The sequence below is a fragment of the Hesperophylax consimilis genome, chromosome 23 (assembly GCF_061612785.1).
Source record: "Hesperophylax consimilis isolate HC1 chromosome 23, BYU_Hcon_1.0, whole genome shotgun sequence".
Lineage (NCBI taxonomy): Eukaryota > Metazoa > Arthropoda > Insecta > Trichoptera > Limnephilidae > Hesperophylax > Hesperophylax consimilis.
In genome coordinates this window covers 640,791-929,148 of record NC_142858.1, presented here as the reverse complement: position 1 = coordinate 929,148, position 288,358 = coordinate 640,791, and the positions used below count along the sequence as shown (strand labels likewise).

Below are 288,358 nucleotides of genomic sequence, written 5' to 3'. Positions count from 1 at the left end.
GCCAGTTGTCGGGATGAGCTAAGAAGCATTTATATGTTACTTCAAAACTTTGACTAGATCAAATGAACTTTAATCGGTGGTGGGGGTACCCGCATTTTCGTTTCGGTCATGAGTCGGTTTTACTCCGGTCCTCGAAATTGCATGACGCGCGTAAAGAAGTTTCACTTCAAAAAGTCATGCATTTAAGATTTGTTAGCACGCAGCACTTATCGCTACTTGTTCGCTTATCGTGCAAAAATTTATCCAAGTATCTACACAGCTGCCTACGTATATAAAATTATTGATCAGAATACAGAATATAACTAAAGATTTCCACTGCAATTTTGCACTGTTATTTCAAAAACAGACGAAGAAAATTGGATACGTGGATTTATTTGATATATTATTATTAATTATTATACTCTTTTCAATTTAAAAAAATATATTTTCCTTGCCAACACCCCATCTCATCGGTGGGTGACCTATTTTCTCCCCATAAACCTAGGACGCCTACAATTTAGTATGATTTCTATCGGTCATCCATTTGCCCAGCATTTAATAATATATTTGGGTGTTATAAATACATCAGCGGAAGAAAGGAACCTATATTCAGTATCGTCCAGGCATCCGACAACCGTTTACACATTTGAATGAGATATAACATATAATATATTTATTTGAACAAATAGATTACGAAATGCACGACTGCTCCGGGAAGACATCGCTTACTAATAAACTTTTGATATTCACGTCTCATAATTATCTATTTTAGGTTGGACAGTAATAATATCACTAATTACTCATTTTTAAATGAATTTATTGTGACGTGCTTTCAAAATAAGATCACGTTTTAATGAATATTCTTTAATGGCAAACCAAACTTTGGTTCGAAAAATTACTCGATCATTATTGAAAAGAAATGGATTAATTCCCTCTTTTGTTCATATAAGTTGAAACAAAGTAGCTACACTAGAAGCTTTATGAGGCCGGCAGCGATAACAAAAGGAGACGCATAAAGGAACATGAATGATCCATACCTATACCCTAGGAATAAGAAATTCACGCCAAGTCATCAATATAAAGGATTCTATTGACCGTATTCGGGGAAAAAATACAAAAGTATAAAAGGAAATCGTTTTCTCATTTTGGTCGGAGTTTTGGTGAGGCACTGAATTTGGTATTGCTAAAAAAATCCAGATTGAAATATTCAAACGACGACTGTGGAGCCGACATCAAATTCATACGATTCTCAGAATAATAATATTTTTTATGCTATCGTCGAAGAGGTGCGGAAGAATCACACTCATTTCCATCTTTATATTCATATTTGGTGAGTGGTAGGTAGGTTAGTCTGGGTGGAGAAGGCAAAGTGAAAGAGAGCGGAACATATACGTGAAGCGCAGGTGCGGTATTTACGTCTCGTAGAAATTCTTGATAGGTAAACAAGTATTACTTAATTTATTGTTTTTGTGTTTAATTCGTAGAACTCCATTTAATTTTTTTATAAATTTAATTTAGATTAAATTTGATAATATTATTATTAAGTTCTGCAAGTGTTTTAGTTTTTTATTATTGTGACAGCTGTTTCGGCTTACAAGGCCATTTTCAAACTGTGGTTAGTCCACATTGAGACGACGTTTTTATACTATTTCAAATGTAAATTTTGAAGGTGCATACATTGATTTATTACTGGTTACACCGATGACATGATCTATTGTTGGTTAAACCAATCTATGTTTTCTACTTTCTTCTAGGTATTATTATTAACCAACCGACAGTTAGATATCTTTACTAACTGGGCCAACACCGTTAATAATAAAATCTGCTTCACAGTTGAACATGAGATTGAAGGTAAAATAAACTTTTTAGATCTGACAATTGGTAAAAGTAATAATAAACATACCTTTGAAATATTTAGAAAACCAACTTTTACAGATACAACAATAAATTCAAATTCAAATCATCCTTGGTCTCATAAATTATCAGCGTACCATTCAATGGTACATAGACTCATTAACATTCCCTTAGACAATAAAGCTTATGTAAAAGAAAAGGAAACGATAAAAACGATCGCGATTAATAACGGCTATGAGGCAAATAACATTGAAAAAATAATAAAAAATAAGAAATATAAAAAAAAAATCAATTTAATATATCCGGTAAATAACAAAAATATAGAAAAATTTGCATTTCTCGAATTCCTCGGCCCAATATCTGAAAAAATTGCAAAAGAAATTAAAAAATGTGGTTTAAATATAGCTTTTCGAACAAACAATAATTTAGGAACAAGCCTTAAAAACTCTAAAAGTAAAATCCCTATACTCAATAACAGTGGCATATATGAATTAAAATGTGACCACGCCGATTGTAACGCCACTTACATCGGACAAACGGGGAGGGCATTCTCAACTAGATTCAAAGAACATATACGATGTTATAATAATAAAAACACATCCTCAAAATTCGCAGAACATCTCTTGGTGAATAATCATACCCCACTTAACAACAAGGGTCCTAAACCATTGCATATAGAAAAAAAGGGCATTAGATTAAATTTACTTGAACAATTAGAAATCAATAAACGAACGAATGACCCAAATTTAACACTAATTAATAAAGTACGGAAAATAATTTACTCACCACTTCTCAGTATTTTCACAAAACCCAAGCAGTATAATGCACCCAAATAATTCATAGCAATAAAGTCATTAGTAAATAATGAAGAACCCATTACCATTTACTGAGGGGAAAACATAGATTGGTTTAACCAACAATAGATCATGTCATCGGTGTAACCAGTAATAAATCAATGTATGCACCTTCAAAATTTACATTTGAAATAGTATAAAAACGTCGTCTCAATGTGGACTAACCACAGTTTGAAAATGGCCTTGTAAGCCGAAACAGCTGTCACAATAATAAAAAACTAAAACACTTGCAGAACTTAATAATAATATTATCAAATTTAATCTAAATTAAATTTATAAAAAAAAATAAATAAAAAGTATTACTTAAGTATAAAATTAGAGTAATATAAGTAAAATAATTGTGTATTTACAGGCTGATAAGAATGGGTTAGTAGAAAACACGCATAATCACTATAAGTATACCGGCTGTAAAATTAAATAAGTTGTCAGATTTTTAAACCGCTCAGGTGTAGGAACGTATTGCGAACTTGGTAAGACGTTATGGTCGAACAGTGAAAATGTAAAAAATTAGTATCACTTATTTGCAGCGTTATCAGGGGAATATTTTAAGAAAAAATTGCATAATTGAATTTACTGGATTTTGATACAGTAAAAAACAGCCCGGACAATGGCATTACAAAATGGCATCTGAAGAAACAAAGGAAAAATTAAGTGAGCGAATAAAATGGAAAATGCGAAATTGATCGTGTTTTTGAGGTTTAGAACGAATAATTATAAGATAATTCCCTAATTCAAAGATAGTGCTACGAAATTTCTATTCAAGATCTGTTAATATTTCAGATACATGAAACAGATGGCCAGTAATTATATAAAGCAGAACTTTAATATAAACTTTACCAAACTATGAAAATTTACTATGAAATTTGATTAATTGTTCAAATCCTGTGAAACAACACGTCCTAAGTCACAAGCTCAGACACGGGGGCTCCATCGAAGCCAGAGTCAAGTTGACCTCTCAGAAGCTGGGCGTACTGTAGATACCGCACAATAGTACACAATTGCTGACCCTATGCAAAGCTGCGCCTCACTGTTTGATTTGGCAGCCACTTATAATCTGGAGCCCCAAAACACCTGAGAAAAACACCTGAAACCATTTTATAGATACCCCTATCTACATCCCCCTATACATGGTTGAAATTTGTCACATGAGAACGGGTTGTTTCCCCGACTCGTTCTTGAGTTGAACAGGTCGGCTCTGTACCCTTCCTCCTATAACAAAGGTATCTTCGAGTGAACACGGGTGTCTTCGAGACCCATGTTCACCCCTTCCTCTTCTCAAAAAACCTTCCCCACAGCATCTCCAAAGATGTTTATTTCCCTCAGGGAAATTCTGTACAAAAAAACAAATAACCCCAAAAAAAAGTAAACAAAGAAACGAAATTACTGAATATCGGAAAATTGTACGAATACTGCATACGCGTATTAATCTACAAAATCCAAAATGAATTTATACACACGAACATTTATAAAAACATCACAATTACATTATGATTACACAAAACAACATACTAAACAATCCATACATTCAGCAAAGACTGAAAGTGGTAAAAGAAACAATGGTGTACACTGTACACGCATAAAATCTCCTTCCCAATAGCCTGACATCAGTAAATAGAATAAATATAAAAGTGTTTGCTTTTAAGACCAGCTGTACTAACGTAAGTTGTTAGTAAACATTCGTATTTAGATTTTTATTTTTAATGTTTACTTTTAAGTTGAAAGTGAAATGTGTATATTTAATTTAACTTAATATAAATCAAGTTTTAGATTTCATTGAACAAGAGTTACAAACAGATAAAATTAAATTAGTATTTTTGATGATGTTGTGTTAGAAATTTGGTATATCTAAATATATATAAATTGAAAAAATAATGCACATGGTTTCAACAGAAAATGATACAAGAACCTGAAACAGAACAATAATAAAGCACAAATATGAAGTGTTAATTGGTACGAAACTAAACAGAAAGTGTTGGTTCCACGTCGATTCCACTTTTATTGACTGAGAAAACTTTGCGCGCGAGAGAATACTCGATCAAGTTGCTCCGCCAATTCACGTGGAAAAATGTTACCATGCTTTGTATGCATGAAACTGTCGCTAGAGAAATAAATACCCACTCGAACGATCGCGCGTCAAAAAACTTTTTTCTCCGATTGCTCGCGGTTTTTTGGCGACGATTTTGAATATTTTCCGCCAACATTAAAAAAATCAAACCTCCGAATTTTAATACGGAGACATAAAACTGATTGTAGTGCTATACAGCCAATGAATTCACCTATATTTTAATAATTATTCTATATTTTTAGAATTGATAGATAAATTATTAAAAAATCTTAAACTTTATAAATGCGCGAAATTTGCGTTTTTGTGATTTGAAATTGCCGCCAGTGGCAGTTTTAAAAATCTTTATAGAATATTTTCTACGTTTTTATGTTCTCTATGGCCTGTTTGATAATCACAGATGCAAGAATGTAATAGAAAAATATTTTTTTGCATGTTAAGATCTCTTCAAAAGTTTGGTCAGAAAATAATTTTGTAAAATTTGAGTGCGTGACGCGTCAAAATTGAAATCACTGTATTATGCTATGTAATAAATTTACCACAAAAACTGGTATAACGTTAGGAAGATACATTAACTGTCTACAAGTATTAATAAGCATAGTCGCCGTGTTGGCTTTATTTTATTCATTTGATGAATTATACAGAGAGCCTATTTCACGATGTCAAAATCATGGTGCTACTTTTTAAATAATTGTAAATTAGAACTGGAGATTTGTAACCATGTTTTTATATTACGTGCAAAACGAGGAAATAAGGCTTAAAGTGAGATATATATCATAGATATAAACATTGCCAATATTTCAGGGGGATACTTTGAAAGTTGATGAAATTCACCAATATTTGACGAAAAATCACTTCTGACAGCTACCTTAAGGTCAATCTACATAGGTTAAATCGGAATATGTAAAATGATGATAAATTTGTATATATATATATATCAAACCTTTGTATGACCGTAGAATGGCAAATAAAATCATAGTGATAATTTTATATCTAAACGCAAAGGTATCGAAAAAAATGGGGGATGGAAAATAATTGATGGAACCAATAATTGATTTATTTATTAAGCCCTTATATCCTTTTAAATCAATATTACAGTTGTATGGTTACAATGAAAGAGCAGTATATTGATTTAAACATTGTTTACACACTTTGTCATAATAAAAATGTATTCAGTTTATTGGTTTATTCATAATTTAAGAAAATCAATACATAATAATATCATTGTGCCTCGCTATAGAGTGAGATTCTGAGTATCGCTCTGGTGAGGGACCACCATTCAGAATTGAACATTGCTTGAATTGGCTAAGTTATGTTTAGTGACTAGATCTGGAAAAGCCTCTTTACAGAAAAATTGACAAAATATAATTAAGACATAAAAATAAAACGAGTTATTTAATGTGTACAATAAACAGGGAAAAATTAGAATACCTGTGCATTTGTTCATGCATATTTCAATGATCAGAATTGAAATATACATATTAAATGTCCACCGAACCTTATCATATAGAACCTTTGAGGACAACATAACATGAGACGTGAGTATGCGGAAAGAAATGATTAAGTCCAACCATCCAGGCCATCATAATTGATGTTCAAACAAATTTAATTAAATTTATAAATTTTAATTTCATAACTAAAAAACCAAAAAAGAAAAAAATTAAATAAAAAAAAACCCTCAGCAAATCTATATTGTAGTGTGATATGGCTTCATGCAATCATAGCATAATGCCACATCACACTTTGTAAGGGTCCTTTTGAAAATGTTATTTATGCTGCACCACGCACATTTCACCTTTTTCCCGCTACGGACCACGAAGTGGTTGCCTTTCAGGATAGGTCGCAGAGTCTTTCCTTCAGCTATTAGGCCAATGGTCCGCACAGTCGTGTCAATTTGACTACGACAGAACAGCAGAAGGAGTTCATCCGCAACCTCACTCCTGAAGTTTCGGTACAAAATGCGTTTATTTTCCTTGCGGAGCTTTGAGCGGTACAATATATACGCATTCTGCACCGAAACGCTTAGTAGTCTCCTGAAAAGCTTCTTGTACCAGACCAGGTTTCGCTGTCGTTCAATGGGGAAGCCTGACAAAAGCTGATCTTTTCGGTCAACCCCCCCCATTACCTTGTTATAGTCTAGTACGAGTTGAGGTTTGTAAGTCTGATTGATCTGCATACCTGTTGGTCTCTCTCGCGATCAGTTCAACGAAATCTGCATCAAAGATTTTAAGAAAGGTTTGCCCATTTCGTCGCTATTAAAAGTTGGTCTTGGCGTGCCTGTGAAAGTCTCCCTTATCCCGTAAGATATCATTAGACCAATCGAAAGAGTAACCTTCAGGCGGCAGAATCGAACGCATTGCCTCACTATCTACCTGGTCTTGTCTACTAAAGTCTATGGGAGTTAGGTGAAACGTTGATAATATTATGATAAGGTATTGGTGGCATGCAGAAGGTATCCTCATCGCTCTCTTCGTGGTCGACGTCGCTCGCTTCGTCATATCGTCGCTCGATCTGTCCATATCCATTTCTGAAACAACAGAAAACCCAAATTAATTTAATGTGTCTATATTACGATAACCCACTGCCTCTGGTACGGCTTTTGACTCGCAATACGATGGTCGCGGGATCAAATCAAATAAATTATATTTGAATAATTAGTGTTATTTTCACACAAAATTCATTAAAAATAATATATGTTATATTTGCGGCACGTTCCAGAGTGGAAGATACCCATAGTATCGCCCTGGTGTAAGACCCCATTCAGAATTGAAACGTTGCTTGAAATGGCTTTAGCCGTGTTTGGTGACCAGTTCTGAATAGCCAGGAACTTTTCCACCTCCCTCTTCCACACCTCCTTCCCCTACCCGCTACCTTCAGCCTCACAACATACCCCGATTGGGGATGCCATAGTCTCACTGGCTCCATACGGTTGGGAGCAATTGATAGTCATGTGCGGTAAGCACATAAAAAAATATATATCTAATGATTTTTCACGGGTCTGCGTTAGTATTTAAATTGTGGTTGATGAAAAAGGCTCTTGTGAGGTATTCATATAAAAAAATAAATAAAAAGTTAATCAAATACTTGAGGCGGGCAATGTCAGGAGTCAGAATAGCACAGTCAGGTAGGTATGGAATGAAGAAAAGAGTGTGTGTGCCAAGATCGAGTTGCATGGTGGTTCATCCTCTCTGCCTACCGAAATGGCGTGAAGGTAAGTTAGTTAGTTTTATAACTCACGGTTTCCAAGTACAGACTCTTCTAGTACAGCTGCCTCGTCCACGTTACTGTTTCTGCCCATGTCTGACTCTGAAATAAAAGAAAACACAAATTTACAGTAGAATTTGGATATAATGACTTTGCATTTAACGGTCTACTGTTTTAAGTGACGATAATGTAAACTCTAGTAAGGTTTCATAGCTTTTAGTAGGAAAACGTATCCGTTTAAAGTGACCAACTACCAATACAGCCTCGCTTTTGACTAGGAAGCTCGACACAATGAGTCCCGTGAAGCGAAAGTGTTTTTTCAATTTAAGAAAAAAATGCTGTATTACACCGTTTAGAAGCCGGTGAATCAAATGTAATCCTCGCAAAGAAGTTCGGCATGTCTTATTTCTCACTCTGCAATACCCGTTACAGAAAAAAAAGATGTGTAATGATGCATCCACGTCATAACAACAATACATTTTGTATGTTTGTTATGTGGAATTTTTAAGTACTATGCCTATTTCCTGCCAATATACCAACAGTGAAACTGTGCTAGGGATATCAATATAAAATATAGATAATTGATTTTATATTGAGCCCCTGGTTTGACATTTAAAAAAATAAACTCACCGTTCCCAAACGCCGACAATTTTTCGTAGAATGGCACGTCCACCCACAGCTCGCTGTGATAGCCGGCACGATAGATGCTGCACGGATAGGCATAATTGGTGCATTGGGAGCCGTTGATTGGGTGTGGACATCCACGGTGGTGGTACGGGTCGTGGCAACGGTGAAGGCGTCCCTTGTGAAAAGGGACACGTTGTTCTCTCCGGAGATGGAATTCTGAAAACATTTACATAAATCATATAAATTGTTCTCATTCACGTGTGAAACAGTAAGTACAGTATGTAAATAAACAGTAAAATTAGAACTCTGTAAAATATGCACTGAATGTGCCAAATGCACAGAGCGCTGATCTTACCAACTCTCACTGTAAGAGTGGAACGCTGTCAGGAAAAAACAATAATATTGTATCAAGCATCTAAATACGATTGCTTACTTTTGTTTAGTTTTTCTTGGAGGTGCGGTAGGGAGCAAAATGCGCGCCGCCTGCTTCTTGAATTTTCGGCTTTCCAGCTCTAGCCGGAAGGAAGCAGGCAGGGCCCTAACAGCCTTTAGGGCCTTGACGCGATCCTCTCGCACCAGTAGCAAAGCAGGGTCGCTGTTTAAATAAATACAAATATATGATGAGTTCAACGGCCACAGCAAAGTACTTTCATAAAAAAACATTAAAAAATACTAACACTCCAGACGAGGCTGCAATTGCAGCTCTGCGTTGACGTCCACGTGCAGGTAGTCCGGCACCAGCTCGTACTCCACCTCTCCTTCTTCCTCTGCCACCTCTTGCAGTCAGCACCACTCTATATATTTTAAATTGAAAACACTTAATGTAAGTAATGTAAAATGTAAAATGTTTAAATTTTGTTAAATATTGCACTAATATAAAATTTGAAAATGATTATTGGGTCGTGGAGTGATCCCTTTCCCTGGACGACAGCTGTTTCTGCACAAATTTGGTAAAAGTAAACAAATTAATTAATTATACAACTAAATTACTAAATTTTTATTGTGTGACGAAGGCTTTACACCATTTTACATGTGAAAAAGAGTCAACTTTTTGACATATGACTTAAAATAATTGGTTAGCAAATATCTGTATTAATAATGAACCAATTCAAATAAAACTTATATATATCTCTTTGTTTTGAATCACTGTGATGGAATATCTATATTTCAAATGCGCGAGTGCAGTATTTAAGACATTATTGTAAATCAAAAACAGATGACGTCTTCAGTTGACGTAATCTTACACAAAAACTTCAACCAAAACAATATAATACAAACAAACGAATTAAAAACGCATTTCAAAGATAGATAAGTCAATCATGATTACACAGATATATAATTATGCGTTAAAAACCCAATAAATTAATTACTTACGGCATTTTAGGAAGAGTCCAAAATTTCGTGAATGTTGAAAATTTATAATTATGTTTTTGACAGGACGCCATAAAAAAACCGCGAAAACTCGTTAAATAACACTTCAAAGACAACGGATAAGTTCATAGACAAAGAGAATATATTATCTGCTATTCGATAAAACAAGTAGCTGGCCATATAAACGTTTTAAATAATTACAATAAATATTTTACGAATGGTAGAAAAATCGGTCCATTTTTGGACCGATATCAATCGCAGAAAAATAAAAGTGGTCGATTTTTCGACCGAAATCGTTCCAGTGGTTATTGAATGCAGTGCTGAATTAGAACTTATATGGATTTCTAGCATAAAGCGGGGGGAACTCGTATTATGCTTCAAATGAGCAAGGGTAACTGCGACATGTGGGTAGCGCTGGAATTTAATATCAACTACATTATTTTCGGATGGAGCGGCAAAACTGTTTATTGCAATATACAAGGCGTTAAGAGACATTATCGATTGATTTCACCAGTTATTACTGAAATTATTTAGGACGGGTTGTTTTACAAAATTTTAACAATTCATTAAATTTCAAAGCTGAATTTAAAGTTCTGTGAAGGCTCTATTCAAGTTTTGTTATAATTTCAGTTTTTTTAAACAACTAGCTAATCATTAATGTTTTTTTGTTATTTTTTTCAAAAACAAACTACTAATAAAATTAACATATCGTCAATGGTCACGCTAAGCCCCCCATTAGACCGTTACTGTACAATACATACAAATTTTTGATGTTTTTAGTTATAAAAAATAAGTTGCCGTAGGCACATAATTTTGTTTCTCACCGCAAAATGTTTATTGACTGCTATCTTTATGTATTGTCGCAAGATTCATCGCAAGAAGTGCGCATCGCAGCCATACACGATTCTACTTGCAGAACCAGGTACTACATAAACTAACCCCCCGCAAAATCAGTTCGGTTTCTTTTGAGTACCCCATCATGCTTTCGATGTTTGATATTTTCGCATGCTTTGCACTCCTGAGAGTTTTTTTTTTTCAGCTATATAAATTACATTACATGCATGATGTAATGTACTTGAGATTTTAATATATCGATGGTCTAGCGCACACGTATGTTACATGCAATATTTTTTTGTTTTTGTATTTTGATTTAATTTTATGAAAAGTAAGAAATCACTCTCCTTTCTCCCTATTAGATGAAGTCAAGTAGTGGTTAATTTACTAATAACACCTGTGTTTTCCATTTTGCAAGCATCAGGAATAAAGTTGTATAGTTTTATCTATCCGTTGCATCTAAGGTATTTGTCAATTATAATACCCAGATATTCTAATTTATATCAGTTAGTTGAGTTAGAGAATTTATGTATTAAAATATTATAAAGTCCCTCGGGTTGGCCGTCGCATTAAAACGTATGTACTTCGAGTTGAAAGTTAACAGATTATAGTCTACGTGGATGATGTTTTTGTTATGAATCATTTTGTAATTCGTTTTCTATTAAAAATAAACATTTTCCTCCTTACTTTATTATTTCGTATTTTTGTACGTAAAAAGATCTGGGGTGTTTTATAAAGGTGTCCGTAGGTACTGTCAGTGGTATAAGCATACTATTATAAAATTAATGCTGAATTGAACACCTTTAGACCCATACGTTTTCCTTTTATATCCTTATATTAAAAACACATTTCTCCAACATCTAGGATATCATAAAAACGGCCCCCAAAAGTGAGACTCACTAATGGTGTACCTGTTCACGTAAAAATACAATGGCCTTGTTCAGTAAGAAAATTCTGCAAGAACTGGCTTTTATCTCTCGAGCAGCGAACACAGAGAGTTGATTGTGAGTTGCTCGCCTGACTCTCGCTTAAATACTTTTTATCGTGCAGGCTAGATTACCTGTGGGATATGTTGTGTTTGAAATAAGCTCCACCTTTGTACAAGCCAGGAACACGAAGGACAAACATTCAACTAGCATTAGACAGTACTTTGTCCAAATGAAGAAAACATGTTGACTTAACAACTCTACCAACATTCTATTTATGTAAGTCCGCGAGATTTAAAAGATTCTGTTTGTTGCTTGCTCAGAACGAATTGCATACAACAGTAAGGTATCTTAGTTTGTAAGTAAAATGTCCTTTGGATCAAGCGCCTAGGACTTTGTTGTCCGCAATCAGATTAAAAGTATAAACATTTGCCTCGAAATGTGCCTACTTACCAAAAATTCTTTGTTGATTCGCATACAAACATTAACTACTCTTACACGGAGAAAAATGAATATTTCTAATTTATTGTGAATCTTTTCTAGTTATCGGTAACTCTGGTTAGAAACAGAATTGTAGGCCTTGCAAATAAACTATTAGTTTTTCTGAAAAACTTTAAGAAAATTAAGAATCAATTATTCGTAAGGCCTGCAATACCGGAATGAACAGTAATTTGAAGAGATTCAAAATAAATAAGCAATAATCATTTTTCTCGGTACATATAATAAGTAGCGACAAATAAAAAATGAAACTCAGTGGATCGATATCAGCACTAACTTCAGAATTGAAACGCTGCTTCGAATGGCTTTGGCGACCAGGTACTTCACCTTCGCTTTTGTGTCCTCTCCCTTCAGTCTAGGGTTAACATAAGTGGCTAAGGTTTCATCAAGACTCGGGCGGGTGGGTGAGGGAAACATTTTTGTTTTTGTCAGGACGTCGAGATAGAGAGCTCGATAAGAGTGACAATCTCGATATATCGGGACAGATGGCAATACTTCAGCCCCGCAACATAACCCAAATATGAATACCATAATCCCACTGGCTCCGAACAATTGTGAGCAGTTGTTATTTTAATGCGGAATCCAAAAAAAATTAACGTAATTTTTTTATATATTTTATGTAATTCATAGATAAAAATCGACATATATCACTAATCACTATTTATTTTCAAAGGTTATATTCATCCGGTTTATGGTTTTTAAATATATGTATTGTTACCTATGTCTGAACTATAATTAATAAACTAAAAAAAAAAAATTCGTTATTATTTTATCAGTTTGTACAGGTGCAGTACATCCAAAATAAAACCAATTTTGCATTTCCTCCTTGTGACTGTACCTCTCATAAACAATATAATAAAAATTAAATAAATTTATAAGAAAATTATAAAAAAAACAAAAATCAAAATTGCTTGTGAAAAGTAAGAAAACCATTTATTTTATGGTGCTTATTCCGGTGTAATTTATGGTGTCATATTTTTTTATTTTATTATTATTTAAGACAAGATATCATGATGATAAATATATATTACACTAGTGGGCCCGGGCAGACGTTTACCTGCCACAGACCGCCTTCTATGTAGACCGCATTATATAGACATAATTTTATGAAGACCGTCTTTTATCTGTTGTCGCTGTTATCGGATATTATATAAAATTGATAAATAGAAAACATGCGCAAGTCACATCCATCGTAGATATTGTAGACGTTTCATTTGATATCGATCATTTGAGCAGATCGTGATTATTGTCCAGTACGATATAAAATAAATAAAAATGCGACCGGTAGCGTTCAGTACTCTTAAAAGTGCCTTGAAGTATATGTCTTTTAAAATGTGACAGATTTTTTTTAGATCTTTACAGAGCCACCTAAGTTGTCATGAGTCCACAACTATCCTATGAAATATCAGAGAAATTCTCTTTTGCGGACTTTTTATGTTTGTTAAGCTCGCAATTGAAAAGGTCCACTTTTCTTATTATGTTATTGTAATTATTACACAGTCTGTTCCAGCAAGGATATTGTTTATAGTTTGTTTTTCAATGATCAACTTTGAACAAGACAAAAGAGCGTGTGGAGCGTGCAGGTACATTAAATTTAACCTTTTTTAGCAAATCTGAGCATTGCCTATTATTGTTAACTATCTTTTACAGGAATACTGTACCTCTATAACCAATGCCTGTGTACTATGTGAATCGATTTGAAAGTATGAAGCCGCCTCTGCATAGTTATTAAATCTTCACGGGCATAAATGGCAATAGTTCCGTTAAATTTTGGGTGCCCCTCACTTAGTCCAATGAGCACCTGATTGCCGTGTACCGGGAAATAATTACATTGGTTATAGCGAGTACTTACAGGATACTCCTCTCGTGCGCTATCCACTGCCTAGTTCAGTGTTCAGTGCTGATCACAGGTGTCTCTCGTCTCTGGCAAAGGCATTCATCAGATGAAAACTAGTCGTGGAATCTGTAAATCGTCTGTGTGGAACTATTTAATTGGGAAATTCTACGTCCTTATCTGTGGAACGGTACGTCAATGGTATGCATCACGCGAAAACTAGTCGTAGAACTTTCAAATCGTCAGGGTGGAAGTTTTTTTGAACTAGTAATTCTGTGGACAGTAGACCTCGGACATATTTTTTTATTTAAAACTAGCTGACTCGTACCCGGCGTTTCTGGGGGATATCCCTAGGAGATAGACATATACCATCACAGACTTTTCCGTAGGCTTTTTTAAGATGTACAATTCCGTACTACAATATTTTGATATATGTCATAAGGTTTAGCCAGCGTTAGCAATCGAAATAGTGCTCGAAAAAATATTCTAACGACTTGATAATAAAATATCGACTTTTTTACTTTCTACAAATACAATATGCATATATCATATATGTAAACCTTCCGGAAGAAATTCTCTAAGTGATAGTGAAAACCCTATTACTACCCGTTGCGTAGTTTAGAAGAACTTAACGCACAAACAGACAGACGCGGATAGCGACTTTATTTTATGCAAATGTCCAACGAAACGCCCCTGTCCCAATGGCAATTCTTTTTTCAAGCTTTCTTCGTGCAGGTCTGTACCATATCAATGAAAACTTCAGTAAGATTAGCCATCAAGTGATTGCAGCAGATTTTCGAAAACCAATATCAGTCAACTATGTAGTCAAAGCTAGCCACATATTAAAAGATATCGATCTAGTCAAATAGTGATAACAATAATAGTTGGATAACTTGCTTAGCGCCGTTTTTGTAGAAAAATCACCCCAAGGGCGCTGTAAGGCTTAATCGAATTATAACATGTTCGACAAATCGGTTTGGTGGTTTCGGAGATTAGCTTGTACGAACTCACTGACACGTGGATTTTTATACATTAAGATATATATTACGTAAGGCATATTGGTGAATTATTCACTAAGCATGCAAAAATCCTGTTTTAACGCAACCGCTTGAAATTTTGTGAGCGTGTTCCATATCCGAACAATGCTGTGTTAGATAGAACGTTTTTATTCAAGTTCGAATATGTGTTACGAGCTGTCAAATATGATTGATCAACGTTGCACGAGGTCTAATATTCACAGAACTACAAGTCTAAGGATGGGTTGTTTCATAAAATTTGAAAAATTCATCATATTTCAACTTTCATTTTCGTGTTCTTTCAAAGTCCTATTCAAGTTCTGTTATTATATATACTTGACAGAAATTAAATAATAAGGGAACTTGAAAAGAACTTTCACACACGTTGAAAAATAACTTTTAAATTTGAATAATTGTTTAAATTCTCTGAAACAGCCCGTTCTTAATTTGAATACCTACCACACAAGAAATAATTGAGTGTACAGGTAGACATTTTGAATGTAATTTTATTTTTTAAATAGGATAAAATGTACATTTAGTTCAGCGACACAATAATACAATATTTTTAGAAAGAATTACTGTTTTTTACTGTTCAACTAGGAAGATTTTCCCATTTAAGAACTGTCAAGCTTACAAGATTTACAAGATCTTTCCACCTTAAGGCTCAAAGGCTTGCAATACCTGGCTCTATTTAACCGGAAGTTGTATGTTTTGCCAAGGATTTTACTAATTTCGAAAATTCTCTCAATCAATTTCTATAAAATGGTTCCATAAATTATTTTACATTACTGATATTTTATTAACAGCTTTTCAGTAATTCGAGCCCCATTTGGGCTTTACAATTTATTACATTTATAAAAATTACAAAATAAAATATATTGAAAAATACTTTATAATATAAAATGAAGAATGTAGTTATTTGTTATAAAGAAATAAGATAAGTACAGAATGTACCTTAAAATATATATGATATTTTACTGTCAAGAATGGCATAAAGTTAATAAAAATTATTTGTATATATTTTGATATAATTTCAATTCCTGAATATCATTCGCTGGGGAATGTTCGCTTTTATAAATAATGTAAACAATAAATTTTTATCGTTATCAGTAAATATAAATGAAAATAGATTGAGACGTTTTCATTGTTCATTTTCTGGTGAAATTGATAAAAAATTCCAAATATCGATATTTTTTATGAAGATTAAATCAATTTCAATGGCCCGTCTGCGGCCTAGTAGTTCAAAGGTCTTAAATTGGTGACATCAGTTTTTTTTAATTACGATACCAGATATTTTCACAGGTCATAGGATTTTCTGTTCAGTGATCTTTATCAATTTAAAAATGAAACAAAGACGCTGTAACGTATTAAAATGAACTGTAAATCAAATTAATATTAAAAAATGATAGTAAAGAGCTCATTCTATTGGTTCTGAATAAATCACGGGAAAAGTGGAATGAAGGAAACAGCCTACCTGGAATTCTCATGCATCCGGGCAATAGAGCTCTCGATGCACTTGCACTGTTCGGGTGAAATTTCCTCCACAACAAGATAAACGAGAAAACGGGAGAATTTTAATATTTAGCACAAAGCATGTGAATAATACAACGACGATACTAAGATTGCACCTTCTTGTTATACGACACGAATTCGACTGACCTGTGACAATTTACAGTGCAATATAAATCTTCAGAATTTCTCCAATGTGGTTAAGGCTGTTTTTAGGGAAGGAGATGAATAGTATATGATGGGAAAAATGGTGGGTATTATCCAAAAACTGTTTCAATACTAAACAGACGCCTTCCGATGGTTTTATGTTTGCTAAAAATAAGAATATAATATATACATACTATAAAAAAATCATCAATACATCAGTCCACAGACATAGGAATTAATCATATGTCTATGCATCAGTCATTATATAATATGGTAAGACATTATTACTTTTTGAGAGTTTTACCAAAATCTCCTAGATCACAAGGCAGGGACACTCATTCAAGGCAACCTCCTAACTTGTATGGGATTTTATTAAAATTTTCCAGATAATATAAATAAATAAAGATACATTTTTGGAGGTCACATACAAGTTAGGAGGCTGATTTGATTCAGTGTCCCGGCCTTAAGATCTAGGAGGTTTTGGTTTTACTTGAGCTCCACAACAAGAGAACTTTTGTTCTGACAGTAAATATTATTATATAGTTGGTACTAAGGTTCTCTAATAAAATAAACAGCATTCATTAAATACGAATTCAGAAAAAACATAATGTTTCTTGAGTTTTTTTGATATAGGTGGCGTGTAGAGCAATAATGGGTAATAAAAAAACTTTTTCAAATTATAAAAAACTAAAAATAATAAGACGTTTTCGACTATACAGGGTGTATTGGCACTAACCCGACAAACTTTAACCAGCTATTCCTTAGCACATTTGGAGTAAAAAATGTTATGGGCACTTTGTTGTCCGCTAGCATTTTTTTTTCAATTAAAAACAAAAAAAAATAAAATTTCCACACTACATCACTGTCATTGGCATTGCGTTTCGTGTTCAACAGCTGTTATAAGCAAGTATGTCAAAAAGCATCTTCGCTCTTTCGCACACACTAAATAATAATAGTTAAAAATGAGACGAATGGTGCCGTGCCATTTCGTTGTGATTGTAAGTGTGCGCCAATATAGGTACACACGTGCATTATTCAACGGAATTCGAATAAAATATTTGCCAGATGGGTTTTCAAACTTTGACAAAGGATAAAACAGTGGTGACATGTGGTGAAAATATGGATACTAAATTTTTTATTAAAAAAAAACGCTACCGGATAGCAAAGTGCACATAAGATTTTTTAATCCAAATATGCTAAGGAATAGCTGGTTAAAGTTTGTCGGGTACGTGCCGATACACCCTGTATAGAAAGATATTTTATGTCCAGATGCCGGCTTCGAACACCAATAATTTTAAAACTTTTTTGAATTTAAATTTGACGACCCCCCAACTATAAAGTCCAATTTAAATTCCGGGCGTATTTAGTCCGAAGTTTAAATTAGTTCGACCTCTAAATAATGCGACGTCAAACAATATTATTGTTTGCGGGTAGTTTCTGGCTGATGGTTGCCGTCGCAATTCGGAGTCACGGGACGAAGTGGAGCCAGTAATTAATTCCAGTTAAGGCGGGCGGAACACTACTTCAAACATTGCCCTGATTGAGGACGAAGTGGGTTATTCTTCTAGATTCGTATAATATATTCCACTAAGTATTACCAACATCCTCCAATTGGCCGATGTATTTATTAGCGACAATAACAAATATCTAAAGTCTGTAGATGGGCTATGCACCATTACAATTATGAATCCAGGTACATTTGAAAGAGCGGCTGGCCTTTTCTATTTTGTACTATGTTGTTTAATTTAAGTCCGCGCGTGAATCGTTTATTTCGTTTAAAACGACCTGCAAAATTAAATCACAAACTTATATACGATGGGTATCTAATAGTTGCTTTTAAATATTTATTATTCATACGAAATCAATTTTGCTAGACAAAAGAGCACAAAAATCTAACAGATAAAGTATTGTCAACCTTAATGCAGAAGGTATTAGTCATACAAAAACACCAATCAATCCAAATAAATTGAATTAAGGCTTTTATTAATCATACGAAAATTGTAAATAGTAGCGAATCTATTGATTAAAAATAAAACGACAATAAATTAAGGTTGATGTAAGAATTTTTATATTGCTAAATTTCTTATTTGTAATTTTACGGATTTTCTATAATGGGTGTCACCCTAAATCATGTAATAAAACAAGCTGTTTTTCCCCAAAAAACTTTGTTTATACATTATACACATTTTTAACGTCTCTCTCTATATATATATATATTTGATATTTCTAAAAACTAAATTTTTGTATTAGATGCACTTTCCCTCTTATTTCTGTGTAAGATAATTTGTTGATTTTTTTTCTCTCTTAAATTTATGCAAAAAAATTATTGGCAATGGTTTATCGGCTGATGTATTAAATCTGTTAGAAGTATTAGCTGCTGTATTATATTTGTGAGAAATAGTTAAGATGAAGGTGAGTTCTCAAGTTTAGTTTTTATTTTCTTTTTAATAATTTATGTTTCCGTGTTTTATCTAATAATAAAATCAAAAATATATGAATTTAGAAAACAGGTTTTCATCAACGTTGTTTTCATGTACGATATCTTCTACCTTTACATGAAAACTTATGTAAATAATAATACAGAATTTAAAAAAATATATTATTTTACGATGTTTATGTAGGCATTTTGCGAACAATGTGTAAGCGGATATTTTGATTATAAGTTTATCAGATTGCCGTCATGAATGCGGTTTACGCAAATATCTACTTTAATCCATTGCGAAACATATGAAAAAGTTGATCAAATCCGAATTATTTCAAAAAAAGTTCTTCACATCTGTTCACACCTATTTAGGAATATACGTCAAGCTCAAAGACGGGTAAAGAAAACAATGCCCGAAAAAAAATGTCTATGTCCAAAGTCAGTGGCGACTCGTGACTGTTGGGGGCGCTAGAAATAGTTTTTATATAAAAATTACATTTTTGATGTTGTTGACGCTGAAAACGATTTTATAATTTTTCTTTGTAAATTCGATTTTATTTATTTATTACAAAATGATAAGTTACAATGTTTTATTCCCAGTGAGTTTACAAAACTCATTTCGGGAAAGACAACATTATATAAAGACAAGACAACATAGATACATTAAAATAAATAAACGCAGAAGTTATTTTTGAGTTCCAAAATAAGAATTTGTTAGTCATTAATAAAACTGCCGAGGAAATAGTTTTTAAGAGCTTTTGCCAATGTTTTTTATGTAATGCGTTGTATTGCTTATGTGCAATATATTGTAAGGAGTTAATTTCAAATTTTGTCGTGTAAGTAGATGACGATAAGTGTATTTGATTTTGTGATTGTGTTTTGTGCTGGTGTATGTCAGAATTAAAGACTAGTTTAGTGTTGGTGTGTGAGGAGTGTTGAATTATTTGTAGAATGGCAGTTGTGATGGCAGTTATACTTTGGCAGAATCGTAAACGGAAATATTTGTGTGAGTGTGTATATATCTTTGACATGTGTATTGTGTATCCCATGGCAGATTTTCCGTACGGCTCTATTTTGAATAATTTGTATTTTGGAACTTTTTTTTGGTAATGGTGCCCTAGATACTAACTAGATAACTCAGGTGACAGATCATAGCATAATATGTGGCACGCAGTAGAGATGTAGGGAGCATACCTTGGAGTCGATAAAAGTACACCGGTAATCGGGTAATTTTTTTGATTTTAGATTCTCAACATGGGAGTTCCACGAGAGGTTAAAATCTATGAGTAACCTTATAAGCTTTACATTACCAAGAATGATATTCATACCCATGTTATCTTTTTTCCCAAAAGTAAGGTAATGGGATTTTTAACATTGAGGCAAAATTTGTTTAATCGCAGCTATTAATCCAGCTTTGCGAGATCTTTATTCATTAGAGCTTCAAGTTCCTTCAGATTTTTACAATAATAGTAAATCATCAGCGTAAAGTTGAAGTTTTCCTGAGATGCCAAATTTAGTTATATCATTGATGTATAGTAAGAAAAGTAGAGGTCCAAGAATCGAGCCCTGTGGCACTCCACATGTGATTTTTCTAAAGCCGCTTAGGTTCCCTCCGTTATCGACAAGGCAAAATCTAACAGTTATGTAACTTTGGAGCAGATTTAAAGATTTCCCGACTAGGCCCAAATGTTCCATTTTCTGTGGAAGTATTTCATGATCTACCGTATCAAAGGTTTTTTTCAGATGCATAAATAAGGCTGCCACATATTCGCGCTGGTTTGTGTACTGTTGAATGTTATAAATGAAATCGAAGGTGGCACATTGGGTACTGGAGTTTTTCCGAAAGCCATATTGCTGTGGTGTTAGAATATCGTTACTGGAGATGTATTTTATCAGTTTTTTCTTTGATAATTGTCTCGAACACCTTTGAAAATACCGATAAAATCGATATTGGATGATAGTTAGAAATACACTTATTACAGTATTCTTTATAAATCGGTATAGTTTTCGAAAGCTTTAACTGGTTTGAAAATACTCATTCGCCTATGGAAAAATTGATTAGTTGGGTTAGGTGCCCGGCTGATTTTTTTTTACAGGTTTTATGGATGCACGGTGTTGCTCCATCGATTCCTGCCGCTGCATTCGACCTAAGTTTTGGGATGATCTTTATTACCTCATCCTTATTCGTCCTAGTCACATATAAGGATTTTCGTGCCTTTGGTTCTACATATATTGTATTAGAGTCATCCGGGAATGATGGAATGGCAGCTGCCAATTTTTCTCCAACTGACAGGAAAAACTCATTAAATGCAAACGCCATTCGACGGGGTTCCCTAATTTCACAATTATTTACGATGAAAGATTCAATTGTGTTGGTGGGTTATGGACACGGTTAGACAGAATTGAGTTAATGGTTTTTCAAGTTTTTCTTGGGTTAGTTTGACTTTGTTGAAAGCTATTGAGGTAATATTTGTTTTTCAAACTTCCCCTTTAATTAATAATGATGTTTCTTAGTTTATTTTTACGCATTGCAAGAGTAATATTACCTGAGTCTTGTTTCCACTGCTTATGAAGCTGGTTTCGTTCCTTGATTAGAGAATTTAGCTTAGAATCAAACCATGGTGTATTTAGATGTTGCCGTTTTCCTATTTATACTTTTGGTGTAGTTTTACCTGCTTCTAATGTATTTTTGACATAATCATTAAAATCTTTGTAACCGTCTTCGGGTTCGGTTGAGTTGATAGCAAATTTGTTAGTCGCAAGATAAGATTTTACCGCCATACCGTTGATAATAGATTAAGTAAAGCGTGGTTGGGTTCTTTTATTAAAGCATTTTTTTTAATTATTCTTAAAGTCAACAAATTATGGTCAAGAAGCGGGTCATCTATATTCGATATGGTGGTTAAAATGTTTTGTCTGTTTGATAAAACGTGATCTATAATAGTGCAGCATGTATCATACCCACTAGAGTGGGATATGATTTGTTTTGTATTGAGAAATTGTATGATAATAAGGTGTTGATAAAATTTAAAGAAGAAGGTGTGTTTATGGAAGTGTCAATGTTGAAATCTCCGAGTATTAATGTATCTTGTCTGCTTTTGTCAAGTATTTTTGTACTTGTTACTTATTAATTGTACTTGTTTGGGATAGAATTTTCGTTAAATGGCATAAGTGTTGATTGGTTTCCTATCACTGCTGCAAACACTTATACCTTAAAAATAATTTTCGTGGAAAATTTGTATCTCAATGATAGAGCACTTCATAGAATCCAGAACATATATGGCCATACTTCCTCCTCCTTCATTTGAGCGAGAAAAAAAAAGTACTGTGAAAACCATTTAAGCAAAAGAATTTTTCTTTTCCAACATCAAGCCACATTTCAGTGATGACAAGGACATGAACAATATCTCATAATCTTATGACCTTTACCTCAATTTTTTCGAATTTGTTTTGTATACTTCTAGGGTTCATATAAATTATAATAGGCACTTTTGTTCTTGTATATTACACTCCATAGTCCATTGTAGCTAGGTCCTTCTTGAAGGCAGCTATGTAAGCTGGTCAGTTGTCCCTATCTCCGGTTGAATGGTCAGCAGGCTTACCAAATCTGGTGCATTTCGCGCAAACTGGTTTGATGGTTGCAATTGGGCAAGACTCACGGGTGTGTTTTTCTTGAGCACAGTGTCCACATGTAGAATTAGTATCTCTGCAGTATGTGTATGAGTGTCTAATCATATGACATTTAGTGCAGACAGTAAGGCCAATAAAATTTCTGACGCAGCAAACAGTCCATTTCACAAATACTTTCTCCTGTTCAATAAGTAATTTAAGCACGATAGCGGGCATTTCATAAATACAATAACAAGTGTTTTCTGTGTGAGCATCCGCCAAGTGACTTTATTTACAGCATGCAGTAGTTCCATAAATGTCTTGAATGTTGGGAACACCAGTTAAGGCGATCCTTAAAAATTCTTCGTCAGTCATGTACCGTAGTACACTAAAAAATATTAGTCTCGGAGATTGCTTGGTCGGTAGTCGGGTGTTAATTGTGCTCGATTTGTCGAAACAGGGTGCAATTAATAGTTTTTGCTGCTTGCCTGCGGTTTCCGTGTTTATTATGATACCTTTATTTATTATCTTTTTTATTCCCGTGACTCGAACGCCTAGCTCAGATGGCCGAAAAATATCTTGGATAATTTTTTCAGTACCATCACTATCTTTGGTGGCTTCTGCATCTGTTGGGAATATGGTGCTCGGTTGTTGGTGCTCCAACACGATGTCCATATTGGGTAAGTGTTGGGGGTTGGTGAGCATCGTTAGGCTGTTTGCGGGCCATGTCAACAAATGAGAGGCTAGCCTCCGTTGCTTCTGCCACTGTCTTCATTACAGGTCCGAGATCAGACTCTAGTTAAATGATTTTTTGCTCAATCTGTCTATTTTTGCTCTTCACGTGGCGTACTTCAATTTCTGTCATTCTCAGTTGTGCGGTCACTGTAGCCAGATCAGCACACATGGTCTCGCGCTCCAACAACAGCTGAGATACGGATCTAAAAACTATACGTTTATGGCGATCCTCAACTGCTGGACTTTTGAGACCTTCGACTGCTTCTCTGCCAAGACATCTCGTAGAGCTCAGTTTATCAGTTTGCCGCACGGATTTCCGGAAAAATTTCATACAAATAAAACAATTTTTCTCAACAACATTAAAAATTGTTGTAATATTAGTATTCTAGTAACCCCAAGTCACAAGCCGCCACTGGTCCAAAGCTGAACGCCTTAAGTCTTATAATAAAGCAGAAAAAGTTTCGCTTGGTTGGTACTCTCTTTGCCGAGCGTTTAATTTGTTTCCAAATAATGTTAAAATTATTATTTTAATGCGCTTAATTTATAATTTGAAATAAATTGTATACATATAATAATTAATTTCTCCTCAGTTATCTTGCTCCGACGGGGTAGATTGCCGAAGGGAAGTAGGCGAAGGGAGCTCCAACAAGGGGCTTAAATTTCCGAGAGAGAATTCAGTCGCCTTCGGCGTTTTCTCTCAATGCCTCCGCTTTCGGCCTAGAAGTGAGCGGAAATTTTCTACTAGATACACATGCGCATTGTTTTTATTAAATTACCCGTTTTTGATCTAGTAAAACATTCGTGCACTTTTATTGTATGGGTTGGTACTTATATTACGCGAATGCACAGCCACACAACCCCACATCATATCTCCCCAGAAGTTGTTCGGTGAACGGACTGAGTCATATGCAAAAAAGAGCTCCATACATTATATTCGCTACGTACAAATAGCTCTCCCCGGCTTGCTGAAAATGGAATTCAATGACCAAGGATTGAGTTGGTTGATTTTTCCGGTTTTCATTATGTACTCGAACCATACAGACGTTGTTTTGAGCCTGCAAAAAGGAATTTGAATTTACATATTATTAGAGTCACAATTAAATGTTCTCTAACCACACTTCTAACATTTAGTCTACCCTGTTATAGTCAGTATCAGACCTATGAAGAATATAATATTTTGTTACGTCCTTAGTAGATAGATATCTGTGCGTTCAGCAATTTTAGAACACAAGAATTCACAAATTGAGTGGAAACATTATATGATAATTGGATTAATATATCTCTTATCATGCCATTGTATCTCATTCCAATAGATTTTTCATTTGAATTCCTTTGAAATCATGTCAATTTTAAAAAGATTTTAATTATTGTAATAAATAGGATTCCAGAAACATTCACAATTTACCGCGGAAAGTTCACCGCCCTCAATAAATAAAATAAAATGTCTTATCTATGCCAAATAACATTTTTAATACTTACTTTAAAGATAAAACGTTACCTTACTTAAATTTAAACCTTATTTAACCTAACGCTATATCGAATATGATTTATTACGTTACCAATATCGTTCTGCTTTTCAATATCGTGCTCTTAAAATCGGTATAAAATCATCAATAGTTACGCCTATCGATTCGATGTTGTAAAGTTATCGATTTCGCTATGCTATATCCCTAAATGACAGATAAGTTACATAAAATTGCTTATAACATATGTTGGAAATGTGTTTATTTCCCTCTTTACTAATTTCGAAATGCATTACGTGATTGTGAACATTTTCAATATGGACCACTTAACGATGTCTTTTGAAATATGTTGTTAGGGTAAAACATGCCGTTTAGTTTGGACTAAAATATTCACTTATACAAAAAACGCATTTGGTGACTTATGTTATTATTCCCCCAGACATATTTGTTCTCAATTATTTCAGTAAAAAAAAACGCACAATTCCAAATGATGGTAAATAATTTACTGGTGAATATTCCACGGTGAATTTTCCGAATCCCTATAAAAATATTGTTCAGTGTGTGCGAATTTTACTTTTTGTTTATATTTGCTAGTGAAATCCATCTATTATTTGAAATGATTTATCGCATTGCGTTATTTTATTACTCGCGCTTTATCCTAATTGGCAATAAGTCCACACAAAAACAATGATTCCACAAAAGTTTAAAGACAGGTTGGTACCTCTTGCCTGCTTTTAAAGTACAATATCCGAGCCTTGTTTACGCACCGGACATTTGAATCGTCGGATGCCATTTAATTCTGATAAAGTACCAGTAAGTTTTGTGAACTAGATATCTCCCGGTATAAACTAGCGGCTGGGGAAATGGAAAACTTTCTGCCTCGTCTTTGCGGAAGACAAGAAAGAATCAAAAATATTCACATAACGTAGAATAAAACTTATCTACAGTTCCTAACCGAAAAAAAGTTGTTAGAAAAAGCAAAGCGTGCAATATTTCAGCATTAATGATTATTATGTAAGAGATACTGTCGAAACTTTCTGTGATTCCGCAAAAAATAAAAGAAAACGAGATGTCCTCAAAATAACTTCAATTACTGCCAAGTTGAGGAAACTTAAGCTCTAACGAAATAACAAAATCGTGGAATTGACAATATATCTGATTAAGTTGTCTATAAACATTGTTCACAAAATATTTCTATAGATAATGTCTTTGTATTTCAGACATTTTTTTATGTTCATATTCCGACTAACAAGTTGATGTTTTTTTTATTATTCCGTATTCAATTATTTTCCAAGAAATACCATCAGATAAACCCTTTTCTTTATTCTTAACCAACTTTTACAACTAAGCACCGATTGACATTGGAACATTTTACATGCATATTATGTTATTCATACTGTACAACTGGCATACAATGAATAATTATTTCTATAAAACAACGTAGAAACTCCGACATACTATTCCGACACCATTATAAATAACCAATAAATAGGCAAGACAAATTAACTCTTTTCATAATCAAAATAAAGTGGACATGATAATTTCCCACTAGATGGAGAGGAAAATTCAACACTAACAAAGCCTTTCCTACAAAAATAAATTTAGTTGTTTAGAGGTGAAAACAATATAATAAGCAGTAATTGTCGATTGAAGTACTTCTACATATTTAATTATTTGGCGGGTTGGGAATAAGCCGATGTAGCTCAGTGGTCCAGAGCACTGACCGGACATTTATTACATTAGTCGGCGGCATTTATTTTTACTCGGGAGATATTTTCAATATGTATGGATACAATGGTGAATAATATCCATAATTTGTCGAATGATGGTTGAGGAAGAGCAGTTCATTATTTCTGAGTCTGGGCGAGGGGATATTGAAGGGAATGAGTTGCAGTAGAGTAGGTGCATCAATAATACCATTTATAATTTTGAAGAAGCAAATGAGGTCATTTCTTTCCCGACAGACTTCCAAAGGAGAGAGGTTTAGAGTTAGTTCAGTTAGTTTGTTTTCTAATCCTAGCCTCCTAGCAATCCCTTTTAATAACCGATGTTGAACAGATTCAATGCGTCGAATGTGGACAGCATAAAAAGAAGACCAAATAACACAAGCATATTCAAGATAAGGGCGAACCAAGGAGCAGTAAAGAGTTCTAAGGGTATTTACGTTTTTGAAGTCCGAAGTGATTCTAATGATGAAACCAAGTAGTTTGAGGGATTTATTAACGATTGCAGTTATGTGATCCCGAAAAGAAAGCTTGCTATCAAGAGAGACACCAAGGTCTTTAATAGATGTAACAGTTGCTAAGCCAATATTATTTTGTTTGTTTTCGAAGACAATCGGCTTTTTTGATCTATAGAAGGACATAATTTTGCATTTATCGACATTTAGTTTTAAACAATTAATTTCACACCATTCATAGAAAGAGTCGATATCCGATTGGAAAAGAAGGCAGTCATCGTGATTTTTTATTATTTTTAGAATTTTATTGTCTTCCGCAAAAAGCCAAAAGCGTGTATGAGATAAAATACTAATAATGTCGTTTATAAATAAGTTAAAAACAAGCGGCGCTAGATGTGCTCCTTTAGGTACGCCGGACGTTACTTCAATAATAGTAGACACAAAGTTGTTTAATTTAACTCTTTGTTTTCAATTGCTTGAGTAAGAATTAAAGAAGGATAGCAAGGGGGTTCTAATACTGATAGTATATAGTTTGGCCATAAGGATTGAGTGGTTTACTTTGTCGAATGCATTAGAGAAGTCGGTATATAGAACATATATTTGTGGTTTATCTTCTAAGTCATTGACCATGGAATTGGTAAAGGATAGTAAGTTAGCAGTAGTAGATTTAACAGATCTAAATCCATGCCGTTCCTCGATCAGTACGTTTTTAAAGATAGATGTGATTTTTTTCGTGATTATTGACTCAAATATTTTAGGAATGTGGGATAATATCGATATGGGTCTATAGGTTTCTACTTTTGACTTATTGCCTGATTTGAAAATAGCTCTGATATAAGAAACTTTCTAGGAGTCCGGAAAAGTGGCAAATGATATTGACAAGTTATATAACAAACAAATTGGCTTAGATATAGTAAATTTACATTCCTTAAGTAATATTTCTGGAATATCATCAGGATCAGTGCTTGTTTTGCTGGGGAGATTTTTTAAGGAGTTAAAGACATCTATAAGTGTGATTTGGCAATTATTTAAATCAATAGTATTAATATAGTTGAGTGCAGGGATAGTGAACGAGGTATCAGAGTAGACCGAGGAGAAGTGTTCAGCGAAAAGGTTAGCAATGTCGAAACCGTTGGTAGCATGATTTTCATTAAAGAACATACTTGGAGGGAGATCATTAACATCAGTACGTTTTTGTTTAACAAATTTCCAGAATTGTTTAGGGTTAAGATTTAAATGTGTCTCAGTGAGTTCGATGTAGGATTTGTAGCACCCAACAGATTCGATTTTGGATAGTTCTCTTAGATGAGAAATTTTTTGATTATACGCTGAGTTGTTCGTACATTTGAATAATTTGTGTATTTTTTTTTCTCGACTATCAACTTCTTTAGTTTCATGCTGAACCAAATGGGAAACTTAGATTGGGAATAAGTTCTCTTAGGTACAAATAAGTCTATGGCATGAGTTATACATTCGTTGAATTTAAATGTAGCATCGTTAATATTGATTTTTGATTCAAGAAATGTTCAGTCAGTTCAGTTCAGTGGGCGAGATATTTGTTCATGAGTATAGTCACCTTTGTTAAATTTGTAGTGGTATGTAACCGTTGATTTTTAGGTAACATTTTTAAAAGGATTAGTGAAATTGATATCGAGTGGTGGGTGATATTTATCTATTGGTAGTAATGAGTCTTCTAGAAAAATTTCAGTTGAATTTATTCGTGAAGTCAGATTTCCTCTAAATTAATTTTTTATTGAGTTAAGTCTATTGGATGTTTGAAGAGTTATCGGAACAAGTCTGTTTACAGTCAGAAATTTTAACTATGAAAACCATAATTAAAATTTTTTGAAGTGGAATAACTTATTGAGTAGAACTTCGAATTGTAATATGAACTCAATGAAGATTGAATTTTATTTAAATAAATATCTACCCACGATTCTTTCTGCATTTACTTATTACAGTAAATCATTAAAGGTTTTTCAAACAAAAAAAAATGAACCAAAAGATCAGAAAATGATTCGGTCGCATTTAGGTATTGGCACCTCATCCAAGACCTCAACCTTGCCAGGGATATGCTCGTGATCATTTTTCGGATTGTCATGTTTCACATTTTTCGTTTTGGAGTTGTTAATATGTTCTGCAGCGGTTTAAATTGTAATGAGCAACTGCAGCAAGCTGTGTGGGTAGGTATTTATTTAAAGACTACTATGTATTTAAATTAATTAAAAATAGATTTTAGTGGTTCCATCATATTATTTTGCTATCCTGTCAGAGGTTGGTTTTATTTATGATAGCTATCATCCGCACCGGCCAACCCCGCCAAGAACAAGGAGATCATGTGATTCTAAGGACCTTTAATGAGAAATACAGAAGAAATATAATTAATTTCATGTCCCTACATCACCTTGTTACGAAAAAGGATGAGTGTGAGTGGTTTATTTATGACGGGGATATCAGAGAGCATAGCGGGCAAAGACCCACCGAATTTGTATCTACACCAATAAAAAACATTGAACAACTTTTAAAAGACGTGATTCACGTTGTCTTCCCTAATCACATCTTCATTAGTTTATCAGTCTTTGAAATAGAATCAGATAACAATAAAATCATGGTCAGACTCGATTTATTTTCGATTATATAATTACATACCAATTACGTGAACAAAAAAATTAAGAAATGAATTTGGTAATAAACCTTGTGTTGATCTTAGGTTAATAATTGTTTTTTATATAAAATAAAATTATTTTGAAAAACAATCTTTTTTATCTTATGATTTTTATGTTTTTCAACCACTACATACATACATACCTTGTTACCGAGTTGAGAACCAACGTTGGTAACAAATTGATTGGGTTGAGAAGTAAATATGTAATCTAAATTGCCACCAACAAGAGCGGTGTAGCTCAAAGGATGGTGTATAGGGCTAAAGGCTTAAATAAAGTGAATGAAAATGTCACCATCGTGTTCATAGGATGGAAACCGGATCTTTTGGTCAGTAGAGCAGAGAGTTCCATTTTCGAGGTCATGAGCAGCGCTTTTCGTTTTGATTCATGGATAGTTGAATTAAAGTGTTTGACTTTGAGAGATTATAATTATATTGATCAGAAAAATAGTAAAAGTAAAAATAAGAAAGAATATACCTCTTAAGCCACTGAGCTACGCCATCTAAACTAAAAACCATGACGGATTCGCTATGTTGGGGATCCTTCGGTATCTTTGAAATTTCTTCAGTCGGCCAGACCCTGAGAATTCTATGCAACATGTCGTGGAGTCCCAGTCTCAGTCTCAGAGTTAGATTTGGAGTTTAAAGCAAATATTTTCAAACAAGGTCTTGTCGTTCGCAGCGTCGCTGTCATTTGGTGCATCCAACATAACATGTAAATCCAACATAATTAAATATATCGATTCACTTTTGGGTGTATGTATTTTAACAGGATAAATAATAAATACAGCTACCAAGACATGCGCCAACTGCATACACCACGCTCAAATGTAACAAGCACTCTTCCAATGAGTAAATAAATTCAAGATGAAGAGATTGAGGTCTTAAAAATATAAATGTAAGCTGCCTGAGAGTCGCAGAGTTCTCCGCTGCGCTACTACAAGTATCTTGACTGAGGCGAGATTTGGTATTAATGTAGTTAGAATGGCACCCTAGAGTGCCGCTGCCGGTCTATTGGATGAACATTCAAATATAAACCCGTCCCCTGCGCTAACGCTTCGACAAACTTTAGGAATACATTCAGATTGCCTAAACCATTTCATTTGGGGTTGGTGAATATTGACCCGCTTTGGAAATAGGTTCCGATCTTTAACGAATGTAAATGCGCCAAGATTTGTGAATCAAAGACTAATCAAAAATAAAAATAAAACTATTATGCTTAATTTATATCAAAGAAAGGTAATTATTATTCTCATTATAGTGATTTACTTTCGAGGATTCCTACATTTAACTATATTTAAAATAATTTTTAAAAGTTTCCGTTTTTAATAGCCCGCCAAAACTATCGGAAACAAACGAGGTACGCGTGACGTCATTCTTATATCGGTTTTGTCGGTTACCAGTTAGGTTAATCCCACTCTGGTCAATATATAATCAACAAATCCCAATTTAAATATTTAACAAGATTTCCAAAACAACATAAATTCTTTTGAAATATTTTTTTATACCATATCGGTAACCCATTGTTTTGGACAGCCTTACAGTGTCCAACAAGGGTATAAAACCCCAAAAAATCTCCAATTATATCTATTCTTCTAATAATTAAAAAAATTTAAGTATGTAATCTGTACTTTTTCACTTCTGAGAAATATCAATACAGTAGAGGTCACATCACCTTGTATATCGCCATAAAAACAAGAGTGACAATGGAGTCAGTGGAAAAGACATTGTGATAATTAATGAAATTTTACTTACAATTAATGATGATAACTAGTCCTTCTCATCATAGTTCTCGAAAAATTCTTTATGAAATATGTCGTCCCAACGGAGTTCCTTTTCGCAATGATTTTATATTATGTTTTACTCGATTATTGAGGTAAAAGCTATCACGAATAAGGAAATAAATTATTAAATACGAAATAACAGCAAATATTTTATAATGTTACACTCTTTTTAGGGTATCTTTGTCAAATCAAAAATACTTCATTAAAATGTTTTGGATGTCTCTGCAACAACAATTTTTTTGAAATAATTTAAATGTTTCTCACAAAAAAAATATTCACAATTTTTTTTTTTGCTGAACATCAAACAAGAAACTAAAATTAATTTATCCGTCAATGTTCTGTATGATTTAGGTAGTGATCCGCATGGTTGATAAATGGTTTTTGGTGCGTACTGCTTTTGAATTACATTGGAACAATGAATTTGATTGTGACTTGAGCCTCACATGTTTCAACACAATTGATTCAAACTACTGAAGTTGATACACAGCCATTGTGGTTGATTCAAGTCACTGAAGTTGATTCAGACCACTGAAGCCGACTCAATTCGTTTGCATTTTTCATTGAACCATGTAATGTACACCACACTGCAAGATGCTTTTATCGCAACTATAGGATTTATTCTATTATTTTTACAGTTTTAGATGTAAAAAAAATAGAGGAATTGGTAACTATTGGTTAGAATTTCATTTTGGTTGGGATACTTTTTCTAGAAGAGGCGAGCTGTGATTTTGTTATTTTAACAGCAAGCACGGAGAAAAATAAGTATAGCTGATTTATTAAAATCCTCTTAAAAATTTGATGGCATGCCATTTCCTAACAAACAATCAGTACATTCAGAATATATGAGAACACGTTTTCCTGCAGCTACGCGTTAGAAAGCCTATCAATTAATGCGTTAAAGGCCTGCAGCACTGTTTTTTACAGGAATACGAATAATTTTACCAGATTTTTAATAAATTACCAATATTTTATATTAGTAAGTTTTCTCCAAGTGATTAACTACCGGTGAAATAGTCATACATTTAAGTAAATTATGGCAATAAAATAAGTTTAAAGTGGTTAGAATTTGTCAAGTATGTACTTATTAAACATTTTGTAGCTATGCGAAATATTTTTTATAATTTATTTATTTATTTATTTTGTAAGAAACAAACAGCTTTTATATAATATGCAGTGATAGATATAAATATACAAGTTAATTGTAGTCAAGCCACAGAAGTTTCTTATGTTAAAGTGCATTAGAAATGAAGTTTTAGTTTCTTAAAATTAATTTGGTGTTAAAAGAAGGGGAGAGGAAGAGGAGAATAGGAAGAGGATAGGAGATGCTGCCGATACATTCCATACTCTCATATTAATAATCGATCGTACGCATTACTTCATATCGATATTTGTTTAGGTTATTACCAAAAATGTCAATGCTGTAAAATTTTTAATTTTTTATACACTAATGTAATAAATAATCGCGGAGAGGAAAGGAACCGTTATTCATTAACACCACTAACATAAATACTATTTATTCATAAATCTAAATAGATCTATTTATTCATCGTTTTTAAAATAATAAAATATTTTACTTAATTATTTTGATGGAGTACCAATATAACTTCCATACCATGCACCGTTCTAAAGTATACTCGCATATGTATTATCATTAAACGAACAATGTTAGTCTGCTTGGAACATCCAAGGAAAAATAATTTAAGGCGTGCACAGGGTCAAGTCCACAAAGCTTCCCTCAGTTACATATTTCATATTTTGATGGGACGAACTCTTGTAGAAGCTCTATATTATATTTTGAAGATTGAGTTATCCGAAGAAGCCAAATTGTCCGCATTTTTCTGATAAATTGCCAGATCTTAAGAGAATATTAAACATCAATATTTTTTTTACCCAATTCGACTGTAAAAGTTTATAGATGTTAAGCTACTTGGATTTCCATTTCAATGAGAGTTTCTGTATTTCGAGCAAATTGACCGAATTGACTTTGCAATCGTATGATATTTCACTCAATACCAACTTCATGGACATTGGCGTGTAAGTAACAATGCTCTATAATTACAAATGAAAAAAATAAAATCGCAATTATTTATATTTCAGTATGGCTAGATGGAAGAAAAATGGATGTCAATCGTAGCGTCAAATACCTGAGATATATTATTACAGACGACCTGAAAGACAACGAGGATAAGGAAATGCAAAGAAGAGCGATATCCGTTAGAGCAGGTATGCTGTCAAGGCGTTTTCACTTTTGCAGTACAAACGTGAAAAAGATACTTTTCAACGCATTTCGCACTTTGCTGTACACGTCAGAACTGTGGGTGGATTACACTGCATCTCAATGGCATAAGCTAAAAGTCGCTTGCAATAATGCTTCTTTCAACGCCAACTCTTCCGCCTACCGAGATACTGCAGCGCCACGGAAATGTTCCTGGAGGGACGAGTACACTCTTTCAGAGCGCTTCTCCGCCATCACATGTGAAGCTTATGGCGCAGACTGCGCCAATCAAGTAACAAAATCATCACTGCCATGGTTGCCTGGATGGAGTCCCCTCTGATGGCCCTCTGGAGACGGGAGATGTGCAAATATCCCCCATAAACGGCTGTTCACACTCATTTTTGTGTTTATATTTTATCTTTTTTCACTTAAATTCCGCTTTTTTGTGCCTGTCGGAATCACCTACGTTATTACCTACCTTATTATTATTTTTATTACTTATTATGTATATTATTTCAAATATGGAATGTATTGCATTGTACTACCCCTGCATACATTCTGGAATAAATTCTTATTATTATTATACTTACTCAAGGGAATACAAATTTGTTTGTCTATTAAAATACCCAGACATTATTTATAATATCGTTTTTTTTTTGTTTTGAAACAATGATATTGTGCATTATTGTTGTTAACAATACTAAATAATTCACAGTTAAAGCAGTTAAAATGAAATTATCGTAAATCAGATGTTACAATTTTGAGATAATTAATGTTTTTCTTTCAGGTCAGGGTGTGGAAATGTAGGTTGAAGTTTGATAAATCTATTAGTAAAAATGTATTTAAAAATTAAATACATATCTGCGTTTCATAAAAAAAGTTAAGTACGCACAAATAAATAATTCAGAAGAATGAAAGCAGGGTTAATAAATGTCAAAAAAGCTCAACAGATTTATGTACATATTTGTGTTACTTTAATATTTTCCGTTTTTGTAAAACATCCCAAAAGGGAACTTTGAATAAAAAATGTGGATGGTGGGTTTTTTTTGTTTAAACGCTTTTATGTTGAACGAAATTCAATAAAATTATTATTCCCTCTGGTTTTTCTTGTTTTGCACGAAAAATATGCTTGGTGAAATCAATTTAAAAATGAAAGTAATTTTATTATCTGTGCCATAAACTTGGGTTTCCCAATTTCTAGGTAAACATGTCGTACCAAAGTGCGGAGGTACATTAATCGGTGACATAAAAAACTAAAGGAAAAGCTTATATTGGTAATAAAATATTTATTCTCTTAGTGATGAAAGTTACCCTTGTCACCAGTATTAGTCGAGTTTTCCTGGTCGCTTTTTGTAGGCGCCCTTCACAAAAAGTTGGACTAATACCAAAATGTGACTTTAATACATGTCTAAGACAAATTTAATATGTGAACCGGAACGACAAATAAAAGTTTCGCCAAGTCTCGGCAGTACGTACAAAGAATATTTACAACTTCCATTTCACTTTGTCGGCTTAAAAGCTCATTTGGAAGATTTAAACTAGATTATCTTGTAATGTGTGGTGGGTGGGTACTCCACGTGTTTGTACCCAACTTAATTAGGTATCTCGCAGTGGGTTTTAGGCGGGCGGCCTTGAGTGCTCTCGGTTCCTTTCGGGCACAACTGAATGATGACAGTTTTGTAGCTCGATTATACGTGTTCCGAAACAACATATTCCACTACGTAAGTATACATATTAAACATAGTCAGGGAACATATTTACATATGAATAGTGGGTTCATCTAATATACTCATTCTATTGCTGTTAAAATTAATTGTATAGCAAAATATAACCTCAAATCGATCAAGAACAGTTAGATTCTAGTGAAAGCAGTACGCTCGCAAACAAGGGGATCTGCGATATATATATATATATATATATATATATATGGTTCCATGATAACTCAACACAATGACAATTCAACACAAAGTGATATAAAGTCACTATAAACGATGAAAAACATAACCTAACCTAACCTAACCTACTTATCCTCGTTAATAAAGTTTTTGTTTCATCACTTTCCATGACTTAAAATAACTTTCTATAACTTTTTAAAGATGTGATGAATTATCACCGTTTTAGTTTCATCACTTTTAAATATTTTGTGTAATGGTTTTGTAAGTTGTCCCATATAATTCGGAAAAAGTAATTGAGAAATTACATCTTTTTTTTAACATTACACACAGAAGGCCCTGGGGGAAAATCCCTCAGGTCATTTGCTATCGTTGTGGATGCTGTGAGGTGGGTCTTTTTAGGGAAAGGAAGGAGAATTTCTGGGAAGTAAGAATGTAGTAAAAGGTAAAAGGTATTTATCAAGGAGAACGTACGAACCTATCCTTCCAACTGCGGTGCTAGGAGATGAGGTCACGAGAGTCTGGCTGAAGACGTCAAAGGCTCTACCTCATACCTCAACGTATTTCACTCAAACGCATTCGACGCCAACACCTAGACAAACCTCAACCCAGGAACCCGGGTACCCCTGCTAAGTCACCAAACGTAGCTAACCACTAGAGGTTACCTGTAGCAGGGGTGTTAGTTACAATTTCACATTCCAATTATTTAAGAGTTAGAAGGTAGCCTAATTACAGAAGAGAAGTAGTTGACTAGATAAAATTTCGAATGTTTTGTCACCATATTGCGTATTTGTAAGGGAGATGTATGACTTTAGGGGAAACAATGAGAAAGGGTTCATTATGCACACGTTCAAATAATTAGATGAAAACGAATTTACCCATTTAAAAATTACCATTTGATGAAAATGAAAAAAAGAATCTTTGCTAAATAAACGTTCTTTCCAAGGTTCCTCAGTTTTTATGAAATATTAAAAAATTATTATAAAATATAAATATAATTTATAAAAAAAAATTGTCGCCCTCACTTTCAGTTTCAATTCCAATTCAATTCCCGCCGGCGCCATTTATTTTTTATTTTGTTTAAAAACCTTGTCTTATAAATATTAGTTTAACATTAAAAAAAATTATTTATGAAATGTAAATATTTTTGTCAAAACCGAACAGCTAACGATAAACTGTGTAGATAAGAACTGCTTCATAGATTTTTTTATTGGAGAAAACACAAATATATACATGACAGTAAAAAAAATTATTGGAGAATTCGTCTGCATCTTAGCTATTTCTCACAAATTCAAACTAGAATTATCTTTACAAACTAACTGTAGCTTAAGTCATGCAGATGCCGACAGCTGCACGAAAGTAAAGATTTCCCAAAAACCTCATTAAAAATTAGACTAGGCCGGTACTAGAAAGTTTGCAGCGACCATGAACGTTGAACCGGACGATTGGCTCTGGAGTTACAAAACCATCTGAGATCTTACTAGATATCGGTGTCCAAGAAGCATTGATTTACACTGATCTCCCTCTGTAGAATGGATGATATCCCTTACAGACGGTGACTTTTAATCGAGTACGAACTTTGCCGAAAAATGACTATGATCGGTTGAGCAATCATGCACAAAAAAGTGGAGCTAAGTGTGGGCGCCTAGAGAAGTCTAATTATCTATACGTACTATGAAAGTGGTTCTTCATCAGGAATTCTCGCTAAGAGATCAATTTGTTGATCTTCTATATATTATGTAATACATGCTTACTCGGGATCGGAGGTAGGTATGCAGAAATTGATTGCCGTCACTGTACAGGTAATTACTAATTCAGAGTGAAATCCAATAATTAAAAATCTGGGCAAATATTTCGTCAAAGAGCAGACTGATTCATCGTTTCGGACAATTGGGCAGTTGGTGTCATTTGTTTCACAATATACCTACTTTATTTATTATTTTTTATAGGTATACTACTAACTATTCATTGATTACTAAAATCCATCTTTTTATTTGTTGATATTCGAGGAAAACCTGTTTCAAAATGACCATATCATTTTTTTCCTCCCTTGTTCAAATCGACTGAAATTTTCATTGTGATTATATTATGCAAGCCAGCAATATATTTGCGAGTCGCAGTCCAACCATTTAAAGCCCTAAAAAAGAACTACAACTTTTTTTTGTCTTTGCACTGCTCCCAACCTTTCTGGAGCCAGTGAGATGATGTCATTCTAAATTGGGTAGGTTTGTGACGCTGAGGGTAGTGGAAAGGCAAAGGAGATTGGAAAGAGGAAGGTGGGGAAGTACCTGGCTATTCAGATCTGGCCACAAAACATAGCCAAAGCCATTTCAAGCAACGTTTCAATTCTGAAAGAGAGTCTTACACCAGGGCGATACTATATATTCATTCTTAAATATTTTATAATATTTAATTATTGAAGACAATATTAGCGATTCAGAAACGAAAATCTGAACCAGAAAAATCATAAAAAGATACGGGCACATCTAGGACTCGAACCTTTAATCGAACCGATGAACCGATAATTAAATATTGCAATTTGAGATTTTACTCATTAAGCTATTCATATTCATGTGGTTAATGCCGAAGAAATACAAAAAAAACATATATAACCAATATTATCTAGTACGAATGAAACCCATTTTATTTATGTGTATTTAAAAAAATTAATAAACTACAGGTCATTTAGGAATTCGTGTTTTATGGGAAACTTTGGGGAAATTATTTGTACCTTAAATAAAAGCGAAGAAATATTAAAAAATATATTATTTTTCATGTTTTACGTTTTAATTTACTATGTGAAGAACTAAGCTGAGGAAAGATTATTTTAAAATAATTACCATTTACTCGCAAAAAAAATTCAATGTTTTTCCCCAAGGGCCTACGTCATCTTTAGTTGTGCGTGTGGTGGGTCTTTTTAGGAGAAGGAAGTAGAGGAGGAAGTTCTGGGAAAGAAAAATGATACATGGTTCCCGGGGCGGCGTACCTATTATCCGCGTACCACATTGAAAGGTTGCCTCGAAAATCATAGAAAATAAAATCCTATAATGGCCCGTATTTCATAATTTAAAACACAATCAAATAAAATTTCTCATATCTGTACTAAATATTTTTTCTGAATTTTGATTTGTTTCAAATTAGTCAGTTTGTTTTGGTATTTTGGACATAAATTGAAAATTAAGTTTTACGTTATAAGCCCTACAGTTACAACGTTTTACATTACCTACAGTTGTACCTACAGTTGTACCTACAGTGTTGTACCTACAGTTAAAGTTTTACGTTAAAACCCTACAGCCGTTCCTCTTATGAATTTTCGTTAATGTTACGATGGACCAACATGAAACGCATATTTTTGATATTTACCGAAATATCATGGAAACATTTTTTCATCACTAAGCTTTGCTTTACCTTTTTGGATTATGTTAAGAATCGTCTAAACTGACAACAGTTTTTCTTTTATCTGTTACAAGGAGCTCTCTTGCTCATTTATGATGTTGTTATGCTCTAGAAAGATATTTTATTTTATGTCTGGTTAAATTATTGTTCTCAATATCGAGCGGTCTAAATCTGAAAGTTTACGCACTGAGCAATTATATACATATAATTTCTAGCTTATATGTGAACTTCCATCCAGCTGAATTTATTTTGTATTTTTTATTATTGCCAAGTTTGTGTATAATATAATAATTCAGATTTTACAATGAGTTATGATTTATACCGGTCTTTATTTATATAGACAATGCGTGCGATATTTGAGTATTTTATTAGTGTATTATTTGTTAGCGTAGCCAACATCTAATTAAAATAGAAATTAGTACTAACATTATTTTAAGCAGGATGACGTGAATTTCTCTTAAAATTTCTCCGAAAAGTGTCCGTATGAGCTAACCTTTTTAAATATATTTTTTACTAATCTTGGCCATCACCAGACTAAAGATGGGCATAATGAGCTGAAACCGATAACGGTAAAAAAATAAAATACAAAAGTAGTGAATTTTTTTTTCAATTATTCATTAAAATTTACTTACTCTTCTTAGTGAGACAATTGAGGCTTAGGCACAATATGTATTGAATAGTTAATACTCCTATCTCATCGTTTCTTTTCTAACCTCCCGCTCCAATTTTTACCATAATTTCACTGGCTTCTGGAACTTGGGTGTCTGGAACTCTTGTTGTACACTGAAAAAAATATGTGCGAGATACATATTTTTTTATTTATACATACTTTCTTACAATTAACTCCATTTATCTTCTTATGTTCAATTATTGTAATCAATGTAAATGTATATTTTCATGTAAAAGCCCATTAGGGCGTAAATAAAAATAATAAATAAATAAATAAATACCGACAACCTTATGACGGTCTCAGTAAAAAAGAAAAATGAACATTACAATTGTACTTTAGCGATAAAATTATATGAATGGGAGCGATCGTGATTGAGTGTTCCATCATTTTTTCTTCCCTCAGCTGGTGGTTTTCACCCAAAACACTGCTAATGGAAGGATCCACTATGAAAACCGGTAGGTACCTTTCAATATTGAAAGAAAATCAGCAAAGAATTTATCCCATTCAAGTAAAATAACTCCGAATAGATTGATCAGAAAAGTTGATTAATCTCCTTTCTTATTCTTTGAGCGATATTTCATCATCTACGATTGGGAACACGTGTAGTCTGTTGTAGACGTCTCGTCAGGAAATTGTATTCAACTCGATAAGCCAACTATATGTCCTATGCTCACAACGAATATTTTTGACGCAACGATATTTTTTGCTAACCAAGTTTGGCACCCGAAATATATATTTTCATTTATTTGAGATAGAATGGTTTCTTCGGAAAAAAACTTAGGTAGCCCAGCTTCAAACTCCGATTTATGTGGAAAACTTGCATACTGGGCCCTTAAACTGATGCAAAAATGATGTTATTTAGTCTCGAGCGACATTTGTTGTTGATCCATTCTCTTTTTTTTACCAATTTTGTTTGGTAAAATAATAATATTTCTTCTCTGGTCACTTAGCCAAGTAACAGCCCAACCCCTCTTCCTGACTTTAACCTAACCTAACCTAACATTCCTGGGTAGGTACCTACTGATTTTTAATATATGTTTTTAGTTTTGTTTCGGAGCACCTTCTTTTATAATACCGGTAGAATAAGGACAGCATACCTACCTGACGCTTGTTAACACAGTTTTCATCGTTGTTATCCTAGTACTGTGAAATTTTTATTTAAGTTCTGCCAAACAACTGGACAAAGAAAACAACCAAGCGAATAGCAAAATATTAGTAACGCTAATAATCCTTAGACGAATTTGTGAAATTCTGCCGTATAATTTTGAATACTTTCAATAAAAATATTAATACATAAACGTTTGTGCCTACGAAAATGCATTCATATGTTTGATTTAAGACATTTCCTACTTCAAAACTACATTTTTAATTTCCTACTACTAACAAAATATTAAATGCTGAACATATTTTTAAAGCGCAAGCATGTTAACAAAATACTTTCCCCAACATAATATTACAACCTACGACTTGTAAAAACATTAGTTTACATGTTTTTTTCCCGCCGTCAAGGAAATCATTTATTGGACAACCAACACCCCTACCATAGGTCAAGTGCTTCGGTACGTTTGGTGATTTAGCAGGGGTGCCCGGGATCATGCGGTGAGGTTTCTCAAGGTCTAGGAGGCGGAAGCGTTTGCTCACTTACTGCGTAGCGGGTAGGGTCAGGAGAGACTGGTTGAGGAAAACCTTTTTATCTCTATAGCCGGACTCTCTTTCAACCCATCGCCTTGTGTCGCAGTGGGAGGGATGGATTCATACACTCCTGGACACACAGACCACCTGATCTCTACCCACCCCTTATTTCTTTTTCCTTCCCAGAACTTTCACTCCTTCCTTTGACCAAAAGTTCCACTACACAGCATCCCCAAAGATGACAAAGACCCTGAGGATTTTTTATCCTTAATTCCTTCTATGTGGATCTGATGTAATTTTTATTAAAAAAACAGTTTTCCAACCAATGGCCTCTACTACCTGAATGTAAAATGTTTCTCCATTCCATGTTCCTACCTAAGCTAAATCTTAGTTTATTTGTGTTAACCCATCTCGTTGGTTCTACCTCCCATTGTCCCGCAGCTACCCTCCGTACAATGGTTTATTCACAATTATGAAAAACGGGAACAAGGTATAAACTACATAAGTACCTACCTGCCTGTAAGGTAAAAACTATTCACAGGACAATGGTTTACGAGAGCAGTTTTTCAAAAGCTTCCTTTTTAACTTCCTAGTTTCGTATCATTCAGCCAAATACCTATCAATTCTTAAATATCAATAATTTAAAATGAATGGATGAGATTCTTCTCAATAAAAATCCTACCAACTTTACTAAATTGTGCTCACCTGTATCTGAGGTTGGCCATCATCGATGCAATTTTCACTCGTGCAGAATGCAGTCAAAGACTTACCCCTAGGTCTGGTCTTCGTAGCCACTGGTTTCTTTTAGACAGATCAGTTCAAATATAATTAAGGCGATTCCTTTTGACACTTTGTTCACATAATATAAAATAGTGATGTTCACTGAGGCGGGTTAAATGTTTCACTTGACGATGTGATATTCCAAAAAATTACAACCGAGTTTGACATTTTGCGGGTATTCAGAATGACATGAAAATTTTTCGCGGTGAACAAAAATGCAACGATAATGTTGTTCTTTGTCATTTGACAAGGAGCAAAGGGGAGATGAAGGGTACACATTTAAGGCTTTTCAATTAAAACCTCACACGCAACTAACCTACCTAACAGAATTCGGCATCAGATTAATTCATAAATCCTCTAATCGGCAGGTGTGTTGTTTCCCATATCGGTTTTTAGAATACAGCAAATTAATATATTGATCCATATATTATTTTACACTTTAGATACTTCATCAGGTAAAAGCTAGTTTTAAATAATTAAAAATAGTAGTTTTGATTGCAGCATTGAAATGTTTCAGTTAAAAATATAATGGCTTTGAAGTGTGTTCATGGCAAGGTATACAGAGCTCAGAAAACATTTCATTTTAAAACGGTTCATTTTAATGAAAGTTAATGTAGGTTATGTGTAAATGTTGCCATCTTGATCGTCAAATGTTATGACGGATTACTAATATTAATATTTAAATAACTAGCTAATGATTTTAGTATTGCCAAATTTAAAAATCCATGAGCAGATACCCGAATGCAACTGCATCTGTAAAGGGATTCTTTTTTTGTAATCTGAACGATAAAAATGTTGAACATTCAATATTTATGTACAAAAAAATCGTGGCGATGTCAATGTCTAACTCCGTGGCGTGCCAGGATGTCCTAAAAATCCTTCGTCGAGAGCGCGGGGAGTCTTATCATCAGCTTTTTTCATGTGAAATGCCAGTTCAGACGCAAAATGAGTAGATATCTTCCAATTTCCAATATCCAAGGATGAAGTCTGCAGTTTTAAAATAATTACGAGATTAGTAAGTAGTTACAAGAGGATACCCACTGCTCAGAGCTGTCGTGCGAAAAATGATCTATTGCCCCGATTTGAACTCTGAGGTTCGGCGGTTCAGTCGCTGGCATAGCAACCCCAGCGGCCCGAAAATCCAGGGTTAGCAATATCGCCAATTTATACACAATAAAATGAATAAAAAAAATTTACATATAGACATATATTTTATTTTTAAAGTTAGCCAATCGTAATCTCATTCACCATCCCAAATGTAATCAGGTTCGAATCCTTTTTATCAGAAACCGATTTTTTTTCAAGGTCAAAACAATAATGAATAATTTACAAATTCAGAATATTAGTTCCCAATGAAAATTAACATTATTTTAATGCGGGATAGTTTAAAACAAGGATTTTGCAGAACCCAGGCGACAATTTTTCCTCCATTTTAGGTTACACTACAAAAATTTGACATGAAATAATAATAAAGAACATTTGATTTTTGGCATCGGTGGCACGGTCATCGTCTTAGTGACCAAAAATTAAATCAATGAATCGATAAAATTCAATGAATTATAAATATCCAATAGAAAATTTTGTTTATTTTATAAAGAGAATAATAACGTGAGTTTTGTTAAAATTAAAAGTAAATTGGAAATATCCGAATTCTCATTATTACACACCGAGAGTAATCACGCAACCTTGGATTCTGCGGATTGGAGACCCACAGAATCATTTAGCCAACATTTCATTTAAATTGGCGATAATCACAATCCTTCCAAGCGGCTTTAATTTCTGTTGGAAATTTTGAAACACAATGAAAAAATATCAATGAATAAAATGTTGGGTTGGGTTATTATACAAGAATTGATTAATAAATATGAATCGTGTTTTTTTGCAAAGATCAATGAATGTATGGACATATCCATTATTTATTGAAATAGATCGAACAATCTAGAAACTAAAATTATAAAATCCCTAATAGTTAATAAAACTAAATAAACAATTAGGCTTGTCAAATAGCTCCATTTTAAATATATTCCCCTCTCCTCCATCTACTTTCACCCTTACCTCCCCTCCCCCCCAGCCATTTTGATATTTTATCTCCTTTTTCTATTTAACCTATCAAAATTAATATTAAAAATCATACCGATGTGAACAAATGTGCATTATAAAAAAAACCATAAATTTGTACCGATGTGAACAAATGTGTATAATATAAAAAAAACATACCGATGTGAACAATGTGTATAAGATAAAAAAAATACCGATGACAACAAATTTATATAATAAATTTTTTTTTATCTATGTGAACAAATGTGGATAATATAAACAATGTTGTGATATTTTACTACCAGCAGGTAATAATAAAAATAATGTTGTTTAATTCAGTTTAGAGCGGTGAGAGCAATTCTCTGCCTGCCATATAATAATATAACTCACCATAAAGTGCATCTACACTGATGTAGTTATATATAGTATGTGAGTAATTCGATTTGACAACCGACATGACTATTGGTAACGCAGTTCTGCAGGCCGTCAGATAAAGCAGTCTATGCAGTTGATGACTAAGATAACCATCCGAATCATCGGTGTGCCTACCACAAACCGCATTTCAATAGCAGACAAGGATGACCTAGATGATTGATATCTACCATACAAATTCTACTATCAAAATATACGAAACTATATAAATATGATTGAGAAACCTATTTTTACAGGATGGTTCTTTACAATTATATTGAAAGAGAAAAATCAATCCGTAAAGATCAAAGTTTTTTTACTACAATATATCGATTTTTAAATTTATCTTTAAATTATTATTTTTTTTTGGTTTTGACTGAGAACTGAACTTTCCTACGCAGAAACTGGAGTAGACAACTATACCAACCTCACCGAATGCCAATCGGGTAGTATCGATATTTTTTTCGTATATTAACAGATGTATTTAATAATTAAGACTACATCTGTTTAATCATTTGACACATGATTTGCGTATAAACAGACAAGTCAGTCCTTAATCCCAAATTATTAAACATATCAACTTATATAACACACAAGCACAATAAATTTAAATTATTAAATATACCAACACATACTATATATACTCTGCCAACTTCGCCAAATACCGATCATGTAGGACCGACATTTAATTCGTATATTAACAGATGTATTGATTTCGATTTCATATATTAATAGGAGAAAAACGCGCAAGCCGGGCCACCAGTTATGGGAAAGAAACGAAGCAATAGCATGCGATGTTTTGCGCCATTTACGGTTGCTTCGTTAATTTTCCATACGTTGTTCAGCTTGGTAGTTCGACTCGCGTGTTTATACGCACCCTCAAAATATTTTTTAGTTACACGTTTTCTGGTATGGATTCGACCAAGATTTTTTTCAAAGAACCTTAGAAAATTGTTATCGTTGTGATCTTACCCAAGGGCTTGAAATATGTTGGCCGACAAAAATATTCTCAAAATTTGTAAGAGAAAGCAAAACAAAAGTTTTATAAAATCCAGCCTCTGATTACCAGAGAAAACAAATTCTGCGATTTCAAAAAGCATATTTAGTGGGGACTGCCAGCAACTAAACTAGAAAAAAACGAACTTAAAACTTTAAATCAGATAGATAACACTGCACCCTTATATATTTATTTTGATTGTTAAACTTAATCATTAAATTGGTTATTATAAAATACATAGATTTAATCATTAAATTGGTTTAAATCGTTTTTATGCAACAGTCCTTCAATGATCCCTTCCAATACATACAAGTTGTTAAACTGTTATACATATCTCTAGTTAGAATCATAATTGAATACAACTCAGTAGTTTGGTCTCCCTCTTACAAAATTCACATAAATAACATTGAGCAAATACAAAAAAAAATTCTACGTTTTATAAATTTTAAATTAAATATCCCACTAGAAGACTTACAATATCATTTTTTATTAAATACTACACACATTGGAAGACAGGCGTAAAATAAACGACTTAACTTTTTTATTCAAAATTCTAAACTCTAAATTCGACTGTTGCGAACTTATGCAACTCATGCACTTTCGAATACCTACGATAACAACACGACAAAATACACTATTCCTCTGCAACACACGTAAGCGCAATTACATTGCGAATTCCCCAATACAACGGTTTCATTCTATGGGAAACCAATACTTAGGTGATGTCGATATATTTAATATTAACTTTGCGAATTTTGTGGATTACGTGAAAGACTTATTTCAACACTATTCCTAAATGGAAGTTATATTTTTGTAAACCAGTCAAATCGCTGTATTTTTTAATTTATGTTCTTGTTATTTTTAATTTTGTTTTGTTAAATTTAGTTTAATTTTTATTATTAATTTCTCTAACTGTCTGTAATTAAAATTGTACCACCTACATGTAAAAGCCCTCTGGGCGTTAAATAAATTATTAAAAAATACTTAGTGGCTCTGTCGGCTCACTAGATGTTAATAATCTTCATATTAGACAACCGCTTTACAATTGAATAGAATTAAAATTATTTACACCATTAACTAACTAATAAAAACTCTTTAAGGCATATTTTATCCAACGGCTTATTTTAATACAATATTTAACCCCGGTACCTGCAATTTTTTGGCAGAAACCGAAACCGTGTACAATACTAATTTATAAGCGGAAACTGGCCGTAACTGAAACCAAAACTTCGGTCGGCCACTAAAATCTAGTTCCTCACAATATTGTTACTCCAAGTTGGCAACATTTGAGATAAGTACGTTATTGAAACAAATGAGTTGTTTCAAACACTCGAACGAAAGTTTTGACTCTTCTTGTGTGTGGAGGGCACTCAACATAATATTAGCAAACGCCCTCGAGCGCGCGCCCGTCCCGCATTCTGCTGTTTACTCGGATTCCGCAAACACGAGGACATCTGAATCTTGGAATTATTAATACGGCGCTGGGAAGTTCAGAGGATTACCATCTTAATTATTACCCCCCTTGACTAATCCGATTCACGCCCGGATATTTGATCGCTTAAACTAGATCTAATTAATTTACAATAATGAGGCAAGTAGAATTTATTCACGTTGTTACGATTGAATGAGGACTCTTTGTGCTATCTAATTTCTCACAATTTTGGGAATCGTTAAGTAGATTCCCGCAAAATGAAATTATTTCTCAATCTTTTAACTGTATAATGGTGAGGTAGTTAAGATTTTTAATAAAGATTATAATCGCCGATATAACACAAATTTCATTCCATAAAATAATCAACAACACATAAACATCTCTGTATATAACATTGTAGTTATATTTTATGGAATGTGTGGGATTGCACTCGCCTCCCCACATTCTGGAATAAACAATTATTATTATTATTATTGTTATTATTATGCACATATTTACAATCGTTCCTCTTTATTGCCTAATTTTATTTACCGGCATTATATTTTGTTTATTAAATTGAGACTTTTACAAATGATAATTATTAAAATATAAAAATATACATATTAATATCCTATTGGAAATTGTTTCTTTAGAGGGGGGTGTAGGCGAAAAGCGACCGCACTGCCCCTCAATTCATATCGACTCGAGGTTCATTTTCGCGCACGGCGCCCGCCTCCGCAAGCATTTGTTTAAGAATCCCCCTATTCGCCCCTCTATTCGTATCGACTCGAGAGTTCATTTTAGTTTGAAAAAAGGGTCGAAAAAAGTAAGCTCCGAAACGTATGGAAAAAATGACCTTTTTATTTAGCAACTGGGCCAGATTTCGTTCGGAAGAAATGACGACAAATTTACCGAAAACTCTGGCGGCGGAAACTGGAAGGCAATGGAACTCGGCGGTAGTCGTATTTCCGGCCACCAGGATCGCCAAGGTATTTCAATTAAAAAAAAAAAACCAAAAGTTGTCAAAACACAGATGAGTTTATCTACATTCGGTTACAGATTTAAAAAAACTGTACTGGAAATGTCTGGAAATATGGTAGGCATTGTCAAAGTGTCCCTTGAGAAATGAAGAAATCAAAAATTTCACCGCTTTGACTTGACGGTGAATTTAAAAGCCTCGACGTTCTGAACAGAGGATAATGGTAACCATAATTAATGAAATGCTAGAGGGAACACGATTGGGCAATTCCATAGCACAAAGTTATGTAGTTTTCTTAGAGTAAATGTCAAGAATTAAGTATTGTCGAAGTTGAAAGATAGATGATAATAATTGTCATCCAATCATGGTTTATTTTTTTTATTCCTACATTCGCGCTTCAACTGGCTTCTTCCCAGGTTTTTTTCTATTATGAAGACTGTTTCATCCGCGAAATATATTATTTTACTAATTGGAATTGTAAGTATTTCATTTCTGTAAATGAAAAATAATAATGGACCTAGAACTGTTCCTTGAGGGAATCCAAATTCAACATAGCTTAGCTAAACAAAAAGTTGTAACTGAAGATAAATGTAAGAATTAAAGATAATACATATTTGATCAATAGCTGAAATAGGACGAGTATCGGCGTTTAACGGGAGCCATTCAAATGTAAAAAATTCGCAATGGCGCTTATCGTCTATTTGACGGTCACCAAATGGAAGGATAGTAGGAAACAACCCAACATAAGACCAAAGTCTCCTCGAACAGCTGGCAATTCCCAAGCCAAGAGGTAATTTCTCTAGCATAATAATTTTTTTTTTTTTTTTTTTTTTTTTTTTTTTTTTTTTTTTTTTTTTTATTATAAATTTTTAAAGATACAGGTATATGCAGTCCCACAAAGCTGTCACACATGACGGCTTGTCTGTAGGTTCTACAAATAATATATATAAAACATTTTTAATTTTTAATACATGTATGACACAAAATTATACAATAAACAATATCACAAAATAATATATATCAAAGTACCTACCTATATACAAATTATTTAGGCAGGTACGTTGAGATGTTCAGGAATACATCAATAATAATGTTCAGAGATACATTGATTCGTCGCTTATTAGCCAACGCTTAGTGTTTTTGGGGCAGGGTCTCTCATTATTCTGAGGTTTAAAATAATTATTAAATTTATTGAAAATCTCTGGTATTAAATATTTAAGCGTTCGGCTTCCATACTTATTTGTTACTCTTGGAATAATGAGGCCCTTATTTTCAGTGAATCTTGTTGTGTGATTATGCACCGGTTGCTTTTTATATTTGCTATCTCCCTCATTATCCATTATAATAATGTACCAAAGAAGACCCTTTATTGGAAGTAGGCCCTCAGAACCATACAGTAGTTTTAGATTACTTCTTTGTCTGTAGATATTCGGTGGTACAATTTTTTTTATTATAGCAATTTGTAAGTTTTGTATATATTTAATATAAATATTGCTTGAGTGCCCCCAAATTCGTATGCCATATCTGAGTATGGATTCGACCATAGAAAAATAAATTATTTTAAGAGTACAATGAGGCAAAACAAATTTCAGTTTATAAAAATTACTTGCAAAAGATCGGAGCTGGTTACAGATTTTAGCCACTTGTTTATCCCATTTAAATTTATTGTCTACTATTAGTCCCAGATAAGTATATTCGTTAGTAAAGTCAATTGTTTCACAGTGGCAAATATTTTCAATTTTTCTATGAATACATTCAGAATTATGAGCAATTATTTTGGGTATATTCCATATTCCCAGGCTTGGTGATTTTACATACATACATTTTGTTTTTTTAACATTAATAATTAAACCAACATCATGAGCCCATTTAAGTAGCTCGTTAAAGTCACTTTGCAATTGTTGAATAGCTATGATAGGATTTTCATTGGATACTACAAGTGCAGTATCGTCAGCAAAAATGAATCTAAAGGCCTTTTTAAAGAGTTTTGACATAACAATAACATATATAATGTACAATTTTGGACCTAAAATTGATCCTTGCGGTACTCCTGATTTAATATGTCTTCCTTTACTCATATCATTTAAAATCTTTACGTTCATTTTTCTATTAGTTAAGTAGTTTTTAAAGAATGAGAGGAGTTTACCCCGGATTCCAATGTTTTCAAGAACCTTAATTAATTGTATATGGCTGAGAGTGTCAAAAGCTTTTGAGTAGTCAATAAAAATTCATTGTCAAATATGCCACTATTACTGGCTCCACAAGAGAGGCTCATCTGCTTAACCTTGCACAGACACCCGTCCTAGCCCAAACCTATTAGTCAATAATAAGATCACTTGAAAAGCTTTCATAGCAGCTTTCATCATTCAACTCGTAAACTCACAACTCATAAAAAATGTTAATTAACTTATTAACTGCTAATTAAAAGATGAAATATCGTTTTGCGCGAAACAACCGTCACGTATTTTGATAAACTTTATTTACTCAACTTGATGAATTTGAATAAATAATTTTTTTATGTAAATCGTAAAACGTTAGATCGACGGCTATCCTCGTTTTAATGAAAGGGTTATACCGGGTACTGATTCAGCTTAAAAGATTAAGGGATTACATCCAGGTGTGCTTACGAAAATGTGCAGATTAGTGCTTAAATATTTAGTTAAACATTATGGAACCGGAAATTAATTATGTAAGCATTTTAAAGTAAATGGACAAATTATAATTACGATTTATTTTTAATTTTCCCGGTCCCAGTGAGACTATGGGGACATTCCCAACGAAGTTATGTTGTGACGCTGCGTTTAGTACGTAGGAGAAGGAGATCGGAAAAATGCTTGGAAAGACCTGGCTATTCAGATACCCCAGACACAGTATGTGCATCAACAAGCAAGCAAAACTGCACGAAATATTTCACGTTTTGGCGAAACCACTTGGCGTTTTATTATTATAAAATACGTGAATTAAACTATCCAAGTTATTTTATTATATTTTAAAAAATAATAGCTTTATGTGCAAAAACTTGTGTTTAATTTTCATATGTATTCTTGCGAACTTTTCATCATACACAGTACTTGTAATTGACTTTACAAAAATCCCTCAAAGCTTCACCCCGATGTGATTCTGTACCGTTATTCACTACGCCAAATACTACCTCGTGGGTCGTGGTAGGTATAATGTAACATCAAAGAGGGGTAGAATTTCTTAGTTTCTAACTACTTCTACCTGAATTCCCAACGTCTCTAAATAAGATTTTTGGTTTTGTAAACAAAATGTGGCTTGCTAGGCATCTAACCGCCATATTTATATCTCTGGCAAACAAAAATGCTTTTCTTCTTAAAGCAAGAAAGGAAAGTGTACATTTCGAGTAAGTAAGCAGTTTCAAAGGTTTTGACATCTAGATAATGAGAAAAACTACTACTACTAATAATAACTTTCGAGTACGTAAGCAGTTTCAAAGGTTTTTTCATATAGATAATGAGAATAACTACTACTACTACTAATGTTGTAAGGCTTCAATTTGGGAGGCGGATGTGGGTACCGCCGCCCCGTGAACCATTTTTCGGATAAACAACACTTCAATTGTTCACTCCAAGTGGTTCGTTTGTTGCTTTTGTGTTTAGATAATTTTAGTCTTAATTGGTGAAAATTATTTAAGGTAACAGCATTTATTACTAACATAAACATAGTCAAATAGAGAACCTTGTTCTCTTAAAAAGATATTATGTTATTATTATGTATGCATTGATTTTAAATAAACTAGATCGGTTTTAAGGGGGGATAAGAAGACCGCGTACAAGATAATTAGTTTATCATATATAGCCGCATATTACAGAGACATTGCATATTTTCAGCAATATCCTAAAATAAAGCCAGTATCTTAATACGTAAGTAAATCAGTCGTGCACAAAAATATGTAACGCGGGGCACTGGTGTATTGGACGGATTTGAGGTTGAATTTGCCCTATCAAATCTCTAAAATAAATAGCGAATCTCAACGATATAACTGATGAAGTCATGTAAACACAATATTTGGTGCGCGGCCCAGAGTAATGGACGTACTTAAGGTCAACTTTGCCCTAGCAGGCCAAGAAAATCGATATTTCCGTGGGTTTTTTTTTAAAATTATTTCAGATGATTTACTAAAATCTCAAATGTTTCTAGAGGCATCCATCAAGAAGGTAATTATTCATCGTCTAGAAAAATAAAAACTATTATGCTAACCGGTAATTTGTAGTTGAAAAACGATTTATAAAATTTTCAAACCGTTTTACATAAAAATTGTTTCATTCTGTTTATGTTAGTAATAAATTTATTTATTTATTTAATCTTCTTATCTCCCCCTAAAACCGATCTAGTTTATTTAAAATTAATGCATACATAATAATAATATAATATCTTTTTAAGAGAACAAGGTTCTCTATTTGACTATGTTTATGTTAGTAATAAATGCTGTTACCTTAAATAATTTTCACCAATTAAGACTAAAATTATCTAAACACAAAAGCAACAAACGAACCACTTGGAGTGAACAATTGAAGTGTTGTTTATCCGAAAAATGGTTCACGGGGCGGCGGTACCCACATCCGCCTCCCAAATTGAAGCCTTTCAAAATTTGTTATTAATTATTCGATAATACTAGCAATTCGAAGTGTTTAATCCGCCGTCACTTGAATTTAAGATTACATATCATCTAGTGGCAATCCCTGCGTTTAGATTTAGCTATGATACGTGTAGCCATATTTTATATCACGAGATTCCCGCTTACGCACCGAAATGCCTGAAATTATTTTCTCGCAGCAATTCCGCGGTTTTGTGGCATGAATAAATGTCGAGTTTGGTTCGCTACGGTTCTGGGATTGGACCGAATCCAGAAAGACTGCCATTTGACATTTATTCGATCCCCCACATTCCCCTCCCCATACCCCACCTTCACCGCCCCGCCGAGCATCGTGACGCTCTTTCACCGCGGGAAATGACATAAGATTTTTTTTACCGAGTTTTTGAAGCGCCCACTTCTACATACCCGAACAATATATAAAGAAAGTTCACAGGGTCGCATCTTGTAGTCAATTCTAAAGATCAAAATGGTGGTAATAATTAACACGTATATTTATTATCTTTTCAATGGGATAATTAGCATATTTAAATAATGAATTCTGTTATCAGTTGTTTATTATCCCATACTATGAAACACTGAACAAACAATTCCTAGAAAAGTTTTTGATAAAAAAACTGACTATGCCAAATTAATTATTCTTAACTCCAATTAAAAATATTTTGTTCTCAAAAATAATTTAAATATTTGATTTATAATTATACTTCAAAAAAGAAATAAGGAAAAAATTTAGCTAGCTTTTAGAATAAACACACTTGAACACGTACTTCTATTTTTCTCTTTAGCGCTTACATAACACTTTTAGTCAACATTAGCAGAAAAAATCCTCTTTAAACAATTAACTAATTTTTTATTTTTCTTCTACATTCATAAAATAAAACAAAAACGTAAATGCTGTACAAGGAAAACCAAATCATCGTTTTCTCACAGGTACTGCAAATTAAGCAAATACAACAATATTTTGTGTAAGGCACAGCGAGAGGCTAAATAATGCAGATACAATCTTTCAGGTAGGGGAACAGGGACTTCACCAACGAACACTTGGTCTTTCATCAGCACTCGCATTGGTTACTCGCACTTGTGTCCACAAAACAAACATCATAGTACTAAGCATTAGTAAATCTGGCAGGTGCAAGTGAACAGGAGGTCGACTTATTTACTAATCATATATGCTTTGATCTTTTTTCACAGAATCGTAGAACAATGGTAACAGGTTTTCTATGCCATAGAGCTCGATAGAAATAGAAACAAAATGTTGAATCAATTTCAACTTTCGTTTAATTCTATATGGTATCGGCCATAGAATGGAGCAAATGTTGAAGCGCATGAATTCATTTTCATTTTCAAATGTTTTGTTCTAAGAAATGGATCACAGATCAGAGATCAAGTGGGATAGCTACCCCTACCACAATTCTTGTAAGCACTTGTGGCTTTTAGAGTCGTGTATTTATTTTTATAATTATTTCTCGGATCGGACAATATTTTGTCCAATCGGAGATTTCTTTGTGTAAACGGACAAATTTAAGTCTAATCGGACATTCCTTTGTCCCATCAGATAATTATTTGTCTAATCGGACAATATTTTGTCCAATCGGAGAGTTCTTTATGTAAACGGACAAATTTAAGTCTAATCGGACATTCCTTTGTCCCATCAGATAATTATTTATCTGATCGGACAACATTTTGACTAATCGGACTTTCTTTTTGTCCCATTAGATAATTATTTGTCGGTTCTGACAATATGTCCAAACGGAGATTCTTTTGTCCTTGGAGGTTGGCAAGAAACATAAATAAATATAAATACATTATTGTTAAAGCTAATATGTGGACAGTACCATACTTAAGAAACATTGACATTTTTATTTTTGTCTTTAACTAACACAGAAAATAATAATTTTTGGCAACATCCATAAAATCGATGTCTGCTTGGACTAGATCATGTTTAGAAGTCACAAAGCGGTCCTAATTTTTTGGATAAATATACTTAAAGTCCCCACACTTCGTACATAGGTACACTGAAATGTATTTTATCAGTGAATATCATTTGTAAAAATATCAAATAAAAAAATAATCAGGCACAACGACGTCAACCTACAACGAAAATAGGTATAATAATTTCGAAATATATTTGCTTTGCATCTCTGTGAAAATAATAGTATTTTGATTTAGGAAAAGAATTTAAATTTTTATATTTGTGGTTTTGGAAACCTCCAGCAAAGTGGCAAAATTAATTAATGTAGGCCGTTAAAAATCAGAAAGCAAATACCCGTACTTTTATGAAAACACGTTTTTGCTTTATTATATTCTTTCAGATGGCATTGTTTATCAATATCAATTTAATGATATTAAACGCATTATTACGTTTAATATTCTATTTGATTCAACTAAAACAGTCTTAAATAAAATAAAATAGTCTTAAATTAAACAGTCATTATCAACACAATAAAATGAAAGAGAAGAGAGAAAATTTTTTGTGTTGAATAAAAATGTGTTGTCTTTTCCTCTCCTTATTTTTCATTGCCAAATTAATTAGTGTTAGTACATGAAAAGAGTATGATTAATATCCACGAGAATATTTCTTATCAGCAAAGCAACTTTCGGCTAATTATTCCAGTGGGTCAATCGTTTTCCCTAACTCAGTTGTGCCCTCGTTAAAATAAGAGTAGAATGATTTTTCCCTTTCAAGAGTAGGGAATTGGTTGGCGCCGGGCCAAAGAAAAGATTTGAGGGGGTGATAGCATGACTTGGCTTGGCTCTATTCCTCCGTACAAACAGTGCGTGATGTTTCAAAACAAGCATTCTAGATTCATTGTAAAAACCTTTACAACAGCTTAACTGCTAGAAGCAAATGTTTCATATTCTGCATACTGCTTGAAAAGCCTGTCTATGCAGGCAGCTACAACAGTTTTTTTCTAATATTTTTTTTATCCACAATATCAATTAAGTTTGTGAACGTTTACTATTAATGTTATTGTTTTTTTGTTTAATAATACTAATTACTGTTTTAAAATGTATTATAAAACTAAAAAAAGTAATGGTTTGACTCAGTATTAAACCTACTTACCAGGAACTGAATTTGACATCTCTACCAACGTCGCCAAACACCGATCGGGTAGGACCGATATCTCACATGATCATAACACTGAGCAAGCAAATAGACGAGTTAAATATTACAAAGTGTATTATACATAAAGACAAAGAATCTCTTATCTGTATAAGCTATGAATTACTGATTCTAATCGTTTCTACGACTGGTCTACTCTTATCTACTGTTTCTACTCTTTTATTATTATTTTATATTTTGTTCTTCTAATATCTACTGTTTCGACCTTCAACTATTCTTACTCTACTCTCTTCTTATATATACTCTTCGTTACATAGTTGACAGATTTAGCTATGCGCATCATGCCTTGGCCTTTAAGCATATCGCTCGCCATACAATCTCATTGGGAATGTATGGCGAGCGATAGGCTGAAATATGCCAAGTCACAAGAAAATAGTGCGATCATAACGTGGTCTGTCGCAGGCTTTAATCATATTGAAAACATCGCAGTAAATTCTGTACAATATAACTTCTTGTTTGCTTCTGTTTATTCCATCCAGCTAAGAACATCAAACGAATTGCAAATCCGTCTCCTTTGATCTTAATCCTAATAGTTCTGAACTTAAAAGATCAATTTATTAACTTCCTTACAGCACCTCACATTTCAACTCAGAGTGATAAGAGTGGAGAAAACGATATGGTGAAAAGTTTTGAAGAAACTCTGGGCAGTTTTCCAAAGTAATCGCTCGTCAGACCGCGAAATATTCTGACGGAACTTCCTTGATATTCTTACAAACTTTTTCATAATAAATTATAAAAAAAGATTTAACCCTGGAGAATTTTAGAAAAACTATAAATCGAGAGTAAGATTTTTACATAGATGTAAGAGCATTAAAGCAATTTAAAAAAAAATATTTTAATTCAACACAGGAGATCCTGAGGAAATTGAATTCCCAATTGTCGGCTTTGGGGATGCTGTGTGGAGGCTCTTTTTGAGGTGGGGAGGTAGTGAATATGTGTCTGCAAGAGATCCACGCTGTCGGAGGGAGGAAATGTGGCGATCGGAAAATCTTTCCGCAACCGAGCCGTTAAACTCTACAAAGAGTCGTAGAAACGATCCGTTTCCGACTATGCACCGATAGGTACCGAAGAAATCTATGACGCTAATTCCTTAGAACATTTTAAATTGAAATACTGGTAGAACAAGGACAACATTCCCACTTGACCCCTGTGGTCTAAAGAATGCAGACAGAACATATATGAGTCTAGGGTTTTTTTAATTTGTTTGGGGCTCAAAACCAGATGTGACTGCCAAATTCAACAGTGGTTAAAAGTATGTAGGTAATGGTATGTTCAAACCTAAATTAGTATTATTGCATCGAAAGATATATCAAAAATAATATTTAGTAGCTGACGTGAACCCGGCGTTGCTCAGGATCTTGAATGGTTTGGAGTAATGTTTTGAGGTTTTGAATTCTAGTGTACCTGAAAACTGGGTGTAGTTTTTAATAATACTGTTAAGAATTGACAAGTGTTTTTGCAGTATTTGTTTCACTTGATCGTGTCATGTCTTCTTCGGGCGTCCGTGACTTAATATACCATCCACTTCGGTAGTTAAAAAACTACAATAGATAGACTTTTATTCGACTCCACATGTATTACTATAGTATTATAGTAACATCTTGTATCTAAAGATATTATTCTAGGTTAAATGCACAAGGTTTGTATGGTTTTTTTTATAATATGAGTTTTGTAGGTAATCGGGTGCGAATAAATGTACCCTACGCAATATATAATAAAAATAATTATCATAAAAATTTGAACGTATTCTATAAAACGTGTTCTTACCAAACTAGTATATTTTATTGACTGAAGCCATTGAAAGGAGAGAGTCACAGGAGCATTTAACTTAGATGAATTGACTAGAATTCCGATAGTATTATTATAACGGTCCTACTTTAATAGTGCTGCGGCAAGACGGCGGGCTTTAGGGACAACTTCAGGATTCCGATAACGAAGTGATCAAATGTCAGCCTCCCCTTTTCTTTTCCGACTATTTATTTACTCCTACATATTTATTGATTCATTTTGGCTCTACTAAAAATTGATACATGTTGCAGAGTACAAAGGAGAATATTTGTATTATATAGGAAATAATAACAGAATTAAGCTGCATAATAACCATTATTTATTTATTTATTTCACGCCTATTAAGGTTTTTACAAACATAAATATAAAAAAAATATTTACGAAATTGTACACGCAAATAGTGCAGGAAACGACTTCTTAAAACAATTGCACAAAAATAAATAGAACGACAAAATATCACTGAACTTGATCCAAAAATGATAAAAAATTGTTAAAAAAACCAAAATATTTATTTTTACTTTGTCGACAAAATTATTGTTAGTCTTAATTATTGTTGTGTTAGTCAAATTAAATAGCTTTATTAAAATATTCCACTACCTGATGAAAAACACTTCAATAAGGTATGCTTAATTAATTATGCTTAATTTTGTATAAGTAAATACAAAATTGATCTTGTATTTTCTTGTCTTGATGGATACACAAGTATTTATTGATTTATGTATTAATTAACGCCTCTTTTCGGGGCTTTTACATATTAATATAAAGAAATATATATTATTTATTGTTTATAACTGAATTGTTTCACTAAACAACATTTAATATTTGTAGAATAATTGAAGATGTCTTGGTATAATTCTTTCCCTCCATTAGTATTATGGGCAAAGAGGAATACATATGGTAGTTAGAAAAAATATAAAAAATAAAAATTAAGTAAAACTATTAAATAATAAAACTATGATTGCAAGTTTAATGGGAATATAATACAAATAATTAAAAAAAAACCTTATATGAAACAATATTAGTATAACGTAACAGAAACATAAAATAAAGTAGAAACTAGAACAATACTACAAATAAGACAGATCACTAAACAATAGGGTGTATCGATTTTTAACTTTTGTTTTGTTTTCAAATTCCAAGTTGAAAAAAAGTTGCTACTAGGTACCACAACATACCACAAAAAATTTTGGATTTTTAAAAAAATGTTTAGGTCTCCCGCACAAGGCCTAAAGATAATAATAAATTTAATAATTTGAATGAATTAATAATATTAATTCATCATTAATTTTTATTAATTCTATATATTACAACCATAAATGCAAAAATTAAGTGAATAAATTAGATAAGAAAATTGTGCAAACACCGTTTGCTCGTGGGCACAGCGATAGGATAAATAATGTAGTGTAGATACGATCTTTCAGGTAGGGGATCGGGGATTTTCCGGCTTAAGGCGACACAATACCCTGATAACGGGGATTTGCCCCGACGCTCACATTTTAATTATTTCTGATGAGCTTATTACTAAAATCTTAAATGTTTCTAGAGGGATTCGAAGGGATGCAAGTTATTTATATTTAAGATTAATAAAAACAGGACCTTACAATTAAATATATTATGTAAAACGATAAGTACATTTTATTAAATGTAAAATGTTGTAAGATAAGCGGCAAGTACCAGATTTTATTTTTCTAGACGATGAATTAGTAACTTCCCGACGACTCCCTCACAAAAGATTAGAGATTTTATTAATGTATTCATAAGAATTAATTAAAATAAAAACACTCGCGAAAATTCAATTTCTGGCCAGATACACGAAAGTCGACCGCCAGTACTCCAAAACTCTGGATTGTTCGTAGTATATTTGTGTGCGCGTTGGTAAGGAGTTATTACGTAATGACTCAGACGCCGCCAAAGTTCCGGCCTGTAAGGTTGTGTGTCATCCGGCCCGTCGCTGCGGTCATTTCTTTTGCGTATTATTTTATTTAATCAAACGATTACTTTGAAATCTATTAGTGAAATTTTCTTTTTTTTATAATTTAACTTCTTCCTCAAGTGAGTAAAGGTTTTTTATATAAATAATAAATATAAATATAAATAATAACCAATACAAAAGAATACATTATTAAATGCGTAAATGTGTAGGCACTTGAGAAAAAAGATGACACTAAAGTATTGTCGTTATGTTATTACGTATCATTTCTAGCCCAAGTAGACTTTTTTACTATTAATCCGTTTTTTACGACACTTGGCGAGCTGGCTGTCAATCAGCGGCACAGAATGTTATAGAGTGGCCCCTTCACTAGAATCGTTTTCCTTTATTTACGCCCTACTGGGCTTTTACATAAATTTCTAACTATACAGTCGTTGTATAGTTAGAAATAGAGTAGTTGTAACAATAGTATATCTAATAAATTATGGTAAAATAAAAGGAGTTTTTTACTAAGGAGTGGTATTCTCTTATATTTCAATTAAGTGTTTGTGAAGAGTTCGTTTCATTACTAATACTCCAGGGCAATTAGCGATTCGCGATCGTAATTATTCCGGTAGTCCCAATTTTTTTTATATGTTTTATAAACTGGTCCCCTGATGTAAAATCTGAATTTCCGACCTTGGCACACCTGTGCTCGCGCCGCCATTTTGAAAAAAACCGGCCGAAATCGCTCCAAAATCTAGTTTTTCCAAAATATCTCATTTCCAATGCAGATTTTGGCTAAATTAGCTAAACAATTAAAGTAGAACATAAAATTACTTACAACTTTTGCGAAAACAATTTTCTTCAATCTCTAATAGGTACCGAGGTAGAAAGTCGTAAAGGTGCGTATATTTTTGAAAAAAACAAGTTTTTTGCGCGACTAGCTTTGGTTTTTTGTAAATATCTCGTTTCCAGTACAATTTTGTGAAAAAATTATTGATACTAATTTTGTAGAAAATAAAATTTCATAAAATAAATAGGTATTTAATTTATGTGTTTTAACTCTAATATGTATCCAAGCTCTAATCCACCAAAACCAGTTAAATTACCCAACAACAAATTTTTGAAATTCGACAGTTTTTTTTTCCATAAAACAAAAACTCTACATCGAAAGTTTTTCTCCATACAGACAATTAGACATATGTCACCTATAAAGTACCTAAAGTCATTCGAATATTAAAAAGAGTCATTAATCTTTTAAGTTTAGATTGTTAGATCATTTGTTGTAGATAGAATTGTGCAATTATCTCCCCAAGTTACTGCACTTACTTACGTTGAAATGATTTTCAATTTTAAGGTAAAATTGAACCAATTTATAATAAATCTCTTGGCTAATATATATACTTACGTTTCAGTTAAATATGGGAAAACAGAAGACAAAAGGAGTTTTATCCCGAACAAAATTACGGCACCAAGGAAAATGTTTAACGTATAAATAAATAACGTATAAAAATATAAATTATATACCTATTTATTTTATGAAATTTTATTTTCTACAAAATTAGTATCAATAATTTTTACACAAAATTGTACTGGAAACGAGATATTTACAAAAAATCAAAGCTAGTCGCGCAAAAAACTTGTTTTTTTCAAAAATATACGCACCTTTACGACTTTCTACCTCGGTACCTATTAGAGATTGAAGAAAATTGTTTTCACAAAAGTTGTAAGTAATTTTATGTTCTACTTTAATTGTTTAGCTAATTTAGCCAAAATTTGCATTGAGAATGAGATATTTTGGAAAAACTAGATTTTGGCGCGATTACAGCCGGTTTTTTTTTAAATGGTGGCGCGAGCACAGGTGCGCCATGGTCGGAAATTCAGATTATACATCATGGGATCAGTTTATAAAACATATAAAAAAATTGGGACTACCGGAATAATTACGATCGCAACCCCCTTTTTGGCGCTATGTGTACTGGCCTATAATACGGAATCCCCAAATATATCGACAACATTCTCACATTTATAACCCAGATAACATGTAGGTACGTTTATCATCAACAAATCAATACAAAAACCGACCAATATCATATAACAACAAAGGCAAAGGCATATGGCAACAAAGAAAAAAAGAACAGGTATCCGCTAGTAAGCAGGGTGAAAAAAATCAAAGGCAGAATAAAGAACACAGAAAAAATGTGCAATTAATGCTTGCTTCTAGACTCAGCAATATACCACCTCTATCTATATTACAGCAGGTAATTTATACACTTGTATATACCCGTCTATACGTACTTATACGCTCGTGTGTATAATTCCAAAATTTGATTGAAAAGTGAATTAACATAATGTTTCTAATATTGTTTTTATTTCATCACGAAAATACTTAATATATCAATAATCCGATGCCGAAAGGACCGATTTCACCGGAGAAAAATTCTGAGCAAGTAATAACTGATTTAAACATATAATTTTAATATGAACGTATTGAGTCGTAAAAAATTTTCAAATACATATTTCCCATACATATTGTTTTCAATTATATATCCGTAATAGAAATTTTAAACCGTTAAATATTTATGTTATATACAGAAAGCCTACCTCAAACATTAACGAATTCTTAATGTATCATGAATCTATTTTAAATAACTGTACAGATGATACCCTTATCTTTGGTGATTTCAACATTGACATTCTTCAAAAAAATAATACATCTCTTAAATACATCAACACGCTAGACTCATACAACTGTTTCATATGTAACACATCCTATCCTACACGAGTAACAGATACCTCTACTTCTCTAATAGACCATATCATCTCAAACAGACAAAATATTTCCTCAACTACTGCAAATATAGATGCCTAGCTAAGTGATCATAACATTTTGATATTAGATTACCAAAACAGCTTGAAACATCACACTAATAATAGAATACATTCTTTTTAAAACAACACCAAAACCGATAAAAACATGTTAAAAACATATGTAGAATCCCACAACTTTCCACACCAAACCACCAGTAATGCCAATGAAATCTATAATAATTTTAATGAATACATCAAAACAGCAATAAAATCATCCCAACATAAATCTGAGTTACGCATAGGAGACCAACGGAGGGGTAATACTCCATGGTTTGATGCAAAATTAAATGCACTTATCAAACAGCGCAACAATGCGTTTAAAATCTGGAAAAAAAATCAGCAAAGTGATATATTCACAGCACTGAGAAATAAAACAAGAAATCAAGTTACCAACTATAGAAGATATGCTAAAACCAAATACTACACGACTATATTTAAAGAAAACCTGCGTAATCCGCGACAGACATGGAAAATAATAAATGCAATTCTAACAAATAGCTCGACACCCCAGAAAGATGAAATTGAATGTCTTCTCATTAAGAATGAAGAAATAACATGCCCAACACAGATAGCTTCAACTTTTAACAACTTCTTTATATCAGTTGGGGAAAACTTAGCAGCTACAATTGCATCATATCCAGATAATTCTATCACTATAAACACGGATCAAAAAGCAATCCAGTCCTTATACATGGCCAAAACAAATAAAACAGAAGTTCTCAGTATCATCTCTCAACTAAAGTCTAATGCATCTCCAGGTTTAGATGGAATTACACCAGTGTACCTGAACTTTTGCAAAGATATATTAGCTGACCACCTTGTATTTCTTATTAATCAATCCCTGAATAGTGGAATCTTCCCAGATCAACTAAAGATAGCAAAAATAATTCCGATTTACAAAGATGATTGCAAAAAAAATCCTTCTAATTACCGTCCTATATCCATCTTCTTTGTCGTCTCTAAAGTTTTTGAAAAGGTTATTAAGCTTAGGCTCACTAAATATCTCCTATCAAACAATTTACTCGCATCCAGACAGTATGGATTCAGAAACCAATCTAACACAAAATGTGCTGCCTTCGATTTTGTATACGCCCTCCAAAAGCATATAGACCAGGGTAAGCATGCTGCAGGCTTATTTATAGATTTAAAAAAGGCTTTCGATACGGTTGACCATGGGATACTACTAAAGAAGCTAGAACACCTAGGCATAGTAGGCACTCCCCTGAAGTTACTGTGTAGCTACCTCTCTAACCGACACTGTCAGACCTTTGTTGGAAAGGGGACAAGCAGCATGGGAACGATAAAATGTGGCGTGCCTCAGGGCTCCGTACTTGGACCATTACTATTTTTAATATATATAAATGATATTGCTAAATGGGGACTTAAGGGTACAATACAACTCTATGCAGATGACACAGTGATTCTTTATCACAATAATGATTTAAACGAACTTGAAAAGGAAATGGAAAGGGATGTAGCTTGCCTGGCAAACTGGCTGCGATTAAACAAACTTAGCCTAAACATAAAAAAAACACATTACATACTGTTTGCAAATAAAAAAATGTAAGTCTTAATATAAGTCTTGATAATAACCACCTTGAAAGGGCTGATGTTACAAAATATCTTGGCCTTTTCATTGATTCACAACTCACATGGAATCACCAATTTAAACATGTTCTATCCAAAATTACTCCTATAACTGGTGTTTTATATAGACTTCGCGGGTTACTTCCCCCCTCTCTATTAAAATCGATTTACCATGCTATGATTCACTCACATCTAATATATCTCGCCGGAATCTGGGGATTTGCTACAAAAAAATGATTTCAGAAGTCCAAGTCGTCCAAAATAGAGCCCTGCGAAATATTTTCAGTTTACCTTGGGACACACATGTCAAAGACATCTACAGAAACACCCAAATACTTCATTTTAATACCATTCCCACTTTTGAAATAACGAAAACTATATTAAAAGTAATTCAACACTCGGCACATTCCAACACTACACTCTATTACAATTACGACGTACACCAACACAACACAAGAAATCACAACAAACTACATATACCAAAAATCAAATCAACAAAATATGGACTAAGATCCCTGGAATACATAGCTCACACAAAATATAATCAACTACCCAACGAGATCAAATGTGCAAGTCAATGTAAAAAGACCCAAACTAACATACTCAAACTTCATCTTATTAATGACTATCTGAAATAATAATGTTGTGTATGTCCCATCATATGTCCATTTAATACATACAGCTATATGTTTCATGTAATGCGTATCATTCCCGCAATGAGTTTATTAACTCCTGGGAGTACAATGCTTTATATAATATACTATATTCTGTATTGTATACTTTTAATAAAAAAAATAAAAATAAAAAAAAAATTGACGTAAATAAAGTAAAAGTTTTGTTTACACAGGAAGAGAAGAAACCCGTTATTCTGGAAGGAAGGAGAATAGAAGACATATTTTTTCTTTAACTGTATTAAATAGAATTTCGCAGCACGACTCTTTTTATGATTGTAATTATCTAACTTAGAGATAGTTGAGCGTATACTTCGAGATGACAAGTTCTGGGAAGAAAAAATGCTTATTAAATTAACTAATTTTTAAATGGATTGCATTCTTGTCGAGCTTATCGATCCTGGAGTCACAAGGTCTATGAATGTTCGTGATGCTCCACATATCTTAGATATTGTATGTAAAGAACGTCAATTTGGAAATCGTCGTTTAGATTTCGACGAAATGCTATTTATTGAATAATTATTTTCGTTTTTTATATAAAATTATTTTTACTATTTCTAACTTATATTATAATAAATGATGGCCTTTATACAAAAAAAGTTGCATCTTATGCTTTTTACATTACATAATTATTTGTTTTGTAACTTTTTGTAAACGATAATAATAAATATTGAAAATGACTGATATTTTATTTATCTTGTCAATATATTCAGATATAATTATAATCAGATATTATGAAAATGATTCGTGATTGAATACCGTATTGCTTTGACATCTGTCAATGAAGAACACGTCGGTTACGAGTCATAAGTTACTGCCTACCGTCTATCAGTATGGTTACAGAAATCTGATAAGAATCATAAAATCATGAGCTCCTTCTGCAATAGGTAACGTTTCTATCGAAATTTACCTAAAACATGCACATTCAACTTAATATTACTATTCACATAGTTTGAAAGACGCCCATTATTAAGCATTTCATGTTCAAACCTTACTCATGGGTACCATCTAGTGGATTTCATAGCTGCTCTGACTTCGAACCGAGTTGACCGCGCTTGGTCAACTCAACGTGTCGTGTTCCCCGTTCAAATTTACTTCATTCCTCCACACCCCGAAACATTATAATATTTGTTTCGATACCGCGGAGCGCAAGTGAAACTTTTTTGGCTTCGCCCACTTAAAGCGCGTTCACGCCCATAACTGATATATTTTTAGGATCTTATTTCGTCTTAACCAACGAACACTTGACTCCGACCAGTCAATTATTGTACAGCCTAGTTTACACGAGCTTGGTGCTTTTCATCAGCACTCGCATTGGTTACTCGCACTTGTGTCCACAAAACAAAAATCATAGTACTAAGCATTAGTAAATCTGACAGGTGCAAGTGAACAGGAAGCCGACTTATTTACTAATAGCGCGTATCCACATCATAATATATATATTTTTTTTAAAAAGAAAGACAAACATTCCCGGGTTACGAATAACCCAACAATGTTTGAAAATCAATCTATGACAATCAATATGCTATGATCTTTTTCACAGAATCGTAGAACAGTGGGAACGGGCTTTCTATGTCGTATAACTCGATAGAAATAGAAACGAAATGTTTAATTAACTTCAACTTTCGTCTAATTCAGTATGGAATCGGCCATAGAATAGAGCAAATGTGTACGCGTATGAATTCTTTTCTATTTTCAAATGTTTCGTTTTAAGTTATGGATCACAGATCAGAGATCAAGATTCTTTTACAAACTTGTGGCTTTCAGAGTCGTGTGAATTATTTTTTTCATAACCGTTTGAACAAATTTTAAAAACCATCTCACTGCGGTAGTAATCTATTCCTAATCCGAACGTATATCTTGCTACTAATAACCTTTTACAAAACAACGTGCAAACCACTAGGCCGCTCGCTGACTGTCAGCAAAGGGAAAGGAATAACAAGCGGGTGCTTGTTATTTCTTTCTCCTTTCCCATTTTCCATTATCCGCACTTTTTCCTCATGTGTTAATACAATACGATACCGAAGCTTGGTAGGTATTTTATTTTTTTCTAAAATTTATCAAAAAAATAAATTATTAACGTCTAACAATACGAAAAATTGTGTAAATATAATTCAGTTTTCTCTCATGTGAAAAAAGTCATCTCCTACCAGTAAAAAAATCCTGTTTTCCTTCTGTTTACAAATAGTACCCACACCTGCTATATATTATATACAGCAATTATTTTGTTGAAGTCTAAATTTACGTCTTGCATTCACATTAATTAAAGCTACTACTTCGTATTGTGCTGAAATTATATGTAATATAATTCAAAGGAATGAATTCGTAGTATCGTGCACGTTGCTTTTTGAATATTTGAAACATTGTTTCGCTAATTGAAGGTAATTAACACGATATAATACAATTTAAGGGAATTCATTAATGAACCAATGAATACAAAGTTGTTTCATATAAATTGGGCGGGAAGGCTCTACTCGGCAACTCGAAGAACAGGCTAATAATAATTGTAGTCACACCAGTAACTTTTAAAGGCTTTTAATAACGTTTTCAGGAGCTCTCGGTCGGAAAATTACAATAAGAACCTTTTAATTAGGTTGTAGGTAAATTTGGGTGGCGAAAATTTTTCGAAGTTGTAATTGAGTAAAACTTTTTACTATGAATCACCGCTGAAGAGTTACTTGTTAAGTTCTTCCGAAATTCCGTGTTAATTTTAAACTTTTTAAGGTGAGTTTGCCTGGTAACTTTACAAAAAATATTGGATAATGAAATAATAACACGAATCCGACAGTGAAATCCACGATAATATTTTTTTATACAGGCGAAGACAATTATTACGAAAATAGGTTTTTCACCATTTTACAGCTGGCATTATAAATTACCATATTTTTGATCTATGGGATTTCCAGGATAACCCAACTATTTTCAGCTAGTTAAGTCATTTCCATCATGAAATGTGGAGCTATAAAACTTTTTTCTATTTCACGTGAAAACATCTTAAAATAAATAGATTAACAAAGCAGTTGCATTGTTGTGGTTTTGTAATAAAAGCATTTGAATAAATTTATTTAAAATGTATTTTTGTTGTTGTTTTGTGAAATACTCGTAACATGAACCAAGGTAGTCGACGGTCTATATTAAGCTTTTGAAATGATCAATTTTACCGTAAAAAAATAATACTCGAAATCGGTTGTTTAAAGTTTTTGTGACTACCGCACAATAGTCCAGTCAGTGGGGAGTTTTACCTTGCAAAAGGTTAGGTAGTAGCGATTTTGACATATGTTGTTAAGATTGGGACTCTAAGGAAAAAAAAAAGTTTTCGACCTTGGGAGGGTCGAGCTCGACCCGCCATCTTGGATTGAAGGTGCCAAAATTTGTTTTTTTCAAAATAATTGTGAAGTGGTCGTTTTTACAACCAAATTGTTGAAGGCAAACTTAAAGACAACTAAATTACCTACATTTTTTGTAGAAAGTTTTTTTTTTGTAAGTCTAATAGGTAATGAGTTACAGTGGCGGAAATGTGAATATTTTTCTAAAAAATGATGAAATTCCCAACTTTGTAATTTTTTTTACATAATAAGGAAGTTGAGTCCATTTTTTTTATTTTTTTTTATCAATGTTCGCATTCAAACTTAAATACTGGTATTTTTTTTTTTTTTTTTAAAGTTTGTTTTCATAGTTAAATTAATTCTCAAAGTTTAAATTTTACTAAGCCCGCCAAAACGAGCGGAATCCGAGCGGTAACAGGCGGGGTGTAGTGTGACGTCATTAGAACTGTGAAAACCACGTCGCTTAAGCATTATGTATGGAAAAAAATTTAATTCTTCAACAAGGAATTCCAGTAATTTTTTTACCAATGTTAACCGTCTATTATAATTGATGTTATTAAAAAAAAAAGAAAATTGATTAAGATTTCATAGTTAAATTAATATTTTAAGTTAGAATATTTGCTTTTCACGCCCGATACGGTACTTGTACGGTATCGCCGTCGCTACTTGTTGACGTTCCCCGCGCGAATTCAGGACCACCGCGCAGAAAAGTAAAGACCAAAAGTAAAATAACGGTTTACAGCCCAGTTCACTGTGAGACTTTTCTGAGCGGCCGGCGGCCTGAAGTGTATCACATGCTTTGTGACATGTATAATAATAAAAACATCTAAGTTATGCAATAAACAACATATTATTATAAAGCACTATACGAATATGTATCTTTAGAAATCCATTTCATATAATAATAATAACAAATACGTACATATATTTGACAAACCCAAATAAACCTTTGGCCTATACACCTCTCTCATCTAAATCGACCATCTCTCATGTAATAGAAAGAGATGCACCATAGGTGTTCCGTTGTACGTACAAGTCACGACACATGTGACGACAGAATTCTTTCGACCAATCGTGGAGCGTATACAGTATATTGCTATTGAATGCTTTTTCAAGAACGTTTAACTAATTGTAAGAATAATAATATAGAAATATATTTATATATTTAGAATCGATATTTTTTGATCTACATGAACATATTTTTTATAAGTCAAAATATTTTTCACTCAACTTCCTTATTATGATAATTTTGTTAACTCATTTCCTCACCACCATGACGTAGAGAACATGGCGCATTTTTTTTATTGTGGTATCCCTAGTAGGTCTACTCCACAGATATACCAGCGATGGTAGATTTCGAAATTATGTTACATTACTATGAATTATGTTACTATAAATTATGTTACTTAATAACAGTCTTCGTCATCATGGGCGAAATTGACGATTTTGAATCACTGGCTCCTATTTCCATGGGGGGGGGGGGGGGGGGGGTTGTTAGAGAAACATAATTCCCCACAAAAAAAAATTCAAAATGAGTGCTCCCCACAAAATATTTGACGCGAAAAATATTATATCAAAAACCGGTGTATTTTTGTTTAAAAAGTAAGTTCAACAGGTTAGATTTTTTCGTCGCTGATTCTCGTTCTGAGTAGCCTAAATAGCGATAAATCGCCTTCGTTGGCAACACTGGTGACCGCGCATTGTTTGTTTTACCGCGGGCCAGCGACACTTTTTCAAATTGGCGGGTTTTTTGAAAATGGTTCACGCGGGCCACTTATAAGTCGTTCGCGGGCCACAATGTGGCCCGCGGGCCTGGGGTTGGGCAGCCTTGATCTAACTCTTTGCCTGTGATACTGAGATTCTGGGCTTCCATTTACAAAATCTCTTCTTCTTCGTCCTCGACATCGATGTGAACCTCTGGCAAATTTCGGCATGTTTGATCATTACAGCACCCACATACAATAGAACACTTCAATCCAGCTTTCCTGCAGCTACATGCAACGCCGCATCCTTTTTTACAATTGCATGAAATAAATTTTAATAAAGTCTCGGTCATTCTTACTGGAACAAGCCCGTTGGTGTTACGTTTCCAGCCCCAGTTTTCTAGATTTTTTTGGATTCCATACCATTTTTGGACTTGATGGTACGTTCTAAATGCATGGTACCATGCAGCGTCGTTCGTTGGTGGCAAAGAGGCGAGATTGAATTTGCTTTTTGTTGTCGACGTTGCGAAACGTTTGTAGAGGACTTCTTCCAAGGTTTCCTTATCCATGTCACCCCCGTACAAAGCAACAAGAAAGCGTGTTCCTGCAACTGCTATGTCTTCTGGTGTTGCATCATGTTGTTTGAAGATTCTTATCATGTCATTGAGTCTTGTGTCGTTTTGCACAAGCAAAAAAATTATTGTTTTTCCTTGGTAGAAGAAGGACGATGTTGTATCGCAGCCGCTAAAGGCATGAAGAAACAGAATATTCTCAGCCGCATCTTTGTATTTCACACTATTCGCTGAATACAGTCTTTCAAAAGTTTTGCCTCTCCCGGGTTCGCGAAGATATATACTACTTTTGAGTGGTGCTAATGCTGTCAGCAGAACTAGGAGATCAACGCCTTCGCCAATAATGAAAACAGCGTCATATGATGAACACAAGGAAATCGCAGTATTGACAATCAACTCATCAGCATCTTCTTCAGCCTGCTTAACTGTAAAATCATCCTGTATAAATTGCTTTGTAAGCATCGAAATCAGACGGACTTTGTTATTTTCATTGATTAAAAATCGTTCTTGTGAAACTTGAACTGACATTGTTTCATCGAAAAGAACATCTGCAGTCATGAGCATCCAGGCAACGTCCTGTAACCAGGACTCAATCAGTGTTGCCAAGTCAGCTGTAGACTAGGATCCCACTATAACAAATCAACGTCATCGAGCACACGGATGATGATATATAAGTATATTGTAACGTAGAAATACGTTAAAATGATATTGTGTAATATGTTCGTACAAAATTTATCAAGAAAACTGGAGTTTTATAATTTTTTGTCAATATTTTCTTCTTTCAACCGCTGTAACTCGTTACCTATTAGACTTACAAAAAAAAACTTTTAATAAAAAATGTAGGTAATTTAGTTGTCTTTAAGTTTTCTTTAAACAATTTGGTTGTAAAATCAACCACTTCATAATTATTTTGAAAAAACCAAATTTTGGCACCTTCAATCCAAGATGGCGGGTCGAGCTCGACCCCCCCAAGGTCGAAAACTTTTTTTTTTCTTTAGAGTCCCAATCTTAACAACATATGTGAAAATCGCTACTACCTAACCTTTTGCAAGGTGGAGCCCTTTTTTATCCCCCACTGACTGGACTACAAGGGTCCCAACTGCTTCCTACAGTGAGACTATGGCATGCAGAATTGAGTTATGTTGTGAGGCTTTTTTTTATATTAACTCCACACAGGAGGCCCTGAAGAAAATAATTTCCCTCAGGGCCTATGTCATCTTTGGGGATGCTGTGTGGAGGGTCTTTTTGTGGAGAGGAAGGAGTGAACATGGGTCTTGAAGAGTCCCATGTTGTAGGAGGGAGGAAACACAGAGGCCGGCAGTTCGTTCCACAGCCGAGCTGTTGAACTTAAGAACGAATCGTAGAAGCGACCCGTTCTCATGTGACAAGCGTCAACTGTGTACAAATGTTGGGCGCGCGTTTGGCGTGTATCCCGACTACGCACCGGTGCCGAAGGGATCAATGACGCTAGTTCCTCAGAGCATCTTCCATTGTAATATCGATAGAACAAGGACAGCATACCTACCTGACGCCTGTGCTCTAAAGATTGCAGTCCGTTTGTTAAGATTGGGGAATCTATCAAAGGGACCGCCCGTTTTTGAACAGAGTCAAGGGTTTTTTTCAGGTATTTAGGGGCTCCGGACCATAGATGGCTGTTGGGTATATGGAGGAAAAGAAGACCGGGGAGAGAAAAGTAGAGAAATGCCTGGCAATTCAGATCTGGTAACCAAATAAGGCGAAGGCTATCTCGAACAATGGTGGTCTTTCACCAAGGCAATTCTGAGAGAAAATAGACGTCCACCACACTCCCGAATGTGTCGTATACATATTATTTCATATTGAAATGTGGATACGAACCCGTGATTCGAACCCGCAATTCGAACCCGCGATTCGTAGTCGGGGACCCTGTCCCTCGACCAAGTAGGCCGTCAAGATAATGCAATTGAATAAAATCGCACTAATGAATAGCACTATTCACAATTTATAAACCATATCACATGGCAAAATAGTTGAAAAGGAAAGCATAAGTTTCGAGAACAATCCGGTTCATATGAAATAATTTGAAAACAATAACAGGGATAAGCCCCAACTCAGTTAGTGCTGACAGATTGCCATGAATGTGATGCTTTTATTATTCCATGAAACACGATTCAACCCTGAGGACATCCAGTTCTCTCTTTCTCTCGCCCCGTCCGTTGATTGACTAGAGAGTCTCTTTGCCCGTGTACGAGTACTTTGCGAATATGCGTGTATCAATTCAGAGATCGTCGGTGTGCGGCAATACACGAGGAATGTAATTTGTATCAATTGGGGATGCGTGTACAGTGTACACTGTTCACTGTACATGTAGACACTTCAAATCTTGAAGCGTATTTTATAATACTCCAGCTCAATATGCGTCAACACATTCAAATGTACGATTTAAATCAACTTTCTGTTTGGGATACATTAACTCAAATTTTGATAGTATATTTTTTTTATGGCAACTGGGACGTGTTAATAAAATAGATATTCCCGAATTGCTATCCATCATTGGTTTAAATGTTCCAACGAGGCGTACCAGGCACACTACACTTTTTCATATTGAAGCCAACAATACCAATGCAGCAATCAACTCAGTAATTATTCGCGCAATCACAACTTACACCCACTACGAAAAATTACTATATTTAGATATCTTTCTAACATACAAAACTAACTTATTAAATTTCTTAGCGTGACATATTTCAAAAAAACTTTCACTTCATTTTTAAAAACTTATATGTATCAACAGTCTATTACAATTCGTGAGCTTATTATAATTCTTGATTTCAATGTATTTATTTTTTCCCTCCACACACTTTCTTCCTTTTATAACTATTACCCACTTATACATAAATTTAAACTTGATCTTAACCTAAAATCATTAGTTTTCAGAACAATCTCAGGTGAAATTACATAATGAAATTTTATGAACATACGTAATAAGTACTACAACTATGTAATAATGAAAAATATCCTTGACTGTTTCTTATTGTACTGTGTATGTCTTAATAAAAAAATAAATATTATAATACAGGGTGTCCGGGGGTAAAGTCTGTTAATTTCGGAGGTGATTCTAGATGATGGTAGAAGTAAAAAAGATAAATAATTTTTTTCGAAATTCTAATGTTTATTTTCCCAATTTTTTCTGATCTGGAGCGAGCGAACTCCAAAGGAATTACTAAACAGTGTTTTTAGTTAAGTAAAGGAGAAGGTACAATCGGACCCAAATGTGTTTTAAATATTCCAATCATTATATTGCGTTAACACTTAGCACTTCATACCAGTTTTATTTCACAGACAAATTACTAACATGCTTGGAATTCAGTTCAGTCAGGAAAACTAGTATTTATTCTTAAGAGTCCTTCGGTTTGTGTTAGTAATACAATAAACTTAATCGTGTTAGTTTTCACTTCTATTTCGACATGAATGAATCCTTCAGACTTCTCAAATGCTGTTTACTTTTAAATTCTTGCAAACATTACGCAATGTTCTCTCATAAAATTATCCCTGGGTGTTAGGAAAACGGCGAGAAGTTTAATTTCTGACTCGGGGGTGAGGCTTACTTTTGAAATTTACCTGCATTTTGTAAAATAAATATTTCTTTAGATTGTTTGAACAGTTCGTCGAAAATTAATATTGTCATTAGTTGTTACTTTGTTATTAAAAGAAGTTCAATAATTAAATTATATACATTTATTTCAGTAGCTAGACAACCCACCGTGGTAGTCCAAATGTTCGAATAAACCCAGATGTATCTATTAAAGAGAACGTACCTAATATGTGTTTTAAAATGGCTAATCGTAATAAGTTTCGTTAGACGATGATTTTTTTATCGGAATCAAAAAGTGTGGTTATTAATTACATATTTATACATCGCGATTAAGGTGGTAGGAAATGAGAAACTAAGGTCATTCGTGTATGTGTTGAGATTCAGTACTCCAGGCTTCGGGTGAGTGAGAACAAAACTAGCAGGTTTTGGTGAGAGGCATATAATGGCACAAATACATTTGCGAGCTTAGCCTCGAATTGTGGGAAAGGAACGAAGCAACAGCAAATGGCATGAAACGCCGCTTGCGATTGCTTTGCCGCTTTCCCATTATTCAAGGTTTGGCTCGCGTTTCGGCTGGCAAATAATATTTTATATGTTAAAAAATATATGTGTCATCACTTGTACCAATAAAATTATACTATAAAATATTTTTTAACCAGTAGCAATTATTAGTTGGCACAACTCTAAGCCTATGTTAACTAAGACAGCGCAAACGACAAAATTAACTGAAGGATTTGCCAAATCCTACTAAATATATATCATGTAATAACAATAATAACATGGCATTTATATAGCGCAGTTTAGTGTCATTTCACTTCAAGCCTTATTTTGTGGGAACCAACTTGGTACACACATAATGTCATATAAAAAAGAAAATCAATTTATGTGTACCTTTGACATTTCAGCTTTAGATGTCCTCAGAGGCCCGGGTTGGTAAGGGGGAGGGGGAAGGGGAGAGGGAAGTTCATTTCGTGGGATTAATAATAATAATTACGGGTATCATTCATTTAAATTAAATTGTTTCCTGCGGTCTTTTTATCAGACAGAAATTCCCCTTTGAATTGAAAAAGCGATTTACGCGGGTTATTATAAATTTAGATGTTTTAAGAATTTCTTTGGTTAAATAGAATTTTTTTTTAAGTTTTGTTACTTTGTGTCAGTATAAGATCTAAAAAATACTCTGGATTTTTAGTAGTTACCCGAACAACAAATACATATACTATTATGATTCTGCCTATTATGTATATCTAAAATTTCAGCATTTTTATTTATAATAATAATAATAATTTATAATAATAATAATAATAATTTTATAAAATATATTATGATAAAACTATACTAACAGACCGAGCGATTAGTCATAATAGACCCGATATAGTTTTACATGACAAAATTAAAAAAATAACTTATATCATTGATGTCGCTATTCCAAATTCCTGTAACATTCAAAAATCTGTTAATGAAAAAATTAGAAAATACACAGATTTAGGAAACGAAATAAAAAGAATTTGGCATTCTCAGACTATAAAAATATTACCATTCGTTATTTCGGCTACTGGCATTATACCTAGCTCTCTCATTAAAAATTTAGGCGTATTAGATCTATCAAAAAATTTATATATAAAGATGCAAAAGTCGGTCATTTTGAATACATGTAGGATAACGAAAGATTTTTTAAATATTTATGTTGAGGGATCAGTAGGATTTATAGGCCCTGTTAGAAGTACTACCGAGCCGAACCCTCTGATATGAAAATATCTGGAGACGGTGAATTTTTTTTTTCCCATTTGATCTCTGGTGAGTTGACGTGTTGTTGTTCTTGTATTGTTTTGTATTTATTTTGCTTATATAATGCACTTACATAATGTTGATTGACTAGATGATCATTTGTGGAAAAGTGAGTGGAAGGGTTAAGTTTTTCCTTTGGGGAAGATTTAACCCGGACAACTAAATCGGAAGTTTAAAAGAAAAAATATGTATTTTATATATATATATATATATATATATATATAAAATATGTATGTATTTATATGTATTTTATATATATATATATATATATATATAAAGTATGTATGTATTTATATGTATTTTATATATATATATATATATAACCAATTACAAATAATACAAAACAAAACGAACCTTTATCTGTCCAACTGGGAAGGATTCCAGTTTCAGGACAGCCAAATTGTATATTTAGTACATAATATTCTTACAATAGAATGGCGATGCTGTCAAAACAAATTTTGAGAACATTGTTGATTGCATTCGAAGTGACAGGATGGTTTCTTTATTGAGAATCGCAAACATGTAATTTGTTACCAGGGTCAATTTGGATATCATTTGTACATGTTTTTGTGTAAAAGCGTAAATGTTAATGATATTTGAACATACGAAAAGTTTTTACAGTAATTCAATAAAATTTCCAGTGTATTCTTCTTGATAATATGCAAAAAAAAATTTTTTTACTTTAAGTAAAATTTTCTTTTCTAAAGTCAAATAAGAAGTTAGAAATATGCTGTTGCATACGTGCTGGTACTTTTTTGAGCCGACCCTGTCCGTGATGATAAAAGTGAAAAAACAAATTATTTGCTAGGTTAAAGAAATTTAAAAATTAAAAATATTTCGGATATAACAAAAAGCTTGCTCCGGAATATTTTTCTAACATTTATTCGATATTTTTCTTTCAGATATTCCTATCCTAATAATATAAAGATGATTTGAATTATTCTATCTGATTCAGACGACGGTTTTGGATAAAAAAAACGATGTAGCAATTTTCGTTCTGCGAAATACATGAAATAATGTTGACACGACCTATAACACAACAAATGATCGAGATATATGGTGTACAGCTCTGTTTTATGATATATGAACGACTTAATCAATATATTATCATATCACTCAAGTGATTTGATTAGATTGATAACCAACTAGGTATTTGAATGTTCTTATTTTAAAATATTATTGAAACAGAAATATACGACAATTCACAAAATAAAGTTATAATAGTACCAGACTATTTGAAATATACAACACTTGTGATATTTGCTCTATTATTATGTATTTATAAAGTAAGATCACATTGTTGTGATCTCTAATATACAAACTTCTTAATATAAATTCTCGGGCGCTCTTCGGGGCTGCCGGCTGCTTTTTGGAAGCGCTCCGAGTTTATTTTTGAAATCCCGGGAAGTCCTCAATTTTCCAGGTGTAAATTTAGCATAAAATAACCGCATTAAGTTTTAGTTTACGTGTATAAAAGTAAAATAATTTTTCTGTAGCCCCTTCGGGCTTAATTCAAGTTTTAATATAAAGTTTTACATATTTTTAGTTCAAATCTGCCACGTTATCCAAAAAGTGCACAGTGAAAGGCAAAACATCGGTCGTCGGTTTTAAATGCTTACCACATGTGCACGGTGATAGACTAGTGAACAGTTTCAAGTGCGTGTAAGTGATTTATGAGGGTATCCTTTGGGCTATGATGGTTGTAAACAATGTCGGATATGACCGGGCCACACTACTCAGACTTAGGGTGGGTTTTTTCATTTACCGTTACTTTTAGCTGTACAGTTTGCAGTTACTTTAGCAGTGCAGTTGACATTTACGGCAAAATGAGTTTTTTCACGACGCCAACTGCGAAAGTAAAGGTAAACAGGGATGACAGCATGATAACTAATCTAATTCCCACATTTTCGTATTGGGAACTGTTCATATATTTTTTCATGTGGCAACACACACACAACAAATGTCAACATTCCGTGAATTGCATTGTCTGTAGCCGCGTCGCTTGTGTTTTGTTTGTAAATTTTGCGATAATAATGAGTGTGGTTAGCGAAAAGTAAGTAAAAATTCAATTATATCAGTATTAATAGTTATTTTTCAATACATAACTAATGTATACATCTTTGCAGCGAACGTGGAAACAATTTTTCGGCGAGGGAGATAGACTTGCTAAAAAACTTAATTCAAAAATATGGATCCGTAATTTTGTGTAAAAGGACTGACGAATTGGGCTCACATGACAAGGAAAAAGCCTGGATCACGTTGACAAGTGAGTTTAATGCGTCAACAAACATATTACGGACAACAAAACAGTTGAAATATAAGTGGGAGTATATAAAGCGTGTTGCTAGAAAGGTATTACAATCACTAATCATTTGATATTATCACTCATTTATTCATGATGATTTCACTTGTTTATTATTGAAAAAATGTATGTTTTGTATATTTTAGGAAGCTGGAAAGCAAAGGCAGTCTCGGCAACAAACAGGCGGTGGACCTCCCCTTCCGCCAATGTCGGACACTTCGGAGTGGGTGTCTAGCATTATGAAGGAATCCATTGTGGGGATTTCTTCAAAATACGATGGAGATTGTAAGTTGTTATATTCCAAATGTATAGGTTGATGAAGTGGTGTGGGTACACTCATGTGTCAATTATCTCTTGCCACGGTGCGGTGGTGGTGATGAATACTGTTGTCTCATTATGTCATATATTGTTATACGGTTATTTTTATATAAAGTTTAACTTTCAACAAAAGTTATGTCTGAAAAAAATAAGCCGGTATGGTTTTTATATAAATATTAATTATCTTTTCAGCCACATCAAAGAACGTCAATACATTAAATCCAGAAAAGTTATTAATAGTACAGGAGCTCATGGGTTCAGGTAATACATTTTCTCATTTAATGTATGTTAAAAAATATGTACGTATTATAGATATGTTCTGTAAATGCTTGAGGTCCCTATGGCCAAGCAGATACACATTTGATTTAGTTACCCACAAATTGCAATCTACAATTAGCAACTATCCCGTTAAAGACTTGCTCCCAATAACTGTCATAATTTCTTTAACCAGGAAACTATTTCTCCGCCAGATTGCATAATACATGAGTACCTACATAGTTATTATTTGATTTCAGAAGTGAATCCTGGGATGGATGGTCAGCAGCTCTTTACGATAGATGTGGACCAGACAGATAACACAAACCAAGAAGGTATAGCTGAAACTCCTCGGAGAAGTAAGTGGAAACATTAATCGATAAAAATTTGAATTGATTTATGAATCCAATAAATAAAATAGGAACGTTTATTCTTGTTGCAGATATTCCCAAAAGGTTGCAAAAAAAAACACCCCCGAAACAGACAAGCCTGTCTGTATGCACATCTTTAATCCAGTTGAAGGAGGAAAAAATAAAAATGGAGCTAGAAGTGTTAGAATTTGAAAAAAAGAAAAAGAAATTTAAATGGAAAATTTAGAATTTGAAAAAAAGAAAAGGATAGTAGAAATTGAAGATTTGGAAAAGTAAAGGAAACTAGAAACTGAAAATTTAGAATTCGAAAAAAAGAAAAAGATGTTAGAAATACTTATTTTAGAAAAACAATTAAATAGTTAATCTGGAGCATGTTTTTTTCTATTTCCAAATTTTCCATTTCAGCAGCATGTTTGATCGTCTCTTTCACATTGAATAATATACACTTTTGAAAGAATACATACTTACTTTTTTTTAAATTTAAAATGGGTATCCTGTCAAATTTGTTGAATATTTTATTTAGTTTCTATATTATTAATTACATTTGTAGGGTATATGTGAAATATATATACATAAAAACGACGCCGATTGTTGAAGTCCTCCTCACTAGGAGATCCTGTTCTGAGGGGGACTATGTATGTTTGAATATGTTTTCAAGGACTATGTTGTTGTTTTGAATATGCTAGAGAGGTCTTCTTCCGATATTACTTTGATTTGATTTCCTTAACGTAGTTCTTTATAGTTTTATTTTGTTTGATGCTAAGTGGGAGTTTGTTCATCCAAACATAAGTTAAACAATAACAATATTTCTATAAACTATACAACCAAAATTCACACATCTTCGGATCTACCGGATCTGCCCTGATGATGGACACTGCAACGCTGTCCGAAACGTCGGCTAAAGAAGGAGTTAGCGCAACACGGCATAACACCCCAAAAACAAACAACAAAAATAACAATATTACTCACTTTCAGTGTTTTGCTGATTCAGCATAAAAATAAACTTTTTTTTTTAAATGTACCTACACTTTTTTTCCTTTTCAATGTTGTCTGAAAGGCAATTATATATGTTGCCCCCCCCTATAGTGAGTATGTATGGTTTTTAAGTGTGTGTACTTGGACGTTTTATTGAATTCTGTATTTGAATGTATGAATTTATTTTGTATTATATTCATAATATAATTTTCTTAAAGTTTTTGTTTCCATATGTATTTTTTTGTGGACTTTCTGGGTTTGAAGTTAAATAGCTTTTTGATTACTTTGTTTGGTGATTGTTACCCGTTTGTAGTTCATTTATACAGGGTGTATCGGCACTAACCCGACAAACTTTAACCAGCTATTCCTTAGCACATTTGGAGTAAAAAATGTTATGTGCACTTTGCTGTCCGGTTACGTTTTTTTTTAATAAAAAATTAATTAAACATATTTTCACCACATGTCACCACTGTTTTATTTTTTGTCAAAGTTTGAAAGCAACATCGCAACTTAACTCGCGTATCGCTGCGAACGAAGCCCGTATTACATAATCCAGTACCAGAAAATAAATATTTTATTTAACAATAAATGATTATTCACATTTTTCGTATGTGAATCACTGATTATCTTCTTGTATTGTACACATCAGTTTTATTTTTGTAACTAAATTGTTTCACCTCTGGAATGCTCTGGTTTCACCTCTTACGCGTTTCACGTATTAAATAGTCTAATTTTGAAACTAAGAAACTAATTAGTAGATTTCCTGAATTTATAATCGAAGTCCAATAATTCTGAGCACTTTTAAAAACAATTTTCCTCACTTAGGTATTTATCAATAATAATAATTGGATTATTTGAACAGCGCCGTTGTTTTTTAAATCACCGTAAGTGCTCTGTCAAAATGTTACTTGCTAGGCTATCCTACAACGTATATTTTTAATAAATTTAGTTATTTACAACTTCGCGGAATGTTATTTATGAATATTATTGCTTATTGCCTTCCAGAATTACCGGAATATAACGAGCAGCTTGACACACTTAAGTTTATTTCCACTAATTTAAAGGTACAAAGAATGTATAGTTTTAAAAACAATCCCGATGAATCAAAAAACGGTTCATATAAAACTGCTGCGCAACACACTCACACAAAGGAAAGCACTCACACAAACGTCATGACTGCATTGGATTGACCACCTGCAAATGAATGCTGCCAGATTGCTAATTGATTTACATAATAATTATTAAATTTTATTTAAAATATCGCAAATTTTTAAAAAAATCGACAATAAATTACAACTATAATTTTAAAAAATTTTCTTAACCCCACGCTTTTTCGTAATTGATTAATTAATTCAGAATTTAAATAAAATAAAATACTTTTTTGTTTTAAAACCACGATATTTATTAATTTAAGAACCGACCGGTTTCGCTTTACTTAAGCATCATCAGGGTACAAATTAATACAGTATTAATTTTTACCCTGATGATGCTTAAGTAAAGCGAAACCGGTCGGTTCTTAAATTAATAAATATCGTGGTTTTAAAACAAAAAAGTATTTTATTTTATTAAATATGTCAAACCACAAAGTGATTGCTTTCTACAATAATATCAGAATTTAAACGTTGCTTGAAATGACTAGCCGTATTTGGTGACCAGATCTGAATATCCAGGTTTAGAATTTAAACAATGCTTGAAATAACTAGCCGTATTTGGTGACCAGATCTGAATATCCAGGTTTAGAATTTAAACAATGCTTGAAATAACTAGCCGTATTTGGTGACCAGATCTGAATATCCAGGTTTAGAATTTAAACAATGCTTGAAATAACTAGCCGTATTTGGTGACCAGATCTGAATATCCAGGTTCAGAATTTAAACAATGCTTGAAATAACTAGCCGTATTTGGTGACCAGATCTGAATATCCAGGTTTAGAATTTAAACAATGCTTGAAATAACTAGCCGTATTTGGTGACCAGATCTGAATATCCAGGTTTAGAATTTAAACAATGCTTGAAATAACTAGCCGTATTTGGTGACCAGATCTGAATATCCAGGTTCAGAATTTAAACGTTGCTTGAAATGACTAGCCGTATTTGGTGACCAGATCTGAATATCCAGGTACTTCCTCACCTTCCACTCCTTCCCTTAGCCATAAAACTTTCCCCAATTCAACATAAAAATTGTGTAGATATATCGGATGTAATGAAATGCATGATAATTAGACCCCAAAATACTTAATTATTCAGGGAAATAAACCCCTGAGTCATCAGTTGGAAATACCAACGACATTAAGTGAAATTTTAAACAATGCAATAATAGGAATTAGCAAATAATAATTTACGACAATTTACTCGGAAATCAATAAAGCCAGGATAATAAAAATAGGAAGTTATCACTTACTTCGTCTGTAAGTGGCTTCACCACAGTTTGATAATGCAGTCAGAAGGTGAAACAGCTGTCACGCGTAATAATAATTACAACTAGCAGAACTTGTTTATAAACACATTTTTTTTATAAATTTAATAATAAGACTGTTAAAAATTTTAAAAAATCTCTAAATTGAAATGGAGGTCTACAAACTAAACTTAAAATCAAATAAATTTATTGCGAAGGTTCAAAGTACTGTACTGTAATATTATATTTAATAATACTTGGAAATATTTTAATAAATTTTTACATGTTTAATTATTTTTTGAAGTCAGATTAAAGCGATTAAAAAACCCACCTGGCAATTCTTATTCGAGTTTCGTTGTATACTTACGTATTGGCGCACTTTACAATCACAATGGTATGGCATCATTCGTCTCATTTTTAACTATTATTATTTAGTGTGTAGGAAAGAGCGAAGATGGTTTTCGACACACTTGCTTATAAAAGCCCACACGGGACTTGAGACAGAATACGTGTGAAAGAGATGACAGTAGCGCGGCGTTGCCAAGTACTTTACCCCTATACTGGGGGCAGTAACGGAGTGTGGAAATTTTATTTATTTTTTGTTTTTAAAAGAAAAAAAATGTTACCGGACAGCAAAGTGCCCATAACATTTTTTACTCCAAATGTGCTAAGGAATAGCTGGTTAAAGTTTGTCGGGTACGTGCCGATACACCCTGTATATGTTTCATATGCGTTTCTCCAGATTTAAAAGTAATTTATGTATTAGTTTTAACTATGTATATTTTCATTAATAAGGAGCATTAATAAATTATAAACATATAATTGTTACTTAAAGATAATAATTTTCCTACATAAGTCCTACAACTTCTTAAATAAAAATTATATTTTTGAAAAAGTCCATCATTTCAATTCCTTGTTTATTCCATATCATGTGCACACTGCACATGAGTTACAAGTTGATTCATATTGTGTCTCTGGCAGCCAACCTGAAACAAAATTATATATACATACATACACAATACACACCATTTCCCTCTTGGGGTAGGCAGAGAGGACAGCTCTACACAAATGCCCATATAAACCTCCCTTGCTTCCTCCACATTTATACATCTCTATATCCAACTTCTTCTCCAATTTCTAATGAGTTTATGTAAATGAAAACCTGCAAAGGGTCTATTGATGGAAAACTGTAAGAAAGTAGTTATCTATGTATATAAATATTATGGATACAAGGAATAAATACTTAGTGGTCAAAATAGGAATGAATGAGTGCTTCCCTAGCATTGCTTCCAGAGGTGGTGGGCGCACCGCTGCCACCGCCTTCATTGTTATCCATTCGGAATCTGTCGAGATCAACATACATTTCCGGATCTACCTCAGGAATGTTCTTTTTTAAACAAATATTGTGTAAAACTGCGGTGGCAAGTATGACACTTTCGATTCTGTTTTGATTTAATCTTAAATTGGTCGCAATACAGGGAAAACGTCTCTTCCAGACACCATGCTTGGTGTAACTATAAGTGACCAGCTCAGGTACGGGGGCTCCATCGAAGCTAGAGTAAAGTTGGCCTCTCAGAAGCTGGGCGTACTGTACAGGGCCCGCAGATACTTTAATAGTACACAACTGCTCACCCTGTACAAATCGCAAGTGCGCCCTACTGTCGAATTTGGCAGCCATCTCTGGTCTGGAGCCCCAAAATACCTGAAAAAAACCCTTGACTCTGTGCAGAAACGGGCGGTCCGTTTGATAGATTCCCCAATCTTAACAAACGGACTGCAATCTTTAGAGCACAGGCATCAGGTAGGTATGCTGTCCTTGTTCTATCGGTATTACAATGGAAGATGCTCTGAGGAACTAGCGTCATTGATCCCTTCGGCACCGGTGCGTAGTCGGGATACACGCCAAACGCGCGCCCAACATTTGTACACAGTTGACACTTGTCACATGAGAACGGGTCGCTTCTATGATTCGTTCTTAAGTTCAACAGCTCGGCTGTGGAACGAACTGCCGGCCTCTGTGTTTCCTCCCTCCTACAACATGGGACTCTTCAAGACCCATGTTCACTCCTTCCTCTCCACAAAAAGACCCTCCACACAGCATCCCCAAAGATGACATAGGCCCTGAGGGAAATTATTTTCTTCAGGGCCTCCTGTGTGGAGTAAATATAAAAAAAAAAAAAAACCATACGAACGCTCTACTGGATTTCTGGTGCGAATATGGCATCTATTGTATAGTTCCTGCCCTGGTGTAATTGGATTCCTAAGAGGTGTTAAAAGGTAGCGCTGCACGCCATAACCCCCATCTCCCAAAATTACGTTGCTTCCAAAATCTCCATTCTCCAACCTGCCTTTAATGTTGCTAGCATTAAAAATGGTGCTGTCATGGCTAGCTCCTGGCCATCTACATACAATATCCAAAATTAGTAGATCAGCATTACAAATTGTTTGGACATTGTATGAGAAATAACCTTTACGGTTTCTGTATAACTCCGCAGTATTTCCACCTGAAATTATAAAATATTGTAGTATATTCCAATTGCATAAATATATGCGAAAACCAAATATTACTGTTTTGTCTCATTTACATTTATACATACTCATCTATTTTTCTGACTCCTGACATGGCCCGACTTAAGTATCTGATTCACTTGATCGTGCCACGTCTTCCTCGGGCATTCCAGACTTCTTTCACCATTCACATTTGCGTCATATGTTCTCCTTTCCTTTATTTTCCTTCTTTCTTCATTCATTCGCTCTGCATGCCCAAACCATCTGAGGGCCCTTTCTTAATCTTACTTATTACAGTTAAATAAAAACACGAAAAGCTTATTTACCTGGAGATGTTATTGGTACATGGGTACAATCGATGGCTCCTATAACATTTGGGAATTTGGCCAATCTATGAAACTTTCTGTTATTCTCTAACATTCCAGCGTCACTTCTGGGCATTGATATAAAGTTTTTATTGAGTGACGCTATCGCCTTTGACACATTGAAAATTATTTTACATACTGTACTTTTGTGTACATTTGCAATGTCCCCAAGTACTCTTTGCATTGAACCAGTTGCATAAAACCGCAAAGCCAGTAACAACTGTTCAGATGGTTTGACAGCATTATTCCTAAGGAGAGAAAGAAAGTCATTATCATTCTATTTACGTGATGTAATTTGAATAAATTGTTGTAAAAATGTTTGTAATTTCATTTTATTAACCATTACTTACATATCGGTGGGAGTACATATCATATCTGCGATTAATGTAGTTAAAAGTCGAGCAGTTTCCTTATTGACACGAAATCGGCAAATAAAATCATGATCTTCCATTAGATACATGTTCCGACGTATATTATGTCGCTTAACACGTCGCGTCATATTCATTACAACTTCATCATCAGAACTTGAAGAACTGTCACTTGTTGCAAACATTTTGTTAAGTAATATTGGTAATATATAATAGCAAATACCGCCAAATAGCTACAACAAAAAATAACCTCTAAACTCTTGAACTGTCACTTCGGCAATGGCAGCCATTTTTTACTTTACAATTAGCATTTACAGCACGGTTGCCTAGCTGTAAGATTGTAGGTAAAAGTAAACGGTAAATGTCAAATGAAAAAACTCATTTCTATGACTTTTACTGTTTACTTTTACAATTAGCATTGCATTTAGCATTCTCGGTAAATGAAAAAACCCACCCTTAATAGTGAAAGTGTCTATTTGGACCCTGCAATAGCTGCAAAGATATCGCTGTATAACCTTGGACGCGTTATTACTAAAACAACTACCCGTAAAATGAGGTTTCGTGGTTGCAGAGCTGGACGCAGTAGGAAAATACATCTGGAACACAGCATCGAAATAGTTACGTCACCGCTAACAGAAGAACAGGGAAAAGTAGCAACTCAAATTCTCCCGAATCCGGAGAGAGAATATAACACAGTTAATGCTTGTATACAACGGCATGCCAACTTTAAGAGCCGTCAACTAGGTATAGGATCCTGGAATGTTAGATCTCTCAATAACAAGATAGAGGAAGTAGGGGAGGTTTTCAACGAACAGAATCTTCATGTCCTGGCCATAACTGAGACTTGGAACGAAAATAGTGACTCTTTTTCAATAAAGAGACTCCGAGCTTTAGGTTATGTCGTGCTAGAAGAAGCCCGACCGAAAGCAACAATTTCTCGGGATGACAACATCGCTAGCGTAAATCACGGGGGTATCGTGATTTTAGGTCGCCAGGGCTTGCGTTTAACAAGGGTGTCAATTGGTGCATACCGAACCTTTGAGCACTTGGGATGCCGAGTTTCGTCTGCAGGAGCATCATTCATTTTATGTACCCTATACCGGCCTGGTTCAAAACAAATCACTTTGGACTTTTTTAATGAATTTTCGTGTTTTCTCGAGCGGGTTGTGGGACTTTCCGATAATATTTTCATAACAGGCGACATTAACATTCACTTAGAGCGTCTAGAATCACCAAATACTCTTAAATTCACTGATTTATTAGACTGCTTCGGATGCCGTCAATGGGTTAATTCCCCAACTCACAATGCTGGCGGAACTTTGGACATTTTTATCTCAAAGTCAAGCGGTCCGTTTCTGGTAGCGGATAGTGTGGATGTAGGACTATCAAACCATCGACTTATTCGCTCAGAAATCGATTTTAACCCACCGAAAATTCCTTACGTTACTATCACATCAAGAGCATGGCGCGGTTTTAACTTTGACGACTTCCTGTCAGAACTAAAAGCTTCTCCGCTCTGTACACATAGCGCATGGGAAACAGAGTCGCCAACCAAACTAGCAGCAGATTATAACAGCATCCTTTCAACCCTTTTAAATACATATGCTCCAATTTCTACAAAAACTCGGCGTCTACGAAAATCTGATGCCTGGTTTGACGAAGAATGTCGGAGCCAGAAGAGATTGATGCGTAAATTGGAGAGGTCCTACAGACACTCGGGGGTTACATCACGGAACGATTGGATACAGGCTCAAAAAGGGTACATGATCTTAATCCGTTCAAAAAGGTCTGAATATTGGACAAATAGGATCACTTCAGAGCGTCAAAATCCACGTAGTCTTTGGAACTCGGTTAAGACAGTCATTGCTGATGTCCATGCACCAAATACAATCGACATAGCTCCGGAAATCTTCTCCAAGTTTTTCCTTGACAAAATTGAGTCAATACGAGCCCTAACAACCTACGCTCCACCACCGTATTTTACTAAATGCAATAAAGAAAACCTTTCTGCCTTCAAACCTACATCCCTAGAAGAAGTAAGGAAATTAATTCTTACTTCACCGAACAAGCAGTGTTCGCTCGACCCTATTCCAACGTGGCTACTGAAAAAGTGTTGCAATGAAATTGCTCCCTTTTTAGTTCATCTTTTCAATAAGTCACTTAGCACGGGTGACTTTCCAAAATCCCTTAAATCAATGTTTCATATGCGTTTCTCCAGATTTAAAAGTAATTTATGTATTAGTTTTAACTATGTATATTTTCATTAATAAGGAGCATTAATAAATTATAAACATATAATTGTTACTTAAAGATAATAATTTTCCTACATAAGTCCTACAACTTCTTAAATAAAAATTATATTTTTGAAAAAGTCCATCATTTCAATTCCTTGTTTATTCCATATCATGTGCACACTGCACATGAGTTACAAGTTGATTCATATTGTGTCTCTGGCAGCCAACCTGAAACAAAATTATATATACATACATACACAATACACACCATTTCCCTCTTGGGGTAGGCAGAGAGGACAGCTCTACACAAATGCCCATATAAACCTCCCTTGCTTCCTCCACATTTATACATCTCTATATCCAACTTCTTCTCCAATTTCTAATGAGTTTATGTAAATGAAAACCTGCAAAGGGTCTATTGATGGAAAACTGTAAGAAAGTAGTTATCTATGTATATAAATATTATGGATACAAGGAATAAATACTTAGTGGTCAAAATAGGAATGAATGAGTGCTTCCCTAGCATTGCTTCCAGAGGTGGTGGGCGCACCGCTGCCACCGCCTTCATTGTTATCCATTCGGAATCTGTCGAGATCAACATACATTTCCGGATCTACCTCAGGAATGTTCTTTTTTAAACAAATATTGTGTAAAACTGCGGTGGCAAGTATGACACTTTCGATTCTGTTTTGATTTAATCTTAAATTGGTCGCAATACAGGGAAAACGTCTCTTCCAGACACCATGCTTGGTGTAACTATAAGTGACCAGCTCAGGTACGGGGGCTCCATCGAAGCTAGAGTAAAGTTGGCCTCTCAGAAGCTGGGCGTACTGTACAGGGCCCGCAGATACTTTAATAGTACACAACTGCTCACCCTGTACAAATCGCAAGTGCGCCCTACTGTCGAATTTGGCAGCCATCTCTGGTCTGGAGCCCCAAAATACCTGAAAAAAACCCTTGACTCTGTGCAGAAACGGGCGGTCCGTTTGATAGATTCCCCAATCTTAACAAACGGACTGCAATCTTTAGAGCACAGGCATCAGGTAGGTATGCTGTCCTTGTTCTATCGGTATTACAATGGAAGATGCTCTGAGGAACTAGCGTCATTGATCCCTTCGGCACCGGTGCGTAGTCGGGATACACGCCAAACGCGCGCCCAACATTTGTACACAGTTGACACTTGTCACATGAGAACGGGTCGCTTCTATGATTCGTTCTTAAGTTCAACAGCTCGGCTGTGGAACGAACTGCCGGCCTCTGTGTTTCCTCCCTCCTACAACATGGGACTCTTCAAGACCCATGTTCACTCCTTCCTCTCCACAAAAAGACCCTCCACACAGCATCCCCAAAGATGACATAGGCCCTGAGGGAAATTATTTTCTTCAGGGCCTCCTGTGTGGAGTAAATATAAAAAAAAAAAAAAACCATACGAACGCTCTACTGGATTTCTGGTGCGAATATGGCATCTATTGTATAGTTCCTGCCCTGGTGTAATTGGATTCCTAAGAGGTGTTAAAAGGTAGCGCTGCACGCCATAACCCCCATCTCCCAAAATTACGTTGCTTCCAAAATCTCCATTCTCCAACCTGCCTTTAATGTTGCTAGCATTAAAAATGGTGCTGTCATGGCTAGCTCCTGGCCATCTACATACAATATCCAAAATTAGTAGATCAGCATTACAAATTGTTTGGACATTGTATGAGAAATAACCTTTACGGTTTCTGTATAACTCCGCAGTATTTCCACCTGAAATTATAAAATATTGTAGTATATTCCAATTGCATAAATATATGCGAAAACCAAATATTACTGTTTTGTCTCATTTACATTTATACATACTCATCTATTTTTCTGACTCCTGACATGGCCCGACTTAAGTATCTGATTCACTTGATCGTGCCACGTCTTCCTCGGGCATTCCAGACTTCTTTCACCATTCACATTTGCGTCATATGTTCTCCTTTCCTTTATTTTCCTTCTTTCTTCATTCATTCGCTCTGCATGCCCAAACCATCTGAGGGCCCTTTCTTAATCTTACTTATTACAGTTAAATAAAAACACGAAAAGCTTATTTACCTGGAGATGTTATTGGTACATGGGTACAATCGATGGCTCCTATAACATTTGGGAATTTGGCCAATCTATGAAACTTTCTGTTATTCTCTAACATTCCAGCGTCACTTCTGGGCATTGATATAAAGTTTTTATTGAGTGACGCTATCGCCTTTGACACATTGAAAATTATTTTACATACTGTACTTTTGTGTACATTTGCAATGTCCCCAAGTACTCTTTGCATTGAACCAGTTGCATAAAACCGCAAAGCCAGTAACAACTGTTCAGATGGTTTGACAGCATTATTCCTAAGGAGAGAAAGAAAGTCATTATCATTCTATTTACGTGATGTAATTTGAATAAATTGTTGTAAAAATGTTTGTAATTTCATTTTATTAACCATTACTTACATATCGGTGGGAGTACATATCATATCTGCGATTAATGTAGTTAAAAGTCGAGCAGTTTCCTTATTGACACGAAATCGGCAAATAAAATCATGATCTTCCATTAGATACATGTTCCGACGTATATTATGTCGCTTAACACGTCGCGTCATATTCATTACAACTTCATCATCAGAACTTGAAGAACTGTCACTTGTTGCAAACATTTTGTTAAGTAATATTGGTAATATATAATAGCAAATACCGCCAAATAGCTACAACAAAAAATAACCTCTAAACTCTTGAACTGTCACTTCGGCAATGGCAGCCATTTTTTACTTTACAATTAGCATTTACAGCACGGTTGCCTAGCTGTAAGATTGTAGGTAAAAGTAAACGGTAAATGTCAAATGAAAAAACTCATTTCTATGACTTTTACTGTTTACTTTTACAATTAGCATTGCATTTAGCATTCTCGGTAAATGAAAAAACCCACCCTTAATAGTGAAAGTGTCTATTTGGACCCTGCAATAGCTGCAAAGATATCGCTGTATAACCTTGGACGCGTTATTACTAAAACAACTACCCGTAAAATGAGGTTTCGTGGTTGCAGAGCTGGACGCAGTAGGAAAATACATCTGGAACACAGCATCGAAATAGTTACGTCACCGCTAACAGAAGAACAGGGAAAAGTAGCAACTCAAATTCTCCCGAATCCGGAGAGAGAATATAACACAGTTAATGCTTGTATACAACGGCATGCCAACTTTAAGAGCCGTCAACTAGGTATAGGATCCTGGAATGTTAGATCTCTCAATAACAAGATAGAGGAAGTAGGGGAGGTTTTCAACGAACAGAATCTTCATGTCCTGGCCATAACTGAGACTTGGAACGAAAATAGTGACTCTTTTTCAATAAAGAGACTCCGAGCTTTAGGTTATGTCGTGCTAGAAGAAGCCCGACCGAAAGCAACAATTTCTCGGGATGACAACATCGCTAGCGTAAATCACGGGGGTATCGTGATTTTAGGTCGCCAGGGCTTGCGTTTAACAAGGGTGTCAATTGGTGCATACCGAACCTTTGAGCACTTGGGATGCCGAGTTTCGTCTGCAGGAGCATCATTCATTTTATGTACCCTATACCGGCCTGGTTCAAAACAAATCACTTTGGACTTTTTTAATGAATTTTCGTGTTTTCTCGAGCGGGTTGTGGGACTTTCCGATAATATTTTCATAACAGGCGACATTAACATTCACTTAGAGCGTCTAGAATCACCAAATACTCTTAAATTCACTGATTTATTAGACTGCTTCGGATGCCGTCAATGGGTTAATTCCCCAACTCACAATGCTGGCGGAACTTTGGACATTTTTATCTCAAAGTCAAGCGGTCCGTTTCTGGTAGCGGATAGTGTGGATGTAGGACTATCAAACCATCGACTTATTCGCTCAGAAATCGATTTTAACCCACCGAAAATTCCTTACGTTACTATCACATCAAGAGCATGGCGCGGTTTTAACTTTGACGACTTCCTGTCAGAACTAAAAGCTTCTCCGCTCTGTACACATAGCGCATGGGAAACAGAGTCGCCAACCAAACTAGCAGCAGATTATAACAGCATCCTTTCAACCCTTTTAAATACATATGCTCCAATTTCTACAAAAACTCGGCGTCTACGAAAATCTGATGCCTGGTTTGACGAAGAATGTCGGAGCCAGAAGAGATTGATGCGTAAATTGGAGAGGTCCTACAGACACTCGGGGGTTACATCACGGAACGATTGGATACAGGCTCAAAAAGGGTACATGATCTTAATCCGTTCAAAAAGGTCTGAATATTGGACAAATAGGATCACTTCAGAGCGTCAAAATCCACGTAGTCTTTGGAACTCGGTTAAGACAGTCATTGCTGATGTCCATGCACCAAATACAATCGACATAGCTCCGGAAATCTTCTCCAAGTTTTTCCTTGACAAAATTGAGTCAATACGAGCCCTAACAACCTACGCTCCACCACCGTATTTTACTAAATGCAATAAAGAAAACCTTTCTGCCTTCAAACCTACATCCCTAGAAGAAGTAAGGAAATTAATTCTTACTTCACCGAACAAGCAGTGTTCGCTCGACCCTATTCCAACGTGGCTACTGAAAAAGTGTTGCAATGAAATTGCTCCCTTTTTAGTTCATCTTTTCAATAAGTCACTTAGCACGGGTGACTTTCCAAAATCCCTTAAATCAATGTTTCATATGCGTTTCTCCAGATTTAAAAGTAATTTATGTATTAGTTTTAACTATGTATATTTTCATTAATAAGGAGCATTAATAAATTATAAACATATAATTGTTACTTAAAGATAATAATTTTCCTACATAAGTCCTACAACTTCTTAAATAAAAATTATATTTTTGAAAAAGTCCATCATTTCAATTCCTTGTTTATTCCATATCATGTGCACACTGCACATGAGTTACAAGTTGATTCATATTGTGTCTCTGGCAGCCAACCTGAAACAAAATTATATATACATACATACACAATACACACCATTTCCCTCTTGGGGTAGGCAGAGAGGACAGCTCTACACAAATGCCCATATAAACCTCCCTTGCTTCCTCCACATTTATACATCTCTATATCCAACTTCTTCTCCAATTTCTAATGAGTTTATGTAAATGAAAACCTGCAAAGGGTCTATTGATGGAAAACTGTAAGAAAGTAGTTATCTATGTATATAAATATTATGGATACAAGGAATAAATACTTAGTGGTCAAAATAGGAATGAATGAGTGCTTCCCTAGCATTGCTTCCAGAGGTGGTGGGCGCACCGCTGCCACCGCCTTCATTGTTATCCATTCGGAATCTGTCGAGATCAACATACATTTCCGGATCTACCTCAGGAATGTTCTTTTTTAAACAAATATTGTGTAAAACTGCGGTGGCAAGTATGACACTTTCGATTCTGTTTTGATTTAATCTTAAATTGGTCGCAATACAGGGAAAACGTCTCTTCCAGACACCATGCTTGGTGTAACTATAAGTGACCAGCTCAGGTACGGGGGCTCCATCGAAGCTAGAGTAAAGTTGGCCTCTCAGAAGCTGGGCGTACTGTACAGGGCCCGCAGATACTTTAATAGTACACAACTGCTCACCCTGTACAAATCGCAAGTGCGCCCTACTGTCGAATTTGGCAGCCATCTCTGGTCTGGAGCCCCAAAATACCTGAAAAAAACCCTTGACTCTGTGCAGAAACGGGCGGTCCGTTTGATAGATTCCCCAATCTTAACAAACGGACTGCAATCTTTAGAGCACAGGCATCAGGTAGGTATGCTGTCCTTGTTCTATCGGTATTACAATGGAAGATGCTCTGAGGAACTAGCGTCATTGATCCCTTCGGCACCGGTGCGTAGTCGGGATACACGCCAAACGCGCGCCCAACATTTGTACACAGTTGACACTTGTCACATGAGAACGGGTCGCTTCTATGATTCGTTCTTAAGTTCAACAGCTCGGCTGTGGAACGAACTGCCGGCCTCTGTGTTTCCTCCCTCCTACAACATGGGACTCTTCAAGACCCATGTTCACTCCTTCCTCTCCACAAAAAGACCCTCCACACAGCATCCCCAAAGATGACATAGGCCCTGAGGGAAATTATTTTCTTCAGGGCCTCCTGTGTGGAGTAAATATAAAAAAAAAAAAAAACCATACGAACGCTCTACTGGATTTCTGGTGCGAATATGGCATCTATTGTATAGTTCCTGCCCTGGTGTAATTGGATTCCTAAGAGGTGTTAAAAGGTAGCGCTGCACGCCATAACCCCCATCTCCCAAAATTACGTTGCTTCCAAAATCTCCATTCTCCAACCTGCCTTTAATGTTGCTAGCATTAAAAATGGTGCTGTCATGGCTAGCTCCTGGCCATCTACATACAATATCCAAAATTAGTAGATCAGCATTACAAATTGTTTGGACATTGTATGAGAAATAACCTTTACGGTTTCTGTATAACTCCGCAGTATTTCCACCTGAAATTATAAAATATTGTAGTATATTCCAATTGCATAAATATATGCGAAAACCAAATATTACTGTTTTGTCTCATTTACATTTATACATACTCATCTATTTTTCTGACTCCTGACATGGCCCGACTTAAGTATCTGATTCACTTGATCGTGCCACGTCTTCCTCGGGCATTCCAGACTTCTTTCACCATTCACATTTGCGTCATATGTTCTCCTTTCCTTTATTTTCCTTCTTTCTTCATTCATTCGCTCTGCATGCCCAAACCATCTGAGGGCCCTTTCTTAATCTTACTTATTACAGTTAAATAAAAACACGAAAAGCTTATTTACCTGGAGATGTTATTGGTACATGGGTACAATCGATGGCTCCTATAACATTTGGGAATTTGGCCAATCTATGAAACTTTCTGTTATTCTCTAACATTCCAGCGTCACTTCTGGGCATTGATATAAAGTTTTTATTGAGTGACGCTATCGCCTTTGACACATTGAAAATTATTTTACATACTGTACTTTTGTGTACATTTGCAATGTCCCCAAGTACTCTTTGCATTGAACCAGTTGCATAAAACCGCAAAGCCAGTAACAACTGTTCAGATGGTTTGACAGCATTATTCCTAAGGAGAGAAAGAAAGTCATTATCATTCTATTTACGTGATGTAATTTGAATAAATTGTTGTAAAAATGTTTGTAATTTCATTTTATTAACCATTACTTACATATCGGTGGGAGTACATATCATATCTGCGATTAATGTAGTTAAAAGTCGAGCAGTTTCCTTATTGACACGAAATCGGCAAATAAAATCATGATCTTCCATTAGATACATGTTCCGACGTATATTATGTCGCTTAACACGTCGCGTCATATTCATTACAACTTCATCATCAGAACTTGAAGAACTGTCACTTGTTGCAAACATTTTGTTAAGTAATATTGGTAATATATAATAGCAAATACCGCCAAATAGCTACAACAAAAAATAACCTCTAAACTCTTGAACTGTCACTTCGGCAATGGCAGCCATTTTTTACTTTACAATTAGCATTTACAGCACGGTTGCCTAGCTGTAAGATTGTAGGTAAAAGTAAACGGTAAATGTCAAATGAAAAAACTCATTTCTATGACTTTTACTGTTTACTTTTACAATTAGCATTGCATTTAGCATTCTCGGTAAATGAAAAAACCCACCCTTAATAGTGAAAGTGTCTATTTGGACCCTGCAATAGCTGCAAAGATATCGCTGTATAACCTTGGACGCGTTATTACTAAAACAACTACCCGTAAAATGAGGTTTCGTGGTTGCAGAGCTGGACGCAGTAGGAAAATACATCTGGAACACAGCATCGAAATAGTTACGTCACCGCTAACAGAAGAACAGGGAAAAGTAGCAACTCAAATTCTCCCGAATCCGGAGAGAGAATATAACACAGTTAATGCTTGTATACAACGGCATGCCAACTTTAAGAGCCGTCAACTAGGTATAGGATCCTGGAATGTTAGATCTCTCAATAACAAGATAGAGGAAGTAGGGGAGGTTTTCAACGAACAGAATCTTCATGTCCTGGCCATAACTGAGACTTGGAACGAAAATAGTGACTCTTTTTCAATAAAGAGACTCCGAGCTTTAGGTTATGTCGTGCTAGAAGAAGCCCGACCGAAAGCAACAATTTCTCGGGATGACAACATCGCTAGCGTAAATCACGGGGGTATCGTGATTTTAGGTCGCCAGGGCTTGCGTTTAACAAGGGTGTCAATTGGTGCATACCGAACCTTTGAGCACTTGGGATGCCGAGTTTCGTCTGCAGGAGCATCATTCATTTTATGTACCCTATACCGGCCTGGTTCAAAACAAATCACTTTGGACTTTTTTAATGAATTTTCGTGTTTTCTCGAGCGGGTTGTGGGACTTTCCGATAATATTTTCATAACAGGCGACATTAACATTCACTTAGAGCGTCTAGAATCACCAAATACTCTTAAATTCACTGATTTATTAGACTGCTTCGGATGCCGTCAATGGGTTAATTCCCCAACTCACAATGCTGGCGGAACTTTGGACATTTTTATCTCAAAGTCAAGCGGTCCGTTTCTGGTAGCGGATAGTGTGGATGTAGGACTATCAAACCATCGACTTATTCGCTCAGAAATCGATTTTAACCCACCGAAAATTCCTTACGTTACTATCACATCAAGAGCATGGCGCGGTTTTAACTTTGACGACTTCCTGTCAGAACTAAAAGCTTCTCCGCTCTGTACACATAGCGCATGGGAAACAGAGTCGCCAACCAAACTAGCAGCAGATTATAACAGCATCCTTTCAACCCTTTTAAATACATATGCTCCAATTTCTACAAAAACTCGGCGTCTACGAAAATCTGATGCCTGGTTTGACGAAGAATGTCGGAGCCAGAAGAGATTGATGCGTAAATTGGAGAGGTCCTACAGACACTCGGGGGTTACATCACGGAACGATTGGATACAGGCTCAAAAAGGGTACATGATCTTAATCCGTTCAAAAAGGTCTGAATATTGGACAAATAGGATCACTTCAGAGCGTCAAAATCCACGTAGTCTTTGGAACTCGGTTAAGACAGTCATTGCTGATGTCCATGCACCAAATACAATCGACATAGCTCCGGAAATCTTCTCCAAGTTTTTCCTTGACAAAATTGAGTCAATACGAGCCCTAACAACCTACGCTCCACCACCGTATTTTACTAAATGCAATAAAGAAAACCTTTCTGCCTTCAAACCTACATCCCTAGAAGAAGTAAGGAAATTAATTCTTACTTCACCGAACAAGCAGTGTTCGCTCGACCCTATTCCAACGTGGCTACTGAAAAAGTGTTGCAATGAAATTGCTCCCTTTTTAGTTCATCTTTTCAATAAGTCACTTAGCACGGGTGACTTTCCAAAATCCCTTAAATCAGCTATCGTAACTCCATTATTAAAAAAACCACAACTGGACGCTGAAGATCTTTCAAATTACCGACCCGTTTCAAATCTGCCTTTTATATCAAAAATATTAGAAAAAATCGCTGCCTCACAGGTCATATGTCACTTAAATTCAAATGAATTATTAACTAAATACCAATCTGCATATAGACGGTTCCACTCCACAGAAACCGGGTTACTACGTGTTTTGTCGGACATAACTACTGCCATTGAGTCGGGTAAACTGGCACTTCTTTCAGTCTTGGATATGAGTGCTGCATTTGACACGATTGACCATGACTTTCTTATTAAACGATTAGATGAATCATTTGGTTTAAACTGTGATGTTAAGACCTGGCTGACATCGTACCTGGCCAACCGTTTACAAGCCGTAAAAGTAGGAAAAAACCAATCAAATTATGCAACCCTTTCATCTGGAGTACCCCAAGGGTCCGTTCTGGGCCCACTACTCTTCATCCTCTTCACAAATGATGTCGCTAAAATAATAGAATCATGTGGCCTTCTATCTCACTGCTACGCTGATGACCAGCAAGTTTATTTTTACTGCTTACCAGAAGAAATAAACAGTCTAAAAATTCGTATAACTGAGTGTATAGAAGCAATTACTCGCTGGATGACCTCAAATAGATTGAAACTGAATCCCACAAAGACTGAGTTTCTGTGGACTGCTACAAGCAGACGTCAGCATAACATTGAAAACTCCCCAATAACCATTTCCGGAAGTGACATCACTCCAAAAACGTGCATCAAATTACTGGGTGTCAATCTGGACGCTAATTTTTCCCTTAAAACTCAGGTGAACAGAACTGTAAGCACGGGGTTCTTTCAATTAAGGCAAATTAAAGCAGTGCGGAGAAACCTGCCAACAGAGGCGACTAAATTGCTAGTTTTTTTTTTTTTTTTTTTTTTTTTATTTGTATAAAGATTACATACAATATTATTTATACCCGCTAAGCTACTGCAAGTAGCTTGTCAGCAGGAGATTAGTTGCACCTATAATAATAGTATAGTACATAAAATTAAAATAATCATCAACGCTTTAGCGTAGTAATACATACATTTCTACAAAAAAACCAAAAAAAATATAAATAAAAATTGTGATATACCTTAAATTTGAAAATACAGAAACAGTGTTGTGGGGGAAAAAAAAAACAGTCTTAATACATGAGGTTACTCCTTAGTAGCCATGATTTTAATATTAAAGAGAATTTATTAATGGAGCAATTTTCTTTTAATTCATATGGCAATTTGTTAAAAATTAAAGGTATTGTGTATTCAAGAGTTCTTTGACCATATTTGTTTTGAAACATAGGTACTTTCACTCCTTTATTTTGTATGAAACGTGTATTGTGTACATGATCCACCATTGTTTTATACGGACTGTCAGATATATGCTGTAATACAATTTTTTGCCACATAAGGGCACGAATCGGTAATACATTTATTGATTTATACATAATACTAATGTCTCTCCTCTGGTTATAAATGGTTTTGCTTACTAACAACTTTACAATGGCATTTTGAATCATTTGTACATGTTTTATGTTGGTTTTGCACGATTGACCCCATGAAGTTATCCCATATCTTACGGTAGATTCTGCAAGAGACAGATAAATCAATTTCATAGTTTTTAAAGGCACAAAATATTTTATTTTATACAGTCTTCCTACAATAGACCGAAGGCGCTTACACAGTTTTGAAATGTGTACATCCCACTTCATGTTACAATCTACTGTAACTCCTAGATAGACATATTGGTTAACCAGTTCGATATTTGTACACGCACAGGGCTGTGTGATATTGTTGTGAATGCAGTCAAAAGAGTGAGATATGATTAGAGGTGCCTCGCTATACTTGGCATGTGGTGATCTTATATGCATCAGTTTTGTTTTTTTAGAATTAATTAGTAAACCATAATCATGTGACCACCTTAATAAAGAAATAAAGTCTTGCTGCAACAATTTCATTGCAATAGATAAATTTTCATGGGATATGACAAGTGCAGTATCATCAGCGTATACATAATATTTAACAAACGAAAAAATTTTTGTCATAAGAGATACAAAGATAATATAAAATGTTGGTCCCAAAATTGACCCCTGTGGAACTCCAGTTTTGACATTTTTTATTTCACTAAATTTATCTGATATTTTTACCTTGATTTGGCGGTTGGTTAAAAAGTTTTTGAATAGTTTGAGTGTATTTCCTCTTACCCCTATTGCCTCCAAAATATTTAACAATTTCGTCGTATCTATAGTATCAAATGCCTTAGAATTGTCTATGAACAGTACCAAAACATGTCTTTTGTTATTCAATTCATTATTTATAAAATTAGAAAAATCCTGTAGTAACATTTCGGTACTTTTTTTTTTTTGGAAACCATATTGATTGGGATCTATTATAGAAAAGAAGTCCAAGTATTTAGTTAGTTTTAAAGATAAGTATTTTTCGAGAATCTTTTCTATAGCTGGTAGTATACTAATCGGTCTATAGTTTCCTATATCGGTATGTTTTCCACTTTTGTAAATAGGTCTGACAATACTACACTTCAGCTCATCCGGTATTACAGCCTGAGTTAAAATTATGTTAATTAGATGTGTTAATATAGGGCCTAGGATATCTATGTGTCTTTTTATGTCAAACATTCGTATGTTGTCTATGCCAGGAGACTTTGAATTTTTGAGGAGCTTCACTATGCTCACTATGTCTGCGAGTGACGCTCGTGGTATATATAAGCTATGTTGCAATTCTGGCGGGACGATATTTGATGCCCTAAAATCACATTTGTGTACCATTGAAGAAATGCTGTCTGAAAAATAGTTTACAAATTGGTTTGTCACAATTTCCACGGATTGATCTTTTAGCATATATTTAGATATAACATCATCACAGTTACTCTTTGTGTTACGTCCTAGAATTTTATTTATTTCATCCCAGGTTTTTTTGCTGTCTGTAAAATGATGCTTAAATCTATCATTATAAAATGCCGTTTTATTTTTGATTATTAATTTGGTGACATAATTACGAAATGATTTATATTGTTTTTCATAAATTGTATTTGTTGGTGAATTTTTCCATCGTTTAAATAAAAAATCTTTTTTTTTAATATGTGATAAAATATCTTCGGTCATCCATTCTTTTATTATCCAAGGTCGAGCTTTAGGTTTGATATCTATAATTAATCTACTATTTTCATACAATTCGTTAAAATTGGATTTTATTTGATTATATAAATTAGTGCAATCGTTTGTCTGTAGTAAAGCACTCCAGTTATAATTTCTAATAGAGCAATCTATACGTTTTTGGGATAAAATTGAGACCTGCCGTACTTCATTTACAATACGTTTATTCATTTTATAATATGGAATGCTCACACCTGTTGTAAAGTGATCAGCAATAATGAAGTCACATACACAAGCACGTAGCATGTCCGTGTCTTTGTGCTTATTAATATACCTAACAAATATATGATCCAGGCACGTACGTGTCACTTTACCTTTAGCTATGGCTTCCCTCGTAACGTCACTGATACATTTAGTAAAATAATTATTTGAAAGAGTGTTTTCATAGTTGATCGTTATAGCGTCAATATAATTTAGCAAATCAATATTTATATCACCAAATATTAACATATTTTCATTACGGTTCGAATGTTTGGTTAGTAATGAAGAAAGCTCATTTATAAAAGATTGTTTACTAAGATTTGGTGGTCTATAAATAGCAAGAACATTAAGTGTTGTATTATTAGGTAATGTTATTAGGCATGAGATATTTTCGAAAAACATTGTTTCATATGTATTTTGTGTAAAAATTAAAGTATCCCGGATATATAAGCTTATACCCCCTCCCGATTTGGATGTGCGACAGTAACTGATGCTATTATAACCTGGAATTTCGAAAAGACAAGTTTGTTCACTTTTTATAGATGTTTCACATAACATTAATAAATCTATATTTTTCCAACAATTTTGGAGGTTAGCATGTAAAACATCCCAATATTTAGAGATTGATCGTATATTAACTTGCACACATATAAAACTTCCCACTTCACTGTTTTTCTCTACCATTTCTTCCGTCCATTGGTCTAACCTATTAGTTCTCTTAAAGTCAACATCATAGTCTTCATCTATGTAGTTAGACGCCATAGCTGATCGTGGAGAAATCCCTCGAAAGCGCTGCTAGGTATGCTGGGCAGTTCTCCCTGTCTCCGGTAGGATGAGTGGCGGGCTTTCCAAATCTGATGCAGGTGGCGCAAACTGCCTTCGCAGCAGTATTTGGGCAACTTTCGCGGGAGTGACCATCCTGGCCACAGTGACCACATCTTGTTTGATCTTTACAGAACTTGAAAGAGTGACCGATCATTTGGCACTTGGAACATACTGTGAGGCCAATAAAATCACGTACGCGGCACACTGTCCAGTCCACAAAGACCTTTCCCTGTTCCACTAGGATGTGTCGCAGGTTAGCAGGCACCTCGTAGACCCGGTGGCAAGTTGATCCTGTGCGAGCACCAGCTAGGTGACTGAGCCTGCAGCTCGCTATGGTGCTCCCAACGTCAGTTATCCCAGAGATGCCGGTAAGAGCGCTCTGCAGGAAATCATCATCAGTCAGCTCACGGGGAACATTAAAAAATATGACTCTCGGTAGTCTTTTGGTCGGCAGTCGGGCACTCAGGGTTGAAGAATTGACAAGAGCTGGGGCATTTAAAATTTTTTTACAGTCTTCTTTTGTCGCCGTCTGGAGTAACACACCATTATTTTTTATTTTCCGGATCCCCGTCACGCGTACACCTAAATCTGATGGTCGGAAAGTGTCCTTCATAAGCTGCTTTGTTTGTTCACTATCTTTGGCCTTTAATTTGGGAAAAATGCACACCGAAGGCTTTGGGCTTCCCACTTGAATCCTCGTGCGTGTGATTGGGGGATTGGATGCTTTTTCAGGACGATTCCGAACAGCGTCCGCAAAACTATTTCGGGCAATGTCTGCAAATGAAAGGCTGGCTTCCGTTGCCATAGCGACTCTATGCATGACAGGACCAAGGTCAGACTCCAGCTGAAGGATTTTTTCTTGTAGGTGCTTATTTTCTACTCGTTCGCTCCTTGTTTCTTCTCTCGCGATGTGAAGCTGTGCAGTAACTGTTGCCATATCAGCGCGCATAGCCTCGCGCTCCAGAAGCAATTGGGATACGGCTCGGAGAACTTCGGATACGCTTCTTGAAACTCGAAGTTGCTGGTCCTTTGATACCTTTGAGCTTTTTTCTGCCAGGACGTCTTGTAGTGCCATCAGATGAGATTGGGCGTCATTTAGGACTTCTACTCCAGAGGCACTGGGAGACACGTCAGGCTCATCTGAGCATCGGGATCCCTCATCATCCGAGTCAGAATCTTCATAATGAGGGTCAACTGTGATGATCTCTGGATCTGTTTTTTTGGCATTAGGGGAAAGCGTAATGTCCAGTACTCTTTTTTTCTTACTATGACCGTATTCATCGCGAGAAGGTTTTGTCGCATCAGAGGACATTATAGAAATTATAAATTTATTTTGGGGAAACAAATGCTACAATAATCCGTATTCGCTTTTGTTGTGATATAAATGTCTTGTGATTGGTTAACTGAAATAACACTAGCCAATGGATGATTTTGGTCTTAAATGATGGGCATCTATGAATTCTTGCAATTTGTGAAAGAATTACCCGTCTATTATGAATATCTATGGAGATATATTAAAGACAAGATCAGTCTGCACAATTTTGCACAATTTCTGCGCAAAGCTCCAAGTTGTCTATGGTCACTGAATTTTGACAGGTAGCAATTTTTATGAGTTTTTTAACGTTATTAAGTACACAAGAGATTAAACAATGGTAAGGCATTAAAAAAGGGGGATAAAAACCACCCCTATGAGTGTTATTTCACTAATTGAAAGCACGTAAAATATGAAAATTTCACTTTCCGTAAATGTTGGTTTGGAATGAACTTAAAAACTAAAATGAGTCTTTTCTCAGTAAAAAGGAGGAATCTCACCTTGCGAATACTTGTACACGTCACGGGGACGGTCCGAAGTAGATTAGCGCGGTTATTTTGTTATTTTAAGTAGTTTTATATTTAATAGGGAGTAAATGATTGTGGAACAAAATTGATAGATGTTTAGTTGTCCATAGACGTACGTACGGAAGTCAATTCCTATGTTGTTTCACGTCTAGATTATTGCAACGGAATATATGCAAGTCTCCCTAAATGTCAAATCAACCAATTACAATCCGTTTTCAACGCCGCGGCAAGGCTTATCACCGGAGTATCTAAATACTCCCACATTTCAGAGCATCTCAAAAATCTGCACTGGCTCAAATGTCCTGAAAGAATCCAGTTCAAGGTATGCTGGATGGTATTTAAGTCACTTAACGGAATGGCTCCGGCTTATTTATCAGAATTGTGTATTCCAGAAGATTCCAATTCCCGACAGTCAACCCTTAGGTCAGCAACGTCATCAACTATCGGAAGGTTGAAGGAACCAAAGCGCACACCAGATACTAAGTTCGGTGAGCGTGCTTTTGCCGTGTCAGGACCTAAAGCCTGGAATGGACTGCCACATGATTTGAGAATGATCGCAGACTCGGCAGAATTTAGGTCTAAACTTAAAACGCACCTTTTCAGACAGTCGTATCCATAATTTCAGAAACCTCCACTTTCACAGTTGACGGCAATTTAAATTTAAATTAACAAAATGTAAAAAATACTAAAAATAAAATAAAATAAATAAAAATAATAATTAAAAATAAATAAATAAAAATGATAACAACTAACAATTTGTAGGCTTTTAAGACAGTTAAAATACATTTAAATTAAAATAAAAACTATAGCAGACTTAAGATCATGCGACGACCAGTGTTTTTTGATATAGTGTCCTCTGCGTGCAGTTCTATCTTTAAGCATAAACTTTTTAATATAAGTGTGTTTGTTGGAAGTGACTTGCCAGGTAAGTATGTTTTGGTATCTTTTCTAAATAACAAATGTAGATCCTAGGAAATAAATTGTACAGCGCCCTTGAGGTGATTTTTCACAAAAACGGCGCTCTACAAATTATCCAATTATTATTATTATTATTATTATTATTATTTAAAAACTTTACTGTTTATTCCACATCTTTCATACACAGTCCATAGTGCTCGTGTTGTTAAATCGTTATGTTCAAATATCACAAAACTGTTATTTACACTCATTAAATTAACATAAGTTTGCTATCAACTTTTGAAGAATTGATTCTTAACCGTGTTTTGTGTACTATCATAATTGAAAAAGGTGTTTATCTTTTAATAACTGAAATAATACAGTTCACTGATTAACTGTCATAATATAATTGTATCAATAACATTATACCAGTGTCAACAAATTTGTACCTAAAACCACTACCCGTCATTCTCCTTACGCCGTGCAGGGCTGCTAAACTAATAAAAAAATATATATGTAAATTATATCCAAAATAAGTATGAGCTCCAACGACAACGCTTAGCAGTACTTGGCCAATGCCAGTGAAAGTCTGAATTTTTTAAAGACAATAAATGTGAACCCAAACAATCGATTCAATAAAGAGCAAATGGCAAAAATGTTGTCCAAACTATCGGAGCTGCTGGGTACAATTGGTCAAATGGGAATAAAGTTAAGAATTATGGTAGAAAAATTGGGTGCCTATAAACATTTCATCAAAACCAACCACTTCACCCCAATACCCAAAATATTCAAAATGAAAACGCCCCCAGTTTATGCGAGGCTCTTGATACATGGAGGACAAGAAAACACGATCAAAAAACGTAATCCTATTTAATGTTCCAGAGAGCCATTCTAAAACTCAAGCTCAATCTATTAATGAAGACATAAATCTCGTCACGGATATTGTAAATAAGGTTACAACTATAAATAAAATAATATTTAATTATACAGATTAGGAGCCAAGCGTGGTAACAAAACTCGCTCTATCAAGATGCAGTTTGAAAAACCGTCACAAGTGAAACTAATATTTCAAAACAGAAGTGATGTTCATGATCAAAAAAAGATCAAATGTGATCAGATCTCATTACAGCGAAAGCAATTGCCAGACTTAAGGAAGGAATTGGAAGACCGTATGAAAAATACTACCAACTGAAAATATCAACAGATTGGATAGAAAAAAAATACCAGTGTGGCGTTTTGACATTAGTTTCCCGGAAGCTTACTACAACTTACAAAAACGTGGAACATATTTTTAGTGTGGTTAAAACAAACAAAAAAATAATTCTAGGTTGTGTTTATATTCCTCCTTCATCCGATAAAATTATTTATAGAAACCCTATGGATGAGATTCACATACTAATATCTAAATATCCCGAATCAAAAATAATCATTGCTGGCAACTATAATCTACCAAACAATAATTGGGACCTATTATCCTCAGATTTATCGAGAATAAATAGCTCCAGCATATCTGACATCGAAAGAAAAATTCTCAAAATGTCAAACTTTTTAAACTTATATCAACTAAATAATAACAAAAATATCAACGACCGAACCCTGGATCTAGTTTTTTCTAATATCAAATCTGTTACTATAACTAAATCCTCAGAAATTCTTCTTCTTTTGGACAGTTACCATCCATCTTTAGATATAACCAAATTAATATAATCCATATAATATAATTAATATAATCCAAATTTTCTAACTAAGGGCATTACTTATTTGTTGCCTAAAAGCAAAAATATGAAAAATCCCTCTCAGTATAGACCCATTACATGTTTACCGACAATATACAAAATTTTAACATCTTGCTTGACAGATTTAATATATACTCATTTAGATGAAAAAAATATTTTATCTGAACAACAAAAAGGTTGTCGCACAAAAAATATATGGGATGTAGAGAATATAAAAACAGAAGATAGGAACAAAATAAATTAACGTTATACACATCTACTAACTCTGAGCGAACCAACCCGCGACGTCTTTGGAACTCAATAAAGACAGTAATTTCGGAAGTCACTGTTCCAACGAAAATAGATATTACCCCGGAAGCTTTCTCAATTTTTTTTCGGGAAAAAATTGAATCCATTCGTGCTTCCGCATCTCACGCCCCTCCGCCAATATTCACTTTAAACTCTAAAGGAATTTTGTCTTCCTTCAAACCCACAACGCTGGAAGAAGTAATAAAAATTATTTCAAGCTCGCCTAATAAACAGTGCAGTCTTGATCCCATACCGACATGGTTATTAAAACAATGTTCTACTGTTTTAGCTCCATTCCTAGTTCATGTTTTTAATAAATCACTTAGCACGGGTGACTTTCCTGAACCACTCAAGTCAGCTGTAGTTACACCAATCCTGAAAAATTCACATCTAGACGCCGATAACTTAGGTAATTATCGGCCCGTTTCAAACTTACCATTTATTTCAAAAATCCTGGAGAAAATTGCTGCCACACAAATAACCAGCCACTTGAATTCAAATAAATTATTCGCAAAACGTCAATCTGCGTACAGAAAGTTCCACTCAACTGAAACCGGACTACTTCGTATGCTATCAGACATAACGCTGGCCGTAGAGTCAGGTAAGTTATCACTTATCTCACTCCTAGACATGAGTGCAGCGTTTGACACGATTGATCATGAATTCCTCATTAGGAGATTAGAGGAAACATTTGGTTTGAATTCCGACATAAAAAATTGGCTGGTATCCTATTTATCCAATCGCTTACAAGCCGTGAGGGTTGGAAATAAATTGTCCAACTTCGCAACACTTTCTTCAGGGGTACCCCAGGGATCCGTTTTGGGTCCACTTCTCTTCATCCTTTTTACAAATGATGTCGCCAAAATAATCGAGTCATTTGATCTCTTGTCTCACTGCTACGCTGACGATCAGCAAGTTTATTTTTACTGCGCTCCAAATGAAATCAATAGTCTCAAGATCCGTATAACTGAATGTCTAGAAGCAATAACTCGTTGGATGTCTTCAAACAAGCTGAAGCTCAATCCATCTAAGACTGAGTTCCTCTGGGTAGCCACAAACAAACGTCAACATTTCATAGACAATTCACCTATTACTATTTCCGGCAGCGATATCATCCCAAAAACAACAGTTAAACTTCTCGGTGTCAATTTAGATTCAGACTTTTCGTTTAAAAGTCAAATAAATAGGACTGTAAGCACTGGCTTTTTTCACCTAAGACAACTCAAGTCTGTCCGAAGAAACCTTCCTACAGAAGCAACAAAACTACTTGTCAACTCTTACGTAGTCTCACGTCTCGATTACTGCAACGGCATTTATGCCAGCCTTCCAAAATATCAAATTGACAAACTTCAATCAGTGTTTAATGCAGCAGCACGGCTCATAACCGGGGTTTCAAAATATTCGCACATTTCAGAACACCTTCGTAACCTTCACTGGCTCAAGTGCCCTGAAAGAATCCAGTACAAACTGTGCTGGATGGTGTTTAAATCCATCAATGAAATGGCCCCACCCTACATCTCTGAACTATGCTTCCCGGAAAACACTGGTCTGAGGCAGTCAACGCTTAGATCAGCAACATCAGCAGCTGTAGGCAGACTGATGGAACCTATGCGCAAGCCAAATACTAAGTTTGGTGATCGCGCTTTCGGTGTGTCTGGGCCGAAGGCTTGGAATAGACTCCCTCCGGAACTAAGATCCATAACAAGTCCAACAGAATTCAGGTCTAAACTAAAAACTTACCTTTTTAAGTTGTCATACCCTTAAATTAAATATACCAATCCTAAGAGAAAGTCCAGTTATATTCAATTTTTCAATTAAGTCCTAAGCCCTGTATCTAAATTTCGCCAATAAACAAATAGATAATATTAATTAAGTGTTAATCTCAAGTGACCTACCAGGTAAGTATTGTACTGTATATTTTCTCCATAAATAGTTAAGTAATAACACTGTAGAAATGTATTATAAGTTTGTACAGCGCCCTTGAGGTGTTTTTGCACAAAAACGGCGCTATAAAAGTCATCCAGGTATTATTATTATTATTATACAACAATTACAAAAAAGAGAGAACCAAGAAAGAAAGTATTATTACCTTTATTAGATTTTTCTATTTGTCAACAACAATAACATAATTACATCACCAAGAAAATTGACAATATTTCTTTTTCAAAAGACAAATGAGATTAACAAATCCTACTATTTTCCAAGGGTCTCCGCTATTATAATTGTGAAAAATAATTATTTCTGTTGGAAATTATTTTTTAAATATTATAAGTATTATCGTATTTGAATGAAAAAAACCTCTTCAAATAAAGATGAAAATGCATATTGCGTAATGTAAAAACTTGCTTTGAAGTGATAAAAATGATCATTAAAATTGTTTAAAGGTTTATAACTGTGACTGTCTCTCAACTGGGCTAAGCTTTGCGGCTACGAGTAACTTTACTGTGCGCTGTTTGCGAGAGATAAAAGAACTAGTTACTAAGCAACAACTTAAGATTTGGGTAAATGGTTTAAGCGTTAGCTTAAGAAGACTTTACTAAAATACCGAGTGATTTATCAACTTCAAGGAGCTAGATGGCTCTCTTAGAGACACACAAAGAGATTTATAGGACTTACAGTGGCCGAAAGATGGCGACAATCCAACCAAGGAAACATTGCATACATACATAATAATATGCACAGATCAAACTTTCAACACTCCATTAGGATCGCATGAATATTGAACAAACGTTTAATGCATTAAAAATACGTAACTTTCTTCACGGCAGAAAAATATTCTGTTTATTGAAACAAGACGCAGAAAATAAAATTTAAAAAATATCTTCGTAATAAAAATCTAATTTATGTCGGAGACGCTATCCAGGTATCAAACATTCGGGTAGAACTTTGTAATCATTCAAAGTTAGCTGCCAAAAAATATAAGAATTAGTTTTGGATAATATTGATAATTCTAAGATTAAGATAGAACATCGAAAAAATTACGTAACATAATAAGGACTCAATGGCGTGGAGTGGATTGAGGTTTTGTCCCAGTACGACAGATCGTGGTTACGACCTCTACCTTTTTATTTTCTTTGTCTTGTTCTGTTTTTTGCCCGCACAAGAAAGACTCTGGGTACGGCGAAAGTTGGAAACTAAAAATCCACACAAACTCAAAAAAGTCTTTATTTTTCGGAATAACTTTATTGAGTAAACCCTCAAATTGTAATATGTAAATATTGAAGACAATATTAGTGATTTCTAAACGAAAATCTGAAACAGAACAATCAGAAAAGGAAACGGTCACATCTGGGACTCAAATTTAGAAATCACTAATATTGTCTTCAATATTTAATTATTACAATAAAGTTATTCCGAAAAATAAATATTCATTCTAGACTTGCAGAAAAGTCAACAGATGTCGCACATTAAAAATAAAAAAATAAGATAGGTTTATCTACAAAGACGCTGTCTGGATTGCATTTAGTTCGGGTTGAATCTTGCGATCATACATAAAGATAGTTGCCAATAAAAATGTGCGGTGAAAAAATGAAGACAATGTTAGTAGTTCTTATTCGAAGTATGATACAGTTAAAAGTGACCGAGGGGAATAGGGTCCCATTAGCTCAGTTGGTAGCGCACTGTCACGGAAAGACAAGGGTCCTGGGTTCGAGTCCCAGATGTGACCGTTTCCTTTTCTGATTTTTCTGTTTCAGATTTTCGTTTAGAAATCACTAATATTGTCTTCAATATTCAAAAAAGTCTCTCTAGTGTTGCTGTTGCAACTTGCAACGAAATTATTGGTGTGACTAAAGTATCTCGTGTGCAGCCTGCCCTATATTTTTTATTACTCAAACACTATATTTTTTCAATAAAAGTCTATGCCCTATATTTTCAATTACTCAAAAACTATATTTATTCAATAAAAGTCTATGTGTTCATAGGTAACCGGGAAACACGGGTCCGTGGCAATTGAACATAAAGTCATGAAGAGTGATGACAAAAAGGTTAAATTCAGATCAGTTTTTTGTATCTCTTTTAATGACTGTCAATCACTTTTCAAAATTGTGTCGAATTGCCACTGTCCTGAATTGTTATGGAACCGTGTTAATTATTATTATTTTAGAGCAGACTTTGAAAATTTGTGTATGTTCTGCTAAATTTGTTTGTTCTGATAAACTTGAAATTATTCAAATGCCTGGACGATCTCCCACAGAAAAAAAACACAAAAAAAATAAATATAGGATCAGTGTGAAGCGGTGAATATTAATAACGTTATTTACCTTTGAAAGAGCATCACTATAATCCGTAATTATTTAACCGAACCAAGGTAAAATCCTCTCAGATCGTATTCCCGGAATTTGGTAAATATGGCAAAACCACCGGCCCTAAAGGATTGTACAAACGTAGCGGAGTGATGAGTTTTCTCCGATGCTGAAAGAACCCTAGAGAATTTGTTTTTAATAACTGTTCGAATCCACAGTATCCAAAATCAGTATTTTTCGTGAAACGTTTAAAAGTCACTACTTAAATTTGCCTACAACAGCGCAAGATGACAATATAGGTGAATTTATTAGTATTCAATTATATTAGTATTTATAAGTTTACAAAATAATTAAAAAAAAGTCAAATCACTAAAAACGCTGAAAGTTTTGTTAAAAATCGCCTCATTTTATTGGAAGAAAAATAGACACAATATTTAGAAAAAATATAAAATTTTTAATCAAATATAAAAAAGAAGTCAACAAAATAAATAATTATTATAAATTATTTCTGTTTAAAGATTTCATGTTGTTAATTATGTAGTTAGATTTTACTAAAAAAATATAATCAACCCTTAACTTCAAAACTCACAAAAGCTGTAACATCACTTTTTCGTTTGACTTGAATCATCTCAAACTAGACTGTATTTGCCTAGATATTGAATGTACAGAAACAATAAAAATAAAAAATAAAATAATAATAAATAATAATTTTTTAAAATATTTATGTTGAGGGATCAGTAGGATTTATAGGCCCTGTTAGAAGTACTACCGAGCCGAACCCTCTGATATGAAAATATCTGGAGACGGTGAATTTTTTTTTCCCATTTGATCTCTGGTGAGTTGACGTGTTGTTGTTCTTGTATTGTTTTGTATTTATTTTGCTTATATAATGCACTTAATACATAATGTTGATCGACTAGATGATCATTTGTGGAAAAGTGAGTGGAAGGGTTAAGTTTTTCCTTTGGGGAAGATTTAACCCGGACAACTAAATCGGAAGTTTAAAAAAAAAAAAAAAAAAAAAAAAAAAAAAAAAAAAAAAAAAAAAAAAAAAAAAAAAAAAAAAAAAAAAACAAACAAACAAACAAACAATAAACAAACAAACTGGCTAAGTCCTCCATCACAACACAAGCAACATTTTCGGCTTTCTGTGGTGGTAGTAGGAGATTTTCAAACATTGTTGGGTTATTCGTAACCTGGGAATGTTTGTATTTCTTTAAAAAAAAAAAAAAACTAAATGTAACGTACGTCATTCTAGACATTTCATTGTTGTATCAAATAAATATTTTTTTTTTGTTTTTAATGAGTTTTTATTATTCACAATGTGCATTTGTTACGTATAAATTTTTTATAAAATTAGCGACCGGTTTCGACACGTCCGTGTCATTGTCTCTAGAAATTGTTACATAGTGAATGCCAAAGAAATACAAAAAATATATTTTTGGTTAAAAAATGTCCACTCCACGCTATTGGCAAAACCTTACTCCACGTCACTGGCCCATTCCAAGCAGATTCTAGCCAGATTTTTTTTTTTCTTTGATTTTATGGATTCTTTCGTAATCCTCTAACTAGCTAGGGCTTATAACAATACCCTTCATGTTTCTAGCTGACTAGAACTACGGCTCATTTGGCCTTATTACCATCACCATCTGATGGTTGTATTCGTACAGGAACCCGTAGCGTAGTGAAATAAAGAGATTTCAGAGCGCTACCCCACAGGAAACCTTGCAAAAATAATATTTGTACGAGTTTTAAAAATTTGATCGCCTGAGAATCAAATTTCTCATAATTTTCTCTTATTTTCTTGAAAACTAAAAATTTTGTTGTCAAGTCATACTTTTTAACGCAATGTAGTTAAACATAATTATTCGCAGTACGGGATCGCCCGTTGTTTTTGCGTTAATTCATGTTTTAAAAGTGACTTGTGATTCATTCATTTATCGAACATTCATTCTTCATTCGGGCCCGGACATCAATGTACGAAAGAATGATCAAACCTGGCAAGTGTAAAAATCTTGGAATTACTTTGTGTGTTTGTTGGGTCAGCGCAATTCCTACCGAATTACAAGTCTCCCTAGAACAGAGAGAAGATAGAACGCCTTTCTCTGCCCCAATTACGGTGATTCAACCTATAGCGTCATCGTACAACATTATGTATATAACCATCGCTCGGTATTTTAATCTATTATTAGGTAAATATTTTTCTTACTTATGGAGTGGTGTATTAGAACGCGTCCTTTTTAAAACGATTTGTCTGTACATGAAAAGCAGATTATTAGTAATTAAAGAAAATATATACATAATTATGAAAAGAGTGAAAAGTCGTTTGAGAGTAACGCTGCATCTTTTGCAGGATCTATGTCTTTCCTCAATCTCGGGGGACAACCCGGCAGATATTCCGCCGTATTGATTGGTAGTCATTGAAGCTCATTCATTGTCGCCTGAACCCTCACTTTGGAAACTAAACGGCATGATTTCAGCCCGAACCCGAGAATTTGGGACTTTTCCTTTATAGCGCTTACAAAATACGAACGAAAACTACCTGATTTTCGGAATTTTTAAAATTGTTCCTGTTTCACTTAGAACATTGTAAATTATAACATGTTTATTAAAACAGCAACATTTTAAAGAAAGTGTTAAAGGTTGGTGTAAAAATACTTATGTTACAACTAAAATACTATTTCTTATTTTGATTTTTGGAATAACTTAATGAGTTCAACATCAAAGTGTAATATTTAATTATTGAAGACAATATTAGCTATTTTAAACAAAAATTCAGAAACAAAATTATCAGAATAATTTTCAGATCGCTAATATTATAGTTTTTTATGAGCAGATGAGATAATAATTTACATCACTTAAATCGTATAATAAACTCCTTTCCCTAACCAATTCAATTATCTTTTGCGTGTTTGTAACCTCAGACATCGCGGCGTTCTGGCGTTCTCTGCCTCGGCGGGAAAAGAACTCTTAGAACGCGACGTTCCGTTTTGACCGCCGCGGTCTGACTGCCCGCTGTGTGCGTTGTTGTTACAGTATCAGTACATTCTAATGAACGCCGAACGCGGAACTCGGAACTCGGAACTCCTGACCGCTCTCTGTGTGCTCCCGCTCAGTGTCTAGTAGAAAGTCCTCTGACGTTCAGCTTTGAACAAAGGCTATCTTATTTCTTCATGTCTGCCAATTCAGGGCCCATCCGAAGCCAGCGGTCCTCATCAAATTATACCATCTTAAATAAGGTTTCGCTCCAACCTCAAAACGACATACACGGATTATACCAATGAAAAATAAATTTTAACAATGATTCGCCACCCTGAACACTGGTGAATAATGAAGACTGTAAATGATTCATCTGTGCTTATTGCATCCATATATTCTATTGTTTATTGTAGTTAACTGAGAAATGTGGCAATGAACTATGGTTAAATCAACATTGAAATTTAGTCGAATCAGTCAAATGATTGTGCTTGTACTCTATTACACCATAAAATTTAAATTTAATTATTGTTATGCGGATTTTTAGAAACGAGGTGCCAATACCATTTAAATTATTTTCTTCATAACTAATGGTATTCCAAAATCAATTTCAAATCAATTAAAATCAAGAAATTTATTTCTACTACAAAAAATATTTTTTGTCGAACTACAATGGATATCAATCTTCTTTTGAAACAGTGCGCAAATATTTTGTGCGCTAATATTTCTTAAGTCTATTTATTTTTCAAAAGCGTTATTTATTCCCTCTTTGCATTAATATAATTTTTTCAAATATTTTTCTCAGTTGGGAGTATTATTATCCAACTCTGAGCAACGGGAATCGAATTTAAAAAGATAAATTATTTGCTGTCGAAAGGAAAACTGTTATCGGTGGGGAAAAACAGACAGGATTGAAATTATCGACGTTAAAACCTCAAAGGAAAACATTTCGATGGAATAAACTGAGGTTTATTTACTGGGCCGGACTAAGTATTAAATAAATGTTCAAAATTCAATACCTACCCTTTGACTGCGGTTCACTTTTACGTTTCACTGTACAAGTCATATATATATATATGACTATTGCCTATTTGGTTATTTTGTCTATGGTGTTTTTTTTTTAACTTTGGCAATTTTTTTGGGGAAGACAAATAGTTTTTTTGTTTATGGTCACTTCCTCCCGGTCAGCATGGGCAATTTTTTTGGGGAAGACAAATAGTTTTTTGTTTATGGTCACTTCCTCCCGGTTAGCATGGGCTAGCTGCACGCGAATTAGTCACTCACCATGAAGTTGTTTTAATCTGAGTAAATCATATGAATATAATTTGTTTTATCTTTAAAAAGGGCGCGGGGTGTTTTTCATAATACGAATAGTTCGTGTAAGTTTTTATTTTTAGTGGAGGTTATGTGAATCCCACTTTTTTCGGTGATGGCCGGTGGCCAGTTTTGTGGAATTTGTGTTTTGGACTTGAAATGGTAAAGAGATTGGTCCTAGTTGTGGCTAGAATATTATGCCTGTTTAACCCCGCGTCACGAAGTCACGGATTGCTGTTGGTTCTTCCGAAGTCCGTAAGTCTTGGAGACTGGTTGGACCACGTGCTTCTCGGATGAAGATGCTTGAGACGCTCTTTGAAGGTGTAGCGCTTTTTCTTCCCAAAGTGAAGGATGACCTTGGTTCCCTGGATTCCACGCCATCCCCGGTAGATTCGTGGTTCCGTCACGGGTCCGTTCCCCTCTACCAGAACCAGCCTGAGGCTAGAGACGCTCTCTGAAGCGAAGGATGACCTTGGTTCCCTGGATTCCACGCCGTCTCCGGTCAATCCGTGGTCCCGTCACGGGTCCGTTTCTCTCTACCAGAATCAAGTTTTCGTTCGCCATCCGTTGTTTTTCCTACGATTCTCGGCCACGTTTAGTTAGCATAGTGTGTTCAGGAGTCTATCTGGTATGTTTATGTATCATATCCTTAATGTTAAATTGGTATAACTTTGAACTCCCATGTTTTTGTTCTTTTGATGGTTACATTATAGTTTTATAAAGTTAATCCTCTTTTATTTTCTGATTTCCTACCTACTTGACAGAAAACTAATCCCATAATCTTGAGTTGTGATCTCTGCTCTGCCGTATTAATTCCTCTACTTTGATCCTGATTATCTCACCATTACATTGGAAGATATTACCATTACATTGGCGCACAGCGTGTAAAATAAATCATTTTCGGTGCCGTATTTTTCTGTCATGTCAGGTTGGATTTTAAATAATATTAGAGTTGATAATATTAGAGTTAAATCGGTATGTGTGTACTTACATTTGGATATATTATATCTATTTTGTTGATAAAATACACTTATATTCTAATGTCTATTATTGTCTATTATTGATTGCTTTTCATTATTGGAATTGATTATTCATTGTTTACCTTTTCGAAAGGCATAGTTACATTGACACCAACTTTAAGTGTTGCCATTAGGATAATGTTTAAAATTTTTTTGATTAGTACATACTTTCTTAAGGTGATAATATTTGGCTAATTTATATAGCGCAGTTTTCGTGAGAAATCACCTCAAGGGCGCTAGGGTGATATACAAATTGTTGTTGGAAAACATTTTTTCCAATTACTGGCAATTCTAAATTTATCTGTCAGCTGTCAGTGAATTCATCTATGTTTTGATTTATCGGAGCTCAGCTGTCAAATACGACTGTTTATTATTGTTTAACACACAATAGTCAAATTGTGACTGACATTTGTCATAAGTGAATGTATTTTGTTGCCTTGCGATCACTGAAATATTGGGAGATTATAATGGTTGCACTGTTGTTACTCGTGTGTTATTAGTTTTATACCTTCATACTTTGTTATAAAGGGAGTTCGTTGTACGATTGTTTTATAATAAAAATAATTACTTTCAATATTTGCTGTATTCCAAAGAAATTTAAATAATTTATACATTGCATCGTAAGTTTTAATAAACAACTACTGTATTCTAACTGGGCGTTCTAATTGAATGTCAATTGTCTTTCACATCGCAGAACGGTTGCGTTTGCTGCAACTGCTTTTGCAGTATTTGCATATCACCACACGCCCTCCTGATGTTGTCATCACTGTACAAATTGACTTAACCAGCCCGGAGGCCTTCGCGCCCTAGTGGGTCGTTCTTCTGTACTGGTCTCTCCTTCTTCTTCACTGTCCTCTTCAAACACATCGAGAAGATTTACGGTGGGACTTGCGGCCAATTCCTCGCATCTCTCTTCAGACTCAGTTCGTCCTCGGTCAGGCATCTTCCGCAGGTCAAGCACATGTCTTGGTACACCATCAACTATGATATTGTTGACTGAATTAAGTCCTGTCACCCTTCCTTGCCTCTAGCGTGATGTGCATCTTTTGTCTACTGGTTTGACCGCAATGACATCGCTCACTTCAAACTCAGTCGATAATTCCTCTTCTATATTCACTTGCGCAGAAGGGTGTCTCCATGAATAAGTGTGAACCGAGCTAGAAGGCGCAACACCTTCATCCTTCTGACTCTTCGCAGCCAAATTATACCAAAATACTGCCTGCAGAGGATCGCTTCCACTTCTGGCTGCAGTTTTCTTTATTTCTTTCTCTTTATCATTTCCTGCTGGACGGTATGCCGCGCGAAATCTTTGACGTACATTCCATCTCTTACACATATCTGCAACACTATAGGAACGAAACGCAGTACTAACTATGAGAACTTCACTGGGCGGGCCTCTTTCCCAAAACACTTCTTCCAGATTTTTGATAATCGAAACTGCGTTCTCTGATTAGATTTCCCGCCACACGGCAAATCTACTTGGCCCGCAATCGATGAGTGTAAAGAAATATTTCCTACCGAAATGAGTGACATCAACTGCCAAGCGACTCCAATTTGTTGCAACATTGAGGTTACCCGCTTCATGGGTTGACGGCGGTGGGTCAATTGTCCTGCATTGTATGCAGTTACGTACGCATCTATCGACGTCCTCTCTTCTCACCTCGGGATCAACCAGCCGGGCAAGATGAAGCGTTCGTTCTACTCCAAAATGATGCTGAGCATGTAAAGCTTCTACGCTTAAAGCACATGTTTGCTCTCCAGTTTCTTTTTCAAGTATCTCCAACCTCTCTTCATACTCTGAAGATTGTAAGTCTCTTTTATGACGTTTCCTGTCATGGCTACTCTTTACCCAGGCCTTGCAGACCCTAGTAAGTACATCGGCTTTATTTTTACAAGACTCTACAAGGGTGATCGACAATGTGAGATCAAATTCTTGTACAATCTCCTTCACCAATCCCAGACGCCGCTTGACGAGCATCTCTGACATGCCAGAAACTTTTACACGACTACTCCTGGTAAGTGTAGATCTCACCCAGCACAAAACCGTTGCCGAATCTGTAATTATTTCCACAACTTGAAGATTCCACTTGAGAGCTAGGTTTAATCCCTTCAGGACAGCATCTAGCTCCGCTATGTTAATATGCGCTACATCGGTTGTCTTACGCAGCCATGCGGCATCTTCAACAGTTCTTCCCTCAATTTCCAAGGTAACTCCAAGGGCCAGATTACTTGCATCACAATAAACTCTGGCATCACCTAATGATTCAGGCACTAGCCACTCCCCTTTTACAGGATCGTCAATTCTCACTCTCACCAGAAGCTCTTCAGCCATTTGTTGGGCCCTGTCGCCAACGTAATCATCCCATGCCTGGCCTTGACACTCTCTCTTCATGAAGCTGCAGGCTGTCCTTAACCATCCACACACAGGATAGTGCCCAGTTAGCTTGCCACAGATCGAAAATAATTCCCTTCTACTCAGGTGCGATCCTTCTTGCATTATGGGAATGTCATTGCCTCTTCTGAACATTAAACGTCCGAACTTATCACGTTCAATACGCAATCCGAGCACTCTTGCGCCCTCCAGCTTCTCGGGAGGCTTAGTTACGAGACCGTAAGTATGCAAGTGTGCCGCAACCTCTTCAGCTGATATTATGTTTTCATTCACTATAATGTCATCGATGTAGCTATCTGTGCCCCGTCGCACCCTTTCGTCAAGCGAGAGCACCTCGTTTACAATCCGTGTCATGATTTTGGGACCACACTTTAACCCAAAACCTAATCTTGTCAAGCAGTATGTTTTGCCTTTATACTTAATGAGTTAGTACTTCCAAAGTTTTTCCTCAATGTGCAATTGTAAATATGCAGATTGGAGATCAAGCAACTTTAGAGGTTCACGTAGCTTCCTCCACTTCCGAAGTGTCTCATCACACACTGCTACATCCTCACCAGTATGGCACTGAACACTCTCGTTGAGTTCACGATAATCCAAGACAGGACGTACTTTTCCCTTGTTCTTTTGGATCACAGCCATTAAAGGAAGGATACCACCGGAGCTTCCCTTCCATGGCCTGAGCCAGCCCTCGGAGATCCACCTTTGAATCTATTCTTCAAAAGCTGCCTCCGCTTCTGGTAACTTAGTGCTTCTATAGCACTCTACAGTGTTTTCTAATTCAGCAGGTGAACCTCTCCACACCCAACTCACGCACCAGTTTCTTCCGTTGAATGTAGCTTTAAAGTCCTTGTTCTCAACAGATATTCTGTCTGCCGAGGTTTCACCAGACTTGACACAATTCGCACTGTACTCGACTAGTCTGCTTCTTACGAACTCTACCCTATCGCGCATTATCGTAACACCACCCAGTTCTTCGATAACGTCCATGCCCAGTATAACATCGACTGCACTTTATAGTTTTTTTACCACCACACAGTCTACCAGTAGCGACACACCATGCACTACTATCTTGGCGACACCTCGCCCCTCACAAAATACACGACTGCCATCAACAGCAATCACATCACAACCAGGACTTTGTACACTACACAGCCCACTCATCACTACTGTACGAGAACACCCTGAGTCAACGAGTGCACGCATCTGCTTTCCATTGACTGCAACTTGGATTATTGGTAGCGCCTTTAGTCCTGATTCAGAAGAGCTGCCGGCGCACCAGTTTTCCTGCTTCCGTTTCCCTTCTCACAGTGCCTGGCCAAGTGACCATCTTTACCGCAGTTCCAACAGACACTTTTTAGCTGCTCACAACAGAATTTGACCAAATGTGGCCCACCACATTTAAAACAACGCCGTCTTGCATTTGGAGATTGGATATTGCGATAAATTTCTGTTGGCCCTGAGCCACCGCCACGACAAGCTGATTCACGAGCTCTGCCATAAGAGCTCTAGCACGCTCCATGATTGTTGACAGCGGCATTGTCTCTACTTTTGGCTGCGCGCGCAATTCACGTGATACCACTGAAGGCAGACCCACTATGAAAGCTTTCATGAGGAGAGCATCCGACGTCACACCCGCTAGCCTTGCCAACCTCCTCAGGTCCGTCATATAGACGTCGACCGGCTCATCACGCCATGTGCGCCTCACGAACTCCTCATAGGCCAGAAACGGGTTTGTTGCGAAGGCACAAATCAACGCATTTTTGATGGCGTCACCATTGCCCTTATCCTCTGCACTCAGCTCATTGTAGACAGCAAATGCTGGTCCCTCCAGAAACATCGGGATGATCGCGCACACATCCTTTACTTCTTTAATTTTTAAAACCAACTCTACTTTGTTATCCACTGAATAACGTCCCCCTCGCCATTAAAACACCTTAATAAATCTCCGAGTTTAATATTTGACATCTTGTATTCTAACTGGGCGTTCTAATTGAATGTCAATTGTCTTTCACATCGCAGAACGGTTGCGTTTGCTGCAACTGCTTTTGCAATACTTGCATATCACCACAACTACTTTTCAATTTTATACGTACAGAGTGTTTGGTAATTGACGTGTTATAAATAAATTATTATTTAGATTTCATTATTAAGTTTAATTTAATATAATTATTGAAGAATAATTATTTAATTACTAATTATTCTTTTATCCAGTATAACAAAAATGGAGATTTCCGATATTAATGGGGTGACTAAGGAAGAAATGGTAAAATTGTTAAAGGATCGTAACATCGTTCCGGAACATAGGTAATAATAATTAAATAATCTTATTAATAATAATAAAAAGTAGGTTAGTTAAATAATAACAATAAGTAAATAATTATTAATTAAATAATAATTCAGTCAACCTCAAAATTTTACAAATTTTCTAACTGAGGGCATAACTTATATGTTGCCTAAAAGCGAAAATATTAATAATCCCTCTCAGTATAGACCCATTACATGTTTACCGACAATATACAAAATGTTAACCTCTTGCGTGACATATTTAATATATAGGTACTCATTTAGATGAAAAAAATATTTTATCTGAAAAACAAAAAGGTTGTCGCAGAAAACATATGGGATGTAAAGAATAATTAGTTATTGATTCTGTAATTCTAAAACAGATTCACATTCGAAAGCGTCATTAACATACTTGCTATATTGACTACCAAAAGGCACTCGTGGCGGATCAAAGTATAAAATATATATAAAATTAACCCCATTATTATTAGTTTTTTAGAAAATATTATGTCCTTTTGGAATACCAATTTACCTATCAATTTAAAAGTAAGAAAATAGTAATACTGGGCATTTCAATTACAAGAAGGATTTTTCAAGGAGACTCATTGAGCCCTCTTTTGTTTTGTAATGGAGATAGAGTAGTAATGGAAAGGAGAGTAGTACAATTTTGCATTTATTAAAAGTATTTTCGAATTCTGAAAAAAATTTAGAAAAAATGATCAAGGTGGTTAAAAACTTTTCAGATGATATTAAAATGACTATTGTTTTAGATAAATGTAGAACGATCCATATACAGAAAGGCAAAATTGTAGAAGGGGACGAGAGTATATTTATAAATTTCCAAATTACTAGTATTTATTTATTTATTTAAACGCCATAAAATGGCTTTTACAATAGAGTGATTACAGAACAAGTAATGTGTACACAAAAATATTATTTTAAGTGATACAGTTGTTAATGTTAAACAGTTAAACAATACAGAATTAAAATAAATAACTACTAGTGTAGAAAAGTTTGATGAATACTAGGTTTGTATAAGACCTGACATAAATCGAGGTATGAGGTGTTTATGATAATGAATAGTAATTAATATAATGTAAATTCTATTAAGGCCTAGAATTTTTTAATAACAGAGAATATTTTATTTGAAAAGAATATTAATATGTAAAAAAAAGTGACTTTTTCATATGCATAATCTAGAAAAATATTATAATAGAGTAGTAAGTAGTGAGTTTATTGTTGCCTTCAAAATTAATTCTACTTGGAATAGCTAGGCAAGTATCGCAATTTGGCTTTAGTAAAACAGAGCTGTCAACGATTTTATAATACTTTTGGATAATAAATATTATATTGTTTTGTTTCCCGACTATGCACCTGTGCCGAAGGAATTAATGATGCTAATTCCTTACCAGTAGAACAAATATGGCATTTCCACATGACGCCTGTAATCTCAAATGTAGTATTCCAAAGGGCCACCGATTTCTGCACAGAATTGAGTCAGGATTTTCAAATTATTTTAGGGCACCAGATCATAGGCGACTACTAATGCAAGTGACTTGCGATTGGTGTAGGGTCAGCAGTTGTACACTACATATTACAGTTGTGTATTATCATGTATTTCATATATATAAGCGTGATTCGTTTTTAAGATTGTTTTTTATTGGCGTGTCATTGTAATAAGTTTATAAATGGTATGTAAAAGTCACCCCTCTCCGAAAGGTGACTTTGACCACTATTTTTTTGAACCCCCAACAAATTGTGTACATCTAATTCTCGATGGTTTAAACATGTGCAATAAAAACTTCATAAACAAATGAATTTAGAAAAAAAAAGTTATTTAGTTTCAAAGTGTTAAATTCGGATATGCAGTCGAACGAATTCGACCGAAATCGAATCGATTTTTATTTATATTACACGCCCATAGTGGCTTTTACAAACATGTGATATAATTATAATAATTTAGCAGTAATATAAGAAAAACTAACATTAATAATTATTTATGAGGTATGTTTTTATAGCCTTCTAATTAGACTCAATAAATCAGAGCTGTCTATGAAAAGGGATGAGGTTTATAAATATTTAGGATACCCACAATCAAATAGATTAGACCATACTAGTAAATCATGAAAATTTCATATCTGGGTCATGTACTTCGAGGGGAGAAGTATCTCTTGCTCCAGTTAATATTGAAAGGCAAGATAGAGGGTCGCAGAGGGCCTGGTAGGAGACAAATGTCTTGGCTGCGAAATATACGAGAGTGGACCAGCATTAGAAGTGTGGAGGAGCTATTCCGGGCAGCGCAAGACAAAGAGACATTTACTAGAGTGATCGCCAACGTGGGGGAGACCTGATACGGCGCATAAAGAAGAAGATACTAGTATTAAATATGATATTAGGATAAAATTTTAAACAAGGATTAGAAAATTTATAAAATGCTATCTATCTGCTAAAAATTTTGTAAAAGCAATATATACTTTGGCAATACCTCTATTAACGTATTAATTTGGAATAATTAAATGGTCCAATACAGATTTATATAACTTAGAACGATTAATTAGTACTACGCTAACAATGTATAATTGCCATCATCCAAATTCAGCTATAGAACGAATAAATTTACTTAGGAGGTCATAGGAGGTAGAGGTATAGTCAAAATAACTTATTTGAAACATAATCAGGTAGAAATGTTAAGAACTTTTTCCATAGGAAAGCAAATAGCTTAGAAATGCACAAAATTATTTGCAAAGCAGAAACATTACACCTTTAAATTTATACGACGAGAATGACAACATTTTTGTAAATCCCAACCAGGAATTATTAGATTCCTGGTCAAATAAAATTATTCAAGCAAAACACTTCAATTATTTCAACCAAACGTAGTAAAGATTCAAATCAAATTAATGATTAATGTAGAAAATATTTGGCTTTATCTATAGAACATATTATATTGGGATGTTCTGTATTAGCGCCGTCCGAGTATACATTTAGGCACAATCAAGTTTTGAAAATAATTCACTAAAATTTGGTAACTTAACATAACTTGATTGACTGCCGTAATAAAGTACCATATATTATGAATATGAACCAAATTCATTTATAGAAAATGAATTTTATAAAATATATTATGATAAAACTATACTAACAGACCGAACGATTAGTCATAAAAGACCCCATATAGTTTGACATGACAAAATTTAAAAAAATAACTTACATCACTGATGTCGCTATTCCAAATTCATGTAATATTAAAAAATCTGTTAAAAAAATAAGAAAATGCACAGATTTAGGAAATGAGATAAAAAGAATTTGGCATTTTCAGACAATACAAATATTACCATTTGTTATTTCAACTACTGACGTTATACCTAGCTCTCTTATTCAAAATTTAGGCGTATTAGATCTATCAAAGAATTAATTTATAAAAGTGCAAAAATCCGTCATATTAAATACATGTAGGATTACGACAGATGTTTTAAATATTTATGTTGAGGGATCAGTAGGATTTATAGGTCCAGTTAGGAATTCTACCGTGCCAAACCCTCTGATATGAAAATATCTGGTGTCGGTGAATTATTTTCCCATTCGTACTCTGATGAGTTGATGTGTTGTTCTTCTATTGTTTTGTATTTATTTTAATTATATAATGCACTTGCATAATGTTGATTGACTAGATGATCATTTGTAGAAAAGTGTGTAGAAGGGTTTAGTTTTTCCTACGGGGAAGATTTAACCCGGACATAAAGTCGGAAAGTAATAAAACTATAATTGCAAGTTTAATGAGAAAATAATAAAAATTAAACCTTATGTGAAACAATATTAGTATAACGTATAACGTAACAGACGGCCGGCATAGTCCAGTGCTAAGGCATTGGACTGCCATTCCGAAGGTCGCGGGTTCGAACCCGGCGTGCGCAAATAAATTTTATTTGATTGATTTGTGTTATTTCACAATTAATTAATTAAAATAATATATAGTTTATTTGCGGCACGTTCCAGAGTGGAAGATACTACCAGTATCGCCCTGGTGTAAGACCACCATTCAGAATTGAAACGTTGCTCCAAATGGCTTTAGCCGTGTTTAGTGTCTAGATCTGAATAGCCAGGTACTTCCCCACCTTCCTCTTTCCCTTCCCCACTTACCTTCAGCCTCACAACATCCCCCAATTGGGGATGCCATAGTCTCACTGGCTCCAGACGGGAGCAGTTGGGACTCTTGTGAGGCATTTACTATAAAAAAAAATATATATCTGTCGGTCCTCAACCTCGCTATGAGAGATAATTTACATTTGTCAAGTTGCTCCCTGGTAAGAGCCCTGGCAATTGAGTGATACCATTACAAAAAATACTGATTCAAATACTGAACATGGGGCCATGACGCTGTAATATTAAATGTTAGATAGCAGTTTCTATGTTTTTACGTTGGCAACATTAGTCCCGCGCAAATTTTTTGAGGTTTGATAATCTGTAGTCGTGGTGTTTTTGGATTTACCATCATGTAATATATTTGTTCTACATTGATTTCCATTACTAAATGACAAAATTGTTTAAAAATTCTATAATTATTTTAATTGTTTGACCTGAGAAACCATTTTGCATTTTCAATGCATTTTGAAAATAGGTATTTTGCATTTTGCATTTGAAATGCTTTTCTAAAAACCATTTTGCATTTTGCATTTTCAAATGGAAAAGTTTTGACCCATTTCCATTTTGCATTTCAAATGGTTTTGGGTACCCATTTTTCACATCTCTGGTTATGAATAGGCAGTCTCGCGAGTAACACCCGACGCACCTCGCGCCGTGCGCAGAACGATACACCCGGCTTTGCACGGTTCATTCACGGACTCTAACGTGATCATCACAGCGCTCTGGCCCCAGTATCCCTGGCCAGCGCTCATCACAGCGCCCTGGTTCCAACACATCTGACCAGCGTTACATCCACGCACCTAGACCCCGTGGCATTCTTGCCAGTCTACATATCTCCCGCACAACCGCTGACCAAGTCCACCGCACCTTTGGCTACTCTGTTCAGCACTGGAGCACCCGGAAGACCCATGATCTTCACCATTTCGTGACACGTCCACGAGTCCGGTCACCAGCAAGCGGCGTCGACTCACTGACCCGCACATTGACCAACACTTCACTGCCTGCATCCGGAGTGTTCATCATCGGTCCTGAAGTCAACTCATATACTGCATCCCGAATCAATAAAAACACTGTGACTTTCTCAACCTCTTTCATCAGATCAGATTGTGTCTCTTCATCAGATCCCCAAAAATCTAAGCCTTACGTTTTTTTATTTTATTTTGTTACTGTAGATTTAGTATATTTCAATAGTGTTTCAAAATGGTCTGTAATACTGGTCCTCAATACAGCACTCTGAAGATCAACTTATTGATATTGATGATGACACTAATCGGTGAAATAATAAATGGTTTTAAGCTGTGGTAAATCAAAAGTGAAAGATATTGTTCATTTTTTATGTTTTTCATATCCAAAATATTTATATTAATATAACCACATAAAATCACTTCGTGGTTATGTGTTGATACCGAACGTAGTAAATCATCTAGGTGGTCAAAAAAAGTATCAATGTGTGCTTGAGTAGTAGATCTATAAATTGCTATAACACATACATTATAAGGTAGTCGTACTTTAAGACAATTGGCATGTGGAATAGTTATTTCTTCAACAGACACTATGACATCATTCCGAGTGTAAACGACAACTCCATCATTTTGTAAATATTTTTTGTGGTGCTGTATGATGGAGTTGATTATTACTGATGAATATTCAGTAATCCTTGGATAAAGATTGAATTTTTCAACCAAGCCTCACCAAAAACGATAATACCAAATCTATATTGAATTGCGTTGAGAACTGCTACAGTTTCATCGAAAAAAATTTTATGCATCTTATATTCATACAGTATATATAGAGAGCAAAACGGTTCAGAAATTATATATTGCATATCGATGGGTCATCTATATTGATATTGATTTCCTTGTCGTCATTTAGTTCTTGATTCATTAAAAAATCCATATTATCGGGATAATGAGATACACAATAATATTGATATTTGTCAATTATTTTCCAATGTTGTTTGCAGTTTATTCTTTTGATAATTTAAAAAAGGTTATTCTCGTGCTTGATTTTAAATACTTTTGTTTCATCATTCTTTTAAATCAGGGTCTAACCGTTTTTTAACCATACGTAAGAGATGTTGTGACTTTTTGCTTTCCACATGAGCTCTTTGAAGTAAGGGGACATTATTTCTCCAATAAAATTTTTGTTTTTGCTGTCGACATTTTGTATCTTTGCTTTGGCTCTCAGAGCTAGTAGAGCATGACGCTTAGTCGAATCCTGTGCTTGAACTGACAGTTTTTTTTGCGCGCCTGGTGTGGGATCATAATAAGGAAGTTGAGTGAAAAATATTTTGACTTATAAAAAATATGTTCATGTAGATCAAAAAATATCGATTCTAAATATATAAATATATTTCTATATTATTATTCTTACAATTAGTTAAACGTTCTTGAAAAAGCATTCAATAGCAATATACTGTATACGCTCCACGATTGGTCGAAAGAATTCTGTCGTCACATGTGTCGTGACTTGTACGTACAACGGAACACCTATGGTGCATCTCTTTCTATTACATGAGAGATGGTCGATTTAGATGAGAGAGGTGTATAGGCCAAAGGTTTATTTGGGTTTGTCAAATATATGTACGTATTTGTTATTATTATTATATGAAATGGATTTCTAAAGATACATATTCGTATAGTGCTTTATAATAATATGTTGTTTATTGCATAACTTAGATGTTTTTATTATTATACTTGTCACAAAGCATGTGATACACTTCAGGCCGCCGGCCGCTCAGAAAAGTCTCACAGTGAACTGGGCTGTAAACCGTTATTTTACTTTTGGTCTTTACTTTTCTGCGCGGTGGTCCTGAATTCGCGCGGGGAACGTCAACAAGTAGCGACGGCGATACCGTACAAGTACCGTATCGGGCGTGAAAAGCAAATATTCTAACTTAAAATATTAATTTAACTATGAAATCTTAATCAATTTTCTTTTTTTTTTAATAACATCAATTATAATAGACGGTTAACATTGGTAAAAAAATTACTGGAATTCCTTGTTGAAGAATTAAATTTTTTTCCATACATAATGCTTAAGCGACGTGGTTTTCACAGTTCTAATGACGTCACACTACACCCCGCCTGTTACCGCTCGGATTCCGCTCGTTTTGGCGGGCTTAATAAAATTTAAACTTTGAGAATTAATTTAACTATGAAAACAAACTTTAAAAAAAAAAAAAAAAATACCAGTATTTAAGTTTGAATGCGAACATTGATAAAAAAAAATAAAAAAAATGGACTCAACTTCCTTATTGCGCAATGCACGTTGGATATCTGTTTGGATAAGTTTTAGAGCGAGGGTGCCCGCCACTCGAATTGCCGCATCTACTGGCTGTTCACCGGGTCGTTCTTAGGCGCCAGTAATTTCAATCAATTCACTTAGTTAATTCTGTTATTTTTCGGCCAGTCTCATTTCAATAGACTTTATTTTTTTAGCTACTCTATTTCTTTCTTAAGGCCAAGCACATTTTTAATCGTTTTATAAGATCGTCATATTGCGAACTTAAATAAACTGAATTTTTTTTAAGTTCACTAATTTTGTTATCTATCTTCTTGAAAACATCTCGTTTAAATTGGAAATATCAAAGAAGATTAAAAAAATGAAAATGTTTGCGATAGCGATTTTGTTACTTTGTAGCGGTTTCTACTTTCTAAATAAATTAAATTGTATCTGAGAGCGCTTTCCGGAACCGGTCACATTTCATTGGTTTTCAAGCGCCTCTCATGCAAGCACCCTTCCTTCTTCTAGGTATCAATTGTTATTATTGTTGCAGTTTTGAGTTTTTTTTAATCATTGAAACTCCTTTTGATGGTAACTATACATCTTAGACGTTATTGTAAGATATTATTTATTGATTTTGAAAATTCCAGATTTTTTTAATATGTGGTATGTGAATTGAAAAATAAGGAACAAACGACTAGTCTTGTTTTTGACAGTTGAATATACGAGTATATAACAAACCTTCAAAGCACAATATGAAAATTCCGTTAATATTTGGGAAAACTCGGAAAATCTTGACATGATGTTATACGTCAACAAATGCTGATAGAGTTGTGACACTCGCCGTAAAGCTAAAGCCACCCGTAGGCATCATCAGTTATAAAGCGCCACGCGTCAAGAAAACTGCTTGCCGCGGTTACCTCTAAAATATATTTCTAGGGATCCCGCAAAGTAGCCAGCCACCTCACCAGATTTGTCGCAAGGCAGGTGTTGATTTCTTGAAATTTCTATTTCCCTATCTGATCTCCATACTAACACATAATGATATAGTATGTAATATTCATATGACTCCAAGCACATTAAATTGATAGTAAACTCAATACATTATCATAAATAATATCTTGACATAAACAAATTGTTTAATTATGTTTTAAACATTTAATTTGTTACATTAAAGATGTTTATTCATTGGTATGTTATATATTAGTGTATTCAAACTATGTAGGCGAGGAATGATTAATTATTGATAAAAATTTAAAATGGAACAATCACATTACTATATTAAGAAACAAAATAAGAAGGCTAGCCTACATTTTCAAAAATCTAAGAAACATATTGGACAAAGTTACATTAAAAACTGTATATTATGCTCTTGTTCAATCAATGCTTTCATATAATGTTGTCTGTTGGGGTTCTTGTAACAAGACTACCTTAGAGCCTTTGAATGTTGCGCAAAAATGAATTTTAAAAATAATGTATAAGAGAAATTTTATGTATCCATCAAAGTTATTATATAGTGAAAACAAAATTATGACAATAAGGCAGTTGTACATAATACAGGCTCTCTGTAAATTTTTCAACAACACTATTACAGCTAAAAGATCTCAACAAGTGCGCAGCACTAGAATGGGTTCTTCTTTAATGTATCAGCCGGTGTATACCAGAACATCCTTCGGACTAAGGAGTTTTTCATATAAAGCTCCGTTGCTATATAATATGCTTGGAGAAAATATAAAAACTATAGGTACCATAAATTCATTCAAAAAAATGGTCAAAATCTCCGTACTAGCTGAGAGTGATGATTTTGGATCACCCATGTTGTCGCTTATATCATAATTCATTGTGGAAGCTCTGTTTCGATACAATCCTTATTTACTTACTGCGCATGTACTTATTTACTTCTAAAATAACTTTTGGTTATTTATTATTATGTTACTTATTATTATTATTATCTACTTAATTCTCGTATTATTATTTACTTTAATTATTGTCTAGCTAATTTATTTACTTACTTACTTTTTATTATAATATTATTTACTTACCTATCGGTTATTATTTACCTATTTTTATTTGGTTATTTTATTTTTTCTTATAATTTATTATTCATACTATCCATGTTGTAATTGTTAGTATGGTTACCCTATGCTTGTGTCTGATAAGCCAGCACAGGTACCTTGTACTTTAGTTAACAGAAGAATATTATTGTTGCCAACTTACTTACTAATGCTTCTTTTGTTGACATTTTTGTTTTTATTCTTTCATACATTTGTTACTAAAATTTTGTTTATTTTTGTCTACCGGTCTCGAAACGACCGTGTCATAAACTTTTCTTTTTTTTGGTTTAAATTTAATGTTGTTATTATTTTAAGTTTACATATATGTATTTTTTTAAATGATATTATTGTAAAGCTGCACATCTCGATACAGGAATGCCCTAGTGAGATGGGGAGAGTATGTTTTTTATGTAAAAACTGTTTTTTGAATAAATAAAAAATAAAAAAATTAGAAAAGTCGCTTAGCGGTTCGAAATAATTCTAGACTTCAATTTGCATTCACAAAAAAAATCACTTAGATGAGGTTTTTGAAATATTTTAAACTAAACTAATTCATATTACATCATCACCAAAACAGTGATATTAATATAAAATGACAACAATTATTGCAAGTATGAGTCCTTTGTGATATTAATTATACACATGTTTAGGACTATCATCGCTCTAATCACTTGCCACCACATTGTTCAGCATTGTTGGCAGTGTCAAAGGATAATTAATTACGAACGAATTGAAATACGCCTCTGAATAATAATTATCATTTTGCTGCTCCAGCTCAGTAGGTAGCTAATAACTCTTGTGTTCAAATCGATAGGTTAAGTCCACAGTCCTGGCGACTTTCCAAACTGAAGATATTCGGTTTAATGAAGACCCAAATCTTCTAATCAATAAATTTCATGCATGGCATATCTGTAATTTATGATGAATTCACCTTTAATAATTTTAAAGTCGTAATAAAATATTTGTTCAAGTTTGCAAAAAAAATCTCTTAGTTGGTTCGCAGGAATATTTACAACACAATAATTCGCAATATTCGTGAATATTTTTAAATACCAACTCGTCAACTGTAATATGAGTAGGAAAGGGTTAGACACTTCGAATTACTTAAGGGGCGGTGGCATGCATATCTTGATAGGCTGTTAGGGTCTTTGAGTATTTGGATTTTGATTGCTATTTTTTTTATTCAATAACTCAAGTCCTCGGCGTAACCTGGATTCTACGATTTTTTTGCTATCAAATGTAAACAGTAATTTTTCCCATATACTAAACGTAAAGGATGCTAAATTTCAACATGAAGTATCAAAATGCTGCTTTCCGAGGTGAAAAAAAAGAGGAGGCATGGTTTTTGAAATCTCATACAGACTTTTCTCTTATTTTGAAGGTCAAGTGTGCAAAATTTCACCAATCTCGGAACAAAACAGTAGATTGTTACAAGTAATTATTGTATAGCTAATTATTTTGTTCAAAGGGAGTGAATTCATGAATAAAATAACTCACTTGTTCTCAAACTTTAATTGTAATGGAGCGTAAGAGTGTAACTAAAATATAAGTAACTACAATATAGGCAAGAGAGAGAGGGCAAATGATTTCAGATGAATTTATGTTAACGTACGCAATTTATGGAGGTAGGCTTCAGGTTGTCTCTGAAAATTAATTCTCAGGTACCTCTTGTGTGAGTCTATGCGGTTAGAATCTTGAAGTTATGGAATCTATATACAGCTCGTTTCGTCATTTCATAAATTTGAATCGTCATCACGAGCTACGGTGATGTGAAATAGCGGAGTCCTCGTTCCTCAAATAGATGTGAATACAAAGAAATTAGACTTAAAATTCAGGTGAAGAGTGTATTTTTTTCATGTTTTGCAAGTTTAACGTCCTGTCTAGAGTCTGTGAACTTCTTCCTTTTATGTTGCCAACTTAAATGGCGGCCGGATTCGAGGCCAGGCCGTAACGCGGGACGCCGCGCTGTTTGCTCCCCTCGACTTTAAAGTACTTTCTTGAATGAGCCTGATTTGCTCGTGCAAACATATTTTCCATCAATGCGCTCGGACGTTCGGGAGCCTTCGGAAACTCCGGCTACAATAGCACTACCATCTTCTTGCATCAGAAGGGTTGTGCAGTTATGTTACGATTGGGTAGTACTCCACACGTTACAATTTTTTTTATTTATTTACTAACGGACCATGTCAATTTCAACAAATTACATATTACACGAACTACAAGGAGAAAAGTTACATAACAGGATTATTAAAAAAATATAGCAATGACAAAAGAAGCACATAAAGAATAAATTTAATGTCATGTCAAGACAAGAACAAGGTTTTGATGGGGTTGTACAAACTTGATTTTTTTTTTATAAAAACACCAAGCCACACTGGGATACTCTTATTTGTATTTGTACGTAGATGTACTTTTTATAGTCTTCATAAGACAGTTTGACACCAATATATTACATAGATTAATCGCAATTTAGCCACAGGTAGTAGATTGGATGTAAATGAGAAATGATAAAAGGTACACAGTAACAGTATATAACAAATTAAGTAATAGAACTAAGTGCGTTACATAATATATAATTATCAATATTAAATAAATATGCATGATACCTATGAATACCTAATGAATAAATGAGGGTCCAATTTCCTTACAAAATAAATTGAAATAATATTTTTGGATTAGAAATTTCGACCAATTTAAAATTTTTACTTTCCACTTTCGTAAAATGTATTTATCTACCGTTCGTATTTTTTAAGGTAGGCACAACTGTTCAGCTTTTTTTTACTATTACTCCAGTATTATGTATTTATTTACGTTAATTATTGTACACAAAGAAACTTTTACTCTTCATAATTAAAACCTCATCAAAAATAATTATCCGGAATTTAAACACTGCGCTCGGTTTCTTGCAACCGAAAAACCCACCATGAATAAAAAATATCAAACATAAAAATTAATAATTTCTCTAAAAACTGGTCCATATTTGCCGGGTACAAAGTCTTCATCTTTATTTAGAGCAAACGGGATTTTTTGTTCAGTTTATTTTCGAATCCTTGCGGATGATTTAGATGAAAATATCCAAGTATTATTATTTTCTTCTCTCCTTTCACTTGATCCATTACATAAATTATTGGAAGTGACACGAAAAAATTGATGGAGTTATTGTGGATGGTTGGTTAACGTCGCCGAATTTATTGTATGAGCTTATTATCTACTTTGTTTCAGAGAAACGCTTTGTTTATAGATGATAAAGGAAATATTCAAGTATTATTATTAGCTTCCCAGCTATAATTGATCCATTACAGCGACTATTTGAAGTGACATGTAAAAAAACCTATGGATGTATTGTGTACTGTTGGTTAACCCCGCCAAGTTAATTTTACGAAAATATTACGAAGAAGGAACGAGTTCAACACAAATTTCTTAGGTACATAAATTTTATGTTAAAAATTCCAATTTAATACATTTATTATGTGACTTTGATGAATCAATATATTACCTAATAGGAGATTTATGTCAGTCTTGATTGTATTACACATAGTCATTTATAACTTAATTGAAAGCCCTACCATCGTCGCCACTATAAAATTCCATGTGCCGACTAGGAACATGAGACAAAATGTAACATTCATCTGTAATACTTACACAAACAACTATCAGACACACTCACTCACCGATAGGATGCATGATGTAGGCAAAAAGTTTGGGGGTATTGATATATTTAATTACACCATTTATAGAATTTAGCGTAATCGCAACCAGCACTTGTTGAATCCTACACATTATAGAAGCATTATAGTAGCGTAGTATTTTTATAGTTTCTATTTTATTTTATGTTTCTGTTACGTTATACTAATATTGTTTCACATAAGGTTTAATTTTTATTATTTTCTCATTAAACTTGCAATTATAGTTTTATTACTTTCCGACTTTATGTCCGGGTTAAATCTTACCCGTAGGAAAAACTAAACCCTTCTACACACTTTTCTACAAATGATCATCTAGTCAATCAACATTATGCAAGTGCATTATATAATTAAAATAAATACAAAACAATAGAAGAACAACACATCAACTCATCAGAGTACGAATGGGAAAATAATTCACCGACTCCAGATATTTTCATATCGGAGGGTTCGGCTCCGTAGAACTCCTTACAGGGCCTATAAATCCTGCTAATCCCTCAGCATAAATATTTAAAAAAAAAATTTTAATCCTACATGTATTTAAAATGACTGATTTTCTTTTTGTGTTTTTGTATCGGCGTATGCACAGACGGAGCTACTGCCATGACCGGACGACTTTTTGGTTTAACAATTCTAATGTACCACCTTACACAGTATACACGCATCTTAATCGCTCCGAACAAAAATAAAAAATGTATGATTTTTAACCCATGAAATACAAAATAAAAAGTTTTTACGGTGTTTGAAGTGTTTACAGTGAAGGATTTCAATTCAATTCAATTCAAAAGTGACTTGTGTACTGAGAAACATTAATAAACATTTGTGATCCAAAGATAAAGTGAAGTGACAATCAAAAAGTGACAGTTCAATGTCTGCTACCAGCTACGATTTAAAATTGTCTAGCGAAATACATCAAACTTTATTGATATAAAATTAGTTAACAATAATAAAATTTTCATACGAAGTGTTTTGAATCGGTGAAATAGGAATCATCTCTCTAAAACAAAATTAACAACAATCAATGAACACAACAATAAACAACTTTTTTTATTTCTCTTCTGCTCGGATTCTATTATAATCTGATAAATTCACAGATCACCTTGCGGCGTTCGTGGGTCAGTGGTATAAACAGCCGGACGAGTTTATGCAGACATTACGGTGAAATCAGATTGAATCCTACTGAAGCCCAAAGAAAAATATTGTTTTATATAAATTCGTACATTTTTATTTTTAAATTAAAAATATCCGATCATCGAACCTTTCTTCAAAATGAATAAGCAAAAGAAACCTCAAAAAAAGGCGCCATCTAGCGACTCAGAAGAAGAAGACACAATGACCAATAAAATGATCAAATGCATTGAAAAAAAAATTAATGAATTAACAAGTCAACTTATGAAATCTTTTAATGAACAAATAAAAGAACTTAAGAAGTCCGTCGAATTTTGTTGTGAGAAACTAGACGAATATGAAGAAAAAAACAAAAATAAAGAATTATTGACTAAACAACTTCAAGCAGAAAATAAAGAAATAAAACTACATATTTATAAAATGGAGCAAAATGAAAAACAAAATAACGTCGAAATACAGGGTGTTCCTTTGAAGAAAAATGAAAATATCACAAAAATATTTAATAATATATTGGAAACACTCAAATGTGATAAAGAAACCATTAAAGTGGCAAATATTTTCAGAAGCAAAAATAAAAACCTGAACAAAAATCCTCCCATAGTAGTTTGTCTACAAAACAAAGATAGTAAAGACGTTATCATAACACATAAAAAGAAATATGGTATTTTATATGCAAAAATCATAAATTTTGAAGAAAACAACACAATATATATTAACGAACAACTGACCCAATACAATAAACACCTACTTTACCTTGCTAAATCGTCAAGGCTTGGGTACAAATTTATTTGGGCAAAGAACGGAAAAATTTGGATGAGAAAAAATGAAAAATCTCCAATTATACAAATAAGAAGCTCAGAAGACATCCCCTCCAAATAAATAATAATAACACCACATAGCAAACACCAATCAACCTTTAACATGGCTGAAGAAAACCATATACATGAAAATCATAAATGTACAAACCCATATGAACTAAATCAACTTTTTAAAAATGTTAATTTCTCGATATTAAACATGAATATTAGAAGTTTAAGGAAACACTTCGATGAGCTCTGTATCCTTATTAATAACCTAGATTTTTCTCCAAGCGTAATTGTTTTGACTGAAACACAAATGAAAGATGTTATTCCATATAACTTATCAGAATATACCACAATTTCCTTTGCCTGTAAGCATACTGGTCATGATGGAGTCACTGTCTTCTTTCATAATACTCTGAAAAATGTTGCCACTGAATTTATTGAATTTAAGTCAGCCAATGCAATAAAATTAACCTTTTTTCAAAACAACTATAAATATCATGTACTAGCCATTTACAGATCCCCATCATTAAATGATTTTTTATTTGTAAAAGAACTAAAATCTTTTATTAGAAATCTTGACAGAAACAATTTTACTTTTTCCATTTTGACAGGTGATATTAATATAAATATTAATGATAACAATATAAATGTAAATTGTCAAAATGAGTACCAAAATTGTTTATCAAGCTCTGGGTATATGTCATATATTAGCTCACCAACAAGAGTAACCTTAAGTAACTCTGCATGTTTAGACCACATATTTCTCAAGTCGCAGAAGGCGGCCAATATTATCTCTTCAATTCTCGAAACTAATATCACACATCATTACCCGACCTTTTATGGACACCATTTCAAAAATACACCCTTAAACCGAAATTCCGTAACTCTAGAAAAAGTAGACATTGATTATAAAACTCTTAACTCTTTACTTCAGTCAGAAAACTGTGAAAATGTAATATCAATAGAAAATCCACATTTAGCATTAGAGAATTTCTATAATACTCTTAGAGATTATATTCTAAAAAGTGAAAGTAAAATAGTTGTCACTAACAAAAAATATAAAAAAATTAAACATTGGATTACAGTTGGATTAATTATATCAATTAAACAAAGGGATAAATTGTATAGAGAAATGTTAAAATACCAAATGGAATGCCAAAATAATTATCTCAGAACAATGCCTTATCTGAAAACTAAATATCTAATGTACCGAAACTTACTAAATAGACTGATACGAAACTGCAAAAAGAAATACTATTGTGAACAAATTGAAAATGCTAAAAATAATACAAAAAAGCTTGGAATATTATAAATGAAATTGCCAACAAAAAAATTATGTCTTCAAATATTGTAAATGAGGTTAAAATAAATAATGAAAAAATAACCAATAAATCGACCATTGCAGAATGTTTTAATAACTTCTTTACAAATATAGTAGACGAGGTACTTGAATCTTCCGGCATTAATGTTAATGATGATTATATGGAGACATCTCCTCAATTAGATTCTAATAACGATTCAATTAACTCTATAGAATACTTTTCTCCTATTACATTTAATGAAATAAATATATATATTGATAGCCTAAAACCATCCAACTCTAAGGGAAATGATAGACTATCATGTGATACATTAAAAAAAATAAAACAACATGTCTTAACTCTATTACAACATATTTTTAATATATGCCTCAAAGATGGTCATTTTCCAGAACAATTTAAAATCTCCACTATAATACCTATTCATAAATCTGGGGATACGTATAAATTAGACAATTACAGACCAATATCCCTTGTTTCAAACCTATCAAAAATATTCGAAAAATGCATCAAATCTAGAGTCATTGAACACTTAGAAAAATATAAAATTCTATCGAAAAACCAATACGGCTTTCGTAAAGATCTAAGCACTGAGGATGCCATATATGAATTGACAAAAAATATTTACACATCTATCGATAACAAAAAAAAATGTCTTGCCATATTCCTAGATTTAAGAAAAGCTTTCGACACCGTTAATCATAATTTACTCATTAAAAAAATAACTCGACTGGGCTTCAAAAAAGACACACTAAAACTACTATCAAACTATCTCAAAGACAGAACACAAAAAAACAAAAATTGGGAATAATTATAGTTCAGAGACACAGATAAAAAACGGAGTTCCGCAGGGAACTGTGCTTGGCCCGATTTGATTCTTAATTTATATAAATGATTTATGTAATTTTGTAATACCTGGTAAAATTGTTTCTTACGCCGATGACACGTCAATAATAGTGGATGGTAATAATTGGACAGAAACTTTTTCGAAAGCAACTGTATGTATTTCACTTGTTTCAAAATGGTTAAAATACAACAAACTTGTCTTTAACTACAGCAAAACATTTTACCTACCTTTTTACAAAAACATAAAAAACAAACCAAAAGACAACCTTAAAATTAGAATCCATAATACAACTTGGAATCGAGAAATGTGCTTCCTGTGCAACGAACTCGCTAATGTCAAAAATATAAAATATTTAGGAGTATCAATAGATTTTAAACAGAAAACTTCCTGTAAAATTAATGAAATTGTCACTTTATTTGCAGATTTTTTTAAAGATGTGTATGAAGCAGATATATCTAATGAACCAATTCCAAACTTCGAATCAGATATAAATTTAGAATTATCCCAGATTAATATTGAAATTAAAGACATAGCGGCTTGTATTAAACTACTGGAACCTAAATGTTGCTCAGGACCAGATAAAATTCCCCCCATATTCCTTAAAAACTGTGCAGGTAGCGTCTCTTACCCACTATACCTACTCTTTAAACAATGACTTTCATCGGGTAAGTTCCCGCAAATATGGAAAAACAGCTTTCTTACTCCAATATTTAAAAGCGGAGACAAGTCTTTTGTTGAAAATTACAGACCGATATGCATACAATCGTCGATACCGAAAGTTTTTGAAAAGTTAATTCTTCATAAAATATGTTCTTGTGTAAAATTTAATATTTCTTCTTTTCAAAACGGTTTTGTCTCTGGCCGATCTACTCTAACTAATCTTACACTATACGAAAACTTTATCTCATGTGCTCTCGCTAACAGGCAACAAGTCGACTCAATTTATACGGATTTTAGTAAAGCATTCGACAAGGTTTGTCATAAAATCCTTATAAATAAATTGTCAAAACTTGGAATAAGTGGTAAACTATTACACTGGATTAAGGATTACTTATCAAAACGTATACTGACTGTATGTATCAAAGAACACTTGTCTTACGAATTCGAAGCCACTAGCGGTGTGCCTCAGGGTTCACACTTAGGACCAATATTATTTATACTGTTTATAAACGATGTCACTTCTATGTTCTCTGATGTTCACATATTATTATTTGCTGATGATATGAAAATATTTAAAATCATTAAAAATATCAATGACTGTTTGTCCCTACAATCCAATTTCAAAAAATTTGCAGAGTGGTGTTTCATTAACAAACTTACACTCAATATTAAAAAATGTCAAATTATGAGTTTTTTCAGAATAAAAAACCCCATCAAATATAGTTATACACTGAACAACCACATTTTATTATCTGTACCTGAAATTAGGGACCTCGGTATAATCTTTGATATTAAATTATCATTTAATAATCACATAAATGTCATTACTAGTAAAGCAATGAAAATGTTGGGCTTCATTACTAGAATATCTAAAGATTTCGAAAATATCCATACATTAAAATTAATTTATACAACTCAAGTCAGAAGTCAATTAGAATATAATTCGTCTATATGGAACCCTTCCTACAAAAACTATGCAAACTCCATTGAAAGAATCCAACATAAATTTCTCAGAACAATTAACTTCAAATTAGGAATTCCCTCTGACGACATTGATTACGATTCATTATTACAATAAATGAATCTCTTATCGTTAAAACATAGAAGAATACTTAATGATCTAATTTTTTTATTTAAAATAATCAATCACTGGTTTGACTCCCCTGAATTAACTTCGTTGATAAACTACCATGTTCCCTGTAGACAAACTAGACTCAAGTCACCTTATTATTGCAACAATACTGGAACTAACGCAGAACAAAATTCAATAATACATCGCTTGCACAGATTAGGCAATGAATATTCCAACATCGATCACGCTGATTGTCTATTATCATATAAAAGATGCATAAAACAACAATTGTCGAATAATACCATACCATCATAATGTTTATGTACTTCAGATTAAAAACTACTAGTACTTGATAGGTAGAAGCTGATATCAGTGCATTATATATTATCATAGTCATCATAGGTACTATGTAAAACTTTATCGGACTGTCAAGCAGTGTCGCACATTATTATTATACACGCGATTCTCCCATTTATTACTTTTGTTTCCTTTTCATATTATAATAGTATATATTTTATTCTTTTCATTTTCTAATAGTTTATACCTTTCTAAAAATTTTTATTTTATTTTTTACAAACTCTTATTGCCTTTCAGACATTTTATAAGCACTTCATTCTTGCTTATACTACTTTATTGTAGATTATTACATATAATGTCTTACTTTGACTTAATACTATACTACAGATTGCTACTTATATTTTATTTATGTCTCTTTTTTTCATACTTTTAACCTTACTACTATTTACTGATTATACCGTTATACTTACATTTATATTGTTGCATTCCTTATGTTGCTGTACTATTCTCTGTAATTTAGTATGTGAATGGCACATGTTGTGCCGTATATGTGAAAATAAATAAAATAAATAAATAAATAATCTAAATTGGAAATCACATATTAATCAAACCACTTCTAAACTAAGATATCTTACCTACATATTTTATAGACTCAAGGAAATTTTAAACGCTGAAAAATTGAAAATGATCTACTTCTCCCTGGTGCAATCTGCAATCACTTATGGCATAATAGGATGGGGTGGTGCACCTGATACTTTTATTAAGCCCCTACAAATAATTCAAAAACACATAATTAAAGTCATATATAACAAAAATAAAACATTCTCGACCGACCTATTATACAAAGAATCTAAATTATTTAGCATTCGTAAATTATTTATATTACAAACTATGAAATATTTATTTAAAAACAAAAATAATTTCAAATTAAATGAAAACAGAATGAGCAAAAGAACAAATAATATATTTTACACCCCCCAAACAAATACTAAATTAATGCAGACGCATAGCAGTTTCATTGGTCCTCATACATTTAAGCTTCTACCACTACAAACTCAAATGATAAATAAAACAATAGAATATGTTAAGGCGGTAAAATTATGGCTGAATGACGCAGATATTGAAACGCTTTTTATATAAATTTATTGATCCTTTCTACAACTCACTTGCTGAAACTTTGTAAACTATTGTACATAATGTTTTCTCTTTATTTTTATAATAACTATCAATAAAAAAAACTTTTTCTACTTATATATATTATACTTAGGTACTTGAAATATAGTAATGGTTTTATATTACCCACACTCAGGCAGTGCCTTAGTGGGTTTTCATTTCTTGTGTATACAATTTGGTAATATATATTAGTTGCGCGTGAGGTTTTTAAATTAAATAGCCTTAAAATGTGTACCCTTCACCCCCCTTTTGTCCCTTGTCCCCTTTCCTTGACCCGGGCCCAAAGACAAGGAGCATTGTTATCGTTGCATTCTTACCGCGAACATTCGTGTCATCTTGAAAAACCCGCATATGTTTGAACTCGGCTGTGACTGTTTGGAGCACACATCGTCCAGTGAAACGTTTTACCCGCCGCAGTGAATTTCACTGTTTTTTTGTTTTGTGTTAAGTGAGCGAATGTTAATTGTATGCAAACTGATAAGTGAAAAGAACCAGCGGCTTATGGAGGACGAAACCAGGGTAAATCTTTGGCCTTTCCCAATCATTTCCTCTTGCAAACACTAAGGCAATTCAATTCGTTTTTTTGTTCGTCTTAGTCTATATCGCACCACTGCATCCGCAACCCCCCGCACAATTGCGAATGAAAGATTTGCGCACCACCATCAAATTGGTCCAATTTCGAACCGGATTATATTGTATTACGTTCGTTCGCAATTGCAATCTATAATCATTATTTGTACCAAAGTCATAGCATTTGCATTATAAATGGGTTAAAATTTAGTCCGTCAAATTAAGTCACGCACACAATCTCACAAAAATACATTTAAACCAGAGACAACTAATTTTAATACGGATGGTTATAAAACCGTTACAAGAAAACTAAGAAGATCGAGAAATATTATTGCAACTGGAACAGCGATTGAGAACTCCCTCAAGATAGCTGAGTTAAAAACAACGCTCTATGTGTCGAGGTTCGACAATAGTGTAACTGAGGACAACATTCGAAACTTTATCAATTGTAAAATAAAAGGAAGTAATATCCAAATAGAAAAAATAATACAACGAAATCCCACGCAGTTTGGATCTTTCAAGTTGACTATACCGAATACTGATTTCAAAACCTACATGAACAAAGAATTTTGGCCGACTGGTACTGTTTTCCGAAAATTTATTGAAAAAAAATACAATGGAAAAGAACAAAATTAAGATATTTTCAATAAACTGCAAAAGTTTTAAACGAAACGTCAACTTCGTTATAGATATGTGCGATATCTACGATGTAATACTTTTGCAAGAAACGTGGCTATTACAAAACGAAACATCGAATCTATCTAAAATTCATCCAAACTTCCAGGGATGGGGTACTTCTGCTGTAGATTTATCAAACGGACCGCTACGAGGCCGACCCTACAGAGGAGTCGCAGTACTTTGGAGGAACGAGCTGCAAGCTTCAATAATACCGTGTGGAGATGACCGCATCGCTGGTATTCAGATAACCACCAACGGAGGGACGATAAGCATACTGACTGTCTACATGCCGGTATGTCACGCGGACAACCTTACCGACTTCACCAACTACCTTTCCAAAATACATACGATCATTCAAGATAACGAACACTCTGAAACCATTGTGATGGGAGATTTCAACGCTCACCCATCCTCCATATTCGGGAAAGAACTCTCTCATTTCAACACCAAAAATAACTACAATTGTATCGATATTGAAAGACTACCGAATGATACATATACATATATTAGCGATGCACACAATACCACTTCCTGGCTCGATCACTGTATATGCACTAATAGTCTTAAGAACAAAATAGATAATATAAAAATACACTATGATACCGACTGGTCCGATCACAGGCCGACATCTTGCGTAATCGCTGCTGAAAAATTACCTGCAACTATTTTTAATATTCCACAACAGCCTAATAACATAATATGGAGAAGGAATAATAATAAGAAAATCAGTGAATATACGTCTGTAGCAGAAGCATTACTTAGTGTGATCTATCAAAGACACTCCGAATCCATTTGTAATTCGGATTCTATATGTGACAGATGCGACCATATACAAAACATCGAAAATATATACACAGACATCGTTGAAGCCTTAAGTAGGGCTGCCAATACCGTATTTCATCGGGAAAACGATCAAAGCAATCCAAAAACACATCGTGACATTGCTGGGTGGAATCAACAAGTTAAGGAACACTACAAAAATTCCAGATCGGCGTTGATGGAGTGGATTAAGAATGGGAGACCATTACATGGTCCCATTGCGGATGAAAGAAAACGAAAAAGGAAGGAGTTCAAAATAGCTCTTAAACAATGCCAAAGCTCTTCTGAACAAACAAAAATGGATGATATCGTAAAATCACTTGACACAAAGCAGTTTGCCCAATTCTGGAAGAAAAGCAACAACCTGATCAAACCAAAAAATCGAATCGCCAGCCAAATTGATGGGTCCACAAACACGGAGGAAATTGCTAATACTTTTAGAAGAACCTTTGCAGATATTTCCGGAAATGAAGTACTGTCTGTCCCTGATATTGTGGAATATGATGGACAAAACGTTTACTTATCTAAAATAAGTATAATGAAGGCCATAACAGGCACCAAGGCTGGTAAGTCTCCGGGACATGATAATCTAAGTATTGAACACATTAAATACGGAGGTAGATACATACCCAAACTACTAAACATACTGTTCAACGCAATACTTAAACACAACCATATACCGGGTGCAATGACGAAAACGATTATAACTCCAATCCTGAAATCGGGACAGCCTGACATGACTAACTCCAGCAATTACCGGCCAATATCTTTAGCAACTATAACTGCAAGATTATTTGAAAGGGTAATACTAAATGAGATACATGATAAACTTATGTCTAAAGATAACCAGATGGGATTTAAATGTAGATTATCCACTAATATGGCAATATATACTGCAAAGCAAATAATAGAATTCTACAAGAAACGAAAAACTACCGTATACGGGTGCTTCTTAGACCTAAGTAAAGCCTTCGACAGGGTCTGTCATAAGACATTATGGGATAAATTGAAAGCTAGGAATATACCTACCTTATTTATAAACATACTATCCCGATGGCACTCCCAGCAGGAAAATGTTGTACGGTGGGCAAGTACATACTCCCAGCCGATATATTTGCGGTCAGGAGTAAGGCAAGGAGGGTGCATGTCCCCCATTCTATTTAATGTATACATGGACGAGTTATCAAGTCGCCTGGATATCAGAGCGGGCTGTCGTGTTAACAGTATATGTATGAATCATATAAGCTACGCGGACGACATGATACTCCTAGCTCCGTCGATCAAGGGATTAAGATTACTCCTAAACATTTGTGAAGAATATGGAAAACAGCTACGCAAAGACTTAGACTCTCTCTTAGAAAATCTGATTAAATTATTGTAAAAAAGGCTTCGTCCCCAATTAACTCATAAAAATGATAGATTACCGTAAAAATACTATACTATACGATTAATTGATTGATAGTCGTAAAATACGGTACAATATCATTTCAAACCGTTTAATGTAGTCAAATGTATGGCAGAAGACTCTAAAACAGCGAACAGCATGCTAATCCTTTAAAAAAATAGCCAAATTTGCAAAAAATCATTAAAAACCGTAAAAACTAGTCAAATATATTACGGAAGAGGTCAAAAATGATGAAAATGACCTTGAAAAACTTAAATTTGGAAATCATCATTAAAAAACAGTAAAATATATGGTAAAACATGATTAAACCTTTAAAACTTTGTGAAATATGGTAAACCATCATTAAAAATCTTAAAACATCGTAAACCATGGAAAACATAGAAAAATATGGTAAAAAAACTCTAAATACAATCGAATTCAGTCAAAAATATGGCGGGAAACTTGAAAAACACATTTTGTACCTTTTTTACTGTGTTTTACCATATTTACCAAGTGTGATAATGATTTTCAATGAATTGTCGAAATTTCAAGCTTTTATCCACAACTATCGTTTCTCCACCTTCCATTATAAAATACTTAACATACTAAAATCAGGTAAAAATGGGATAAACGATGGTAAAACAGAGAAACGATTGGTAAAACGTAGAAATTCTTGGTGGTTGGAGGACAGAAAAATATGGCAAGACCTTGAAAGTCTGATAAAATCAACTTATAAAAATTATAGAATACCGTAATACTAGAAAGACCGAAGCGGTCATTTTTACCGTTTCTCGATGTAATATGACGACATTTTGCTTAAAATTATGGTAATGATCTGATTTTTTTACTTTTCATGATTCATGATTAAACGACTATGGTGAAAAAAACAGGTATGTACCTTATTTATTTATCGAAATATAATGATTTATACCTACTAAGACCGCCGTGGTCATTGTGATCATTTTAAGCTGGGTTTGTTTATGATCTTCTTTATCCAAGTTTTAATATACCCAACAACCTTACACATGTTAGTACTAATTTATCTTTCTCTTTCTTTCGGTATCATTCTAACTCGATCGTTAGTATTCTATCGCATGTTGGTCTGTGCGTACGTATTTCAAGTCACCGAAAATTTCGTTTTATTTTTGTAGATTGCGATCTAATTATTTTTGCTATAGTTTTATTGAAACTTTGGAACATAATATCATATCGATATGAGTGCTCGTAGAAATATTACCGAGTTGGATATAATGGAAGAACTAGCAAGACTTCAAAACATTGCAAAGGATCAGTCAGATGAAAAATGTTGTGACAGTGAAATTGATGACACCGTTTTTGTTTTGGAGCCCAATTGGTTCAAAGAAATTATGAAATATTTGCGTTTTGATTTGCAAACTACGAGATCTTCACGACTGGCAACTGATAAATTTGCACTAGCATCGGCAATTTGGAACAAGTTCATTGAAAACTGTAATCTGTGTTACGTTCCTGGTGAAAATTTGACGGGCGATGAACAGCTATTTCCTAGCAAAACTCGATGTCCATTTACTCAGTATATAGCAAATAAGCCTGACAAATTTGGAATAAAGTATTGGATTCTTGTGGACGTAGATACTAAATACTTATATAATGGATTTCCATATTTGGCTAAAACTGAAGAACGTTCAAATTAATCATTACCAGAATATGTATTAATGAAACTATTACAACCGTTTCTCAAAAGGGGATGAAACATCACAACTGACAATTTTTTTACATCGATGAAGCTGGCAGAAAAATTACGAGCTGAACAAACAAGTATTGTCGGAACGATGAAAAGGGCCAGGAGAGAAATGCCAGCAGTTTGCAAAACCATTTGTACTCCACGTTATGAATCATTTATTTTGAAGGCTAACAATGGTACTATACTAACTGTTTTTCAAGGAAAACCGAAGAAAAATGTAATGATATTAAGTACAGTACATCCAGATGTTCGATTTAGCGTCGGAACAAAGAAAATTCCCAAAACGATTGAATTTTACAACTTTACAAAATATGGTGTCGATATAATTGACCGAACGGCTCGTAAATATTCCGTAAGAGCTGGAAGTAGAAGGTGGCCTGTGCACGTTTTCTACAACATACTTGATCTAGCCGCTATAAATGCATGAATAATTTATAAAAAGATAACAAAAATAAATATATCTCGTCACATTTTTATTCTAGAGCTTTTTGAAGAACTAAGGTCAGCATATACAAATACCAGAGCTGGTCCAGTTGTGTTTGCTCCTGAAGAATTGACAGAAAGGGAATCGGAAAATAAAACTTCTAAAAGACGACAGTGTCAAATCAATAAAAAATGTAAGCAAAATAAAACAACTGACTCATGTGATAATTGTAAGAAATCTGTTTGCGGAAAGTGCCTAGGATATTATATAAAAACAACAGTTTGTACTAAATGTGCACCTAATTTATTAAAGTAAATTATTTCATTACATAATTATTATTTTTTTATTGAATATTATGCCAAATATTACACAATTACAATGATAATAAACTCGTATGTTATCAGCGGTCAAAATGACCGTTGTGGTCATTATAGGTATGGAGCGGTACCCGGTCTTTCTAGTGTTAAAATATGCCGATGAATTGATTTATCCTTGGTAATCGTCGTAAAATATATGATACAACATCAGTTAAAACTTTTTTATGTAGTCAGGTGTATGGCGGACTACTGTAAAACAGCGAAAAACATGCCAAACCTTGAAAAACATAGTAAAATATTGCAAAAGATTATTAAAAGCCGTAAAAACTAGTCAAATATATGACGGAAGACGTAAAATATCGTACAACATGATAAAACCTTGAAAAATATAGTCAAATTTGGAAAACATAATTGAAAACCAGCCAAATATATGGCGGTAGATGTAAAAAAGTGATAAAAACTTGAAAAACATAGTAAAATATTTCAAAAACCGTAAAAACTAGACAAATATATGACGGAAGACGTAAAACACGATAAAACCTTGAAAAACATAATATATATATACATAAACGCAAATATTTCATAATTTCTTTGAACCTGTTCTTACTCATAGTTTCTTTGAATATAGGGGGTGCTCATAATGTCGACCATAATAAGTCAATATCCAGGTGGCTAGCATTATAAGCCCCGCGAACATAAACAACAGCAATAAATGCATCGAACTCATCCAAAGATATGCTCCAATTATCATTGATTGTCTGACGACGGAGGGTCGGTTCATCGATGAATAATCGCCAAGCAGTTAGAACTTTGTTGTTTTCAACATATCGTTTCGCATAAGGTGTTAGGCCTGCAACTTCTCTGAGTATAATTTCTCGATTACGTCGTCCTTGCTGGCTGGAAGTACTCTGAGTATGTGGTGTACATTGTACACGTCCATTCTGTATCGTCAACTGCAACCGGAATATCTCCAATTTCCAGAAGTTCTGTTACTCTTGCAGAAAAACGTCCTCCAAGTTGTGTAGATGTCCCTCCACGGCTGCCTCTTATTCTAACCCCTCGACCACGACGATTTGAAATCGGATTTCTAGGAAAAGATGTCGGGGTCATCTGAAGATCTTCATCTGATTCTGTAGCGTCCGATGAAGAAATATTGGGCTCCAAAACAAAAACGGTGTCATCAATTTCACTGTCACAACATTTTTCATCTGACTGATCCTCTGCAATGTTTTGAAGTCTTGCTAGTTCTTCCATTATATCCAACTCGGTAATATTTCTACGAGCACTCATATCGATATGATATTATGTTCCAAAGTTTCAATAAAACTATTGCAAAAATAATTAGATCACAATCTACAAAACTAAAACGAAATTTCCGGTGACTTGAAATACGTACGCACAGACCAACATGCGATAGAATACTAACAACCGACAACCACAGTACAGATCGAGTAAGAATGATACCGAAAGAAAGAGAAAGATAAATTAGTACTAACATGTGTAAGGTTGTTGGGTATATTTAAACTTGGATAAAGAAGATCATAAACAAACCCAGCTTATGGCCCTAACGGTCACAATGACCACGGCGGTCTTTGTAGATATAAATCATTATATTTCGATAAATAAATAAGGTAACATACCTGTTTTTTTCACCATAGTCGTTTAATCATGAATCATGAAAAGTAAAAAAATTAGATCATTACCATACTTTTAAGCAAAATGTCGTCATATTACATCGAGAAAAGGTAAAAGTGACCGCTTCGGTCTTTCTAGTGTTACGGTATTCTATAATTTTTATAAGTTGATTTTATCAGACTTTCAAGGTCCTGCCATATTTTTCTGTCCTCCAACCACCAAGAATTTCTACGTTTTACCAATCGTTTCTCTGTTTTACCATCGTTTATCCCATTTTTACCTGATTTTAGTATGTTTAGTATTTTATAATGGAAGGTGGGAAAACGATAGTGGTGGATGAAAGCTTGAAATTTCGACAATTCACTTGGTAAATGTGGTAAAACACAGTAAAAAAGGTACAAAATGTGTTTTTCTAGTCTTCCGCCATACTTTTGACAAAATTCGATTGTATTTAGAGTTTTTTACCATATTTTTCTATGTTTTCCATGGTTTCCGATGTTTTACGGTTTTTAATGATGGTTTACCATATTTCACAATGTTTTTAAGGTTTAATCATGTTTTACCATATATTTAACTGTTCACTAAAGTGATGATTACCAAATTTTAGTTTTTCAAGGTCATTTTCTTCATTTTTGACGTCTTCTGTCATATATTTGACTAGTTTTTACGGTTTTTAATGATTTTTTGCAAATTTGGCTATTTTTTTAAAGGTTTAGCATGCTGTTCGCTGTTTTAGAGTCTTCTGCCATACATTTGACTACATTAAACGGTTTTAAATGATATTGTACCATATTTTTTGACCATCAATCAATTAATCGGGGTTTTTTTACGGTAATCTATCGTTTTTATGAGTTAATTGGGGACGGAGCATTTTTTACAATAATTAATTCACATTTTATCGTCTTTTACCATCCGTTTTTTTGATTTTCCAACTTTTATCCCATTTTTACCGTGTTTCACCTTATTTTTGCACGTTTTATCATTTTTTACAGTGTTGAGCCAAGCTGGACGTTTTTTTACTGTTTATTCCGTCTTCCACCATAAATTTTCTCTGTTTTGCCGTTTTTTTTCCCATTGTATCATTTTTACCGTGTTTTACATTATTTTACCACATTTTATCATTTTTACCGTATTTTAAATTATTTTAGCACATTTTATCATTCTTTACAGTAGTTTGCGAATTTCGACTTTTTTATTAAGTTTAATAATGATTTATCACATTTTTAAGCTCTCATCAACGATTATGGACATAGAAAATGTCTAGTCGGACACTGAATATGTCCTTCTGGACAAAGAAAATGTCCGATCGGACCTTGTTACTGTCCCATCGGTCCCATCGGACAGGGGAAATGTCCCATCTGACAGGGGAAATGTCTAGTCGGACACTGATAATGTCCTACTGGACAGGCGAAATGTCCTACTGGATATAGAAAATGTCCGATCGGACCTTGTAAATGTCCCATCGGACAGGGGAAATGTCTAGTCGGACACTGAAAATGTACTACTGGACATAGAAGATGTCCAACGGATCTTGTTACTGTCCCATCGGACAGGGGAAATGTCTAGTCGGACACTGATAATGTCCTACTGGACAGGCGAAAAAAAATGTCCGGTCCATATACCAACTTTTGCCATTTATTTAACTTTTAACCGCATTTTCGACTAAACAGCCGTATTTTACCTTTTTTAAATTCTTATCATGGTTAGCCTGGTTTTTAGGGCCTTTAGGTATATTTTACTGATTTTTGGCGTGATTCTCCAATTTTTCTGATGTTTTAAATATATTTTTGATTGTTTGCCATATTTCACCATGTTTCAGCATATTTCATGAAAAACATGGTAAAATATGATCAAACGCGGTAAGATACTGAAAAACACGATATATTACGCCGTAAACGTTTCAAAACGTGGAAAAATGTGATAAACCGAGGTGATGTTTTGAATTTATCACCACATTTCACCAAATAACGTGGTAAAAATCATAAAAACATGGTTCAATATGATGAAACGTGGTGAGATACTAAAAAACGTCACAACACGTGATAAACGTGGCTAAACGAGAGTAAATGTGATAAAACGAGGAAAAACATCATAAAATATGATTTAAAACGGAGTTAAATTTATGGTCGTAGATGGTGAAACAATTCTAACATGGATAAAAGCTTTAAAATTTGATAATTCGTTGAAAATCATTAAAAGATGTAGGAAGTTTGGTAAAACATAATACAAAAGGTACACAACATGCTAAAACACTATAAATTAATGTTAAATATTCTAAAACACGGAAAGTGAACTTGAAAATTCAAAAAAATACATTGGTAAACATGCTTAATGAGACAAAAGATGGTATAACCTAGAAAATATGATAACATTATGTTAAGAGATGACAAGTTGCTTAATATATAGAGTGGGAGACGACAAAACACAGTAAAACGTTGAAAAACATGATAAAACACTATAAAATTGACTAAAAATGGTCAAACGTAGTTACACACCGTAAACTATGAACATTAAAGATTGCATTTTTTTTTAATGTATTAAATACCGGAAACTGAAAAGATATCCTTGACATGCGTTGTCCCATAAAAAAACGTCGTAGAAGTTGACGTAGTTAAACTTAGTAAAACGTGGATAATGTATGGTGAAGAACTGTAAAAAATGTATAATTACTTAATTTTATCGTCTATAGGTTCCCCCAAGCGGTTCAAAATTAGTTAATGATAATAAAACTTATTTTAATTCCAGGATGTCGGGAGGTTAGTGCAAATCCACACGTCCCATAGAGATATACATTTTTTTGTAGAAAAATTAGATAAAAAAAATTAGCAATTAAGGACAACTATGTAGGGCGTGGTCTTGAGTATCCGCTGGGAGTAGGTACTTGACAAACCGTACAACATTTTCCTGATGGGATTGTTATCGGGATAGTTTGTTTATATATATGGTAGGTTCCTAGCATTCAATTTCTCCCATAATGTTTTATGACAGACCCTGTCGAAGGCATCACTTAGTTATAAGAATTACTCGCATAGGAAGTTGTATTGTTTGCACCGCTAATAAATGTATATGCGTCATTCGTCAGTCTTTCAATATCGATACAACTGTACTTATTTTCGGTGTCGAAATGAGAAAGTTCTTTCCCAAATATGGGTTGAGCGTTGAAATCTCACATTACAATGATTTCAGATTGTGTGTTATCTTGAATGATCGTGTTTATTTTGAAAAGGTAGTTGGTGAAGTCGGTAAGGTTGTCCGCATGACATACCGGCATGTAGACAGTCAGTATGCTTATCGTCCCTCCGTTGGTAGTTGACTGAATACCAGCGATATTCTTACTTCTGAAGCTCGTATTAAAGTACTGCGACTCCTCCGTAGGGTCGAACCCGTAGTGGTCCGTTTGCTCAATCTACAGCAGAGGTACCCCACCCCTGGATGTTCGGATAATTGGATAGAATCGATGTTTCGTTTTGTAATAACCACGTTTCTTGCAAAAGTATTACATTGTAGATATCGCACATATCTATAATGAAGTTGATGTTTCTTTTATAACTTAAAACATTACCAGTCGGCAAAATTCTTTGTTCGTGTAGGTTTTGAAATCCTTCTTTGGTATAGTTAACTTGAAAGATCCAAATTGGGTGAGATTTCGTTGTATTATTTTTTCTACTTGGATTTTACTTCCTTTTATTTTACTATTGATAAAGTTTGGAATATTATCCTCAGTTACGCAATTGTCGAACCTCGACACAAAGAGCGATGTTTTTAATTCTTAGAAATATTTTGACAAGCAAAATATAATATTTCGCCTTGATTATGTCAATGGCAGTGCTTAAACATAACCTACTTTGCTAAACTAAATTTTGTTATTCGGCGGTACATCCTCACTGCATATTTCTACGGGGAAAGAGAATTTTTGATTTAAAAAATATTCGTCTAGTGAATTTCCACTCAAGACGCCTGCAGATGTAAGTTTATCGACTTTTGTCATACCTACAGCAGTTAACCCTCTCTCCTTCCCTTTCGGGGACACATGGTTACATAATATGTACATGTATGTAGCGTATATCTCTCAAAATCGTGAATCAATCGTCAATGCTACCTAACCGTGGAGCTACCTAACTGTTGTGTATAAAGCTTCGGGCTTTTAGACACAGATGGTAGTGCTCTTAGTTTTAGCCTCCGACGACAGAGGGCGTCTCAGCTTCAGGTTAGGTTTCATTTGGAATCCCTCTGGCAGACCGAATCTAGCTAGTTCCGATAAAGGTTGACCAACGCGGTTGTATTGTACACGCGATATCCTGAATAAACCAGTTAATAACAAGTAACCTATCTTATTATATCTTCCATACAAGGAGTGTTGGAAGTCTGTGGCAAGAAGTCCACGGCTGACTACCCTGAAGGGTAGAACATCACAGCTGGCGCAGTCGAAGGATAACTGGAGAATTTTTTTTTGTTGTCACACGGCAGCAAAATTTAGTCAACCGGGAACGTGAGGGCTAAGTCACGGGGTGACTTCCAATTGTGTTTTCCTTCGTGGAGAAGGGAGACAAGATTGGTTATCCAGGGCCGTGGAGGCCTAGGATCGACGTTTTCTGTTCTAGGAATTAAGAGGCAATTTACCAGAGGACCATTTTAACAAAGGAAAATAATCCATTGCCAAGGCGAGCGGTGGAGCTAATTTGGAACAATAAAACATTGCCAGGACGTGCGGTGTTTGCAGCATCTATCTATTGCCAAGGCGAGCGGTGGATAATAACAACTTTTGAAGGAATTTCTGGAAGATTGGCGGCGCAGAGAAGAGTTCCTGAGTTAAGTAGTTGTTTTTTTTGTTGGAGGTTATTGTTCCGGGTTTTGTTTTTTTCTTGTGTATTTTTATTGTGGTCTGTGCTTCGTGTAGATATGGAATTGGGAAGAATTCCGAGTTTTAATCATCTCGAGGGAGATTGGTTCGTGTTTAAGCTTCGTCTAGAACAGTTTTTCGTTATAAATGATGAGATTAACGCGGATAAAAAAAGGGCGTTTCTGTTAAATCTTTTGGAGCCGGATACACTCTCTTTGTTGATAAATTTGTGTTTTCCACTTAGAGTTACGGACGTTTCATTTGAAAAATTATGGGCACTTCTTGAAAAACATTGTAGTAAAAAGCGTTCAGTATTCAAAGAACGCGAAGTATTTTTTTCAGCAAGACAAGAGGCGGGCGAATCCATTAAAGATTTTGGGGTTAGATTACGGTCTTTGTCAACTTATTGTGAGTTTGAAGCTAGGTTGGAGAAAAATTTAGTAGATATGTTTGCCATTGGATTATTACCGGGTCGCATTAAAGACAAGATTTACTTGGAAGGGCTGAAATTGTCACTTAGCGAACTAGAGGAAATAGCTAATAGTATGTCAGTTTTAGACGTTCCAAATAATTCAGTTAAATCAGAGGTTAACATCATCAGTAAGAATTCTAGCAATAGGCATTTTTCTAAGGGCAATAAACAAAAGTTTGCCGCGAGTTCATCTGTAAACAAACCGACGTATACAGTACCATCGGGTGCGAAAACCCAGTGCCGAATTTGCAAGAAAACGGGTCATTGTACTAATTCATGCCAATTTCGCAATGCGAGATGCTACAAATGCAATGAAGTAGGTCATCTGCAAAAATTTTGTGTGAATAATAACTTTTCAAATAGTGTAAATCCAATTGTTGAGGATTTTTGTTGTAATAATCATATGATAGCTTCAATAAAACCGTTCACAGCAGACATTATAATTAACGACAAGCATTTTAGAGCGATGGTCGATTCGGGATCTTCGTTAAGTGTAATGCAGGAAGAAATCTTTAAGCGTCATTTTGGTTCATTAAAATTATTGGCGGATAACCGTATCATTACTGGGTACGCAGGGAATCCTTTGAAAGTTATTGGCAAAGTTATTTTTGACGTGAAGTTCAAAAATAAAAACAATAATGTTACATTTATAATTGTTGCGGGAGGTTCAGATCTAATTGTAGGTAGAGATTTCATGGATATTTTTGGGTTAGAAATCGCTTCAGTACAAAATACAATTAATTCGGTGGACCCTGAAGAGGAATATAAGGATAATTTTATTCGTGAATTTCCGGATGTTTTTACTGAAAAGCTGGGTAAATTTAATAAATTTAAGGTGTCTTTTAAGGTTAATAAAGATGCGAGTACAATTTTTTTTAATGCTAGGCCGGTTCCCTTTTCAATTAAAGAAAAAATTGAGGCGTAATTAAAGTCTATGGTAAAAGACGGGATAATATCACCGGTAACGAGTAGCAATTTCGCATCACCGATAGTACCTGTCGTAAAGAAGAACGGTAACATTAGGGTTTGCGCTGACTTCAAAAGAAGTCTTAATCTGATTACGAATTTGGAAAAATATCCATTACCCAAGATAGAAGAGGTTATTCATAAGATAAGTTCAGGTAAATTATTTGCGAAACTGGATCTAAAACAAGCATACTGTCAGTTAGAATTGGAGGAACATTGTAAAAGATTTACATGCATTAGTACGCATTTGGGATTATTCCAGTTTAATAGGCTGGTCTTCGGTTTTAAATCGGCACCGGCAATTTTTGCGAGAACTATAGCAAGTTGTTTGCAAGATTTAAAAGGCGTGGCATTTTATTTAGATGACATTATAATTTCAGGGATCAATGAGCGGGATCTCGAGAATAATATTCGCGCGGTGTGTAATCGCTTAAGAGAATGTGGTTTATGCGTCAATACGGAGAAATGTGAATTTTTTGTTAAAACAATTGATTTTTTAGGATAAGTAATTTCGGAAAAGGGTATTCAACCTCAAAGTGACAAATTAGAAGCTATTAAAAAAGCACCGTATCCAGCAGATGTTCAACAATTAAAAAGTTTATTAGGATTTTTTAATTTTTATAGGAATTTCATTCCGAATATGTCTTCAATCTGCGAACCGTTACATAATCTCTTAAAGAAAAATACGAGGTTTGAGTTCGATCAGAGGTGTTCAGACGCTGTGGACAAGATTAAATGCCTAATGAGTAGTAATAGGATACTAACGAATTACTTTCCTAATTTACCTATTAAGCTATATACTGATGCAAGTAGCTCGGGGCTCGGAGCTTCCTTGTTCCATAGTTTCGCGGATGGATCGTTGAGACCAATTGAATTTGCGTCTAGAAGTTTAACAAGTGCGGAAAAAAAAATACAGCATCCTTGATTTGGAAGCTTTGGCTATTGTTTTTGGGTTAAACAAGTTTTTTCGCTATTTATATGGAAGAGAATTTACATTATGTGTAGACAATATGCCACTAATGAGGATTTTAGGAGAAAATAAACATATACCGGTGTTAGCAGCTAATCGGTTGCAACGTTATGGGATCATCTTGGCAGGGTTCTCATACAAAATTGAGTACGTCAAATCAGCTAATAATCATGCGGATTATTTATCGCGTTTGCCGTTGGAAAACTCAGAGGAAAAATCGGTAGACGATCTAGGTTCCGATTTCATAGGCTATATAGAAAAGTGTGAACACTTAGATGTAAAGCGTATAGTCGCAGCGACAGGCTCAGACCCAGAAATTCAAGGAATTTTAGGACATCTTCGTAGAGGGTGGCCCAAGTGGGTAAATCGCGATAGTTTTTTATGGAAATTCTGGATGAAAAGGAATGAATTATCTATTGAAAATGATTGTTTGTTTTGGCAACATAGAATTATAATTCCAAGTTCGCTTCAGAATATAGTTTTAGATTTGTTACACAGATCGCATTTGGGCATTGTAAAAATGAAGGGATTAGCCAAAGGTTATTTTTGGTGGCCGTCAATGAACAAGGACTTAGAGAAAATCGTTCAAAGTTGCAAAGATTGTGCAGCAGTTAGGCCGTTACCACCTAAGAGTCATTTATCAGTCTGGCCTAATTCAGGATCAGCATGGAAGAGGCTGCATCTGGATTATTGTGGGCCAATTTCGGGGAAAATGTTTTTAGTTATTTGCGACGCTTTCTCAAAATGGGTAGATTGCGTGGAAATACCGAAAGCAGACTCAAGTCATACGATTAATGAGTTGAAGAGAATTTTTTCAAATTTTGGGTACCCGGACTGTATTGTAATTGATAATGGAACCGTTTTTACTAGTCAGGAGTTCAAAGATTTCTTAGAGTATAATAATATTGAGTTTTTAACAACGCCAGTGCGTCATCCCCAAAGCAATGGGCAGGCAGAAAACTCGGTAAAAACAGTGAAGAATTTTTTAAAGAAAATTCTTGTTAATAACGTATTTAAGTCAAATTATAAAGATAGATTATATGAATTTTTAAGTGATTATAGAAATATTCCACATTCCACAACTGGAATTGAACCCTCAGTGCTAATGTTTGGTAGGAGATTAAAATCAACCTTTAGTAGCCTTTTACCTAAAAGTTTTGAAGGAAACGTAGCAACCTCGACAGAGAATTTAGCGAATGCGAATATTAATAAAGGTCAAGAAAATCAGTTTAGGAATGTCGGTGGGGTTGTTTGTAGAAGTTTTCAGATAGGTCAGAAGTGTTTAGCGAGAGACTTCAGACAAGTGAAAAAATGTTCTTGGGCAAAAGGTATTGTTGAAAAAAGACTGGGAAAAAACTGTATATTATAAAAAATTGTGGGGACACAGATGTGGAGCTACCTAACCGTGGAGCTACCTTCCGCCCACTCCTAAGATTATAAAACACATTGCAAGGCATAGTCAACTTCGTGGTGGGAAGAAAATGTTTGGCAATCTTAAAATACAGTCTAGGCTTTCTTACACGATACGGTTTACAATGTCTTTCAATTTGTCTTTATGTTTCCTACTACCTTTCGATGTGTTTTTACTATGTTTTGCAAGGTCTTATCACGTAGTACGATGATTTACCGTCTGTCGCCATAAACTTGACTACGTTTTATGGTTTTAAATGGTATTTGACAATATTTTACTGTGTTTCTCAAGTTTTAATTATGTTATATGATGTTAAACAGTCTTTTAACTACGTTTTACTGATTTAAGAGGCGTTTTACCACATTTTTCTATGTTTTTTATGGTTTTATCATATTTTACGATGTTTTACGATTTTTAATGATGGTTTACCATATTTCACAATGCTTTTCAAGGTTCAATCATGTTTTACCATACACTTTACTGGTTTTTGTGATATTTTCCACATTTTTTGTATTTCAAGGTCACCTTCATCATGTAAAACGTCTTCCGTCATATATTTGACTAGTTTTCACGGTTTTTAATGATATTTTACATTATTTGACAATGTTTTTAAAGGTTTAGCATGCTGTTCGCTCTTTAAGAGTCTTCTGACATACATTTGACTACATTAAACGGTTTTAAATGATATTGTAACATATTTTACGACCATAAATTAATTAATCGGAATATTTTTACGGTATTCTATCATTTTGATGAGTTGATTGTGGACGAGGCCTTTTTTACAATAAATTAATCAGATTTTCAAGGTTTTACCACATTTCACTGTCTTCCACCACATATTTGTATATTTTACCACATTTTACCGTCTTTCACCATAAATTCGTATTTTTTACCACATTTTACTGTCTTCCACCACATATTTGTATGTTTTACCACATTTTACCGTCTTTCACCATACATTCGTATGTTTTTGTACATTTTACCGTCTTTCACCATACATTCGTATGTTTAACCACATTTTACCGTCTTTCACCATACATTCGTATGTTTTACCACATTTTACTGTCTTCCACCACATATTTGTATGTTTTACCACATTTTACCGTCTTTCACAATACATTCGTATGTTTTAGCACATTTTACCGTCTTTCACCATACATTCGTATGTTTTACCACATTTTACTGTCTTCCACCACATATTTGTATATTGTACCACATTTTATGGTCTTTCACCATACATTCGTATGTTTTACCACATTTTACCGTCTTTCACCATACATTCGTACGTTTTACCACATTTTACTGTCTTCCACCACATATTTGTATGTTTTACCACATTTTACCGTCTTTCACCATACATTCGTATGTTTTACCACATTTTACTGTCTTTTACCACATATTTGTATGTTTTACCACATTTTACCGTCTTCCACCACATATTTGTATGTTTTACCACATTTTACCGTCTTTCACCATATATTTGTATGTTTTACCACATTTTACCGTCTTTCACCACATATTTGAATGCTTTACCACATTTTACCGTCTTCTACCCTACATTTGTATGTTTAAACCTATTTTATCCCATCTTATAAATTTTAATTAAATTAATCAGATTTTCAAGGTTTTGCCACATTTCACTGACTTCCACCACATATTTGTATGTTTTACCACATTTTACCGTCTTTCACCATAAATTCGTATGTTTTACCACATTTTACTGTCTTCCACCACATATTTGTATGTTTTACCACATTTTACCGTCTTTCACCATACATTCGTATGTTTTTGCACATTTTACCGTCATTCACCATACATTCGTATGTTTAACCACATTTTACCGTCTTTCACCATACATTCGTATGTTTTACCACATTTTACTGTCTTCCACCACATATTTGTATGTTTTACCACATTTTACCGTCTTTCACAATACATTCGTATGTTTTACCACATTTTACCGTCTTTCACCAAACATTCGTATGTTTTACCACATTTTACTGTCTTCCACCACATATTTGTATGTTTTACCACATTTTACCGTCTTTCACAATACATTCGTATGTTTTACCACATTTTACCGTCTTTCACCAAACATTCGTATGTTTTACCACATTTTACTGTCTTCCACCACATATTTGTATGTTGTACCACATTTTACGGTCTTTCACCATACATTCGTATGTTTTACCACATTTTACCGTCTTTCACCATACATTCGTACGTTTTACCACATTTTACTGTCTTCCACCACATATTTGTATGTTTTACCACATTTTACCGTCTTTCACAATACATTCGTATGTTTTACCACATTTTACTGTCTTTTACCACATATTTGTATGTTTTACCACATTTTACCGTCTTCCACCACATATTTGTATGTTTTACCACATTTTACCGTCTTTCACCATATATTTGTATGTTTTACCACGTTTTACCGTCTTTCACCACATATTTGAATGTTTTACCACATTTTACCGTCTTCTACCCTACATTTGTATGTTTAAACCTATTTTATCCCATCTTATAAATTTTAATTAAATTAATCAGATTTTCAAGGTTTTGCCACATTTCACTGACTTCCACCACATATTTGTATGTTTTACCACATTTTACTGTCTTTCACCATAAATTCGTATGTTTTACCACATTTTACTGTCTTCCACCACATATTTGTATGTTTTACCACATTTTACCGTCTTTCACCATACATTCGTATGTTTTACCACATTTTACCGTCTTTCACCATACATTCGTATGTTTTACCACATTTTACAGTCTTCCAACATACATTCGTTTGTTTTACCACATTAAACCGTCTTCCACCAAACGTTTTTCTGTTTTACCCTATTTTATTCCATCTTAGATTTTTTAGCGTGTTTGACATTATTTTATCACATGATGTCATTCTTCACAGAGTTTTTCTTCGTTCGACCTGTTTTCTTTATTTTATACCTTATTTCCCAGGTTCAATAATTATTTATCACATTTTCAATTTTTTGAATGTCCTTTATGAAACTTAGTTATGTTCTTCCACGTTTTGTTGAGATATTTTGAAAAAATAAGTACAAAGTATACTAACATTGTAAAATTTCGTAAAATACGGTAAAAAATTATAAAATTTGGTAAAACTTGGTAAGACATGGTTAAAGATGACAAAAGCACGCCAATAATTGAGGAACACGTTAACCAAAAGAACTATTGTGAAAATTAAACATAGAAAACTCAAAAAGGGTTAAAAAAAGGTTATTGCGCTCAAAACATGACCAAACACGGAAAATATTGTGAAATATGGTTAAAGATGACAATGCATGGCAAAAGATGAGGCAATTTTTTTTTTTAATGAAAACTTGTGCTAAAATAATCTTATACACGGTAATAATTCTAAAATGGGATAAAATATTGTAAAACATACAAATGTATGGTGAAAGACGGTAAAAAGTGGTAAAATATACAAATATGTGGTGGAAGGCGGTAAAATATGGCAAAACATACAAATGTAGGGTGGAAGACGGTAAAATGTGGTAAAACATGAAAAATTGTCTAAAACATCGAAAATCGTCGTCAAACACTGAAAGCTCTTGAACAACCATGCAAAATGTGTAGAAACGTAATAAAACCTCAAAACTTGTTGCAAATTGTGTAAAAACGTTTAAAAAACTACAAAAATTGTAGAAAAACCGATTTTATGTGTTAAATTGTGGTAAAACATGAAAAAATGCATTATTTTTGTGGTAAAACATGAAATATTGTCTTTAACATCGTAAATCTTCGTAAAACACCGAAAATTATACAGAAAACCATGCAAAATGTTAAAAACGTTTTGAAAACTCATTAATTGTTGCAAAATGTGTTAAAACGTTATAAAACCTCAAAAATTGTAGAAAAACCGAATTTATGTGTTAAATTGCTGTAAAACATGAAAAACTGTAGAAAAACCGAATTTATGTGTTAAATTAATGAAAGATATTGATAAACATGCAACATGTGTAAATACGTCATAAAACCTCAACATTTGTTGCAAAATGTGAAAAAATGTTAGTTAACCTCAAAAATTGTTGAAAAACCGAATTTTTGTGTAAAATTGTGCTAAAACATGAAAAAATGCATTATTCTTGTTGTAAAACATAAAATATTGTCTTAAACATCTTAAATCTTCGTAAAACACCGAAAGTTATACAAAAAACCATGCAAAATGTGTAAAAACGATTTGAAACCTCAACAATTGTTGCAAAATGTGTTAAAACGTTATAAAAACCTCAAAAATTGTACAAAAACCGAATTTATTTGTTAAAATGCTGTAAAACATGAAAAAGTGTAGAAGAACCGAATTTATGTGTTAAATTATTGTTAAACATGACAAAATGCATTATTTTAAAGTTTTATTGTATGAAAACATGTAAAATTAACTAAAACATTGTAAATCGTCGTTAAACACTGAAAGTTATTGAAAAAACATGCAAAATATGTAAAAACGTCATAAAACCTAAAGATTTGTTGCAAAATGTGATAAAACGTTAGTTAACCTCAAAAATTGTAGAAAAACCGAATTTATGTGTTAAATTGTGCTAAAACATGAAAAAATGCATTATTCTTGTGGTAAAACATGAAAAATTGTCTAAAACTTCGAAAATCGTCGTCAAACACTGAAAGCTCTTGAACAACCATGCAAAATGTGTAGAAACGTCATAAAACCTCAAAACTTGTTTTAAATTGTTGTAAAACATGAAAAAAAGCATTATTTTTGTGTTAAATTGTGGTAAAACATGATATATTGTCCTTAACATCGTAAATCTTCGTAAAAAACTATGAAAGTTATACAAAAAACCATGCAAAATGTGTTAAAACGTATTAAAACCTCAAAAATTGTATAAAAACGGAATTAATATGTTAAATTGTGGTAAAACATGAAAAAATGCATTATTTTTGTGTTAAATATTTTTAAAACATGAAAAAATGCATTATTTTTGTGTTAAATTGTGGTAAAACATGATATATTGTCCTTAACATCGTAAATCTTTGTAAAAAACTATGAAAGTTATACAAAAAACCATGCAAAATGTGTAAAAACGTTTTAAAACCTCAACAATTGTTGCAAAATCTGTTAAAACGTATTAAAACCTCAAAAATTGTATAAAAACGGAATTAATATGTTAAATTGTGGTAAAACATGAAAAAATGCATTATTTTTGTGTTAAATTGTGGATAAACATGAAAAAATGCATTATTTTAGTGTTAAATTGTGGTAAAACATGAAATATTGTCTTAAACAAAAAGATCTGGGAAAGATTTTTTCAAGTTCTGTTTTTATTTCAGTTTTGTCAAGCAACTAGCCTACAATGATATAAAAACAGATCTTGAATAGGACTTTCACAGAACCCGAAAATGAACGTTGAAATTGGATGAATTGTTCAAATTCTCCGAAACAACCCGTCCTTAGTCTTCATTTTTAGGATAGCAAGTCTTAGCAGAAAAGTTTTAACAAGTTTGACATTGTATTAATTTATTATCGATGTAACGTACTTTTTTATAATTTATTTGCAATAACATGTTTTAGACTGGTTGAGATACCTATAAAATTGACGCACTTCTGTAGATAGTCTATAGATAGGGGAACAGTATCGCCACCCGGTTGGGCAACGTTGTGAAGCGGGTTAAGGTAAGAGCTCTATGAAAGGATTTATTATACGAAAGAGGAAAAATTATCATTCATAAGCCCCCATTTTTTGGAGCCAATTGGAATTTGAAAAATGCACTATTTGTAAAAGAATTTTGATTTCATTGCAAAAAGCTGTTGGAGATGCAGTGTTATGGATAGAAAGATTGGAAGAAAGTTGGGAAAAATAAACGTCGCTTACCGGCGTTATTCTTGAAATAGATCAATATCTTCTTTAGAGATAATGAATGAATCGTGTAGTCTTTATGTTTGTATAATCTAATAATTTAATCAGTATTTTAGTTCAGTGACGACGCAGATCTTGTAGATACAACTGTATACAGTCTCGGCTGTCGACAGTTCTACAAAAAATTGACAAAAAGTTGAGTGTTGACAACTTAAAATACGGTAAGCGCATGTCAGACTGTTATTTGGGTTTGCGTCAAAATAAATAATACAGAATCATTTCCAACGGTATTTTCGCTAGTGACAAGTAACAGGTATCTATATATACGCGCGTAACGCTGCTAAGTTTACATGAACGCAGTACTCACGCAGATGTATTGCTTGCATACACCATGTTTTAAATTCAACTTTTGGCGAAAAATCCAATACAATAAAACACATGTAAAACCTTGCAAAACACATTTATCCCTTTTAGCTAAAATAATAACATAAAAACAATGTTAAATTTATATTTATTTATTGTTATCATGTTTACTTTGTAGAACTCTATTTTAATTAAATTTGAACGTCTCAGCTCTGAGTAATTTAACTTCTAGTGCGCTCAATTATAATAAACTTAAATTTGTAGTAAACGCGTTTAAGACAAGGGCTGTTTCTCGATGACGTTTCTCACGGACATTACTGTCAGAAGTATATACATATGCACCAATACACACAAGTGTCTGCTGTTTGGTTAACTCTGAACTAACTATAAATAAATTGGTTTTTTTTTTTTTAAATTACATAAGCGAATTGAAATTTTTCCGAAATTTTAGGTTATTCAAATTCTGATTGGTTTGTTGTCGATAAATAAATATTTTACCAAAATCCAATGCGTGCCATCCAAATCACGATCGTTTTAAAATTCTCTACTATAAATTACCCGGGTTACGTAAACCCGTTTTATCCGTACGTTGGTTATTCCGTCCATGTATTAAAAATTCAATTCAATTTTCTCCATATTTAATGAAATATCTATTATCCTCGTTGAAGTATTTTACGTGATACACGGAAAGAAAAAAAATATTTACGTAGTTGGATGTCGGATATCAAAGTTCTATTCTAGCTCTTAAGTTAGGCAGAAGAGCATAATTATTTTTGCCGAAGAAAATATGTAAATAAATAAATATTTTACTGTTGCAACCATTGCGAAATTGTGTGCAAAAAAAAACAGATTACATCGTATACTCCTAATAAAATATGTAGTAGTAGAGTGTAAAATATTTAGTAACCTACTATAGTTACCACTTACATTTTACTGTATAATAATCGGTAATATTTTGAGGACACATAATTATTGTTGGTCCGATTGGACAAATCCCTAACGGATATGCATCCAAATGGACCAAGTCAAAATGGATAAATGTCCAAAAGGACAAATTTCCAAATGGATAAGAGCCTTACAGCCCCCACGCAGTTGGAAAGATCCATTATAACAATGAGAACACTAGTTACGTCTATGGAACGAAAACTACTGTAAGTTGTTTGTTTAATTTTGTAAGTTCTTTATTAATTAAATTCTGGATACAGTCGCCATCTATTTTTTTTTATTTATTTTTTATTATTTTTATTTTTTATTGTTGCTACATTATTTTACAATATTTATATTCTAATTCAGTAATGTTGGCCTCACTGGGTTTTTTACCCGTGCTGAGGCCCCCATTTTATAATATTAGAATTTATACATTTAAAAATAAAACAACATTAAAATAATGATAAATTTAAACTAAAAATAAAGATTACAAATTAAAATATAATTATCACACTAAAAGAAAAATATTAAAAGAGAATGGAAATCGGCATTTATAATGATTTATGTGTTTGTGTGTGTTGCGTGTTTTATATATTTTTTTGTGTTGCGTGTTATGTTATATTCTTTTATGTTATAGAATTTTGGTAATATTGTATGTATCTATGGATTGTTTGAATAGTTAATTATTAGAAATGGTGTGAATCTGTGCTAACATTTTAGAGCTCTAATTTGTCGATAAGCAGTTGCCTTTTTTTCATTGTGTATATATCAATCTGTCAATGGATTAGTATTTTTAATCTATAAAGGGCCTGTTCCCAGTAAAAAAAGTGTTCTTTCCTTCAGAAATTTATTACAGTAAACAGTGTTTATCTGTACAAGTGTCGGGGCCCGTTATCAATAAATTGTTATTGTCAACGTAGATATTAGAAAAAACATGTTTTGTGATACAAAATAAAAAAGTTAAAATACGACAAAAGTGTTTCCAGTAAAGTCCAAAACCAGAAAAATATACATGGTCCTTACGAACCGCATTATAACCAAAGGATTATAAAAAACAAGAACCAGCTGCCAGGATATACATCAGATTGGAAGCCAGACTGGAAGCAAGAAGAGGATGATCTTTGAAATCGAGACTACGCTTCAGGTCACGTAAGATAAGTGCCTCCTATATCATATTCCAGCTCCTTTCAAAATTTAGTCAAGCCTCATGTATTGAAAACATGTTATTTTATTGTTTTGAATATTAGAATCAGTGTTCAAAAAATAATTCACTACCCACACGATAGAAAGTGCATAGTGATAGTTAAATAGCAATTTCAGGTACAAATTTTGAATTTTGTCATTGTTGTATCTTTAAAACGGCTTACTCAAATTAATTTAATACAGACTCACGGAAATAAATTTTTGCGTCGCAAATAAATAATATTATTGTCGTGCGGAAACAACAGACATGGAGAAATTAATGCTGTTAGTGTCTAAAAGGGGCGTGATTAAGGGAAAATTGACGCGTTTTGCAGAGGCGATAAATACATTATCAGCAATTGAAATCAAATTACGATATGACCGGATAAAATCGCTCTGGGATGACTTCGAAACAATTCAGGAACAGATAGAATCATCACCAGAAACAAACGAATTCGACAACGACAACCAGAGGGAAGCGTTTGAGAATCAATATTTGATTGATTTTGATTTGGGCGATGGATTCAGTAGAGCAAAGCAAAGTGAAAATAAAATTGCCACATTTACGATTGCGCGAATTCAATGGCGATCAAAACGATTGGGTTAACTTCGTCGAAAACTTTAAAGCCTTGGTCCATAACAACAACTTGGTACTTTAAGTAACGTGCAGAAATTCTTTTATTTGCAATCCACGCTGAAGGGAAATGCCTTGAAGGTTATTGCCAATTTAGAAATCTCCGAATTAAATTATACTTCGGCTTGGGAATTGTTACAGGAGAGATATTCAAATTTAAGAGCTACCGTTCATAAACATATCCATATGCTGTTTCAATTAAAAGAAATGAAACAGGAGGACCCGGTCGCGTTGAGGTATTTAATAGACCAAACGAATGTTAATCTGAAAGCGTTACAAAACATTGGAGTCAAGGTAGACTAGTGTGACGCATTGATCATCTATTTAATTTCATCCAAATTAGACACGGTCTCTCGTAAAACATGGGAACAATGTACGTTGGAAGGTGAGCTACCTACGTTAAAAGAATTCTTGAAGTTTTTGACCACTAGAGCCCAGGTGTTAGAATTAATGAATACTTCCGAGAAAAAAAATGCCAACCTAGGCAAATAGGCAACAACTACAATAAAAAAGATTCATCGGTATTTTTAGCTGTAAAACCGAATGGCTGCGTTTTTTGTAAGGAAAAAGGGCACCAAATATATTACTGCAAGAAATTCCACAAATTAAAAATTCAGGATAGGATCGAAGCGGTCAAATCAATCCAAGCATAATTTAAATGTTTAAAATTAGGTCATCTTGCACAGAGTTGTAAGGTAACATTTACTTGCAGGCATTGTGACAAAGCAAGTCACAACACTTTGCTACACAAAGAAGATCATCCGAGGGATACTTCAAATTTAGATTCTGATGCCGAGGTGTCAGTCTCGAATCATTCTGCAGCCAGAATAGCAGAAAATTTGATATTATTGTCAACCGCCATGATAGGAGTGGTAGGTCGTGACAATAACATTTTTAAAGCACGAGTCCTGATTGATTCGGGGGCGCAATCTAACTTCATGACAAAAGATTTCGCAAATAAATTAAAATTAAAATGTGAATTGATAAACAAACCCATATCTGGAATTCATAACAATATAACACACATTAAGGAAAGAGTTTCAGTGAACATGAATTCTCTTAATACTGAATATAAACGTAAAATATCTTGTCTAATATTGCAGGAAATTACGACAAACCTTCCACAAGTGACCCTGGCTAAAAAGGAATTCAAGCTGCCGTCGGGATTGGAGCTAGCGGACCCGAAGTTTCATATAGCTGCCCCTATCGACATACTTTTGGGCGCAGAGAGTTTCTGGGAAATCTTGACCCACGACAGACTAAAACTTGAATCCGGGCCTACGTTTCAACGCACACAACTAGGATGGATTGTATCAAGGCCAATCAGCATGAACCCTAAGCAAAGGCCTGTATCAGATTTTTGTAGTTTATCTATAAACAAGATAAGTAATCAAATAGAAAAATTTTGGAGACTAGAGGAAATTAATCCTATTAAGATTCAAAATCATGAGGAAAAGGCTTGCGAAGCCAGCTTCGCTAACATTCATACTAGAGATGCGGACGGTAGATACATGGTACAATTACCGCGCCGAGCATGCATTGATCAGCTGGGGAGCTCACTGGCCACTGCCGAAAAAAGATTATCCGACAAAGCAGCGGATATACTGTCAAGAGGAACTACCGCTGATAAATTAATAGATTCTTCAATATGGTGGGATGGACCAAGTTGGTTGACCAAGGAGGTCAACGCTTGGCCTAAATCAAATTTTTCTTGCCTAAACCCTCCTGAACTCAATAGCAAAAATGTTCTATTATCCACTGAAACTCAGGAATGGGATGTATTCAAAAAATTTTCTTCATTTACGAAATTGAAATAATAATAATAATTGTAAATAATTGCCGAAAGCTCAAAGGAATAAGTTCGGGCAATTTGAGTGTGGCTGAACTGGAATCAGCTTTAAAATGCCTATTGCGTGCAGCTCAAGAACTAGTCTTTCAAAAGGAGTTGAAAGAATTGAAAAATTACGGCACAGTAAATAAAAATAGTAATTTAAAGGCGCTTCACCCCTTCTTATGTGAAGGTCTGATACATGTGGGAGTAAATTTAGCTACGCACCTATCGTACCAGCAAAACATCCTATTATCTTACCTGCAAAACATGAGCTGCCGGAATTAATTATACGCCACTTCCATTGTGTAAATTTAGGACCTCAAGCCCTATTAGCAGAAATACGGTTAAAATTTTGGCCCATATTTGGGAAAAATACTGTCAAAAGGATACTACATAAATGTATTGTGTGTTTTAGATGCCGTCCTCGAACCGGTCATCAAATTATGGGTGATCTGCCAATCGAGAGGATCACTCCGAGCCGACCATTTGCAACCACAGGAATCGACTATGCAGGGCCGATAGCTATTAAAAGCGGGACACTAAGAAAGGCTTCTATCGTGAAATCGTATTTATGTATCTTTGTTTGCCTTTCCACAGAGGCGGTTCATTTGGAGTTAGTTTCAGATTTGACTAGCGATGCTTTTTTAAATTGTTTAAAAAGATTTATTTCCCGTAGAGGGCAGCCTAAAAGGATATTGTCCGACAATGCCTCAACATTCAAAGGTGCTTGCAGCAAGCTCAAGGAGCTTTACGCCAGTTTAAGGGAAAACAATGACAAGATTCATAATTACTTAGCAAATAGAAGTATCGAGTGGAAATTGTGGGTTGTGGGAAGCTGCGGTAAAGTCCGCAAAGTTTCATTTGTATAGAGTCACTAACAATTCTACATTAACTTTTGAACTTTTGTACACTCTAATTTGTCAAATTGAGGCTTGTCTGAACTCCCGTCCCCTAACATCATTGTCCGATGACATCCATGACTACCAACCACTCACACCTAACCATTTCCTTATAGACACTGCATCTTCCGTCATACCCGAGAGCGACGTCCAGACGATACCGGCCAACAGGCTAACCCAATATCAAAAGATCAATTCTCTAATTCAATTCTTTTGGTCCAGATGGAAACGGGACTACCTGATGGAGTTACAAAAAAGGACTAAATGGCAGACCAGCAGTCAACGGGCGCTGAAAAAAGACGACCTGGTTATACTGAAGGAAGACGATTTGGCTCCTACTATGTGGAAAATGGCTCGGATCCTGGCTACTCATCCTGGCGCTGATGGTGTAGTTAGAGTGGTCACTCTAAAAACCTCTCAAGGAACTTTCATGAGGCCGATCACCAAAATATGCTTGATGCCCATGGACATCAAGCAAGAACCTGAAACTGCCCGGCCCAACCTCACGGATCGCTTGGAAATTCCGGATTCTGCCGAAGTGTAAAAAAAAATCTCTCACTCATTAGATGACTTCAGGAACAACTGATACGCTGATGAGTAAAATAATGATGACTCATTTAACTCTATAATCAACCTCCAGATGTCCAGGAATTTTTATGATTTTTACTATGCAACTTCCTGAGAAGCCCTTAAAAACATCAACTTGGACGGATCAAGCAGAGGCCAGAGAAAATGAAGAAAATGAACAATTGTGTTGTTTAGTGAAAATAACAATGAGTGTCTAATTGTGAATAATTCATAAATGTTTTTTTTTTTTTGATAAGTGCGAGTAGATTAATGGAATTAGATTGTATTGCCTTTTGAGTAAAGACTCAGATTCAGAGGTAGAAATTCATTAATTTGATATTTTTTGTGATTTATTATTTTCTTGTGCTTGGTCTGTGGATTAAGTATTATTTTGTTATTATTATTAGTTACTGTCTTTGGGAATTTCATAAATCATTTTTTTAATTGATTTCCTCATCCCCGGCCCGTCTGCATGTTTAATTTTGTAAGTTCTTTATTAATTAAATTCTGGATACAGTCGCCATCTATGGATAGTTTGAATAGTTAATTATTAGAAATGGTGTGAATCTGTGCTAACATTTTAGAGCTCTAATTTGTCGATAAGCAGTTGCCTTTTTTTCATTGTGTATATCAATCTGTCAATGGATTAGTATTTTTAATCTATAAAGGGCCTGTTCCCAGTAAAAAAAGTGTTCTTTCCTTCAGAAATTTATTACAGTAAGCAGTGTGTACAAGTGTCGGGGCCCGTTATCAATAAATTGTTATTGTCAACGTAGATATTAGAAAAAGCATGTTTTGTGATGCAAAATAAAAAAAGTTAAAATACGACAAAAGTGTTTCCAGTAAAGTCCAAAACCAGAATTGGTAATGTTTTGTAAAAAAAAAATTGCCGTTAGTCCAATTAGACAACTCCCAAATGGATAAACATCCAAATGGACAAATTTCCAAATGGATAAGAGCCTTACAGCCCCCACATAGTCGGAAAGATCCATTATGACAATGAGATACGAATTAAGTCTATGTAACTAAAAATACTGTAAAATTTTAAAATGGAAATGTTCTGTGAAAACAAAATGACCGTTTGTCGAAATGGACAAATCCCAAATGGATAAACATTGAAATGGATAATTGTCCAAATGGACAAATTCCAAATAAATAAAAGCCGTACAGCCCCCACGCAGTTGGAAAGATCCGTTATAACAATGAGATACGAATAAGGTCTATGTTATTAAAACTACTGTAAGTTGTTAAATTGGAAATGTTTTGTGAAAAAAAATTTACCGTTTGTTGAAATGGACAAATCCCAAATAGATAAACATTCCCCAATCTTCACAAACGGACTGCAATCTTTAGAGCACAGGCGTCAGGTAGGTATGCTGTCCTTGTTCTATCTGTATTACAATGGAAGATGCTCTGAGGAACTAGCGTCATTGATCCCTTCGGCACCGGTGCGTAGTCGGGATACACGCCAAACGCGCGCCCAACATTTGTACACGGTTGACATTTGTCACATGAGAACGGGTCGCTTCTACGATTCGTTCTTAAGCTCAACAGCTCGGCTGTGGAACGAACTGCCGTCCTCTGTGTTTCCTCCCTCCTACAACATGGGACTCTTCAAGACCCATGTTCACTTCTTCCTCTCCACAAAAAGACCCTCCACACAGCATCCCCAAAGATGACATAGGCCCTGAGGGAAATTATTTTCTTCAGGGCCTCCTGTGTGGAAAATATAAAAAAAAAATGAAATGGATAAATGTCCAAATGGACAAATTTCATCAGCCCCCACACAGTTGGAAAGATCCGTTATAACTAAGAGAAAAATACCCCTCCACACATGGAAGGAAATCAATTTATATTTTTAGCTAAAACAATAAATTGTGGGCGATAATTGACATTAAGAATGAATTTGGTGTTCATTAGTATTACTTCTCAATATCGTATGACTAAAACTATGTGTCCGCTTGACAGCGTTTTTGCATATCGCCGCACCCGCGGGACAGGATAATTATATAAACAGTGGTTTATCATGAAATTTGTTAAGTATTACTTTCCAACCACTTTTGCTCGTTGATTACGCATGGCTTTATAGCCTGTTGACTCGATTATTCCGCGTCCGCCCGGTATGCAGGAAGAATAATTTTATTGATAAACGCTTCACACTTGGCAATAGCTTGGTGTAGACATTATACATAACACACTTGGCTGTACGCCGTATTCCGTAGTAGAAAACTACTACGTTGATTTCAGATGTCCAAATTGGAGATTTTTCATGTTGTTGATTTTAGATACTTAAATGTGGGGTTATCCTTCCAGATGATTTGTTTTGGATTTTTTTAAACCCTTCCGTTTTTCGGAAGAAGTTCAAAGAAAAATACCGCGATAAGATGGTTTGAATGGGATTTTGGTAAATATGCATGATAAAGGGAGCGCGTCAAATATATAATAAGAAGTTAACTGAAGATGATTTGAAAGAGAGATATGTAAATACGGAAAAAATAGAGGGGTCGCGCTAATATCACTAAAAGCACCGATTATGATTAATAAAATATTTAATAAAACATCTGAGATAAGTTGCATTTAAATAATCACTGTGAACTTTTCATACCAGTAGTATGTTAAAAAAAAGAACTTGGAGTATTTTTTGTAATTTTCGGAGAATGCTTTGCGATTTGTTTTCTATGGGGGAAATTTCATATACCTAATTACTTTTTCTACTGGCATCTGAATAGAGATTATTCTCAAAAAATATATTTTGTTACAGGTATGTCAATATAAATTCGGAATGCGGTTCTTAAGATAAAGTGGAACGATAGTCGAAAAACGTTATTCAATTTAGATCTCCCGAGGCTAACAGGAAGGCTTTATTTTGAAAATTTCGCAAGCGTAAGTGGTGTTAAGGAGTGTGGGTTCTGATGTTTTTTTACTTACAAACGAAAATGTATTATTAAGGGCTTTTTTTCAGGGAGTAACAGGTTGAGAGGAAATTGGATGCTTAATTTATCACACAAATATAATGTTTTTCAACGGTTTTGCAGTTTGATTAATGTCATTGAAAAACTAACATTCCCGGATTATCAATAACCACACAGTATTTCAAAATATCCTACTACCACCACAGTACGCGGAAAATGCAGCTTGTGTTTTAATGGAGGACTTAGCTAGCTGAGGTATTGAACACACTCCGCCTGGGTGGGACCAAACGCAATGTCAACTCAGCCACCGACCTGTATGTATGCATTACGCCACAAATGGCTATATGTTATATCGAACGTATGCATTTTATAATATATACACTTTTGCGCATACATAGTAATGTTATAGTATGTACTCTGCGCTATGTGGTTTGAAGTGGTATTCCAAACTCCACCTTCACTCCCGCCGACCCATCGTTCGCTCAATAATGATAGCATCACATGCAAAACGGACTAACGTACCTCGTAACAAACTCATACAATACGGGCAAATACAATCATTACCAGCCAAACAAACAATTACAAACATTACAAGTATTACCAGCCGCCCGGTCTAAAGTGGCATTCAATGCTTGATAATTACGTATTGCAAATTTAGTTATCCAATTAAAGCAAACATTTATACAACGAAAGCTTTGATTAACCTTTTAACAGTGTCGTTATTAAAATCTCGTAGCAAAATGGTTAGAGTTCAGAATAAATATAACCGTATAAAAATATTGCAATCATCAAATTAAACTCTTCTATTGTTGGTGATGTGCATCAGTCCTCCGTGAAATAATTTACGCTCAATTACCTGAAATTTGTTTCGAATTTGAGTGTCATTTTAAAAATTGTAAATGATTGCTTGAAGAATAATTGCACACATAAGAACTACTGGAATAAAACATGTGCCTACCTATAATGTCAATTCGGAGGTTTCAAAACGTCTTTACACATTTTGGAGGTTTTTTCTAAGACTTTCAAAGTTTTTTATGATGATTTACGATGTTTAAGACAAAATTTCATGTTTTACCACAATTCAACACAAAAATAATGCATTTTATCATTTTTTACCACAATTTAACACTAAAATAATGCATTTTTTCATGTGTTACCACAATTTAACACAAAAATAATGCATCTTTTCATGTTTTACAACAATTTAACACAAAAATAATGCATTTTTCATGTTTTACCACAATTTAACATATTAATTCCGTTTTTATACAATTTTTGAGGTTATAATACGTTTTAACACATTTTGCAACAATTGTTGAGGTTTTAAAACGTTTTTACACATTTTGCATGGTTTTTTGTATAATTTTCATAGTTTTTTACGAAGATTTACGATGTTAAGGACAATATATCATGTTTTACAACAATTTAACACAAAAATAATGCATTTTTTCATGTTTTACAACAATTTAACACAAAAATAATGCATTTTTTCATGTTTTACCACAATTTAACATATTAATTCCATTTTTATACAATTTTTGAGGTTTTAATACGATTTAACACATTTTGCATGGTTTTTTGTATAACTTTCATAGTTTTTTACGAAGATTTACGATGTTAAGGACAATATATCATGTTTTACCACAATTTAACACAAAAATAATGCATTTTTTCATATTTTATAACAATTTAACACAAAAATAATGCATTTTTTCATGTTTTACCACAATTTAACATATTAATTCCATTTTTATACAATTTTTGAGGTTTTAATAAGTTTTAACACATTTTGCATGGTTTTTTGTATAACTTGCATAGTTTTTTACGAAGATTTACGATGTTAAGGACAATATATCATGTTTTACCACAATTTAACACAAAAATAATACTTTTTTTCATGTTTGACAACAATTTAAAACAAGTTTTGAGGTTTTATGACGTTTCTACACATTTTGCATGGTTGTTCAAGAGCTTTCAGTGTTTGACGACGATTTTCGAAGTTTTAGACAATTTTTCATGGTTTTGTGTATAACTTTCGGTGTTTTACGAAGATTTACGATTTTTTAGACAATATTTCATGTTTTACCACAAGAATAATGCATTTTTTCATTTTTTTACCACAATTCAACACATAAAATCGGTTTTTCTTCAATTTTTGAGGTTTAATAACGTTTTATCACATTTTGCCATAATTGTTGAGATTTTATGACCTCTTTACACATTTTGCATGGTTTTTTTCTTTAATTTTCACTCCTTCCTCTCCACAAAAAGTCCCTCCACACAACATCCCCAAAGATGACATAGGCCCTGAGTAAAATACTGTAAAGAATGATAAAATGTAGTAAAATAGTGTAAAACACGGTAAAAATGATATAATGGGATAAAAAACGGCAAAACAGAGAAAATGTACGGTGGAAGACGGAATAAATAGTAAAAAACGTCCAGCATGGCTCAACACTTTATAAAATGATAAACACATTTTACCATCTTCCACCCTACATTTGTATGTCTTACCACATTTTACCGTCTTCCACCATACATTTGTATGTCTTACCACATTTTACCGTCTTCCACCATACATTTGTATGTCTTACCACATTTTACCATCTTCTACCATATATTTGTATGTTTTATCAAATGTCACCGTCTTCCACCATATATTTGTATGTTTTACCACATTTCACCATCCCCCACCACATATTTGTATGTTTTACCACTTTTTACCGTCTTTCACCATACATTTGTATGGTTTACCATATTTTATCCCATTTTAGAATTTTGACCGTGTTTAAGATTATTTTAGCAAAAGTTTTCATTCTTCACAGTGTTTTTCTACGTTGGACCTGTTTCATTTTTTTATACCGTATTTTCCATTTTAAATAATGATTTATCACATTTTCAATTGATTCAATGTCATTTATGAACCTTGGCTATGTTTTTCCACGATTTACTATTTGTTAAAATATTTATTAGTATCTTACCATGTTAAACCATATTTACATGTGTTTTACAACGTTTTTTGGTAAGATATAGAGAAACATCGTTAACAACGTATAACATTGTAAAACTGAGTAAAATACTGTAAAAAATGATAAAATGTAGTAAACAGTAGTAAAACATGGTTTAAGATGACAAAAAAACACCGCAAAAAATGAGAAACGCGATAACCATTAGAACTTTAATAAAGAAAACCAAAAAAAATTGTAGAAAAAGAGTAAATACGCTCAAAAATGATAAAACACGAGAAACATTGTAAAAAAATGTCAAATATGGTTACAGATGACAAAGCATGGCAAAAAATGAGGAATTTGTTAATAAACGGTAGACTGTCTAAAAGACTGCCAAACATAGTATATATGGTAAAATGTGTTAAAACCTAGAACACTCACAATACAAGTTAAAAAAAAGTTAAGCATGTGAAAAAATGGTAAAATCGTTGAAACCTAGCTAAAACATTGTTAAATACATTTAAAAATGGTAAGATTAGCAAAAATTGACGAAATTCAGTAGGAAAAGTTGAAAAATGTTAAAATTTGTAAAACTTGGTGATATTTTCTTAAGCATAGTTAAATTAACATATTCAAAGCGACAAAAATAGGTTTTCATGCAAGAGAAACGCAATATCGGCGAAATCACAATGTTTTTCAAGGTTTAACCATGTCTTACCATATACTTTACTGGTTTTTAGTGATATTTTCCAAATTTTATTTTTCAAGGTCATTTTCATCATGTTAAACGTCTTCCGTCATATATTTGACTAGTTTTTACGGTTATTAATGATTTTTTACAATATTTGACTATGTTTTCGAGTCTTCTGCCATACATTTGACTACATTAAACGGTTTTAAATGATATTGTACCATATTTTACGACCATAAATTAATTAATCGGAATCTTTGTACGGTATTCTATCATTTTGATGAGTTGATTGCGGACGAGGCCTTTTTTACCATAATTTAATCAGATTTTCAAGGTTTTACCATATTTCACCGACTTCCACCATATATTTGTATGTTTTACCACATTTTACCGTCTTCCACCCAACATTTGTATGTCTTACCACATTTTACTGTCTTCCACCATACACTTGTATGTTTGACCACATTTTACCATCCTCCACCACATATTTGTATGTTTTACCACATTTTACCATCTTCCACCCTACATTTGTATGTCTTACCACATTTACCGTCTTCCACCATACATTTGTATGTTTTAGCAAATTTCACCGTCTTCCACCATATATTTGTATGTTTTACCACATTTTACCGTCTTCCACCCAACATTTGTATGTTTTACCACATTTTACCATCTTCTACCATATATTTGTATGTTTTATCAAATTTCACCGTCTTCCACCATATATTTGTATGTTTTACCACATTTTGGTGGTCTAAAATCATGTCTTCTGTGCATCGCATTTGTTGCTGTTTTTTGCAAGCGTTGACTTCTTCTTGGAGGTCCAAATTAGTTTGTGTAGCACAGGTATTTGTTGAAGGACACTCTCACATTCAGGACACAAGAATTTCATTCTGCGGTTTTCGAGCTCTAGGCGTGAAAAAATATAAGTCTAGTGAATTTCCACTCAAGACGCCTGCAGATGTAAGTTTATCGACTTTTGTCATACCTACAGCAGTAAACCCTCTCTCCTTCCCTTTCGGGGACACATGGTTACATAATATGTAAATGTATGTAGCGTATATCTCTCAACATCGTGAATCAATCGTCAAGCTATTTCCCGATTGCGCCCATGCTACCTAACCGTGGAGCTACCTTCCGCCTACTCCTAACATTATAAAACACATTGCAAGGCATAGTCAACTTCGTGGTGGGAAGAAAATGTTTGGCAATCTTAAAAGACAGTCTAGGCTATCTTACACGTTACGTTTTACAATGTCTTTCAATGTGTCTTTATGTTTCCTACTACTTTTCGTTGTATTTTACAATGTTTTGCAAGGTCTTATCACCTAGTAAGATGATTTACCGTCTGTCGTCATATATTTGACAACGTTTTATGGTTTTAAATGGTATTTGAAAATATTTTACTGTGTTTCTCAAGTTTTATAATTGAAAGATGATTATATGATGTTTTACCGTCTTTTTACTACGTTTTACTGATTTAAGAGATGTTTTACCATATTTTTCTATGTTTTTCATGGTTTTATCATATTTAACGGATTTTAATGATGGTTTACCATATTTCACAATGCTTTTCAAGGTTCTATCATGTTTTACCATATTCTTTACTGGTTTTTAGTGATATTTTCCAAATTTTATTTTGTCTAGGTCATTTTCATCATGTTAAACGTCTTCCGTCATATATTTGACTAGTTTTTAAGGTTTTTAATGATTTTTTACAATATTTTTAAAGGTTTAGCATGCTCTTCGCTGTTTTAGAGTCTTCTGCCATACATTTGAATACATTAAACGGTTTTAAATGATATTGTACCATATTTTACGACCATAAATTAATAAATCGAAATATTTTTACGGCATTCTATCATTTTGATGACTTGATTTCGGACGAGGCCTTTTTTACCATAATTTAATCAGATTTTCAAGATTTTACCACATTTAACCGTCTTCCACGATACATTTGTATGTTTTACCACATTTTACCGTCTTCCACCACATATTTGTATCTTTTACCACATTTTACCGTCTTCCACCACATATTTGTATCTTTTACCACATTTTACCGTCTTCCACCACATATTTGTATGTTTCACCACATTTTACCGTCTTCCATGATACATTTGTATGTTTTACCACATTTTACCGTCTTCCACCACATATTTGTATGTTTTACCACATTTTAACGTCTTCCACCACATATTTGTATCTTTTACCACATTTTACCGTCTTCCACCACATATTTGTATGTTTTACCACATTTTACCGTCTTCCACCACATATTTGTATGTTTTACCACATTTTACCGTCTTCCACGATACATTTGTATGTTTTACCACATTTTACCATCTTCTACCATAAATTTGTATATTTTACCGAATTTCACCATCTTCGACCATATATTGGTATGTTTTTGTCACCTTTTACCGTCTTTCACCCTACATTTGTATGTCTTACCACATTTTACCGTCTTCCACCATACATTTGTATATTTTACCACATTTTACCATCTTCTACCATAAATTTGTATATTTTACCAAATTTCACCATCTTCTGCCATATATTGGTATGTTTTTGTCACCTTTTACCGTCTTTCACCCTACATTTGTATGTCTTACCACATTTTACCGTCTTCCACCATACATTTGTATGTTTTACCACATTTTACCATCTTCTACCATAAATTTGTATATTTTACCAAATTTTACTGTCTTCCACCCTACATTTCTATGTATTACCACATTTTACCGTCTTCCACCACATATTTGTATGTTTAACCATATTTTAACCCATTTTAGAATTTTCACCGTGCTTAAGATTATTTTAGCACAAGTTTTCATTCTTCACAGTGTTTTTCTAAGTTGGACCTGTTTCATTTTTTTATACCGTATTTCCCATGTTAAATAATGATTTCAATTGATTCAATGTCATTTGTGAACCTTGGCTATGTTTTCCACGATTTACTATTTGTTAAGATATTTATTAGTATCTTACCATGTTTAACCATATTAACATTTGTTTTGCAACGTTTTTTGGTAAGATATGGAGAAACATCGTTAACAAAGTATAACATTTTAAAACTAAGTAAAATACGGTAAAAAATGATAAAATGTAGTAAAGCTTGGTAAAACATGGTTAAAAATGACAAAAACACGGCAAAAAATGAGTAACACGTTAACCATTAGAACTTTTGTGAAAATAAAATAACGAAAACTAAGAAAAATGGTTGAAAAGGAGTTAATACGCTCAAACATGACAAAACACGAGAAATATTGTGAAAAATCGTCAATTATGGTTAGAGATGACAAAGCATGGCAAAAAATGAGGAATTTGTTAGTAAACGGTACACTGTCTAAATGACTGCCAAACATACTATAATGGTAAAATGTGTTAAAACCTAGAACACTCACAATACAAGTTAAAACAAGTAAAGCATGTGAAAAAAAATGGTAAAATCGTTGAAACCTAGCTAAAACATTGTTAAATACATTTCAAAATGGTAATTTAGCAAAAAATGACAAAATTTAGTAGGAAAAATGTTACAATCTGTAAAACTTGGTGATATTTTCTTAAGCATAGTTAAATTAACATATTCAAAGCGACGAAAATAGGTTTTCATGCAAGAGAAACGCAATATCGACGAGATGTTCACAATAATGAAAGTTCGAGAACAGACTAAATCAAAGTACACAGTGAAATAAAAAATTCAGTAAAAGTGTTGAAAAACACGTAAAAATGGTAAATGTTTAGTTTGAATTGGTAAAAAATTGCAAAGAACAATCCAGAAAATTGGCAAAAAACGGTTAATAGTGTCAAAAATGTCAAAGATGATATTTTTCAAAAAATTAAGGAATAGATATAGTAATAGGAAGAAGAACGGACAAACTTACAAACTATATAAAATGAAGAATAAAAAAGTGGCTAATAGACTTCTCTGTTTCAATCGCATACTTTGAGCCGGCCGCTTTATGCATTAAACTATATTTCAAGATGTTTTACCACAAATCAAGAATTATTCACTGTTCTGAACATCTGTAACTGAAACTGTGTTTTACACAATTTACACCATTTTAAACTATATTTTATTAATTATAGGCCATTAAGAATGTTTTTTTCACTTTTTTACTATATTTTGTGGCCACATCGGATATTTCTTTTACAAGATTTATGTTCATTTGGAAAATTATTTGTAGTATTTCTTTTCGGACAATCTGACGATCGGACACAGACTTGTCCGATCGGACACAGACTTGTCCGATCGGACACAGACTTGTCCGATCGGACACAAACTTGTCCGATCGGACACAGATTTGTCCGATCGGACACAGACTTGTCCGATCGGACACAAACTTGTCCGATCGGACACAGATTTGTCCGATCGGACACAAACTTGTCCGATCGGACACAGACTTGTCCGATCGGACACAGACTTGTCCGATCGGACACAAACTTGTCCGATCGGACACAGATTTGTCCGATCGGACACAGACTTGTCCGATCGGACACAAACTTGTCCGATCGGACACAGATTTGTCCGATCGGACACAAACTTGTCCGATCGGACACAGACTTGTCCGATCGGACACAGACTTGTCCGTTCGGACAAAGGATTGTCCGATTGGACAAAGAATTGTCCGATCGGACACAGAATTGTCTGATCGGACAAAGTATTGTCCGATGGGAATAACTTTATCCGAACTTTAGACAACTGCTTCATCGGATGTTTCTATTAGGACATTTCTGTCCATTTGTCAATACAATAATTTGTAGAATTTCTTTAATTTGATAAATTAAAATTTTCCCAACACTTTTTCAAAGGGATTAGTCAATGCACACGTTCAACAACTAACATACTAACGCGTAATAATGAGAAATTACGCTTACAAAGTTGAAATGACATTCAAAATAGCAACGGCGAAGGGTTACTAAATCAATAAAATAAAATGCAATAATAATTACCAACGTTAAATAACGCTAACTTTACTGTAAAAATGTGGTTTAAAGTAAAGAATTTAATAAAACACACTTAAATTTGCAAAACAAAAATAAAAATTGATTATTTAAAACATTCAGAATACGGGATAAAACGCTTAAACGCATAAAAATGGCATTAAATGGTTAAAATGATAAAATACTTTAAAATACAGCAACACAAATATTATAGAGTAAGGAAAATGCATTTAAATACGCTTTTAAGCATTGAGATGGTTAAAGGAATAAAATAATGTAAAAATTCAAAAACAAAAATATGAAGATATTAATTAAGAACGCTTAAAAGCATAAGAATGCTTAAAATCTTTAAAAGAATAAAATACTGTAAAAATGCAGAAACTCAAATATGGTAGAGAAACGCAACTAGCATTAAATACGCTTAAAAGCATAAAAATGGTTAATAATGGTTAAAAGGATAAAATACTGTAAAAATTCATAAACACAAATATGGTAGAGAAACGCAACTAGCATTAAATGCGCTTAAAAGCATAAAAATTGTAATAAATGGTTAAAAAGATGAAGTTCTATGAAAATGCAGAAACATTAATTTGATGGAGAACCGCAACTACCGTAAAATATCATAAAACATGGTAAAAAATACAGGCTTTTAGTTAGTATACCATGTTTTCTCAATTTTGCTGTGCTTTCTCCTGTTTAAGCATATTAAACACAATTCATCCCTTGTTTTACTGTGTTTGATCATTTTTTCAATTTTAACAGTTTTACATTCACAATGAATTCCAATGTTTTACGATTTTACCACTTTTCGTTTTGTTTTACCATATTAAATCACTATTTACTTTGTATTAGCGTGTTTTACCAATTTTTACATTGATTTACATTATTTTATGATTTTTTTCCATGTTTTACGGTGTTTCATACAAAACTCATAAAAACATGGTTTAATATTATGAATATATATTGTCTTTAATTGTATGACAAGTGTTTTAGCGAGTATTAACGTGTATTGAAGTGTTCGCGTCTCAACTTACTTATTGAATTTTTACTGCATTTTAAACAGGCATTTTACGTCTTTGCCCACACAACTGCATTGTACTACTTTTACGCTTACATAATTCACGGTTTTTACGTGTTAACCTAGTTTTAAGGTATGATTTTCTGAATCTTACGTTATTTGCCATATGCTGCCATTTATTAAATTATTGACAGCATTTAGGTTTTTATTAAATCTTTAAACGAGGTAAGCCTGGTCTATAAGGGCATGCAGGTATATTTAACTGATTTGTAACATGATTTAAATTTTTCCGATTTTTTTCATTGCTTTACATATCTTATTGATTTTTTCAATGTTTTACCAAGTTTCACCCAATAAGGAGGTAAAACACATAAAAACATGGTTGAATATGACGATACGTGGTAAAATACTATCAAACGTAACAACACGTGGCAAAATGTCATAAAAAGAGGTGATGTTTCGAAAATTTAACCATATTTCACCAAATAACGTGGTAAAATCATAAAAACATGGGTCAATATAAAGAAACGTGGTAAGATACTAAAAAACGTCACAACACGTGGAAAACGTGGCAAACCATGGAAAATGATATAAAAGAAGTTAAAAAATCGTAAAATAAAATAAATGATGTAAAACGTAGTTAAATTTGTGGTTGAAGTCGGTGAAACAATTCGAACGTCAATAAAAGCTTAAATCATTATAAGTCTCGGTAAAAATAGTAAAAAAGGGTACAACATGTGTTTTTAAAGCCTCCCGCCGTACTATTGACTAAGTTCAGCCGTTTTTATTTATATTTTACCATATTTCACAATGTTTTTCAAGGATTAACCATGTTTTACCATCTACCGCCATATATTTTACTGGTTTTACTGTTTTTTATGATATTTTACTATGTTTTTCAAGGTTTTATCATGTTGTACGATGTTTTACGTCTTCCGTCATATATTTGTCTAGTTTTTACGGTTTTTGAAATATTTTACTATGTTTTTCAAGTTTTATCACTTTTTTACATCTACCGCCATGTATTTGACTGGTTTTCAATGATGTTTTCCAAATTTGACTATGTTTTTTAAGGTTTTATCATGTTTTACGTCTTCCGTCATATATTTGACAAGTTTTTACGGTTTTTAATAATCTTTTGCAATATTTTACTATGTTTTTCAAGGTTTGGTATGTTTTTCGCTGTTTTACCGTCTTCCGCCATACATCTGACTACATTAAATAGTTTAAACTGATGTTGTATCATATTTTACGACGATTACCAAGGATAAACCAATTTATCGGCATATTTTTCAATAATTTTTATAAATTATTTTATCAGACTTTTAAGGTCCGGCCATATTTTTCTGTCCTTCAACCACCAAGAATTTCTACGTTTTACCACAATTTACCAATAGTTTCTCGGTTTTACCATCGTTTATCCCATTTTTACCGTCTTTTACCTGATTTTAGTAAGTTTAGTATTTTAGAATGGAAGGTGGGGAAACGATAGTTGTGGATAAAAGCTTGAAATTTCGACAATTCATTGAAAATCATTATAAGACGTGGTAAATATGGTAAACCACAGTAAAAAAGGTACAAAATGTGTTTTTAGAGTCTTCCGCCATACTTTTGACTAAGTTCGACTGTATTTAGAGTTTTTCTACCATATTTTTCTATGTTTTTCATGGTTTACGATGTTTTACTTTTTTTAATGATGGTTTACCATATTTCTCAATGTTTTTAAGGTTGAATCATGTTTTACCATATACTTTACTGGTTTTTAGCGATGATTTCAAAATTTTAGTTTTTCAAGGTCATATTCATCATGTTAAACGTCTTCCGTCATATATTTGACTAGTTTTTACGGTTTTTAATGATTTTTTACAATATTTGACAGTATTTTTAAAGGATTTGCATGCTCTTCGCTGTTTTAGAGTCTTTTGCCATACATTTAAATACATTAAACGGTTTTAAATGATATTGTACCATATTTTACGACCATCAACCAATTAATCGGAGTATTTTTACGGTAATCTATCATTTTTATGAGTTAATTTGGGACGGAGCCTTTTTTACGATAATTTAATCCGATTTTCAAGGTTTTACCACATTTTATCGTCTTTTACCATCAGTTTTTTTGATTTTCCAAATTTGATCCCATTTTTACAGCGTTTTACTTTATTTGAGCACGTTTTATCATTTTTTAAAGTGTTGAGCCATGCTGGACGTTTTTTACTATTTATTCCGTCTTCCACCATACATTTTCTCTGTTTTGCCGTTTTTTATTCCACTATATCATTTTTACCGTGTTTGACATTATTTTACCACATTTTATAATTTTTACCGTGTTTTACATTATTTAAGCACATTTTATAATTTTTACCGTGTTTTACATTATTTTACCACATTTTTTTAATTTTTACCGTGTTTTACATTATTTTAGCACATTTTATCATTCTTTACAGTAGTTTACGATTTTCGACGTTTTTTCTCAAGTTTAATAATGATTTATCACATTTTCAAGCTCTCATCAACGATTATGGACCTAGAAAATGTCCGATCGGACCTTGTTACTATCCCATCGGACAGGGGAAATGTCCCATCGGACAGGGGAAATGTCCCAGCGGACAGGGGAAATGTCCCATCGGACAGGGGAAATGTCCCATCGGACAGGGTAAATGTCTAGTCGGACACTGATAATGTCCTACTGGACAGGGGAAATGTCTAGTCGGACACTGATAATGTCCTACTGGACAGGGTAAATGTCCTTCTGGACATAGAAAATGTCTAGTCGGACACTAGTGTCTAGTCCTTTCGGGCAGTATTTTCCATCTTCGAGAATTTTAACTGTGCTATGCCAAATTTTACAATTCATTAAATTTTTAACCGCATTTTTGACTAAACAGCCGTATTTAACCTTTTTTAAATTGGTGTCGTGGTTAGCCTGGTTTTTAGGGCTTTTAGGTATATTTTACTGATTTTTGGCGTTTTTTCCAATTTTTCTGATGTTTTAAATATATTTTTGATTGTTTTCCATATTTCACCATGTTTCAGCATATTTCACCAAATAATGATGAAAAATACATAAAAACATGGTAAAATATTATCAAACGCGGTAAGATACTAAAACACATGATATTACGCCGTAAGCGTTTCAAAACGTGGAAAAATGTGATAAACCGAGGTGATGTTTTGAATTTGTCACCAAATTTCACTAAATAACGTGTTAAATATCATAAAAACATGGTTCGATATGATGAAACGTGGTGAGATACTATAAAGGGTCACAATACGTGATAAACGTGGCAAAACGAGAGTAAATGTGATAAATCGAGGTAAAACATCATAAAATATGATTTAAAACGTAGTTAAATTTATGGTGGTAGATGGTGAAACAATTATAATATGGATAAAAGCTTGAAAATTTGAAAATACGTTGAAAATCATTAAAATATGTAGGAAGTACGGTAAAACATAATACAAAAGGTACACAACATGCTAAAACACTATAAATTAAGGTAAAATATGCTAAAATATTCTAAAACACGGTAAATGAACTTGAAAATTTCAAAAATAAATTGGTTAACATGCTAAATGGGACAGAAGATGGTATAAACCTTGAAAATATTAAAACATTATGTTAAGAGATGACAAGTTGCTTAAATATATAGAGTGGGAGACGAAAAAAAACAGTAAAACATTGAAAAACATGATAAAACACTATAAAATTGAGTAAACATGGTCAAACGTAGATTATGAACATAAAAGATTGAATTTTTAATGTATTAAATACCGGAAACTGAATAGATATCTTTGACATGCGTTGTCCCATAAAAAAACGTCGTAGTTAAACTTAGTAAAACGTGGATATGTATGGTGAAGAACTGTAAAAAATGTATAAATACTTAATTTTATCGTCTATAGGTTCCCCCAAGCGGTTCAAAATTAGGACTCTTTGCACGCGGCCGTATCAACTGTTGTTACGGCAAAAAGTCCATACTCACACGCGGCTGTATCAACAGTTGATACGGAAACTTTGAATGCCGATATTCCAGCGGTCTTTTGGCATAAATTTATTTTCCGCTCGCTTAAACATTCGTAGAACTATCACGATGCTGACATCTACAAGAATTTCTCGAAAATAAAATTGTATTTCATTAAAAAACATCGATAATCAAGTGAGCCTCTTTGCGCCTTCGAGTGCTATTGTTTACAGTTTTGCCAACGGATGGCGTTAGTTCAATTTGGTTATTATATTAAGTGACATAAAATTTAAGTGTCCAGTTTTAGAAAAAGTTTTCATAACAAAAAATGATAAGTGCTGATGGTGTCCCACTTGTGTCTATCAAAGCAGTGGCCTAAGTACACACACGCCGAGTGAATGGCAGGACCACATTCAAAATCCAATCGAAAATCTCAGAGATTTTTTCGAAAAGTGTCAAACAACATATAATAATTTATCATCAGAGGATGTAACAATAATAATGGGCGATTTTAATGTACCATCTATTCAATGCCCACTAAATGTCAATGAAATTCACACCAGTGGAAAAAATACAAAAATCAATGTGACTATGACAGTTTTTCCATCTTGAGGGCTAGAGTAAAATTATCCATACGTTCCTGCCTTAAAGCCTATGTAGATTCCATAGAAAATTCTCTCCCTAACAGTATCAAAAATCTGTCAACCCTCATTAAATCGAAAAGAGTTTCTAATTCTCTCCCAAAAATCATGCATCTCCACGACAAATCAGCAACAAATGGCAAAGAAACATGCGAACTCTTTTCTACTTACTTCTCTTCTGTATTTAGCTCTTCATCTAATTCTAAAAGTGACTCTAAACATTCTTTCCCACTCTATAATTATCCACTATCTCATATCAAAATAACCCTAGACGAGGTCAAGGTGAAGTTGAACACTCTCGATATCAATAAAGGTTCCGGTCCAGATGGTATTCCTCCACTATTCATTCGAAATTGTGCAGATCAACTTGCAGCACCTTTACACAAATTATTTGTCAAAAGTCTGAACGAAGGGGTATTTCCAGATCTGTGGAAAGTTTCCCACGTCATTCCGATCCATAAGTCTGGCAGTAAAAACGATGTAAAGAACTACCGTCCTATCAGCCTTTTATCTTGTTTTGGCAAAATATTTGAGTCCATTGTATATAAAGAAATATTTAATCATGTAACACACATACTTAGCCCTTTTCAACATGGCTTTGTAGCTAAACGATCCACAAACACTAATTTAATCGAGTATATGGAATTTCTGTGTAAATCAATGAATAAAAAAACACAAGTAGATGCCGTATACACCGATTTCAGTAAGGCTTTCGACAAAGTTAGTCACCCTATCTTAATGAATAAACTGGATAAAATCGGCATACACGGAAATCTGCTTCGTTGGTTAGAATCATATTTATCAAATAGAAGTCAATTGGTTACTGTTAACGGTTTTAACTCTTCCCCAATATTAGTCACGTCGGGCGTTCCACAAGGATCACAGTTGGACCCTTGCTTTTCTTAATCTTCATCAACGACCTTACATGTAAACTCCACTGTAATTTTTCTCTATACGCTGACGACCTCAAGATATATAAAGCAATTAAATCTATGGAAGATTGTGAACTCTTACAACAAGACCTTAACACATTATCTGCCTGGTGTATTGACAATGAAATGGAATTGAATATAGCTAAGTGCAAAGTTATAAATTTCACCAAGAACACCAACAAAACTCTATACTCATATAGCATATGTGGTCACAATCTGGAAACAGTTGAATCGATCAAAGATTTAGGAATTATATTCGACAACAAACTAACGTTCAACCAACACATAGAATACATTGTAAATAAATCAAATAAAGTACTAGGTTTTATTGTAAGATCAACTAAACTGTTCAAGAACTCTAATAGCCTAATAATTCTATTCAATTCGTTAATCCGCAGTGTTCTTGAGTACGGGTCAACAGTCTGGAATCCACATTACATTACACAAGTATCCAGACTTGAATCTGTCCAAAGAAAATTTACACGGATTTTGTCTTATCGATCAGGTGTCTACCATCTTCTAAATGGGTATGAACAAAGACTTACATATTTCAAATTAGAGAGTTTAGTTAAAAGACGAAATATAAATGACCTCTTAATGCTTTACAAAATTGTGAATAATCGTGTTAATAGTAACTTAGTCAATCAAATCAATTTTTACGCCAGGCCCAAATACACTAGAAATATGAACATATTTTGGACCGAAATTTTTGCCAATAACACTGGATATTTTAATCCTATGTCTAGAATGTCTCGATCATACAATGATCTTGCTAAAATACACACTGTCATAGATATTTTTGCAAATAATATAACGTGTTTCAAGAAATATCTCCACGATTTCTGTACTTAAAAAAAAAAAGAAAAATAAATAAATAAATAAAATGTTTAGTGGTTTAGAATTTTTTTTAATATGTACTCTTTAAATTTTTCTACTTATTATGTGCTTCAATCTTTGTAATTAAGTTTTAAGTTTTGTATTTAAATACTGTCATTATTTTACATGTTTGCTTATGTGAATGTGCAAATGTGATTGCTGCAGACACATTAGTCTAGGGATATTTTTAATTGTACTTTTTTATTTTGTAATCCATTATTAATGTTTTTATAAATATCCTGTTTGGGTCTCGAATAAATAAATAAAATAAAAAAAAAGATACGGTACGTCTTTGTTTGAATTTTTATGTTTTTTTTTTTACAAACATCTAAGAGTGTTGACACACGAGGATTTGATATCATATTGTGGAGAATAATCTGTTCTGTCTATATAGTCCAATAAATCATGCCAGAATGCTATAATTTGACATTTAATTGCGTGCATAGGTATTTGAAAATATAAAGGGAGCAAATTAACGCGTTCAAAAGGTTTATGATAATAAAACTTATTTTCATTCCAGGATGTCGGGAGGATAGTGCAATTCCACACGTCCCATAAAGATATACGTATTTTTGTAGAAAAATTAGATAAAAAAAATTGCAATTAAGGACAACTATGTAGGGCGTGGTTTTGAGTATCTTGAGGATTGGTCTTGAGTATCGGCTGGGAGAATGTACTTGAAAAACCGTACAACATTTTCCTGATGGGATTTCCATCGGGATAGTTTGTTTATATATATGGTAGGTATATTTATAGCTTTCAATTTCTCCCATAATGTTTTATGACAGACCCTGTCGAAGGCTTCACTTAGGTCTGAGAAGTACTCGCATAGGAAGTTGTATTGTGTGCATCGCTAATAAATGTATATGCGTCATTCGGTAGTCTTTCAATATCGGTACAACTGTACTTATTTCCAGTGTCGAAATGAGAAAGTACTTTCCCAAATATGGGTTGAGCGTTGAAATCTCCCATTATAATGATTTCAGAGTGTTTGTTATCTTGAAGGATCGTATGTATTTTGAAAAGTTAGTTGGTGAAGTCGGTAAGGTTGTCCGCATGACATACCGGCATGTAGACAGTCAGTATGCTTATCGTCCCTCCGTTGGTAGTTGACTGAATACCAGCGATATTCTTACTTCTGCAGCTCGTATCAAAGTACTGCGACTCCTCCGTAGGGTCGGACCTGTAGTGGTCCGTTCGCTCAATCTACAGCAGAGGTACCCAACCCCTGGATGTTCGGATAATTGGATAGATTCGATGTTTCGTTTTGTAATAACCACGTTTCTTGCAAAAGTATTACGTCGTAGATATCGCACATATCTATAATGAAGTTGACGTTTCTTTTATAACTTAAAACATTACCAGTCGGCAAAATTCTTTGTTATTGTAGGTTTTGAAATCCTTCTTTGGTATAGTTAACTTGAAATATCCAAATTGGGTGGGATTTCGTTGTATTATTTTTTCGACTTGGATTTTACTTCCTTTTATTTTACTATTGATAAAGTTTGGAATATTATCCTCTGTTACGCAATTGTCGAACCTCGACACAAAGAGCGATGTTTTTAATTCTCATAAATATTTTGACAAGTAAAATATAATATTTTCGCCTTGATTATGTCAATGGCAGTGCTTAAACATAACCTACTTTGCTAAACAGACTGCACAAATATGTCTTATTTTGTTATTCGGCTGTAAATCATCACTGCATATTCCTACGGGGAAAGAGAATTTTTGTTTATTATTATTATTATGTAGCAGGCAGCATTCTGCTGATTTCACAACAAGTTTGACAGTAATTGAGTTGTTTTAAGTTTGAACTAAGTCCTTTCTTCTCTCCAAATGTGAATCCAATAGAGCTTTGAATTGATTTATATTTGTTGCATCGATGACATGTTGTGGGAGTTTGTTCCAAGGATCCACTACTCTATTTGCAAAGAAGTGTTTTCAAGGATTAGATGCAAAAGGCGTTTTGGTAAATTTTTTTGAGTGTCCACGGAGATTTATATTTTTATTAGTAGTGAAGATTTCTTGGATGCTAGGGCGACTGTAATGTCCAGATAAAATTTTGAAAGTCTCGATCAAGTCACCCCTTTCTCTTCTTTCTTTTTAGGTTGGTAATCTTAGTTCCTTGAGTCTATCTTCGTATTGTAGATCTTTCAGAGCTCTTGGTATTTTAGTAAAACGTCTCTGTACTCTCTTTAACAGATTTATATCCTTTGCGAAGTAAGGACTCCATATTTGGAAAGCATATTCCAGGAGAGGTCGCACATATGTTTATATATTTTTAACATCATGTCTAGGTCAATGAAAGTTTTCTTGATTAGATATGTTAGTGAATTTGCTCTTTTCACAATTCCAGCGATGTGTGGTTCCCATTTCAAGTCCTGTGATATGGTAACTCCTTCGTCTTGGTGTAATGTCACTGCTTTTAGAGGTGTTCCATAAAGCTTGTAGGCAAGTGTAGGGTTAGTTTTTCCAACATGTAGGACAGTGCATTTTTCGACATTGAATTTTCGAAGCCAATGATTTGTCCATTGATATATTTCGTTTAAATCGTTTTGCAGTTGGTTGTGATGAGTGTGTGGTTTAGCAAAGAATTTTATATCATCTGCAAAGCAGCTGGAGTCTGATTTTATTATAGTATGCAGGTCCGCGATGTACAAAAAAAACAAAACTGGACCGAAAACTGATCCTTGAGGGACACCACTGGTCACATTTCGCTCACATGACAGTTGGTTGCCAATTCGAACTTGCTATTTTCTCTCAGTGAGGAAGGATTTGATCCATTCGAGAAGTCGTCCTCTTATGCTTAGGAATATAAGTTTAGCTAACAGTCTGTTGGTTGGAACAGTATCTAAAGATTTCTCGAAGTCGAGATAAATTACGTCAGTGGGAATCCGTTTGTCCCACTCGTTTGTTTAGTAATCTATGTTAAGAATGAGATTGGTAATCGTGGATCTTTTTGGCTCAAATCCATGTTGTTTATTTGAGATTATGTCAAGTTTGATATTATTATTCTTTCCATGGTTTTGCAGATAATACTAGTCAAGCTTATAGGTCTATAATTTGCTGGTTTGAGTTTTCACCTTTTTTGTAGATGGATGTATTTATAGCTCTCTTCCAATCTTTAGGGGGTTTCCCATCTTAAAAGGATTGTTGCATAACCAGAGCTATGGGGTGACTGAGAGTTTCTGCACACTTTTCGAGAACAGTAGCAGGAATATTACCAGAGCCAGTAGCGCTATCTTCTCGCAACCCCTTCAAAATATTCTCAACTGCTGATGGAGTGAATTCTATTTCGCATAGTGAACTATCTACATACACATCTTGACTAATAGTTGGTATACTGGTGTCTGGTTCATTGAAATAGGATTTTTCAAATTGTGTTGCAAGGATGTTCGCTATGTCTATCTCGCTGGTAACTGTTTCGTTAGAGACCTCGGGGCTGTTTGAATTACGCACTTCTGTAATGGGCCATACCAATTTGGAATAATTGAAGTCTCCAAGGATTATTACGTTTGACGCGTCAGCTATTCTTTTTAATTGGTGTAATAGTTTTTGGTGGTTTTCATACGATGCATTTGGTGGGCAGTAGACACCAGCTAGGATAGTTTTGAGATGGTCTATTTGCATGTCAATGAATAATGCGTCAATTTGTGGGTAATTACTAGAACTGTTTTTCACCTGGGCTGAGATTGTCAGGCCTATGGTCCTTTTCTTCACATATATTGCTACACCACCTCCTCGTTTTTTAATTCGACGGTCTTTGCGGAAGAGTGTGTAATCCGGAAGATCCACTAACGTATCTGGCATTTCTACCTTTAGCCACGGTTTTGTCACTATTAGTACTGTTGGTTTTATAAGGTTTATTTGTTCAAGAACAAGATCAAATTTCCGTGTGAGAGAGCATAGGTTCGTATACAGTATTGAGATATTGACTATGTAATTATAAACATGTTTTTTGGAATTTTTATAATTTTAGGGCATCCTTTGATGTATTTGATTGTCAATTCCTTCTCCCCCTTTTCTGTTCTTTGATGCAGCTCATTCCTTAAATCAATTAAATGCTGCCGTTGCATCGGAGTTTGATCCGATTTGATTGAGTTTGGTTTTTTTAGTTTATTTTTATGTTTAGAAATGGCTAAAGCTTCATCCCGTGTTTGGAAGATTATTCTTATCGGGCGAGGGAATTTTTTTTCTGCTGAAGGTTTTCCAAGCCGGAGCACTTTTATGTTATTTTGACTTGTGCTGGTGATGCTTCCTATAACTTTCCAGCACTCTTCGGTGTCTCGTAATTTGCGTTCTTCGGGATCTGGCAAGTCACACTCAGAGATATCAAACATAATTATGTTTTTTGCTCGGGATTGCCGATCGCTAAGTTCACTAATCATGTCTTCTGTGCATCGCATTTGTTGCTGTTTTTTGCAAGCGTTGACTTCTTCTTGGAGGTCCAAATTAGTTTGTGTAGCACAGGTATTTGTTGAAGGACACTCTCACATTCAGGACACAAGAATTTCATTCTGCGGTTTTCGAGCTCTAGGCGTGAAAAAATATAAGTCTAGTGAATTTCCACTCAAGACGCCTGCAGATGTAAGTTTATCGACTTTTGTCATACCTACAGCAGTAAACCCTCTCTCCTTCCCTTTCGGGGACACATGGTTACATAATATGTAAATGTATGTAGCGTATATCTCTCAACATCGTGAATCAATCGTCAAGCTATTTCCCGATTGCGCCCATGCTACCTAACCGTGGAGCTACCTTCCGCCTACTCCTAACATTATAAAACACATTGCAAGGCATAGTCAACTTCGTGGTGGGAAGAAAATGTTTGGCAATCTTAAAAGACAGTCTAGGAGGCTATCTTACACGTTACGTTTTACAATGTCTTTCAATGTGTCTTTATGTTTCCTACTACTTTTCGTTGTATTTTACAATGTTTTGCAAGGTCTTATCACCTAGTAAGATGATTTACCGTCTGTCGTCATATATTTGACAACGTTTTATGGTTTTAAATGGTATTTGAAAATATTTTACTGTGTTTCTCAAGTTTTATAATTGAAAGATGATTATATGATGTTTTACCGTCTTTTTACTACGTTTTACTGATTTAAGAGATGTTTTACCATATTTTTCTATGTTTTTCATGGTTTTATCATATTTAACGGATTTTAATGATGGTTTACCATATTTCACAATGCTTTTCAAGGTTCTATCATGTTTTACCATATTCTTTACTGGTTTTTAGTGATATTTTCCAAATTTTATTTTGTCTAGGTCATTTTCATCATGTTAAACGTCTTCCGTCATATATTTGACTAGTTTTTAAGGTTTTTAATGATTTTTTACAATATTTTTAAAGGTTTAGCATGCTCTTTGCTGTTTTAGAGTCTTCTGCCATACATTTGAATACATTAAACGGTTTTAAATGATATTGTACCATATTTTACGACCATAAATTAATAAATCGAAATATTTTTACGGCATTCTATCATTTTGATGACTTGATTTCGGACGAGGCCTTTTTTACCATAATTTAATCAGATTTTCAAGATTTTACCACATTTAACCGTCTTCCACGATACATTTGTATGTTTTACCACATTTTACCGTCTTCCACCACATATTTGTATCTTTTACCACATTTTACCGTCTTCCACCACATATTTGTATCTTTTACCACATTTTACCGTCTTCCACCACATATTTGTATGTTTCACCACATTTTACCGTCTTCCATGATACATTTGTATGTTTTACCACATTTTACCGTCTTCCACCACATATTTGTATGTTTTACCACATTTTAACGTCTTCCACCACATATTTGTATCTTTTACCACATTTTACCGTCTTCCACCACATATTTGTATGTTTTACCACATTTTACCGTCTTCCACCACATATTTGTATGTTTTACCACATTTTACCGTCTTCCACGATACATTTGTATGTTTTACCACATTTTACCATCTTCTACCATAAATTTGTATATTTTACCGAATTTCACCATCTTCGACCATATATTGGTATGTTTTTGTCACCTTTTACCGTCTTTCACCCTACATTTGTATGTCTTACCACATTTTACCGTCTTCCACCATACATTTGTATGTTTTACCACATTTTACCATCTTCTACCATAAATTTGTATATTTTACCAAATTTCACTGTCTTCCACCCTACATTTCTATGTATTACCACATTTTACCGTCTTCCACCACATATTTGTATGTTTAACCATATTTTAACCCATTTTAGAATTTTCACCGTGCTTAAGATTATTTTAGCACAAGTTTTCATTCTTCACAGTGTTTTTCTAAGTTGGACCTGTTTCATTTTTTTATACCGTATTTCCCATGTTAAATAATGATTTCAATTGATTCAATGTCATTTGTGAACCTTGGCTATGTTTTCCACGATTTACTATTTGTTAAGATATTTATTAGTATCTTACCATGTTTAACCATATTAACATGTGTTTTGCAACGTTTTTTGGTAAGATATGGAGAAACATCGTTAACAAAGTATAACATTTTAAAACTAAGTAAAATACGGTAAAAAATGATAAAATGTAGTAAAGCTTGGTAAAACATGGTTAAAAATGACAAAAACACGGCAAAAAATGAGTAACACGTTAACCATTAGAACTTTTGTGAAAATAAAATAACGAAAACTAAGAAAAATGGTTGAAAAGGAGTTAATACGCTCAAACATGACAAAACACGAGAAATATTGTGAAAAATCGTCAAATATGGTTAGAGATGACAAAGCATGGCAAAAAATGAGGAATTTGTTAGTAAACGGTACACTGTCTAAATGACTGCCAAACATACTATAATGGTAAAATGTGTTAAAACCTAGAACACTCACAATACAAGTTAAAACAAGTAAAGCATGTGAAAAAAATGGTAAAATCGTTGAAACCTAGCTAAAACATTGTTTAAATACATTTCAAAATGGTAATTTAGCAAAAAATGACAAAATTTAGTAGGAAAAATGTTACAATCTGTAAAACTTGGTGATATTTTCTTAAGCATAGTTAAATTAACATATTCAAAGCGACGAAAATAGGTTTTCATGCAAGAGAAACGCAATATCGGCGAGATGTTCACAATAATGAAAGTTCGAGAACAGACTAAATCAAAGTACACAGTGAAATAAAAAATTCAGTAAAAGTGTTGAAAAACACGTAAAAATGGTAAATGTTTAGTTTGAATTGGTAAAAAATTGCAAAGAACAATCCAGAAAATTGGCAAAAAACGGTTAATAGTGTCAAAAATGTCAAAGATGATATTTTTCAAAAAATTAAGGAATAGATATAGTAATAGGAAGAAGAACGGACAAACTTACAAACTATATAAAATGAAGAATAAAAAAGTGGCTAATAGACTTCTCTGTTTCAATCGCATACTTTGAGCCGGCCGCTTTATGCATTAAACTATATTTCAAGATGTTTTACCACAAATCAAGAATTATTCACTGTTCTGAACATCTGTAACTGAAACTGTGTTTTACACAATTTACACCATTTTAAACTATATTTTATTAATTATAGGCCATTAAGAATGTTTTTTTCACTTTTTTACTATATTTTGTGGCCACATCGGATATTTCTTTTACAAGATTTATGTTCATTTGGAAAATTATTTGTAGTATTTCTTTTCGGACAATCTGACGATCGGACACAGACTTGTCCGATCGGACACAGACTTGTCCGATCGGACACAGACTTGTCCGATCGGACACAAACTTGTCCGATCGGACACAGATTTGTCCGATCGGACACAGACTTGTCCGATCGGACACAAACTTGTCCGATTGGACACAGATTTGTCCGATCGGACACAGACTTGTCCGATCGGACACAAACTTGTGTCAAGGTTATTATCACTCTGTTTCTAGAGCACACAAAGAGAATTATTTAGATTCAGATGACGAGAATTCTTTCATATGCCAGAGATGCTAAATACTGTCTGAAGATACTGATGGAGATCAGCATAGTATTGATTTGGAAGAGTTATAAAGAGCTACATGTGATGCTAATAAATAAGACTATTTAACGGACTGCACACCATTAAAATGTTATAATTATTACTTGTTAAGTTAAGATGGTTTCTTTCTTATATTTCTTTATTTTTGTTTGTTTATATTATTACTGTCCACAAGTACAAACGCGTCCACAGGTACAATGATGTATGTCCATAGGTACATTGGGTAGTTGTACCTATGGACAAATATGCCGTTTTTTTATAAATGTTAATAACTCGACACTGAAGTGATTAAAATAAATTATTAATAGTAATTATTGTGTCTTAACTATTTCTTTCCCAAATAAAAAAAATATCTAATCAAAATGTTATACCCAAAAAATTCAAAATATTGTTTTATTGAAAAATCGGGATTTTGTCCACAGGTACAGCAGTTGCCCCTACGCTTAAAAGCATAAAAATGGTTAATAATGGTTAAAAGGATAAAATACTGTAAAAATTCATAAACACAAATATGGTAGAGAAACGCAACTAGCATTAAATGCGCTTAAAAGCATAAAAATTGTAATAAATGGTTAAAAAGATGAAGTTCTATGAAAATGCAGAAACATTAATTTGATGGAGAACCGCAACTACCGTAAAATATCATAAAACATGGTAAAAAATACAGGCTTTTAGTTAGTATACCATGTTTTCTCAATTTTGCTGTGCTTTCTCCTGTTTAAGCATATTAAACACAATTCATCCCTTGTTTTACTGTGTTTGATCATTTTTTCAATTTTAACAGTTTTACATTCACAATGAATTCCAATGTTTTACGATTTTACCACTTTTCGTTTTGTTTTACCATATTAAATCACTATTTACTTTGTATTAGCGTGTTTTACCAATTTTTACATTGATTTACATTATTTTATGATTTTTTTCCATGTTTTACGGTGTTTCATACAAAACTCATAAAAACATGGTTTAATATTATGAATATATATTGTCTTTAATTGTATGACAAGTGTTTTAGCGAGTATTAACGTGTATTGAAGTGTTCGCGTCTCAACTTACTTATTGAATTTTTACTGCATTTTAAACAGGCATTTTACGTCTTTGCCCACACAACTGCATTGTACTACTTTTACGCTTACATAATTCACGGTTTTTACGTGTTAACCTAGTTTTAAGGTATGATTTTCTGAATCTTACGTTATTTGCCATATGCTGCCATTTATTAAATTATTGACAGCATTTAGGTTTTTATTAAATCTTTAAACGAGGTAAGCCTGGTCTATAAGGGCATGCAGGTATATTTAACTGATTTGTAACATGATTTAAATTTTTCCGATTTTTTTCATTGCTTTACATATCTTATTGATTTTTTCAATGTTTTACCAAGTTTCACCCAATAAGGAGGTAAAACACATAAAAACATGGTTGAATATGACGATACGTGGTAAAATACTATCAAACGTAACAACACGTGGCAAAATGTCATAAAAAGAGGTGATGTTTCGAAAATTTAACCATATTTCACCAAATAACGTGGTAAAATCATAAAAACATGGGTCAATATAAAGAAACGTGGTAAGATACTAAAAAACGTCACAACACGTGGAAAACGTGGCAAACCATGGAAAATGATATAAAAGAAGTTAAAAAATCGTAAAATAAAATAAATGATGTAAAACGTAGTTAAATTTGTGGTTGAAGTCGGTGAAACAATTCGAACGTCAATAAAAGCTTAAATCATTATAAGTCTCGGTAAAAATAGTAAAAAAGGGTACAACATGTGTTTTTAAAGCCTCCCGCCGTACTATTGACTAAGTTCAGCCGTTTTTATTTATATTTTACCATATTTCACAATGTTTTTCAAGGATTAACCATGTTTTACCATCTACCGCCATATATTTTACTGGTTTTACTGTTTTTTATGATATTTTACTATGTTTTTCAAGGTTTTATCATGTTGTACGATGTTTTACGTCTTCCGTCATATATTTGTCTAGTTTTTACGGTTTTTGAAATATTTTACTATGTTTTTCAAGTTTTATCACTTTTTTACATCTACCGCCATGTATTTGACTGGTTTTCAATGATGTTTTCCAAATTTGACTATGTTTTTTAAGGTTTTATCATGTTTTACGTCTTCCGTCATATATTTGACAAGTTTTTACGGTTTTTAATAATCTTTTGCAATATTTTACTATGTTTTTCAAGGTTTGGTATGTTTTTCGCTGTTTTACCGTCTTCCGCCATACATCTGACTACATTAAATAGTTTAAACTGATGTTGTATCATATTTTACGACGATTACCAAGGATAAACCAATTTATCGGCATATTTTTCAATAATTTTTATAAATTATTTTATCAGACTTTTAAGGTCCGGCCATATTTTTCTGTCCTTCAACCACCAAGAATTTCTACGTTTTACCACAATTTACCAATAGTTTCTCGGTTTTACCATCGTTTATCCCATTTTTACCGTCTTTTACCTGATTTTAGTAAGTTTAGTATTTTAGAATGGAAGGTGGGGAAACGATAGTGGTGGATAAAAGCTTGAAATTTCGACAATTCATTGAAAATCATTATAAGACGTGGTAAATATGGTAAACCACAGTAAAAAAGGTACAAAATGTGTTTTTAGAGTCTTCCGCCATACTTTTGACTAAGTTCGACTGTATTTAGAGTTTTTCTACCATATTTTTCTATGTTTTTCATGGTTTACGATGTTTTACTTTTTTTAATGATGGTTTACCATATTTCTCAATGTTTTTAAGGTTGAATCATGTTTTACCATATACTTTACTGGTTTTTAGCGATGATTTCAAAATTTTAGTTTTTCAAGGTCATATTCATCATGTTAAACGTCTTCCGTCATATATTTGACTAGTTTTTACGGTTTTTAATGATTTTTTACAATATTTGACAGTATTTTTAAAGGATTTGCATGCTCTTCGCTGTTTTAGAGTCTTTTGCCATACATTTAAATACATTAAACGGTTTTAAATGATATTGTACCATATTTTACGACCATCAACCAATTAATCGGAGTATTTTTACGGTAATCTATCATTTTTATGAGTTAATTTGGGACGGAGCCTTTTTTACGATAATTTAATCCGATTTTCAAGGTTTTACCACATTTTATCGTCTTTTACCATCAGTTTTTTTGATTTTCCAAATTTGATCCCATTTTTACAGCGTTTTACTTTATTTGAGCACGTTTTATCATTTTTTAAAGTGTTGAGCCATGCTGGACGTTTTTTACTATTTATTCCGTCTTCCACCATACATTTTCTCTGTTTTGCCGTTTTTTATTCCACTATATCATTTTTACCGTGTTTGACATTATTTTACCACATTTTATAATTTTTACCGTGTTTTACATTATTTAAGCACATTTTATAATTTTTACCGTGTTTTACATTATTTTACCACATTTTTTTAATTTTTACCGTGTTTTACATTATTTTAGCACATTTTATCATTCTTTACAGTAGTTTACGATTTTCGACGTTTTTTCTCAAGTTTAATAATGATTTATCACATTTTCAAGCTCTCATCAACGATTATGGACCTAGAAAATGTCCGATCGGACCTTGTTACTATCCCATCGGACAGGGGAAATGTCCCATCGGACAGGGGAAATGTCCCAGCGGACAGGGGAAATGTCCCATCGGACAGGGGAAATGTCCCATCGGACAGGGTAAATGTCTAGTCGGACACTGATAATGTCCTACTGGACAGGGGAAATGTCTAGTCGGACACTGATAATGTCCTACTGGACAGGGTAAATGTCCTTCTGGACATAGAAAATGTCTAGTCGGACACTAGTGTCTAGTCCTTTCGGGCAGTATTTTCCATCTTCGAGAATTTTAACTGTGCTATGCCAAATTTTACAATTCATTAAATTTTTAACCGCATTTTTGACTAAACAGCCGTATTTAACCTTTTTTAAATTGGTGTCGTGGTTAGCCTGGTTTTTAGGGCTTTTAGGTATATTTTACTGATTTTTGGCGTTTTTTCCAATTTTTCTGATGTTTTAAATATATTTTTGATTGTTTTCCATATTTCACCATGTTTCAGCATATTTCACCAAATAATGATGAAAAATACATAAAAACATGGTAAAATATTATCAAACGCGGTAAGATACTAAAACACATGATATTACGCCGTAAGCGTTTCAAAACGTGGAAAAATGTGATAAACCGAGGTGATGTTTTGAATTTGTCACCAAATTTCACTAAATAACGTGTTAAATATCATAAAAACATGGTTCGATATGATGAAACGTGGTGAGATACTATAAAGGGTCACAATACGTGATAAACGTGGCAAAACGAGAGTAAATGTGATAAATCGAGGTAAAACATCATAAAATATGATTTAAAACGTAGTTAAATTTATGGTGGTAGATGGTGAAACAATTATAATATGGATAAAAGCTTGAAAATTTGAAAATACGTTGAAAATCATTAAAATATGTAGGAAGTACGGTAAAACATAATACAAAAGGTACACAACATGCTAAAACACTATAAATTAAGGTAAAATATGCTAAAATATTCTAAAACACGGTAAATGAACTTGAAAATTTCAAAAATAAATTGGTTAACATGCTAAATGGGACAGAAGATGGTATAAACCTTGAAAATATTAAAACATTATGTTAAGAGATGACAAGTTGCTTAAATATATAGAGTGGGAGACGAAAAAAAACAGTAAAACATTGAAAAACATGATAAAACACTATAAAATTGAGTAAACATGGTCAAACGTAGATTATGAACATAAAAGATTGAATTTTTAATGTATTAAATACCGGAAACTGAATAGATATCTTTGACATGCGTTGTCCCATAAAAAAACGTCGTAGTTAAACTTAGTAAAACGTGGATATGTATGGTGAAGAACTGTAAAAAATGTATAAATACTTAATTTTATCGTCTATAGGTTCCCCCAAGCGGTTCAAAATTAGGACTCTTTGCACGCGGCCGTATCAACTGTTGTTACGGCAAAAAGTCCATACTCACACGCGGCTGTATCAACAGTTGATACGGAAACTTTGAATGCCGATATTCCAGCGGTCTTTTGGCATAAATTTATTTTCCGCTCGCTTAAACATTCGTAGAACTATCACGATGCTGACATCTACAAGAATTTCTCGAAAATAAAATTGTATTTCATTAAAAAACATCGATAATCAAGTGAGCCTCTTTGCGCCTTCGAGTGCTATTGTTTACAGTTTTGCCAACGGATGGCGTTAGTTCAATTTGGTTATTATATTAAGTGACATAAAATTTAAGTGTCCAGTTTTAGAAAAAGTTTTCATAACAAAAAATGATAAGTGCTGATGGTGTCCCACTTGTGTCTATCAAAGCAGTGGCCTAAGTACACACACGCCGAGTGAATGGCAGGACCACATTCAAAATCCAATCGAAAATCTCAGAGATTTTTTCGAAAAGTGTCAAACAACATATAATAATTTATCATCAGAGGATGTAACAATAATAATGGGCGATTTTAATGTACCATCTATTCAATGCCCACTAAATGTCAATGAAATTCACACCAGTGGAAAAAATACAAAAATCAATGTGACTATGACAGTTTTTCCATCTTGAGGGCTAGAGTAAAATTATCCATACGTTCCTGCCTTAAAGCCTATGTAGATTCCATAGAAAATTCTCTCCCTAACAGTATCAAAAATCTGTCAACCCTCATTAAATCGAAAAGAGTTTCTAATTCTCTCCCAAAAATCATGCATCTCCACGACAAATCAGCAACAAATGGCAAAGAAACATGCGAACTCTTTTCTACTTACTTCTCTTCTGTATTTAGCTCTTCATCTAATTCTAAAAGTGACTCTAAACATTCTTTCCCACTCTATAATTATCCACTATCTCATATCAAAATAACCCTAGACGAGGTCAAGGTGAAGTTGAACACTCTCGATATCAATAAAGGTTCCGGTCCAGATGGTATTCCTCCACTATTCATTCGAAATTGTGCAGATCAACTTGCAGCACCTTTACACAAATTATTTGTCAAAAGTCTGAACGAAGGGGTATTTCCAGATCTGTGGAAAGTTTCCCACGTCATTCCGATCCATAAGTCTGGCAGTAAAAACGATGTAAAGAACTACCGTCCTATCAGCCTTTTATCTTGTTTTGGCAAAATATTTGAGTCCATTGTATATAAAGAAATATTTAATCATGTAACACACATACTTAGCCCTTTTCAACATGGCTTTGTAGCTAAACGATCCACAAACACTAATTTAATCGAGTATATGGAATTTCTGTGTAAATCAATGAATAAAAAAACACAAGTAGATGCCGTATACACCGATTTCAGTAAGGCTTTCGACAAAGTTAGTCACCCTATCTTAATGAATAAACTGGATAAAATCGGCATACACGGAAATCTGCTTCGTTGGTTAGAATCATATTTATCAAATAGAAGTCAATTGGTTACTGTTAACGGTTTTAACTCTTCCCCAATATTAGTCACGTCGGGCGTTCCACAAGGATCACAGTTGGACCCTTGCTTTTCTTAATCTTCATCAACGACCTTACATGTAAACTCCACTGTAATTTTTCTCTATACGCTGACGACCTCAAGATATATAAAGCAATTAAATCTATGGAAGATTGTGAACTCTTACAACAAGACCTTAACACATTATCTGCCTGGTGTATTGACAATGAAATGGAATTGAATATAGCTAAGTGCAAAGTTATAAATTTCACCAAGAACACCAACAAAACTCTATACTCATATAGCATATGTGGTCACAATCTGGAAACAGTTGAATCGATCAAAGATTTAGGAATTATATTCGACAACAAACTAACGTTCAACCAACACATAGAATACATTGTAAATAAATCAAATAAAGTACTAGGTTTTATTGTAAGATCAACTAAACTGTTCAAGAACTCTAATAGCCTAATAATTCTATTCAATTCGTTAATCCGCAGTGTTCTTGAGTACGGGTCAACAGTCTGGAATCCACATTACATTACACAAGTATCCAGACTTGAATCTGTCCAAAGAAAATTTACACGGATTTTGTCTTATCGATCAGGTGTCTACCATCTTCTAAATGGGTATGAACAAAGACTTACATATTTCAAATTAGAGAGTTTAGTTAAAAGACGAAATATAAATGACCTCTTAATGCTTTACAAAATTGTGAATAATCGTGTTAATAGTAACTTAGTCAATCAAATCAATTTTTACGCCAGGCCCAAATACACTAGAAATATGAACATATTTTGGACCGAAATTTTTGCCAATAACACTGGATATTTTAATCCTATGTCTAGAATGTCTCGATCATACAATGATCTTGCTAAAATACACACTGTCATAGATATTTTTGCAAATAATATAACGTGTTTCAAGAAATATCTCCACGATTTCTGTACTTAAAAAAAAAAAGAAAAATAAATAAATAAATAAAATGTTTAGTGGTTTAGAATTTTTTTTAATATGTACTCTTTAAATTTTTCTACTTATTATGTGCTTCAATCTTTGTAATTAAGTTTTAAGTTTTGTATTTAAATACTGTCATTATTTTACATGTTTGCTTATGTGAATGTGCAAATGTGATTGCTGCAGACACATTAGTCTAGGGATATTTTTAATTGTACTTTTTTATTTTGTAATCCATTATTAATGTTTTTATAAATATCCTGTTTGTGTCTCGAATAAATAAATAAAATAAAAAAAAAGATACGGTACGTCTTTGTTTGAATTTTTATGTTTTTTTTTTTACAAACATCTAAGAGTGTTGACACACGAGGATTTGATATCATATTGTGGAGAATAATCTGTTCTGTCTATATAGTCCAATAAATCATGCCAGAATGCTATAATTTGACATTTAATTGCGTGCATAGGTATTTGAAAATATAAAGGGAGCAAATTAACGCGTTCAAAAGGTTTATGATAATAAAACTTATTTTCATTCCAGGATGTCGGGAGGATAGTGCAATTCCACACGTCCCATAAAGATATACGTATTTTTGTAGAAAAATTAGATAAAAAAAATTGCAATTAAGGACAACTATGTAGGGCGTGGTTTTGAGTATCTTGAGGATTGGTCTTGAGTATCGGCTGGGAGAATGTACTTGAAAAACCGTACAACATTTTCCTGATGGGATTTCCATCGGGATAGTTTGTTTATATATATGGTAGGTATATTTATAGCTTTCAATTTCTCCCATAATGTTTTATGACAGACCCTGTCGAAGGCTTCACTTAGGTCTGAGAAGTACTCGCATAGGAAGTTGTATTGTGTGCATCGCTAATAAATGTATATGCGTCATTCGGTAGTCTTTCAATATCGGTACAACTGTACTTATTTCCAGTGTCGAAATGAGAAAGTACTTTCCCAAATATGGGTTGAGCGTTGAAATCTCCCATTATAATGATTTCAGAGTGTTTGTTATCTTGAAGGATCGTATGTATTTTGAAAAGTTAGTTGGTGAAGTCGGTAAGGTTGTCCGCATGACATACCGGCATGTAGACAGTCAGTATGCTTATCGTCCCTCCGTTGGTAGTTGACTGAATACCAGCGATATTCTTACTTCTGCAGCTCGTATCAAAGTACTGCGACTCCTCCGTAGGGTCGGACCTGTAGTGGTCCGTTCGCTCAATCTACAGCAGAGGTACCCAACCCCTGGATGTTCGGATAATTGGATAGATTCGATGTTTCGTTTTGTAATAACCACGTTTCTTGCAAAAGTATTACGTCGTAGATATCGCACATATCTATAATGAAGTTGACGTTTCTTTTATAACTTAAAACATTACCAGTCGGCAAAATTCTTTGTTATTGTAGGTTTTGAAATCCTTCTTTGGTATAGTTAACTTGAAATATCCAAATTGGGTGGGATTTCGTTGTATTATTTTTTCGACTTGGATTTTACTTCCTTTTATTTTACTATTGATAAAGTTTGGAATATTATCCTCTGTTACGCAATTGTCGAACCTCGACACAAAGAGCGATGTTTTTAATTCTCATAAATATTTTGACAAGTAAAATATAATATTTTCGCCTTGATTATGTCAATGGCAGTGCTTAAACATAACCTACTTTGCTAAACAGACTGCACAAATATGTCTTATTTTGTTATTCGGCTGTAAATCATCACTGCATATTCCTACGGGGAAAGAGAATTTTTGTTTATTATTATTATTATGTAGCAGGCAGCATTCTGCTGATTTCACAACAAGTTTGACAGTAATTGAGTTGTTTTAAGTTTGAACTAAGTCCTTTCTTCTCTCCAAATGTGAATCCAATAGAGCTTTGAATTGATTTATATTTGTTGCATCGATGACATGTTGTGGGAGTTTGTTCCAAGGATCCACTACTCTATTTGCAAAGAAGTGTTTTCAAGGATTAGATGCAAAAGGCGTTTTGGTAAATTTTTTTGAGTGTCCACGGAGATTTATATTTTTATTAGTAGTGAAGATTTCTTGGATGCTAGGGCGACTGTAATGTCCAGATAAAATTTTGAAAGTCTCGATCAAGTCACCCCTTTCTCTTCTTTCTTTTTAGGTTGGTAATCTTAGTTCCTTGAGTCTATCTTCGTATTGTAGATCTTTCAGAGCTCTTGGTATTTTAGTAAAACGTCTCTGTACTCTCTTTAACAGATTTATATCCTTTGCGAAGTAAGGACTCCATATTTGGAAAGCATATTCCAGGAGAGGTCGCACATATGTTTTATATATTTTTAACATCATGTCTAGGTCAATGAAAGTTTTCTTGATTAGATATGTTAGTGAATTTGCTCTTTTCACAATTCCAGCGATGTGTGGTTCCCATTTCAAGTCCTGTGATATGGTAACTCCTTCGTCTTGGTGTAATGTCACTGCTTTTAGAGGTGTTCCATAAAGCTTGTAGGCAAGTGTAGGGTTAGTTTTTCCAACATGTAGGACAGTGCATTTTTCGACATTGAATTTTCGAAGCCAATGATTTGTCCATTGATATATTTCGTTTAAATCGTTTTGCAGTTGGTTGTGATGAGTGTGTGGTTTAGCAAAGAATTTTATATCATCTGCAAAGCAGCTGGAGTCTGATTTTATTATAGTATGCAGGTCCGCGATGTACAAAAAAAACAAAACTGGACCGAAAACTGATCCTTGAGGGACACCACTGGTCACATTTCGCTCACATGACAGTTGGTTGCCAATTCGAACTTGCTATTTTCTCTCAGTGAGGAAGGATTTGATCCATTCGAGAAGTCGTCCTCTTATGCTTAGGAATATAAGTTTAGCTAACAGTCTGTTGGTTGGAACAGTATCTAAAGATTTCTCGAAGTCGAGATAAATTACGTCAGTGGGAATCCGTTTGTCCCACTCGTTTGTTTAGTAATCTATGTTAAGAGTGAGATTGGTAATCGTGGATCTTTTTGGCTCAAATCCATGTTGTTTATTTGAGATTATGTCAAGTTTGATATTATTATTCTTTCCATGGTTTTGCAGATAATACTAGTCAAGCTTATAGGTCTGTAATTTGCTGGTTTGAGTTTTCACCTTTTTTGTAGATGGATGTATTTATAGCTCTCTTCCAATCTTTAGGGGGTTTCCCATCTTAAAAGGATTGTTGCATAACCAGAGCTATGGGGTGACTGAGAGTTTCTGCACACTTTTCGAGAACAGTAGCAGGAATATTACCAGAGCCAGTAGCGCTATCTTCTCGCAACCCCTTCAAAATATTCTCAACTGCTGATGGAGTGAATTCTATTTCGCATAGTGAACTATCTACATACACATCTTGACTAATAGTTGGTATACTGGTGTCTGGTTCATTGAAATAGGATTTTTCAAATTGTGTTGCAAGGATGTTCGCTATGTCTATCTCGCTGGTAACTGTTTCGTTAGAGACCTCGGGGCTGTTTGAATTACGCACTTCTGTAATGGGCCATACCAATTTGGAATAATTGAAGTCTCCAAGGATTATTACGTTTGACGCGTCAGCTATTCTTTTTAATTGGTGTAATAGTTTTTGGTGGTTTTCATACGATGCATTTGGTGGGCAGTAGACACCAGCTAGGATAGTTTTGAGATGGTCTATTTGCATGTCAATGAATAATGCGTCAATTTGTGGGTAATTACTAGAACTGTTTTTCACCTGGGCTGAGATTGTCAGGCCTATGGTCCTTTTCTTCACATATATTGCTACACCACCTCCTCGTTTTTTAATTCGACGGTCTTTGCGGAAGAGTGTGTAATCCGGAAGATCCACTAACGTATCTGGCATTTCTACCTTTAGCCACGGTTTTGTCACTATTAGTACTGTTGGTTTTATAAGGTTTATTTGTTCAAGAACAAGATCAAATTTCCGTGTGAGAGAGCATAGGTTCGTATACAGTATTGAGATATTGACTATGTAATTATAAACATGTTTTTTGGAATTTTTATAATTTTAGGGCATCCTTTGATGTATTTGATTGTCAATTCCTTCTCCCCCTTTTCTGTTCTTTGATGCAGCTCATTCCTTAAATCAATTAAATGCTGCCGTTGCATCGGAGTTTGATCCGATTTGATTGAGTTTGGTTTTTTTAGTTTATTTTTATGTTTAGAAATGGCTAAAGCTTCATCCCGTGTTTGGAAGATTATTCTTATCGGGCGAGGGAATTTTTTTTCTGCTGAAGGTTTTCCAAGCCGGAGCACTTTTATGTTATTTTGACTTGTGCTGGTGATGCTTCCTATAACTTTCCAGCACTCTTCGGTGTCTCGTAATTTGCGTTCTTCGGGATCTGGCAAGTCACACTCAGAGATATCAAACATAATTATGTTTTTTGCTCGGGATTGCCGATCGCTAAGTTCACTAATCATGTCTTCTGTGCATCGCATTTGTTGCTGTTTTTTGCAAGCGTTGACTTCTTCTTGGAGGTCCAAATTAGTTTGTGTAGCACAGGTATTTGTTGAAGGACACTCTCACATTCAGGACACAAGAATTTCATTCTGCGGTTTTCGAGCTCTAGGCGTGAAAAAATATAAGTCTAGTGAATTTCCACTCAAGACGCCTGCAGATGTAAGTTTATCGACTTTTGTCATACCTACAGCAGTAAACCCTCTCTCCTTCCCTTTCGGGGACACATGGTTACATAATATGTAAATGTATGTAGCGTATATCTCTCAACATCGTGAATCAATCGTCAAGCTATTTCCCGATTGCGCCCATGCTACCTAACCGTGGAGCTACCTTCCGCCTACTCCTAACATTATAAAACACATTGCAAGGCATAGTCAACTTCGTGGTGGGAAGAAAATGTTTGGCAATCTTAAAAGACAGTCTAGGCTATCTTACACGTTACGTTTTACAATGTCTTTCAATGTGTCTTTATGTTTCCTACTACTTTTCGTTGTATTTTACAATGTTTTGCAAGGTCTTATCACCTAGTAAGATGATTTACCGTCTGTCGTCATATATTTGACAACGTTTTATGGTTTTAAATGGTATTTGAAAATATTTTACTGTGTTTCTCAAGTTTTATAATTGAAAGATGATTATATGATGTTTTACCGTCTTTTTACTACGTTTTACTGATTTAAGAGATGTTTTACCATATTTTTCTATGTTTTTCATGGTTTTATCATATTTAACGGATTTTAATGATGGTTTACCATATTTCACAATGCTTTTCAAGGTTCTATCATGTTTTACCATATTCTTTACTGGTTTTTAGTGATATTTTCCAAATTTTATTTTGTCTAGGTCATTTTCATCATGTTAAACGTCTTCCGTCATATATTTGACTAGTTTTTAAGGTTTTTAATGATTTTTTACAATATTTTTAAAGGTTTAGCATGCTCTTTGCTGTTTTAGAGTCTTCTGCCATACATTTGAATACATTAAACGGTTTTAAATGATATTGTACCATATTTTACGACCATAAATTAATAAATCGAAATATTTTTACGGCATTCTATCATTTTGATGACTTGATTTCGGACGAGGCCTTTTTTACCATAATTTAATCAGATTTTCAAGATTTTACCACATTTAACCGTCTTCCACGATACATTTGTATGTTTTACCACATTTTACCGTCTTCCACCACATATTTGTATCTTTTACCACATTTTACCGTCTTCCACCACATATTTGTATCTTTTACCACATTTTACCGTCTTCCACCACATATTTGTATGTTTCACCACATTTTACCGTCTTCCATGATACATTTGTATGTTTTACCACATTTTACCGTCTTCCACCACATATTTGTATGTTTTACCACATTTTAACGTCTTCCACCACATATTTGTATCTTTTACCACATTTTACCGTCTTCCACCACATATTTGTATGTTTTACCACATTTTACCGTCTTCCACCACATATTTGTATGTTTTACCACATTTTACCGTCTTCCACGATACATTTGTATGTTTTACCACATTTTACCATCTTCTACCATAAATTTGTATATTTTACCGAATTTCACCATCTTCGACCATATATTGGTATGTTTTTGTCACCTTTTACCGTCTTTCACCCTACATTTGTATGTCTTACCACATTTTACCGTCTTCCACCATACATTTGTATGTTTTACCACATTTTACCATCTTCTACCATAAATTTGTATATTTTACCAAATTTCACTGTCTTCCACCCTACATTTCTATGTATTACCACATTTTACCGTCTTCCACCACATATTTGTATGTTTAACCATATTTTAACCCATTTTAGAATTTTCACCGTGCTTAAGATTATTTTAGCACAAGTTTTCATTCTTCACAGTGTTTTTCTAAGTTGGACCTGTTTCATTTTTTTATACCGTATTTCCCATGTTAAATAATGATTTCAATTGATTCAATGTCATTTGTGAACCTTGGCTATGTTTTCCACGATTTACTATTTGTTAAGATATTTATTAGTATCTTACCATGTTTAACCATATTAACATGTGTTTTGCAACGTTTTTTGGTAAGATATGGAGAAACATCGTTAACAAAGTATAACATTTTAAAACTAAGTAAAATACGGTAAAAAATGATAAAATGTAGTAAAGCTTGGTAAAACATGGTTAAAAATGACAAAAACACGGCAAAAAATGAGTAACACGTTAACCATTAGAACTTTTGTGAAAATAAAATAACGAAAACTAAGAAAAATGGTTGAAAAGGAGTTAATACGCTCAAACATGACAAAACACGAGAAATATTGTGAAAAATCGTCAAATATGGTTAGAGATGACAAAGCATGGCAAAAAATGAGGAATTTGTTAGTAAACGGTACACTGTCTAAATGACTGCCAAACATACTATAATGGTAAAATGTGTTAAAACCTAGAACACTCACAATACAAGTTAAAACAAGTAAAGCATGTGAAAAAAATGGTAAAATCGTTGAAACCTAGCTAAAACATTGTTAAATACATTTCAAAATGGTAATTTAGCAAAAAATGACAAAATTTAGTAGGAAAAATGTTACAATCTGTAAAACTTGGTGATATTTTCTTAAGCATAGTTAAATTAACATATTCAAAGCGACGAAAATAGGTTTTCATGCAAGAGAAACGCAATATCGGCGAGATGTTCACAATAATGAAAGTTCGAGAACAGACTAAATCAAAGTACACAGTGAAATAAAAAATTCAGTAAAAGTGTTGAAAAACACGTAAAAATGGTAAATGTTTAGTTTGAATTGGTAAAAAATTGCAAAGAACAATCCAGAAAATTGGCAAAAAACGGTTAATAGTGTCAAAAATGTCAAAGATGATATTTTTCAAAAAATTAAGGAATAGATATAGTAATAGGAAGAAGAACGGACAAACTTACAAACTATATAAAATGAAGAATAAAAAAGTGGCTAATAGACTTCTCTGTTTCAATCGCATACTTTGAGCCGGCCGCTTTATGCATTAAACTATATTTCAAGATGTTTTACCACAAATCAAGAATTATTCACTGTTCTGAACATCTGTAACTGAAACTGTGTTTTACACAATTTACACCATTTTAAACTATATTTTATTAATTATAGGCCATTAAGAATGTTTTTTTCACTTTTTTACTATATTTTGTGGCCACATCGGATATTTCTTTTACAAGATTTATGTTCATTTGGAAAATTATTTGTAGTATTTCTTTTCGGACAATCTGACGATCGGACACAGACTTGTCCGATCGGACACAGACTTGTCCGATCGGACACAGACTTGTCCGATCGGACACAAACTTGTCCGATCGGACACAGATTTGTCCGATCGGACACAGACTTGTCCGATCGGACACAAACTTGTGTCAAGGTTATTATCACTCTGTTTCTAGAGCACACAAAGAGAATTATTTAGATTCAGATGACGAGAATTCTTTCATATGCCAGAGATGCTAAATACTGTCTGAAGATACTGATGGAGATCAGCATAGTATTGATTTGGAAGAGTTATAAAGAGCTACATGTGATGCTAATAAATAAGACTATTTAACGGACTGCACACCATTAAAATGTTATAATTATTACTTGTTAAGTTAAGATGGTTTCTTTCTTATATTTCTTTATTTTTGTTTGTTTATATTATTACTGTCCACAAGTACAAACGCGTCCACAGGTACAATGATGTATGTCCATAGGTACATTGGGTAGTTGTACCTATGGACAAATATGCCGTTTTTTTATAAATGTTAATAACTCGACACTGAAGTGATTAAAATAAATTATTAATAGTAATTATTGTGTCTTAACTATTTCTTTCCCAAATAAAAAAAATATCTAATCAAAATGTTATACCCAAAAAATTCAAAATATTGTTTTATTGAAAAATCGGGATTTTGTCCACAGGTACAGCAGTTGCCCCTACGCTTAAAAGCATAAAAATGGTTAATAATGGTTAAAAGGATAAAATACTGTAAAAATTCATAAACACAAATATGGTAGAGAAACGCAACTAGCATTAAATGCGCTTAAAAGCATAAAAATTGTAATAAATGGTTAAAAAGATGAAGTTCTATGAAAATGCAGAAACATTAATTTGATGGAGAACCGCAACTACCGTAAAATATCATAAAACATGGTAAAAAATACAGGCTTTTAGTTAGTATACCATGTTTTCTCAATTTTGCTGTGCTTTCTCCTGTTTAAGCATATTAAACACAATTCATCCCTTGTTTTACTGTGTTTGATCATTTTTTCAATTTTAACAGTTTTACATTCACAATGAATTCCAATGTTTTACGATTTTACCACTTTTCGTTTTGTTTTACCATATTAAATCACTATTTACTTTGTATTAGCGTGTTTTACCAATTTTTACATTGATTTACATTATTTTATGATTTTTTTCCATGTTTTACGGTGTTTCATACAAAACTCATAAAAACATGGTTTAATATTATGAATATATATTGTCTTTAATTGTATGACAAGTGTTTTAGCGAGTATTAACGTGTATTGAAGTGTTCGCGTCTCAACTTACTTATTGAATTTTTACTGCATTTTAAACAGGCATTTTACGTCTTTGCCCACACAACTGCATTGTACTACTTTTACGCTTACATAATTCACGGTTTTTACGTGTTAACCTAGTTTTAAGGTATGATTTTCTGAATCTTACGTTATTTGCCATATGCTGCCATTTATTAAATTATTGACAGCATTTAGGTTTTTATTAAATCTTTAAACGAGGTAAGCCTGGTCTATAAGGGCATGCAGGTATATTTAACTGATTTGTAACATGATTTAAATTTTTCCGATTTTTTTCATTGCTTTACATATCTTATTGATTTTTTCAATGTTTTACCAAGTTTCACCCAATAAGGAGGTAAAACACATAAAAACATGGTTGAATATGACGATACGTGGTAAAATACTATCAAACGTAACAACACGTGGCAAAATGTCATAAAAAGAGGTGATGTTTCGAAAATTTAACCATATTTCACCAAATAACGTGGTAAAATCATAAAAACATGGGTCAATATAAAGAAACGTGGTAAGATACTAAAAAACGTCACAACACGTGGAAAACGTGGCAAACCATGGAAAATGATATAAAAGAAGTTAAAAAATCGTAAAATAAAATAAATGATGTAAAACGTAGTTAAATTTGTGGTTGAAGTCGGTGAAACAATTCGAACGTCAATAAAAGCTTAAATCATTATAAGTCTCGGTAAAAATAGTAAAAAAGGGTACAACATGTGTTTTTAAAGCCTCCCGCCGTACTATTGACTAAGTTCAGCCGTTTTTATTTATATTTTACCATATTTCACAATGTTTTTCAAGGATTAACCATGTTTTACCATCTACCGCCATATATTTTACTGGTTTTACTGTTTTTTATGATATTTTACTATGTTTTTCAAGGTTTTATCATGTTGTACGATGTTTTACGTCTTCCGTCATATATTTGTCTAGTTTTTACGGTTTTTGAAATATTTTACTATGTTTTTCAAGTTTTATCACTTTTTTACATCTACCGCCATGTATTTGACTGGTTTTCAATGATGTTTTCCAAATTTGACTATGTTTTTTAAGGTTTTATCATGTTTTACGTCTTCCGTCATATATTTGACAAGTTTTTACGGTTTTTAATAATCTTTTGCAATATTTTACTATGTTTTTCAAGGTTTGGTATGTTTTTCGCTGTTTTACCGTCTTCCGCCATACATCTGACTACATTAAATAGTTTAAACTGATGTATACAAAACTGTAAACAATAGCACTCGAAGGCGCAAAGAGGCTCACTTGATTATCGATGTTTTTTAATGAAATACAATTTTATTTTCGAGAAATTCTTGTAGATGTCAGCATCGTGATAGTTCTACGAATGTTTAAGCGAGCGGAAAATAAATTTATGCCAAAAGACCGCTGGAATATCGGCATTCAAAGTTTCCGTATCAACTGTTGATACAGCCGCGTGTGAGTATGGACTTTTTGCCGTAACAACAGTTGATACGGCCGCGTGCAAAGAGTCCTAATTTTGAACCGCTTGGGGGAACCTATAGACGATAAAATTAAGTATTTATACATTTTTTACAGTTCTTCACCATACATATCCACGTTTTACTAAGTTTAACTACGACGTTTTTTTATGGGACAACGCATGTCAAAGATATCTATTCAGTTTCCGGTATTTAATACATTAAAAATTCAATCTTTTATGTTCATAATCTACGTTTGACCATGTTTACTCAATTTTATAGTGTTTTATCATGTTTTTCAATGTTTTACTGTTTTTTTTCGTCTCCCACTCTATATATTTAAGCAACTTGTCATCTCTTAACATAATGTTTTAATATTTTCAAGGTTTATACCATCTTCTGTCCCATTTAGCATGTTAACCAATTTATTTTTGAAATTTTCAAGTTCATTTACCGTGTTTTAGAATATTTTAGCATATTTTACCTTAATTTATAGTGTTTTAGCATGTTGTGTACCTTTTGTATTATGTTTTACCGTACTTCCTACATATTTTAATGATTTTCAACGTATTTTCAAATTTTCAAGCTTTTATCCATATTATAATTGTTTCACCATCTACCACCATAAATTTAACTACGTTTTAAATCATATTTTATGATGTTTTACCTCGATTTATCACATTTACTCTCGTTTTGCCACGTTTATCACGTATTGTGACCCTTTATAGTATCTCACCACGTTTCATCATATCGAACCATGTTTTTATGATATTTAACACGTTATTTAGTGAAATTTGGTGACAAATTCAAAACATCACCTCGGTTTATCACATTTTTCCACGTTTTGAAACGCTTACGGCGTAATATCATGTGTTTTAGTATCTTACCGCGTTTGATAATATTTTACCATGTTTTTATGTATTTTTCATCATTATTTGGTGAAATATGCTGAAACATGGTGAAATATGGAAAACAATCAAAAATATATTTAAAACATCAGAAAAATTGGAAAAAACGCCAAAAATCAGTAAAATATACCTAAAAGCCCTAAAAACCAGGCTAACCACGACACCAATTTAAAAAAGGTTAAATACGGCTGTTTAGTCAAAAATGCGGTTAAAAATTTAATGAATTGTAAAATTTGGCATAGCACAGTTAAAATTCTCGAAGATGGAAAATACTGCCCGAAAGGACTAGACACTAGTGTCCGACTAGACATTTTCTATGTCCAGAAGGACATTTACCCTGTCCAGTAGGACATTATCAGTGTCCGACTAGACATTTCCCCTGTCCAGTAGGACATTATCAGTGTCCGACTAGACATTTACCCTGTCCGATGGGACATTTCCCCTGTCCGATGGGACATTTCCCCTGTCCGCTGGGACATTTCCCCTGTCCGATGGGACATTTCCCCTGTCCGATGGGATAGTAACAAGGTCCGATCGGACATTTTCTAGGTCCATAATCGTTGATGAGAGCTTGAAAATGTGATAAATCATTATTAAACTTGAGAAAAAACGTCGAAAATCGTAAACTACTGTAAAGAATGATAAAATGTGCTAAAATAATGTAAAACACGGTAAAAATTAAAAAAATGTGGTAAAATAATGTAAAACACGGTAAAAATTATAAAATGTGCTTAAATAATGTAAAACACGGTAAAAATTATAAAATGTGGTAAAATAATGTCAAACACGGTAAAAATGATATAGTGGAATAAAAAACGGCAAAACAGAGAAAATGTATGGTGGAAGACGGAATAAATAGTAAAAAACGTCCAGCATGGCTCAACACTTTAAAAAATGATAAAACGTGCTCAAATAAAGTAAAACGCTGTAAAAATGGGATCAAATTTGGAAAATCAAAAAAACTGATGGTAAAAGACGATAAAATGTGGTAAAACCTTGAAAATCGGATTAAATTATCGTAAAAAAGGCTCCGTCCCAAATTAACTCATAAAAATGATAGATTACCGTAAAAATACTCCGATTAATTGGTTGATGGTCGTAAAATATGGTACAATATCATTTAAAACCGTTTAATGTATTTAAATGTATGGCAAAAGACTCTAAAACAGCGAAGAGCATGCAAATCCTTTAAAAATACTGTCAAATATTGTAAAAAATCATTAAAAACCGTAAAAACTAGTCAAATATATGACGGAAGACGTTTAACATGATGAATATGACCTTGAAAAACTAAAATTTTGAAATCATCGCTAAAAACCAGTAAAGTATATGGTAAAACATGATTCAACCTTAAAAACATTGAGAAATATGGTAAACCATCATTAAAAAAAGTAAAACATCGTAAACCATGAAAAACATAGAAAAATATGGTAGAAAAACTCTAAATACAGTCGAACTTAGTCAAAAGTATGGCGGAAGACTCTAAAAACACATTTTGTACCTTTTTTACTGTGGTTTACCATATTTACCACGTCTTATAATGATTTTCAATGAATTGTCGAAATTTCAAGCTTTTATCCACCACTATCGTTTCCCCACCTTCCATTCTAAAATACTAAACTTACTAAAATCAGGTAAAAGACGGTAAAAATGGGATAAACGATGGTAAAACCGAGAAACTATTGGTAAATTGTGGTAAAACGTAGAAATTCTTGGTGGTTGAAGGACAGAAAAATATGGCCGGACCTTAAAAGTCTGATAAAATAATTTATAAAAATTATTGAAAAATATGCCGATAAATTGGTTTATCCTTGGTAATCGTCGTAAAATATGATACAACATCAGTTTAAACTATTTAATGTAGTCAGATGTATGGCGGAAGACGGTAAAACAGCGAAAAACATACCAAACCTTGAAAAACATAGTAAAATATTGCAAAAGATTATTAAAAACCGTAAAAACTTGTCAAATATATGACGGAAGACGTAAAACATGATAAAACCTTAAAAAACATAGTCAAATTTGGAAAACATCATTGAAAACCAGTCAAATACATGGCGGTAGATGTAAAAAAGTGATAAAACTTGAAAAACATAGTAAAATATTTCAAAAACCGTAAAAACTAGACAAATATATGACGGAAGACGTAAAACATCGTACAACATGATAAAACCTTGAAAAACATAGTAAAATATCATAAAAAACAGTAAAACCAGTAAAATATATGGCGGTAGATGGTAAAACATGGTTAATCCTTGAAAAACATTGTGAAATATGGTAAAATATAAATAAAAACGGCTGAACTTAGTCAATAGTACGGCGGGAGGCTTTAAAAACACATGTTGTACCCTTTTTTACTATTTTTACCGAGACTTATAATGATTTAAGCTTTTATTGACGTTCGAATTGTTTCACCGACTTCAACCACAAATTTAACTACGTTTTACATCATTTATTTTATTTTACGATTTTTTAACTTCTTTTATATCATTTTCCATGGTTTGCCACGTTTTCCACGTGTTGTGACGTTTTTTAGTATCTTACCACGTTTCTTTATATTGACCCATGTTTTTATGATTTTACCACGTTATTTGGTGAAATATGGTTAAATTTTCGAAACATCACCTCTTTTTATGACATTTTGCCACGTGTTGTTACGTTTGATAGTATTTTACCACGTATCGTCATATTCAACCATGTTTTTATGTGTTTTACCTCCTTATTGGGTGAAACTTGGTAAAACATTGAAAAAATCAATAAGATATGTAAAGCAATGAAAAAAATCGGAAAAATTTAAATCATGTTACAAATCAGTTAAATATACCTGCATGCCCTTATAGACCAGGCTTACCTCGTTTAAAGATTTAATAAAAACCTAAATGCTGTCAATAATTTAATAAATGGCAGCATATGGCAAATAACGTAAGATTCAGAAAATCATACCTTAAAACTAGGTTAACACGTAAAAACCGTGAATTATGTAAGCGTAAAAGTAGTACAATGCAGTTGTGTGGGCAAAGACGTAAAATGCCTGTTTAAAATGCAGTAAAAATTCAATAAGTAAGTTGAGACGCGAACACTTCAATACACGTTAATACTCGCTAAAACACTTGTCATACAATTAAAGACAATATATATTCATAATATTAAACCATGTTTTTATGAGTTTTGTATGAAACACCGTAAAACATGGAAAAAAATCATAAAATAATGTAAATCAATGTAAAAATTGGTAAAACACGCTAATACAAAGTAAATAGTGATTTAATATGGTAAAACAAAACGAAAAGTGGTAAAATCGTAAAACATTGGAATTCATTGTGAATGTAAAACTGTTAAAATTGAAAAAATGATCAAACACAGTAAAACAAGGGATGAATTGTGTTTAATATGCTTAAACAGGAGAAAGCACAGCAAAATTGAGAAAACATGGTATACTAACTAAAAGCCTGTATTTTTTACCATGTTTTATGATATTTTACGGTAGTTGCGGTTCTCCATCAAATTAATGTTTCTGCATTTTCATAGAACTTCATCTTTTTAACCATTTATTACAATTTTTATGCTTTTAAGCGCATTTAATGCTAGTTGCGTTTCTCTACCATATTTGTGTTTATGAATTTTTACAGTATTTTATCCTTTTAACCATTATTAACCATTTTTATGCTTTTAAGCGTATTTAATGCTAGTTGCGTTTCTCTACCATATTTGAGTTTCTGCATTTTTACAGTATTTTATTCTTTTAAAGATTTTAAGCATTCTTATGCTTTTAAGCGTTCTTAATTAATATCTTCATATTTTTGTTTTTGAATTTTTACATTATTTTATTCCTTTAACCATCTCAATGCTTAAAAGCGTATTTAAATGCATTTTCCTTACTCTATAATATTTGTGTTGCTGTATTTTAAAGTATTTTATCATTTTAACCATTTAATGCCATTTTTATGCGTTTAAGCGTTTTATCCCGTATTCTGAATGTTTTAAATAATCAATTTTTATTTTTGTTTTGCAAATTTAAGTGTGTTTTATTAAATTCTTTACTTTAAACCACATTTTTACAGTAAAGTTAGCGTTATTTAACGTTGGTAATTATTATTGCATTTTATTTTATTGATTTAGTAACCCTTCGCCGTTGCTATTTTGAATGTCATTTCAACTTTGTAAGCGTAATTTCTCATTATTACGCGTTAGTATGTTAGTTGTTGAACGTGTGCATTGACTAATCCCTTTGAAAAAGTGTTGGGAAAATTTTAATTTATCAAATTAAAGAAATTCTACAAATTATTGTATTGACAAATGGACAGAAATGTCCTAATAGAAACATCCGATGAAGCAGTTGTCTAAAGTTCGGATAAAGTTATTCCCATCGGACAATACTTTGTCCGATCAGACAATTCTGTGTCCGATCGGACAATTCTTTGTCCAATCGGACAATCCTTTGTCCGAACGGACAAGTCTGTGTCCGATCGGACAAGTCTGTGTCCGATCGGACAAGTTTGTGTCCGATCGGACAAATCTGTGTCCGATCGGACAAGTTTGTGTCCGATCGGACAAGTCTGTGTCCGATCGGACAAATCTGTGTCCGATCGGACAAGTTTGTGTCCGATCGGACAAGTCTGTGTCCGATCGGACAAGTCTGTGTCCGATCGGACAAGTCTGTGTCCGATCGTCAGATTGTCCGAAAAGAAATACTACAAATAATTTTCCAAATGAACATAAATCTTGTAAAAGAAATATCCGATGTGGCCACAAAATATAGTAAAAAAGTGAAAAAAACATTCTTAATGGCCTATAATTAATAAAATATAGTTTAAAATGGTGTAAATTGTGTAAAACACAGTTTCAGTTACAGATGTTCAGAACAGTGAATAATTCTTGATTTGTGGTAAAACATCTTGAAATATAGTTTAATGCATAAAGCGGCCGGCTCAAAGTATGCGATTGAAACAGAGAAGTCTATTAGCCACTTTTTTATTCTTCATTTTATATAGTTTGTAAGTTTGTCCGTTCTTCTTCCTATTACTATATCTATTCCTTAATTTTTTGAAAAATATCATCTTTGACATTTTTGACACTATTAACCGTTTTTTGCCAATTTTCTGGATTGTTCTTTGCAATTTTTTACCAATTCAAACTAAACATTTACCATTTTTACGTGTTTTTCAACACTTTTACTGAATTTTTTATTTCACTGTGTACTTTGATTTAGTCTGTTCTCGAACTTTCATTATTGTGAACATCTCGCCGATATTGCGTTTCTCTTGCATGAAAACCTATTTTCGTCGCTTTGAATATGTTAATTTAACTATGCTTAAGAAAATATCACCAAGTTTTACAGATTGTAACATTTTTCCTACTAAATTTTGTCATTTTTTGCTAAATTACCATTTTGAAATGTATTTAAACAATGTTTTAGCTAGGTTTCAACGATTTTACCATTTTTTTCACATGCTTTACTTGTTTTAACTTGTATTGTGAGTGTTCTAGGTTTTAACACATTTTACCATTATAGTATGTTTGGCAGTCATTTAGACAGTGTACCGTTTACTAACAAATTCCTCATTTTTTGCCATGCTTTGTCATCTCTAACCATATTTGACGATTTTTCACAATATTTCTCGTGTTTTGTCATGTTTGAGCGTATTAACTCCTTTTCAACCATTTTTCTTAGTTTTCGTTATTTTATTTTCACAAAAGTTCTAATGGTTAACGTGTTACTCATTTTTTGCCGTGTTTTTGTCATTTTTAACCATGTTTTACCAAGCTTTACTACATTTTATCATTTTTTACCGTATTTTACTTAGTTTTAAAATGTTATACTTTGTTAACGATGTTTCTCCATATCTTACCAAAAAACGTTGCAAAACACATGTTAATATGGTTAAACATGGTAAGATACTAATAAATATCTTAACAAATAGTAAATCGTGGAAAACATAGCCAAGGTTCACAAATGACATTGAATCAATTGAAATCATTATTTAACATGGGAAATACGGTATAAAAAAATGAAACAGGTCCAACTTAGAAAAACACTGTGAAGAATGAAAACTTGTGCTAAAATAATCTTAAGCACGGTGAAAATTCTAAAATGGGTTAAAATATGGTTAAACATACAAATATGTGGTGGAAGACGGTAAAATGTGGTAATACATAGAAATGTAGGGTGGAAGACAGTGAAATTTGGTAAAATATACAAATTTATGGTAGAAGATGGTAAAATGTGGTAAAACATACAAATGTATGGTGGAAGACGGTAAAATGTGGTAAGACATACAAATGTAGGGTGAAAGACGGTAAAAGGTGACAAAAACATACCAATATATGGTCGAAGATGGTGAAATTCGGTAAAATATACAAATTTATGGTAGAAGATGGTAAAATGTGGTAAAACATACAAATGTATCGTGGAAGACGGTAAAATGTGGTAAAACATACAAATATGTGGTGGAAGACGGTAAAATGTGGTAAAACATACAAATATGTGGTGGAAGACGGTAAAATGTGGTAAAAGATACAAATATGTGGTGGAAGACGTTAAAATGTGGTAAAACATACAAATATGTGGTGGAAGACGGTAAAATGTGGTAAAACATACAAATGTATCATGGAAGACGGTAAAATGTGGTGAAACATACAAATATGTGGTGGAAGACGGTAAAATGTGGTAAAAGATACAAATATGTGGTGGAAGACGGTAAAATGTGGTAAAAGATACAAATATGTGGTGGAAGACGGTAAAATGTGGTAAAACATACAAATGTATCGTGGAAGACGGTTAAATGTGGTAAAATCTTGAAAATCTGATTAAATTATGGTAAAAAAGGCCTCGTCCGAAATCAAGTCATCAAAATGATAGAATGCCGTAAAAATATTTCGATTTATTAATTTATGGTCGTAAAATATGGTACAATATCATTTAAAACCGTTTAATGTATTCAAATGTATGGCAGAAGACTCTAAAACAGCAAAGAGCATGCTAAACCTTTAAAAATATTGTAAAAAATCATTAAAAACCTTAAAAACTAGTCAAATATATGACGGAAGACGTTTAACATGATGAAAATGACCTAGACAAAATAAAATTTGGAAAATATCACTAAAAACCAGTAAAGAATATGGTAAAACATGATAGAACCTTGAAAAGCATTGTGAAATATGGTAAACCATCATTAAAATCCGTTAAATATGATAAAACCATGAAAAACATAGAAAAATATGGTAAAACATCTCTTAAATCAGTAAAACGTAGTAAAAAGACGGTAAAACATCATATAATCATCTTTCAATTATAAAACTTGAGAAACACAGTAAAATATTTTCAAATACCATTTAAAACCATAAAACGTTGTCAAATATATGACGACAGACGGTAAATCATCTTACTAGGTGATAAGACCTTGCAAAACATTGTAAAATACAACGAAAAGTAGTAGGAAACATAAAGACACATTGAAAGACATTGTAAAACGTAACGTGTAAGATAGCCTAGACTGTCTTTTAAGATTGCCAAACATTTTCTTCCCACCACGAAGTTGACTATGCCTTGCAATGTGTTTTATAATGTTAGGAGTAGGCGGAAGGTAGCTCCACGGTTAGGTAGCATGGGCGCAATCGGGAAATAGCTTGACGATTGATTCACGATGTTGAGAGATATACGCTACATACATTTACATATTATGTAACCATGTGTCCCCGAAAGGGAAGGAGAGAGGGTTTACTGCTGTAGGTATGACAAAAGTCGATAAACTTACATCTGCAGGCGTCTTGAGTGGAAATTCACTAGACTTATATTTTTTCACGCCTAGAGCTCGAAAACCGCAGAATGAAATTCTTGTGTCCTGAATGTGAGAGTGTCCTTCAACAAATACCTGTGCTACACAAACTAATTTGGACCTCCAAGAAGAAGTCAACGCTTGCAAAAAACAGCAACAAATGCGATGCACAGAAGACATGATTAGTGAACTTAGCGATCGGCAATCCCGAGCAAAAAACATAATTATGTTTGATATCTCTGAGTGTGACTTGCCAGATCCCGAAGAACGCAAATTACGAGACACCGAAGAGTGCTGGAAAGTTATAGGAAGCATCACCAGCACAAGTCAAAATAACATAAAAGTGCTCCGGCTTGGAAAACCTTCAGCAGAAAAAAAATTCCCTCGCCCGATAAGAATAATCTTCCAAACACGGGATGAAGCTTTAGCCATTTCTAAACATAAAAATAAACTAAAAAAACCAAACTCAATCAAATCGGATCAAACTCCGATGCAACGGCAGCATTTAATTGATTTAAGGAATGAGCTGCATCAAAGAACAGAAAAGGGGGAGAAGGAATTGACAATCAAATACATCAAAGGATGCCCTAAAATTATAAAAATTCCAAAAAACATGTTTATAATTACATAGTCAATATCTCAATACTGTATACGAACCTATGCTCTCTCACACGGAAATTTGATCTTGTTCTTGAACAAATAAACCTTATAAAACCAACAGTACTAATAGTGACAAAACCGTGGCTAAAGGTAGAAATGCCAGATACGTTAGTGGATCTTCCGGATTACACACTCTTCCGCAAAGACCGTCGAATTAAAAAACGAGGAGGTGGTGTAGCAATATATGTGAAGAAAAGGACCATAGGCCTGACAATCTCAGCCCAGGTGAAAAACAGTTCTAGTAATTACCCACAAATTGACGCATTATTCATTGACATGCAAATAGACCATCTCAAAACTATCCTAGCTGGTGTCTACTGCCCACCAAATGCATCGTATGAAAACCACCAAAAACTATTACACCAATTAAAAAGAATAGCTGACGCGTCAAACGTAATAATCCTTGGAGACTTCAATTATTCCAAATTGGTATGGCCCATTACAGAAGTGCGTAATTCAAACAGCCCCGAGGTCTCTAACGAAACAGTTACCAGCGAGATAGACATAGCGAACATCCTTGCAACACAATTTGAAAAATCCTATTTCAATGAACCAGACACCAGTATACCAACTATTAGTCAAGATGTGTATGTAGATAGTTCACTATGCGAAATAGAATTCACTCCATCAGCAGTTGAGAATATTTTGAAGGGGTTGCGAGAAGATAGCGCTACTGGCTCTGGTAATATTCCTGCTACTGTTCTCGAAAAGTGTGCAGAAACTCTCAGTCACCCCATAGCTCTGGTTATGCAACAATCCTTTTAAGATGGGAAACCCCCTAAAGATTGGAAGAGAGCTATAAATACATCCATCTACAAAAAAGGTGAAAACTCAAACCAGCAAATTACAGACCTATAAGCTTGACTAGTATTATCTGCAAAACCATGGAAAGAATAATAATATCAAACTTGACATAATCTCAAATAAACAACATGGATTTGAGCCAAAAAGATCCACGATTACCAATCTCATTCTTAACATAGATTACTAAACAAACGAGTGGGACAAACGGATTCCCACTGACGTAATTTATCTCGACTTCGAGAAATCTTTAGATACTGTTCCAACCAACAGACTGTTAGCTAAACTTATATTCCTAAGCATAAGAGGACGACTTCTCGAATGGATCAAATCCTTCCTCACTGAGAGAAAATAGCAAGTTCGAATTGGCAACCAACTGTCATGTGAGCGAAATGTGACCAGTGGTGTCCCTCAAGGATCAGTTTTCGGTCCAGTTTTGTTTTTTTTGTACATCGCGGACCTGCATACTATAATAAAATCAGACTCCAGCTGCTTTGCAGATGATATAAAATTCTTTGCTAAACCACACACTCATCACAACCAACTGCAAAACGATTTAAACGAAATATATCAATGGACAAATCATTGGCTTCGAAAATTCAATGTCGAAAAATGCACTGTCCTACATGTTGGAAAAACTAACCCTACACTTGCCTACAAGCTTTATGGAACACCTCTAAAAGCAGTGACATTACACCAAGACGAAGGAGTTACCATATCACAGGACTTGAAATGGGAACCACACATCGCTGGAATTGTGAAAAGAGCAAATTCACTAACATATCTAATCAAGAAAACTTTCATTGACCTAGACATGATGTTAAAAATATATAAAACATATGTGCGACCTCTCCTGGAATATGCTTTCCAAATATGGAGTCCTTACTTCGCAAAGGATATAAATCTGTTAAAGAGAGTACAGAGACGTTTTACTAAAATACCAAGAGCTCTGAAAGATCTACAATACGAAGATAGACTCAAGGAACTAAGATTACCAACCTAAAAAGAAAGAAGAGAAAGGGGTGACTTGATCGAGACTTTCAAAATTTTATCTGGACATTACAGTCGCCCTAGCATCCAAGAAATCTTCACTACTAATAAAAATATAAATCTCCGTGGACACTCAAAAAAATTTACCAAAACGCCTTTTGCATCTAATCCTTGAAAACACTTCTTTGCAAATAGAGTAGTGGATCCTTGGAACAAACTCCCACAACATGTCATCGATGCAACAAATATAAATCAATTCAAAGCTCTATTGGATTCACATTTGGAGAGAAGAAAGGACTTAGTTCAAACTTAAAACAACTCAATTACTGTCAAACTTGTTGTGAAATCAGCAGAATGCTGCCTGCTACATAATAATAATAATAAACAAAAATTCTCTTTCCCCGTAGGAATATGCAGTGATGATTTACAGCCGAATAACAAAATAAGACATATTTGTGCAGTCTGTTTAGCAAAGTAGGTTATGTTTAAGCACTGCCATTGACATAATCAAGGCGAAAATATTATATTTTACTTGTCAAAATATTTATGAGAATTAAAAACATCGCTCTTTGTGTCGAGGTTCGACAATTGCGTAACAGAGGATAATATTCCAAACTTTATCAATAGTAAAATAAAAGGAAGTAAAATCCAAGTCGAAAAAATAATACAACGAAATCCCACCCAATTTGGATATTTCAAGTTAACTATACCAAAGAAGGATTTCAAAACCTACAATAACAAAGAATTTTGCCGACTGGTAATGTTTTAAGTTATAAAAGAAACGTCAACTTCATTATAGATATGTGCGATATCTACGACGTAATACTTTTGCAAGAAACGTGGTTATTACAAAACGAAACATCGAATCTATCCAATTATCCGAACATCCAGGGGTTGGGTACCTCTGCTGTAGATTGAGCGAACGGACCACTACAGGTCCGACCCTACGGAGGAGTCGCAGTACTTTGATACGAGCTGCAGAAGTAAGAATATCGCTGGTATTCAGTCAACTACCAACGGAGGGACGATAAGCATACTGACTGTCTACATGCCGGTATGTCATGCGGACAACCTTACCGACTTCACCAACTAACTTTTCAAAATACATACGATCCTTCAAGATAACAAACACTCTGAAATCATTATAATGGGAGATTTCAACGCTCAACCCATATTTGGGAAAGTACTTTCTCATTTCGACACTGGAAATAAGTACAGTTGTACCGATATTGAAAGACTACCGAATGACGCATATACATTTATTAGCGATGCACACAATACAACTTCCTATGCGAGTACTTCTCAGACCTAAGTGAAGCCTTCGACAGGGTCTGTCATAAAACATTATGGGAGAAATTGAAAGCTATAAATATACCTACCATATATATAAACAAACTATCCCGATGGAAATCCCATCAGGAAAATGTTGTACGGTTTTTCAAGTACATTCTCCCAGCCGATACTCAAGACCAATCCTCAAGATACTCAAAACCACGCCCTACATAGTTGTCCTTAATTGCAATTTTTTTTATCTAATTTTTCTACAAAAATACGTATATCTTTATGGGACGTGTGGAATTGCACTATCCTCCCGACATCCTGGAATGAAAATAAGTTTTATTATCATAAACCTTTTGAACGCGTTAATTTGCTCCCTTTATATTTTCAAATACCTATGCACGCAATTAAATGTCAAATTATAGCATTCTGGCATGATTTATTGGACTATATAGACAGAACAGATTATTCTCCACAATATGATATCAAATCCTCGTGTGTCAACACTCTTAGATGTTTGTAAAAAAAAAAACATAAAAATTCAAACAAAGACGTACCGTATCTTTTTTTTATTTTATTTATTTATTCGAGACACAAACAGGATATTTATAAAAACATTAATAATGGATTACAAAATAAAAAAGTACAATTAAAAATATCCCTAGACTAATGTGTCTGCAGCAATCACATTTGCACATTCACATAAGCAAACATGTAAAATAATGACAGTATTTAAATACAAAACTTAAAACTTAATTACAAAGATTGAAGCACATAATAAGTAGAAAAATTTAAAGAGTACATATTAAAAAAAATTCTAAACCACTAAACATTTTATTTATTTATTTATTTTTCTTTTTTTTTTTAAGTACAGAAATCGTGGAGATATTTCTTGAAACACGTTATATTATTTGCAAAAATATCTATGACAGTGTGTATTTTAGCAAGATCATTGTATGATCGAGACATTCTAGACATAGGATTAAAATATCCAGTGTTATTGGCAAAAATTTCGGTCCAAAATATGTTCATATTTCTAGTGTATTTGGGCCTGGCGTAAAAATTGATTTGATTGACTAAGTTACTATTAACACGATTATTCACAATTTTGTAAAGCATTAAGAGGTCATTTATATTTCGTCTTTTAACTAAACTCTCTAATTTGAAATATGTAAGTCTTTGTTCATACCCATTTAGAAGATGGTAGACACCTGATCGATAAGACAAAATCCGTGTAAATTTTCTTTGGACAGATTCAAGTCTGGATACTTGTGTAATGTAATGTGGATTCCAGACTGTTGACCCGTACTCAAGAACACTGCGGATTAACGAATTGAATAGAATTATTAGGCTATTAGAGTTCTTGAACAGTTTAGTTGATCTTACAATAAAACCTAGTACTTTATTTGATTTATTTACAATGTATTCTATGTGTTGGTTGAACGTTAGTTTGTTGTCGAATATAATTCCTAAATCTTTGATCGATTCAACTGTTTCCAGATTGTGACCACATATGCTATATGAGTATAGAGTTTTGTTGGTGTTCTTGGTGAAATTTATAACTTTGCACTTAGCTATATTCAATTCCATTTCATTGTCAATACACCAGGCAGATAATGTGTTAAGGTCTTGTTGTAAGAGTTCACAATCTTCCATAGATTTAATTTCTTTATATATCTTGAGGTCGTCAGCGTATAGAGAAAAATTACAGTGGAGTTTACATGTAAGGTCGTTGATGAAGATTAAGAAAAGCAAGGGTCCAACTGTGATCCTTGTGGAACGCCCGACGTGACTAATATTGGGGAAGAGTTAAAACCGTTAACAGTAACCAATTGACTTCTATTTGATAAATATGATTCTAACCAACGAAGCAGATTTCCGTGTATGCCGATTTTATCCAGTTTATTCATTAAGATAGGGTGACTAACTTTGTCGAAAGCCTTACTGAAATCGGTGTATACGGCATCTACTTGTGTTTTTTTATTCATTGATTTACACAGAAATTCCATATACTCGATTAAATTAGTGTTTGTGGATCGTTTAGCTACAAAGCCATGTTGAAAAGGGCTAAGTATGTGTGTTACATGATTAAATATTTCTTTATATACAATGGACTCAAATATTTTGCCAAAACAAGATAAAAGGCTGATAGGACGGTAGTTCTTTACATCGTTTTTACTGCCAGACTTATGGATCGGAATGACGTGGGAAACTTTCCACAGATCTGGAAATACCCCTTCGTTCAGACTTTTGACAAATAATTTGTGTAAAGGTGCTGCAAGTTGATCTGCACAATTTCGAATGAATAGTGGAGGAATACCATCTGGACCGGAACCTTTATTGATATCGAGAGTGTTCAACTTCACCTTGACCTCGTCTAGGGTTATTTTGATATGAGATAGTGGATAATTATAGAGTGGGAAAGAATGTTTAGAGTCACTTTTAGAATTAGATGAAGAGCTAAATACAGAAGAGAAGTAAGTAGAAAAGAGTTCGCATGTTTCTTTGCCATTTGTTGCTGATTTGTCGTGGAGATGCATGATTTTTGGGAGAGAATTAGAAACTCTTTTCGATTTAATGAGGGTTGACAGATTTTTGATACTGTTAGGGAGAGAATTTTCTATGGAATCTACATAGGCTTTAAGGCAGGAACGTATGGATAATTTTACTCTAGCCCTCAAGATGGAAAAACTGTCATAGTCACATTGATTTTTGTATTTTTTCCACTGGTGTGAATTTCATTGACATTTAGTGGGCATTGAATAGATGGTACATTAAAATCGCCCATTATTATTGTTACATCCTCTGATGATAAATTATTATATGTTGTTTGACACTTTTCGAAAAAATCTCTGAGATTTTCGATTGGATTTTGAATGTGGTCCTGCCATTCACTCGGCGTGTGTGTACTTAGGCCACTGCTTTGATAGACACAAGTGGGACACCATCAGCACTTATCATTTTTTGTTATGAAAACTTTTTCTAAAACTGGACACTTAAATTTTATGTCACTTAATATAATAACCAAATTGAACTAACGCCATCCGTTGGCAAAACTGTAAACAATAGCACTCGAAGGCGCAAAGAGGCTCACTTGATTATCGATGTTTTTTAATGAAATACAATTTTATTTTCGAGAAATTCTTGTAGATGTCAGCATCGTGATAGTTCTACGAATGTTTAAGCGAGCGGAAAATAAATTTATGCCAAAAGACCGCTGGAATATCGGCATTCAAAGTTTCCGTATCAACTGTTGATACAGCCGCGTGTGAGTATGGACTTTTTGCCGTAACAACAGTTGATACGGCCGCGTGCAAAGAGTCCTAATTTTGAACCGCTTGGGGGAACCTATAGACGATAAAATTAAGTATTTATACATTTTTTACAGTTCTTCACCATACATATCCACGTTTTACTAAGTTTAACTACGACGTTTTTTTATGGGACAACGCATGTCAAAGATATCTATTCAGTTTCCGGTATTTAATACATTAAAAATTCAATCTTTTATGTTCATAATCTACGTTTGACCATGTTTACTCAATTTTATAGTGTTTTATCATGTTTTTCAATGTTTTACTGTTTTTTTTCGTCTCCCACTCTATATATTTAAGCAACTTGTCATCTCTTAACATAATGTTTTAATATTTTCAAGGTTTATACCATCTTCTGTCCCATTTAGCATGTTAACCAATTTATTTTTGAAATTTTCAAGTTCATTTACCGTGTTTTAGAATATTTTAGCATATTTTACCTTAATTTATAGTGTTTTAGCATGTTGTGTACCTTTTGTATTATGTTTTACCGTACTTCCTACATATTTTAATGATTTTCAACGTATTTTCAAATTTTCAAGCTTTTATCCATATTATAATTGTTTCACCATCTACCACCATAAATTTAACTACGTTTTAAATCATATTTTATGATGTTTTACCTCGATTTATCACATTTACTCTCGTTTTGCCACGTTTATCACGTATTGTGACCCTTTATAGTATCTCACCACGTTTCATCATATCGAACCATGTTTTTATGATATTTAACACGTTATTTAGTGAAATTTGGTGACAAATTCAAAACATCACCTCGGTTTATCACATTTTTCCACGTTTTGAAACGCTTACGGCGTAATATCATGTGTTTTAGTATCTTACCGCGTTTGATAATATTTTACCATGTTTTTATGTATTTTTCATCATTATTTGGTGAAATATGCTGAAACATGGTGAAATATGGAAAACAATCAAAAATATATTTAAAACATCAGAAAAATTGGAAAAAACGCCAAAAATCAGTAAAATATACCTAAAAGCCCTAAAAACCAGGCTAACCACGACACCAATTTAAAAAAGGTTAAATACGGCTGTTTAGTCAAAAATGCGGTTAAAAATTTAATGAATTGTAAAATTTGGCATAGCACAGTTAAAATTCTCGAAGATGGAAAATACTGCCCGAAAGGACTAGACACTAGTGTCCGACTAGACATTTTCTATGTCCAGAAGGACATTTACCCTGTCCAGTAGGACATTATCAGTGTCCGACTAGACATTTCCCCTGTCCAGTAGGACATTATCAGTGTCCGACTAGACATTTACCCTGTCCGATGGGACATTTCCCCTGTCCGATGGGACATTTCCCCTGTCCGCTGGGACATTTCCCCTGTCCGATGGGACATTTCCCCTGTCCGATGGGATAGTAACAAGGTCCGATCGGACATTTTCTAGGTCCATAATCGTTGATGAGAGCTTGAAAATGTGATAAATCATTATTAAACTTGAGAAAAAACGTCGAAAATCGTAAACTACTGTAAAGAATGATAAAATGTGCTAAAATAATGTAAAACACGGTAAAAATTAAAAAAATGTGGTAAAATAATGTAAAACACGGTAAAAATTATAAAATGTGCTTAAATAATGTAAAACACGGTAAAAATTATAAAATGTGGTAAAATAATGTCAAACACGGTAAAAATGATATAGTGGAATAAAAAACGGCAAAACAGAGAAAATGTATGGTGGAAGACGGAATAAATAGTAAAAAACGTCCAGCATGGCTCAACACTTTAAAAAATGATAAAACGTGCTCAAATAAAGTAAAACGCTGTAAAAATGGGATCAAATTTGGAAAATCAAAAAAACTGATGGTAAAAGACGATAAAATGTGGTAAAACCTTGAAAATCGGATTAAATTATCGTAAAAAAGGCTCCGTCCCAAATTAACTCATAAAAATGATAGATTACCGTAAAAATACTCCGATTAATTGGTTGATGGTCGTAAAATATGGTACAATATCATTTAAAACCGTTTAATGTATTTAAATGTATGGCAAAAGACTCTAAAACAGCGAAGAGCATGCAAATCCTTTAAAAATACTGTCAAATATTGTAAAAAATCATTAAAAACCGTAAAAACTAGTCAAATATATGACGGAAGACGTTTAACATGATGAATATGACCTTGAAAAACTAAAATTTTGAAATCATCGCTAAAAACCAGTAAAGTATATGGTAAAACATGATTCAACCTTAAAAACATTGAGAAATATGGTAAACCATCATTAAAAAAAGTAAAACATCGTAAACCATGAAAAACATAGAAAAATATGGTAGAAAAACTCTAAATACAGTCGAACTTAGTCAAAAGTATGGCGGAAGACTCTAAAAACACATTTTGTACCTTTTTTACTGTGGTTTACCATATTTACCACGTCTTATAATGATTTTCAATGAATTGTCGAAATTTCAAGCTTTTATCCACAACTATCGTTTCCCCACCTTCCATTCTAAAATACTAAACTTACTAAAATCAGGTAAAAGACGGTAAAAATGGGATAAACGATGGTAAAACCGAGAAACTATTGGTAAATTGTGGTAAAACGTAGAAATTCTTGGTGGTTGAAGGACAGAAAAATATGGCCGGACCTTAAAAGTCTGATAAAATAATTTATAAAAATTATTGAAAAATATGCCGATAAATTGGTTTATCCTTGGTAATCGTCGTAAAATATGATACAACATCAGTTTAAACTATTTAATGTAGTCAGATGTATGGCGGAAGACGGTAAAACAGCGAAAAACATACCAAACCTTGAAAAACATAGTAAAATATTGCAAAAGATTATTAAAAACCGTAAAAACTTGTCAAATATATGACGGAAGACGTAAAACATGATAAAACCTTAAAAAACATAGTCAAATTTGGAAAACATCATTGAAAACCAGTCAAATACATGGCGGTAGATGTAAAAAAGTGATAAAACTTGAAAAACATAGTAAAATATTTCAAAAACCGTAAAAACTAGACAAATATATGACGGAAGACGTAAAACATCGTACAACATGATAAAACCTTGAAAAACATAGTAAAATATCATAAAAAACAGTAAAACCAGTAAAATATATGGCGGTAGATGGTAAAACATGGTTAATCCTTGAAAAACATTGTGAAATATGGTAAAATATAAATAAAAACGGCTGAACTTAGTCAATAGTACGGCGGGAGGCTTTAAAAACACATGTTGTACCCTTTTTTACTATTTTTACCGAGACTTATAATGATTTAAGCTTTTATTGACGTTCGAATTGTTTCACCGACTTCAACCACAAATTTAACTACGTTTTACATCATTTATTTTATTTTACGATTTTTTAACTTCTTTTATATCATTTTCCATGGTTTGCCACGTTTTCCACGTGTTGTGACGTTTTTTAGTATCTTACCACGTTTCTTTATATTGACCCATGTTTTTATGATTTTACCACGTTATTTGGTGAAATATGGTTAAATTTTCGAAACATCACCTCTTTTTATGACATTTTGCCACGTGTTGTTACGTTTGATAGTATTTTACCACGTATCGTCATATTCAACCATGTTTTTATGTGTTTTACCTCCTTATTGGGTGAAACTTGGTAAAACATTGAAAAAATCAATAAGATATGTAAAGCAATGAAAAAAATCGGAAAAATTTAAATCATGTTACAAATCAGTTAAATATACCTGCATGCCCTTATAGACCAGGCTTACCTCGTTTAAAGATTTAATAAAAACCTAAATGCTGTCAATAATTTAATAAATGGCAGCATATGGCAAATAACGTAAGATTCAGAAAATCATACCTTAAAACTAGGTTAACACGTAAAAACCGTGAATTATGTAAGCGTAAAAGTAGTACAATGCAGTTGTGTGGGCAAAGACGTAAAATGCCTGTTTAAAATGCAGTAAAAATTCAATAAGTAAGTTGAGACGCGAACACTTCAATACACGTTAATACTCGCTAAAACACTTGTCATACAATTAAAGACAATATATATTCATAATATTAAACCATGTTTTTATGAGTTTTGTATGAAACACCGTAAAACATGGAAAAAAATCATAAAATAATGTAAATCAATGTAAAAATTGGTAAAACACGCTAATACAAAGTAAATAGTGATTTAATATGGTAAAACAAAACGAAAAGTGGTAAAATCGTAAAACATTGGAATTCATTGTGAATGTAAAACTGTTAAAATTGAAAAAATGATCAAACACAGTAAAACAAGGGATGAATTGTGTTTAATATGCTTAAACAGGAGAAAGCACAGCAAAATTGAGAAAACATGGTATACTAACTAAAAGCCTGTATTTTTTACCATGTTTTATGATATTTTACGGTAGTTGCGGTTCTCCATCAAATTAATGTTTCTGCATTTTCATAGAACTTCATCTTTTTAACCATTTATTACAATTTTTATGCTTTTAAGCGCATTTAATGCTAGTTGCGTTTCTCTACCATATTTGTGTTTATGAATTTTTACAGTATTTTATCCTTTTAACCATTATTAACCATTTTTATGCTTTTAAGCGTATTTAATGCTAGTTGCGTTTCTCTACCATATTTGAGTTTCTGCATTTTTACAGTATTTTATTCTTTTAAAGATTTTAAGCATTCTTATGCTTTTAAGCGTTCTTAATTAATATCTTCATATTTTTGTTTTTGAATTTTTACATTATTTTATTCCTTTAACCATCTCAATGCTTAAAAGCGTATTTAAATGCATTTTCCTTACTCTATAATATTTGTGTTGCTGTATTTTAAAGTATTTTATCATTTTAACCATTTAATGCCATTTTTATGCGTTTAAGCGTTTTATCCCGTATTCTGAATGTTTTAAATAATCAATTTTTATTTTTGTTTTGCAAATTTAAGTGTGTTTTATTAAATTCTTTACTTTAAACCACATTTTTACAGTAAAGTTAGCGTTATTTAACGTTGGTAATTATTATTGCATTTTATTTTATTGATTTAGTAACCCTTCGCCGTTGCTATTTTGAATGTCATTTCAACTTTGTAAGCGTAATTTCTCATTATTACGCGTTAGTATGTTAGTTGTTGAACGTGTGCATTGACTAATCCCTTTGAAAAAGTGTTGGGAAAATTTTAATTTATCAAATTAAAGAAATTCTACAAATTATTGTATTGACAAATGGACAGAAATGTCCTAATAGAAACATCCGATGAAGCAGTTGTCTAAAGTTCGGATAAAGTTATTCCCATCGGACAATACTTTGTCCGATCAGACAATTCTGTGTCCGATCGGACAATTCTTTGTCCAATCGGACAATCCTTTGTCCGAACGGACAAGTCTGTGTCCGATCGGACAAGTCTGTGTCCGATCGGACAAGTTTGTGTCCGATCGGACAAATCTGTGTCCGATCGGACAAGTTTGTGTCCGATCGGACAAGTCTGTGTCCGATCGGACAAATCTGTGTCCGATCGGACAAGTTTGTGTCCGATCGGACAAGTCTGTGTCCGATCGGACAAGTCTGTGTCCGATCGGACAAGTCTGTGTCCGATCGTCAGATTGTCCGAAAAGAAATACTACAAATAATTTTCCAAATGAACATAAATCTTGTAAAAGAAATATCCGATGTGGCCACAAAATATAGTAAAAAAGTGAAAAAAACATTCTTAATGGCCTATAATTAATAAAATATAGTTTAAAATGGTGTAAATTGTGTAAAACACAGTTTCAGTTACAGATGTTCAGAACAGTGAATAATTCTTGATTTGTGGTAAAACATCTTGAAATATAGTTTAATGCATAAAGCGGCCGGCTCAAAGTATGCGATTGAAACAGAGAAGTCTATTAGCCACTTTTTTATTCTTCATTTTATATAGTTTGTAAGTTTGTCCGTTCTTCTTCCTATTACTATATCTATTCCTTAATTTTTTGAAAAATATCATCTTTGACATTTTTGACACTATTAACCGTTTTTTGCCAATTTTCTGGATTGTTCTTTGCAATTTTTTACCAATTCAAACTAAACATTTACCATTTTTACGTGTTTTTCAACACTTTTACTGAATTTTTTATTTCACTGTGTACTTTGATTTAGTCTGTTCTCGAACTTTCATTATTGTGAACATCTCGTCGATATTGCGTTTCTCTTGCATGAAAACCTATTTTCGTCGCTTTGAATATGTTAATTTAACTATGCTTAAGAAAATATCACCAAGTTTTACAGATTGTAACATTTTTCCTACTAAATTTTGTCATTTTTTGCTAAATTACCATTTTGAAATGTATTTAACAATGTTTTAGCTAGGTTTCAACGATTTTACCATTTTTTTTCACATGCTTTACTTGTTTTAACTTGTATTGTGAGTGTTCTAGGTTTTAACACATTTTACCATTATAGTATGTTTGGCAGTCATTTAGACAGTGTACCGTTTACTAACAAATTCCTCATTTTTTGCCATGCTTTGTCATCTCTAACCATAATTGACGATTTTTCACAATATTTCTCGTGTTTTGTCATGTTTGAGCGTATTAACTCCTTTTCAACCATTTTTCTTAGTTTTCGTTATTTTATTTTCACAAAAGTTCTAATGGTTAACGTGTTACTCATTTTTTGCCGTGTTTTTGTCATTTTTAACCATGTTTTACCAAGCTTTACTACATTTTATCATTTTTTACCGTATTTTACTTAGTTTTAAAATGTTATACTTTGTTAACGATGTTTCTCCATATCTTACCAAAAAACGTTGCAAAACAAATGTTAATATGGTTAAACATGGTAAGATACTAATAAATATCTTAACAAATAGTAAATCGTGGAAAACATAGCCAAGGTTCACAAATGACATTGAATCAATTGAAATCATTATTTAACATGGGAAATACGGTATAAAAAAATGAAACAGGTCCAACTTAGAAAAACACTGTGAAGAATGAAAACTTGTGCTAAAATAATCTTAAGCACGGTGAAAATTCTAAAATGGGTTAAAATATGGTTAAACATACAAATATGTGGTGGAAGACGGTAAAATGTGGTAATACATAGAAATGTAGGGTGGAAGACAGTAAAATTTGGTAAAATATACAAATTTATGGTAGAAGATGGTAAAATGTGGTAAAACATACAAATGTATGGTGGAAGACGGTAAAATGTGGTAAGACATACAAATGTAGGGTGAAAGACGGTAAAAGGTGACAAAAACATACCAATATATGGCAGAAGATGGTGAAATTTGGTAAAATATACAAATTTATGGTAGAAGATGGTAAAATGTGGTAAAATATACAAATGTATGGTGGAAGACGGTAAAATGTGGTAAGACATACAAATGTAGGGTGAAAGACGGTAAAAGGTGACAAAAACATACCAATATATGGTCGAAGATGGTGAAATTCGGTAAAATATACAAATTTATGGTAGAAGATGGTAAAATGTGGTAAAACATACAAATGTATCGTGGAAGACGGTAAAATGTGGTAAAACATACAAATATGTGGTGGAAGACGGTAAAATGTGGTAAAACATACAAATATGTGGTGGAAGACGGTAAAATGTGGTAAAAGATACAAATATGTGGTGGAAGACGTTAAAATGTGGTAAAACATACAAATATGTGGTGGAAGACGGTAAAATGTGGTAAAACATACAAATGTATCATGGAAGACGGTAAAATGTGGTGAAACATACAAATATGTGGTGGAAGACGGTAAAATGTGGTAAAAGATACAAATATGTGGTGGAAGACGGTAAAATGTGGTAAAAGATACAAATATGTGGTGGAAGACGGTAAAATGTGGTAAAACATACAAATGTATCGTGGAAGACGGTTAAATGTGGTAAAATCTTGAAAATCTGATTAAATTATGGTAAAAAAGGCCTCGTCCGAAATCAAGTCATCAAAATGATAGAATGCCGTAAAAATATTTCGATTTATTAATTTATGGTCGTAAAATATGGTACAATATCATTTAAAACCGTTTAATGTATTCAAATGTATGGCAGAAGACTCTAAAACAGCGAAGAGCATGCTAAACCTTTAAAAATATTGTAAAAAATCATTAAAAACCTTAAAAACTAGTCAAATATATGACGGAAGACGTTTAACATGATGAAAATGACCTAGACAAAATAAAATTTGGAAAATATCACTAAAAACCAGTAAAGAATATGGTAAAACATGATAGAACCTTGAAAAGCATTGTGAAATATGGTAAACCATCATTAAAATCCGTTAAATATGATAAAACCATGAAAAACATAGAAAAATATGGTAAAACATCTCTTAAATCAGTAAAACGTAGTAAAAAGACGGTAAAACATCATATAATCATCTTTCAATTATAAAACTTGAGAAACACAGTAAAATATTTTCAAATACCATTTAAAACCATAAAACGTTGTCAAATATATGACGACAGACGGTAAATCATCTTACTAGGTGATAAGACCTTGCAAAACATTGTAAAATACAACGAAAAGTAGTAGGAAACATAAAGACACATTGAAAGACATTGTAAAACGTAACGTGTAAGATAGCCTAGACTGTCTTTTAAGATTGCCAAACATTTTCTTCCCACCACGAAGTTGACTATGCCTTGCAATGTGTTTTATAATGTTAGGAGTAGGCGGAAGGTAGCTCCACGGTTAGGTAGCATGGGCGCAATCGGGAAATAGCTTGACGATTGATTCACGATGTTGAGAGATATACGCTACATACATTTACATATTATGTAACCATGTGTCCCCGAAAGGGAAGGAGAGAGGGTTTACTGCTGTAGGTATGACAAAAGTCGATAAACTTACATCTGCAGGCGTCTTGAGTGGAAATTCACTAGACTTATATTTTTTCACGCCTAGAGCTCGAAAACCGCAGAATGAAATTCTTGTGTCCTGAATGTGAGAGTGTCCTTCAACAAATACCTGTGCTACACAAACTAATTTGGACCTCCAAGAAGAAGTCAACGCTTGCAAAAAACAGCAACAAATGCGATGCACAGAAGACATGATTTTAGACCACCAAAATGTGGTAAAACATACAAATATATGGTGGAAGACGGTGAAATTTGATAAAACATACAAATATATGGTAGAAGATGGTAAAATGTGGTAAAACATACAAATGTTGGGTGGAAGACGGTAAAATGTGGTAAAACATACAAATATATGGTGGAAGACGGTGAAATTTGCTAAAACATACAAATGTATGGTGGAAGACGGTAAATGTGGTAAGACATACAAATGTAGGGTGGAAGATGGTAAAATGTGGTAAAACATACAAATATGTGGTGGAGGATGGTAAAATGTGGTCAAACATACAAGTGTATGGTGGAAGACAGTAAAATGTGGTAAGACATACAAATGTTGGGTGGAAGACGGTAAAATGTGGTAAAACATACAAATATATGGTGGAAGTCGGTGAAATATGGTAAAACCTTGAAAATCTGATTAAATTATGGTAAAAAAGGCCTCGTCCGCAATCAACTCATCAAAATGATAGAATACCGTACAAAGATTCCGATTAATTAATTTATGGTCGTAAAATATGGTACAATATCATTTAAAACCGTTTAATGTAGTCAAATGTATGGCAGAAGACTCGAAAACATAGTCAAATATTGTAAAAAATCATTAATAACCGTAAAAACTAGTCAAATATATGACGGAAGACGTTTAACATGATGAAAATGACCTTGAAAAATAAAATTTGGAAAATATCACTAAAAACCAGTAAAGTATATGGTAAGACATGGTTAAACCTTGAAAAACATTGTGATTTCGCCGATATTGCGTTTCTCTTGCATGAAAACCTATTTTTGTCGCTTTGAATATGTTAATTTAACTATGCTTAAGAAAATATCACCAAGTTTTACAAATTTTAACATTTTTCAACTTTTCCTACTGAATTTCGTCAATTTTTGCTAATCTTACCATTTTTAAATGTATTTAACAATGTTTTAGCTAGGTTTCAACGATTTTACCATTTTTTCACATGCTTAACTTTTTTTTAACTTGTATTGTGAGTGTTCTAGGTTTTAACACATTTTACCATATATACTATGTTTGGCAGTCTTTTAGACAGTCTACCGTTTATTAACAAATTCCTCATTTTTTGCCATGCTTTGTCATCTGTAACCATATTTGACATTTTTTTACAATGTTTCTCGTGTTTTATCATTTTTGAGCGTATTTACTCTTTTTCTACAATTTTTTTTGGTTTTCTTTATTAAAGTTCTAATGGTTATCGCGTTTCTCATTTTTTGCGGTGTTTTTTTGTCATCTTAAACCATGTTTTACTACTGTTTACTACATTTTATCATTTTTTACAGTATTTTACTCAGTTTTACAATGTTATACGTTGTTAACGATGTTTCTCTATATCTTACCAAAAAACGTTGTAAAACACATGTAAATATGGTTTAACATGGTAAGATACTAATAAATATTTTAACAAATAGTAAATCGTGGAAAAACATAGCCAAGGTTCATAAATGACATTGAATCAATTGAAAATGTGATAAATCATTATTTAAAATGGAAAATACGGTATAAAAAAATGAAACAGGTCCAACGTAGAAAAACACTGTGAAGAATGAAAACTTTTGCTAAAATAATCTTAAACACGGTCAAAATTCTAAAATGGGATAAAATATGGTAAAACATACAAATGTATGGTGAAAGACGGTAAAAAGTGGTAAAACATACAAATATGTGGTGGGGGATGGTGAAATGTGGTAAAACATACAAATATATGGTGGAAGACGGTGACATTTGATAAAACATACAAATATATGGTAGAAGATGGTAAAATGTGGTAAGACATACAAATGTATGGTGGAAGACGGTAAAATGTGGTAAGACATACAAATGTATGGTGGAAGACGGTAAAATGTGGTAAGACATACAAATGTAGGGTGGAAGATGGTAAAATGTGTTTATCATTTTATAAAGTGTTGAGCCATGCTGGACGTTTTTTACTATTTATTCCGTCTTCCACCGTACATTTTCTCTGTTTTGCCGTTTTTTATCCCATTATATCATTTTTACCGTGTTTTACACTATTTTACTACATTTTATCATTCTTTACAGTATTTTACTCAGGGCCTATGTCATCTTTGGGGATGTTGTGTGGAGGGACTTTTTGTGGAGAGGAAGGAGTGAAAATTAAAGAAAAAAACCATGCAAAATGTGTAAAGAGGTCATAAAATCTCAACAATTATGGCAAAATGTGATAAAACGTTATTAAACCTCAAAAATTGAAGAAAAACCGATTTTATGTGTTGAATTGTGGTAAAAAATGAAAAAATGCATTATTCTTGTGGTAAAACATGAAATATTGTCTAAAAAATCGTAAATCTTCGTAAAACACCGAAAGTTATACACAAAACCATGAAAAATTGTCTAAAACTTCGAAAATCGTCGTCAAACACTGAAAGCTCTTGAACAACCATGCAAAATGTGTAGAAACGTCATAAAACCTCAAAACTTGTTTTAAATTGTTGTCAAACATGAAAAAAAGTATTATTTTTGTGTTAAATTGTGGTAAAACATGATATATTGTCCTTAACATCGTAAATCTTCGTAAAAAACTATGCAAGTTATACAAAAAACCATGCAAAATGTGTTAAAACTTATTAAAACCTCAAAAATTGTATAAAAATGGAATTAATATGTTAAATTGTGGTAAAACATGAAAAAATGCATTATTTTTGTGTTAAATTGTTATAAAATATGAAAAAATGCATTATTTTTGTGTTAAATTGTGGTAAAACATGATATATTGTCCTTAACATCGTAAATCTTCGTAAAAAACTATGAAAGTTATACAAAAAACCATGCAAAATGTGTTAAATCGTATTAAAACCTCAAAAATTGTATAAAAATGGAATTAATATGTTAAATTGTGGTAAAACATGAAAAAATGCTTTATTTTTGTGTTAAATTGTTGTAAAACATGAAAAAATGCATTATTTTTGTGTTAAATTGTTGTAAAACATGATATATTGTCCTTAACATCGTAAATCTTCGTAAAAAACTATGAAAATTATACAAAAAACCATGCAAAATGTGTAAAAACGTTTTAAAACCTCAACAATTGTTGCAAAATGTGTTAAAACGTATTATAACCTCAAAAATTGTATAAAAACGGAATTAATATGTTAAATTGTGGTAAAACATGAAAAATGCATTATTTTTGTGTTAAATTGTTGTAAAACATGAAAAGATGCATTATTTTTGTGTTAAATTGTGGTAACACATGAAAAAATGCATTATTTTAGTGTTAAATTGTGGTAAAAAATGATAAAATGCATTATTTTTGTGTTGAATTGTGGTAAAACATGAAATTTTGTCTTAAACATCGTAAATCATCATAAAAAACTTTGAAAGTCTTAGAAAAAACCTCCAAAATGTGTAAAGACGTTTTGAAACCTCCGAATTGACATTATAGGTAGGCACATGTTTTATTCCAGTAGTTCTTATGTGTGCAATTATTCTTCAAGCAATCATTTACAATTTTTAAAATGACACTCAAATTCGAAACAAATTTCAGGTAATTGAGCGTAAATTATTTCACGGAGGACTGATGCACATCACCAACAATAGAAGAGTTTAATTTGATGATTGCAATATTTTTATACGGTTATATTTATTCTGAACTCTAACCATTTTGCTACGAGATTTTAATAACGACACTGTTAAAAGGTTAATCAAAGCTTTCGTTGTATAAATGTTTGCTTTAATTGGATAACTAAATTTGCAATACGTAATTATCAAGCATTGAATGCCACTTTAGACCGGGCGGCTGGTAATACTTGTAATGTTTGTAATTGTTTGTTTGGCTGGTAATGATTGTATTTGCCCGTATTGTATGAGTTTGTTACGAGGTACGTTAGTCCGTTTTGCATGTGATGCTATCATTATTGAGCGAACGATGGGTCGGCGGGAGTGAAGGTGGAGTTTGGAATACCACTTCAAACCACATAGCGCAGAGTACATACTATAACATTACTATGTATGCGCAAAAGTGTATATATTATAAAATGCATACGTTCGATATAACATATAGCCATTTGTGGCGTAATGCATACATACAGGTCGGTGGCTGAGTTGACATTGCGTTTGGTCCCACCCAGGCGGAGTGTGTTCAATACCTCAGCTAGCTAAGTCCTCCATTAAAACACAAGCTGCATTTTCCGCGTACTGTGGTGGTAGTAGGATATTTTGAAATACTGTGTGGTTATTGATAATCCGGGAATGTTAGTTTTTCAATGACATTAATCAAACTGCAAAACCGTTGAAAAACATTATATTTGTGTGATAAATTAAGCATCCAATTTCCTCTCAACCTGTTACTCCCTGAAAAAAAGCCCTTAATAATACATTTTCGTTTGTAAGTAAAAAAACATCAGAACCCACACTCCTTAACACCACTTACGCTTGCGAAATTTTCAAAATAAAGCCTTCCTGTTAGCCTCGGGAGATCTAAATTGAATAACGTTTTTCGACTATCGTTCCACTTTATCTTAAGAACCGCATTCCGAATTTATATTGACATACCTGTAACAAAATATATTTTTTGAGAATAATCTCTATTCAGATGCCAGTAGAAAAAGTAATTAGGTATATGAAATTTCCCCCATAGAAAACAAATCGCAAAGCATTCTCCGAAAATTACAAAAAATACTCCAAGTTCTTTTTTTTAACATACTACTGGTATGAAAAGTTCACAGTGATTATTTAAATGCAACTTATCTCAGATGTTTTATTAAATATTTTATTAATCATAATCGGTGCTTTTAGTGATATTAGCGCGACCCCTCTATTTTTTCCGTATTTACATATCTCTCTTTCAAATCATCTTCAGTTAACTTCTTATTATATATTTGACGCGCTCCCTTTATCATGCATATTTACCAAAATCCCATTCAAACCATCTTATCGCGGTATTTTTCTTTGAACTTCTTCCGAAAAACGGAAGGGTTTAAAAAAATCCAAAACAAATCATCTGGAAGGATAACCCCACATTTAAGTATCTAAAATCAACAACATGAAAAATCTCCAATTTGGACATCTGAAATCAACGTAGTAGTTTTCTACTACGGAATACGGCGTACAGCCAAGTGTGTTATGTATAATGTCTACACCAAGCTATTGCCAAGTGTGAAGCGTTTATCAATAAAATTATTCTTCCTGCATACCGGGCGGACGCGGAATAATCGAGTCAACAGGCTATAAAGCCATGCGTAATCAACGAGCAAAAGTGGTTGGAAAGTAATACTTAACAAATTTCATGATAAACCACTGTTTATATAATTATCCTGTCCCGCGGGTGCGGCGATATGCAAAAACGCTGTCAAGCGGACACATAGTTTTAGTCATACGATATTGAGAAGTAATACTAATGAACACCAAATTCATTCTTAATGTCAATTATCGCCCACAATTTATTGTTTTAGCTAAAAATATAAATTGATTTCCTTCCATGTGTGGAGGGGTATTTTTCTCTTAGTTATAACGGATCTTTCCAACTGTGTGGGGGCTGATGAAATTTGTCCATTTGGACATTTATCCATTTCATTTTTTTTTTATATTTTCCACACAGGAGGCCCTGAAGAAAATAATTTCCCTCAGGGCCTATGTCATCTTTGGGGATGCTGTGTGGAGGGTCTTTTTGTGGAGAGGAAGAAGTGAACATGGGTCTTGAAGAGTCCCATGTTGTAGGAGGGAGGAAACACAGAGGACGGCAGTTCGTTCCACAGCCGAGCTGTTGAGCTTAAGAACGAATCGTAGAAGCGACCCGTTCTCATGTGACAAATGTCAACCGTGTACAAATGTTGGGCGCGCGTTTGGCGTGTATCCCGACTACGCACCGGTGCCGAAGGGATCAATGACGCTAGTTCCTCAGAGCATCTTCCATTGTAATACAGATAGAACAAGGACAGCATACCTACCTGACGCCTGTGCTCTAAAGATTGCAGTCCGTTTGTGAAGATTGGGGAATGTTTATCTATTTGGGATTTGTCCATTTCAACAAACGGTAAATTTTTTTTCACAAAACATTTCCAATTTAACAACTTACAGTAGTTTTAATAACATAGACCTTATTCGTATCTCATTGTTATAACGGATCTTTCCAACTGCGTGGGGGCTGTACGGCTTTTATTTATTTGGAATTTGTCCATTTGGACAATTATCCATTTCAATGTTTATCCATTTGGGATTTGTCCATTTCGACAAACGGTCATTTTGTTTTCACAGAACATTTCCATTTTAACATTTTACAGTATTTTTAGTTACATAGACTTAATTCGTATCTCATTGTCATAATGGATCTTTCCGACTATGTGGGGGCTGTAAGGCTCTTATCCATTTGGAAATTTGTCCATTTGGATGTTTATCCATTTGGGAGTTGTCTAATTGGACTAACGGCAATTTTTTTTTTACAAAACATTACCAATTCTGGTTTTGGACTTTACTGGAAACACTTTTGTCGTATTTTAACTTTTTTTATTTTGCATCACAAAACATGCTTTTTCTAATATCTACGTTGACAATAACAATTTATTGATAACGGGCTCCGACACTTGTACACACTGCTTACTGTAATAAATTTCTGAAGGAAAGAACACTTTTTTTACTGGGAACAGGCCCTTTATAGATTAAAAATACTAATCCATTGACAGATTGATATACACAATGAAAAAAAGGCAACTGCTTATCGACAAATTAGAGCTCTAAAATGTTAGCACAGATTCACACCATTTCTAATAATTAACTATTCAAACTATCCATAGATGGCGACTGTATCCAGAATTTAATTAATAAAGAACTTACAAAATTAAACATGCAGACGGGCCGGGGATGAGGAAATCAATTAAAAAAATGATTTATGAAATTCCCAAAGACAGTAACTAATAATAATAACAAAATAATACTTAATCCACAGACCAAGCACAAGAAAATAATAAATCACAAAAAATATCAAATTAATGAATTTCTACCTCTGAATCTGAGTCTTTACTCAAAAGGCAATACAATCTAATTCCATTAATCTACTCGCACTTATCAAAAAAAAAAAAACATTTATGAATTATTCACAATTAGACACTCATTGTTATTTTCACTAAACAACACAATTGTTCATTTTCTTCATTTTCTCTGGCCTCTGCTTGATCCGTCCAAGTTGATGTTTTTAAGGGCTTCTCAGGAAGTTGCATAGTAAAAATCATAAAAATTCCTGGACATCTGGAGGTTGATTATAGAGTTAAATGAGTCATCATTATTTTACTCATCAGCGTATCAGTTGTTCCTGAAGTCATCTAATGAGTGAGAGATTTTTTTTTACACTTCGGCAGAATCCGGAATTTCCAAGCGATCCGTGAGGTTGGGCCGGGCAGTTTCAGGTTCTTGCTTGATGTCCATGGGCATCAAGCATATTTTGGTGATCGGCCTCATGAAAGTTCCTTGAGAGGTTTTTAGAGTGACCACTCTAACTACACCATCAGCGCCAGGATGAGTAGCCAGGATCCGAGCCATTTTCCACATAGTAGGAGCCAAATCGTCTTCCTTCAGTATAACCAGGTCGTCTTTTTTCAGCGCCCGTTGACTGCTGGTCTGCCATTTAGTCCTTTTTTGTAACTCCATCAGGTAGTCCCGTTTCCATCTGGACCAAAAGAATTGAATTAGAGAATTGATCTTTTGATATTGGGTTAGCCTGTTGGCCGGTATCGTCTGGACGTCGCTCTCGGGTATGACGGAAGATGCAGTGTCTATAAGGAAATGGTTAGGTGTGAGTGGTTGGTAGTCATGGATGTCATCGGACAATGATGTTAGGGGACGGGAGTTCAGACAAGCCTCAATTTGACAAATTAGAGTGTACAAAAGTTCAAAAGTTAATGTAGAATTGTTAGTGACTCTATACAAATGAAACTTTGCGGACTTTACCGCAGCTTCCCACAACCCACAATTTCCACTCGATACTTCTATTTGCTAAGTAATTATGAATCTTGTCATTGTTTTCCCTTAAACTGGCGTAAAGCTCCTTGAGCTTGCTGCAAGCACCTTTGAATGTTGAGGCATTGTCGGACAATATCCTTTTAGGCTGCCCTCTACGGGAAATAAATCTTTTTAAACAATTTAAAAAAGCATCGCTAGTCAAATCTGAAACTAACTCCAAATGAACCGCCTCTGTGGAAAGGCAAACAAAGATACATAAATACGATTTCACGATAGAAGCCTTTCTTAGTGTCCCGCTTTTAATAGCTATCGGCCCTGCATAGTCGATTCCTGTGGTTGCAAATGGTCGGCTCGGAGTGATCCTCTCGATTGGCAGATCACCCATAATTTGATGACCGGTTCGAGGACGGCATCTAAAACACACAATACATTTATGTAGTATCCTTTTGACAGTATTTTTCCCAAATATGGGCCAAAATTTTAACCGTATTTCTGCTAATAGGGCTTGAGGTCCTAAATTTACACAATGGAAGTGGCGTATAATTAATTCCGGCAGCTCATGTTTTGCAGGTAAGATAATAGGATGTTTTGCTGGTACGATAGGTGCGTAGCTAAATTTACTCCCACATGTATCAGACCTTCACATAAGAAGGGGTGAAGCGCCTTTAAATTACTATTTTTATTTACTGTGCCGTAATTTTTCAATTCTTTCAACTCCTTTTGAAAGACTAGTTCTTGAGCTGCACGCAATAGGCATTTTAAAGCTGATTCCAGTTCAGCCACACTCAAATTGCCCGAACTTATTCCTTTGAGCTTTCGGCAATTATTTACAATTATTATTATTATTTCAATTTCGTAAATGAAGAAAATTTTTTGAATACATCCCATTCCTGAGTTTCAGTGGATAATAGAACATTTTTGCTATTGAGTTCAGGAGGGTTTAGGCAAGAAAAATTTGATTTAGGCCAAGCGTTGACCTCCTTGGTCAACCAACTTGGTCCATCCCACCATATTGAAGAATCTATTAATTTATCAGCGGTAGTTCCTCTTGACAGTATATCCGCTGCTTTGTCGGATAATCTTTTTTCGGCAGTGGCCAGTGAGCTCCCCAGCTGATCAATGCATGCTCGGCGCGGTAATTGTACCATGTATCTACCGTCCGCATCTCTAGTATGAATGTTAGCGAAGCTGGCTTCGCAAGCCTTTTCCTCATGATTTTGAATCTTAATAGGATTAATTTCCTCTAGTCTCCAAAATTTTTCTATTTGATTACTTATCTTGTTTATAGATAAACTACAAAAATCTGATACAGGCCTTTGCTTAGGGTTCATGCTGATTGGCCTTGATACAATCCATCCTAGTTGTGTGCGTTGAAACGTAGGCCCGGATTCAAGTTTTAGTCTGTCGTGGGTCAAGATTTCCCAGAAACTCTCTGCGCCCAAAAGTATGTCGATAGGGGCAGCTATATGAAACTTCGGGTCCGCTAGCTCCAATCCCGACGGCAGCTTGAATTCCTTTTTAGCCAGGGTCACTTGTGGAAGGTTTGTCGTAATTTCCTGCAATATTAGACAAGATATTTTACGTTTATATTCAGTATTAAGAGAATTCATGTTCACTGAAACTCTTTCCTTAATGTGTGTTATATTGTTATGAATTCCAGATATGGGTTTGTTTATCAATTCACATTTTAATTTTAATTTATTTGCGAAATCTTTTGTCATGAAGTTAGATTGCGCCCCCGAATCAATCAGGACTCGTGCTTTAAAAATGTTATTGTCACGACCTACCACTCCTATCATGGCGGTTGACAATAATATCAAATTTTCTGCTATTCTGGCTGCAGAATGATTCGAGACTGACACCTCGGCATCAGAATCTAAATTTGAAGTATCCCTCGGATGATCTTCTTTGTGTAGCAAAGTGTTGTGACTTGCTTTGTCACAATGCCTGCAAGTAAATGTTACCTTACAACTCTGTGCAAGATGACCTAATTTTAAACATTTAAATTATGCTTGGATTGATTTGACCGCTTCGATCCTATCCTGAATTTTTAATTTGTGGAATTTCTTGCAGTAATATATTTGGTGCCCTTTTTCCTTACAAAAAACGCAGCCATTCGGTTTTACAGCTAAAAATACCGATGAATCTTTTTTATTGTAGTTGTTGCCTATTTGCCTAGGTTGGCATTTTTTTTCTCGGAAGTATTCATTAATTCTAACACCTGGGCTCTAGTGGTCAAAAACTTCAAGAATTCTTTTAACGTAGGTAGCTCACCTTCCAACGTACATTGTTCCCATGTTTTACGAGAGACCGTGTCTAATTTGGATGAAATTAAATAGATGATCAATGCGTCACACTAGTCTACCTTGACTCCAATGTTTTGTAACGCTTTCAGATTAACATTCGTTTGGTCTATTAAATACCTCAACGCGACCGGGTCCTCCTGTTTCATTTCTTTTAATTGAAACAGCATATGGATATGTTTATGAACGGTAGCTCTTAAATTTGAATATCTCTCCTGTAACAATTCCCAAGCCGAAGTATAATTTAATTCGGAGATTTCTAAATTGGCAATAACCTTCAAGGCATTTCCCTTCAGCGTGGATTGCAAATAAAAGAATTTCTGCACGTTACTTAAAGTACCAAGTTGTTGTTATGGACCAAGGCTTTAAAGTTTTCGACGAAGTTAACCCAATCGTTTTGATCGCCATTGAATTCGCGCAATCGTAAATGTGGCAATTTTATTTTCACTTTGCTTTGCTCTACTGAATCCATCGCCCAAATCAAAATCAATCAAATATTGATTCTCAAACGCTTCCCTCTGGTTGTCGTTGTCGAATTCGTTTGTTTCTGGTGATGATTCTATCTGTTCCTGAATTGTTTCGAAGTCATCCCAGAGCGATTTTATCCGGTCATATCGTAATTTGATTTCAATTGCTGATAATGTATTTATCGCCTCTGCAAAACGCGTCAATTTTCCCTTAATCACGCCCCTTTTAGACACTAACAGCATTAATTTCTCCATGTCTGTTGTTTCCGCACGACAATAATATTATTTATTTGCGACGCAAAAATTTATTTCCGTGAGTCTGTATTAAATTAATTTGAGTAAGCCGTTTTAAAGATACAACAATGACAAAATTCAAAATTTGTACCTGAAATTGCTATTTAACTATCACTATGCACTTTCTATCGTGTGGGTAGTGAATTATTTTTTGAACACTGATTCTAATATTCAAAACAATAAAATAACATGTTTTCAATACATGAGGCTTGACTAAATTTTGAAAGGAGCTGGAATATGATATAGGAGGCACTTATCTTACGTGACCTGAAGCGTAGTCTCGATTTCAAAGATCATCCTCTTCTTGCTTCCAGTCTGGCTTCCAATCTGATGTATATCCTGGCAGCTGGTTCTTGTTTTTTATAATCCTTTGGTTATAATGCGGTTCGTAAGGACCATGTATATTTTTCTGGTTTTGGACTTTACTGGAAACACTTTTGTCGTATTTTAACTTTTTTATTTTGTATCACAAAACATGTTTTTTCTAATATCTACGTTGACAATAACAATTTATTGATAACGGGCCCCGACACTTGTACAGATAAACACTGTTTACTGTAATAAATTTCTGAAGGAAAGAACACTTTTTTTACTGGGAACAGGCCCTTTATAGATTAAAAATACTAATCCATTGACAGATTGATATATACACAATGAAAAAAAGGCAACTGCTTATCGACAAATTAGAGCTCTAAAATGTTAGCACAGATTCACACCATTTCTAATAATTAACTATTCAAACAATCCATAGATACATACAATATTACCAAAATTCTATAACATAAAAGAATATAACATAACACGCAACACAAAAAAATATATAAAACACGCAACACACACAAACACATAAATCATTATAAATGCCGATTTCCATTCTCTTTTAATATTTTTCTTTTAGTGTGATAATTATATTTTAATTTGTAATCTTTATTTTTAGTTTAAATTTATCATTATTTTAATGTTGTTTTATTTTTAAATGTATAAATTCTAATATTATAAAATGGGGGCCTCAGCACGGGTAAAAAACCCAGTGAGGCCAACATTACTGAATTAGAATATAAATATTGTAAAATAATGTAGCAACAATAAAAAATAAAAATAATAAAAAATAAATAAAAAAAAATAGATGGCGACTGTATCCAGAATTTAATTAATAAAGAACTTACAAAATTAAACAAACAACTTACAGTAGTTTTCGTTCCATAGACGTAACTAGTGTTCTCATTGTTATAATGGATCTTTCCAACTGCGTGGGGGCTGTAAGGCTCTTATCCATTTGGAAATTTGTCCTTTTGGACATTTATCCATTTTGACTTGGTCCATTTGGATGCATATCCGTTAGGGATTTGTCCAATCGGACCAACAATAATTATGTGTCCTCAAAATATTACCGATTATTATACAGTAAAATGTAAGTGGTAACTATAGTAGGTTACTAAATATTTTACACTCTACTACTACATATTTTATTAGGAGTATACGATGTAATCTGTTTTTTTTTGCACACAATTTCGCAATGGTTGCAACAGTAAAATATTTATTTATTTACATATTTTCTTCGGCAAAAATAATTATGCTCTTCTGCCTAACTTAAGAGCTAGAATAGAACTTTGATATCCGACATCCAACTACGTAAATATTTTTTTTCTTTCCGTGTATCACGTAAAATACTTCAACGAGGATAATAGATATTTCATTAAATATGGAGAAAATTGAATTGAATTTTTAATACATGGACGGAATAACCAACGTACGGATAAAACGGGTTTACGTAACCCGGGTAATTTATAGTAGAGAATTTTAAAACGATCGTGATTTGGATGGCACGCATTGGATTTTGGTAAAATATTTATTTATCGACAACAAACCAATCAGAATTTGAATAACCTAAAATTTCGGAAAAATTTCAATTCGCTTATGTAATTTAAAAAAAAAAAAACCAATTTATTTATAGTTAGTTCAGAGTTAACCAAACAGCAGACACTTGTGTGTATTGGTGCATATGTATATACTTCTGACAGTAATGTCCGTGAGAAACGTCATCGAGAAACAGCCCTTGTCTTAAACGCGTTTACTACAAATTTAAGTTTATTATAATTGAGCGCACTAGAAGTTAAATTACTCAGAGCTGAGACGTTCAAATTTAATTAAAATAGAGTTCTACAAAGTAAACATGATAACAATAAATAAATATAAATTTAACATTGTTTTTATGTTATTATTTTAGCTAAAAGGGATAAATGTGTTTTGCAAGGTTTTACATGTGTTTTATTGTATTGGATTTTTCGCCAAAAGTTGAATTTAAAACATGGTGTATGCAAGCAATACATCTGCGTGAGTACTGCGTTCATGTAAACTTAGCAGCGTTACGCGCGTATATATAGATACCTGTTACTTGTCACTAGCGAAAATACCGTTGGAAATGATTCTGTATTATTTATTTTGACGCAAACCCAAATAACAGTCTGACATGCGCTTACCGTATTTTAAGTTGTCAACACTCAACTTTTTGTCAATTTTTTGTAGAACTGTCGACAGCCGAGACTGTATACAGTTGTATCTACAAGATCTGCGTCGTCACTGAACTAAAATACTGATTAAATTATTAGATTATACAAACATAAAGACTACACGATTCATTCATTATCTCTAAAGAAGATATTGATCTATTTCAAGAATAACGCCGGTAAGCGACGTTTATTTTTCCCAACTTTCTTCCAATCTTTCTATCCATAACACTGCATCTCCAACAGCTTTTTGCAATGAAATCAAAATTCTTTTACAAATAGTGCATTTTTCAAATTCCAATTGGCTCCAAAAAATGGGGGCTTATGAATGATAATTTTTCCTCTTTCGTATAATAAATCCTTTCATAGAGCTCTTACCTTAACCCGCTTCACAACGTTGCCCAACCGGGTGGCGATACTGTTCCCCTATCTATAGACTATCTACAGAAGTGCGTCAATTTTATAGGTATCTCAACCAGTCTAAAACATGTTATTGCAAATAAATTATAAAAAAGTACGTTACATCGATAATAAATTAATACAATGTCAAACTTGTTAAAACTTTTCTGCTAAGACTTGCTATCCTAAAAATGAAGACTAAGGACGGGTTGTTTCGGAGAATTTGAACAATTCATCCAATTTCAACGTTCATTTTCGGGTTCTGTGAAAGTCCTATTCAAGATCTGTTTTTATATCATTGTAGGCTAGTTGCTTGACAAAACTGAAATAAAAACAGAACTTGAAAAAATCTTTCCCAGATCTTTTTGTTTAAGACAATATTTCATGTTTTACCACAATTTAACACTAAAATAATGCATTTTTTCATGTTTATCCACAATTTAACACAAAAATAATGCATTTTTTCATGTTTTACCACAATTTAACATATTAATTCCGTTTTTATACAATTTTTGAGGTTTTAATACGTTTTAACAGATTTTGCAACAATTGTTGAGGTTTTAAAACGTTTTTACACATTTTGCATGGTTTTTTGTATAACTTTCATAGTTTTTTACAAAGATTTACGATGTTAAGGACAATATATCATGTTTTACCACAATTTAACACAAAAATAATGCATTTTTTCATGTTTTAAAAATATTTAACACAAAAATAATGCATTTTTTCATGTTTTACCACAATTTAACATATTAATTCCGTTTTTATACAATTTTTGAGGTTTTAATACGTTTTAACACATTTTGCATGGTTTTTTGTATAACTTTCATAGTTTTTTACGAAGATTTACGATGTTAAGGACAATATATCATGTTTTACCACAATTTAACACAAAAATAATGCTTTTTTTCATGTTTTACAACAATTTAAAACAAGTTTTGAGGTTTTATGACGTTTCTACACATTTTGCATGGTTGTTCAAGAGCTTTCAGTGTTTGACGACGATTTTCGAAGTTTTAGACAATTTTTCATGTTTTACCACAAGAATAATGCATTTTTTCATGTTTTAGCACAATTTAACACATAAATTCGGTTTTTCTACAATTTTTGAGGTTAACTAACGTTTTATCACATTTTGCAACAAATCTTTAGGTTTTATGACGTTTTTACATATTTTGCATGTTTTTTCAATAACTTTCAGTGTTTAACGACGATTTACAATGTTTTAGTTAATTTTACATGTTTTCATACAATAAAACTTTAAAATAATGCATTTTGTCATGTTTAACAATAATTTAACACATAAATTCGGTTCTTCTACACTTTTTCATGTTTTACAGCATTTTAACAAATAAATTCGGTTTTTGTACAATTTTTGAGGTTTTTATAACGTTTTAACACATTTTGCAACAATTGTTGAGGTTTCAAATCGTTTTTACACATTTTGCATGGTTTTTTGTATAACTTTCGGTGTTTTACGAAGATTTAAGATGTTTAAGACAATATTTTATGTTTTACAACAAGAATAATGCATTTTTTCATGTTTTAGCACAATTTTACACAAAAATTCGGTTTTTCAACAATTTTTGAGGTTAACTAACATTTTTTCACATTTTGCAACAAATGTTGAGGTTTTATGACGTATTTACACATGTTGCATGTTTATCAATATCTTTCATTAATTTAACACATAAATTCGGTTTTTCTACAGTTTTTCATGTTTTACAGCAATTTAACACATAAATTCGGTTTTTCTACAATTTTTGAGGTTTTATAACGTTTTAACACATTTTGCAACAATTAATGAGTTTTCAAAACGTTTTTAACATTTTGCATGGTTTTCTGTATAATTTTCGGTGTTTTACGAAGATTTACGATGTTAAAGACAATATTTCATGTTTTACCACAAAAATAATGCATTTTTTCATGTTTTACCACAATTTAACACATAAAATCGGTTTTTCTACAATTTTTGTAGTTTTTTAAACGTTTTTACACAATTTGCAACAAGTTTTGAGGTTTTATTACGTTTCTACACATTTTGCATGGTTGTTCAAGAGCTTTCAGTGTTTGACGACGATTTTCGATGTTTTAGACAATTTTTCATGTTTTACCACATTTTACCGTCTTCCACCCTACATTTGTATGTTTTGCCATATTTTACCGCCTTCCACCACATATTTGTATATTTTACCACTTTTTACCGTCTTTCACCATACATTTGTATGTTTTACAATATTTTATCCCATTTTAGAATTATTACCGTGTATAAGATTATTTTAGCACAAGTTTTCATTAAAAAAAAAAATTGCCTCATCTTTTGCCATGCATTGTCCATATTTCACAATATTTTCCGTGTTTGGTCATGTTTTGAGCGCAATAACCTTTTTTTAACCCTTTTTGAGTTTTCTATGTTTAATTTTCACAATAGTTCTTTTGGTTAACGTGTTCCTCAATTATTGGCGTGCTTTTGTCATCTTTAACCATGTCTTACCAAGTTTTACCAAATTTTATAATTTTTTACCGTATTTTACGAAATTTTACAATGTTAGTATACTTTGTACTTATTTTTTCAAAATATCTCAACAAAACGTGGAAGAACATAACTAAGTTTCATAAAGGACATTCAAAAAATTGAAAATGTGATAAATAATTATTGAACCTGGGAAATAAGGTATAAAATAAAGAAAACAGGTCGAACGAAGAAAAACTCTGTGAAGAATGACATCATGTGATAAAATAATGTCAAACACGCTAAAAAATCTAAGATGGAATAAAATAGGGTAAAACAGAAAAACGTTTGGTGGAAGACGGTTTAATGTGGTGAAACAAACGAATGTATGTTGGAAGACTGTAAAATGTGGTAAAACATACGAATGTATGGTGAAAGACGGTAAAATGTGGTAAAACATACGAATGTATGGTGAAAGACGGTAAAATGTAGTAAAACATACAAATATGTGGTGGAAGACAGTAAAATGTGGTAAAACATACGAATTTATGGTGAAAGACAGTAAAATGTGGTAAAACATACAAATATGTGGTGGAAGTCAGTGAAATGTGGCAAAACCTTGAAAATCTGATTAATTTAATTAAAATTTATAAGATGGGATAAAATAGGTTTAAACATACAAATGTAGGGTAGAAGACGGTAAAATGTGGTAAAACATTCAAATATGTGGTGAAAGACGGTAAAACGTGGTAAAACATACAAATATATGGTGAAAGACGGTAAAATGTGGTAAAACATACAAATATGTGGTGGAAGACGGTAAAATGTGGTAAAACATACAAATATGTGGTAAAAGACAGTAAAATGTGGTAAAACATACGAATGTATTGTGAAAGACGGTAAAATGTGGTAAAACATACGAATGTATGGTGAAAGACCGTAAAATGTGGTACAATATACAAATATGTGGTGGAAGACAGTAAAATGTGGTAAAACATACAAATGTATGGTGAAAGACGGTAAAATGTGCTAAAACATACGAATGTATTGTGAAAGACGGTAAAATGTGGTAAAACATACAAATATGTGGTGGAAGACAGTAAAATGTGGTAAAACATACGAATGTATGGTGAAAGACGGTAAAATGTAGTTAAACATACGAATGTATGGTGAAAGACGGTAAAATGTGCAAAAACATACGAATGTATGGTGAAAGACGGTAAAATGTGGTAAAACATACAAATATGTGGTGGAAGACAGTGAAATGTGGTAAAACCTTGAAAATCTGATTAATTTATTGTAAAAAAGGCCTCGTCCACAATCAACTCATCAAAATGATAGAATACCGTAAAAATATTCCGATTAATTAATTTATGGTCGTAAAATATGTTACAATATCATTTAAAACCGTTTAATGTAGTCAAATGTATGTCAGAAGACTCTTAAAGAGCGAACAGCATGCTAAACCTTTAAAAACATTGTCAAATAATGTAAAATATCATTAAAAACCGTGAAAACTAGTCAAATATATGACGGAAGACGTTTTACATGATGAAGGTGACCTTGAAATACAAAAAATGTGGAAAATATCACAAAAACCAGTAAAGTGTATGGTAAAACATGATTGAACCTTGAAAAGCATTGTGAAATATGGTAAACCATCATTAAAAATCGTAAAACATCGTAAAATATGATAAAACCATAAAAAACATAGAAAAATGTGGTAAAACGCCTCTTAAATCAGTAAAACGTAGTTAAAAGACTGTTTAACATCATATAACATAATTAAAACTTGAGAAACACAGTAAAATATTGTCAAATACCATTTAAAACCATAAAACGTAGTCAAGTTTATGGCGACAGACGGTAAATCATCGTACTACGTGATAAGACCTTGCAAAACATAGTAAAAACACATCGAAAGGTAGTAGGAAACATAAAGACAAATTGAAAGACATTGTAAACCGTATCGTGTAAGAAAGCCTAGACTGTATTTTAAGATTGCCAAACATTTTCTTCCCACCACGAAGTTGACTATGCCTTGCAATGTGTTTTATAATCTTAGGAGTGGGCGGAAGGTAGCTCCACGGTTAGGTAGCTCCACATCTGTGTCCCCACAATTTTAATAATATACAGTTTTTTTCCCAGTCTTTTTTCAACAATACCTTTTGCCCAAGAACATTTTTTCACTTGTCTGAAGTCTCTCGCTAAACACTTCTGACCTATCTGAAAACTTCTACAAACAACCCCACCGACATTCCTAAACTGATTTTCTTGACCTTTATTAATATTCGCATTCGCTAAATTCTCTGTCGAGGTTGCTACGTTTCCTTCAAAACTTTTAGGTAAAAGGCTACTAAAGGTTGATTTTAATCTCCTACCAAACATTAGCACTGAGGGTTCAATTCCAGTTGTGGAATGTGGAATATTTCTATAATCACTTAAAAATTCATATAATCTATCTTTATAATTTGACTTAAATACGTTATTAACAAGAATTTTCTTTAAAAAATTCTTCACTGTTTTTACCGAGTTTTCTGCCTGCCCATTGCTTTGGGGATGACGCACTGGCGTTGTTAAAAACTCAATATTATTATACTCTAAGAAATCTTTGAACTCCTGACTAGTAAAAACGGTTCCATTATCAGTTACAATACAGTCCGGGTACCCAAAATTTGAAAAAATTCTCTTCAACTCATTAATCGTATGACTTGAGTCTGCTTTCGGTATTTCCACGCAATCTACCCATTTTGAGAAAGCGTCGCAAATAACTAAAAACATTTTCCCCGAAATTGGCCCACAATAATCCAGATGCAGCCTCTTCCATGCTGATCCTGAATTAGGCCAGACTGATAAATGACTCTTAGGTGGTAACGGCCTAACTGCTGCACAATCTTTGCAACTTTGAACGATTTTCTCTAAGTCCTTGTTCATTGACGGCCACCAAAAATAACCTTTGGCTAATCCCTTCATTTTTACAATGCCCAAATGCGATCTGTGTAACAAATCTAAAACTATATTCTGAAGCGAACTTGGAATTATAATTCTATGTTGCCAAAACAAACAATCATTTTCAATAGATAATAATTTTCAAAGTGACAAATTAGAAGCTATTAAAAAAGCACCGTATCCAGCAGATGTTCAACAATTAAAAAGTTTATTAGGATTTTTTAATTTTTATAGGAATTTCATTCCGAATATGTCTTCAATCTGCGAACCGTTACATAATCTCTTAAAGAAAAATACGAGGTTTGAGTTCGATCAGAGGTGTTCAGACGCTGTGGACAAGATTAAATGCCTAATGAGTAGTAATAGGATACTAACGAATTACTTTCCTAATTTACCTATTAAGCTATATACTGATGCAAGTAGCTCGGGGCTCGGAGCTTCCTTGTTCCATAGTTTCGCGGATGGATCGTTGAGACCAATTGAATTTGCGTCTAGAAGTTTAACAAGTGCGGAAAAAAAAATACAGCATCCTTGATTTGGAAGCTTTGGCTATTGTTTTTGGGTTAAACAAGTTTTTTCGCTATTTATATGGAAGAGAATTTACATTATGTGTAGACAATATGCCACTAATGAGGATTTTAGGAGAAAATAAACATATACCGGTGTTAGCAGCTAATCGGTTGCAACGTTATGGGATCATCTTGGCAGGGTTCTCATACAAAATTGAGTACGTCAAATCAGCTAATAATCATGCGGATTATTTATCGCGTTTGCCGTTGGAAAACTCAGAGGAAAAATCGGTAGACGATCTAGGTTCCGATTTCATAGGCTATATAGAAAAGTGTGAACACTTAGATGTAAAGCGTATAGTCGCAGCGACAGGCTCAGACCCAGAAATTCAAGGAATTTTAGGACATCTTCGTAGAGGGTGGCCCAAGTGGGTAAATCGCGATAGTTTTTTATGGAAATTCTGGATGAAAAGGAATGAATTATCTATTGAAAATGATTGTTTGTTTTGGCAACATAGAATTATAATTCCAAGTTCGCTTCAGAATATAGTTTTAGATTTGTTACACAGATCGCATTTGGGCATTGTAAAAATGAAGGGATTAGCCAAAGGTTATTTTTGGTGGCCGTCAATGAACAAGGACTTAGAGAAAATCGTTCAAAGTTGCAAAGATTGTGCAGCAGTTAGGCCGTTACCACCTAAGAGTCATTTATCAGTCTGGCCTAATTCAGGATCAGCATGGAAGAGGCTGCATCTGGATTATTGTGGGCCAATTTCGGGGAAAATGTTTTTAGTTATTTGCGACGCTTTCTCAAAATGGGTAGATTGCGTGGAAATACCGAAAGCAGACTCAAGTCATACGATTAATGAGTTGAAGAGAATTTTTTCAAATTTTGGGTACCCGGACTGTATTGTAACTGATAATGGAACCGTTTTTACTAGTCAGGAGTTCAAAGATTTCTTAGAGTATAATAATATTGAGTTTTTAACAACGCCAGTGCGTCATCCCCAAAGCAATGGGCAGGCAGAAAACTCGGTAAAAACAGTGAAGAATTTTTTAAAGAAAATTCTTGTTAATAACGTATTTAAGTCAAATTATAAAGATAGATTATATGAATTTTTAAGTGATTATAGAAATATTCCACATTCCACAACTGGAATTGAACCCTCAGTGCTAATGTTTGGTAGGAGATTAAAATCAACCTTTAGTAGCCTTTTACCTAAAAGTTTTGAAGGAAACGTAGCAACCTCGACAGAGAATTTAGCGAATGCGAATATTAATAAAGGTCAAGAAAATCAGTTTAGGAATGTCGGTGGGGTTGTTTGTAGAAGTTTTCAGATAGGTCAGAAGTGTTTAGCGAGAGACTTCAGACAAGTGAAAAAATGTTCTTGGGCAAAAGGTATTGTTGAAAAAAGACTGGGAAAAAAACTGTATATTATTAAAATTGTGGGGACACAGATGTGGAGCTACCTAACCGTGGAGCTACCTTCCGCCCACTCCTAAGATTATAAAACACATTGCAAGGCATAGTCAACTTCGTGGTGGGAAGAAAATGTTTGGCAATCTTAAAATACAGTCTAGGCTTTCTTACACGATACGGTTTACAATGTCTTTCAATTTGTCTTTATGTTTCCTACTACCTTTCGATGTGTTTTTACTATGTTTTGCAAGGTCTTATCACGTAGTACGATGATTTACCGTCTGTCGCCATAAACTTGACTACGTTTTATGGTTTTAAATGGTATTTGACAATATTTTACTGTGTTTCTCAAGTTTTAATTATGTTATATGATGTTAAACAGTCTTTTAACTACGTTTTACTGATTTAAGAGGCGTTTTACCACATTTTTCTATGTTTTTTATGGTTTTATCATATTTTACGATGTTTTACGATTTTTAATGATGGTTTACCATATTTCACAATGCTTTTCAAGGTTCAATCATGTTTTACCATACACTTTACTGGTTTTTGTGATATTTTCCACATTTTTTGTATTTCAAGGTCACCTTCATCATGTAAAACGTCTTCCGTCATATATTTGACTAGTTTTCACGGTTTTTAATGATATTTTACATTATTTGACAATGTTTTTAAAGGTTTAGCATGCTGTTCGCTCTTTAAGAGTCTTCTGACATACATTTGACTACATTAAACGGTTTTAAATGATATTGTAACATATTTTACGACCATAAATTAATTAATCGGAATATTTTTACGGTATTCTATCATTTTGATGAGTTGATTGTGGACGAGGCCTTTTTTACAATAAATTAATCAGATTTTCAAGGTTTTACCACATTTCACTGTCTTCCACCACATATTTGTATGTTTTACCACATTTTACCGTCTTTCACCATACATTCGTATGTTTTTGCACATTTTACCGTCTTTCACCATACATTCGTATGTTTAACCACATTTTACCGTCTTTCACCATACATTCGTATGTTTTACCACATTTTACTGTCTTCCACCACATATTTGTATGTTTTACCACATTTTACCGTCTTTCACAATACATTCGTATGTTTTAGCACATTTTACCGTCTTTCACCATACATTCGTATGTTTTACCACATTTTACTGTCTTCCACCACATATTTGTATATTGTACCACATTTTACGGTCTTTCACCATACATTCGTATGTTTTACCACATTTTACCGTCTTTCACCATACATTCGTACGTTTTACCACATTTTACTGTCTTCCACCACATATTTGTATGTTTTACCACATTTTACCGTCTTTCACCATACATTCGTATGTTTTACCACATTTTACTGTCTTTTACCACATATTTGTATGTTTTACCACATTTTACCGTCTTCCACCACATATTTGTATGTTTTACCACATTTTACCGTCTTTCACCATATATTTGTATGTTTTACCACATTTTGCCGTCTTTCACCACATATTTGAATGTTTTACCACATTTTACCGTCTTCTACCCTACATTTGTATGTTTAAACCTATTTTATCCCATCTTATAAATTTTAATTAAATTAATCAGATTTTCAAGGTTTTGCCACATTTCACTGACTTCCACCACATATTTGTATGTTTTACCACATTTTACCGTCTTTCACCATAAATTCGTATGTTTTACCACATTTTACTGTCTTCCACCACATATTTGTATGTTTTACCACATTTTACCGTCTTTCACCATACATTCGTATGTTTTTGCACATTTTACCGTCATTCACCATACATTCGTATGTTTAACCACATTTTACCGTCTTTCACCATACATTCGTATGTTTTACCACATTTTACTGTCTTCCACCACATATTTGTATGTTTTACCACATTTTACCGTCTTTCACAATACATTCGTATGTTTTACCACATTTTACCGTCTTTCACCAAACATTCGTATGTTTTACCACATTTTACTGTCTTCCACCACATATTTGTATGTTTTACCACATTTTACCGTCTTTCACAATACATTCGTATGTTTTACCACATTTTACCGTCTTTCACCAAACATTCGTATGTTTTACCACATTTTACTGTCTTCCACCACATATTTGTATGTTGTACCACATTTTACGGTCTTTCACCATACATTCGTATGTTTTACCACATTTTACCGTCTTTCACCATACATTCGTACGTTTTACCACATTTTACTGTCTTCCACCACATATTTGTATGTTTTACCACATTTTACCGTCTTTCACAATACATTCGTATGTTTTACCACATTTTACTGTCTTTTACCACATATTTGTATGTTTTACCACATTTTACCGTCTTCCACCACATATTTGTATGTTTTACCACATTTTACCGTCTTTCACCATATATTTGTATGTTTTACCACGTTTTACCGTCTTTCACCACATATTTGAATGTTTTACCACATTTTACCGTCTTCTACCCTACATTTGTATGTTTAAACCTATTTTATCCCATCTTATAAATTTTAATTAAATTAATCAGATTTTCAAGGTTTTGCCACATTTCACTGACTTCCACCACATATTTGTATGTTTTACCACATTTTACCGTCTTTCACCATACATTCGTATGTTTTACCACATTTTACCGTCTTTCACCATACATTCGTATGTTTTACCACATTTTACAGTCTTCCAACATACATTCGTTTGTTTTACCACAATTAAATTGAAGAATTAGTTCAATTTGGTTATTATATTAAGTGACATAAAATTTAAGTGTCCAGTTTTAGAAAAAGTTTTCATAACAAAAAATGATAAGTGCTGATGGTGTCCCACTTGTGTCTATCAAAGCAGTGGCCTAAGTACACACACGCCGAGTGAATGGCAGGACCACATTCAAAATCCAATCGAAAATCTCAGAGATTTTTTCGAAAAGTGTCTTTATGGGACCAAACGGGCTGAAATATTGGAATAGTGATAAGAATCGTTAACCAAATCGAACTCAGTCACACAATCTTCATAAAGTTTAATTTTAAGAAAAACCATCTTTTTTATGGAGCCTAATTTCAGCCTTGGGTTCAAACTTGGGAAGCAGTTTTCTCAGGTTCTATGGGACCAAACTGGCTGAAATTTTCTAATATTGATAAGAATCGCTAACCAAATTGAATTCAGTCACAAAATCTCCATAAAGTTGTATTTTTAGAAAATTTTTAATTTTTTTGGACGCTAATTTCAGATAAAATAAAATAAAATACTTTTTTGTTTTAAAACCACGATATTTATTAATTTAAGAACCGACCGGTTTCGCTTTACTTAAGCATCATCGGTCGGTTCTTAAATTAATAAATATCGTGGTTTTAAAACAAAAAAGTATTTTATTTTATTAAATATGTCAAACCACAAAGTGATTGCTTTCTACAATAATAGCTAATTTCAGACTTGGGTTCGAACTTTGGAAGCAGTTTTCTCAGGTTCTATGGGACCAAATTGGCTGAAATTTAGGAAAAGTGATAAGAAGCATGGTACAAATCGAAATCAGTCACAAAATCTCCATAAAATTGTATTTTTAGAAAAATTATTATTTTTATGGACGCTTATTTCAGACTTGGGGTCGAAATTTGGAAGCAGTTTTCTCAGGTTCTATGGGACCAAACTGGCTGAAATTTTGTAATAGTGATAAGAATCGCAATCAAAATCGAACTCAGTCACAAAATCTCCATAAAGTCGTATTTTTAGAAAAATTATGATTTTTATGGACGCTAATTTCAGACTTGGGTTCGAACTTTAGAAGCAGTTTTCTCAGGTTCTATGCGACCAAACTGGCTGAAATTTCGAAATAGTCATAAGAATCGCTAACCAAATTGAATTCAGTCACAAAATCTCCATAAAATTTTATTTTAAGAAAAATTATTATTTTGATGGACGCTAATTTCAGACTTGGGTTCGAACTTTTGAAGCAGTTTTGTCAGGTTCTATGGACCAAATTGGCTGAAATTTAGGAAAAGTTATTAGAAGCATGGTACAAATCGAAATCAGTCATAAAATCTCCATAAAAATGTATTTTTAGAAAAATTATGATTTTGATGGTACAAATCGAAATCAGTCACAAAATCTCCATAAAATTGTATTTTTAGAAAAATTATTATTTTTATGGACGCTTATTTCAGACTTGGGGTCGAAATTTGGAAGCAGTTTTCTCAGGTTCTATGGGACCAAACTGGCTGAAATTTTGTAATAGTGATAAGAATCGCAATCAAAATCGAACTCAGTCACAAAATCTCCATAAAGTCGTATTTTTAGAAAAATTATGATTTTTATGGACGCTAATTTCAGACTTGGGTTCGAACTTTTGAAGCAGTTTTGTCAGGTTCTATGGACCAAATAGGCTGAAATTTAGGAAAAAGGATAAGAAGCATGGTACAAATCGAAATCATTCACAAAATCTCCGTAAAGTTGTATTTTTAGAAAAATTATGATTTTTAGTGACCCAAATTTCAGACTTGGGTTCGAACTTTGCAAGCAGTTTTCTCAGGTTTTAAGGGACCAAACGGGCTGAAATATTGGAATAGTGATAAGAATCGTTATCCAAATCGAACTCAGTCACAAAATCTTCATAAAGTTGTCTTTTTAGAAAAACCATCTTTTTTATGGAGCCTAATTCCAGCCTTGGGTTCCAACTTTGTAAGCAGTTTTCTCAGGTTGTATGGGACTAAATTGGCTGAAATTAAGGAAAAGTGATAAGAAGCATGGTACAAATCGAAATCAGTTACAAATCTCCATAAAGTTGTATTTTTAGAAAAATTATGATTTTTATGGACGCTAATTTCAGACTTGGGTTCGAACTTTAGAAGCAGTTTTCTTAGGTTCTATGGGACCAAACTGGCTGAAATATTGGAATAGTGATAAGAATCGATATCCAAATTGAACTCAGTCACAAAATCTCCATAAAGTTGTATTTTTAGAAAAATCATGATTTTTATGGACGCTAATTTCAGACTTGGGTTCGAACTTTAGAAGCAGTTTTTTCAGGTTCTATGGGACCAAACTGGCTGAAATATTGGAATAAAGATAAGAATCGTTATCCAAATCGAACTCAGTCACAAAATCTCCATAAAGTTGTATTTTTAGAAAAACCATCTTTTTTATGGAGGCTAATTTGAGACTTAGGTACGAACTTTAGAAGCAGTTTACTCAGGTTCTATGCAACCAAACTGGCTGAAATTTTGAAATAGTGATAAGAATCGCTATCCAAATCGAATTCAGTCACAAAATCTCCATAAAGTTCTCTTTTTAGAAAAACCATCATTTTTATGGAGCTTTTCCAGCCATGGGATCCGACTTTGGAAGCAGTTTTCTCAGGTCGTATGGGACTAAATTGGCTGAAATTAAGGAAAAGTGATAAGAAGCATGGGACAAATCGAAATCAGTTACAAATCTCCATAAAGTTGTATTTTTAGAAAAATTATGATTTTTATGGACGCACATTTCAGACTTGGGTTCGAACTTTGAAAGCAGTTTTCTCAGGTTTTATGGGACCAAACGGGCTGAAATATTGGAATAGTGATAAGAATCGTTAACCAAATCGAACTCAGTCACACAATCTTCATAAAGTTTAATTTTAAGAAAAACCATCTTTTTTATGGAGCCTAATTTCAGCCTTGGGTTCAAACTTGGGAAGCAGTTTTCTCAGGTTCTATGGGACCAAACTGGCTGAAATTTTCTAATATTGATAAGAATCGCTAACCAAATTGAATTCAGTCACAAAATCTCCATAAAGTTGTATTTTTAGAAAATTTTTAATTTTTTTGGACGCTAATTTCAGATAAAATAAAATAAAATACTTTTTTGTTTTAAAACCACGATATTTATTAATTTAAGAACCGACCGGTTTCGCTTTACTTAAGCATCATCGGTCGGTTCTTAAATTAATAAATATCGTGGTTTTAAAACAAAAAAGTATTTTATTTTATTAAATATGTCAAACCACAAAGTGATTGCTTTCTACAATAATAGCTAATTTCAGACTTGGGTTCGAACTTTGGAAGCAGTTTTCTCAGGTTCTATGGGACCAAATTGGCTGAAATTTAGGAAAAGTGATAAGAAGCATGGTACAAATCGAAATCAGTCACAAAATCTCCATAAAATTGTATTTTTAGAAAAATTATTATTTTTATGGACGCTTATTTCAGACTTGGGGTCGAAATTTGGAAGCAGTTTTCTCAGGTTCTATGGGACCAAACTGGCTGAAATTTTGTAATAGTGATAAGAATCGCAATCAAAATCGAACTCAGTCACAAAATCTCCATAAAGTCGTATTTTTAGAAAAATTATGATTTTTATGGACGCTAATTTCAGACTTGGGTTCGAACTTTAGAAGCAGTTTTCTCAGGTTCTATGCGACCAAACTGGCTGAAATTTCGAAATAGTCATAAGAATCGCTAACCAAATTGAATTCAGTCACAAAATCTCCATAAAATTTTATTTTAAGAAAAATTATTATTTTGATGGACGCTAATTTCAGACTTGGGTTCGAACTTTTGAAGCAGTTTTGTCAGGTTCTATGGACCAAATTGGCTGAAATTTAGGAAAAGTTATTAGAAGCATGGTACAAATCGAAATCAGTCATAAAATCTCCATAAAAATGTATTTTTAGAAAAATTATGATTTTGATGGTACAAATCGAAATCAGTCACAAAATCTCCATAAAATTGTATTTTTAGAAAAATTATTATTTTTATGGACGCTTATTTCAGACTTGGGGTCGAAATTTGGAAGCAGTTTTCTCAGGTTCTATGGGACCAAACTGGCTGAAATTTTGTAATAGTGATAAGAATCGCAATCAAAATCGAACTCAGTCACAAAATCTCCATAAAGTCGTATTTTTAGAAAAATTATGATTTTTATGGACGCTAATTTCAGACTTGGGTTCGAACTTTTGAAGCAGTTTTGTCAGGTTCTATGGACCAAATAGGCTGAAATTTAGGAAAAAGGATAAGAAGCATGGTACAAATCGAAATCATTCACAAAATCTCCGTAAAGTTGTATTTTTAGAAAAATTATGATTTTTAGTGACCCAAATTTCAGACTTGGGTTCGAACTTTGCAAGCAGTTTTCTCAGGTTTTAAGGGACCAAACGGGCTGAAATATTGGAATAGTGATAAGAATCGTTATCCAAATCGAACTCAGTCACAAAATCTTCATAAAGTTGTCTTTTTAGAAAAACCATCTTTTTTATGGAGCCTAATTCCAGCCTTGGGTTCCAACTTTGTAAGCAGTTTTCTCAGGTTGTATGGGACTAAATTGGCTGAAATTAAGGAAAAGTGATAAGAAGCATGGTACAAATCGAAATCAGTTACAAATCTCCATAAAGTTGTATTTTTAGAAAAATTATGATTTTTATGGACGCTAATTTCAGACTTGGGTTCGAACTTTAGAAGCAGTTTTCTTAGGTTCTATGGGACCAAACTGGCTGAAATATTGGAATAGTGATAAGAATCGATATCCAAATTGAACTCAGTCACAAAATCTCCATAAAGTTGTATTTTTAGAAAAATCATGATTTTTATGGACGCTAATTTCAGACTTGGGTTCGAACTTTAGAAGCAGTTTTTTCAGGTTCTATGGGACCAAACTGGCTGAAATATTGGAATAAAGATAAGAATCGTTATCCAAATCGAACTCAGTCACAAAATCTCCATAAAGTTGTATTTTTAGAAAAACCATCTTTTTTATGGAGGCTAATTTGAGACTTAGGTACGAACTTTAGAAGCAGTTTACTCAGGTTCTATGCAACCAAACTGGCTGAAATTTTGAAATAGTGATAAGAATCGCTATCCAAATCGAATTCAGTCACAAAATCTCCATAAAGTTCTCTTTTTAGAAAAACCATCATTTTTATGGAGCTTTTCCAGCCATGGGATCCGACTTTGGAAGCAGTTTTCTCAGGTCGTATGGGACTAAATTGGCTGAAATTAAGGAAAAGTGATAAGAAGCATGGGACAAATCGAAATCAGTTACAAATCTCCATAAAGTTGTATTTTTAGAAAAATTATGATTTTTATGGACGCACATTTCAGACTTGGGTTCGAACTTTGAAAGCAGTTTTCTCAGGTTTTATGGGACCAAACGGGCTGAAATATTGGAATAGTGATAAGAATCGTTAACCAAATCGAACTCAGTCACACAATCTTTATACAGTTTAATTTTAAGAAAAACCATCTTTTTTATGGAGCCTAATTTCAGCCTTGGGTTCAAACTTGGGAAGCAGTTTTCTCAGGTTCTATGGGACCAAACTGGCTGAAATTTTCTAATATTGATAAGAATCGCTAACCAAATTGAATTCAGTCACAAAATCTCCATAAAGTTGTATTTTTAGAAAATTTTTAATTTTTTTGGACGCTAATTTCAGATAAAATAAAATAAAATACTTTTTTGTTTTAAAACCACGATATTTATTAATTTAAGAACCGACCGGTTTCGCTTTACTTAAGCATCATCGGTCGGTTCTTAAATTAATAAATATCGTGGTTTTAAAACAAAAAAGTATTTTATTTTATTAAATATGTCAAACCACAAAGTGATTGCTTTCTACAATAATAGCTAATTTCAGACTTGGGTTCGAACTTTGGAAGCAGTTTTCTCAGGTTCTATGGGACCAAATTGGCTGAAATTTAGGAAAAGTGATAAGAAGCATGGTACAAATCGAAATCAGTCACAAAATCTCCATAAAATTGTATTTTTAGAAAAATTATTATTTTTATGGACGCTTATTTCAGACTTGGGGTCGAAATTTGGAAGCAGTTTTCTCAGGTTCTATGGGACCAAACTGGCTGAAATTTTGTAATAGTGATAAGAATCGCAATCAAAATCGAACTCAGTCACAAAATCTCCATAAAGTCGTATTTTTAGAAAAATTATGATTTTTATGGACGCTAATTTCAGACTTGGGTTCGAACTTTAGAAGCAGTTTTCTCAGGTTCTATGCGACCAAACTGGCTGAAATTTCGAAATAGTCATAAGAATCGCTAACCAAATTGAATTCAGTCACAAAATCTCCATAAAATTTTATTTTAAGAAAAATTATTATTTTGATGGACGCTAATTTCAGACTTGGGTTCGAACTTTTGAAGCAGTTTTGTCAGGTTCTATGGACCAAATTGGCTGAAATTTAGGAAAAGTTATTAGAAGCATGGTACAAATCGAAATCAGTCATAAAATCTCCATAAAAATGTATTTTTAGAAAAATTATGATTTTTAGTGACGCAAATTTCAGACTTGGGTTCGAACTTTGCAAGCAGTTTTCTCAGGTTTTAAGGGACCAAACGGGCTGAAATATTGGAATAGTGATAAGAATCGCTATCCAAATCGAATTCAGTCACAAAATCTCCATAAAGTTCTCTTTTTAGAAAAACCATCATTTTTATGGAGCTTTTCCAGCCATGGGATCCGACTTTGGAAGCAGTTTTCTCAGGTCGTATGGGACTAAATTGGCTGAAATTAAGGAAAAGTGATAAGAAGCATGGGACAAATCGAAATCAGTTACAAATCTCCATAAAGTTGTATTTTTAGAAAAATTATGATTTTTATGGACGCACGTTTCAGACTTGGGTTCGAACTTTGAAAGCAGTTTTCTTTATGGGACCAAACGGGCTGAAATATTGGAATAGTGATAAGAATCGTTAACCAAATCGAACTCAGTCACAAAATCTTCATAAAGTTTAATTTTAAGAAAAACCATCTTTTTTATGGAGCCTAATTTCAGCCTTGGGTTCAAACTTGGGAAGCAGTTTTCTCAGGTTCTATGGGACCAAACTGGCTGAAATTTTCTAATATTGATAAGAATCGCTAACCAAAATGAATTCAGTCACAAAATCTCCATAAAGTTGTATTTTTAGAAAAATTTTAATTTTTTTGGACGCTAATTTCAGATAAAATAAAATAAAATACTTTTTTGTTTTAAAACCACGATATTTATTAATTTAAGAACCGACCGGTTTCGCTTTACTTAAGCATCATCAGGGTACAAATTAATACTAGTATTAATTTGTACCCTGATGATGCTTAAGTAAAGCGAAACCGGTCGGTTCTTAAATTAATAAATATCGTGGTTTTAAAACAAAAAAGTATTTTATTTTATTAAATATGTCAAACCACAAAGTGATTGCTTTCTACAATAATAGCTAATTTCAGACTTGGGTTCGAACTTTGGAAGCAGTTTTCTCAGGTTCTATGGGACCAAATTGGCTGAAATTTAGGAAAAGTGATAAGAAGCATGGTACAAATCGAAATCAGTCACAAAATCTCCATAAAATTGTATTTTTAGAAAAATTATTATTTTTATGGACGCTTATTTCAGACTTGGGGTCGAAATTTGGAAGCAGTTTTCTCAGGTTCTATGGGACCAAACTGGCTGAAATTTTGTAATAGTGATAAGAATCGCAATCAAAATCGAACTCAGTCACAAAATCTCCATAAAGTCGTATTTTTAGAAAAATTATGATTTTTATGGACGCTTATTTCAGACTTGGGTTCGAACTTTAGAAGCAGTTTTCTCAGGTTCTATGCGACCAAACTGGCTGAAATTTCGAAATAGTCATAAGAATCGCTAACCAAATACAATTCAGTCACAAAATCTCCATAAAATTTTATTTTAAGAAAAATTATTATTTTGATGGACGCTAATTTCAGACTTGGGTTCGAACTTTTGAAGCAGTTTTGTCAGGTTCTATGGACCAAATTGGCTGAAATTTAGGAAAAGTTATTAGAAGCATGGTACAAATCGAAATCAGTCATAAAATCTCCATAAAAATGTATTTTTAGAAAAATTATGATTTTTAGTGACGCAAATTTCAGACTTGGGTTCGAACTTTGCAAGCAGTTTTCTCAGGTTTTAAGGGACCAAACGGGCTGAAATATTGGAATAGTGATAAGAATCGTTATCCAAATCGAACTCAGTCAAAAAATTCTCATAAAGTTGTCTTTTTAGAAAAACCATCTTTTTTATGGAGCCTTATTTCAGCCTTGGGTTCGAACTTTGTAAGCAGTTTTCTCAGGTTGTATGGGACTAAATTGGCTGAAATTAAGGAAAAGTGATAAGAAGCATGGTACAAATCGAAATCAGTTACAAATCTCCATAAAGTTGTATTTTTAGAAAAATTATGATTTTTATGGACGCTAATTTCAGACTTGGGTTCGAAATTTAGAAGCAGTTTTCTCAGGTTCTATGCGACCAAACTGGCTGAAATTTCGAAATAGTCATAAGAATCGCTAACCAAATTGAATTCAGTCACAAAATCTCCATAAAATTTTATTTTAAGAAAAATTATTATTTTGATGGACGCTAATTTCAGACTTGGGTTCGAACTTTTGAAGCAGTTTTGTCAGGTTCTATGGACCAAATAGGCTGAAATTTAGGAAAAAGGATAAGAAGCATGGTACAAATCGAAATCATTCACAAAATCTCCATAAAGTTGTATTTTTAGAAATATTATGATTTTTAGTGACCCAAATTTCAGACTTGGGTTCGAACTTTGCAAGCAGTTTTCTCAGGTTTTAAGGGACCAAACGGGCTGAAATATTGGAATAGTGATAAGAATCGTTATCCAAATCGAACTCAGTCACAAAATCTTCATAAAGTTGTCTTTTTAGAAAAACCATCTTTTTTATGGAGCCTTATTTCAGCCTTGGGTTCGAACTTTGTAAGCAGTTTTCTCAGGTTGTATGGGACTAAATTGGCTGAAATTAAGGAAAAGTTATTAGAAGCATGGTACAAATCGAAATCAGTTACAAATCTCCATAAAGTTGTATTTTTAGAAAAATTATGATTTTTACTGACGCTAATTTCAAACTTGGGTTCGAACTTTAGAAGCAGTTTTCCCAGGTTCTATGTGACCAAACTGGCTGAAATTTCGAAATAGTCATAAGAATCGCTAACCAAATCGAACTCAGTCACAAAATCTTCATAAAGTTTAATTTTAAGAAAAACCATCTTTTTTATGGAGCCTAATTTCAGCCTTGGGTTCAAACTTGGGAAGCAGTTTTCTCAGGTTCTATGGGACCAAACTGGCTGAAATTTTCTAATATTGATAAGAATCGCTAACCAAATTGAATTCAGTCACAAAATCTCCATAAAATTTTATTTTAAGAAAAATTATTATTTTGATGGACGCTAATTTCAGACTTGGGTTCGAACTTTTGAAGCAGTTTTGTCAGGTTCTATGGACCAAATTGGCTGAAATTTAGGAAAAAGGATAAGAAGCATGGTACAAATCGAAATCATTCACAAAATCTCCATAAAGTTGTATTTTTAGAAAAATTATGATTTTCAGTGACGCAAATTTCAGACTTGGGTTCGAACTTTGCAAGCAGTTTTCTCAGGTTTTAAGGGACCAAACGGGCTGAAATATTGGAATAGTGATAAGAATCGTTATCCAAATCGAACTCAGTCACAAAATCTTCATAAAGTTAACTTTTTAGAAAAACCATCTTTTTTATGGAGCCTAATTCCAGCCTTGGGTTCCAACTTTGTAAGCAGTTTTCTCAGGTTCTATGGGACCAAATTGGCTGAAATTAAGGAAAAGTTATTAGAAGCATGGTACAAATCGAAATCAGTCATAAAATCTCCATAAAAATGTATTTTTAGAAAAATTATGATTTTTAGTGACGCAAATTTCAGACTTGGGTTCGAACTTTGCAAGCAGTTTTCTCAGGTTTTAAGGGACCAAACGGGCTGAAATATTGGAATAGTGATAAGAATCGTTAACCAAATCGAACTCAGTCACAAAATCTTCGAACTTGGGAAGCAGTTTTCTCAGGTTCTATGGGACCAAACTGGCTGAAATTTTCTAATATTGATAAGAATCGCTAACCAAATTGAATTCAGTCACAAAATCTCCATAAAGTTGTATTTTTAGAAAATTTTTAATTTTTTTGGACGCTAATTTCAGACTTGGGTTCGAACTTTGGAAGCAGTTTTCTCAGGTTCTATGGGACCAAATTGGCTGAAATTTAGGAAAAGTGATAAGAAGCATGGTACAAATCGAAATCAGTCACAAAATCTCCATAAAATTGTATTTTTAGAAAAATCATGATTTTTACTGACTCTAATTTCAGACTTGGGTTCGAACTTTAGAAGCAGTTTTCTCAGGTTCTATGCGACCAAAATGGCTGAATTTTTTGAATAGTGATAAGAATCGATATCCAAATCGAACTCAGTTACAAAATCTCCATAAAGTTGTATTTTTAGAAAAATCATGATTTTTATGGACGCTAATTTCAGACTTGGGTTCGAACTTTAGAAGCAGTTTTTTCAGGTTCTATGGGACCAAACTGGCTGAAATATTGGAATAGTGATAAGAATCGTTATCCAAATCGAACTCAGTCACAAAATCTCCATAAAGTTGTATTTTTAGAAAAACCATCTTTTTTATGGAGGCTAATTGGAGACTTTCCATTTTGGCAGTGAGTATTAATTAAAACCGCACATAAGGTTCCCATGGAAGAAGTGCTCACTTCTAAAAGATTTAAGGCGGGTTGTTTCAGAGAAATTCAAATGTAACTTTGTCATCAAATGCCATTTTGTTTTTTTGACAGTTGAAAGATCATGTCCAAATGGACAAAATTAAATTGAATCAATTGCCAAATGGACAAAGTTCAATTGTATCAATGTCCAAATGGACAAAGTTCAATTGCATCAATGTCCAAATGGACAAAGTTCCAATGAATGAATGTCCAAATGGACAAAATTCAATTGAATCAATGTCCAAATGGACAAAGTTCAATTGTATCAATGTCCAAATCGACAAAGTTCCAATGAATGAAGGTCTAAATAGACAAAGTTCAATTGTATCAATGTCCAAATGGACAAAGTAAAATTGTATCAATGTCCGAATGGACAATGTTCCAATGAATCAATGTCCAAATGGACAAAGTTCAATTGTATCAATGTCCAAATGGACAAAGTTCCAATGAATGAATATCCAAATGGACAAAATTCAATTGTATCAATGTCCAAATGGACAAAGTTCAATTGTATCAATGTCCAAATCGACAAAATTCCAATGAATAAAGGTCTAAATAGACAAAGTTCAATTGTATCAATGTCCAAATGGACAAAGTTAAATTGTATCAAAATGGACAATGTTCCAATGAATCAATGTCCAAATGGAATCAATGTCCAAATGGACAAAGTTCCAATGAATGAATGTCCAAATGGACAAAGTTCAATTGTATCAATGTCCAAATGGACAAAGTTCAATTGTATCATTGTCCAAATGGACAAAGTTCCAATGAATGAAGGTCTAAATGGACAAAGTTCAATTGTATCAATGTCCAAATGGACAAAATTCAATTGTATCAATATGTCCATTTGGACATTGATACAATTGAACTTTGTCCATTTGGACATTGATACAATTGAACTTTGTCCATTTGGACATTGATTTAATTGAACTTTGTCCATTTAGACCTTCATTCATTGGAACTTTGTCCATTTGGACATTGAAACAATTGAACTTTGTCCATTTGGACATTGATACAATTGAACTTTGTCCATTTAGACCTTCATTCATTGGAACTTTGTCCATTTGGACATTAATACAATTGAACTTTGTCCATTTGGACATTGATACAATTGAACTTTGTCGATTTGGACATTGATACAATTGAATTTTGTCCATTTGGACATTCATTCATTGGAACTTTGTCTTTGGACATTGATACAATTGAATTTTGTCCAAAATTTGACAAAACTTTGACAAAATTCAATTGTATCAATTTGGACATTGATACAATTGAAATTTGCTCATTTGGACATTGAAACAATTGAACTTTGTCCATTTGGACATTGATGCAATTGAACTTTGTCCATTTAGACCTTCATTAATTGGAACTTTGTCCATTTGGACATTGATACAATTGAACTTTGTCCATTTGGACATTGATACAATTGAACTTTGTCCATTTGGACATTGATACAATTGAACTTTGTCCATTTGGACATTGATACAATTGAACTTTGTCCATTTGGACATTGATACAATTAAACTTTGTCGATTTGGACACTGATACAATTGAACTTTGTCCATTTGGACATTCATCCATTGGAACTTTGTCCATTTGGACATTGATACAATTGAACTTTGTCCATTTGGACATTGATACAATTGAACTTTGTCCATTTGGACATTGATACAATTGAACTTTGTCCATTTGGACATTGATACAATTGAACTTTGTCCATTTGGACATTGATACAATTAAACTTTGTCGATTTGGACATTGATACAATTGAACTTTGTCCATTTGGACATTCATCCATTGGAACTTTGTCCATTTGGACATTGATACAATTGAACTTTGTCCATTTGGACATTGATACAATTGAACTTTGTCCATTTGGACATTCATCCATTTGAACTTTATCCATTCGGTTATTGATCCATTTGAACTTTGTCCATTTGGACATTGATACAATTGAACTTTGTCCATTTGGACATTGATACAATTGAAATTTGTCCATTTGGACATTGATATAATTGAATTTTGTCCATTTGGACATTGATATAATTGAACTTTGTCCATTTGGACATTGATACAATTGAACTTTGTCCATTTAGACCTTCATTCATTGGAACTTTGTCCATTTGGACATTGATACAATTGAACTTTGTCCATTTGGACATTGATACAATTGAACTTTGTCCATTTGGACATTGATACAATTGAACTTTGTCCATTTGGACATTGATTCAATTGAATTTTGTCCATTTGGACATTGATATAATTGAACTTTGTCCATTTGGACATTGATACAATTGAATTTTGTCCATTTGGACATTCATCCATTGGAACTTTGTCCATTTGGACATTGATACAAATGAACTTTGTCCATTTGGACATTGATACAATTGAAATTTGTCCATTTGGACATTGATACAATTGAACTTTGTCCATTTGGACATTGATACAATTGAACTTTGTCCATTTGGACATTCATCCATTGGAACTTTGTCCATTTGGACATTGATACAATTGAACTTTGTCCATTTGGACATTGATACAATTGAATTTTGTCCATTTGGACACATCTCTATGTTATTCGGCTGACGGGAAATGTGTTTTAGCCGGAGGACAATCCAAGAATATCTGCATTTACAGTATTAACGAATCAGTACTTTTAAAGAAATTCCAAATCACATTAAACAAATCATTAGATGCAATGGGCGTAAGTATACAGTTTATTTTTACAAATTCCGTAAATTCACATTAACATAACATGTTATAACCTACATCCATGTAATGTTTTTATTTAGAAATTAATATTGAATATTTTCAGGATTTTGTGAGTCGGCGCAACCTGACGGAATTTGGAAATCTGATGCTTGTGGAGAAAAGGAGTGAATTAGAAGGAGGCGATGTTAAACTAAGGTTACCAGGGGTGAAGCAAGGCGACATGGCCGATAGAAACTTTAAACCAGAGGTTTGTTAAATAATATTATAGAATCAATCAGGCTCTTTTAGATGCCATTTTCTTTTTTGTTACATTAGCTCCACATAGGAGGCCCTGAGGAAAATAATTATCCTCGGGGCCTATGTCATCTTTAGGATGCTGTGTGGAGGGTATTTTTAGTAAAAGAAGGAGAAGGAGTGTGTCCAGGAGTGACAGACATATGAATTTGTGGTTATCGTGGTGTATAAATGAAAGATCTCTCCAACTCAGGTATAGTGTTTATTTATAAGTTGAAAGCTGATTTACACTCACAATATTTCACGTTTATTTATGCACAAATACTATGGAATGTTCGCGAAACTAGGTCGTAGTACTCGTAGGTAGCAGCTGTTGACGATAGTAAATACTGAATACTAATAATTATGCTCGCTGCGTCGGGCTTATTTATATTGTTCGGCTGGTGGCAACAGCAGGTAGTTAAATGGCAACTAAATCGAGGCCACTCGCTCGGTCTGGCCCTTTCCCGAAGTTTCGGCGGCGTGGCAATTATGCCTAGGCGGCAGACTTGAACCTTCTGGCGAGTTCTCATAATGTGAAAGACCGACTTGCGATATTATTGTCGTCGTTAGACAAGTAGGTGCTTGTAGTACGTAGGTTGCTCTGTTTTGATTTCGACTGCGAGTACGTACCTAAGTAGCAAGTACGTACCTAAGTAGCGTCGAGCTGCTTATTATTAATGAATTAATCTGGATTCTTCTGCTACAAATTCATGAATGCGTTGTTCCGAAAAAGCCCTGTTGGAGTGGTCAAAAGTTCTCCCTCAACCAGTCTCCTGATCTGGCCCACCATGCGTTTGGTGGACAGACGCGTCGCTCGCCAAGATCCGGATAAACCTCATCCCATGAACCCGGCAAGCCCTGTTAAGTCACCAAACGAACTGCTTGAGGTGACCTATGACAGATGTGTCGGTTATCCAATAAATGGTTCCGGAGCGGCGGTACCCATACCCGCCTCCCTAATTGAAATCCCTGCTTATTTCTTAGTTCTGTTCTGCACGATATCAGCCTTATAAATTTAATTTTATAGCAATGTAAATTATACTATTTTTAATTTAATCCTTTCAGGTGCGAGTATTCTGTGTACAATTCTCTCCCACTGGTCAGAGCTTCTCAGTGGCTACAACAGAAGGATTGATGCAGTATTCCCTGAACACAGGTGGAGTGTTCCAGCCGTTTGAACTTCAGCTCAATGCCACTCCTCAGATGGTGAAGGAGGCCCTCAATAAGCAGGAGTGGACGGAGGCCTTGATGGCCGCTCTGCAGCTGAATGAGATGAAAATCATTCAGGAGGCTGTTGAACGAGTATCTATCAGTGATAGTAAGTTTGCACAAACAGTTAATACTTTTGTATACCTATGGCTGCAAACCATCCCAAAATAAATCGAATCATTACAATAAATCAGTAACAATAGTAGAATTACATAGTGCTGTCGCTGTCACTTCCGTCTACTCTTATGTCGAGTCTAACTCGACATTTTAAAATATTTAAAAATGTTTAAATCTGATTTATTATATCCGAATTCTTTGTAACACAATCTAAAAACGTCAAATTCTTCATTAATTATTAATTATGAATTGGTGGCAGATAAATCAATAGTAATTAAGGACAAGCAAAGGGTTACATAAATAAAATTACACTGTTTCACATTACTTAGTATTTTCCATGCTCTGGAACAGATCTTTCCTGTTTGTTTCTTAAAAACCATCTATAAATGGAATATCACTAAATTATTATACAGGGTGTCCAGGGGTAAAGTGCGCTGACTTCGGTAGGTGATTATTTTACATGATGGTACAAGTAAAATGTATAAATAAGTTTTTTTAAATTCCAACTTTTTTTCCCATAATATTTATCTGTAGAAGATTATTTATTTTCCCATATAAACAATTCAACTTTTCCCGCAGACACCTTGTTGTAACATCGAACTTGCAACCGATTTAGTTTTTAATACAAATAAATTAATTATTGTTTATTTATTAGTTTTTTAAATTTATTTCAGTCCAGCTTACTATTGCAAGTCTTCCCGATGAATACTTGCACCGGCTTCTCAAAGCGATTTCCACTTTGTTTGAGGACAGCCGCCACATAGAGTTATACCTGCATTGGATCAGCTATGCGACAACAATACACAATTCTCGTCTGCAGGGAATGTTCGCTATGCCCACACTTCTGGCTTTAGAAAAAACACTTTCTAGAAAATATCAACAGCTGTCTGAAATGTGAGTTCTTCCCGCACAATTAAACAGATAATATTTTGTTATTACTTGCTGACTCGATGATTGAATGCTTGTCTGTCGAATGGAGGCATCAAATGTTCATTTTTCTGAAATTGTGAAACTGGTGAAATTGACATTTGAACCCCAGATCTTAATTACAAATTTGTCTTTTTTTTTACAGCTGCGATTTTAACAAGTATACAATGCAATACATTCAGGATCTCGGGAAACGCAATCGACAGAATGAAGAACAAATGGAAGTAGATGAGCACCATTCGGGAAGTGAATCTAGTGGAAGAGGAACTGCTGATTCGGAGAGTGAAGAAGATGATGTTGATGAAGAATCTACTTGAATAGGCTACTTGCATCTTAATTAAAAAAATATATGAAAAGGCATTATGTATTGTGTAAAAAACTAAACATAAATTATATATTTTTTTACTTCTCAATCTCTATCTAGTATTTTTATTAATTTTATTAACCTGTTGTGTTTTTATTTTAAATTTTTTTACCATAATTATATCCAGGTACAACCTGGGTGAGCTTTATTGAAGGGAATTTGCTCCTCTGAGAATATTCTTAAATATAAAATACTAGGTGTGATATCTTAGATAGTAGTTTAAGAGGTTACTTATAGATGGCATTGGTAACAATAAGGCCATTCATACAAGGAGATACTTACAAGCGACTCGAGTTTGTCGTGTAGCATACATGCTGCTCGTGAGTGTCCTTCATACTATTTTGCTAGTGTTCGCACACAATGTTACGCATTGACTATTGGTTTGACGTCACTTGCACGCTGCTGATAGTACTGGTAGCACACTACACGTCTTGCATTCGCATCTACTACTCGTTTGTCAGAGATGATGTTCGAACACGATTTGAATGTTAAATTCATTCTGGAGGTAGGAAAATATCCATGTTTATATAACTATAATTTACCAGAATACATGTTGTGGATTGAGGTTCGAAAGAAAAGTCAATTTGACATCATTCTCATGTAGTTCCTTGGTGGCGACAAATGTCCTCCAATTAACATTTATTTCGTTGTTTGGATGAACCTTAAATCATCTTTATATCGTTTTTTATGCTTGTAAATATGTATGAAGACGAACAATATTATTGTCTTCGTCGCTAGAGTCCCTTGACATTGTATTAATTCCATGACTGCACTTAAAAAATGATCAAGTTCAGTATAATTCAGGCAGTGCCGTGTAAAGAAACCAGCTTTAAAGAGTAGCATATATTGGTAGGTTGCGTAACAGTCTTGTAAAAATCTTTGCGTACGAAGAACCAAAAGCTGTCTATAATGCAGGGATTGAGAGGTAAATACCATTGGAAATTATTAGATGTTGATTATTTAAAAAAATTTGCGAGACAACCCATAGATAACACTAAAAACGAATTGTTTCACAGAATTGGAAAATTCATCAAATTTCAATGTTAAAATACAAGTCATGGGGCGGTTGTTACGCCGTTTTTTATTTATTTTTATTTCAAAGAAAATTTGCATTGGATGATACATTTTGAATATTATTTCAACCGCCATGTGATGGATGCCTCTGTTATGGCGAGTGAATTTTACAGATTGAAGATTTTAATATTATTCATAATTATAGTGAGTTATACAATTCCGATTCAGTTAATATTTTATGTGATAAATAATTAATTAAACATTGACAAAATTGACTTCGATAAAAACAGAACGTAAATAGGAAACTTATAAATTTGATGAATTTTTCAAATTCTGTGAAACAACCCATCCTTGTCTAATACATAACTAATGATATCCACATAAAAAGCAATATTCTAGATAGTTATATGAATGTTTCCAATTAGTAGCATTATTTAAAGTAGGGTGATGAAGTTTACATGGGCTAAGTCTGTGTACTTAATTCGATTACAAGGCTGTCCGCTGGGAAACCTTAGAAAAACACTTCAATGTTTGTATCGATGAATATCCACTGTCATTTGTGCAGCTAACCTACAAACATCCAAAATGGTTGAAGGTATGGAAAATTTTCATTAACTTTCTTTGCAAATATTTAAAATTGAATAGTTATAAGCATTCAGATGGTGAAATAAAATACATTCTGAAGATTTTTTCATAAATTTATTGTGGTGTGTGTTGTTACATTAATTTACTTTATTAAAAAGATAAAAATCAGACGGTACTAGGTAGTAGCTCATATTAACTAATAATCTTCAATTGATTGTTAGTGTAAACTTCTGATTAGTGAAGACGTTCACTTCATACTTACATTTATCTAACGGCTTCCGTGGCCGAGTGGTTACAATCCTCGGCTACGAATTCGGAGGTCGCAAGTAAATTTTCTTTGATTACTTTTTTTCATTTTACAATTTATCAATTAAAAATAATATATTTTTACTATATTTAAAATATGTAAAACCACCGTTCAGAATTAAAATGTTGCTTCAAATAGCTTTGTTTGGTGACCAGGTCTGAATAGCCAGGTAGGTACTTCCCAACCTTCTTCTTCCCCATCACCTTCCCTTCCCCACTACCTTCCACCTCACAAAATACGCCAATTGCATATGCCGTAGTCTCACTGGCTCCAAACGGTTGAGATAGTTGAATAGTGACGTGTTTATGTATATAAATCTGTTTGGCAGTGATGGATCCAGGAGTGGCAAAGACAGGGGCCTATAAATACGAGGATACGACTCGCTATATCGGGGAATGGAACTCCCGAGGACAGAAGCACGGGATGGGACACCTGGTGTTGCCAGACGGTACTAGGTACGACGGAGCCTTTACTAATGGACTGTCTTCCGGCTTGGGTGTTATGACATTCCCCGATGGTGCCAAGTAAGTTTTAAAGTTTCTCGTACTAATAAACTGCCCTTAAACTTGCGTAGATTTCACATTTGTTTTTCATACAATAATTATTCGTTATTGATGACTTGTTAACAGATCACAACTGCTTTTGTTATCAGATTGTTTTACTGTGTGTGCATATTTTCGTTATGTCAATGTTTCTGTTTCATATTATGATTCTTAAACCTTAGTATTAAGGTATGTCAAAAAGCAGGAACCTGCCAGTGGTAGTTTAAAGGAGTTGACTGTAAATAAATTTCGTGTTATCGAGATGGGAAGTTTAGGTTAATAAATCCACCTACCCGAAGTTGGATCTGGTGATGCTAGTCCGCGTCCCACACTTTTTTTTGGTTTATGTGCTCGTTGTACGGAACGGCTATGGGAACTTTTACTTCTGTCATACTAACGAAGTGTGTTGAACAGCCAACAGCACTTGTAACTTTAAAAAAGAACTACGGTCCAAGTGAATATTTTTCACATCAACGTAAAACGGGGTTTAGAAATTAGTGCCACTTTCTAAAAGGAAATAATCCTACATCATATTCTAACTACCTCATTGTTTTATATTAGCGTGTAGAATGGCCATTGCATGGAAGTTTTTTTTTGATGTAGGTACATAATGAATTTATCAATGAAGCAATTTTAAGATGTTTAACTTCTCAAGCGCCAAAAGTACCCATTGGATAAAAAAATTGTATCCCTTGAGCGCTGGCGTATCCATATGGATTAGTTGACAGGAGCTCGGCATTCCGAAGTTCAATATAAATTAATTAAATTGAGTGGAAGAAACACACAGCATTAGCAAAAAAAAAAAAATTATGATAATTTTCCTGTAAATGTCAATTATCAAATTCTGGAGTCAAGCATAACCTCACACTGAATGTTCTAAAATTTTTTCCAAATCGGTGTTACTCAGTGTTGCCACAGTAACGTAAAATTTTAATGCCATTTTATTAAAATTCTAGACTTTCTTGGAAGACTTTATGTTGGAAAACGACTCAAGGACTTTATTTAGTCCTGGTGCGGTCACGTATTGTTGTTCCAAATAAAGGCAAACAGTCAGTGACAATAGAGTTTGAGGGGAAATGTGACACTATTAATAATTGGCCCAACCACCAGCTGATTGTAATCATGTTGTGTTTGTTTGATTAGATTTGAAGGCGAGTTCATGCAGGGGTGGTTCCACGGCCACGGGGTGTTTTGGAGAGCAGATGGAATGAAGTACGAAGGGGAATTCAGAGGAGGGAGGATTTGGGGTCTTGGTAATATTGTCTTTCTTATTTTAAATCTGATAGTTAATCCTTGAAAATTAATCCACATTTAAATCTGACATTGATGTCCAAATTGATAATAATTTACTTATCTATAAAGGATATTATAATCTATCTGTCTGAAATTTGCATAGTGTTTTTGCTGTGATAATTTCTAAGGTTCATTAGGAACTTTCAGCCCGCAAGATCATTCAATCCCAATATAAGCTGTGTAGCTGAGAAATAACCGTTTAAATAAAAAATAAGATGAGACATTATATTTTATATTATTATTCAATATTTTTTCACTGTGCAGTAAGAAAGTATTATGAAAAAGTAGGTTTTAAAACTCCGGCAAAGCCAGGTATCAAATTATTGTTATAAAAATGATTGTTAAGGTCTAAATTAACACATTAAATCTTTTGGATTGCAGGCATAGTCACATTCAGTGACGGAAGCAATGGATTCCCTAGAAACGAAGGTTTCTTCCAAGACTGTCGACTCATGAGAAAGAAACGATGTGCAGAAATAATTCAGCGTGCACAGAAAGTAGCATACATGGCCAGAGCGCAATGCCAACCTATTTAACAAACAAACATCGTATTATTTATATCTGGGATTCGTAAATCATTCCTAACTTATATAAGGTAGTTATAAATTGTTCGTCTGTTCACAAAAAGTATACCCAATTTAAGATACAAAACAAAAATATTAATTAACTATTGTATTGTTAACGAACTTATACCATGGTCTGTTACATTAAAATTTCGTAATAGTATCACCAGGCTTACCTTGCCAGGGCTCCTACCACATAGCAACTTGACGGACGTAAATATCTCGCTAACGAGGATAAAGAGAATCCGACGTACCGGCCCATAATACAGAAAAAAATGGCGAATATTATAGACCTGATGGCCCGGAACAAAGGTATTTTTTGCAATTGTCAAGGGCGTATAGCTGTAGCATTCACGTGGGAGGGTTGTTGGATTAATTTTTGTTGTGTTTTTCAGGAATGTAATCTACGAGCACTATTTTTTTTGCCTCTATATTATTTACTATACTTACTTGGTAATAGTATAACTAGGCTAATGACTTCTACGGGAGAGCACCTCGACGGGCAATATGAATCTTAGCTAGCCAGAGCAACTGACATACCGGCCCATAATAAACGCAAAAACAAGCAGAATATTTTCAGTTGCATAATATGTGATTGTTATACTAAAATCAGAAACAGTACTTGTTTTGAATGTCAGTATTTTATTTAGAAGTATTTTCAAAACATTTCTCTGGAATCGAATGTACCTAAAGCGAGAATGTTTTTTCAATATTTCTGACAGTTTACATATTTATTTATTTTCGAGTTAGCTTTATTTTTTATTTTTCACATCTTCGTGTGTGCTTTTATAAACATATACACAGCATTTTATAAACAATTTATAAACATATACACAGGTAGATTGTTTGGCAAACATAATCTTTCTTTAAATATTTCAATAAAGTGACAAAAAAGAAACATTAATAATTAATGTTTTATTCCACAGCAAATTCCGGCCTAAAGAAATATGTTTTTGAATATTCTTATTTCATTACTTATAATTGCAGCACTTTTCAAAATTATTCAAAAGGTTATAGAATTTAATAAAAATAAAAATAAAAAAACTGAAATATTGAGAAAGAATGCATCAAAAATGATCAGAACCATTGGTGTAAGTAAATCGTTTTGTAACAAGTTTATCGATTTATTTATACATGTTATCGTTTTAATTTTTTGTTACTACTATTGTTTTCAGCTATCTTTCCACAACCATGATCAAAAAGAACACTGTTTATACCACATTGGAACACGTCCAGAGACAATTAATTTTAAAATCGGAGGCAGCACGCCATTCCTGGTAAAAAAATAATATTTATTTTACAAAATTTAATAATATTTAGATATGTTGTGTTACTCATTTGCCACATCCTAGGACTAATTGATTATTATTTTGTTTTATTTGTTTACTGACATGTTATTTTTCAGAAAGCATGCGCCTCCGGGTGCAAAGAAATAGTGCTGTTAATGCTTAAAAAAGGTAAAGGAATAAAAATTTCTTATCTGGTATTTAAAAATATTTCCCTTGTGAAAATATTTTGCAGAGTTTCACAATAAGTTCTAATAGGTACGTAAATGTTGTGCTTAGATGCAGGCAATGTTTATCACTTAAATATTTTTAGGTGCGGATATAAATACCACGACATCGAGAGGAGACACGCCATTATATCTTGCTGCGTGTGCCGTGATGACCAAAAATTTGATCGATTTTTCCATTTTGGATTTTCTGGTTGTAGCCGGTTAGTACTTATATTTACTTAACGTTAATTATAATTTACCGACTTGCAAACTTATCTGAGGGCATTTTAGGTCCACGGTGTAAGCTCAAGGTTCGAAAGAATATTAAACAAGGTTCGCTCATACATGGTGTAGATCGCTGATTGGTTAGAAAGTCGTAGCTTGAAGTCCGCATTTTACCGGGAGATTTGAATTGACTGCTGTATGACTTATTTATGTATTTACTAACTTACGGGAAGTTAATTGCAAGGAGAAATGTTACAATACAGCATAGGGCACCAAAACACTTATAATAATTAAAGAGAATGTCAAGTGAAGGTTTTGATGGATATGAGTCAATCATACTGTTAATAATTTACAAAATGCAGATGAGATCAAAGTCCGTCCTAAGTTTTTTCTGAAGAAGAAATAATTAATTTTACTACAAGTTCATCGTAAGAGTAATCGCCTCCTTCTAGGCCTAATTTCCATGCAATTCCCGTTAAGAAGCTATGCGGATTGTAATGATTTAGCAAACTATTTCAATATTTACCAAACTATAATGATCTGGATATGAGACAGGGAAAGTAATTTTATTCGTACGAAGAGTCTCAAAAGATGGTAGATAGAAAACGAATTTTATAAAATATATTATGATAAAACTATACTAACAGACCGAGCGATTAGTCATAATAGACCCGATATATTAAAATAGAAAATAAAACATTTTTTAACTTATTTCCACTTGTTTATTTTACCAGTACCGGTTTCATCCTATTATGGACATCTTCAGGCTGGCAATTGAAATTCTTTTGTTACAGAATTTATACAAAATTAGGTACACAATGTCAAGGTAGGTACATATGATTGGGTTATTAAATTACAATGGTTCTTTAAGGTTAATATGTCATAAATAAGAAATAATAATATAACAATGGTCACTTTCAAAAATAATAAAAAATGCTATAATTAATAATAAGTTTTCAAATGAAGCTCATACAATAAAATCAATTAAAAATAAAATTAAAGACAATAATTTAATTATCTCAAAAGCTGATAAAGGGAATAGCACAGTAATTCTACCAAAAAATATTTATATTGAAAAAGTGCAAAATGTACTAAACTCTAGTGATGTAATTTTATTGAATAAAGATCCAACCCCAAAATTTACCGCAGAAATAAATTCAATTCTTAGTACATGCAAAACACTTGTTAAAGATAAATTCCAAAAATCCTACCTCACTGTCATGAACCCCCAATGTCCACGATTGTATGGACAACCTAAAGTTCACAAATTAGATATACCAGTGAGACCCGTCGTAGCTTATAACTCAGCACCAGCCTACAAACTAGCAAAATACGCCAATAGAATCATTAAAAATACTTTAAATTTCAAACCAAAATATGGTATTAAAAATTGTTTACAACTAATACACCTGATAAAAGATATAAATATACCAAACAACGCCTCTCTAGTGTCATTTGACGTTGTTAGTCTATTCACAAGTGTACCTACAGATGAATTAAAAATAATAATCAATAACTACATGGAGAAATCCAACATAAATATTATAAAAAAGAGAGAAATTAATCAAATAATAAATGTGTGCATAAAACAAAACTTTTTTAGATTTGATAATAAATTCTATTTACAATCGAAAGGGTTGGCAATGGGTAGCCCAATCTCTCCAATTTTAGCAGAGATCATGATGGACCACTTAGAAGAGACCATTGAGAGGTTAGTGTCCTTTAAGAATGTTGTTTTCTATCGGAGATACGTGGATGACATTTTGATCGTATGGACTGGTACACAGAGGCAGCTGGATATCTTCATCAAGGAGATAAATCAAATCAATAGGTCGATTCAATTCACTATGGAGATAGGAGGAGATAGAATCAACTTTTTAGATGTAGGAATTAGGATTGTTAATAACAAGTTGGAATTTTCAATATACAGGAAGCCTACATATAGTGATAATATCATCCACAGCTCTTCGAGACATCACATCTCACACAAAATGTCGATATTCCATTGTCTAATCCATAGACTGTTACATGTACCATTGAATGATATAGATTACAATAATGAATTGAATGTTATCAAAGCTATTGCGGTGAATAATGGTTACGATAGCGGAATAATAGATAATTTAATAAAAAAGAAAAATAAAAAACTCACTATAACTTCAATTACATATGGCCTTACACCAGAAAATGAAATTGAAACAAAACAATGGTGTAAAATACCATACCTTGGGAAAGTATCAAATAAAGTTTCGAAATTGATAGACAGTGACAAGAAGTGTAAGACATCTTTTTGTAGCGTGAATTCTTTGGGTAAGATATTAATAAACAATAAGGATAAGAGAGATAAATTGGAGAACTCTGGAATTTACCAAGTGAATTGCTCGAATTGCCCTGCATGTTACGTGGGACAGACAGGAAGAGCAGTATCGACCCGTATAAAGGAGCATTTCGCATGTTGGGTAAATCGAAAGGGAGATTTATCGAACGTAGCCTTGCATTTGCTAGAGAACCAACATACTTTTGACAAGGATAGAGATGTCAAGGTTCTTCACGTTTGTGAAAAGGGACAGAAATTAGACAGATTAGAATTACTAGAAATTAATCGCCTAACGAAGAAAATTGATCGTAAATATGTCATGAATAAACAGTTGGAACATGGTGCTCAGTCACCATTAATATATCCATTGTAATTAATTTTAATAATGTTACCTTAGACTCTGAGGTAACATTTTATTCTAAGTAATTTGCGATGTATGTATTGATGATTATTGAACATTTTGATATTCATGACTTATTTACCTTAAATAACAGTTGTGTAATTTAATTATGTAATCTTCTGATCCTTTGTTACAAACGTTAAGAGTTTTGACATCTCTATCTTGATAGAAATAATTTTTGTTTTCTGGTAAATGCAAAATTATGTTCAATAGATCATAATCCCCCCCCCCCACTTTTTGATTTGCTCAACTAAGGAGGTGTTCTTTTGTACAGTTTGATTCTTCTCTTCCGGATTGTCCTGCATGGTATGCAGGAAAATTCATTATTTTATTTACTAAATTATCGATTATTCTGCTATAGTGACCATTGTTATATTATTATTTCTTAAAATTAAACAGTAACTTTGTGTTTACAAAGTTACTGTTTAATTTTAAATTATAATGTCACATCACAAAGTAACAGCTTCATATGAAGAAATATTATTTCTTATTTATGACATATTAACCTTAAAGAACCATTGTAATTTAATAACCCAATCATATGTACCTACCTTGACATTGTGTACCTAATTTTGTATAAATTCTGTAACAAAAGAATTTCAATTGCCAGCCTGAAGATGTCCATAATAGGATGAAACCGGTAG

The 288,358-nt window shown here is 33.5% G+C and overlaps 3 protein-coding genes and 3 long non-coding RNA genes across 6 annotated transcripts; 2 read left to right on the top strand and 4 right to left on the bottom strand.

Annotated features, from left to right (window-relative positions):
* Positions 1-5,727: 5,727 nt before the first annotated feature.
* Positions 5,728-10,041, bottom strand: LOC149412200 (uncharacterized). The gene is made up of 6 exons (XM_089645839.1): positions 9,955-10,041; positions 9,258-9,374; positions 9,014-9,175; positions 8,584-8,796; positions 7,987-8,055; positions 5,728-7,276 (listed from the first exon to the last, which is right to left on the bottom strand). Exons 1-5 carry the CDS (start codon positions 10,023-10,025, stop codon positions 8,031-8,033), a joined length of 588 nt encoding a protein of 195 aa, XP_089501965.1. The 5' UTR covers positions 10,026-10,041; the 3' UTR covers positions 5,728-7,276; positions 7,987-8,030.
* A 66,895-nt stretch (positions 10,042-76,936) lies between these two features.
* Positions 76,937-278,926, top strand: LOC149412196 (periodic tryptophan protein 2 homolog). Its single transcript, XM_089645684.1, has 5 exons — positions 76,937-77,267; positions 276,184-276,327; positions 277,422-277,674; positions 278,357-278,576; positions 278,755-278,926. Exons 1-5 carry the CDS (start codon positions 77,214-77,216, stop codon positions 278,924-278,926), a joined length of 843 nt encoding a protein of 280 aa, XP_089501810.1. The 5' UTR covers positions 76,937-77,213.
* Positions 84,326-85,823, bottom strand: LOC149412199 (uncharacterized). Its single transcript, XR_016304579.1, has 3 exons — positions 85,359-85,823; positions 84,970-85,256; positions 84,326-84,639 (listed from the first exon to the last, which is right to left on the bottom strand). It is a non-coding gene; the product is annotated as an uncharacterized LOC149412199 (long non-coding RNA).
* On the bottom strand, positions 89,043-90,540 carry LOC149412198 (uncharacterized). Its single transcript, XR_016304581.1, has 3 exons — positions 90,076-90,540; positions 89,687-89,973; positions 89,043-89,356 (listed from the first exon to the last, which is right to left on the bottom strand). It is a non-coding gene; the product is annotated as an uncharacterized LOC149412198 (long non-coding RNA).
* Positions 93,760-95,257, bottom strand: LOC149412197 (uncharacterized). Its single transcript, XR_016304580.1, has 3 exons — positions 94,793-95,257; positions 94,404-94,690; positions 93,760-94,073 (listed from the first exon to the last, which is right to left on the bottom strand). It is a non-coding gene; the product is annotated as an uncharacterized LOC149412197 (long non-coding RNA).
* A 2,283-nt stretch (positions 278,927-281,209) lies between the features above and the next one.
* Positions 281,210-283,250, top strand: LOC149412195 (MORN repeat-containing protein 4 homolog). The gene is made up of 3 exons (XM_089645976.1): positions 281,210-281,403; positions 282,565-282,674; positions 283,096-283,250. Exons 1-3 carry the CDS (start codon positions 281,210-281,212, stop codon positions 283,248-283,250), a joined length of 459 nt encoding a protein of 152 aa, XP_089502102.1.
* Positions 283,251-288,358: the final 5,108 nt, after the last annotated feature.

Bases quoted from the DNA above. Each gene is read 5' to 3' on its own strand.
- LOC149412200 (XM_089645839.1), bottom strand. From the start codon at position 10,025: ATGGCGTCCTGTCAAAAACATAATTATAAATTTTCAACATTCACGAAA. The intron at 9,176-9,257 runs GTTAGTATTTTT...TTATTTAAACAG, and splicing joins ATTGCAGCCTCGTCTGGAGT to CGACCCTGCTTTGCTACTGG. The intron at 8,056-8,583 runs GTGAGTTTATTT...CTTTTATTTCAG, and splicing joins ATTGTCGGCGTTTGGGAACG to AGTCAGACATGGGCAGAAAC.
- LOC149412196 (XM_089645684.1), top strand. From the start codon at position 77,214: ATGATGGTTGTAAACAATGTCGGATATGACCGGGCCACACTACTCAGA. The intron at 276,328-277,421 runs GTTTGTTAAATA...TAATCCTTTCAG, and splicing joins ATAGAAACTTTAAACCAGAG to GTGCGAGTATTCTGTGTACA. The intron at 277,675-278,356 runs GTAAGTTTGCAC...AATTTATTTCAG, and splicing joins ACGAGTATCTATCAGTGATA to TCCAGCTTACTATTGCAAGT.
- LOC149412195 (XM_089645976.1), top strand. From the start codon at position 281,210: ATGGATCCAGGAGTGGCAAAGACAGGGGCCTATAAATACGAGGATACG. The intron at 281,404-282,564 runs GTAAGTTTTAAA...TTGTTTGATTAG, and splicing joins ACATTCCCCGATGGTGCCAA to ATTTGAAGGCGAGTTCATGC. The intron at 282,675-283,095 runs GTAATATTGTCT...TTTGGATTGCAG, and splicing joins AGGGAGGATTTGGGGTCTTG to GCATAGTCACATTCAGTGAC.